The sequence below is a fragment of the Anas platyrhynchos genome, chromosome 15 (assembly GCF_047663525.1).
Source record: "Anas platyrhynchos isolate ZD024472 breed Pekin duck chromosome 15, IASCAAS_PekinDuck_T2T, whole genome shotgun sequence".
Classification (NCBI taxonomy): Eukaryota; Metazoa; Chordata; class Aves; order Anseriformes; family Anatidae; genus Anas; species Anas platyrhynchos.
Genome location: NC_092601.1, coordinates 19056248 through 19340497, shown reverse-complemented (window position 1 = coordinate 19340497; position 284250 = coordinate 19056248). Strand labels below are relative to the sequence as shown.

The 284250-nt window shown below is 51.9% G+C and overlaps 5 protein-coding genes and 2 long non-coding RNA genes across 24 annotated transcripts in view; all 7 read right to left on the bottom strand.

Moving 5' to 3' along the window:
* The window catches only part of TNRC6A (trinucleotide repeat containing adaptor 6A), an 80542-nt gene extending 37397 nt beyond the window's left edge, over positions 1-43145 (bottom strand). For 8 of the 10 annotated variants that reach the window (XM_072024033.1, XM_038186692.2, XM_072024035.1 and 5 more), the window contains exons 1-2: positions 12064-12263; positions 11392-11439 (exon numbers count right to left, since the gene is read on the bottom strand). In XM_072024033.1, the coding sequence (XP_071880134.1) occupies positions 11392-11439; positions 12064-12068 (53 nt within the window). In that variant the 5' untranslated portion in view covers positions 12069-12263. Of the gene's footprint in view, positions 1-11391; positions 11440-11636; positions 11882-12063; positions 12264-29065; positions 29140-42994 lie in introns of those variants that run through there. The other 2 variants (XM_072024039.1, XM_072024036.1) reach the window with 2 other exon arrangements.
* A 13173-nt stretch (positions 43146-56318) lies between these two features.
* On the bottom strand, positions 56319-88139 carry RBBP6 (RB binding protein 6, ubiquitin ligase). Of its 8 annotated transcripts, none has more exons than XM_072024025.1 (18): positions 87465-88139; positions 79914-80013; positions 77914-77952; positions 77216-77252; positions 72228-72272; positions 69737-69825; positions 69520-69616; positions 68555-68694; positions 67764-67936; positions 66929-67032; positions 66323-66663; positions 65120-65228; positions 64962-65040; positions 64798-64855; positions 63268-63633; positions 62808-62909; positions 59618-61366; positions 56319-58799 (listed from the first exon to the last, which is right to left on the bottom strand). In XM_072024025.1, exons 1-18 carry the CDS (start codon positions 87628-87630, stop codon positions 56744-56746), a joined length of 5850 nt encoding a protein of 1949 aa, XP_071880126.1. In that variant the 5' UTR covers positions 87631-88139; the 3' UTR covers positions 56319-56743. The 8 variants fall into 8 exon arrangements, with proteins under 8 accessions (XP_071880126.1, XP_071880127.1, XP_071880130.1 ...); XM_072024026.1 differs by having other exon boundaries at positions 65120-65213; positions 87465-88138; XM_072024029.1 differs by lacking the exon at positions 62808-62909.
* Positions 88140-92427: 4288 nt separating this feature from the next.
* Positions 92428-95347, bottom strand: LOC119718453 (uncharacterized). The gene is made up of 3 exons (XR_011803637.1): positions 95209-95347; positions 93910-94251; positions 92428-92989 (listed from the first exon to the last, which is right to left on the bottom strand). It is a non-coding gene; the product is annotated as an uncharacterized lncRNA (long non-coding RNA).
* A 15746-nt stretch (positions 95348-111093) lies between these two features.
* CACNG3 (calcium voltage-gated channel auxiliary subunit gamma 3) lies at positions 111094-139979 on the bottom strand. Its single transcript, XM_027469069.3, has 4 exons — positions 139546-139979; positions 115010-115093; positions 113435-113575; positions 111094-112602 (listed from the first exon to the last, which is right to left on the bottom strand). The coding sequence occupies exons 1-4, from the start codon at positions 139754-139756 to the stop codon at positions 112091-112093; spliced, it is 948 nt and encodes a 315-aa protein (XP_027324870.1). The 5' UTR covers positions 139757-139979; the 3' UTR covers positions 111094-112090.
* Positions 139980-145091: 5112 nt separating this feature from the next.
* PRKCB (protein kinase C beta) lies at positions 145092-260600 on the bottom strand. Of its 2 annotated transcripts, none has more exons than XM_038186961.2 (17): positions 260274-260600; positions 259923-259954; positions 213859-213941; positions 201066-201177; positions 200067-200195; positions 190090-190246; positions 189575-189709; positions 187809-187905; positions 181782-181928; positions 176005-176178; positions 172332-172423; positions 171306-171368; positions 169496-169634; positions 167222-167302; positions 166893-167000; positions 161860-162000; positions 145092-149227 (listed from the first exon to the last, which is right to left on the bottom strand). In XM_038186961.2, exons 1-17 carry the CDS (start codon positions 260441-260443, stop codon positions 149075-149077), a joined length of 2013 nt encoding a protein of 670 aa, XP_038042889.1. In that variant the 5' UTR covers positions 260444-260600; the 3' UTR covers positions 145092-149074. The 2 variants fall into 2 exon arrangements, with proteins under 2 accessions (XP_038042889.1, XP_038042888.1); XM_038186960.2 differs by lacking the exon at positions 145092-149227 and adding an exon at positions 152767-154178 and having other exon boundaries at positions 260274-260598.
* Positions 186441-187802, bottom strand: LOC139998720 (uncharacterized). Its single transcript, XR_011803489.1, has 2 exons — positions 187299-187802; positions 186441-187070 (listed from the first exon to the last, which is right to left on the bottom strand). It is a non-coding gene; the product is annotated as an uncharacterized lncRNA (long non-coding RNA).
* Positions 260601-273767: 13167 nt separating the features above from the next.
* Positions 273768-282305, bottom strand: AQP8 (aquaporin 8). Its single transcript, XM_027469468.3, has 6 exons — positions 282186-282305; positions 281652-281916; positions 279018-279144; positions 277942-278156; positions 276898-277032; positions 273768-276744 (listed from the first exon to the last, which is right to left on the bottom strand). Exons 2-6 carry the CDS (start codon positions 281906-281908, stop codon positions 276702-276704), a joined length of 777 nt encoding a protein of 258 aa, XP_027325269.2. The 5' UTR covers positions 281909-281916; positions 282186-282305; the 3' UTR covers positions 273768-276701.
* Positions 282306-284250: the final 1945 nt, after the last annotated feature.

Below are 284250 nucleotides of genomic sequence, written 5' to 3'. Positions count from 1 at the left end.
AATTGGATAATATTTCTATAGGGACTATGTATTTTCACTGCAAATTGCAAGTGAAAAAACTTTAAGAGCAGATGCAGTGCCAAGACACGTATAATATTTTCCTTTTATAAAACATGCAATGAAGGCTAAGGCATTAATTCCATTCAAAAGCCACTGTCGATTCAGATGCTATTTAAGCTCTACCTGCTACTGCGAATTAGAATGACTCTGAGCTCTCCCACATCACGTTTGCCTACAGCCTGGCACGGTCAGCGCTGGCCGGGCACAGTGTGGCTGCGCGCATCCCCTGGATCAGTGCTGGTTCCTACACAGCCACCGAGCTAAGGCAGGAATCTGCACCAGCTCGCCGATCTTAAATGCCACCTCTGCCAAGGAACATCCAATGCAGGCATTTTCCTGCCAGAACAGTGAGATAACACAGCCGGCCGTGTGTGCGTGCAGATGCTCCTGCTGACAAAGGATGCATGAACAAGCAGAACAAACTGAAGAGCTTGGTCGAACCTGGGCTTTTGATGGGAGTGCCATTTTAGAGCACCTTAAATTAGTGAGAAAACTAACTTGTAACAGGTTTTATGTTTGTCATTAAATTAAATTCACTTAATATACAGTTTTACATGCTAAAACAGAAGGCTTCACTACAACACTACTTCACAGGGTATGCTGCAGGCTTTCAAAAACAGACTATCAAAGAAAATACAAGAAGGGAGAACAAAGCAGAAAGCAGGACAGGTATACAAGCATGTAAATATGAGAGAGGGAGCCTACAAATACTCAACTACTTCAAAGTTTGTGATTCAGACAGTAAATATTTTTTATTTACTAGAAAACCTACTTGCAAGACCCCTTCACCACTTCAGGGTCAGGAATGTTTACAAGTTCAAAAGCTTTGAAGCTTTTGGCCCACACACCCTGACCATACAGGCAGGTCACAGCTAAGAAGAAGTGGAGAATGTTTTTCTAGTTGTCATCCTGAAGCACATCTGTGCTACCCCAAACACCTCTGATATCCTGAATCTTACCAGCAGCTCCAATGCACACCCACCCTCTAACTGAGGAAATCATGTCCCTCAAATCTAATTTCTATGCACTTTGAATGGGGCATGGGAATAAACTGCACAGATGTTGACAAAGTAAAGCAAGAAGACACCACATTTACTCTCTGAACACACTTCAGAGATTAGGAGAAGTCCTGTTTATAAAGTAATGTTTCATAAGCAACCAGCTTGCTCCCAGATCTGTCCACACTTTCTATTCCATCAGCTGCAGTGCGAGAGGTGCTCAGATCCCAACTGCCATGGAGATCACTGGGCAGTAAAAGGGAACAGACTCCCAGCTGTTACTGCAGCAAAGGAGAAAGCCGAGACAACTAAGGGAAGGGTTACAGAATTTACACCCCGGTTGGTGACAACTGGTCTTGTTGGCATTTATCTCCGAAGTTCAGCTTTGAACATAAAAACAGTTGTGATTTTTTTGTTTTATCTTTGCCACGCATTTCACACTCTAGGCAAGGCAAAACAGGAGAAAATATTTTCTTACACACTTACTTTGAATATATTAAAATCTCCTTTAAAAAGTCAGCCTCATTCAATGATGTGGATACAAATTTACTCATCTTAATAAAGACAACCTTACTTATACAAAACTTTGGGGGGAAAAAAACTAAAAATGTCATTAAGTCAATACGTGGTTTACTTTTGCCTAGAAACACTTGGCTCCTTTTTAACCCCAGGTTACCTACAACTACAAAACTGTGGCTTAAAATACGATAGTTAGATATAAAAAACAGAAGTGATGCAACTGAATACAGTAAGATACAGGATATGTAAGAAGCATCAAATCTTTCATTACTTCTTTAGCTATACAAATAATTGGTTAATTCTCCATTTGATGCAGCTCAAGTCACGTTCAAAATGAGTCGAGGTATCAGTTATTATTATTATTATTTTTTTTTAATCAACATGGCAACCAGAATTTACTAGTCCCATTGTGGCAAATTCATGTAACTTCCTCACTTTTTAAGCAGACAAACCAGTATTCTTATGCCACCTGCCTCTCATGGTAGATGGTGCCAACACAACTAATACCAAACAACAGCTCATCAGGTTATTCATTGCAATTCTTACATTTAGCATTCTGCATAATACTGCCAGCCTTCTGGAAGAGGTGAGCATCACATCATCGCTGCCCATTTGATTTCTACCTTTAAGCTGTAAGACTGTTTTACTGTCCCATTGTGAGATTCTTCAGCTAAACGTTAAAAGTGGTTCTGGTCCCAGTGGGGAGGATGCCGTAATAATGATACCTACACTTAAATCTCCAAGCTTGGGGGCATTTGGCTATTATTATTATTTTCAAACAAGAAGAGATACAATACAATAATGCTTTCATATGACATCAGGGAATAAAAAAGGCTGCAATACTTTAAGTATTTACAGGGCACAGAAACTTCTGAGCCTATTAACGTTACCCAAGATACAACCATAAGATCATTTTTCGCATGCGCTAACTGAAACACTTTACCCAAATCTATTTCTTCCAGTACACTCAGACAACAGCTATACTTTGTTTAGTTTGTAAAAATGTATCTGCAGAGTAGGAAGATTTGTATTCACAAAATTAACAAGTATCTTTTTGTTGTTGTTTTTGTTAATTTTTACTTAATTACAAATTTTTTACTTTTCTGACTTCTCCCTGTAAACAAACTCTTTGGAGCATGACTACATGTATCTGAATAGCAACTAATAAAAACAGAAACCAGTTTTCATTCCTATTTGCCAAGATCTTTGTTCTCACTGCAAATCTGATTTCATCCTCCACTTGTTTCTTTCCCCAGTGGTCCCTTCTGGTGGGATATCACTGATCTGTTGCACAGCCACCACTCTTTTTCTCCTCTAACAGCTCTAGGGTGACTGTTACTTACAAGTACTAATGAACTTTCCTTGCATGGGTTAAACAAACCAGCCTGGCAGCACAGGTAGACCTGTAGCATGCTTTGCCAATGAATAGCCAACTGATACCAGTATTCCTCCTACCACCACTCTAAAAAGCTTCTCCAGACCAAGATCTATCCTTTAAAATTTTCTGATGACAGCAAGCAACAGTCGCTTCTTTTTAATAAATCATTGCTTCTGATGTGCTGAGATATGCAAACTAACTGAATGTTCTTTCTGGGATCCCTCTGTATTTCAGTTGTAGGCCCTGTGGTTATTCCACGTTTTATCATAGTTTTATCATCAGGCTGCAAGGCTCAGTGAGCTCTGTCTTACTGCAAAAAGCTATCTGGCATTTGTAATTAGGTATCAATGAGCAGCTACGAGGTTAGTCATGTAACAGAAAACAATCACCGCTGGCCAGGTCAGTTGAAAGCAATCCCTTGGACACACTGCAAATCAGGGGTAACGATGAACCTGCAGCGAGATCTGCACACGTATATACATGTACGTGAGACAGGGCAGTTTTGCCCATCACTGCCTTCCATCCTGAGGATCTGTAACCAAAGTCTGCAAGACATCCTCAGGCTGAGTTCATTTGGAATAATTCAACTTTTAACATGTGAATTAAATTGGTAACACCACCAGAAGCGTGTAGGTCTGAAATCAATCTGCAGTTTCTATATATCACAACTCAGAACATACAACATACAGAATTCATCTAAGAGCCTTGTTATCCAACTGAGGAGGCCAAGCATTGCACGCCTTCCTCCCGTGGCCAGCAGTCACATCCCCAGCCCTTCTCCTCTCACAACCTCACTGCTGGAGCACAACGCACAAGTGCTTGGCACACGTGTGGCTGGCCTGACACCTGCACACGTCTGCCTTCCACACATTTCCTGGAGCAGCTCTCTGCCTACCTTGTCCCAGGATCACCCCAGGAAAAAGCCCCAAGACAAGCAGGCTGTGCAGCTGGAATCGTTGTCAGCATCCCGTGACTTTGTTTCCCAGAGGCTCCTTAGCCCCAGAGAGCCAGGTTCTTTGTTCTGGAGCAGCCACCTAGTGTGCTCACGGTTCCTCCTGGGCCCGTGTCCCCACATCCAGAAGCGCTGGGCGCACACGCGATGAGCTGCAGGGCCTCAGCGAGAGGTGACACCTGGGGAACAGGCTGTTGCTGTCAGCAGCAGTCAGCCAGCCTCAAACTTGCCCTTGCCAGGCTGCGGAGCCCCAGGGAAACAGTCCAACTCTCCTGACTGCCACCGGAATTAATTGTTCCAGCAAGCCCAACAAGGGCTACGGGCACAGGTTAAACCCCTCTGATGCAGGAAGCGCATCAACGCCGCAGGATGGCGTGCTACACAGAACTGTCTGCTGGAATAAAAGGTTACTTCAAGGATTTCTAATACCCTGAGAAGAATTCTAAGGGTTAAGAAAGCCACTAACGCTTTTTGCTTAACAAATGTTAGTGCTTCACATGCAGAAACTTCATTAACTGAGAAATCATTCAGGTTTCAGAAGAAAGCTCGAGCGCTGCAAAAAGCACAGGCAATGCAAAGCAGTATTTTCACAACAAAAAAGTGACTCATCGATCTTGCTACAACTAAGTCAACATGATTACATTTTATTTTTAGAATACACATGCTAACAAGTAACACACCAGTAGCTCTGGAATATTCTACCTCAGCATCATTTTTCGGCTTCCACCTAGGAACGGTACAATTCCTAAATTATGACTCTGATCATTCTATTTTCATGTATTTAAGAAGAGATTTTACACGACAAAGCCAGCTCAGCACACACACACAAACTGTGATTAGTACGCATCAGGACCCTGAAAAAAAACTGCCTACCTATAGGTAGGTTTTAACAAGAGCATTAGATTACCGTTATAATGTTAAATCTCAATGACTAAAAAGCAAAATTAACTCATTCTAAAACTAAATAACAATAAAGTCCTTATTGCCTATTCATTAAAAATGTGAATCTTTCAAGGAATGTACTCCTACTACTACCACTACCCTCTAACATAAGCATAGACCTAAAAAAAATAAATAAAAAATTTAGGTTTACCTATTAGGTCATCACAGTCTAAGGCAGAACTCCTAAGTTTCCATCTCTAACAGCCACAAGAGCAAACCTCCCTTATTCTTTCCAAGAAGTTAATACACGACCCTATCAACAGGCAGCAAGTGCTACTATTTATGCCCTGGACTCCACCATCCCTTAGAACATAGAATTACAACAAGCTACGTTTTTAATGCTACTTCTTGAGAAGTTCCGTAGTATTTCTCATTTATCCCCTTATACTCTCACAGCTACCTACGCCTGTTCTGCACTCAACATTTTATGTATCTCTTTCAGTACAAATTACAAACAGCTTCAGGTTACTTTGCAGCATTTAACAGGAAACAGGGTAGGAGCAGAGGCTAATAGTAACAAGATGAAAACAGAAGAACAAGCTCTGTTGCTGGGCTCTTCCCTGCACCTAGGTATGTGTATGCCATTGCCTTGGAAAACAGAGGTGTTGGTAGCAGTGTGCCTGGCCCCTCACTCTCTGCAAATCCTGGTCGTAAGAAATATATAAGCAGACTTCTATTACTTCCCCTATCAGCCATCCAGCTTTTACTACAACTACACCTACAGGACATTTCCTTTTCCTCCGAAATAATTGGATTAGCTTGCTCAATGCTACATGGCGTTAACAACAATGCAAACCTGGTTCTGCAGTTTAGATCAACTGCAAATAAAATACCCAAGCCGTATGAAATTTACATTTGAGACTGGAGTAAAGACCCTCAGTTTAAACAGCTTAACTTAAAAGACACATTATTTTCAAGTGAGACCAAATGAAAATCGATCTTGATCTCAGGAGAAACTACATTTTTTAAAGCTCTGAGAACATACACGTAGAAGTTGCAACTGTCTGCACAACTGTGAACAGACTGAGTGCTAGATAAATACTTATCAAACACACTGAAATTCCCCCCCAGTTGTGGCAGGCTTGTTACAGTAACTCACTCAGCCCAACTTGTTCGTATAAGGAAACAAAATATACCACAACTCTACTTATTTAAGCCATTAAAAAAATAAAAAAAAAAATATATATCTTCTAAGACAGGTACCACTTTTGCAAGACAAAGTGCCTCATGATTCTGGGTGACTTTTGAGATGAAGTCAGTTCGTTGCTATCAGTTGTGCCACTGAGTGGAAAGCAGCCACATTCTGCCTTCTACAGTCATTCTACCACTTCTTTAAGCTTTGACAATGCTAACATTTAATTTTACGTTTTGTTTGATTTGTTATTTGGCTTGCAATCTGGAAAAGCTGTAATATTCAAGATGTAAACACTGCAGGTAACATTTACATCAAATCATATTTTACTGATTACTTTAAGTCTTGCAAAAGCTTCTATTAATGTGTAATTTAAAAAGCTACAGCTTGGCATTTTAAAAATGTATGGGCTGAAATAGAGAAAGTAGTTAGATATATTTAACTTCTGTTCTTGTGCTATATGAGAATCAAATATACCCATATTTTCCTGAAATACATAATGAGGATGCAATAATTAACATTTGCAGAGCACGCTTCCTTTGCTGTTATAACATACGAAAGGGAAACATGCTACACCACAATACAATTACAATTCTAGTCACCCCACAGAGGAAATTATGGTTACAATAAGATATTTGACACAAATTAAGATCTAAGACATTGCACTGCGATATTATGAACACAGTGTTTATCTCAGAGCGAAAAGCACATAGTACTGGCACCCAGCAAATGGCAACACCAAAATAAATCAAGTTGCCATCCCACCACTAACGCCAGCTATCCAGCATCCATCAGAACTAAGCTACTTATGCAACAGGATTGTATTAATTGAGTTTGGAGATTCTTCAAGTGAACACTAGCACTCAGAACGCATCTCTACAAAGGCTGCTGGAGATGTCTGCACCGTTACAGATGCTCACGCTGTGTTTGCCAGCCAAACAGCTACCTTCTCAGCTCACTTTCAAACCAAATTAAAGTCACGCTGCCCCACAAGATGGTGCTAGTACATTTTAAAGACACTTGTCACCGACAAACGCTTCAAGCCACGAGGCTGGGAAGGGATTCTCCCAAAGGCATCCTGCGTTGGGTTACTCTGAAGCTCCTGAAACACTGCAAAGCCTGCACTTGGGTCTTCAGTGTCATTCCCCTGGCCAAGTGTGCTAAATGCACTGAGTGACCAACCACTGGCTGGCACGAGTCCTGACCAACACGAGGTGGGTGGGCTGGCCCGGGCGGGCAGCTCTTCTCACTGGACAAAGGAGACGAGTTAAACATCCAGCCCCTAGCGGCCCTGTCCTAAGACCTGAAGCTAAAAAGACATTTATTAATAACTGAAAGTGAAACGGTATTTATTGGTCCGCTTCTTGAAAACATTATTCAGCTTATTTATTGATAGCAGGATGCTGGAGATACTGATAGCATGCTTGCTAGTAAAACAAACATCAGCTTCTGTGTTAATTAGTTATGGATTTCTGCCCTCTGCCCCTTTGCTATGTGGCTTAAACATGAAAGTAGCAATTGGAAGCAATTATACACAGTGGCTTCTGAAACCACTTCAGAATTTCCAGTGACAACTATATTATTTGGAAAAAAAAAGTTTATAATTAAAACCAAAACAACAAGAAAAGAACGCTTTCCCTATTTGCTCTTCTAGTTATAAATTAACTTCAATGCTACAGGTGGAACAGTCAGAAGGTTAGATAAGCATACCGAACTGAAAGACCTTTCACAATTCTGCAAAAGCAGCAAATGTGTGCGTGCACTACATAACTCACCTGTCTGATATTATATACAGACTTCCAAATGCACTGCCAAGACTTAAAATTTATATTTTTGCTGTATTCTGACCTAAAATTTCCCTAGTATTTATTTTTTTTTAGATAATGCAAATACATACAGCTACCAATAAAAACTATTCCTCAGTTTCTAAAATCCAATAACTTGCTTTTGTATGAAACCATCATTACAGAGCAACCAGCTAGAAAAATGTGTTTTTTAGTTAAAGATTGATCCTCCTTTTCCTTTATTAACTCTTCCTACAAAATAGTGCGTCATAACACAAAGAACATCCTCCAAGTTTATGGAAGAGAAGCCAGGACTTTAAAATTAACAACAAATGACACCTAAAACATGCCTTGAAGGAAAGCATTCCGACAACTAAAACCACTCAGCACACTACACAGGAGCACAGAAAGCCCCTGATAGGAAAGTTAAACCACTTGTATACAGATTTTGCATGTGTTAACTCTTCCCAGCTATTAATGTAAAGAATAGGCGCTGCCAAGCTAAGAACTGATACCTCAGTGCATACCTAATTAGCAAAGAGATGCCAGCTACTTTCTTTTCTGCTTTCAAAATACCCATCTTTATCACCCTCGAAGTGAGGTGACAGAAGTTCAACTCTCGTGTCTACCATTATCAATTCTTTCAGAGCCACTCATCTTTCCCACTTCCCTAACACAGAGGCTGGCTCAGTAGAGCCACGTTACAAACTGCGACCACTACCAACACACCATAGTTCTGGAATAATGTTTTGGTTCCATTTTCTCCCCGAGGCTTCATCCAAGATTAGGGTTTATCATGTTTACTGCTGCGCAAGCATACAAATCTATTTCCCTGAGATTTTGTCATCTAAATACACGAGACTTTAGTAGTAGCAATAAACAGTCCCTATCTTCACTGAACAAATGGGGATAGGAAGATCCATTAAATCGCTTCTCCAGAAGCAAAGTGGTTGTGCAGGATATCTGTAACATATGCACAAACTCGAACACTGACTGCTCAAGTCCAGCACCGTAACTACCGAAGAGAGCTGCAGTATTAACGTGGAGTCCAGAAGCACACTGCGTGATGGGTTCCTGGTAACACTAGAAAAAGAAGAGGTAAATGCGAGCTACCTTATGGGGACAACCTGACAACTAAGCATCATCTGAAAAGGTATCCCACTGATTGGGTAGGGGAGAAAAGAATCTATCATTTTGCTTAAGCATCTCTGAAGGTCTTTAAAGGTATGAAGAGAATGCTGCCTCTTTGCAGTATGCTCTTCTCACTTGACTGCAGAAGTCATCCTATAGGAAGTTTATCAGGAAAAAAGCCCTGCCCCTCCTGCCTCTAAAAAAAACAAACAAAAAAATAACAGAAAATCAAGTGCTTACGTATCAGCAGAAACCACGACATTTCTCACCCTATGCCCCTGTCATTGAACCATCCCATTTTTTTCTAAAGCAAAAAAAGGAAAGCCTCATGCAAATACGGTGGTCATACTAACACAGAGTTAAAACAAAAACAAACAAGAAACATACAGCAGAAACTTAGAAGAATACATGGATGAAATCTAGAGGTGTATGTGCTGTCAGGGAAAGTCTGCTTTCCCAAAACACAGACAGCTTGCGACCAATGCAGATGGAGCAGAAATGGGTGAATGAAAGCACAGTTGTTAATCTTCCCTATAATTTGTATGCTTGTGAAGTACGAGTCAAATGCCTATGCTTGGGAGTAAAACTGTAAACATATTTCAGATATTTTCCTTCTCTCAGTTCCATGTAAGTGAGGTAGAAAAGCCCCGTTTAGCAAACAGAATTAAAAAGCTATTTCTTGAACCAAGAGAACTGCGTGGCCTTTTTTACTGCTGCTGATTTGACCCAAATTTAAGTTGCATTCCTCTAGTTAGTATTAGGAGGTTACAAGTTCTTGCTCAGAGGTAGACTGAGCAGGTTACATTTCACTTGTAACATTATGCAACAATAAAATGTGCAACACATGTATTTGAATTACTGTTGCCAGCCATGCACTGTGCTTATTTCTGAAACCAGCAGTACACACCTTGTCCACTGCAGAAGTGCATTTTAAAGAGGACGCAGACCAAATGAAGATCCTTTCGTGAGCCAAATTTCTAGTCCCGAGATTAAAAGTCATCGCTCTAACCAGGTAAGTAAGCTGTAGTAACAGCTGCAATACTCACTCTATCGCACACCACCAGTCTAAGCCAGTATTTAAGATTTACAAAAAGGGTATTTCCTACCTATTTATTTTTAAGCATAAACTCCAAAGGCAATTGCAGAACTTGCATGAAGAAATTCCAACATCCCACAGAGTTTACAGTCTGTACATACACTATGAAATTTTAGAATAAGAACAATTGTACAATGGGTCTATTTACCTTTCCCAGGGACATTTACTCTTTTACAATTTGACTAGGTCACTGCAGATTTAATAAGATCATAAATAACGATAGCAGAGAAAGAATGAAGGCTATCTGTTGAGCTCTGCAATAGTAAAACAATCAGGCCTATCCAGAGCAGGCATGCTGCAGCTTTACCCGGCTATGTGCCCGCATGATGAAAATTCCCTCACTAAACAGAAACCAGTTAGATGACAGGTTTCTGAAAACAACTGATACATTAAGGGAAAAAGCAGCTCTTAAACATTTAAAAGAAGAAAACACATAGCTCCTGTGTCAGAAAACAGACCCGAGCCATACCAGAAGTTACTCAGTGAACCTCGATCTGTTCCCACTCCCCACAGAACGCGTCCTTCAGGCAGTTGTACAGTTTACTTCCACCTCTTTTCACCACCCATACTGCCAGCGTGACAGGAGAGACCTCACAAGCAATTCAATAGATCTTCACATTGTTGTGACTCTAAGACTCGTGCTGTTATAAATAAATATCTCAGCGCTCTATCTAATAACAAGGTTCTGAAATTGCTTCTGGTATCAAGTATATACTGAGCACTATCCACAGAATTCATTTTTTAGACTGCTTTGGAATTTTTGGTGGACAGATTAAAGAGTTGTAATTTGAAAATATTCTGTGCAAGTCAAGTCCATTTAACAATTACCCGGACATTATATTCAGAATATCATTTTTAAATGCATCTTGAAGATTCTATATATATTGTACAGATGCCAACAATAAAATGGAAAAAACAAACCCTGCTTATGCATATCATCAAAAAAAGGAAGACACACTGACAATGGGGGAAATCTGATCAATTTTCACAGTGTAATCATAAATTAATCTGAAAGTTTGGGACTGATTAACTGCCATAAGAAAGAAAAAAGCAAGCTATGCAAAAACCAGCAATCACTTTAATTCAGGGTTTAAACATATTTCAAATGGCCCTAGTAAAAGTCTCCTGGCAAAAGAGCCTAGCAAACAAATTCTATTAGAGGATCTGATACTGTTATTATGTAAAAGAAACTATATTAAAAAGGTGTTTAGATTACAGAACTACCTAAATTGCAGACTCCCCTATGCAGTAGACAAGCACATTTTCAATTTACTTATTTTTTAACCCTTATAATTAACGTGAAATTAAAGGCCCAGGAAAAAAAAAAAATACATGACAATTTTTAGTCTTAGGCTGACGCTTTCCGAACTGCGGGAGTGAATTCAAAGCAGCATCTTACCTGCTTAGTTTTCTTTCGACTTCTTTGGTAGCTTTAGCTTCCAATTCTCTGGAACAGAAAGCGGTGTCGGTTTCCATGTCAACACAAATGCAGCAGAAAGCACAAAAAAAAAATAAACCGCGGCGGGGCCGGGACCCACCCCGAGCTCCGCGGGCCCAGCCCATGCCGCCGGTGCCGGCCGGGGGCGCGCCCCGGGGCCCTCCCCGAGCCGCCCTCGCCCCCCCCCCCCCGCAGCCCGCGCTCACCCCGCGCGGCAGCCCCGGGGCCGCTCCGTTCTGCTGCATCACCGGGGCCGCCTAACGGCCGCAGCCCGCAGCTCCCCGCGCCCGGGCGGCGGAGCGGGACCGGGACCGGGATCGGGATCGGGAGCGGGTCCTGGAGCTCCGCGGGGCGCTGCCGGGGGCTCCGCCGCCTCCCGCCCGGGGGCCCTGCGGCGGGGGGACCGCGGGGATGCAGCCCCCGCCGCGCCCCCTGCCCGTGCCCCTGTCCCTGTCCCTGTCCCCTCCGGCTCCGCTCCCGGTGCCAGCCCCGCTCCGCCCCCCCCTCTCTCTTCCCCCCCCCCGCGGGGCGCCCCCCGCCCCGGCCCCTCCCCCTCCCGCAGCTCCCGGGCCCCGCCGCCGCCCGGCCCCTCCCCTCCTCGCCCCCCCCCTCCCCTCTCCCCCCGCCCGCTACCTCATGTATGTAAAGTGCTCGGAGTCCGGCCCGGCGTGGCTGCGGCCCGGGCCCGGCGCTGTCGCGGCGGCTCTAGGCGGCCTGGGCCCGGCAGTGCGGAGCGGGAGGGCCCGGCAGCTGCAGCTGCAGCACCGCCGCCATTTCCTGCCTCCTCACCCGGCCGGCCCGGCCCCGCCGCGCAGGAAGCGAAACCCCCCCGCGCCCCGCAGCGCTTCCGGGTCGCCGCGCTCCCCAACATGGCGCCCTAGCAACCGCCCTGGCAACGGGGACGGGGCCGCGAGGAGCCGCCGCCTGGCGCCCAGGCCCGGCCCGGGAGAGGCCTCGTCCTTCCCCGCCCGAGCCCCCCCCCACCGGGCCGGTGCAGCGGGAGGAGACGGGCACCGGGTCTGGCTTCCAGGGGCCTGAGCGGCCTGTGTGAGGCCTGCCCCAGCCGCAGAGGGAGCTCCCCCCCGAGCGCACCCCGGGTGCGGCCGCAGAGCCCTGACCCACCGAGTGCAGCTGTGGCAGCCCTCAGGCCTTGTTTTATCACCATGTTTGTTATTTATCCTGAAAATACAGAATCCCACCCGCTACCTCATTGCAACAGCCCATGGAAAAGAGCGGTCATTTCCCTGAGGAACGTGGGATGACACACAAATAAGCAAATAACACACGTTCCCAGCAATACCTTTCCCTATCTGGTATGGCTGTTTCTGTTCCCAGGCGCTACTGCTATGCTCAGTTCTGTTCTGAATTTTGGGCCGTCAATAACAACTGACTCTGCTGGAAAAGAGGCATCAATGTCTAAATAAACACCATGATGTGAGGTAGCCCTTCCTCTTATCCTTCCACAAGCTTCCTTAGGTTAAGAGAGGACACTGAAAAGCATCTAGTGTTCACAAACCTAGATAGAAATTCATTCATCTGAACAAATAAAAGATCTCTGTTTACGTTTTAGATTAAATTAACTTCAACACACGCAATAAAGAGAGAAGAATAGATAAGCCACACTCTGTTTTACTGCACTTGGTTTCGGTAAAAATACCACAGAAATTAATTTGGAGAAATTAAATCACTCAAAGAACTGACAGGGAATAATGGAAGAGAATTAAGAACGGTAATGCTGAGACAGAGTGAAGATGATATCAGATAAAAAGTCACCGTAAACAGAAGTGCATCCTTACAGGCACTTTTCTGTAGGAAAGGTAGAGATAGCATTGTAATTAGGCCTTTGTAGCCCAAATACTGCAAATGAAAGAATTGGAAAGTTCCTCAAAAATGAAAGTGAAAAGATTCAGTTTTCACTGTCCAAGTCTACAGAATAAGCAATGGCAAGGAAGTATGTTTTTAAATTTTAAGTTAGTTAGAGCAATTTATAGTGTTGTTACTTGCACGAATAATAAGCATATATAAGAAGATTGTTTGCAATAGTAGTTTTAAACTCGTGAGTCAGCTTAACATGCCTGAATTTGGAAACGTTATGGCTGATTTCTGTCCTCAAGTTCCAAAGCCTAGAGGATAAAATTCTTCCAAAGACGCAGATGCACCACTGTTTGCAGACTGTATAAGAAAAGAGCAAATACAGATTAGAGGCTTCTTTTTAGACAAGTTGAACTGGAACGGTATCAGCGCCATACCAAGTGTACTGATATCATACTTGTAGCTACATCTCTGCAAACCAATCTCAGAAATATAACGAGATATATTAGCTTTCAATATATTCTGTCTGGTCCCGGGCTAGGTTGTTTTGGTGCACAGCAAAGCTGTCATTCAGATGGCTGCTCGCTGGCATTCCTCATTTAGTTCTAAAGCACTAGTTAAAAATACCCTAGCAGTCTGAACAGCTACTGTTCAAGGGAATAATTGTTATTGTATGTGCCTACAGTAATGCTCAGGAATTTAATTTTCTTCTAAACTCCCTTCTACTGTTCAAATGGAAATAAGCACCATCCTGTCTGCTCTATTATAAGAGCTGCTGAGAAAAGTGGTGTTGTTGGCATAGGGAAGTCTTTGCTCTCTTCTTGCATCCAGCTTGCAACATTATTACAGACATTTACCAGCTCAGTTTCAATTGGCTTTTACCATTCTTATTAGTGTTAGTGAAAAAAATGAATGCCATTTCATTCACCTGTAAAATAAATGGATGCCCTGGACAAATGAGCAATTGTCTCTGGAAGTTTGCTGCAATATCACCTGCCTTTCTGCCAGCATGAATGGAGTATTTTTCAGCTGAAGAAGATCCTACATTATTAAAGATGAGCATTTATGACAATGCAGCCTAGCCAGTAAGGTTATTTTTGTCCTCTTCCTAGAGCTTAATGATATAGCTTGCATTGCTGTGAGCTGAACATGCACATGCATAAAGTGATAGTATTATGTTTCATGTACTTAAAAGGGCACTGACAGTTTGAAATTAGTTTCTCTGCTTCTATTAATAACTTGGAAGTTAAATCTGGTCTGGAGGTTTATTTTTCTTCCTATGAAAAAGTTTGGATTGTCATGTAATAGTGTGTAAATGAAAGCTGTTATTTCCTGGCATCTGGATTCAGCTTTCTGTGACAGTTTCATTCACTGCAGTCCTGTTTCATCTGTTTTTAAAGGGACTGCACTCAATGTAGGAGGACTGTTGTAAAGTCTGTCCTCAGATAGGAAGGCTAATAAATGCATTACTCTTATTATGACATTTTGTTAACTGTGTTATGCCTCTGTCAATAAAATTCATAATCAAGGTCAGTAGTTTTCTTTATTATTTTAGTTTGTTCTCTAATATTATTTATGCACATGCTTCCAGCAGTTAGACTGCTGTAGCAATTCCTTCCATTCTGTATTGTAAATATTACAATTTGTTGTACATTATCAGCAAATCTGCTGCGTTAACTATCCCCCTACTTCCTATACCAACATCTCACACCAACATTGCGATTCTAAATCTTTCACCCTCACAACTAACACTTTATTTCAGCTATGTTCTTCCAGCTATGAAACTGGCTGCTTCACTGCTGGATACACTGGTGAAAATATGGCAAGTCAACAACCCTCAAATAAAAAGAACGTTTTCTTCAAGAAGCAGCAAAAGGACTGTTAGTCAAGCCGCCACACTTAACAGGCCACAGCAATTGGGTGGAAGTGGTGCTAGATAGCCTCTCCTTGTTTTAAATCCTGCCAGAGATGCAAAACTGCATATTGAGAGGCCTTCTGTTCTGAATTCGGACTTCATCAGTCAACTCATCAGCCACACAGCAGCTGTTTGGAATGGGTAACACGGGACACCCTTTAACTACGCTGGTTCTCCCCATTTGCCAGCAAAAACAACGCAGGATGGTGATGAGATGCTATAGTAGAACTGTGCTGGAGTTTGTGCTATAGTTACTTCTTCTGAGCTCCTGTTGCCCCTTCTGATTGCCACAGTGCTCATAAGAGTAAAGCAAGCCATTTGCCACCTCCAGAATTGGCGCCAGTGTTAGCCACCCTTGCCCTTAGATTTGAAGTTTTGTTGAGCATAAGGTTATTTGGAAGAGAAGATCTGGGTCACTTTCTGTCCTGCTCACTACATTTTTTTGTTTCATTCTTTCTTCTTTTTCTCTTGTGTTCATTAGAGCTTGGACCTCCAGGCTTCTTGTTTCAGCCAGCAAAAGGACAGTAAAATAACACCCTGCACTTACAGGGGTGTGTGTAACCATCTGGGTTGGGAGCAGCTGAAGGGCAGAAAAGTCTTTAACATCCATTATGAAATGTCATAACTATGAAATGTTGCTTCCTTATGGGCTCACTGTCTCTAGGAAGCCACCGTCTTCACAAGTGGGTGAAGGAGTACTTCAGGTGCTGCATGCAGGGAGGAATCCAGCCAGTGCTGCCAGTGAGCCTTCCTCCACACCCTCCACTGGTGTGCTCAGAACGGCAGAGGCATTCCAGCACGTTTACAGGCAGCACCCAACATCCACCCAGGCTGATGTCCAAAGCACTTTGATGTGGTGTAAGGTTGTTTGGTCAGATGTTTGCCAGCTGGGCCTGCTGGAGACATCCGTCTGTCCCTTCCCCATCCCTGCAGAGATGGGCAGTGCTTGGGAGCGGTGCCTGTGGCTCCCCACCTCTCCCTCTCCTGGTGGCGGAGCAGCGGCCGTAGGGAGTGCAGGGGGCAGAGCAGCCCACAGAGGACGGCCCCGCTGCTCGCCTTGATGCTGGCGAGGGATGAGGGCGATGGCTGCTTGGTGGGAAGAGCCCTCCTGCAGCACCCACCTGCCCCCGGCAAGGTGAGAGGTCGGGGATTTGGGAAACATTGCGTTGTGTCCTCGTAGCGCTGAGGTTCATCTGGCGACTGCTTTCCTGGTGTATATTTGAACGTCCCCATAGCACTACAGTCATATGTGAAATTAGGAATAATGGAAACAAATACTCGAGGGCTCTGCTTCCAGGCAGCTGCCAGCGATGGATCTTTACAGTTACATTTTCACCAGTCGGTAAACATGGCCTTCTGGTCACTGATCCCCAAATATCTTTTCCCAACAACAGCAGCTACCATCTGCCCCCTGACAGCCTGGCACACATCTGGATTCTCCAGTCTTCAAGTTCCCCATTAACTTTTTAATTAGGATTTTTACATAATCAGAGCGAGAGAGTGAATTGCAAGAGAGAGAGAAACGTACTGACTAAAAACAGTTAAAAACGAGCTGGCGCCATTTCAGAGTTTCCCCTTCCCTCCACCCTTCCCCTTTATCTGCGTTTGCTGTCAAGGCTTCATGCAAAATGAAGCTTCAGCGCGGCGTTCTAAAGCCGACACATTAGAAAATACTTTCTGCTTAATGTCTGGGGAAAATAAAGCAAGGGGCTCCTTTTATAAGTCGGCATGAGAAGCGCAGGCCTGGGAATGTGGAGAATTTGCCGTCAATAACCCTTTGCCGCTTGTTACATTCAGCATCATTATACAGAATGAAGAAGCTGTCATGAGCAAAACAGATTGTTTTCAAAATTGCACTTGACTTAAATAATCTAAATGAGCTGATCTGACAGACAAGGGAAAACAGTCTTCTTGTTCCCAGAGAGGCTCTCTGTGTTACTCTGCTAGGAGGCTCCTCTTCTTGTTCATTGTAGAGGTTTTATTTACAGGATGCATTTTTAGAACAATTTAAAAATAGCTTAGCCGATGGTAAGAGGTGGTAATATAAAGGCACTGAAGAAGCAGTTCTTGCTCATAAACACATTGCCCGCCCAGGAGCAGCTCAGGCAAGACAACTGGACTATTTATGTTAGACATCTGGGTCTCTGTAGGATCCTTAATTAGGAGGAAGAAACGCAAATGACAAAGTTGGAAGGTGCTAACAGAAGTGTTCAGCTTGCCTTCCACACAGACCTGGAAAACAGCTCCCGAAATCTTAGGCGAAGGCTCATGATTAAGCAGTCAGTGCCTGTTTCACAGGCTGCAGTAGCAAACAATCATTAGATCTGCGCTCAGGAAAAGAAAATTTGCTGCCTTGCCTCCAGGCTCCCAGTGCCTTTCCAGCATTATCACCATTACACAGAGTGATCAGAGCGGGGGAGAGCAGGCACTTGGGGTTATTAAATGAGAATTTAATCCTACCCTTTAAATCAGCAAAAAATTATAAAAGATAAAGAATTTCCCTGTGTTTTAAAGCTAGTCCAACTTGCTTCCCCTGATCTGTGCTTGGGAAGGCTGCCAACTGTAAAATGGAATCGCTGAGCCTGAATTTCACTCTGCATCCAGCCAATTACGCCGTCCTCACATCCCCTGGTCTCTTAAGTGGCGCAGTGCAAGAGACGTTTCCAATCTTTATTTACCAAGGCTGCATTGCACTTGGGAAGAAAATCACACTCGGGGTTCCATTGCGCCCTCCCCTCTTTGCCCCGTCCCCATCTTTGCCCCCCTGAAGGTGCACAGGGGGGCTCCCACCCGCGGCACGGCTGGGCACCGGCGCGGGTCCCCAGGCTGTGCCCATGCCAGAGCTGGCTGGGTCACTGCGGGTGGGCGGCTGCTTTGCTGCCATGGCTCCTTCTAGTTTATTTGTAGGGTTTTTGCTAAATATAAATAAAAATCCAGAGAGTAGCGCGGCACTACTTGGAGAGGCACAGAACAACAAAATGGTGTCCTCCACCACCTGGCAGGAACATGGGGATGAAGCATGCAGGGAGAAGTGCTCCGTCCCTCCTCCTGCCCCGACCAGCGCCACAGGGAGCACCGGGAGCGGCGCAGCCGTGCTGTGGGGACAGCCACCGCTGTGAAGGGACGCTCCCGGGGCTGGCTGCTGGCTGCAGCGGGGTTTGTGTGCGCTGCCTGCCGCCTCCTGCAGCCGCAGCACAGCTCCTCAGCAGCAGCGCTCGCTGGCTGGCCAGCCCAGCAGGCACTCAGCACAGCACAGCGCGGTCCAATGGCAGATTTCACCTCTGCTGCACTCCTCTCTGACGGCAGCAGAGAATACCTGGGGCATGGAGGATGCGCTGTCCAGCAGGCCGCAGTGTATGAATACAGTCACTTACAGTCTCTGGAATGACAAACAAGTGCACCCAGAAGTGCAGGGAGACACGTGGCTGTACAACTATTTATATACAAGACCTGGTTTAATGCTGGCCCTGTAAAATGGCTTCCTGCCTCAGACAGATGGGTGCGTAACCGTGGCCCTACTGAGGGGCAGCCGCATGGCCGCGCTTTTCTCTCACTTTGTGACATCAGTATGTACCTGGGGACTCTCGCTCATATAATATATTTTTTTATTTAACAATTAGGATTTTTTTCTCAGCCTTCTCTTTAAACTAGAGCTTCAGACCCCAGTGGACCTGGCAGGTCAGGAATGGCCGTGCCTGCCTGTGTCTGCTGGTGGCTCTCCACTGCCGTGCCCTGCCTGGCTTCTCCCCGTCAGGCCCAGCCTGCGCTGAATACCCTCTGCAGGGCAGAGAGAGGAGGCACTGGGATGGGATCGGAGAGGAGGGGAACTCGGCATTCCCAACAGTTGTTCATAAGCAATTTCCTAAACCGGGAGGTAGGAAACACATCTAGGCTGACACTGTGACTCCTGTGAAATGTGTCGTGGGAACTGCAGCGCTGGAGTGGTTTCCATCTCACCACAATGATGCAGTAAATTACTTAGGAGTCTGTCTGAGGTTTAGCAAGATGAAAGGTCTTTGCTGCCAGACCTTTGAGGCCAGCAGCTTCGTGCCCACTTCCAGCTGCAACCCAGCGCAGCAGCAGCCAGGCTGCAGATGTGGGATGACACCAGAGCTCCTGTCCTGCCTGCTGCCCGGTGCAGCGTGGCCACCTGCAGGACCTCACTGCCAGGGCAGCATCCCCGGGGCAGGGGCAGGGTGGGCGCACCAGGCTGGGCAGGTTTGGCTCTGCAGCTGGGCAGGGCCTCAGGGTCCCACCCGGGGGCTCCTCTTTGACCCCAGCAGCTTTTCTGCCACCCAGCGCTGGGATCTCAGCTACCGGGTGTGCGGTGCAGCAAATCCAGCTGCAGCTGAGCCTCGTGGTCAGGGCTGCTCTGGGAAGGGCACGTCTGACCGCGCAAGGAAATCACAGACACACCCAGGCAATGGCAGAGAGAAGGAGAACGGCTCCACCCTGCTTGCCCCGCCATCGGGCACCCCGCAGCTGCTGCAGGCCCGTGGCCCTCTGCCGGGCTCTGCCCGGGGCAGGCAGCAGCCACGAGCCTGCCCCACATTTTGGAGCACAGCAGCGAGGCCGTGTGCCTGCATCGCTCAGCTCCCGCAGAACAAAGGCGGCTGGGGAAGGACGGGCTGGCTGCCTGCCAGCACACAGCGCACACAAAGGCTGCGGGCACGGTGCGGCGCTTGGCGGTGTGCAGCGGGGGAATTGGGATGGAGACCGCAGGGCTGGGCCCCTGGGGCAGCGGGTGGGCAGGGGGCAGGCAGGGATGGAGCAGGCAGGGGTGGAGCAGGCAGGGATGGAGCGGGCAGGGGTGGAGCGGGAAGGCAGCAGAGGCACCATCCCCATCCTGATGGGAAGCTCGGTCTCTAGCAAAGTGTCAGACAGTGGGTGGAAAGCTGTGGGAAACGGAGGTGAGCCCCGAGCCCCCTGGGGACTGTGACAAAACCTGGCTTTGTACATTCAGATCATTAAAAATTCAGCTTTTAGTCTCTTTTGTACTCATGGGTTAGGTGATTAGTAACTTTCCCCAGCTGTCCCCAGCTCTATAAAATGCACTCTGGCCTGGCAGATATCATGGGGAGAAGTGAAAAGGCAGCATCCTTACAGAGTGACAGAGGGTGAGTTTCCAAGGGTAAAGGTTTGAATAGCAGAGTGTGTTTGAAGGTAAGATTGGTGTCCTACGGAGGACTTCCTGGAGTCAGGGAGGATGGTTTTCAGAAAACTTCATGGAATTCACCAAAGACCCTGCTGGGCAGCTCTCAGTTAGGTGGGAAGTAAATTGTTGCTACAGCGCAGGTGTGTGATGGACATTGCCTGGAGGATTCCTGGACCCACTTTCTTGGCTACAGACCCACAAATAACTCTCAGTGGTAAACTCACAACATCTCTCACACAGCAGGGTTTGTAGGTGTATTGTCAGTGCCATATTTGTCTGCTAAGGAAAGCTTTGTGCTTGCCTAAGCAAATTAGAGAGTCAGTGCAATCTAGCAGATAGACTGCAATCTCCTGTACAGATTGCAGAGATACGTGTGCACCTACAGCTTAGCTGCTGACATTATTTGCTAGTCTAAGGGGAAGGCAAGCACAATGAATTGCATCCTTCAAGCAGGCAGTGAAAATGAGGGGGAATCCAAGAAGGAATTATCGTCCCCACTCGTTTCATCAATGCAGAAGTTGTCTGTGGGAGGAATTGCTTTAATTGGTTTGCTAGTCTGTCCCAGGCAGTGCTACATACAGAACGACTAATTCAGCAAATCCGTCTCCTTCTCAGCTCCTGAATTATTTGCATAAAGGTTTAGCAGTCTCTATTTAGAATTATTTCAACAACTTTTGGCTGGCGGGCTGCTCTTTGAGGGTTTGTGGCCATGAACACTGTGCGTCTGATAGCTGTGCAGGCAATCTACCATGTAAAGCACAGGAACTGCACAGGGCACGGGCTGGATCCAGCTGAGTGTGGCGTGATGTGGATGGGGGCCAGGATCCCCCGGCAGCCACAGCCCCACAGCCCCTCCACTAATGCCACCCGCTGAGGCTGCCACCAAACCGCGAGGCCAGGGAAGGGGACGAAATGTGGCCGCTGCTTCCTGCCGGGCAGATGTGAAAGCTGCCCCTCTGAGCCTGTTGGTTCCCGTGTTTTGCCCATCCCCGGTGAGACAGGAGCTAGGCAGGGCTCGTGCAGGTCCCCCCATGCCCAGCCAGGACTGGGGACAGCCACGCAGCACGGGGGGCTCGCAGCAGGCAGCCCACGGGGAAATCAATCCCGCACACTTTTCACACCAACAGCACAACACCTCCGGGGCGGCAGCCCGCACCCCGCTTCCCAGAGCAGGGAAAGAGGAGAGACAGAACATCATTTTTTAAGCAGAGGGAGACACCCAGGTGCTACCGTGATGAGGGCTATATAAATAGCCAGAAAGACAGATTAGACAGAGCAAAGCACGCTGTCAGCACACAACAAATAATAAACGAAGGGTAAGAATCCCCGGGGAGGCACTTTTCTAATAAATGACATTTTGATCTATAGCTTTAACAACTCGTCCCAAGCCATCATGTACTGAATTAGGAAAAGGAAACCCGTAACCTGCCCTGTCAGTCCTGAAGAGGGTCAGAGAGGCATAAATATAGCTATGGAAAGGTAATGAAGACATTTACTGCGCTTGCAGAGTACCCATTCCGTGAGACTACCTTGTCAGCTTTACTGCTGACAAAAATACCCAGCTGGTTCTGTATTTCCAACAGTGAGCCACCAGCACTCCCTGCAACCCCAACCCCACAGCCTCAGTGCCCTGGAGCCAGCTCAGCCCGGGCTGTTTCACTCCCTGTGTCCTGACCCTGCAGTCACTACACATGCGATGGAACAAGAGCAAACCCAAACAGATTATCTTCACGCCTAGTGCAGTTAACTCCTTCTGGTGGGCTAACATCTCCAGGCAGGTGGTTTTCCATTTCAGTCCATGCTATCCTTGCAAACATTCGGGAAGCCGTCGCAGTTTCCCGGTGATGGCGATGAACCACAGTGTGTGTGTGTGATGGGGCTGAAGGCTGGGTGAGCTCCGTCCCCACCAAATCAATTAGGAAACACCTTCTCACAGCCGCCAGTGATCAGCCGTCTCTGGGACCCATTTGTTCTTGTGTGGCAATCAAAACTTAATTTATCTTGTTTTAATTAAAGCTAAAATATTCAGTAGCCTTCGATTTTTCTCATGGCTTTGCAGGAAAAAAAAAAAAAAAAAGAATTAAAAAAAAAGGCAGGAGAATAAAGTGACATGATAGAAAGAAAGGCCTTTGAAATAAACATGTGCTGGTTCTGTTGGCTTTTATTTAATATGTAGCCCTTTTCTTAAAAGAAATAATTATGTTTCAAAACCTTCTTTCCCCGTTCAGAGAGCTGCCTCTTTCCACATTAATGCTATTTGCATGCGCCATCTCCTCCTACCCTTCAATAATTTAAACCTTCATTTTTTATTCACTCAGTTGTCAGGTTCATTTACATATCATATATCTATATTTAACACTGAGTTCACTCGCCTCTTTTTTTTTTTTTTTAAACAGGAAATAGATTTCCCTTCTAATTTAACAACATCTCGGGGAAAGGCAGGCTGTAAAGAGAACATTACTTACATCTGTGTCAGTTACCCCAGACTCTAAACTGCCTTTTGATAGGAGCCACAAATGCTGACCTGGGCGTGCAGCCCCAAGCCTGCGTGGCCTTCTCCTGCACAGGACCCTGACAGAACCGTGCTGCTCCTCCTCCTCCTCCTCATTGCCCGCCCTGTGTGGGGCTAGGGGACTGCATTTGGCAGGGACAGCTCCTTGACTTCCTCTCAAGTGTTTACTGTGCTTTGACAGATCTGCCTTTATTAATAGCTTGATGCAATTAACATGATTGCTGCTAACACTTTATTAATTGTCACTTTTGCTGCCTGCCTGCTCGCAGGCGGGGTGGAGACGCGGTGGGCAGCCCCGCCAGCCTCCTAGGACGGGATGCTCCCATCCCATGGCCCACAAAGCTCCCGTGTGGCCCCAGGGGACCAGTGGCTGGTGGCTCTGCTGTGCCCAGCACCTCAGGGCAGCCTCTGCCCATGCAGCCACCCCCCAGGTGATGGGGAAGGAAGGGGGGGAGGCAGGAGGTGTGCTCGGGCAGCAAGGCAGGGAGCGGGTGCTGGGGGTCCCGGGGGGAGCACGGTGAGCTGCGGCACCTCCTGAGGGTGGGGAGAGCGGGGGCATAGCGGGGGCAGGATGCTCAGGCCCCAGCAAGGAACAGGTTGGTTAGGGACGGACACAAGCACGCAGCAAAGCAGAGAGCTCAGCGAATCCATGCTGGGTGCAGGGGCTACGAGGAGCTTCCCGGTCCTGCCTGCTTTGGGAAATCTTGCCCCGTGAGCACCTTGGCCTGAACAAAGATGTGGCCGTGTCCCGATGGAGCAGCCTCGTGGTGCTGGGGTAAGGATACAGCAGTGCCTGACCTGCCCCACAGGTGCTGCGTGAGGGGAGCAAAGTGTTCCACGCAGATCGGCTTGGAAAGGAAAACAAACAGCACTACAGGCAATTTGAGGACATGAATCAGAAAGGGGTAAATCAAAGAGTCGGTCACTGAGGAGAGGCTCACATCTCCCTCGCTCACTCCCTACATTACTAGAAAAAACAGTGAGCTGATATCAGACAAATGAGCCCTCTGGACCCAATTTTTCAAGTTAATGAGCTCCCCTCGCAGCTCTTCCCCGGGTTGGAGACTCCCAGCACCTACCCTTTGCCACAACTTCTAATGAGCGAAGCCACCACCATCTATCTCAATATCTGGAGGGGACGGCTTCCGTCTGCATCGCTCGGGATTTGCCCGCTGCCCTTGGTGCCGGGCAGTGCTGCTGTCCCCAGTGCCACCAGGTCCATGGCACCGCGGTCCCCAGGGGCTGGCGCTGGCCCCGCTCAGCTCCCACCTCGCTGGGTCTATCAGCGTCAACCCGCAGCTGAAGCTGTGCCCGCCTGGCTCAGAATAACCTCTTGTTTTGGCAGGAAATTGCTTTTCTTGCCCCCAGGAACCTCTCCGCAGTCTTCATCGGGAGATTTGGAATGGACTTGGGAGTGTTATTAAAATTCCCCCTTGTGCTTGCCCTTTGCAAGGCTGTGGAGAGGGAGGAGTGGGAGGTGCAGGACTGGGCCCTGGCACCCGCACCGCTCTCCTACTATTATGCTTAAATTAACAGGGATTTTTTTGTAAATTGAAGACTAATTTTCTCTTGGGAATTGATCATTAAATTACAGAATACTAATGAAAATTTACAGCATCTGGAGAAGAGCAGGGGGGAGGGGCAGAAGCTGCATTTTTTTGTTTTGTTTTGTTTTGTTTTGTTTTTCCCTCCCCTTTTTGCTTTTTTCCCCTGCCCAGCTCGCCATGGCCGTAGCAGGAGGGAAGCTGCAGCAGAGGGGCGGATGGGCAGGGGCTCGGCGGGGGCTGAGCCCACCAGCACACGCAGCAATGCAGGCGGGGGCGCAGCGAAACCAGAGCTGCCCCTCTGCAGACCCCGAGGGGCAGGGCTGAAGCCCCCACATGGCTTGGCACCGCTGCACTGGGGCTGCTGGGGGCTGCTGGGGGGCTGCTGGGGGGCTGCTGGGGGGCTGCTGGGGGGCTGCCCCTGTGCCCACCGCCCCCCTGGGCTGCCCATTGCCCTGGTAACGGTGCGGGCTCTCCTTGCAGTGCGTGGTGTGCTCGCTGAGGAGCAGCGGCTGCGCTCGGTGGCCGTATTTTTCCAGTCGAACACAATTTCTTTGGAGCGACGAGGCTCAATAGATCTGGGAGTGTGGAAGCGAGGAGCTGCCTTTCGGGGAGGGGACGCTTGGGAGCATTATGTCTGGGGGGCTCGGAGTGAGGAAATGCAGATTTCTTTATTGCTTTGATCATACATAATTTAAATATTCAAACTACTCTGGAATTCATTGAATTATACATGAATTGCACAGGCAGCATTTTTGTAACTCCTGAAAGGCATCAATTTTTTTTCCCTCTCTCTCTTCAAAACCTTGTATAACCTTACAACATTTATTTATTTATTTATTTAACCCAAATCAGTTGCATCCCGAATCACCTTGAGAATGGCACCCGCGCCAGCTGATAATTCCCCTGAATTAATGAGTGATTTAGAGCCCACGGTTTGCCGTTGGCTTTGGCTCGACGTGCCCCCTGGTGCCGGTGAGCGCAGCCTCGCGGTGCAGCAGCCCCTCCAGCCCCACGTCCCCCTGCCCACACTGTCACCGGAGGTCACCTCGTCCCCAGGCCACCCTGGTGTGAGACACGGCGGGAGGAGAGCCTCTGCTGCTCCCAGTGAGCATCCTCATGGTGCGGGAGGAGCTGTGCTGGCATCTTTCCCCGGCTTTGCCACGACACAGCGGGCAGGAGCCCTGAGCCCTGTGCCTTTGGCTGTGCTTGGTCACAAAGCTCTGGGCACAGCGGTCGTGCAGGGGGCTGAGCACAGGGCAGCGAGGCCAGGGAGCAGAGCCCAGACTGTGGGAGGCTGGGCTCAGAGACTGCCACAGCAAAACTCCTCCTGTCTGGGAGCCCAGAGCCAGAGCTGCATACACTACCCCCAGGGCTGGCTGTGCGTTAGTTTCTGTTCATACCAACACAGATCTAAAAGTAAAGTGGGGCCAGAAACGTCTACATATAGATTCACAGCGATGCTGTGGCTCTGGCAGGTTCTTCACATGCACTGGGAGCCCTAGGACTGACCCCAAATTATGGTGCTGCCTTTGCTGCCGTGCCCACACGGCTGGGGCGAGCAGCAGGCTCCCACCAGCAGCGGGGCTTGGTCTGCGTCTCCTCCAGCAGAGAGCTGCAGCCACGCTCACAGGGACAGCGATGCTGCTCTGAAAACCAGCCAGGACCTGACGAGAAGCAGGACTGCAGAGAAGTTTCCTCATTCTGAGGAGGTGCTGCCATGCGAACGCTGGGCCAGGCAGCTTGCTGTCTTTTGTACCTTGTTTCGCTGCCGCGCGTCCCTCCTGGTGCATCCCAGCACTGAGAACTCGCTTCCCCAGGGAGTCCCGTGGGAAGCGACCACAAACCCTGATGAGCTGGGACAGAACTGGGCCGTGTGTTCACTGGGGAGGAAAACATTAGGTAGATAGCACAACCAGACAAAACCTCGCCTTGCCTGTACCAGAGCCTAGGATGCATCAATTAAAGCCTGAATGAGAAACACCTTCCTTCCCGGGCTGACGAACCCACGAGCATACCCTGTTGCTTCCACCAGACCCAGTAACAGCTTCCAGGCATGGACGAAGCCAGGCAGAGCTTCTGCACTGTGCAGGACCCATGTTTCTGGTGGGAACACTTTCAAGCCCCAGAAAGCTCCCTGGGGAGCGAAGGAGAGCTGGAAGAGAAGCAGGGATGCGCAGCAGCCCTGTTTGCAGTCTCTCCCTTGTTAGCTCACTCTTCATTATCCTGCTCTACCCTTTTAATTTCTCTCTAAACTCAACCAGTTATTGCTGTTCAAACTGAAATAATTAATTGGAACAAAATTGCCACTGTAGGAGAAAAGAATGATTAAACCCATCCAGCGGACAATGGGGCAATCATAGCCTAAGCATCTAATTACAGGGTTAGAGAGTGTGGATGCGGGGATAATAACAGAGCCTTTTGTAAACTGCATTGCTGGATGAGCGGGGAGGAGGGTCTGTGCTTGACTTCACTCCAGGTTCAGTGCATGATTCCTGGAGTAAAGATACAAACGCGAGAATAAAAGATCATTATGGAGTGAATACCCACAGAGGTCTGCTGGAGAAACAAGAGCAGCAGGAAGCATAAACACCTCCCTGCAGCTCCCCATCTGCGCTGCGCATGGGAGCTGCTTGAGATGGGTGTGATGACGGGGAGGATGGTCACCAAGACACTCACTTGTTGGAGCACAAACCACGGTGAGTTTAATTGTCTCAGTTATGTTTAACGTGTGTACACACGTGTCCGCGGACAGTGCCTCATTGGGAGATGCTGCCAGGATCACACTAAGGAAGCCCAGCGGGAGCACAGCAGCCCAGCCAACCTGAGGTTGTCCCCAGGGTGGTGCAGAGCCATCGCTAACCATCTCGAGATGGTGCAAGCAGCAGGAAAATGAAGGTAAATCCTTTGTTCAGAGCCCCTCTGCCCTGCCAGGCTGCCACGTGAGCTCAGCCACCAGCGTGCCCCGCACCCCGTCCTGCCCTCCCCGCTCACACCACACATTAAAACACATTTAGCAGCCAATCAGGGACCTGTGACTTCTCTTAATAAAGACATTTTTCATCTCCCCAATCTCAATGAGAGCGAGTTTAAAGTGGTGTGAAATTGCAAACGGTCACGGTGTGCTAGTGGCTGAGGCTTCCCTAGGTATCCCAGCAAATGGAGTTCAAGCTGCCCAAAGCATATAAATCTTGAGCAACTCCAAGTCACTTTGAGTAATAGTTCATTTTCTGATTTAATTTTGACTGTGACCAGAGCTTCTAAAAGGCGTTTTCAGCAATGGGCTTGTCCTGGGGGAGGGGGTGAATCCCAAGAGCTAAATGTAGAATAAAGGAGGCTCCTCCCCACCTCACGACCAAAGCCCAGGGCAGGACCACTTGGGAATGATCTCAACAGGATTTCACTTCAGGCAGAGCTCCAGGCAGATCCCATCCAGGGGATGCGGATGGGGAAGACCACACTTACCCTGACCCATGCACGGTGCTCTGACACGAGGCAGGGTGCACACATCTGCCCAAACTCAGCATGCTCCCCAGCCACGGCAGGGTTACCTCAGCGACAAGGACAAGGGGCTGTGCTGGACCACACTGGTGGAGCCGAGCTCCCCCTGTGCTATCGGGAGCGCCTTGCTCACCGCTGCCTGCCTGAGAGGGGAATTCACACTCCAAGTAGCTTCAGGACAAATAAATAAATACACAGCAGGACCCGGGGAGAGAGCTCATCAGTAATGAGCCTGGGCTCCTGTGTCCCAGCCTGCCCTCATCATGCCTAATTTATGGCTGACTCCGCTCCATTTCCCCGCCACTTCCAGCAGGTGGGCGCCTTTCTGCCCGGGCAGCCGCCGGTGCCACCAGGTGCCCCCGCTCCCCGTGCCACCTCCCCGCTGTGTGGTGACTGGTGACTGCTGCAGTGGCTGAGTGGTTTCAGTGGTGCCAGCCCATCCCATCACCCCGTGCTTGCTGTGCCTTTCCTACCACTTTGTGCCAGCCACGTTGTGCATTTCTGCACGCCAGCACTCGGGATAGCAAACCTGGCCTGGTGCGCAACTGTGCCAGCACCAGGACCAGTGGTACTGGCTGGGGCCACTCCAGTCCTCCTGTGGGAGAATTACCCTGGCTAACACATGAATTTGGCACACCAGGGGCTTTGCTGGCCATGGCACAGTGATGGAGCTCGCCCTGCAGACGGTCAGAGCAGGGGCTGCAGGGCGCCGCAGGCAGAGCGCGCTTCTGGAGATCCATCACAGCGACCTGGCAGGGACTGTGCGGCTCCGGCTGGGTGCCAGCTGCAGCCATTGGCATAATTAAATCAAGGTCCTGCAGAGCCAAACAGCCCCAGCTGCCCCGTGGTGTGCCGGTGCTGCTCTCCTCTGCCTGGCACTGCGCACAATGCCTCCCTGCTGGCCCCAGGATAGCCGGTGGGGAGGCAGCACCCGAGAACTGCCAACCCAGGCTGCATGAAAATTGCAACCGGGGGTCGGGAAGCATCACTGGAAGGACTTCAGTGCGAGCAGAAGGACAATACCCCATCAAAGACATGGCTGTTTGTGGGACTGCCAGAGCTGAATTACGTGAAAAAGCAAAGAAACAAACCCTTGCAATCAAACTCATGACAAGAAGGAAAAAAACGACCAGAGTAAAATCAATGTTCATGCAATCAAGCAGCAACCATTCGGAAAGGAAAAGCAGCTGCCTTACTGTTCAAAGTCTTCTTGCACCAGAGGGTGGAAGGCCTCTTCTTGGCACTTAAAGGGCGGTGACTCTTCTCTGACCTTCACAGAAACAAAAGACAGGAGAGGTTTCAGCTCGGCTGCCGCAGGGAGCAGAGCCCTGAGGCCGAGATGCAGCCAAGGTGCAGCTCCTGTGTGGCTGCCACTGCCCAGGTCCCAGAGCTGCAGTGACAGGGGGGATGGGGGGGGACAAGCGCCACTGCCTCCTGCGGCACGGCTGGTGCTGGCCATGGGCAGCGTGGGTGGCCAGCCTGGGGCAGCTGTGCCCAGAGATGCTTTTCTGGGAACATTTCATGCTGCAGCAAAGCTGCAAGCAATGCCCCTTCTTTGTACCATGAGAAGTGACAACAGCTAGGCAAGGTACCGCCTGTGACAGGATAAAAGCACTTTGTGAACCTGAGCCCCACAGATGTCATAAGCCAGCGGCACCAGGGAACATGCTCGGCACGTTTTAGAGCCCGTGTTGTGAGCTTGTAGGAAGAAAATAAAAATGAGTTACAGGAACAACTTCACTGGCACAGTTTAAGCAGCTCGGCGAGGGCAGGCAGGTCTCTGTGAGCCATTTCAGCCTTGCAGTGCTGGGGGCTGCTTGGTGCTGAGCCCCCCGGGACACAGCCCAGTGAGAGCAGCCTGGAGGCTCCCCAGCAGCTCTGTGCCCCTTCCCCAGCCCGAACGAGCTTCTCTGCGGGCTGAGGCCCCACTGCCCTCGCCCAGCGCCCTGCGCCTGCCTGGCATGAGAGGAGCAGTGCCGGAGTCTCATTTTTCCCTTGAATCCTCCGGGAGAGAAGAAAGGAGACCGAGCCCAAGTTACAGATTTTGCTTCTTGCTCTCTGAGCCAGCCACCTCCATCCAAGAACAAACACACAACAGAACAGGCCTGGAACTGTAATATATACAGCCTAATTAATCACATTACTCATGAAAATATATTGGTATAATTAATAACACAAGGCATCTATATTGGCCTCTGTGGCGCAGCAAATTATGAGGCAGTAATACTTGGACGTGTTGACCTGGATTTCATACATAATCCATCAAGCCATTCCCGCCAGATCGAGCCTCCAGAGACAAGAACAATACAAAAATGATAATTAAACAAAAGCAAGATGGACAGCAGTAGTGTCACATTAATCACTCCCATTACTGCGAGGCAGGAACGGGACGTTCTGAGTTTGTCCTGCGTAGTCCTGCACTTTTCTCTGTGAAGGCTCTGGTATTTTAATAGGCCTAGGAGGGGATATATGGCGGTTAATTATGTACAAGACTAATTGACAGTTTAGTGAACGGGAGCACACTGCAGGCCGTTACGTGGAGCAGCAGCCCTAGAGGTCTTCTCAAAGCTCCCTGGGGCCGGGCTGTGGGGCTGCTCCATGCCCTGGCCCCGGCCCCACCGGGCTCAGCACGTGGGGACATTTCTTCCAGGGACACACGCTCAGAGTGAAGCAAAATGCACGGCTCCATCGTGCAGGGGGCGGCTCCAAAATCCCCCCCAGCAGCACCCTCTTGCCCAGGGGGCCACCCCAGCTGCAGGGCTGGCACCGCACAGGAACCCGCAGGAGAAGGGAGCAAAATCTCCCCTCCAGCACAGCGTCCCTGCTCCTCCAGCGTCCCCACAGTGCCTGCGCTGCCCTCGTGTCCCCTCCTGCTGCCAGCCAGCCAGGAAGCCCCAGCCCACGGCCAAGCCCATGGCCAGCAGGGCCAGCTCAGGTGTGTGCCTGCGCGTGGACCCCGGAGCTGAGCACCAAGCCAAAGCCCACCCGGCTGTGCCACCCCTGCTGGTGGCTGAGCCAGGATGAGCTGGCTCCAGCTTCACTGGCTGGAAACAGGGTTTTGTGCCAGCCTAATGCACGGGCTGATGAGCCTCCCTGCCAAGTCACCAGGGCTGAGCTGCTCGGGCCAATCTGTTTTCCTGGGTAGTGCTGACTTTCACTGATGGCTTCGGTTCAACAGCAGCACAGCAGCCAGTGTGTGCAGGAGCCTTCGTGAGGGAAATGCTGCTGGGAATCCTCCTGCCCTGACAGAGCAGCGCTGCTCTGGAAATAGCATGTGTTAATAATATAAAGGTCTTGGAGAGTTAGATTCTGCTTTTTACAAGTGTCTCATAAATTTCAGTTAGTTTATGTTCCCTAGACCCAGTGAAACAAGCAGCAGAGCTGCACAGACCGATGCCTGGGAACGCTCCGCAGCTTCCCAAGGCCAGAGGAGGTGGCCTCAAGAGGCGTGCAAGAGGATCCCAAATTCAAACCACGTCCCTGCCTCAGTCTTTCACATGCACCTTCCCTGACCCCACATCTGCCCTGCAGGACTTTCGATCTGCCAGGAAATTACCCGAGGGGGCAGTTTGCAACCCGGAGCCACACCGCAGGGGTAAGCACAGCAGAAAAGGCCCCAAACTGCGCCGGGCTGGCACCTGCAGTGTCTGGCTCCACGACTTTCTGCAACAGGTCTCCCAGGCTGAATGCATCTTCTTTGGAGAAGTCCTCAGACACATTTCACTGACTGTATATTTCATTACTGTTATCAGTTCTTGAAAGGCAAATGCATGTTCAGAGGGAACCCTTTGATGAGAGGTATCGGGTATGAGGCGTGTATCTGGCTATGAAGTGAATCTGGATTTAGTATCCTATTAATGAGATTATATTTGGCAGTGCTAAGTAAAAAGGTTTGCAGAAATAGACGAAATTTTCAATAAAAAAGGAAATCTGTTCAAAACAAAACAAAACAAAACAAAAGTTTGCTTACTTAAATATCACAGCAAGGAGGTCTGCATCTGCAGCATGCATAGGCCATGCACAGTCCCCTAAGGCTATACCTGGGCTTGGGAGGGCTCCCATCAGAGCTTCACCTACCAAATTAGTTTAATCATGTCTGTCATTAGTCATCTTTGCTTGAGCCCTCATTTGGAGGCCATTTAAAAGGGATTAGAGAAAATCTCCTCTCTTTATTCCTGTACAATAGTGATTAACTATCAGGATTCGGAGGCATTTTCATAGCGATGGAAAGAAGCAAAATGAACCCAGAGCCCCAGAGCCCAGCACCCAAACCAGGCACTCGGAGCTGGGGGCAGGAGCCACGGGGCTGACACCCGGCTGCTCCCCTGTGCACAGGGCTGAGGGCGAGGGGGCTCAGGGCTGTGCTGCTTCTCCCAGGGACGGGTGCTTGCAGCTGGCAGAGCTGGGAGCAGCCCCTGGCAACCTGAAGTCGCCGATGTCCCACCAGCACATTTGATCCCCGGCAGCAGGTGCCCACCCTGCCACAACGCTCCCGATGGGGTCTCACGGCCGGGAGCGAGGGTTGTGTGAGCGCCCCTGTCCTGCAGCACACACACCACAACAGCTCACCGCATCGTGCGCCTCCCCGCACTGCCTGCTCGGCACTTTAGTTTGCTGCTTGCTTGAGGACCCTTCTGTGGGGTGTACGTGTGTGAGCGTGACGGATCAAAAGTCACTATTGATGGAAGCTAGAAATGAAAGTAAACTTAAAAAAAAAAAATCAGATAGGAAAAAAAAGTTAGGATGAATCTAGCTGCAGGTTTTTCAAAATCCGTCAACTGCTTTGAATTACACGGAGCAATGCCTTTCACTGAAGATGCAATTCATGTTTTTCCAACTAACGGGAAGTTTTGCTGAGGAATCCCTTCCCTGAAGGAGGGGCTCAGCCTCTCCCAGGGGCCCATGCAGGCAGGGCACTGAGCAAATATTTTCTAATGCAAAACAATCCAAAGCAGCACGTAACAAAATGTTCAGAAGCAAACCTAGTACTTGGAAAGCCAGCAGGCACTGCCAGGATGCGGACACTGTGAACCAGGGCAAGAGGCACTGTGGTTGGGTGCTTTCCTCTTCCCTCCCTTCACATCCATCCCAGCTGCGTGTCCTCGGGGAGCTGCGCCCTGCCCTGCCCTGCCCGTGTCCCACTCCCCCCCTGCTGCCCCGCCAGCCCTGGCACTGCTCTGCTGGTGCTGAGCAGCCCAGGACGGGGCAGGAGCCACGGGCACCCCATGAGCTGGGCTCTCCTGCTCTCCCCTTCAACGAAAGAAATTCTGCTGACACAAACAGCCTTCCAGCATTATTTGCAGGAATGCTGCCATAGCACATGTTTCCCGTGCCCCCCTCGCCATGGTGCTCTCCGGGGTCCCCAGACCAGCCGAGAGCCGGCGGTGGCCGCAGCCCCTGCCTGTGGTGGGCAGCGAGCAGTGCTGCTGCAGCCCCCAGCACAGACAGACCCCTGCCTAAAGCTCATTAATCTTTAACAGAGCATTCCGGTTAATTCGAAAGGTTACTCACCCGTCAGTGTGAAGAGATCCCAAGGTAAATGTTCCTCCGGTGAGCACAGGAGCCGTCATGGGCAGGCGGGATGGGCAAACAAAACCCTCTTAAAAAAACAGCACTTGTGTCCTTTGCCCTACAAGTGGAGCAGCCAGGCAGCGAGCCCCGTGTGCAGGCAGACACTGCAGGGAGCAGGGGAGAACACCCCTGCCTCCTGCCGACCCCAAGGCTGGGATGCTGACTGTCTCCAGCCCTGATCCTGCGGCACGGAGCGCACAGGGACACCGGCACAGCGGGGCACGGGGACACCCACGGAGTGCAGGGCACCACTGCCTGCCATCGCCCAGCCCCGACACCCCAGCACGCAGCAGCAGCCGCACCAAAACCACGTCCTAAATAAAAGCAACCGTCCCTGCCTTCAGTTCAGTCTCTTTCCTGACTTCAGTGATCCAAAGGGCGACTGCTCTGGTTTTGGATTTAGCATCAACTGAGAGAAGTCCTCGGTGCGTTCTGTGTTAAATAACTAAGGTTAATTTGATTTGATGCACCACTTCATTATCATAAACAGCTCGCAGTATGTCAGTCCTCTGTAATTACAGTTTCCTACAGCCGGCATCTTGTTCATTTTCCGTCATTGATAGTGCTTCCCTATGATCACCTCACAGCTAAGCACTTCTGCATGAACTTCCCCGAACAGTAATTAGGTGTCATTTATTCTGTAGCTGACGGTTATACTAATTTACAAAACTAGGGGCAAGGATATTAAATTTACTTTTCATTACAGCCACATTTGCGTCTGATGGTTTGGATGAAGCCGCGCGTGCCGGCGGGCAGGGCGGGAGGAGGAGGGAGGCTCCGCAGCCAGCACGGTGCTGCCCAGGGCCCGGGGAGCCAGAGGCACCACGAACGCCCTTCTCCGTCCTCCCCTTTGTGCCCCCGGACAGTGCCTGTGGAGGCAGCACTGCTTGGGCGCAGTCAGACCCTCACACGAGCACCCTGGCCCCTGTGGTGCCCGTGGCAGAACTGGCACCAGCACCCTTCCCGGCCAAACCCTGCACGCACCACGGGTGCCCCAAAACTGCCCCCTTTGCCCGGTGAGGGCTGTGGGAGCAGCGGGAGGTCTGACCATGGCGCTGCGTTGCAGGCAGCACGGTGCAGGTCGGTCACTGCACCCACACCGCAGCGTGAGCCCCGCCGAGCCGTGGCCATCCCTGCTGCCCTGCGCGGGGCTGTGTGTGCCCAGCACACCCTCACCTCCCTCCGTGTGTCCGCTGCACCCATCCCACACGGGTAAAAGGTGGGGGCTGAAGCTGGCCAGTGTTTTATGTGGTATTAACAAGTCCCCCAAGATCAGGCACAAAGTGGGCTGGGGCTCAGGGCTGGGGCTGTTGAGAGCTGAGGAAGCCGGGTGGCTGCCCCGTCCTGCGGCTGAGCCCTCCTCATCCTCATCCTGCGCTGCCGGAGCCAGGGAATGGATCTGTCCGTGCAGCTGCAGGTCCCTGCTTATCTGCCCCCCAAAACAGAGGAATGTTTCCTTGTTGTGTCAAATTTAATTACGTCCCTGTACTGGAGGTGCAATGCTGGAGATGTTTGCAATTGATTTTATTTGACAAATTACTCTGGTGTTCCGTGTGTTCCTTATCTGCAGCTGCAGAAAGATGACCATGCTGGCCTACCCCACAGCACATCAAAGCACTTGGGAGGACAAATCCTGCAGCAGCATGCGGTCAGAACAACATCAGCCTGCTGGCACCGAGCTGCATTTTGTTAAGCTCTAGCTAACAGTGTAAAAAAATTAAAAAACAACACACCGAGCCTATGGGGAAGAGCTGCAGATGCCATAAACCATTTTACCCCCACAAAGGCGAAGGTAAAAAAGTCTAAGAACAAAGAAGCAGCCTTGCCCTGGCTGCCATCAGGGGCTGCAGCTCCAGAGCCCTCAGCGGAAAGCAGTACAGGGTGCCATGGCAGTGCCCAGGGCACGGGAACAATATCCCAAATGCAACAGGAGTAGGCAGGGTATGCAGGCACGCCCAACACACAAGAGGGAAACGCAGCACACAGGAGGAATGCCCAGTAAATAAGAACAGCAGGTGTATGGCAGGAACCCCCAGCACACACAGGCACACCCGGAGCACACGAGGACGCCCAGCTCGGCACACACCACAGAGAGGCAGCAGCACTGTGCGGGGCACAGACCTTGGCACAGTCCCTGGCACGTTACAGAAAATGAGACGCAGGCGAGCAGCAAGCGGACTGGAGCTCTGCATGGAGACACCAGCGGCACTGAGGGGATGGGGAAGAACCTTGGGGGTCCATCTGCATCTGTGGCTGTGGCCGATGCCTGGTGCTGGGAATGCAGAGGGATGGGGCCCAGCAGCCCAGCAGGGTCCCAAAGTGGGTCCGTGGTGCCCGCAGGTGCCGCAGGACGGCAGTGCCGGCACAGCCCCCTCACCACAGTGCTAACACGGCTCATCCGGCAAAAGTCACTCTCAGTCACCATTCCTATTTTTTTTTAATTGCGATATCCATGGAGCTGAACTGATGGTGTTTGCACTGACTGCTGAATTAGCAGGGTACCAGACTGTAACAATATAAAATATATATTGTTAAAAGCCACTTAAGGCGCCCTCTGAAAGGGTTTGCTGAACCTTTGAACAAGAACCCAGGGGAAAGCCCTTTATTACCTCTGTGACCAGGTCAATTACTCTAGAACTGAGCAAATTATTTATGAGGTGATCAGCCTATTAAAACATTAACACATCCATCACTTAGCTGCTGATCTGGCTCCTGTCTTTATTGCACTGCGTGTTGGGCCTGGGAATTTACTAGCATTTTATTTGGTTCAAAGCTACATTTACAAGGAAAAAAAACATACACACACACAAAACCCCACCAGCTATCACTTTCACAGATCCTGAGTTACAGAGGGATCCTCTGCCTCCTCCAAACTCATTTAAACTATTTCATCATTTCCATCATTTACCTTTTTGTCTTTGTTGTTGTTGCCTTTTTGCATGGTCTAAACAAAGGCACAAATTGCAGGTCTTTAATTCGGAGAGACTTCAGAGCATCAAAAATCAAATTTAGCTATTACCATCAGAATCTCTATCTGCTCTTAAAGCATAAGTGCTTGCAGTGGGAATGTGTGATGAACTAGCTGAGCCTCTCCTTTGAAAGTGATAAAGCATCAAATCTTGAGAATAAATGGGCTGTTACAGCGGCGGGCACCCCGTGGTTACCGTACAGCCAGGAGAGGCAGATAGTGCTCTGCGGAGGGAGGGGGCATTTATTTCTGTCTGTCGAGACACAGGAAAGATGGAGAACATACAAGGGGTAGGAATTAGTGTCTTAATCTACTACATTTACACTCTTCACTTTTTTAAATGCCTTTTGGCTAGTCATTTTCCCGCATCTGATATTTTATTATCATGTCTTTTATGACATTTCCAGACACTTATTAAATCAAGATGGAGAGCTGTGCTTTGTGTGCCAGCTGTTTGATGGGGAGTGCAGGGACTGGGCAGCTCTGGAGATAAGGGGCTGTCAGCGTGGGCAGGGGCAGGGACCAACGCCAGCCCCCAGCACGGAGGAGGCCGGGGGGGCCGAGGGCACGGGGTCTGGGCTGTGGCTGTGGGAGAGGCAGGGGAGGGCAGGAGGCTGCCGAGAGCAGGACGGGAGGCGCTGGGTGAGGTGGGGGCAAAGCAAGGGGAGCAGCAGCCACGCTCCTGCCCCCAGGCAGCAGAGCTCAGCGCTGGGGGGACGGGGACAGGGACGGGACAGGCTTTGCCCATGTGGGTTTAAGTCCGTTCCTACATAACGGGGTGCTCTGGAAAGAGACGGGTCCCAGGGTATGAGGGAAGGCTGGACATGCATCCAGATGAGCAAAAACCAAGCAAAAAGCCCACCGAGAAGATCCCACGCAGCATGCCAGAGCCGACCTTCAGAAGGTGGGCCTGAAATTGGGGCTGGGGGCTGGAGCAGGCTCCCCAGGCCAGCCCTCCTGTGGTAGCCCTGCAGGAAGCGCCGGGGGTGCCCTCGCTCCACGAGCAGCTCCTAGGGGGGGGCTCCACCACTGTGCGGCTTCATGCCTCATTTCCTGAATTCCTGAGGTTTCTCTGGCCTTCTGTGAGCCCCGGCGGTGCCCAGAGCAGAGCTCAGCACAGCTGCAGGCTGCCGGTGGCACGGAGCTGGTGCCCAGGGGCACCCCTGTCCCCAGGCCCTGCCGGGGGCCCTGGGCTGAGCCGCTCGGTGCCGAGCTTCTGCCAGCACCGGGCGAGCTCCTCGCTCAGCGGAGGTCCATGGACCTGCTTCAAAGGGCTGCCACGGCTGCTGCGGGGCTCAGAAATGAAGCCAGAGCCAAGCCGGAGGGCTGTGGCAGGCCAAAAAAAGTCCCATTAACACCTTCAGTGCTGCAAGTACATCCCTGTGCCTCCCTCCCTATGTAATCCAAACTGAATTCAAGCTTCCAAAAGCCCTCATACACTAAACAACAGACACATCCTCTCTCGTTGTGGGGCTGGTGGCAGCATCTCCTGATCCTCGGGTGAGCTCGGCCTGGGTTATTTCCCCAGAAGTGCCCACCTCGGCAGCACGGGGGCACAGCCAGCCCCGGCCACCCCACGCACACCCACCCCACGGCACCGCCACAGAGCCCCTGCAGCTGACGGGGATCAATTTTCCTCATTACTTATCTTTCCCATACCACAGGGGAACGTTCACACGAGAAGGTTTTGACGGGAGCAGAATTGCTTGCCACAAAACTATTACGGAACCAATTAAAGCGACTGAAACACGGGGTCTGAGCAAAGAGCTACAGGGAGAGCTCGAGAAGGGGCCGGTGCCGGGGGACGGCGACGCAGCAGGCGAGGCAGGGCCCGGGTCAGTTGTTTGTTTGTTTAACCGCTGGCTCACAGCGACAGCTGGCTGAGAGTCAAAAAAAATCTGTACAGGCAGCAGAGAAAAATTATTCTCAAGCAGCGAAGCTGTGGAAGTCGCTTCCTCGCGACTGAATTAAGGAGTTCTGCTGGGGAGAGCCAGCAAACGTGCGAAAGGGGCAGGGCGGACATTGGTGCCAATTAAAAAGCTTGCGGAGCTCATTCCCCCAGACGGCAAATCCCGACTACAAACACGAGCCCGTATTTACTGAAGCCGCCGCCGCCGCCTCGCATTCCAGGCGAGCACAAGGGAGCCCGAGCGGGACGCCGGGTGATTGGCAGCCGCATTCAGCAACACACAGAAATCCCTTTTTTTTGTTGTTTTTGCAAGCATCTTTAAAGATGTCTCTGAAACATATGGCTTCCTTCAGCGACACAAAGGGGCTAATGATTGCCCAGGAATGCCCCAAGTATTAAATATGGGATCACTACAGTCACAATGCCACACCAGAACGGCAATTCATATTCGGTGTCAGCTCAAAAGAGCTTTTGTGGATAATTAGTTCAAGGACAAAAAAAAATTGCTACTAATGCTTAAAACTAAGGCGGATGCTGCTGCGCACTCCTATCTCCGAGTACGAGCTCAGCCCATTATCTTCCCCGTATCACTAGCTGCGCCTGATTAATTTTACTTTTCTCTCCAATTTCTCTGCTGACAATGCGCGGGGAACAAAGGCTTGTGCCTGAACAGGGGCAGTAATTCATCAGCGCCCTTCAGAGCCTGCACGCAGCTGCCCTCTTCCCAGCACGGCTGCCAGTCGTACCAGACAACGATTCACCGAGCCCTCCTTTCCCATGGTCTCCAGGGAGATGGCGATGGACCTGCATCCTAATGACAGGCGGCCGCCTCGCCCGCGCCCACCGCCCGGCAGCCGGGCCCCCGCGGCCCCTTCCCGGCTGGGCTGGGTGGGGGCCAGAGCCCCCAGCATTAGGATTCAGCCCCCGTCCGCCCCGGGCAGCGCGGCGTGGCGGCTCCTTACTCCGCACACGCTGCTGGGGGACGAGCGGCCCCACCCTGGTGGGGACATGGCGGGGGAGCACCAAGGCACCGGCCGAGCCACGCTCCTGGTTGGGTGCTGCCGGGACCCTCAGCACCGAAACAGAGCTGGCTTTGTCTGAGAGCCACCGCGCAGGGAGCTGAACGCACCGGCGGCAGCATGGATCACATCGCGCTGAGCCACCAAACGCCCCTCGGATGTGGAAGGAAAGGGAAAAGCCTCCCCCAAAACCGCTGCACTCAGGATACATCTGCTTGATTATTATTTTTTTTTTTAATCCCAGCATCAAAGCACTAATGGGCAGCGGACACGGGGCTGCCCGGCTCCCACCTGCGAGGAGCCCTTTGTGGAGCATCGCAATGCCTGCGCCAACACAGCCGGTGGGACCGCGGCGGGGAGCTGCGTGCAGGGCGGGAGGACGGAGAGGGGCAACGCACGCCGAGCACACGCTGACCCCGCTGCGTGGCCCCCGGCCCCCACGGGTGGCAGAACCCCGCTCCATCCACCAGGGCCGTGCTGCCCGCGGAGGCGAGGCTGCACGCGATGGAGCGCCCGCGCGCGCCCTGCATGCTAATGAGCGTCACCGGGAGAGCTGCGCCAATTAATTGCTCGAAGTATCTGTTAACTTACCAAATGGGGAGCCGTGGTGCCAAATTAGAGGGCAGGGTTTTGCAGCGTGGCGGCGGCACGGAGCTCCCCGCGCCCGCGGGTCTCCGGGCGGCAGGTACGGCTCAACTACAAAAGGGCAGGTGAAGGAAGGAGACAGACCTGCTTATATTTTTGTATTTAAATTTTTTTTTTTTTTTGAGCTCACGTAGCATTTAGGGTCACATGCTGCCGTTAGCATCGGTCTGCACCATCACGTGGCTGGGGTCAGGGCTCACGTGACGAGCAAACCTGATGAAGTGCCACTAAGACCCATTTCGCCTCGACCCTAAAAAACTTAGTTGTAAAAATCTAATTTATAATGGGTTAATGAAATAATTAATTTTTGAAGTAGGCTTCTAACCTTTAGAACCAAATAATTTCGGGGGGAGGGGGCGGGAGAGAAGGAGATGGGAACGAAATGCCAAGATTTCAATGAATATTTAATACACCCTCCGCGCTCCTCATAAGCTCCTGCGACTTGGAGCCGTGCCAGCGCCATTTGAATACCATCCTTTGTTAATAACTAAATTGACGCCTCTGTTGCTATTCGGTGTTTGCAGCTCTATCAAGCTGTAATCTGTCACAGCGAATACGGGGGGAAGCATAACTCAATGAGCGTGCACCCGGCCGCGGCGCCTGCAGAGCGCGGGGCTGGTCCCGCAGCCGGGCTGCACCGTGGTGCGGAGGGCGCTCCCCGCCCTTACACCGACACAGGCACCCTGTACACACACACACACACACCTATCAATAAATAAAAATTCACATTTTTATACGTACACACAGTGTTGTTTTTTTTTTTCCCACCCAGAATTAGCAGCAGGAAGCTGGGGCTCGCTCCAGCCATTTTACGTGCAGGATTTTGCGTTGTTTGAAATGTCTTAATTTCAAGCGGGAAATAAGAAGGTATGGCCATTTCTGCAACTCCACAAGTAAACATCTCCTCAGCCCCCAACAAACGTTACACCACCCAACACAGCCACCCCCTGGATGCCTGCGAGACCGAAGGGAGCTGCTGGAGCTGCGGGCAGGGGCAGGGCGCAGGCACCGCCGGGCCCGGGGCCAGACCTGCTGCTGGGGGATGTTACTGGTGAGAGGACTGGTCCCTGCCTGGCATCAAGGTGCTGAAATTAAAAATTCAGTTTTGCGTGCCCGCAGACCTACGGATCACATCCAGAAATAACAAAGCAGGCTGTCCCTCCGAAAATGGAGCAGGACATCAAAAAATGAAAGCTGGGCTCTGCAGGGAGGCTGCCGAACGGCCCCATTTCCACAGCAGGGCTGGGACTGGCTGCCGGCGGGGACCACAGCGGCTGCTGCAGGGCGGCCGGGACATGGGGGCTCTGATAGCCGCCCCTACTTCTCAATTAGTTTAACTAATTGGGCAACAGCTCCAGCGTAATTCACTTGATTCTCCCAAACCATTAATTATTCTGCATTCAGGACAAATACACTTTGCAGTAGCTGCGTGGTGCAGCCAGGCTCATTTGCATTCCCGGCACATGGGCAGCCGCTGGAAGCCGTGTCTGAGCCTGTGCAGGCTGTAATGAAACGCGGCAAGGAAACACTCGATTGGCCACATGCAGGAGAAAAGAGGGAAAAAAAAAAAAGAAAAACAAACCCAATTTTCATTTCGTATTAAATCAGCCGCACATATCGCAGGGAAACATGGGGCTCCCACCCATGGGTGCGGGGCTGCCTGCAGCTCCCCTCCCGGCACCCTCGCACCGCTGGTGTGGGGGGGTTGGGCTGCCTGGTGCGGGCAGAGCGAGGGGACGCAGGGCCCGAGGCGATGCCTTGCTTCCTTCGGAGGGACACGCTCCTCACGCTGCCCAGCCCTGGGGGAGGCGTTGCACTCCCTGCCCTGCCAGGCCAGCCCTGGGACCCCACATCTGGCACACACCCCCAGGGCAGGGGCACCACCAGCCCCACGTCCTGCAGCAGCACGGGAGGCTGCCACCCATCGCCTGGTGGCGGGCCCCTCCTGGAGATGCCTTTCTCCTTCCTGAGGGGCTCACGGCACGAGGAGGGAGCACGACCCCAGCTCCCACTGAGAGCTGCTCATCCTCACGTCCTCACCCACCATGGTGTGCCAGCAGCCAGCCCGAGCTCCATCGCCACGATGGGTTCACCAGCTGCGGCACGCAGGGAACCAAAATGCATCAGGAAAACTCAGCCGATGAAGAGCACCACTGCTCCTGTGCCCATGCCGCTGGCACAGCTGCAAGGTGCCGAGGACACGCGCCCCCCTCTCTCCATCCATGCACTGCACCACGGCTGCCGTATGGGCACCGCGAGCATTTCACAGGTCCCCCAGGACACCAAACTGCCCCGCACTCTGTCACCCCTGAGACCACACGAGCACCTCCCTGAGGCTCGAAGGCCCTGGAGGATGGGCCTTAACAGGCTGGCACTGCTGGTGTGGGGTGAGAGGGAACGGGGCGGGCAGGCCCTGCAGAGTGGGGTGCACGTGGCCGTGGGGCAGGCAGGAGCCTCAGGATGGGGCCAGCCCTGCCGTGAGCACTGTGTGGGGATGTGGGTGCTCCAGCTGGGCACGGTGAGCTCCCCACACCGTGCACTGCCCCAAACCCAGCACAGCCGTCGCCTGCTGAGACCACCACAACCCCACAGGCACCAACACCCACAGCGGTGGCCACAGCCCTGCGCAACACAGGCAGGATGGCACCGATGGTAGCCGTGGGCACCCTCACCAGCTGGGCGCAGGATGGTGCCATTGAGCCCCTCGCCAGCCCTCCCGCACTGCACGGTGCCGGGGCAGACACTGTGGCCCCGGGGGCTGGAGCGGTGCTGCTCACAGCCTCCCCCACAGCTGCCAGGCCCAGCACTTTGCCTGCTGCAAAATGCAGCCGAGAGGATGGGGGCCACCCCCCCCAGGCAGCACCAACGCTGACCCATGCCAGCCCAACGTGCCGAGGCCAGGCCACCAGCAACATCTCTGCAGAAGGGTGAGCATCGGCCTCGGCCGGGGCAGTGGGCAGCAGAGCAGGGCACGGCGGGCACCCGGCAGCACGGCGGGGACGTCTCCACCTACCTGCGGTGCTGGCGGAAGGGGACGGAGCCGAGCGCCCTCTCCTCCGCGGGGAGGGGACCCCCCCGTGCTCAGCCAGCTCTGCCCCTGCGCGAAGCACCCCGGGCAGCCGCCGGGCACCGGCTCATTCGTGGAGGCGAAAGGGAGCGGCCGGCTGGAGCCCGGGCATTTTGTGGAGCTTTTCTTCCCTCTCGGTGGAGACGAAGGAGCGCCCTGGCTTCATCTGTCACTACAGCGCTGCTGCAAGGATCCGTAGGCGCTGTGTTATGTCCTTGAGACACAGACCGATGCCATCTGGGCAAAATGCCACGAGATCCCTGGAGACCAGGGAGTATCGCGCTGCCTCCGAGAGCTGCACAGAGAGCCGAGCACGCCGCCGCGATCAACAAATATTAACTGCTTTGTGGCTGGGGCGAAGCGCAGGAGCAGGGGGTGCGTGGGGGCACGGCTGGGCTGCAGCCAGCGGGGCTGGCAGGCGTTAACCCCAGGCTGGGCATCCCCTGGGAAGGGATGGGGGCAGCGGGCAGGTGGGGCACTGCACCTCGCAGAGGTTATCCCGGTGCTGCGTGTGCTGCTGCGGGGGTTAAGCAGCCCCAACCTGCCCAGATGAGAGCAGGAGCGCAGGGGCAGGCCGGGCATCGTCCCCAAGGGGTGTCCCAGAGCCATAGGTCTGGGTACCATGTGCCCACCCCTGCTGCTCCCCACCGTTGAGGGGCAGAGGTCCCGCACGTGGTGCCAGTGACAAGGAGGTGCCACAAACACCAGAGCTGCTGGCAACTGATGGGCACGGTCACGGATTGCTTCAGAGCACGGATCCACATCAGCACCCCCAGCCATGGAGAAAAGCAAAACAAGCCCCGAACCCCAAGGAGCCCTTCAGTACAGACGGAGCAACAGTGCGTGTCCTGGGGGAAGGGGCAGTGCCAGGCAGGCTTCTCACCTCCCTGGCCCCCTCTGGGACCCCCAGCAGTACTGGGCACGCTGCAGCCAGGCCAGGGAGCACCCCGTGACGCAGAGCAGATGTGCACGGACACCCCTCTCCCATCCTCCCACAAGACTTTTAGGAAGAAAAGTCTCCCAGTGCCGTACTGCCCCACCTGGCAGCTGCCCTCTGCTCACCCTTCAAAGGCTTTGTGCTGGGGGGGCCCTTTGCAGCCTCAGGGCAGGTACAGGCAGGGATGCTTCCAGCAGCTGGTGTGCTCAGGCTCCTGCCAGCCCCCCCTTGCTCCCCACTCACCTCGCTGGTGCAGCAGAGGCAAATTGCAGCTGTATGTTTAAAAGTGAGAAAATTCAATACTTGGGAAAAAAAAAAAAAAAGTAATATAAAATAAGTAATAGGAACGGCAACCCTAAAGCTACTTAAAGCTCCAGAGGAGTCATTGCTCAGAGCAGGCTGTTCTAACAGCGGCAGTGCTGGGTTATCTCTGAGACAGACCCAGTTATCCTTCTAACTTATTCATTCATCTTTATGGCTTGATTTGTATCATTTTTTTTTATTATTTTATTTTTTTTGCTTACAAACTCAGGCCTCTGCTTGCAGCAGGGAGCAGAGGGCATCGCCCACGGAGCCCCCCGGGAGCAGCACCCCCCGCCAAGCCCCCCTGTCCTCTGCCTGTCTGGGTCCTCCCAGAAACGACGATGCCGACGGAAGGGAATCTCCCTCAGTTGGGCTGTGCAGACGCCAAGCAGTTTAGCCCTTACTCTGAGGAGTGGCAGTAAAGGAAGGAAGTTTCCTGTCCCTGGCTTGGTGCTGAGATCCCGATGCCACTGGGACTGAAAGCTTCGTGCTGTGAGCACCAGGAGGGCGCCCGGAGCCGTGGGGCACTGCGGGACTGCCCCACTGTGCCCGGCAGCCCGGCCTGGCACCCACCTGCGGGGAGCTGCCCCGGGCACTGCCAAACCCCGTGGCAAGGGGACCCCCAGAGCTTCCCCCCTCCACCACCTCCTCCAGCCCCGGCTGCACCCTGTGCTTCGGCCCTTGCACAGCTGCGGATGGGGCACGTGGAGGATCTGCTGAAGCCAGGAAAGAGATGCTGCCTATAATTAAAACGCACATCCCATTAATTGCTGTTAATAATGCATTTCCCTCTTCAATGTAGGCTGCTAGAAAAGCTTTTGCTGAGGACAGCAAAGCAAAACTCTTTGTTTCTGTTAGTTTTTCAAAAGGAAAAAAGTCTGATTTATCTGAACAGGACACCAGAAGCCAGCAAAACATTCTCCGGCTCCAGCATGCGTTCGGTAACAATATCTTTGCAGTCACATACCAAGGAGATTCAATTATCTGGCAGAACATGTCCCAAAGGCATTTAGATAATTGCAAACATAAGTACAAAATCTGCCGCTAATTATTAAAGAAATACCAAATAAGGAGACCAAATGATAGAAAAGTGGTGCTGCTGAGCGCAGAACCCGTCCGCACGTGCTGGAAGCGGAGGTTTCCTCTGGGTGCATCTCAGGGTGCTCGGGGTGAGCCCATCCCCATGGGGCCGGGGAGGCACTGCCGAAGCCCCCGACCCTGCTGCAGGAGCCCGCTGCCAGGCCAGGACCACTGCCCCAGCCCCAGGGCAGCTCAGTAAGGAGGAGAGAAGCAGCCCGAGGGGTGGCGGGGAGGTCCCGGCCCCAAGGCACCCCCTAAACGTGCCCCTGGGGGATCCCCAAAGCCCCAGAGCACCCGGTGCTCCCAGCAGGAGCGGCGCTTGCTGCCTCTTGGGTTTGCTTTGTATTTCCTTTACAACTGCAAAGGGACAGATCAAGATCTGGGGAAGGGATCGCTCCCCGAGGGCAAAGCCGGGAGAGGGGCGGCCGAGCCCCCAGCTGCCCCCAGCCCCTTCCCTGCCCCGGTACCTCCTGAGCAAAGCGGAGACGAGCACGGAGGGCTGCGGTGCCTGCACTGACATTTCTGTTACCTACCCTGCAATAATAGCAATTACACTGAATATAGGTCACAAATGATTTTTGTTGAATATTCAGCAGCTTGAATCAGAAAACAGTCACGCACAAATTGATGGTTTTCCTGTATCCTCTGTGTAATAGGTACAGATCTCCTTCCGATACGTCAGGCAGCAGCAGCAGAGGCATGCTAGGCGCTCATTAGACGACATCAGAACAGACATCAGAGCGCCGACACGTCCCACACGAGCAGTCCTGACCGGGGAGGAGAGGAGGAGAGTGCTGCTAGCTGCAAACAAGCACTTGGCCCAGGTTCTGTTTTTTATTTTATTTTATTTTATTTTTTTGTAGCTTTTCAAAGAGCAGCTGCTTGGGTAACCTAACGTAGGGCTCTCCCAGCCCCAGGGTCTGGTGCCCTCCAGGGTCCCCACAGCTGAGCTCAGGCTTTCTTCTGGCACCCCCGAGGTACCCACAGCCTCCCAGGAGATGTCTCCTGAGCACTGAGGCTCCGGTGAAGGCTGTGCTCCAGGTTCAGCCGCGTGTGCACACCTCAGGACCAGGCAGCACTGCTGCTCAGGCTCCTGGGCAGGGCGGGCATCTCACCTGGGAACTCACAAATCACAGCCACCCCCACCCACCAAAAAAAGAAAAAAAGAAAAAGAAAAAAAAAAACAAAAACAGAAGGAGTGGAGGGCTCTCAAGGCTGGCAATAAAATGATCAGCACCTTTTGGGAACAATTACAAGTGAAAACATGCCAAGGTGTGGACATGGCCCCCGGGACTACCACCCTACCAGGTGTGCTGCACGGAGCCCCCCGGCCCCCGTTGCACTGTGCACACCTCCCGGGCACAGCGGCCTTTCTTGGGCTTCAGCCGAGGTGGGAGGAGGGCCTGGTAGCCGCAGACAGACCCCGAGGTGGCCCCGGCCCCCGCTGAGCCCAGCAGAGGCAGCCGACGGAGCCAGGAGGGGAGGCAGCCCCCAGGCGGGTGGCCCTGGTCCCCGAGCGCTGCCCGCCGCGATGGGAAGCGTCGGCTGCACAACGTGGGGACTTCCAGCTCTGGGGAGAGCCTGGGGGCTGCTGAACCCAGACAAAAAAACACAAGAGAAATGAGGGAAAAGGGCCTGGAAAGCAACCCCACACTACGATTTGAAACGAGAACGCGTCTGCTTATAATTCAATGCAACTGCTGGGTATTGTTGCTGTCTGTAATTACGCTCTGCTTTTCATCCCTTGAAGTTCAGTTTTCTTCCCACCATTCTTCTGCATTCGGTCGTTTAGCCTTCCAGCCAGCAGCTGCTCCTTGGGTCTGTTTTCCCTTAGAGTCACAAGCCCGCGGAAGGCTGCCCCAGCCTGCAGGACGCTCACAGCTGAGCCCTTCAGCCCTGCCGGGCTCCGGTGACAGATACCAGTGGAAGCAGTGCACAGCTCCCAGTTCACCTTCCCACCGCCTGCCCAGCTGCTCGGGCCGGGGTCACGCCGCCCACAGCCCCGTGAGGCCGGGGTCCCTGCCAGCCCCGGGCAGCAGCGCGGTGCCGGATGTTCCGCACTGGCTGCTGCGCCACCGAGCCCAAGGGCTTGGAAGGGAGCCCATGTTTGAGGGCTCCTGAAGGGAAAGCAGCTTCTCCATGACAGCGTTTTGGCAAAAAACAGTGTTATTTAAATACAACAGTTTCTTCAGTCAAAGTAAATAATAATTAAGTAAACCCAATTAAAATCAGGATCTCTCCAAAATGTTCTCAGGGACATGTGCGTGTTCGAGCGCCGTGGCCGAGCCCGGAGCAGGCTGCAGTTGCCTCCCCCCCAGGGGCGATGCAGAGGTGGTTTCCTCACCGCACATTCACGGAGCCACCTCCCGGCCCCGCTGCACACAGGAAGCTGACCACAGCCACCGGTGCCATCTTCCAGCTGCTGGAGAAGCCACCGAGACCCCAGCTTGCGATCGGTCCCGCACTGCTCAACACCCGAACCCAAACCTTGCCTTCCTCACACCCTGGGGCTGGGAACGCAGCCCCGTGGCCGCCCGGCCTCTGCGTGGGTGTGAGCTGGAACAGGATTGCCGGTGGCACAGGGGGGACAGGCGACAGAACAGACACCTGCTGGCTGCGGGTGACCCAGTGCCTTTGGAAAACCACGAAGCCCATGGCAGCGGGCTCGGCCCCGTGCAGCCGCTCTCTGACCAGCAGCGAGCCTCGGCCGCGCTCTGCCAGCTGCTGTGGAGCCCTGGGAACCATGGGCTGCAGCCAAGCAGCTATTGAGAAGACACATTTTCTAATTTTTCCTCCCAGAACATTTCCGTTTTCCTCAACTTTATTTTAAATTGCATCTGGATTGAAAACAGCTGAGAGAGATTTACAGAAGTCAGCCCAGACACCCAGGGAGAAATTCTGAGAGCATCTGAAGGGACCGGGGCAGCTCCGGTGCTGCCAGGCTCCGGCGCCGCAGACAAAGGCAGGGAGGCTGCGAGCACACGTCCGCGAGGCGAGCATTGAGGAGCAGCGTGTATGTCGAACAGGATATAATTATCTCTCCGTGATGACTATTTTTTCAACGTGTCCTCATTTCCCTGCCATCCTTAAAACAATGCAGAGTGTTTTCATCTGCAACACGGAGAATTTCATTTTCTCAGGCGTTCTTTTGTCTAAGAGGCTCTCTCCTTTCATCAGCATAATAATAAAACAACAACAAAAAAATCAAGCTCTTTTTGAGAATGTCCTTAAAAAGCCCAGGCACTTTGGAGAGATGCCAAGGTGCTTCCTGAGATGCACTCAGGCTCTGCGCGAAGCTGAAAGCTCTCAGCGCAGGACTCCAGGAAGAAAGCCTCCCGACTAATTTGGTCTCTGCTTTGGTCCTCAGCTCGCAGAAAATTGCAGAAGGCTGCTGGCTTGAAAACTACAAACGTCAGATACGATTTCAGACGTCTTTATTTATTTTCCTGCAAAAAAAAACATCACAACGCGCTTATGCCAACGGCAACATAAAAAACAAAGCAATCCCCCACGCAGCCAACCCCAACCCAAGGAGCTGCGTGGAGGCTGCCGGTGCCGGCCAGCACCGCGGCCACCCCGACCCGGTACTGCTGCTCCGGCTGCCGTGGGCACCGTGAGCCCCGAGCGACCCCCGGGCTGCAGGGGCTGGGTGCTGCTCATGGGTGTCCGTGGCCGTGGGAGCATCCAGCGGCGCTGACGCACAAAGAAGATCGTGTATGGTTCTCGCACGGCCTCGCCTTTACCAATCAACAATCAGCAAGCATGACAAATAATTGTTTGCAGCTGTCATTAGCCGAAAACAAGGCAAATCTGCATATGCTTAATCTTAATTAGGCAGGCTTGGCAAGGAGCCCTTGCTCGTTGCTACCAAACAACCGTTCCGCTCACAAAAGGGCGACAAAAGCCCAGGCACGCACACAAAATTTGGATGGAAAAAAAAAATGACTGCAAAAGACTAATCCTGCCCAGCCCCACTGCCCCAGAGGGGGCTCTGGGAGGGGCTGGTGCCCAAGCAGCCTCCGTGGCCTCGCCACGTGCTAGCTGGGAGAAATTAAAGCTGAGGAATTTTGCCACTGAATGCATCATGGCTAATTATTCACCTCTCATTTACCTCTCAAATGAGCAGGCACTGACGGCCTTTGTGGAGGCATTTCCCTGCGAGGACAAGGAGCTGGGCCCTTTGTGCCCAGTGCTGATAGCAGCCACACCACGCTGGGGCCAGGGACCAGCCGGGGTCCCACAGGGCACCCCATGCTGTGGCAGCCTCCTCCTCCTCCCCGGGGACCCCCAGGCCTCTCCCCTGCACTCCTGGCGCAGCACAGCAAGGCTTCTTTTTTGCCAGGTGCTGTGGTGATGGGGCCAGGCTGCCACCATCCCGTTCCCATGGTGTTGGATCTGCTGGCACACCGCGGCCACATCCCCCTGGCAGGCACCGGGCCACCGCACACCGAGCCAGGGAGGGAAAAGCTGCATGAGCAGAGGTGCAAAGTGCTGACCTGAACGGGCGCCTGTGCCCATGAGGAGGGGTGGCAGCACCCGACAGGACCGCCAGCACGAGGGGGTCCACAGGGCCAGGGCAGCCGGGTGAGGACAGAATGAGAAGTCAGGCTGGGAGTGCCCAAATGCGCTTCCTGCAAACCTCCGCGCTGAGCGGGAACAAAGAGGATGCCACCGAGCAGCGCTTTGGGAAAATCTGCTTGAAAAAAGCACAAACCAGCCCGACCCCACACGCCGCTGTCGGCACCTAAACACACAGGGAGGGCACTGGGGATGCAGGGAATGCGGGGAAGCTGCTGCGGACGTGGGGAGGGCGTTTGGGGTGCAGCCAAACAGGACCAGCCCGGGTGGCTCGGAGCGGCTCTCGGCACCGCTCAGCTCGTCTGCCCAACGCGGTGCTCCAGCCTGAACCTCAGCCGATGAAGAGGTGATGCTGCTATTTAATTTGAAACAGAGGTTTGGGTTGGTTTCATGATGATATTCACGTTTTTGTCTGTTTTCTTTTTTGCTCTTGTAATAGAGAAGAGACAACAGCCAGTGTGATTAAACATTGCTGGAGAGAAGCGGCAAAATGCACAGGAATGAGCTGTGCAGTAAACGCCTGGGTTGCCATGGGCTATAGTCAAATATTTAGCATAAAAGCCCAACAAGTTAAATTTTAGACAAAAGCAAGCCTGTTATTTTATAAACTGGTGCACACACGGACAAAGGAAGTGCAAAGTGACTGTGCTGGCTTTTGCAGTGCCAAATTTCCTGCTTTATCAATTTACAGCATATTCTACACAGAGGGGAATTAAAATAAGGATGGGAATCATCAAAACATTTCACTTTTAATTGAAATTGACTCCAAGATTATACATTAGGGAAGCTAAATGAAAGACATTATATCCAAGCAAACTACCTTACCTGCTGTCTTTAAGAAAATACCAGCATGTCATCTTGACACACGAACCCCAGACTTTTATTTGGATCTCTGCATTAGGCTGTGTGTGCGTGCTGCAGGCAGATAGCTAGACAGGAGCAGAAAAAAAACGTAATGAACAGCTTTAGTTCAGCAAAAAGCGTAGAGGTTTGAATGTTTAAAGCAGAAACCTCCCAGTGCTTTAAATAACTGTAATTAATGTATTCATCTCGAGCTGTGTCAAAAACTTAAAAGTGACAGATAACAAGAAGCCCACGGCTTTCTCTGTTTAGCATCCAGAAAGAGAGAAACCCATCTGCAGACATTTAAAACATTAAATGTATTTCGGAAGAGACAATGACTGCTTTATTATTGTATTTCGCCCTCGTGTGTAATACATTTTTCAGACAGAGAGGAGCAGATAAAGATAAATGCACATTTCAGGTGTGGCAGAACATTGCAGATTGCAGCCGGTCGGCAAAGACCACAGATGTGATACAGTACGAGCAGCGATAAGAAACTGGTGTAGTCTTCATAAAATATTTTCTATCAAATTGTATTTACAAATAATTTGAGCACACTGATGGGCTGTGGGGGAGGATGGTCTGGACAATAGAACTGGATCTGTGAAATACTATTTGAAATTCAGAAGTAGATGCACACACCGCATCCTTGCTGAAGTTCCAGGCTCACAAGCATTAAATACCTGTCCTCAGGGTCGCGTGGAAATGGGGAAGTCAGAGCTGTGTCTCCTGTTTTTGTGTATTTGATTCTCTGATTTGATTATTTCATTAGAAAAGATTTAATCAATATCTTTGCTGAAAATTGTACTACAAAAAAATTAAAACCACAGCTCAGCAGTATTTTTCCCAGGTCCATTAAAACAATGTAAAGTACTGGCTTAGATTCCAACTGAAATGTAAATTGCAACAAAATTCCTAACTTCATCATTTGCAAAGTAAGACCTGGAAAAAAAAATCCGGATCTTACACACCCATTTTATAGGCATAAGCACTTTATGGGGCTGCCTCTGCGCAGCGGATGAGACCCGAATTCCCAAGGCCGTACAGGTTTCGGCTGCCCACGGAGGGGTTGTGCATGCACACGAACTGCTCACACACCACAGTTACACGGCAGGCACAGGGCGGGCTGGAGAACTCATGGAAAAGGAGCTGTGAATGGAAATGGGCTTTGAGTGGCCCAAACCCACAGCTGTGGGTGATTCCTAACTTCAAAACCACTCCTTCTGGGGGATTTTCTCAGCTGCAGACCGTCTGCAACTCCTTTCCTTGGATTTTATTTTTAACATTTTATTTGTGAGCGCGGGGATGGGGAACGTGCTGGTACCTGCAGAGCAGGAGAGCTCTGCCCGTTGTCCTCTGGCTGCGGGAGGCATCCAGGTGCTGTGCTGGGTCTCTGAAATTCACATTCTGAGTTTGCAAAACCCACCCCGGTCCATCTGTGGGCCGTGCATTTGTGGGGTGTCTTCTGCTCAGGCTCTGCTCCGTGCAGGAGCTGCCTGTGCTGGGGGTGGAGGTGCTCAGGTCTCAGCTGGTGCTCGTCCCATAAAATGCCCCGTGGGCAGCTGGCACCCCTGGCACAGCCCGGACACCTTCCCAGGACGAGACCTGAATTAATCACCTTGGATTTGGGGAGCAGTTGGGTCTGTTCCCCCACTGGTCATGAGCTTTCCTGCACGTTTGTCAAATAAGTTAATTAATCATCCACCCACTAAGGCCACAGCAGAGCTCTGACCGTTGCTAACAGCCCCCACCTCACTCGCTGCTTCTCCTGGGTGCTTCCCAGCCGTGCTCATGCCACCGTGCTGCCGGGGGTCACAGCTGAAACGAGCCCTCTGCCCACCTGGCTGGCAGAACGCTGCAGGATGGCCCCAGAGCTTCTCCCCCACCCCAGCTCTGCAGCCCCTATTTAATTAGGAAGCCTCCTTCCCCCAAAAGGCGTGCTCCATCACCAGCTCACCCAGCATCCCTGCCAGCAGGACTCCTGAGAGCTCAAGGCCTTGATTAGCTCTTCCTTTTAATTAGTCTTCATTCAGAGGTGTTGCCTCCTTCAACCTTGGGCTGTCTTTGCTTTCTTTCTGCCCTGTTCTGCAGACCCCGGCAGTCCCCGCTCTGTCCCCAGGGCACGCTGCGAGCCCAGCGCTGCCAGACCCGGGCATCCCCTGCCGGGGGCCCTCACCCTCCAGCCACCACATCCACAGACACTGGTACCAGTGCATCACCCCCAGAGCTCCACCCCAAGCCATCAGGGAGACGTTTGGAGCGCAGCGAGATGCCAGGTTCAAGCACCCAAGCTGTGGCACCACCAGCTTCATCCAACACCTCAGGCCATCCACTGCAACCAGGAGTAAGCGGAGGGAGAAGGAAAAGCCGCGGGTTCTCCATGCCCTGGAGCCTACCTGCAGCGTGCAGCGAGGCGCAGGAACAAAGCGTGGGAACCCAGCGCGCTGCCACCTGCCCTTGATGCCCCCATGTCCCGGAGCGGGGGGCAGCCAGTGGGGCTGATGCCCCCAGGAGCTGCCCTGGCCCTGCCCCGGTTCTGGGGGGCTCACAGAGGGGCGCTGTGCTCGCAGGCCCTGCACTGAGTGCACAGCCAGGCTCACCATAGGATGGTTCTGTATTAAAATTCAGGGCAACGATGCAAAGTAAATCTCAGTTGATCCCATTTCAATATAAAACCCAATCTAATTTAAACGACCCCCATCAGCTTGCTAGGCAAGAACACAAGAAGCAATTTGGCAACCATTTAAGTGCTGTGCTTCCTGCTTGGCATTTACTTGTAAGCTGCTGGGAGCTAAAAAAAGTTCAGCAACAAACACTGCAGCCTGGGAAGGTAGCAGGTTGCACGCAGGAATTACCATTTCTCCCCTTCCACAAATACCAGTATTTGGTCTAAGATGATGAGCAGGATTAGTCGCATGCCTAATCCCCGTTACAGTGATGGGTACGTGTTGCTTCTGCTACTGAAGAGAACCTAGAGGACACTGAACCACTGCCGTGCCCCGCCGACAGTCAGGTACCTGCGGGGTGACGGCACAGGGGGCTGTGAGGCACCTCAAATCCCTGACTAGCCAGATGCCTCTCACCCAGAGCAAATTTCAAGATTTGAGGACTCGGACCCTTCTCTGTAATTATTTTCTGTCAGGGTTTGCCTTTGCAACTTGCCTGGTGCTGAGAACTGACAGCATTTTCTTCGCAGTTTCTTGCAGCTTCCCAGCATTTTGGTTATTCAAACTGCGTTACAAGATCCATCAAGTTTATATTCTCATTCTCATTGCTAATTGTGCTAGTTTGGGATTTTGCACGAGCATTGCTTTTTCAGTGATCCTATCATTTGTAGACTCAAATTACCTACTCCAGTCTTTGCTGTGGGACAGACGGGATATGCCCAAGGTGTTTGTCTAACCACTCCATCACTTCTAAGGAAAGACCCCGAACACCTCTAACAGCATCTCGGCTCATACACACCAGGATGCTCTAACAGCATTCTAGCCTATTCAGAAAAAAAAATGAAGAAAGAAGGTGAGATGAATCCAACAATTCTCTGAAGACACTGGCGTAAGGAATTGTGACCATTTTAGAGGAGCAGAGCACAGTTACCGTTAGTAGGTGGCAAGGCAGTGTTGCTTCAGTATGTTAAATTCACTGACTCAACACCTGCTTCTTATGTCTGAAGAAGACAGTCAAAACTTATTTTTCTCTGTAAATATGTTTTCCTTCTCTGTGATTAAAACCATCTTAACTGTATTTCACCACGTGAAATCAAATGCACTCCAGGTGTATTTACTCTCACACCTAGAGACCCGTTTGGATACACTCCTTTACACTACCGTAGGCAATGCATAAAAGCTTCAGAAATTCAGTCCAAAGACTTCTAAACACGACTGTAGTAAAAATTACCCATTCAAGCCTGAGCACAAGTACATTTTAGGTGCCTTCAGCTCAAAAATCTTAGGAAAAAAAGTAATCATAAATGCCATGTGTGGTCAATTAAATTCATAGGAGCCTGAAAAATCAGTAACAGTTACAGAGCTCTGAAAAAAAAAATACGGAGAATTTAGCAGAGTATTAAGACAGGCCTTTACTACAGCTTCCTCAGCATGTTATATAAAAATACAGCATTTTGCCTGTTTTTAAGGAGCTATTCCACAAAGAAACTTCTATATAAGCTTGCCAATTATTCTGACCATTAATAAGAAAGCACATTGACACATTCCAACTCAGGTAAGAATCCCATTTCACTTAGAGCTTAATTTTCTGTATTTCATTAGGCCAAAGCATGCTCACAGACAGTGAACAGTGCTAAATACGTTTTCTGTTTCCAGTGGCCTCATCATCACAAGCACAGACTATCTAAAAATGGTCAGTCTGGAGCTGCCTGAAATTCCCATACATCTGGCGTTTACTTTGGTCAGACACATTTGATGGACCACGCGCAGGAAATGCAAGATGAACACACCTAACATCTATTAGCCACTTCTTTTCTCCTGGAAAGAAAGCCTGTGCAGAAAACATCTGAAATTTACCACGAATGCCTTGGCATGGAAAAGTACAAAGTGCTGGAAGTGAATTCAGTACTCGTTCTGCTATTCTTTTAGCCATCAGAAGAAGGGAAAGATGCTCTACCTCTAACCTGGTATTTAAAACGTGAGTCAACCGACTGAAAAGCAAAATGAAGAATTACTTTATTAATCTCTGTACTGCTAAATATCCCAGTGACAGTTCCTACAAACAATGCTGATTTTTGAACAAAATAATTTCTGCAAGCAGGAAGCCCTGAAATGCTGCTTTAGTATCTAGTACTTCTAACTCATTTGGGGCAAATCCCACAGAGAAACGGTGGAGAGGGGAACTACCAAGTCCAGTTGTTACCGGGGTGTTATGCCCTTCGTGCACCATGAGATGTATTTATTACCATGCTGGCTTCCTGACAGTTTAGCAACACCCACCACTGCCACCTGTGAGAAGAAAGAAGAAACGACTTCCTTCTTGAAACTACCAAGCTAATTAAATTTATATTTTTGAGATTTTCTGCCATTGTTCAAACCAGTCTAAAGCAGAAATCTGCCTTTCTAATATTTTTTCTTCTTTTGCCAAAGTCATTTTTGGTTGTGAGAGGAAATACGGATTACAGGACATGTTAAAATATATGTGTAAATGTTTGCCAACAAATGGCAACAGCTTTCTAAACAAACTGGAGGAGTGTTGAGATACGACAACTTCCCATATAACATTGTTCTGAAACCGTCAGTACCAGATGTTAACAGTGGCTGTATTTCTGGGGCCAGATACTTTTTGAAATATAAACACAAATCCACCGGGCACATGGAAAAGGGCACCTCTTGGGAAATACCTCCCCACATTGTATCAGTTCAGAAGATTTCAAATTCAACCAGTCTTTTCAAAATTACCCCCCCCCCCCGACACATTATATTTCATACATTGGTTATCAGCAAGCTACCAGTACATTTTTTTCTGACACTCCTTTCTCTGCTTACGTTCAGCTATCACCGGAGATCTCATCACATGGAATAAAGTTTACTGAAAACTTTTTATTGTAATCAAAAAGTGACATAACAGGGCTGTAATGTATTCTGCAAATCATTCTGCAGATATTTCGTAACTGATACCAGCTTCTTCCGCCAGGCAATTAAAAAAAAATTCAAATGTGAAAATTTTCACAGTACAGTAAACTCCACCCAAACTAATTAATGGTGGTTAAAAATAAGATGCCCCAGCAAAACCTTTCATGTTACATGGTCACAACTCACAATTCTGTACAAAATGTTCACTTTTATAAAGCTCTGATGTAAAAATCAAATAATCAAGCAGCAATATTTTAAGTGCAGCACAGGGTCTTTCATGTCATTATTTACAACGCTTGAATTCGTTTACATTTTAACAAAATTTAATACAGATGACTTAGGAATTAAGTCAATTTTTTCTTATCTGTCATTCTATATAGTGACAGATTTAACTTTTTGGTCATCTTTCTCTTTATCTTTGCTCTTCTTTGATTTTTTCTTCTTGTGTTTGTGTTTTTGGCTTTTCTCCAATTCTGATTCATTTCCAGTGTGTTTCTTATGCTTCTTATGTTTTTTGTGTTTCTTGTGCTTCTTCTTCTCCTTCTTCTTTTTCTTTTTCTTGCTGTCTTGACTCTCTCCTGAGCTGGCACTGCTGCTGTGGCTTCGAGTTTGACTCTCGGAAGGGCTTTGACTACGACTGCGGCTAACACTGGGGCTGCTCTGACTTTGACTTCTGCCTGCTTCAGGCTGGTCAGCTGTGGCAGGTGCTGCTGTATCCTCTTTAACTTTATCAACAGCTTTTTCTTTTGGTTCTTTAGAATTTTTTCCTGCAGTTTCCTCATCTTTTGCAGATACATTACTTTCACTGTCACTTTCATTGTAGTCTGGCACAAATGCAGCCTCATCAGTTTCTCGAGTTGGATCAGAAGACAGCCGTGAGGGGTTGCTTACCTGAGGCTTAGGCTTGACACCAGTTTTATCATTTTGTCCAGTCATGTTTTCTTTCTCATTTTTTGCATCTGGTGATTCTTGTATCAAAGGTGGCTTATTGCAACCCAACTCTTTATTGCTCGTTATTTCAGACACGTGCTTGTCCTCCTTTTCTTTCTCCTCCTTCTCCTTTTCTTTCTCTTTCTCCTTTTCCTTCTCCTTTTCTTTCTCTTTCTCCTTTTCCTTCTCCTTTTCTTTCTCTTTTTCCTTCTCCTTTTCTTTCTCCTTTTCCTTCTCCTTCTCCCTTTCTTTCTCCTTCTCCCTCTCCCTTTCTTTCTCCTTCTCCCTCTCCCTCTCCTTTTCCTTTTCCTTCTCCTTCTCCCTCTCCTTTTCCTTCTCCTTCTCCCTCTCCTTTTCCTTCTCCCTCTCCTTTTCCTTGTCCTTCTCCCTCTCCCTCTCCTTTTCCTTGTCCTTCTCCCTCTCCCTCTCCTTTTCCTTGTCCTTCTCCCTCTCCTTTTCCTTTTCTTTCTCCTTGTCCTTTTCCTTTTCTTTCTCCTTGTCCTTCTCCTTCTCCTTTTCTTTCTCCTTCTCCTTCTCCTTTTCCTTTTCTTTCTCCTTCTCTTTCTCCTTCTCCTTTTCTTTCTCCTTCTCCTTTTCTTTCTCCTTCCCTGAATTTTTATCTAGAGGTTTGTGCTCCTCTAATGAACGCTTGGAATCATGAGTAGTTTTGTGATCTGACTGCTTTCGGTCACGTGGAGGACTGTAGCTGCTCCTTTTGGAATCTCCAGTGCCCTTTTTGGAGGACTCTGCTCGTTCATCTCTTGGTTTACTTTTTTGTCCTGATGTAGATTCTCTGTTTCGAGAAGGGGAGTCTTTTCTCCTTGCTAATTCACTTTTTTCATCTCTACGCTTGGAACTAGAATGCTCTCTGTTGCTATCATGGTCAGATTTTTTGTCTCGGTTAGGAGTAAAGTCTTTAGCAGTGGATCCACGGCCAGAATCATGTTTGTCTGAAGATCTGCTGTCTTTGGAAGATTGAGAAATATTTTTTCCATTTCCTTGTTCAGTTGCACGTTCTGAGTGGTCTTTTTCTGGCTGAATACTGCTCTTTCTTTTCTCAGAAGCGTCTTTGTCTGACACAGAATGATCTCGCTCTTTGGTTTTCCCTTTTTCATTTGACATCAAACTTTTTGAACTTTTTGCATCATGCTGGGAGCTTTCATAACTCAACTCTTTTGCAGTTTTCTGTGTTTTCTCCAAAGGCTCAGTCTCTTTTTCGTTGTGTTTTACAGGATTTGGAGGCTTACTACTCACATTTTTTACAACACTAGCAGGTTTTCCTATGTTTGAAGGTGGCTGGGTAGATTTAATGTCTTCCTCTTCAGACTCAAAGTCATCCTTATCCCACTTTGACTGAGGAACCTGGATCATAATAATGACATCTTCAGCAGGGGCAGTTATATCATTATTATACTCCTCCATTGTCTTGATGACAGTTCGTTTTGTATCTGGCTTCTCTTCAGACTTTCTAACAGGGCTTCCTCCAGTAGAACTTGTACTAAGAAGAGAAAAAAACATACGTTAATAAGTGGGTAGAGATGCAAGCACAGCTGTCTTTTATAAAATGGCCTTTGTTTCACTCGTAAATCTTCGGTATTTTTTCAAAAGATATTCAACAAATTAACAGATGAAAAAGGATGAGTCCACTGGCTAAGATTATGAGCAATCAATTAATTTAGTATCTTCCTACTATGCATTTAATTAACAAAGACACGAGATTATCAGATTGGGGACTGTCTGATCTGGTAATTCCTTGATGTCCTATTTCTATCAATAGTAGATAAATTAGATATATATTCTTGTTTCAACAAGTAAGCAAGCAATTAAGGAGCAATTAGGGCCTCAAAGCTGCACAGTGTATTTGCAACCAAGATGCTATTTCTGTAAGTTATAATTTCATGTCACTCTAACAGAAGACGATCGCTACAGTACCTTGCAATTTTTAAAATACAAAACACTGCACTGTACAGACATATCTGTTATCCTTGCCTTTAGCATTAAGCTGAAGGCAAGACAGAAAGGACACCACGAAGAGTCAATGTGTAGCAGTATTCAAAAGGGTAAGGATTAAGAGGGGAAAAAAGACCCAGAAGTAAGGGTTAACCATATCACCCATGAATTAAGCTCATTAGCTTTTCGTTCACTACAGACTGCTTGTTTGCTCCCACCACATTTGATTTGGACCCATGTACAGTTTAACTGAAAAGCTCAAAGATGATTCACTCACTCAGTGAGCATGGGTTTTGTTTTTCCTTTCATTAGTTATCAGAAGGACTTTACATTTTAGAGGGGATAAGAGAAGAAATGATTAGGTACCTGGTATAATCTACAAGAGTTGAACCAGATCCATCAGCTGCTGTTACTTTTCTTCTCGCTTTTCCTTTCACTTTTTCTTGTTTAGCTTTGCTGCTGCTTGGCTCAGCTTTCTCAACGGGTTCTTTCACAGGTGGCACATTTTCTCCACTCACAATCTTTTTGCCAGTTTCTCGGTTAAGTTTAATCTTTTTTGCAGGAGTGGTAAGAAAAGCAGATTTATCCTTTTCTGGAGTTCTCTCTCCTTTTTCACCATCAGGTTCAGTTTTTCCCTTCGGTGATGTTTTTGATTCAGCACTTTCTGGTTTAGAGGCCTTTATCGAAGTTGCTTCATGTTCTTTATCAACCTTTTCATCTGCTTTTCTTTTTCTTTTTTCAGCTTTTGCATCAGAAGTTTTGCCTTTTTCAACAGCTTTTTTTGACTTGTCCTCTTTGCTGGAGGGTTTCTCTGACTTGATTTCTTTTGTATGGTCCTTCTTTGTCTTTTCTTCCTTGGCTGGTCTGGTTTCTGGGTGATCCTTTGTCGCTTTTGGATGAACTTTCCGTGGTGTACCAGTAGCCTTCTCATCCTTTTGAGAGGAAGAAGTTTTAACGCTGTCTGCTTTTGGCAACTCTTCCTTCACTTTTTTCACAGGAGGTTCAATTCGAGGCGATTTTTCACGATCGGTGTCCACCTTCTCTTGGGAAGATTTAGCTGGTTTTATTGCATTGTCTTTTTTAGGAGGAGCAGCCACTTCTGCTTTCCGTTTTGCCTTGTCAACTTTTGCTTTTGGCTTATCCTTCTCTTTTTTCTCCTTTTCAGACACTGGTTTGAAAGCAATAGAATCTGCTTCCATAGGTTCATCTCTCACAGGTGTGGCATCATCTCTACTTGGAAGCATGAACAGAGAATCTGTTTTAACATCTTCCGCTGTACCTGGTTCTCTTGGTTTTCTTGCACTGTCTAACAACTCAGAAGTGGGAAATCCTTCATTCTCATCCCCTTTTCTCCTCTTCCGGTGTTTTTTATGTTTATTTCCTTTGCCATCTCCCAGTGGATTTTCAACCTCCTTCTCTTTTGATTTTGTAGGATCTTTTATACCATGGCCCTCTCTTCCTGAAAGTTTTTCAGGGTAATTTCCAGCTATATTACGATTTCTATGGCTCTGCCCACCAGCATAATCCTCCCTACGTCCCCGAGCATATGGTGAATTCTCTCGTCTGGTTCCAGGTGGACCAAACCTATCTGGAGAAAAGTTCTCTCTGTTTACTGGAGGTCGAGGTTGAGCACCAACAGCATAGCCCTTGTAGAACTTTTCATACCATTCTCTATAGTTCCTTTCCCATTCTCTGTATCTTTCCTTTTCAAAAGGATCTCTGAAGTCAACAGATCTGCCATAGTAAGCTTTTATATCATACGGTGGAACTTCTCTGTATCTGTTAAAATACTCCCTTTCTCCTTCCCCTTGCGGTATAGTCCGTTTAGTGGGAGACTGGCCTCGAAATACTGGAGACCTAGACCGAGAATGGTATCTTCTGTATGGGGGTGACCTTGACCTTGAACGGTGATAACCATGTGACCTTGACCTAGACCGATAGTTACGACTCTTCCCTTTGCCTCTTCTTGGATACGGAGGAGATCGCGAGTAGGAACGAGAATGGGAACGACTAAACGATCGAGAGTAGGAGCGGGAGCGGGAAGAACCTGATCTTGACTTGGAGTAGGTATATGAACTTCTAGAGTAAGATGAAGCACTATAGGGAGACTTGGACCTTAAAAAAAACACAACACAAAAAACAAAGAAGAAGTTAATTCAAAACAGTCGCTCTCCCCATTTTTTTCTCTCAATTCTTTTTTTTCCTCTCCACATGCTTATGTCAAAGCTTCTTTCAGCTGCTGACATAATGCTACTGCAAACTGAAGAACTTGAAAACATGTAAAAGTTTTTGCTTACAGACGGAACAGTTGCTGCTTTGTTAGTGTAAAAACATACAGGAAGAGTAAAGTCTATTTCCACTCACTTCTACTATATTGACTACCATAGCTATTGATTGATTTCAGGTGGTGTATACTGGCCTCTGCTGGTACACAAATGTACATTTTTTTCACTACTCAGCAACTACAATGCCATGCAAATCATTTCTGTTGCAGTAAGATGCAAAAAACGCAAGTCTTAATGGCTACAGTGCAGTACCAAGTATCAAGAAAATAGGAGTTTGTCTGAACAGTAAAGCTCAATTTTACAATGCCAGCTTAGACAATTTAACTTCACTGCTTATTTGGCAATCCGTACGGGATACATAATACTTTGTACTGCAACATTACATGCCGTAAGATTTAATAAACTTCTAGCCAGATGTCCTAGCAAAAGTTTGCACGTTTCTAGTTCTAGCCAAGGCAAATGACCTCATTTCAAGTAAAACAATACGTAAAAGCTTTTAAACGGCTTCTAGTAATATTATGAATCAATGCCATTACTCTTAATAAAGATATTGACGACATTACTAATAGACATTCAGACTATTAGTAATAAACATTACTAATAGTTATTCAGGCTGCTGCCCAAGTGATTTTTTGGGATAAAAAATGTAACCTATCCTGAGTATCTTCCTTGACAAGTTTTTCTTCCGTTAATTTTTGAATCACTATTTCACATTAATCTGCACATACTCATTAGAATCATTCTTCCTCTCAAAGTCCTTCAGCAATTTAAGAATTCGTTAGAAACACGTCTGATCTTTTAAGTCCTAAGGAAAATTTAACAATGTAAACAAGATACTAGCGCAAGCCACCAGTTTGCAGTCCAGGTTAAAATCTCTCCGTGTATCCATATGAGATAGACAAAAGAGGAAATGACGACAATTTCTCTCACGTATTTCCTTCAAAGTGCACTGAAGTAATGGTTACAATCAGAATAGGGAGACAGAGAACATCTAGCAACTAATTCACTTTTTGGCCTCCTCAGGGTTACCAGGAGGTGAAGGATGGTTATACAGATGCTTTAGTAAGAGACACCTGCTTCTTAATAACTGCTGCCAAATGATAACTATCAGTCAACTGCAAGCTCTGCTGTATCTGAGCTACGTAGGAAACTCCTGTCACTGCTAATCCCTTGAATTATCCAATCCATCTAAAGATAGTGAGGTGGAGTGGAACTCCTCCTGATTCTTCTAGACAATCTGCTTCTCCATTACGGACATGTAAAGCAGTTACCTGGAAAACGAACGCCTACGCTCCTTTTGAATCTTTTTATATTCCATCAATTCCTTAGCAAAATCATTTGTAAACTCATCAAGTTTGGACTTTTTCTTTTCCCTGTTAAAATAAGTTTGACCTTTATTACAATTATAGTTTGACCTTTATTACAAAAAGACATCAAGAAACAAAACATGGCCAATATGAGAAAATGTATACTGCATGCAAATGCAAAAGGTGAACATCCTATTTATGCAAAAACAGTTTAGAATTCCTACGAGTTTTAGGGAAAGTTTTAGAGTTACATTTGTCTTTAGTTTTGCATGTTTACCATCCACAATGAAAATGTATATTGGAAAAAAATGTTCTATATGTAACTTTTGCTTATGTCAGACGCGCTTTAGTGTAACTGCAGCCCGATATGCTATTGAAATACAAAAATGAAAAACAACACAACTTCATTGAGCCAAATACTTACTCCTCTTTAAGTCTCCGTTGTTCTCTGTAAAACTCCTCCCTAGATAAAGGAGGTGCTTGTGTCGTTGGGATGGCATTTGAATGAGCCGTTGGTACTGCTGTTGGTACCCAAGCTGATGACATGTTTGCAGGAGCTGGGGGATATCCTGGAGGGGGGACAGGGTACCCAGCTGATGGAGGCTGACCAGGTGGAAACTGAGGAGGAAACTGTGGTGGTGGTACCCCCGGTGGAAGAGGAAGTGCATGGGGAGGTGGAGGATACAAGGGAGGTGGAGGCACAGGCACAAAGACTGGTGCTGATGCTGGCAGTGTTGGGGCCTGAGTCCTTTGTGTACGTTCACTATGCGGGCGTCCTCGATTTGTACTTCTAAAGAAACCCAAAAACATGTGTCACTGTTTGTTACACTCTGCCCTGATTTTAAAGAGGAAAGTGAATGGAAGCAAGAAAACAGTGGGGAGTACTTCCTGTTCTGAACTTATGTGTTTTTCTCCCTGCTTTCTGTTCATTTGAGTCTACACACATTTCTTGATCCTCATGCTTGCTTTCCACATTCTTACCCCCAATAGCTCCCACAGTCTTCTCTGCTTATACTCAGCTTTTCAACTGTGGATGGAGGCTGCCTATGCTTAAAGAAGACTCCTATTTCACAAGTGCCAAGTGCCCACCGCTCCTCTGCCACTCCTCGATATACTTTAATACTTCAAACTTCTGATCTTCAAAGTACTGCACAAATATTAACTAATCTTCTCTTGAACTTCTTTTTAACATCTTCCACATAGGCTTCCTATGTTGTTGCCTCATGATGATGCATTTGGCCTGTTCTTGTTCCTGAATTGTTGTTATTTTCTTGCTTACTGAATTTGAGATTTTAAATATTCTGTAAGACGGAGCCTTGTTTTTGTTTTAAGATTTTATAAAGGTAACGCACACTTACAATCTGTCTGTAACAAATATATACCGGAATGAAGGACAAACTCGGCACTATGATTAATAAATAAAATGAACTCCTCTCTCTCCAAGTAAGAGAAAGCAGCTTGCCTGTTTGAGAGGTCTAAACTGAAGAAACTCCAGATTGTCATAAAATCAGAGCATTGACTTTTCCAACAATTTGCTCAGTCAGTACCAACTAAGTTGATAAAAAGTAATGTTGGATGCCGAATTCTATTGTGAAATCAATTTTGTCAGCCACATTCAGTCAGTAATCAAAAGGGTGGCTTTCCATCTGATCCTTTAATTATATTTAATTTGTTCATGTAGTTACAGTTTCCTGAAAAAGTATTAATTTTTCAGAGTCCTCTTCAATTATGCACTGGAGTTTTCTTTTAAATAGTCTTACTGGAAGCACAGATCCTCCTCTTGTTAGAGCTAATTCAAATAGAATCATTTAAAAATTAATTATCACTTATATTCTCTATAACTATCTGTACATACTTATTTCATTATTAATCAGCTGTTGTATAAGTAATGTGACACTGCCTAATTGAACAGGTTACAAGTGATAATGTATTAATTTCTGCAGAATATACTTACAGTTCCCAACCTGGCCTGCCGCCTGCTGAGCGAATTGCACCGGCTCTCATGGGATGACCTTTTGGATTGGATAGGAAAAGGAAAAAAATCCCATTCAGTTTATCAGAAGATTATTATTTAAAAAAAAAAAAAAAAAAAGAAATTCTAAAGCTGCAGATGTTTACCAGTTGTGGGTATTGATTGTCCTTGTGGACCCAGAAGACTTTGTAATGCTGGTTGTCTTAGTACAGGAACCTGATAGCCCTTGTGAATAAACACAAACTGTTAGAAATAGGCTCTAACAAAATATAAGAATCACTGTATTTGTTGAAATAAAATTTACCTTTTCTTCCAACAAACTGCTGATTGACAGAGGGGAAGATTTAGAAAGTTCAGCGGCAGTCATCAGAGCAGGAGGTATAACAGCATCTGCATCGCTACGGACAAAAAGCCAACAAACCAAATACACCCTTTTGAAATGCTACTTGAAATATAAAGTCAAAGGTAAGAAAAAGCTGACTACTGTAAATTGAAAAATGAACTAAAAAATAACCTTCGCCAGATTTACAAATAGAAAGTTGGTCAATTCCAAATGAAGTACTAAAGTCAATTTGGACTACTGGTATTTAAAGAGAAAGTTCAACGGCAAACTATTTTATTATGCTAATTGCAAAGGAAAGGCTTAGAGTATGTATAAGCCCCACACTGAAACATTTTGGAAGATGCAAGAACAAAAATTCTATTAGGAAATATGTTTATGTGCTAGTTCAGAGGCTGTCTTCAAGGTTCTTTTAAATTGTGATTCTTTGTTCTCAAGCCGTCCTCCTGTACAACCTGACAGTCTTCTCGACAGAGCAATTATTTACATTCAAGGCATAAAGTTGAAAGGATATAAACCCTAAATAGTAGTTAATATTTTCAATATATTTTCGTTGAACTTCTTTGGGTTGCAAGCTTAGACTTTTATGTTTGTAAATACTTCAAATTTACAACATTTTAAAGATCTATTACCCAAATCTACACGTGTCACTGACTACATTATCAGTAATACAGATAATGATTCTGACGTATCATAAAAATGATTACAAAACTACTTTAGAAAAAAAGTAATGTCAAAACACCCAGTTAGTTCTACCTGTAACTGAACTTGTATAGTTTTCATGAAAACACCATCTCCTCAGTAGTAAAGGAAAATTAATACACTCAACCAGAAGGTTTGACGTGATAACTAAATGAATAGTTCAGGAATTGATTGTCATTTAAATAAAGGGCTGCTAGGGAAAAAATGTTCCTCTTACAAGGTAAACCTGTACTGAATGACTGATAGGGAATCAAACAAGAAACAATTCTGAGAAAGTCCTTAAATAAAGTACACTTCCAACTTATCAAACTGTCTTTATTCACACTAAAAACAAAAAGCAGAACTTCCACAACTATTTGGAACTGTCATTAACGATCCATAAATCACTGAGAAGTTTGAGAGGAAGAATCTAACTTCAGCATTTTGATGTCTTTTACACTTGCGTTGATATACAGATTTACTTACTGAAAAGGTCCATCTGGCTTTTCAGCGCGGAGAGACAGGGACACTGCTGGAGGGAGATCAGAGACAATGACAGAAGACGGATTTACTGGCAGCCCAGCTGCCACAGGCTGACCAGGGGCCAAAGCAGCAGAATGAGAAGACAGAGAAGCTAATGGAATCATTAGTGGATCTTGCTGTCTGGAAATTGTTGGCCTCATTAGAGGCTGCAAGTTGCGTGTTATTGTTTGTCTCATTAGTGGTGGTGGAGGTGGTGGTGGTGGTGGTGGCTGCTGCTGTTGTTGCTGCTGAATCTTACGGAGTCTTTTTGTGTAGCCAGTTTCATTTTTGAAGTTGTTCACAGCCTATAGGTGGAAAAACATTTACAAAAGTCACATGAAAATTCAGCAAATGTATATAAAAAAAAAAGTTTCCAGGGAGTAAAATTACTTGTGTACTCTTGTAAATGTATTTTTATTTAAAATACTCAACTTCAGTGTTAACACTGAATCCAAAAGTGAGGCAATCACGTTAAATAACATATTGACCTGAATTTACCTGACTGCCCCTTTTTTTTTTTTACAAGTAGACTTTTCTTATGAATAACTTATATAAAAGTGATCATGTTACCTGGCGTAAGAACTTGTTGGCAATTAAAGCATCAGGAGACACATCTGTTTGATGACATGTTGGGCATGTATGTTCCTCAGATTCCAGTAATGCTGTTCTGATACCTGTGAATCATTACAATCAAAACATAATTTTTTAGGCAAACTAAGAAAATTTTGGGGGCTCTAGTCAATTATAAAACCATGTGCATGATTAATGAGTGAATATGGTCTTGAATTGAGAGCACAAAGCTGTAAATGTTCAATAGCATATGCAGCAAATAACTACACAGTTTTGATATTTCATTTCTTATAACATTGGAAGCTGCAGAGTAGACTGAGTCTTGCCATTTTGACTAGTCCTTTTTCCCACTACTAGTCAACCAACCATAAGGTTAACAAATAAAACATTTCTAAAAATAGTAAGTTTGGGTTCTAAAGGTTTTAACCAACTCTTCCTAGAAGGTTAAATATCTAACTACCCACTTATTGCAACCCACAGTAAGTTAGAGCTAGAGTCCACAGTAGTCAGAGTTGGATATATAATAGTAACACTTTATTTAACGAGAGAAAAGTCTGGAGACAAAGTAAATGCATTTGATATATAACATTGTAATCACCTGCACAATTTTGTACACTTCTCATACTCCTCTTTCTGCATGTGGAAAGGATTTAACTAGATACTTAAAAAGAGGAAAAAAGTTTTTTTTTTCCCCCCTTTTATACCAGAGAAGATCTTTCTTATTCAGGCTATTCTTAAGCATTAAATAGAGCTAATAACAAACTAATCTCGTTATCTCCTATTTTTGCTTTCAAGTTTGATGATCTGAATTAACAAACGTGGGAGTAATACTTACATTCATCACAGTAACTGTTTCCACAGCAGGGAATAACAACCGCATCTGTCATTATATCTTTACAAATCAGACACAACAACTCATCTGGAATAGGATCATCTTCTTCAGAGGAGGAGGATGGATCCTCTGGCAAGAAAGGAGGCTTCTCTTTCTTTCCTATAGCATAAGCTTCCCTTTAGGGAGGAGACAAGAGGGGGAGAGGAAAAATAAAATAATTTGAAGATGAAGAAATTTTGAAGAAATTGAAGAAATTTGAAGAATTTCAAGACAACTTTTTCAAGCTTTGGGCTTCATCAAATAATTTTATAATCAGCCTTTTAAAAATATAGGCGTTCAATTCAAAATACTTTTTCTACAGTCACAACACTAGAAGAGGGAGCGTCTATCTTTCTGTTCTGGAGAACTCTCCCATGCATTAGCTCAACTGAGATGAGAAATTAGCCTAGACTAGGAAAACAATTGGCAGCTGGAAATTCTGTGAAATGAACCCCTTCTGTGCCAGAGGGTAAAATCTAAATTGTAGGGTCAGGATAAATTTAATCTCTAAGAAATGACACTTTTCTAAATTAAAGTCATTGACCTTGCAGCTTCTCCAAAAGGACATTCAGAAAACAACAGAAAACAGAACTCTTCTCAAACTCTTCTAAAACCGGAACAGAAGCAACTGCTGTCCTCAGCACAGGCGGATGCCCTTAGTTTATATCAACAGGAAAACCGCTGTTTCACATGTCAGACCTGACAGTCAGAGGGGGAGGAAATATTCTGGTCCACCTGATAAATTCCATACTTACGCATCAATTGTTGGTATTGCGTATTTTCCAGTGTTTGTTAGCATAGCACCCTTTGTGTTAGGATCTTTCACTTCCATCATGAAACTTCTGGGAATTCCTGTGCTCTTTTTAATCCTGGGAACAGACTCAAAATTTTTGTCCTGTTAAGAAAAGAAATTCAGACATATTTCATCCTAAAAGTCACACTTAAAATGACATTTCAATGATTAAGCAGCAAAATCCTTAATCCTCTCCTTTTCTCTAACATGAGGACTGCATGGTTAAAATATTTGTTTTCATAAATGAATACTGCCAAGATGTTTCAAAGGTTTAGCATCATTTTGAACTCAACAGACATTCATGTGGCTTAATGTCTGGCTCCTTAGGGGTTAAACGTCCCCTAACTTACTATTCCATCAGGACAGAAACATTCATAATACAAGTCAGACCGCAAGTTTCTTCCAGTGTTTTGAATCAGTCACTGGAGAAACTTAAATTCACCATCTATGTATGAAGGTTCAATTCATACCTCATGCCTATCTTTAGTGACTAATGCTAACTGTCATGAATACTTAACCAGAGATAGTGTAATTAAAACATGTAAATCTTCAATAGATTGGGTCAAGAGAAATATCCTCTCCTCTTGCAATACAAAGTATTAACAAATGTTAATGGTCATTTAAAAGTTAAAGTTAAAAGAAAAAAATCCAATGTATCAATGTATGAGTGAAAGTACACAGAAAAAAAATCTACGGACATATTAAATGCCTATGACCTAGGAAAATTAGGCAGTCGTATAATTCCAGCTTTCCCTTTACATTTTAAGGGCTTTGTAACATTGTCTTACAATCTCTGGATTTCACCTTAGGAAAAATGATTCTTAATATGAATATTGATGTATTCATCAAGTAACTAAACTAAAAAACAATACAAACAAAACAAAACAAACAAAACCAAGTAACACCAGCAGTCCACTGTAATCTTACCCCATTTGTTGGGCAGTTCTTGATATAGTGGCCAGGTTTTCCACAACGAAAGCAAGTATATGATGGTGGAGGTGGACCCAAGGGTTTCTTCATGTAACTAAAAAAGTTTGGGAAAAACAAAAAATATAAAGGTACACATGTATCTCCCCTTAGAGCAAACAACTCTACAATTTTTTCACAATCTTCAAAGAACAGATTTGACTTCAGCAACACTTACTTGATTGGATCATATTCATGGCCAGACTGTGACATCATAGCTTTTATTTTATCTTCTTCGGAAGCATTGGCTTCAGCCAGATTGGCAGTCTGTTTAACAGGTAATTATTTGACACACACATTAGAAACACATTTAAGTCCACACAGCCAAAGACAACACCACTCATCCAATCCTGTAAAGAGCAGCACAACTCTAGCTGAGGTTGCATGAAACAGCTGCTTATATAAAATATATTTGTCCTGAAGATGTTCTGGGGAGTCCTTACGCCATTACATGATGTTTATGTGCCTGTTAACCTACTTGAAGAGAGCATTCTTGGGCACTCAAAACCTTAGGCTCTGTTTGTACCTTACATAAAGACTTGTGTAACCAATCCAATTTTCTTCAATACAAAGTGGACTGAAGCTGAGTGTAAGCACAAACAAAAACCCCAAAACAACAAAAAACCCCACCAATATCTAGTATTTTTCAATCAATTTTAAGCTCCAGACTATTTGATGGAGAAGATATCCATTGTACATTCAATTCAGAAACATGGATGCCAAGCACTAATATTTACATTTTGCAGCATTAAAAGGACACACAACTTATTGTTGCGAAGCTGTTTCTGCTTGCTGAAATTCAGCTTCTGGCAAATAAGCATTAAAAGGAATCAAGCTTTTTATAAACCCTCAGCAAGAAAAGACTTTTCAGTAGAAATTTGACCATAACGTAGTCCAAGCTGCATGTTCCTCCCAACACAATTCATTGTACCAAGTGCTTGAACTACAAGCAATACTGAAGGGCTGTTTTTCAATTTGATTGTGTCCTTTTAACACACAAATTGTAATAGAAACCTTATCTACAGCTGTATTTTCTAATCATTGAAGCTAGCTGATTTTTAAGCAGTATTTGTTAAAATGGTTTTTACACACTAGTCCAGATACAAGCAGGGTCTAAGGGAGTGACTGTCAATTATTTGAACCTTCAAGCACCTATCATTCAGATCAACCACTCGTGTTCTTGGTTTTATATGCATTCATTCACAAAAGCAACCAACTAGTTTCAACGCTTTATTAAATGGTTGTTTCATATACACAGTTTTTCTCAACATGAACATAATCCAGATCGACATCTATGAAACCGTTTCCATGAACATTTACAGAAAACTTTTACAAATACTTGACTAATTTGTTTGAACCCAAACGGTTTACAAAACACATCCAAAACCCACAAAACATTATTAGGAATAGACCAAAATTCAAATATGGCATTTAATACATAGTAGTAATAAAACAGAAAACTGTTAACACATTGCCTCCAGGCTAAGCCAGTCTGCACTGAAGAGGTTAGGGTACGTAACAGTTTTGAGCTGCTTCGTTATGTTCCTGTGTTTTTCTAAAATGTTTGGATTTTGTTGAAAACTTAAATGTGCACACCGCTTGGACAGTTTCTCAGTTTAGAATAAAACTTGACATGAGTTCACAGAACCAAGGACACGTTTAGGGACAGCACTAATGGAGACCAATTTCTTTAGGTGGCTACATTCCTTTTTTTTTGGCCAGATGTATACGATTTAATTTCTGCAGTGGGTAGGGGAAGAATTTACCAGTGGGAAGACTTCTCTTTCTTGGACATGAGCTCCAGCTTTTCTTTTCAAAAGAACAAACTCTAGCTACTCTGCATTAGACCCTGCCTCCTCTAATCTCTGGAATTTAAAGACTGGTAGTTTAATTGGCTAGAACTAAGCCTTTTCCAAAGTGCAGTCACTAGTGCTTTCCCAGACAAAGTTACACATTATTGAGCAAAAAATGCAAGCAGTTTCATAGCAAAACACGGCATTACAACAATTTCAGAAGGTCACGTGCTAATATGCCACACATACACATTGGTATATTCCTATAAACAATTAGGTACATTTACACAATTTACAGTCTGTGTTCAAACAAATTAGATCGTGTTGCCCACTATATATTCTACAGCTTATGAAACTGTGCAACATTCAAGAATGGATCTATATCTGTGAAGACTAGAAATTCAAAAATAACCATGCAATTGTCCATGTTACAGAAATGTTTGTATTTTGGCTGTTGCAAACCCCCCTGAAAAGTCCATAACTTACAGCCAATTAAATTCTTCTGTAAAAATTGTGTTAGTTTCCAACGAAAAATTAACGAAACGTATGAAAAACGGTAAACAGCTTCTGAAGTGCTTCTTCTTTGTGTCTTGAAGATGAATAATACTGCAACATTATGTTGAGGCTGATAAGGTACTCCCCTTCAATCTTCCCAAACTGGGAACTACTCTTTACAGGATAGTATCAAATTTTACACACATTTTAAAGTTAAGATAAATACTTTAACTTATTAAAAATTAAAGGTTGTTTTTTTTTTGTTTGTTTTTTTTTTTTCAAATTACAACAGTAAGCCAGCTATAGATCACAATGTAAGATTTAAAATAGGAAGCAAACACTTTTTTTTGGTAAATATTTGACAAGAATATATATATATACCTTAGTAAGCTGGGCCAGAGAAATAGATGCAGAAGAGTCATCAATCTGTTCACAAAAAATTAAACACATATTCAAGTTCTACAATCAAAACATAGCAACAGTTAACCTCTACTGTAGTCTGAAAGTCTGCACTATATCATCTGTGTCTCTCTGGAAGAGGCATTTTTAACCTAGTGTAATTTGTATTTGTTCAAAACAAAGTCCAGACCTACAAGAGTTTAAGAGTGTCTATATGGTTAACGAGAAGAAACTAGAACAACCAAACCAACTGAGATCAACCTATTGCTCAAGAGTATCTCTGAGGGAATTTTGCCAAATGCTCACAGCTGCATAAAAGTCAAAGGGGTAAGGAAACTCAATTTTCTGCTAAAAAGTTTTTTTTTTCAAAAAAAAAAAAAAATTTGAGAAAGAAGCATCACTACAGGAAACTTATTTTCAGTGTAATCTGTAAATTAATTGCTTAATGTTTAATCATTTTTAAATGCACATGGTTATGTTTTTGTGAACACAGTAGCTGCCTGTGAAAATAAAGCACAGGCATGTTAGCTCTGAACCATAAACTCTGCCCCTCACGTCATTTAAAAATGCCAAACTCACCACACCCCACAAAACCCTAATAAAAATACCAATCCAAAACAGCAGTCATAAAAACAACCCATCACTTTGCCTAGATAAAAAAAAACAAACCTGCTTAAATCATTGAAATTAAGGTGTTTACCATGATAAAGTAGTCTATAAAAATGAGAAAACTAATTTCTATCATTATTTATTATTAGACTACATACTATGAATTAGTTTGGATATGAATTAGTTTGGAAAGTGTGAGTATTCAGTATTCTCCCTGCTATCAGATCAAAAATAGTTTTCAAATAGCAGCCTAGTACTAAATGCACAAAAGCAAGAAAGCATCAAGCGTACTACTGGTAATGAAAGATGGATTCAGAACGTAATCCTGTCACTGCTTTTTTATTGCAACCACTCTCCTCGCCCTCAGCTACCTACAGGACCAGCTTGCAGGAAGGAGCTCTTAAGGCCACAGGTTAACAACAGACTGCAGCATTTATTGAGAACCAACACCGAAGTGTAGTTTGGCCACAACTGAAAACGATAACTCCTTTTCCTTTTCCAGTATTATGCATTATTGAATTATGCCACAGGCAGCAGTAAACTTACACCAGTTAACATTATCAGAAAGACATTCCAAATTCTGCTTATTACAAGTTGTTCAAAAAAAAAAGTAGAATAAAATTTCAGAATGTAAACTGAACAGCTCTCCTCAAGAGATCACAAAATTGATCAGAAAAGAGATTAGAAACCCTTCCCTGAAAAACAAAACAAAACACACCAAAAAAAAAAAAAAAACAACACCACCAAAAAAACAACACTCTTGTCCTCTACTAACATGGTGGAAGAACTCGAGGCAGTAGCTTTAGCAGACTGTAGGGGAAAAAATATCTACCTGCAGAAGATGTTTCCTTACTCCAGTAACGCACTGGTTTTAGTTAATCATTCCTTCTCTGTATGTTTGGGAAAGCACATGAACATTACTATATTACTATCTGAACATATTTTTAAGTTGTGCCTTTGAAAAGACCTAGATCTGGAGTAAAAGAGCTTTTTTCCACTGCAACTCTTACTAGAAGATTCAACTTCCATTCTTTTCAGAAGATTTTGTACTTAGCTATGTTTAAAAGGATGTCTGATTAAGTATCGTGTAGCTGTACACTCCGTATGTCACTCCTTTACGTGTGGAAAAAAGAGGTCTCTCAAGGGAGGCACAACTGCTACCATTTTGTGTGTTTTCAGAGGCAGCTAAAATATTGGGGAAGTTATTGATTGGAGCCTAGCAGTCTAATGAGATATTAAACAGTCGAGTATTGACCAGTTACCGAAACAAAGCAATTAATAAAATGTTAATTAGTGTTTATATTTTATTAGGAAACAGTATTGTTTGGCCTGCAGGCAACAGTCTAATTTCTTAAAGGAGATGATGGCACTCATTTCTACCAAACTGGTACCAAAAGCAGCAAATAAACAATGCACTATTGAGTAAGTCTGCCCAATGGCCATCTTCCAATGATCCTGCATTCTTTTCATTTTTATTTCATTTTTTTTTAAATCTTTATGTTTCCATTGAAGTAGTCCTGCCAGTCCCTCAAATTAGTGAAGTAGAAACAAAATCTCCAGGAATCTAGCACACAGCCCTAAGATAATCCTGCAGAAGAATCAGAGAAAGAAAACAGATCTGAGAGCCGAATGTAGGAACTCTCATTTCATACAGAAGATTCAACAGAAGCTAAAAAACAGCAAGCAGAAACTGGGACAGAAAATAGGGAAAAGGCTAGTTTGGTATATCCAAATCATAGTGGTTTCCTAAAACCTGAGATCTTAGCTAAACAGAAAATCCTGCCAGGAAGGATCGCAGTTGCATTCAGTGGCGCTGAAACAAGGGACACAACTGTGCGTTTATGCAGACTCTAAGGATAAACAGAGATGCTTGCAGTTGTTGAAATACTAATGCTAAAACAAAAAGGATCCACTTCCTTGATTGTCTGTAATAACAATAGGACACCACCACAAATTTGGAAGCATAAAATAACAGCTAACATAAAAAAGACAATGAAAAAATGTTTGAGCCATAAGCTTTTGTGCATCCTTTTTGTTTTTCTTACTCACTTTAACTTTGCTGCTTAGGCATTACTGTTTAACAGTAGTTGCTGAGCTTTCCAGTAATTTATCCCTACCACACTAAGATGCTGTCTCTACTTTGAAATACATACAGAAATACAGATATTTAAAAACAAACAAAAACTTTAGACCAAGATCTGAGCTGGCTTTAAAAGTAAATCTCACTGTGCTTCCAACACTAGGGGTGCCTGACTCTGCAGTGTTTTTAAAGTAATCTTTAATTTTCGTATCTAAGTACCCATCCACCTCCATACAAATGTAAGACTTGTAAAGGAAGAGTTCCAAGGAGGCTTCCACCCTCCCTATGCCTACCCACAGCCCAACTCAGGTAGTCAGAGCAAACGAGAGGGGAATATTTTTGCTCTCTCTTCCACTTTAGAACTTTAATCTGTTCTAACTAACACTAAGTCTTCCCCCCACCACTGCAGATACTTTTTTTTTTTTCCCATTTTTTTTCTCTCTTTTTTGTTTTTTGAGACGTCTATGTTAGCTTATGGTCAGATGCTACTTAAAAATGTAATACAGACATGCCAGGGAACACACAAGGCTAAAAGAATGTTAACTTTATTTATGAACATGTGATTTGTGTTTATACACATGCTAGTAAACAAAAAGGAAAATAACTGTTTTCAAGAAATAAAAACCCATCTGAATTAGATCAAATACTATAAACGTGCTTTACACAAATGCATTACATTAACTACTAGGGTCACTGGGCCAGTTAAACTAACTTGAACTCACAATGGGAGGCATTCATGTCGAAAAAGGAATTCGAACCAATCAGCGGTAGAATTACGGATGTCAGATTCAGATTTAAGTCTTTTCAGACCTACATTTAAAAAAGGTTTTCATCTGAGGTTGATTGCACACCACTCCATGGGAACCAGAGGCTGCATTCTTCACAGAATGCAGACACAGAGTTCATGAATTTCTAGATTAAGTTATCCTAACAGCTTAATGAGTGATCAGATCCAATGATCCAGGGTTAGTGTAATGCCTCACACCATTCTAGTGAAGAAAAAGCAGTTATACTTAAAATAAAGATGAAAAATAAAAAACACCAAGTAGTAATTTTTATACTGTAAGAACTATTTTGAAATCCGTAGTTATACACAATATTTGACCCAAGTGGCAAATCAGTATCTAAGACCGTTACCAATCAAGTATTTCCTCATGTACTTATCTATATTTTAGCAGCAGAGTAACAGTGTGTTTTCAAGCCTGAATTAAAATGCTGCCCCCTTTTCCAAAGGGAAATTCAAAATGGTGGTATACTAAAGAGAGGCTTAACCTTTGGGAAGTTAAAGCAGCATCCAACCCTGAAGCCACCCAGATCCAAAAGTACAGTGCAGACGAAAGTTAAGAAAGATGACATGGACTTTACCCACAAATGCACCAGGCTCTAACCTTGTGCCAAAAATTTTATACCAGGTTTTAGATATTTTCGCTTGCAAACTATTAAACTAAACTGTTTTGTTAGGTAAAGCAAAAAGACCAAACACAGAACTTTAGAATACCACTTTGTGTAGCAATGATATTCAAATTCATGTCTTCACATCTTTTCAAGACATTTATGTACTCTGAGGGGCCCAAACAATATCACTTCAATTTCAGTTTTAGGAATAAATACTTGAGTGCTTAAGGACACAAAAAGGAGTTATTTAGCTGCACAGAAATGTCCTCAGAAATTGTATGGAATATGCTTGTTTTAGTAGTTGTTTGAACCCCCAAGTCAGAAATAAGAAACAATATCGAGTTTAACAATAATGGTTTCTCAGTGGTTTTTGATAACATTTTCAAAAACCATTAGGCAAAAAAGTATTTAAAAACGAAAGCTAAGTGATACAATGTGAAAATGGCAAAAAATACACTCCAAACATTTTTATTGCAAGAAACAAAAAGCACACAACAACCTATACAAACATACATATTACTAGCTATAGACAGACAGATGTAGAACATGGCACCATGTTCAATTGTGCAAACCTCAAACCTACATGATCTAAAAATGATCATACAGTATCTGTACAACACAAAGTCATACAGGAAATATTCTAGCATATTCAATATGAAATACAATGCATTACTAGGCACAAATACCAATATTCACATTAGAACTGTGCAAATGATGGCATTACTCAGTTTTTACTATGCTGAATCAAATACATTGTATTTACAACATATACTATGTTTTGCTGGAAAATATATTAAGTTAATACTTGGAAAATTAATGCAAGGCTACATTGTTTATAATTAAGTGCAGTGTGTAGAAAAAAGTGTGAGATTGTGTTTTTACATACTGCTTTTGATGTTCCACTCACTGGTTCAGTTCGACTTCTAAAAGAAGAAATAAAGGTGATCAGAATTTAACAGAAAGCACTTGTATCCAACATATAGCAGTGAAAACAGGTTATAAAACCCGAGCATCATAACATTATGTTCTGGTAGTCTAGAGAATGTAGAAATTTATTCACATACATAAACTGTTCTCCCTTGGTACATTCAGTGCAACTAAAAAAATCTCATTTCTACTTTGTTAAATATTATTTTAAGATTTACAAATACAGAACACAACAGTGCAAGCACAAGTCCTCAGGTATTTTGTCCCTGCTGTATCAGGAGCAAAAATATGAAGTCTCTACTACAGTTTTGTGTTCTTAATCAATGTTCTAAGCATGAAGCTAGCTTTAGCCAATCTGTATATCCTTAGCATTACAATTAGGTACCAGACACAATACTTTAATTTCTAAGAAAGAACAGTGATAGTCTAGACACTCTGAAGTACAAGTTTCAAGTGGGAAACCAAAACAAAAAACCAGTCATCTGATAAAGGAAGGAATAAAATAAAAATGACAGCAGCATAGTCTTTAGAGCTGTGTTTCTTTGTGGAAGCCCAAGCACTGTGTTCAGATATCTACTATATTTAGCCATGAAAGTGCCAAAATATTAAACGTGTTACATATGCTACATTGACTAAAAATAGTAGTAGAAATGTCACCTGAAAGCAGTTTCTAGGATTTTGTGCGATTTAGGAGTCCTGTGACAGAAAAAAAGGTCTTAATTGCCATAATTTGCTTTAAAATAATCTTGAAAATGCTACAGTATTTTAGGAACTATTTCTTTAGTACATTTGAAAACTTGCCGAGATTCCACATACTGATTGATCTGTATCTGCATGCTACTCATGAATCAGGCATGCAACCACTGATATAGTTAACAAACAATTCATACATCATCCCAAGTGTCCCATGAGCAGAGGCAATTAAAGGCTGCTGCGGAATTTATGTACAAACTGCAAGGCTTGTGTTTCCTGCCACTGCTAGAAAACCACTAGGCTCACAGTTAGAGCCGCGTACTCCCTGAAGATGAGGAAGTATAAGGAAATGCTTTAGATTACCACACAATGGTTTCTTCATATTTTTACCTTGAGGAACATACTACAAGAGGAGTTAACGTATTTTGGAGGCCTCTCCACCGTTGCAGCATACACTCAGAATTCCTAAATGTTAACTACTCCACCACTTGTTTCTGTAATATTTCCAGCTAGGGACAGAAAGCTCATCTGCCTGCTTAATTTCCAATGTTAAAACGGCAGCGCAATTCTTTATCCCCACATACAGGTATTTAATTAATCTTTGATGCTGGCAGCATCTATCCTCTAATTTTACAACCGCATTACAATACCAGGAGAGGGTGCCATCCAACCAGAGACGGAGGATGCACTGACAAGACAGCACTAAGCATACGTATGTAAATTAAGCCCTAAGACAAGGCAATGCTTATAAGCACAAAAATGTGGGGTCTAGAATTGCTAGGTAGAGCCTGAAAGCACTACAACTACTTACAGCAGCAATGTGCTTAAGCTCATGTGCAGAGCCACACAAATTCAACTTTTTTGCATGCAAATGCTTCATGGGTACCAGGGTGCTGCTGTACTGTTTGTTAGAGACACACTGTAACTCATCAGTACACCTTACTTATCGAGAACCAACACGAAAAAGGCATAGCAAAACCACAAACCAATAACGTTCACCAGTTGTGGTGGACGGGCATATCTTTAAGGAGGTTGGAAAAGAAAGCCATTCAAACAACACTAATGTGGCTGCTGCAGAACTGGATTGTATGAATAAATGAACGATAGCACTAATCCTGTAGTCAGGAAATGCATTTGAATGTCTAATTTTAATCAATACATGTGATTCTCTGTTCTTCATGAATGCTAGGAATACAGATGAAAACCTGGAGCACAGATACCAGCTTAGGGTGAAACAGAAAGATAACTAGGAATGGTAGCGTGCTGAACTGCTTACTGAGTTTCAAGTAAGGAAAGCTTTAGCTATGCCTTCACAGTACAGAAACAAAAGGCAATACACTTAAGGATATTATTCTTTTCTCCCTTGCCTTAAACAACCCTTGTCTTTAAGAAGCTAACAAAATCACTTATGTATGAGACTTTTTGTTTGCATGGCTCACCAAATGGCAACCCTTGCTCCTTCCTCTATTGCTAGTATGCAAAAATAGTGGGTTTGGGCCATAAGAATACTGCCACATCCCCAGACCAAAAATGCAAGAAATTCACACACTGAGAAGGAGACTCTACTGAAATGGGAACAAATTATAAATTCACAGCACCATGCATATTTGTGTCAACTGTAAAACAAAGAAGAGCAATATGTACACTAAGGGATCTCCTCTTGTAGAGGAAACAGGATCTAAACCCGTTCAGATCTCAGGTCTCAGAAAATGACCTCCCCCCTGAGAAGCCAATAGAACGGATGTGAAGAGTTACCGCTGCGGGAGTTTGAACCCAATGCCCTAGTAGGTCTAAAAATATTAGTCCATTTTGGGACAGATATATGAAAATCTACCCCATTGCAACAAAAACTAACAGCTTTTACAAGAAATATACAATCTGAATGCCTCTCACAAACTAAGATTAATCAAAAAAATAAGTTAAGAAAACGCTCACAAAGAACGCAGTGCTTTGTGGATACTTACATAACGTATGTTTTGCTGGTAGCTTTAACTCCTCCAATAGGGATTCTTCTAACAATTACTGATGAGTTCTTAGGGATCAGGGCATTATCGTCTGTGTATTCTAAAAAAAACAAACACACCACAAACACAGAAAAAGATTAGCAATAAGAATGCACATTAATATGTAATTAGACAGCACTTCTGAGCACCCTTGTACAGATATAAAAGTGGAATTTTACACGTGACACTGTACTTTGTCTTGAAGTAACAGTCCACTTCAAAAAATGTCTTTACATTTATAATCAAACATAAACAGCAAGATCATGGGCTTCGTGATTTATTTATTTTTTTAAACTCGTCTGAATACCAACAGCAAAATTGTCTCAAAGGTCACTTAAGGGGAGTCCCTGCTAATGCACAAGGTTCCTTCCTGTCCTTGATTAAATTGCTTTTACTTCTAATAGGCTATAACACCAACAGAGTTTTAGAGAAAAAGAAACCACAGCACAGTCATAAACCAAATTCTTAAGCCCAATTAGCTTGCCCTGTAACGGCACAGGAACTTAACTAAAGCTTGAAAACTTTCAGCCATTGCTTTCAGAGTTGATAACTAAACCCAATTCACTTCTGCTGCTTAGTGGTTGAGACAGTACACAGGAGAAGAGAACCTGCCAACTCTGTCCATTTCTTGGAGCTTAATTAATCAACAGCCACCAGGCTTTTCAGCTACTCAGTGCTTTAAATTTAAGTGGAAACTAAACTGGCATTACTAGAAACTTTCTCGCACAATCTTTGTGGTTTTTTATTTTAGCTTGCTTTCACAGACCGGCCAGAATTGGCTCAAATGAAAGTAGCACAGCTCCTCTTAAGCTTATTACCTGGCTAGAATTAACTACAAAGGGGTGAAATCTTTCCAGGCACTTTCTGCAGAGCAAAATAACTCAAAATGACTTACAAAGGCGGATTTCAAAAAGCTTTTAGAAAACAGCGTGCCTGAAGCTATCCACGCTTTACCTTGGTTCACATCATGTTGCTCTTTTGAAAAGGAGAAAACCTTTTGACCTTTTACATAGGATGCCCCCCCAGCTCCCTGAGACACTGAGCAAGCTTGAAACACGCAGATCTCTCTATTAGAAAGGCTTTTCTATTGTACTTCCACAAGTCAGATATGCCGATTTTGAAGCACTATCAGCAGCCAGTCCCTATAACCGATCTACAGTTTTAAATACTAAAAGCCCTTACCTTTGCAGATTGAATCAGAACCATGGTGTGAAAACCAAAGACACCATGTATCTAGTCACACACCGTCAGGGTAGTTTTCCCAGTGATCAAACACAAAATAAGAATATTTGATAATTTATGCTCCATTTTTCAGAATGTTTTTCCTAGAGACAAGTCTCCTTTAAACTGAAACACACCTACCAGACAATCATTTCAACACTGAAATCAAAATGTGACTTCTGTTTCCAGATGACAAAATGCTTCTACACAAAACTGAGAAATCTTTTAGCTGAAACTAATTCCTGATCTTCCCCACGGGAACCAAACAGCAGACTTCCTCTGAACTTCACGGCAGTTTAGAATTGTGTGAGAAAACAGTTCCTAATGAAATCCATGCAAACAGGAGCTTTTACAGAAGTCATATATCCTGAAACAACCCCTGGAGCTCTTCTCAAAAGGAAAATGTAACCATTACAAAGTTAGCTGTCAAGAAAGGCCTGCAATAAGACTTTTTGGAGATGGTCAAGGAATACTGAAACCTAGATAAGCAACTGAGAGATCAGGTGAGCTGCAGCTCCCAAGCAGCTGTTTCTACCTGCTGTATGATGTCACGTCCAGCATTCTTGCTGGTCTAGAAAATAAGCCACTGGACAAAGACTTCAGAGCTCTAGGACAAGCAACAGCAGCTCCACAAATACATAGGAGTTTGTTATGCCTGTACCGCACGCAGAACTTGGAAGTCCTGCAGAAGATTACAACTGGCACCTCTCCTACACTGTAAACATGAGAACAGCTGACTTGCCCAGCTGCATCTGCCTGGACATCAGCTGAAAGAAACAGAGGAAAGATACTGTTTTGTTTGTGCATGACACAACTGTAGACAAGGGATATTACAAGGAGCTGTTTTTGAAGTTTTTATCTACTATTCTCAGGCTCATAATTAAAAAACAGAATTGTTGCACTTTCATACCAGATTATGACAGCCGTAACTATTCCAAAAAGACATGTTTTTCCTTTGAGAACTTATGCTTTTATTAGAAAACTTGTGCATTTTTAAAAATGTCTGTTCTTCCTCAACAGTGAAAATACGCTTTGTTTCTGTTCCCACTATCAGTCTGCTGGGTCTGTAAACTATTGTCCCCTATAGCCAAGGGATTTATTCACAAATTAAACAAGCCTGCAGACAGGCCAATTCAAACAAGCGTATCTGTAGTGTCTATGGTATAGATGAAGAAGTCCTCTTTTAGCATTTTGTGAAAATCTATTGACCCTTAGAAGAGATGCATTAACATTTGCCTTCTGAGTAAGCTGTCCTCGTGTGCATACATAAATTTCCTTGCTTTCAGTCTGCATGTTGTGTGCATTGAAGAAAGCTCCATCCACACGGGAACAAAATGATGTAAGAATGAATTTCCTTTAAATGTTAATCTGTGCTTTTATTACATATTTAAACTGATCAACAGAAGAGCAATAATTCCTCGTGAAGGAAAGACTTTATTTGTATAGGACACTTATTGGTATTTAGCAATTAATACTGTCCAATTTGCTTGTGACAGAGAATTTGTGGAAGAGTGATTATATACAGGAGAGTGAATAGCCGAGTTACTTCTGTGAGAGGACCCTGTTCCAGGCTTTACTACATTTATTTGTCCTTTGCCTTAACTATTTGAATGCATTTTGGTGATGAAATTCTAATAAAAGTGAAATAAAACAATGCAAAGTAAAAACTTAATGTCTTTTAAAGTCGGATGAGGGCTAAAGCTGAAGAGGTATTCTTGAAGCCTCTGGAAACTTGTTTGCCTAATTTGAATTTAACAGACGCCAGCTTAGTCTAACAGCTCTAAGACTAAACTGGCATCTCCCAGCAGAAGCTTGCTCCCCATGGGCTTGGCAACCCCCAGGATCTGCAAAATAGTGTCACTCTGCAGTCCCTGCCCCTCCACGTGACGGGACATCTGCAAAAGGAGCGGTGAGATCACGCTCAACAAGGCCACTTTTCACAGTTGTCCAAGCAGAGCTCAAGCAGAAGTGTTCAACAAAGCAGGAGGTGACCATTCTGTTGATGCCTATTCCCTGACGGCACAAAACTTGTTCTACTGATGGTGCCAGCCAGCAACTGGCTACGGGGCTTTCGTCAGCCTGACCTGTGATTAAAAATATGGATTCGATTAGTACAGAAAGCTTGCAAAAACAAAGGCAAAAATGGATGTTACATTAAGCAGAAGAGGTGCAACAGTGTAAAAATTGCTGTATCTCTTGTAAGAAGATAGTCTACTTGAAAGAGACAGGGAAAGAAACATTTCAAGGAATAGAGGCAAACAAGCTTAAATAAAGTAACTGATTTGCTGCCTCATACCTATGTATAAATCTCAATTCAAAACCTGCATGTCTGCAAACTTCCTGCAAAAATAGTATAAAATTATTAAAGCCATCAGACTTTCAGAATTTGCATCAAATGTATACTATGAACAAGCTACTCTAAAAAGTTCATTCTGGATTTTATGGCCTGTTTTGATCACCATGTTGAGCCTGACAGGACTGCAAAAAGCATCTTTTGAGCACTACGTAGAGAAGTATTTTCACCTGGATAAAGTACAGATGTTCTTCAAAAACATCATCAGAAAGCGACCCTGTAGGCAAAACCACCTTTGTTAGGCATCTCAGCTTTACTTAGTAATGAGACAATTTACCATTGGTGGAAGGATTTGAAGAGTGAAAGATGATGACCACCAGCAACATTCAAGATTGTCTCTACCAGAAAACAGTGCAACTCCCAAGAATGCCTTTTCTCCCTAGCACTTGAGATATGTTCCCTCATCTCATTTTTAACTCTGTTCTTATCAACGCTCATTTGCACACTTTACAGCAAGCAAAACGAGCTCTGCAGCTGGCACTGAAAGCCCTGCCTCAACACACCCTTACTAATGGGGTGGACTACTATTTCTAGGTGTTTAGCTTCCACCAAAATAGGTATCCCCAATCTCAGCTATCACTGGCACACCATCATTTCTTAAATCAGCTAGGTCAGTAGCCCAAATGGCTCACAGATCTTTCGCTTGGGTCATTATGGTCTTGAAAGGATGAGCTGACAAAATCTAACAAACTTTCAGCCGTCAATCTGACCACACTGAGTGTCTGAAGCCTTAATGTCATTGTGTCACTTCAGCCTGTGCCTGGTGGAAGTGGAAGCAATGCTGGAGACAAGGTGAAGATCGACCCAACTGAGCCTGCCTTAAGTGCTTGGCAAAGGGACAATATTCTAGCTGCCTCCACACTCCCAAGAAGGATGGATCCCAAACCTGCTGGTGGCAGAGTTCAATCAGCTGACTCCCAGACTGGCACTGCGTCTAAGCTCCACGGCAGTTTTTGAGTAGATACACAACCTACACTCAGCTTCACCAGGGAAACCAGGAACTCCACATCTTTTCTGAAGACTCTGCATAATAACACTGCGTGGCAGCCCAAGAATTAATTGCACTGAGGTGTAACCAAAGCAATCCCTGATATTAGTTAGCACTGCAATATAAACTTGTACAAGGTTTAAAGAAGGTAAGGACGAGGTTTAAAAGTTGCTTGAATGTCTTATCTGAAGTGCTAAGTTTGCATACTGTTGACCTTTCAGCAGGCACACCAGCAGCGAGATCAAGTGATTTTGGAGTTAGCATGAGTTTTAAGACATCACATTGGGCATTACTAAAGCAGTCAAGTGCAGGCTGCAACAACGAACTCATGCAAGTCCCCAGTTCAAGAGAGTCTTTTAAAAACACTATTCTTCCCTAAAACTATTCATCTCACCACAAGCAGTTCAGAGTCATTCATTTTTAAAATGTATTCTGCCAGATAAGAATGCTTTCCTTATACCTTCTCCAAGTGTCTTTGAGTCAGAATGCTTTAGGGCAGAAAAAGACTATTCAAGAAACAGGAGTTCTAAAGCTTGCAGTTTTTCCACAAAAAATGCGGATGTTGTGAGAATATCTATTGTGAAAGATGGTGATCAAACTGAGATCAAACGAAGAGGAGTCACGTTTAAATACTCATTCTTGAGAACAGGCTTTTTTTTTTAAAATGGGTTCCCACCATCCTTTTTGCCTTCCCAGCCTCTGAAAGAGTTCATCAGGTCATATTTTTTCCATCGATATTTAAGTTCCTATTTACTTTCAGCTTACAATAGCATTCCCTCCATTACTAGAATTCCATTATAAGAAGTAACAGTTACCACAGTTTGGAAGGTCAGAGATTCCCAAACACCTGAACCAGCAGACCATTTGTAGTTTCACTTTGTTCCTTCCAATATCATTTTAACATGTCAGAACTCCTACACAGACAGAAGTCATAAGAAACCAGTGCTTTACAGCCGTATGTAAGAATTCCAGACATGTCATTTAGGCAAAAGTCCTATTTAGTTTATTTTTTAACTTTATCTTTGAACAATGTGTTTAAATACCTCCATCCAAGTAGTAAGAAATGAAATTTCCAACTTCCTTTTTTTTTTTTTTTAAAGTGGAAATCACCCTTACAAGAACTTCAGTAAGTATCTGTGCTGCTAATACACCAAGTTTAGAATTTGTTTAAAAAAAACAAAAACAAAACAACAAAACAGTCTAAGAGCAATGCATCTTAGGATCTCACTGCCTTTAAATGCGTGATGCTCTTTAAGAGATATGCTTTAACTCCATCTTTAGGCAATATTGCACTTAACATTGTAACCTACTGAGGCAGATACTTTTTCTTCCCCAGATTCTGGCAGGCATGAGAACAAGGCAACATACTTTGTAGAACTGATATTAAGAATATTAGCAACACTTTATTGAATAACACATTTATGAGCATAAATTAGTCGTATTTTTTTTTCCTTCTATAACTTTGTTTTCTGCTCCTCACTTGCTATTACAGAGGATTCTATTGAAAAAGAAGAAAGAAAACCTTTATTAATAGGCCTCCCCCCTGCCCCCCGGGGTAGTAATTGGGCTCCATCACAATGTTACCATCCAACACTCTGGTTTTAAGGCTGTTTCTAGCAGACCCAACCGATACAACTCCAGACAGCTGGCCAATCAGCCCCTAATGTTTGTGAAACTTACTATACATTAGCAACTGCAGACAAAGTTTCCAGACCCTCCTGTAGCAAAGCCCTTAAAACAAATTAAACACTTTTCAAAAGGGTCTGACAATTTTATTCAACACTACTATAAAAAAATAAAATCAGGACTTCTGAAACTTATCCACCTACGTGTTATGCAATACAACAAAATTCATCAACAGCCCCTGAACACTGTGCTGTTAAGTCCCTTTACAGACATCCTCCTGAAAATAAATATTTTTAATATTTGTAAACAATCAGTGAGCTTTAAGTGCAATCATTTTAAAGGCTAGGGGTGAAGTTAGTTACTGCAGTGTACCTACATATTACCTAACTTGAATTTTACTCTGTGAAACAGCAAAAGGAAAAAACTAATACACATTTTTAAGAAAAGATTGCTATAAAAGTGTCACAGAAGCGCAAGACAAACAGAAAAAAAAAGTTTACCATTTGAGAAATGAAAACACTTCAGAATTCTTTTTATTTCTGAGAAGCAACATCCCAAAGTCTTTAATCGTATCCAAACTTATCAAGATGGCAGATCACCACTACAAGCTGAAGTATCATGCCAGGCAGTACAAAAGCTCTCTCATCACTGACGATTGAGCACCATATTAGAGCCATCACCCTTCACCAGTGTCCTAACACAGTCAGCACGTGGAACCAGGAAAAAAGGAGTTACAAGCTAATGATGACACCACGCTCAATAGCACTTGAATGAGTGTCTTTGGTGAAAAAACAGGTTGCGTTAACAGGAAATTCCAAGGCATAGTTTACATACAGAGCACGCTTGTGGGTGAAATGGTTTTAAAGGTCTGCGAAGCTGATGGTCACAGACACCCTCTTAACAGAAGACATTGGGAGTGAGCCGTTCCCACAACAGCCACAACGCCAATTTTCCAGTACAGTGGAGTATATAGAAGTCACCAAACCCACTTTTTTTCTTCAAACACATTACCCATCTGCCCTATTTTTATCACTTTCAGTTTTCTCCATCAAACTTCAAATAAATCTGGCAAGTTTGCCACGAGCAGCTGCCCTCCCGCGTTCCCTTACTGTTTGAGCTAGAAGAGTGGGAAGGACCCCACGACCCCAAAACTTGTATGGGCGCCAGGCGGGCCCACCAACCACGCACCCCCCCCGCGCCTCGCTCCTCACGGAGCTGTCAGGGCAGCGGCCTCCAGCCAGGCCGCGGCTGCCGGGCTGGGTCCCGCCGCGCTCCGCTCGCCCCCCGCCGCCAGGAGCCGGCCGAGCCCCGGCGCCCCACGCACCTTCTTTGGTCTGGGCGTTGGTGATCTGCAGGTCGCAGTCGGCCGCCTTCAGCTTCTCGCGGGCCATGATCTGGCGCTTGAGGTCGCACAGGGAGATGTGGAGGCCGTCGAAGGTGACCGTGTCATAGTTGAGCTTGGACGAGAACTTGTAGTGCACGCACGACATGGCTGGGGCCGGGCGGCGCCCGCTGCGGGACGGCGGCGGCGGCACGGCCTCGACGCCGGGTGCGGCCCCGCGGCCAGGCGGGGCAGGGCTGCGCAGCGCCGGGCAGCGCGGGCCGGCGGCGGCCGGAGGCGGCTGGGCTCGGGCGGCGCTCAGGGCCCGCGCCGCTCCGCCATGGGCAGGCCGCGCGGCCTGGGCCGGGCTGGGCGGGCGGAGGCCTCAGCGCTCCATGGCGGCGGCGGCGCCGCCAGGCCCCGGCCCCCGCCCCCGCCCCGCGACGACTCCGGCCCTCGCGATCGAGCTGGGCCGCGGCGGCCTCGGCACCCCCCCGGCTGCTCCCCGCCGCTCGGCTCGGCCCCGGCCCCGCTGCGCTCCGCTCCCGGCCCCGCGCGGCGGCGGCGGCGCCCCCCGGCCCGTCCCGGCCCGGTCGCTATGGCGGCTGCGGCGCCCCCGCCTCGGCGCTCCTCCGAGGGGTTTCCCGGCCGCCAACCGCACGGGCCGCCGCGGGCGCCGCACTGCGCGTGCGCAACGGCACGCCGCGCCCACCCCACGTGACTCAGCGCAGGATGACAAAGCGGCCGCGCGGCCCGCGTCACGTGGGCGCCGCCGCCACGCCCTCCCCGAGGGGCTGCGCGCGCCCCCCAGCGGAGCGGCCGTTGGCGGCCAAGGGGGGGGGGGGCGGTAATGGCGGCGCCTCATGGAGCCACCCCCTGGTGTCACCCCCTGGTGTCACCCCCCGGTGTCACCCCCCGTGTCACCTCACGCAGCCATCCCCCGTTGTCACCCCCCATGTCACTTCACGGAGCCGCCTCACGGTGTCACCCCCCGTGTGCCCCCACAGCGCCGTGTCCCTCACGCCCCCCGCCCGCCCTTTTCCTTTCCCTCCTAATAAATGGAACCAAACCGCACAGCTGCTGCTCATCCCCTTCCCGTGGGTGCCGTGTTTTTATTAACGTTTTTATTATTTTTATTATCCCCCCGTTTGTCCATCGTTTTGCGCTGCTCAGGAGCCAGCACATTTATCACCAAGCAAACTTCCAGCTCCAAACTTCACTGCACAAGGGGTTGTTCCTGGTGCTCTAGAGCCCAGTCCCTGCAGACAAACTTCATACCTGGTACTTTAAACCCAGTACTTTAGAGTATCAGGCGGTGCTGAAACAAACCAACTAAAACAAACCAACCTAAGAGCAGGTACATTTCTAAGTAAAAACAGCGAAGCCCAACAGGCTTGGGAAAGGCAAACAAACAAACAAACAAACAAGCATTTCTCATTAAATTGCTACGCTAGGAAACCTCTGGCATCTAAACCCTACAGATTACACTCGGGGGGTTCGTGCACCCCAGGGAAAAAGGACCTGTGTGTGTGAGGGGACTGAGCTATGAAGTATGTGGGGTCTGCAGCCTGCACAGGCTGTGCATAAAGCAGTTTGTCTCCACTCGATTGTTTGAGGTTTTAATAATTCCACAAAGGAATGTCAGCACATCCATACTACTGTTTTTTTTTTTAAGCTAGCTTCCACATAAGTACCAGACCTGACATGCCTATTAAATGATGTTTAACCACACTCAGCAGAAATGTTTGTGTCATATTGGTTTGTTGTTGCAGCAGATGAAGAATTATTCATTTATAACTTTAAAAAGTACACAAGGAACCTCACAGGAAGACGAGAAAACACTTGCGTGGCTTTTGGAGAGAGCTGGTTTAGGTTCTGAAAGTCTAGGCAAATACGAGAGCAGCGTTGTGGCTTGGTGTGCTCTGTACACCTGCTGGCATCACCACTATTTTTGTAGCTCTAAGTTACTTCTGCGACTTTTAACCCTTTTGCTTTCAGATATGTTCAGCAGTGAATTGTCCTCCACATTCTGCAAAACAACCTAAAGCATAAGTTACCCAAGGTTTGCTGTCACTGTTGTAGGTCAGACTCACAGATTATCTTTAAAAAGAGCAATAAAGAAGGTATTTGGGTTAAAATGTAGTCTCATAGTTTTTCCATTACAGATTATTAGGAGCTGTGTAGGAAGCTTCCTCTCATTTACTCCTTTATTGATCTGGAAGCAGCTTATTTCTCTGCACATTTCTGCCGTGCTGCACCGAGCACACTTTTGCCAAGCTGTCTGTGCGGCTTCCTTCTGAGAATCCGAGTGTTCAGACTGAGTGCTGCCTGTGACAACACTGCTCCCGAATGTCTGGGAAGTACCTGCTGTATAAAAAGCAAACAAGTGAACAAACTTGAAACTAGAAAGGGCAAACTATTTCTAATAACTTCAGAGCCACAGTAGTAAGTCTGCTGGAAAAAGACATGTAAATAAGCAGGGTGGCATAGTGGGATGGTCTGTGTTTGCATTTCATTCTTCAGTTTGTTTTGTTGGGAGCAAAGACTCCCCCTCCTTTTTTATTTATTTATTTTTTTTAATTTTTTTTATTTTATTTTTATTTTAACTTTAGCTGTGAGCTCTACACAAGAAGAGTGGAGCTTGCATTGCCACGAGCATTTGGGGCTCTCCAGCAATCTGAGAGCCCAAACCAGCACCTGCAGAGCTGTCGGCCCACTTGGCCAGTTTTGCTGGAATATCCACATGGCTCTGTAATGTCACAGTTCCACAGCTCGGTGTCATCAGTGCAGCTTCTGAGGTAACATGCTGTGAGCAGGCACTGGTTAAAGCTAAGCTTTAATTAAGGATGACAATACCATCGGTACACTAAGAAAAGAAAAAAAAAAAAAAAAAAGAAGGAGAAAAAAAAGCATGAACAAAAAGCAACAAACCAACCTCTGGTTCTTTTCTTCTCCTGCTCCCTTCTGTTCAGCTGCTCTGTGTACAGCTCGTGTGTGTACACCACACACACCAAACCGTGACTCACAACTACATCACCCCAACTTGTTACCATTGGTAACTTAACACATTTTGAGCACAGTGATCAAAACTTGGAACCCATGGGGTGGTAAATGAAGGCCATCCAAGAGCAGCATCATGCAGGTGTCTGCACTTCCACCTTGCTGACCAAAGGGAGAAAGCAGGTGTTGAACCAGCACGGCCACATCTGTGCCCAGCCAGGAACCACATTACAGGTGGCAGCACACCACATTCACCAAGCTCCCAACTTAACCTTCATATCCACAAACCACTCATGGTCAGTGCCAGAAACCAGCATGTTTCCCAAGTGTGACACATCCACAGTTGCTCTCTTCACTCAAACACTCACAGACTATAAGGGTAAGGAGAAAAGTGCCATCATTTAGTATAACCCTCTGCATTAAAACACAGAGCAGTGGGTGAACCATGGGTGATCTTGATCATATTCTTCCAGCTCTGAGGATACTTCAAAGTCTCCAGAAGGTTTTCTTGCTATTTCCTCCTGAAACCAAAGCTCACAGGTGGAAATGGCACTGCGGTTTTCTGCGGGGAGGTCCTCACTTGAGCCGTATCGACCCTTTGCCGGTTCCAGTTCCGTATTGCACCTGTGGGATCTGATTTCTGTACAATTCTATTGATTTTCCCTCTTAGCCACAAGCTTAAAACTCTGATGATCCTGGATCGAAGCCAGCCTTCTGCAGGCAGGATATTCCTTATGCGGTGGCAGTCCGCAGCTGTCTGTGCAGCACACCTTTCCGGCTGCTAAGCGTGAAAGCTGACAGAGTTGGAGCTCCCTGTCTTTGTACAGGGCTTTATAAAACTGTTTTCTGAGGAGAGAAAAAAGAAGGGGATTTTGTCAAATATAAGGCAAGGGGCTGTTAGTGCTGAGCCACATTCTGCCAACGAAAACAGGAGGAATGATAATGATAATCTGCTTGCAAAGGGACTAAACCCCACTTGCTCTGAGTGCTGCAGAGCTCTGATCACCCACCTGCACTTCACTTGGGCACAATTCTGGGTTAGAAAAGAGCCCGGGGTTCCCAATGGGCATTTTTTAATCCCTGGGATATTTTCCAGGAATTGTCACTGAAGCTTTCAGATTTCTGGTTTCATGATTCCGAAAGCTTCCCAAGATGAGAATGCCTTTGCAAGGCCAGATGGAGAATCCCAAACGCCAGTGCAGCCTGAAGGAGGGGAGGTGCACACCTGGTGTCAGCAGTCCTTGGCTCTCCGCCCCTCCAGCTTTCTTTCCTAAAACAATAGTATCAGCTGAGAAAGAAATACGGACTTTTCCTTATCTTTGCCACCATAAATAGAAGGAGCTTTGTCAGAAACAGACCAAAGCTAATCAGAACACATCCTCTTGTTTTTAATAAATATCCCGTTCCATTGTTCTGAGTTCAAGACTGAAAAATGGTGATTTGGGCACTGCCTGATGAATGCATGTGAAATGTGCTGGATTGATAGTCCAGCTGGGGAGCTGTGAATCCTCCAATTATTCTCAGAACAATACAGAATAACTATGGGATGAAGAAGCAGAATTCTTTTATTTTGTGCCCTGCCACCATCCCTAACTGAATCACTGACCCTTCTGCTGGAACAGTTAAGGAGAAGCTCGGCTGTGACATTTTTACCTGTGTCTGAGAACTGGAGAAATACCGCAAGTTCATTTTACTGCCCAGAGTTCCAGCATCCCGTGGCTGCCCTGTGGTTTTCCCAGCTTGGGCATTATTTGCTCATCCCTATTCAAAACCCAGGGGTGGAAGTTGGCTTTGTTAAAGTTCCTGGGAGCCTTCTTACCCGCTAGTGTCTTCATGCTCTCCTGTAAACTGCCCAGCTACTTTTTCATGAAAAAATCCATTACAGTTCTGGGATGATTCCTTAAAGATTAGGGTCTGTCTAGCTCATTCCCCATGGTCAGGGCTGCACCACCAGCCATCCGTCCAGCATCGCACGTTGCCGTGCTTCCACTGCTCTGCTGATGTACGGCTGCTGGGGTGGCACTGGCCGGGAAGAATGGGCCCAGGGGCCCAAGTGAGGTGTTATTTGTTATTTTAAGTACTAATAAATATTACAGATATCTGTGAGGGACTGTGCTGCAGTTTGCGAAGTGAAAGGAAGGAGAAATAATGAACAGTCAAAGGAAAGGGACCTAGGGAGCCTAAGACACAGAGGAACAGTTTGATTTCACAGGACCACCTACAGTTTATTTGGCAATGTCACATACATTTTCTGAGATTAATGAGGGATTTAACTCCCCCCACAGGCTTAGTGCTGTTCTCACAGTGGTCTAAATCACCAGAAATGCTCAGAGGTTTTGGAATTGCTTGTCCCTACAGTTCTTTTGCAAAGTTGCCTGTGACCAAAAGTGCAATGCCTCTGTGGAAACCTGGCAACCCGGAAGAAAATTTTGTGTGGCTTTTGTCCTGTTGCAGAGACACACAGGATCCGGGCAGCAGCAGCTCCATCCAGCTGGGTTTGCCAGGGCTCTGTCTCTGCTCAAGAACCCCTGCAACAGAAATTTGTTTTCTAATGAGTCAGTGTCACCAGAAAACATTTAGCAAAGCATCGTTATGGGTCAGACCTCTTCCTGACCAACCTGTCTTTTGGGATTGTTTCATGCCTGCAATTTTCATCTGTAAATTGCTTCTCCAACATTAATTAAGCCTTGAAGTGCACTAGTAGGCAGGAAAGCCTGTGACTGCGGAGCTGCTGACAGAAGTATAGCTGTAACCACACAACCAGGCAGCATCAGGGGGTTCTTCCTCAGCCTGAGACTCCTAAAATCTGTGCTTTTGCTCACTTGGAACCTGGGAGGATTTCCTTCTCATTGAAGGAACATTTCATCCCTGTGGGATTTTGGAAGAGGGCAGAGGACAGCAGGACCCTGCCTGCCCACTGCACTGTGCTCAGCCGGCCTCACAGCTCCAGCACCCGCATCTGCCACTGGCGGGGGAAATCCACACCTTCTTCAGGGATGCCCTGGTTTTGGCTTGGATGGAGTTTTAATTTCCTTCACAGCGGCTAGTATGATGCCGTGTTTTGGATTTAGGATGAGAATGATGCTGATAACACTCTGACATTTCCGTTGTTGCAGAGCAGTGCTTACACTAAGGCAAGGGCTTCTCAGCTTCTCGTGCTGCCCTGGCTGCAGGAGCTCGTGGGCTCTCCCTGCTTGGTTACAAGGGCCCCGTGGTGGGGACAGACTCGGACACCTTGGTGGCACTGTGCCAGCCTGGATAGCCTCTGCAGAAGCTGGATCTTCTGGACACAGGGAGCCCAGGGCCTCCTGTTGGCACATGGTGTGCCTGAACTTGGATAAACTTGGCCGCATCCCCACACACACATCAAAGCAACCCCAGCTTTCCTCCTAATTCTTAGTTTCACAATACATTTTACATCAAAGTTAATTACGGGGATCAAAGGCACCTTCTTTACGGCCTCCAGAGCCCTCCTTTCCAGCCCTGACCGGGCCTGGCTGGCTGTGCGGCTGCTATCACAGGACACAGACACCGACTTTCAGGAGACAGAGTGCCAAATCGCAGCACTGCTGCTCTGCGAACTCCCCGTGCAGTTGCGCTAATCACTCAGGAGACGGTGCTGAGTCTGTGCAATCGGCTGACGATGGGGGCCGTGGTGGCTGGCTTTATCCCTCGGATGCTGCCTTGCTTTGAGTCATCTCAGTTCTGAGTCACCAGCAGCCCTTAATCCCTTGGCGATAAAGTCCGCATCCAGCCCCTGCTACGCAGGTACTTTCACTCCGTGCTTACACTTCAGAAAAAGGAGGAAATGCTGTGCAAGGCGAACTCCTGGCAGGAGCCGTCCTGGGCTCACTGCTGGGTCACTGGACATCACCTCGTGGAGCCCGGGGCAGGGCTCTCAGCAGGCCCTGGGCTCCTGCCCTCACTGATAAGGTGACAACAGCCCCATGGACAAACAGCCATCCGCAGGGCCTGCCTCTGCCTGGCCTCTGGGACCATGCTAACCCATGAGCATCGCTTGTGATTTCTGCACTGCCCTCAGCACCAGCAGTCCAAAATCAAGTGTTATTTGTAACCTCGATTTCAAGGCCTGCTGGGCATCTTTGGGTCAATTGTCCCCAGATTAATTTCATCCTTTGTTAACATGTGTGCTTTACTTCCAGCTTAAGTCAGTCTCAGATAAACACCTTTTCTGCCTCCATTCTCACAGATCTCCACACAGAGGTACTTGGAGACCACAGTCAAGTGAGCTTTTAACCTCCTCTGTGACAAGAGGCATAGGCTGATCTCTTTAATCTCTCACTCCATGCCAGCTTTTCAGACCTTGAGGAGCTCTTGTAGCTCCTGCCAGAACTCTCCAGCTTCTTAACATCTTGCTGGGAGCACGGACACCAGCACGGGACAGGACACTGCGCTGGTCCCAGCGGTGCTGCACAGAGATAACATCCTCTCTGATACTGCTCAGGCATTTCCCAAGTACCGGTACTCCAGAATCCCATTAGCTGCAGCACCATGCCGGTGTCACTGATCACCTGCCATGACCCCAAGGCCTTCTGCAGAGCCACCCCTTCCCAGGCCACGCTCCCACCCCAGGGACAGCAAAACCCCACTGCTCTGCCAGCCGCGTGCCCTCAGCCCCCTGCATGTCCATGGAACAGCCCCTGGCTTGCACCCAGCACCGGTGCAGGTGGGGCAGCCCCTGCAAAGCCCTCTGTTTCCTCTGTTTCCTTTTTCACCTGGGGGGTACCTGCAGCCACACGTGAAGCTCTCTGCTGTTTCTGGGAGAGGCATTTCCTTCCCACCTCATGCAAGACCCAGAGGAGGAGAGGCCATGTGCTCCTGCAGCAAGGCACATCAGAGAACCCAGAGCCAAATGCAGCCCAGCTGCGGTGCGCTGCCGGCCCCAGGAGGCTGGAGGGAGGCCAGATCCTGCCCTGCCCTGAGCTCTGCTGGGCTGTGTTGTCCTCACCCAGCTCCCGGGACGGCCTCGTCCCCATGCACTGCTCCCTCATCCAGCGAGGGGGAGCCACGTTTTTCTGCGGGGTTTAAGAGCTACTCGGCAATTAAATTGAATTCTAATTATTGTATATCACGTATTAGCGATTTCTACCGTGCTAATATTAACTGCTAACAAGACGATAAGGTGTATCAGGCCGTTGTGGTGGAGCCTGTCTTTGCCTGCTCGGGAGAGGTGTGGAAGCGGGGTGGGGGAGGTCAGATGCAGTGATCGCTGAGGACATCCGACAGTGTGGGATGTCACCTGCCCCAGCACGGGGTCAGCATCACCCCTTAGCCTTCCCGGGCTGCAGCTCCAAGCTGGTGGAAATTTGTGGTTCTCGGGCTCGACTTCCTCAGGGAAGGGGCTGCAAGGTCCCACTGTATGCAGCCACGGGCTGGGTCTGCTGACGGTGCAGGGGCCCTCCTGCCTCCAGGCATTGTGTGCCCCTTGGTGCACTTACAGAAAGCATGCTTTGTGGGACCAAAAAGCTTGCCCCAGGAGCTGCTCCCACTCCTCAGAAAGCCCTCACCCCATCAGAGCCAGTGTGTCAAACCACCTCGTGTCCCACGGGGAACACCAAGCAGATCAGGGGAAACCGAACATCAGAGCCAAGGCAGCTGGAAAAGCCTCTGTGGATAAGAACATGCCTCTGGAGAGTTAATCGAGGACAGAATGAGCCCAAACAGCTGCGAAATTAACCCAAACAGAAGTCTTGAAAGGGCCCATGGGAATGGAAACTGTTGGATTTGCCAGGAATCCCTTCCCGAGAGGACGGACCGGGGCTGCCAGGACCCCGGGGCCGAGGCGGAGGCAGCAGTTTGGGGGAGGACACGGGGCTGCAGCTCACTGCCAGGCCTGGGTGATGGCCCTGGGGAACCCGCAGTGTGCCCGTGTCCCCAGGGGCAGCAGCCTTGGGGGGCTGCCAGCACCAAGGCTGGGGCAGGAGGAGAGCCCCTGGCACCAAGGGCACTCTGTCCCCTCGGCCGGGCAGCCACTGGTCACCTGCAGCGCTGGTGATTTAACATCCCCTTCCTCCCAGTGAGGTAATTCTGTCACAGGGGTTATTTATTGAAAAAAAAATAAAGCCCTGTGTGAGTCAGACAGTCTGCACTACAAAACAGTGATAAATTACATTTGGACATATGCTAAATGACATTTACCAATAAATTTATGCAGATTTCTCCTGTAATCCTTCTCCTCCATCAAAAGTAGTAATACTTTCCCTAATGCAAATGCACTGCTAGAGCCTCGCCACATCAAACAGGAGCTGTGCTGAATTGTTAAGGATTCTAAATGATAATCTTCATTGTGCTCATGAATAATCATTGCCTATAGATGATTGTTTAACAATGCTTGGAAGAGCCTGACAACACGTCCCAGCTTCCTTCGAGGTACAGCTGTTCCGGCTGCCCAGGTCCATCAACTCTGACGAACCTTGCAATCAGATTTCATGCTCATTTCCCTTCTTGGTTCATGCATTGGCCGTGTAACATAAGCTTTAATGGGCTCCACTAATGAGCCCTGGGAGGGAGCCGGGCTGCGTGCTCTGCTCTGCTCCTGCGGATTCGCGGCCATCCTGGGTCCCATCCGACCTCCTATCTCCGTCCAGCCCCAGTTTGGTAGGAAAATGCAGGAATGCAGGTGTGGGACGCAGCACAGGATCACATGGGAATTCAGACTGGAAAGGTCCAGCACCTGGCTTTAACCATAACCACGACACACAGCCATGTTCTTGTCCAAAAATCCTGGCTTTTTTGTTTGTTTATTTGTTTTTGTTTTGTGCAAAACCTGCCAAGACATGGATGCTGCTTCTTTTCCCACATCTAAATGGAGTGTGTGCTTGTCAGCTGTGTTACCAGGAAGGAGCCATCCTGCTCGCCCTGCCTGCCCCAGTGTCACTTCTCAGCTGTCCCGAGGGTGGTTTCACTCCCTGCAGGGGCTCCGGGTGCTGCAGCCACAGCACTAGAGGCAGCAGGAGGGGGGGGCGAGGATGGGGGCCACATAGAGCCAGGGGCACGCTGCTGCCCCTCCTTGGGGCTGCGTTTCTGGAGAGCTCAGAACAGAGCAGATGGAGAGATCTGGCCGAGGTCTGGGGACTCCGGCACGTCTCAGGATCTGAGGCTGCAAGCTGCTACCCCTACCGTGACCGGGGTCTGCAGGTGGGACAGAGCAGAGATCACGGTGAAACCCCCAGGGCTCTGGAAGTGCAAAGCCCTTTGCTGCTTTGCCATCCATGCTTTTTATTGGAGAGGTTTCCATTTTTAATCATTTTTAAAGATGATTACATTTTGAGCAGCAATGATCTAAGCTAATGAGCAACCTGCCACTTTGTGGCTCGGCAGGAAAAGTCTTACTGCTGGAGTCTTTTTTTTTCCCCTTCCATCCAAAACACAGACATTATGGAAATAAATGATTTCTTTTCACAGTTGTTTAATATAATTTTCTCTGTGCTGCGTTTTACAAGATGCTGCAGCTCATTAAAATAACGATCAGACCTCGGAGTTAGGACACAGGCGATGAGCAGCAGCTGCAGCAGGTCCCGTATGTCTCATGTGGATGTCACGGAGAGATTTTGGCTCTCACTCAGCACTCAGGACTTCTATTTCCAAAGCTCTCCTGCCCCTGCAGGTCTGGACCTGGTGCTGGGCACCCTGCTGAATACCGGTGAGGTGTAGGCAGGGCCAGCCACCTCCACGCACATCCAGGCACGGTCACCCCGTTTCTCTCCTGTGAATGGTTTGGGGGGATCCTGTACCAGCTCGGTCCCCACCACCCAGCCCCACAGCAGGGCAGGAGGCCACTTCTCCTGTGGGGTCCCCTCCTGGGGCTTTGGAGAGGAGGGCAGCAGCCGCAGCTCCAGCCCTGCTGCACAGCCGAGGCTGCCTTCAGCAGGGTGCTCCGTCCCCTCGGTGCCACTGAGACAGCGATGTCAGGGGAGAGCCAGGGAGCCAGACACCGCTGAGTGCTGAGCTGGCGGCTGTGGGGAAATAAAAATGTGCGAGAGAGATGCAAATGTGTTATAGAAAGTCAAAGAGGCTCAGAGAAAGGCTGGCTATGGCACCCAGACTGAGTGCCTGGGCTCTCCAGGATTCAAGTGCACTTCAGCAGTGCAGGAGAAGGCTCTCCACCGGGGCTCTGCTCTCCCGGGTATGTCTCCGCCGACACGTGCCAAGTTCACAGACACATCCCCGCTTCCCCTGCCAGCTGGAACGTGCTGCACTGCTGGGGTGAGCGGCTCCCGCACTGCCTCCTGCCCTCACACAGCTCCAGGAGCCTCCGTGCTGGGCCCAGGGGAGGGCAGGACACAGCCTTCACCTTGGGGCCACAGCACTCCCCATGGGGTGCGCTGCAGACCTGAGACCCCGGGGCTCTGCCCATCCTTGGCCGTGGCCCTCCCTCTGCCCATCTCCATGCCCCATCTCACGCTTTCTGCTTCAGGGCAGACCTGCAGGAAGCCCTGGAGCAGAGCCAGGTGCTACTGACCCATGGCCCAGGGCACTGGGATGTGAGGAACAGCCCCAGATCTCTCCCACGCGTCCCTCTGAGCCTCGGCCTGGGCTGCAAAAGCGATGCTGGAGGAGGGAGCCACTGCTGCTTTGAGCAAAACAGGCTGCTTGTTTCTGCAGGAATACCCTAGCTGCCAGGCAAGAGCACGGGCTCCTCGTACATTATTTCCCCTCTCTGTGGGACCAAACGTGGTTTAAGAACTGATGGGAAAAAAAAAAAAGAAGAGGAGCAAATGGTCGCTGCTTTGAGTCTGATGCCAATTAGCAGGTGACTCGGTGCTTCGAGGGGGAAGGAACAGAATAAACTGCTGATCTGTAATTCTGGTGGTGGAACGAAGCGGGACTCTCGTTTTCCTTTGGTCTGTTTCTTGTCTTGTTCCCTGGGAAACTGTTCTTTGTAGGAGAGTTCAGGGAACCACAGGCAGCAATGTGCCGGACGATGTTTGCCAATGCCCTGTGAGAGCTCTGACGGGGGGGCTGGAATAACCACGGGAAACGAGCAGCCTGAAAAACAGCACCGAGAGGAACCCTGCCTCAGAGCACAGCTGTTCATTGCTGGCCGTTAACAACAGGGCTCGCTGAGGCTGCCCCCAGCCAGGGCTGCTCCAGGCTCCTCGGTGCTGCCCCAGCAGCTCAGGGCCCTGCGCTGCGGACGAGCTTCCCGACCCCTGAGCCCCTCTCGGCCACACCGCCGGCTCCGGGAGGCACAGAGGTGGTGAGCTTCGAGGGCACCCCAGCACCAAGATGTCCTGCAGAGGGGAGTGCAGCTCCCCCAGGAGCAGTGCAGGATGTGAGGGTGTCTCCACACTGCTTGTGGGTGTCCTGGGCTGCCCCATGCTCCCCAACCCCTCACTGTGGCTGCCTGGCAGCAGGCAGGGGTGCTCGGAGCCTTCCTCCTTGGCTGCTCACTGCTGGAGCCCTCCTGCAGAAGGAGAGCACCCCTGGGGTGGCCCATGGGGGCTACTGTAATATAAGAACACCCAAAAGGGATGGCCCGAGCCAGCTGCGGCACTGGGGAAGGACTTAGGGGCCTGTCAGGCTCTGCTCACCACTCCTCTGAGTGCCCAGCCAGCTGTGTGCAGCCTCTCCTTGTCTGCCAGGTTTGCCACAACGTGCAAAGTCAAATGGTTCTGGCTGCAGAAGCTGCGCCCAGAATCAATACAGGCTTCCAGTGCGGCAGCTTTGAATTGCTTGGAAGGCGAGCTTCCCAGCCAAATCCCCCAGCGCGTCCCCCTGCGCGCTCCGGGAAGGCGCTGCCACGCGCTCCAGGCGCAGCCTCGGAGTAAGCGGCGACTCGAGCCAGAGCGAGCCGAGCTGTGCAGGCTGTGTAAAGGCTGTGTGAAGGCTGTGCAGGCTGTGCAGGCTGTGTGCAGGCTGTGTGCAGGGCAGATCCGCAGCCGGCACTGCGCTGAATGCCCAATTACCGGCCGGCAGGGCGCGAGCCGAGGGAAGCGCTGCCGCCTCTGACAAGGTTTTCTCATCAGGCCCGGCGCAACAGTAAGTCTTCCCAAATTTGCCTTCTCACAGAACAAACAGCCTAAATACACCCAGTGCGGGAAATCAATCCCATGCTCTGTGAGAGAGGAAGGTAATGACGTGATGGGATTTGCAAAATTTCTGCCCCTGCCACCGCAGGCAAAGCCAGACCCCCGCCTGCTCCGGGTGCTCCCTGCCCGACACGGCCAGCTCGGTGCCCGTGTGTGCTGCTGGCACCGTCGTGGCACCTCGCAGCCAGCCTGGGCTGAGGGGCTCAGCTCACCCTGTGCTGGGGGCAGCCCCTGTGCAGCTGCCAGGCCCCCGGCGTGCTCTGGGGAAAGAGGAGGTGATGGGGGCAGAGGATGGGGTGCCTCCTGTCCTTGGGGTGCCTCCTGTCCTTGGGGTCCCTCCTGCCTGCCCTGAGCCCGCCACAGCCTCTGGGTGCCTGCAGCCCTCCGTGGGGCCTGGCCCCACACCTGAAGGTTTGCCATGAGCCACATCTTTCCCCATCTTCAGCGGCTGAGAGCAGTGGCTGGGCCGCCTCTTTCTGTGCCCAGGCTGCAGCTCCGACTCTGTTCAAAGGCTGTTTGCTGTCTGTAAGAGAACTGGGACCTGTGATTTCCATGCTGCCTGAAAAGATCAAGCTTTATAAAACGCATTTCATCCCTTCTGTTAGGATGTTTAACCATCTCCAAAGGTGATGGTGTGTCCCCAGGCAGCCTGCGTTTAGGGTTTGCAGCTTGTTTGGGACTGTCAGGTGCTTACAAACCTCACAACAGCAAGACAAAGAGTTCCTGCTGGGTTTCAATGATCTGAGAGGTTAAAAGGCACTTGAACCCCGGGGTGAGAGCCTCTGGGACGCATTCTGAAAGTGATTTATGGCTTCTGCAGCAGCCCAGAACCAGCTCGCTTCCATTGTTCTGGCTTTAATTTTTATTTCTATTTTCTGTTATCGCTGTGGAATAAACATGAAAAGGCTTTAAAATCCAGGTCTTAACAGGGGCTGCTCACTGCAGACCTTCCTGCCTTGGGGCAAGCCTCAAAGCATGGGCTGTAAGGGCCCACAAAGTTGCAGCTCTCCAGGTAACATTTTCTGCTCCGTAACGGAGGTTCCTACCTGCCATAACTGGAGGCACAAAAAGCTTGGGAACACACCAAAACACACCACCAAGGCTGCTGCTGGGGCAGAGGGAAGGAAATCAGCCCGATGGGATTTTCCTTTTCCAAGCCTGGCAAGGCTGGGGGCTCTGCTGCCGCTTCTGCTCCCAGGGTGGCACCGCAGCACGTGGGGGCGCAGACCCCCGGTGGGGGACGAGGCACAGAGGGGGGCAGGGGTGGCTGCATGGGCAGGGGGAGGCCGCTGGGTGCTGCCTCCTGGTCAGTGCCAGCCCCACACAGCAACCCCAGCACCCCAAAACTCACCCAGGGGTGGGCTCTGCAGCCCCGGGTCCTTTCGGTCTCCCCCCAGCCCTGCAGTCCTGTGTGCCTGGCAGGGAGGGAGAACCAGCAGCAAAACCCCAATGGCAGCAAAAGGAGAATTGGAAAGAAAAAAAAAAAAAGCAACAAAAGAGAAAAATCCTGTAAGAGCAGCCAGACGGATTGCCTGCACAGGGGAGAAGAGAAGCACTGCAGTGGATGTGCAGAGGAGCAGAGCCTGTACAAATCAAAGCAGCACTCGGAGCTCTTTGAACTGGCCGAGTCCACGTTGCTGGCCTTCAGCCCAGCCCTGCCTCCCCTGGGGACCCGAGGCCGTGCTGTACCTCATCAGAGGAGCCCTGGAGATCTCCCACCCCGTATTTACTGCTGCTCACGTGAGAACCTGCCCGGAGAGCCCCCGATGCGTGAGGCAGGTCGGTGTCCCCGGCACCGAGCCCCCTGCCCAGGGCTGTGCTGCTGAGGCATGCTGGCTGCCCTCAGAGCCAGCTCCAGCAGCCTGCCAGCTCTGCAGGAGCTGTTGGAGAAACCTCCAGCCCTCGGTGGTGGAAATGAAGGTCTGAGCCCGGGCACATCCCAGATCACGCCGGGGATGGTCTGTTTCTGCCTGTGCAGCATCTGTAGAGCCAGGAGGTGTCCCGGCCATGCAGGCTGTGCCTGGCAGCGCCTGGACCTTGGGAGGAGCTGCCTCGGCTGATGCCAAACTGCAACTTCTGGGACACGACAGATGGGTGAGGGCTTCCACGGCTGCAGTACTGGGGCTGCTCTGGATGCTCCAGCCTCCTGCGAGCTGCTCTGATGCCCCAGGACACGGTGTCCCGTTGTGCCGTCACCAGCCCTGGCAGAGAGCTGAGGCCGGTGCCTGCCAGGGACAGCCTAACCTGAGCTCCTGCTGCTTCCAGAAGGGAAGTTTGTAAAGATGCAGGCGCTGAAATCTTGCCCTTTGTATAAACATTTTAATTACAAGTTTCCGGGATTTCTTTTCTAAGATAAACACATTTTAATTGCAAAGTGCTTCTGCTGTCTTTAAGCGTTCCCTAATACTGTGAGCAGCTGTTGTTTTTAATGTTTAATGAAATTGTCTCTGGGACGGGCTCGGTGCCACTGCAGCTCCGCTCTGCCCGCAGGGCCGGGAGTTGGTGTTTGGTGTTTCTGGGCTGGGCTGAGCACGGAGGGACAGGGCACAGGCTGTCCCCCCCCCAGCACCACTGAGCTGTACAGAAAGCGGGCTGCCCAGGCTGCAGCAGGGGGGTCTGTGCCCTGATCTGCATCCCATGGCACCCAGCCCCTCTGAGCCCAAACCCTGGGCACCTGGGGGAGGGGTGCAGATGTGTGGGGTTAATGCCATGGTTTGCTCCTAGAGCTCACGCAGTCTGTGCTGGGCACCCTCAGCACCCCTCACTGCACTTGTTGGGTGCCTCCAGACCTTGCACGAATCCCTGGGACCACAGGGGGCTGGCACAGGGAGCTGGACACGTGGCTGCTCTGGCATCGAGAACAGGGATATCACCGGGGCGAAAGCCATGAAGGCAAAGGGCAGGAGGAAGGGGCTGCTCTCAGTAGCAGCCAGGCAGGGAGGACACCTGACAGCAGCAAGGAGTAATTAGCTTGCTGCATATTGCTGACAAGGGGCGGGAAATAGAGGCTAATTAAGACTGCGAAGCAAAAGCAAATCACCTATCTGCCTTGAGCTCCAGGCTGCACAAGAAAAAAAGGGCCCATGTTAAAAAAAATAATAATAATAATAAAAAAGAGAGCCTGAAGTTTTAAATATTTGCTATTTACTTGAAGGTTACAGAACACCCGTTAGCCTTTTCAATTATTTTTGCCAGTTTGCTGCTAGGTTAACTGGCTTGAAATTCTCTGTGAAGATATACGGCGCATTTAAGGACTCTGCAAAGCTTGCCTGCCTTCCCCGGGGCGCGGGGAGCCTGCGCTCCTTATTCATCCTGGCTCGTGATGGAACTGCTCATTGTGCTTGCTCTTTCTCCATTATTTTATAGGTTCAAATAGCAACAATTTACCTGCTGCCAATTTCTTGCTTTTTCATTTGCTGCAAGCCTGCGTGAATTACACCAGCACCCTCTGCTCAGCCACGTCCCTGACACCGGCAGCGCTTGCAGGGCTGATGATGGGGATGAGCGGATGAGCGGCTTACCTGGCACCGCAGCCCTCCTGCTCCTTCAGCACAGGGGCACCCCAGGGGCTGCAGCGACCTCAGTTCAGCCTCAGCCCGGGGGTGGGAGCAGGTCCTGCAGCCCTGGCCAAATTGCCTTGGTCCTGCCCCCAGCTGCCCCAGCCCCTGCAGTCAGTGCTGCCCCAATTAGCCCCATCCCGCTGCACCTCCACGCTCCTCGGAGAGCCCTTGCAGCTTCAGGGGGCAGGAATGGGGAGGGAGGTGCCCAGGTGGTGACTTTAGGACAGGCTGCTGTCACGCTTTGGCTGCTCAGACACTGCACCCAGGGGTTCCCCCCTTAGCCTGGCGTTTGCTGGGGGGCAAACGCCCCCGTCCTGCAGCCCATGGCCACGCTGGCAGCATGGTGTGGGGCAAACCCCGTCCCGTGGGTGATGGCCACCCCCCAGCTCGTCCCCATGTCCTGGCCGCTGCCTCATTGCAGGAGGCTGAGGGCTCCCAGGGGCTGCGGGCTCGCTGCTCCACTCCCCATCAGCTGCAGGATTTATAGGGCCACGTCAGGATCCCCCGCCAAGTTTCATTACTACACATGCTCTCGTTTAGGGCCGGCAGTAAAGCACAGCGGTCACGGTTTACACGAACAGGTGGGGGCTGACGTCCCCAGCACACCGAGCTGGGCTCCCAGGGAGGCTCCCAGCCGCTGTCTGCCCCTCGGTGCTGGGGGCCAGCAGGTTGGGGACACGCAGCACCTGCGTCCCCACAGCCACCAAAGTGCCGTGCTCCCAGGGTGAACAATCAGCTGCGGGTGCTCCCCAGCCCCTGGGCCTCGGGGAGGAGCAGGCCAGCCTTTAGAGTCTCCCTGGAATATTTACTATTGCTTTTAATTGATGAAAATGGATGAGCCTAAATACAGAGCTCTGACGACGTTTATTGTGCGCCTCCTACCAGCACGGGGACTGCGAGGAGTCACTGGGACAGAGCCAGGGATGGAAGGATAATTAATAACCACTTCCATGCCCATGAATGATGCCCTTGCCAGGGAAGGAGAATATTTTCAGGCTGGAAGTTGGTGCTGTGAGCTCTGGAGAGGGAAGGGCCAGGACCCCTCGGTCACCCTGCAGTGACCCCCCCCCCGAGTCAGTGCCCAGACCCCGCTGTACCAGGCATGGTGGCTCCTTCCCGTGGGTCACAGCAGGATGGCCCCAGCCGTGTGAGTCCTCTCCCTGGCTCGTTTGCCCTCAAATCCAACCCGCGCAGCCCCTCAGGCGCTGGGGTCCCTGCAGGAAACTTGCTGAGCACTTGCAACTGCTCTGCTCTGAAAGCAGTGGTGGCGTTCTGCCTTTTTTTCCTTTGCTTTTGTTCCTCCCCTTCTCACTTCAAATCTTCCTTTGAAACCAAAACTTCCTGTAGTCTGAAATGGACAATCAGGCCGCTCCAGCAGCTGCAGCCCGAGAGCTTCAGCTCTTGGCAGGAGGATGAGAACTGCAAAACTATTTCTTTGAGGCAAATTATGCATTCATCTAGCTCATTTGAAACAAAATATGATTTGCAATTTAACTTTCCATAATGAGCTCCTGCTATTATACGGTTTCCATAATGGCTGGTTTCATTGGAACAGATTGTTGGTGCACATGGTTTACAAAACATTTTCAATGCAAGCCCCGTTTTTTCTTATTTTAAATAGCAACAGCTGCTAAGCATGATAATTATTGTATTTCATCAAAATAAACTTACCAAGTTGCTTCTTAATGCTACTCATTGCAGTTTTCCAGAGGACCTAGGGGTTATTAAAGAAAGCAGAAACTTGGGTTCTCCAAGGAGAGCCCGCGCTGTCAGAAAGGCACAGCCGGAGATGCTGTGCGGGGTGCCGCGGGGCTGGGCCAGGCACGGCTGTGGTGCATGGTCCTGGGGGGAGGCACCGGCACCCCTGCGGGCTCTGAGCCCCCCAGGATGGTGTCGTTGTCACAGGACAGGGCCACCGCTGTGGTTAGAAGCGAGCAGCCACGGTGCTGGCACAGCAGGCGCTGGCGCAGTGCTCCTGGAATAGCCCAGCAGGCTGCCTACAGCCCTCCGCGTGTGCTTGTGAGCGCTTCCCAGGGCTGCATCAATCGCAGAGTTTTGCCACAAGGCAGATGTGGCCGTGGGCCTGCGTCTGGCCCCGCAGAGCCAGCACCACCTGGGCAGCCCCTGGCACAGGAGACGTCGGTGTTGTGGCAGCGCCGTGAGCACTGACGGTGCTGCAAGGCACGGAGTAACTAAGGAAACCACAGAGGATGGAGAGAAAGTTGCTTAATAAGAGGCTAAAAAAATGCTGTAAATGGACAAAAACAGAACAAAAAGGTGCAGCCGGTTGGCCCTAGGAGGAGGCATGTGCGAGTGAGGACAAGGTGCCTCCGTTCCCTTCAGTTACTGCTAAATTTGACCCTCTGTTAATTGAGACACTAACTTTGCAAATCAGATAACCTGGGCTAACACCACAAATTCTTGCCCTGCCTTGCACCTACAGCTCGGTCTGCAATTGTTTTAGGCTGATGCCACAGGATGATGCTGACTGATGGAAGGAGGCTGAACCAGACAGCCCCAAAACTGACAAAGCCCAGAAGAGACAGAAAGGGAGAACAGCTTGTGCAGTCCCAGCACTGTTCACTATCAGACTTGTCCTGTACTGGGCAGGGTGAGAGCAAGCCTGGAATAATTCATAGCCTTGGCAAGCTCCTTTGGACTGCTGATAGAAACCAGTTTATCAAGGAAAAGGGAAGAATGCTTGATTTAAAAAAAAACGCCTTGGCTACCATCAATGCAAGGCTGCAGCCACCGGCAGGAACAGGCAATGAAACCCAGCACTAATTAATTTATAATTGCACTTACCTGCATCACTGCTTCCCAGGGCTACAGCACCCATTAGGGGGGCTGGGCCAGCCCCCCCCTGCAACCTGCCTCCCCCCCACAGCACCCCTGCTCCCGACACCCCCTCTAATGCAAGCGTGGGTGCGTCAAGGAGGTTTTTCTTCTCTAGTGACTGAAGGGATGTTCATGGCAGAGTGACAAGTTTATTAGCAGTGAGACTTCACTCTAAAAGCAGGTGAAAGTCTCGTTCATTGAAAATTTTCTGGGGAACTTTTAAGAGCTGGGGTTAGTGGCCATGGCCAGCCGAAGATTTACGGCGTGCAGGCTCTCGCAGCAGAAGGAAACGATGCTGGAGTAGCTACTGCAGCCCCGGAATGAAAGGCTGCCCTTTAAAGCACCTCAGCATTTGGATTTAGATGACAGATAGTAATGGCACCACAGAAGCCATTACTGTCCATCCAGAAAATAATGAACACATGATATAAATTGCTTGGACTTACCGAGGCTTTCATGAGCTATTTCTAACAGTAAAAAAATAAAACACACAAACAAATCACAGCAAGAGAGGGCAAAGGACAATGTTGAGGAAGTACCAACCAAGGGGTCCAAAGAGGCTCTGGAGGAACTGAGTTGAGGAGCTTTCCCCTACAGCAAGCCATGGGGAAGCTGCACGTTTATCAGAGGTACCTGCAGAGCTGGGCTTGGAAAAAAAGGGTCAGAAGAAGAGCTCGGCTGCAGCCACCGCTGGTGACATCTTCCCTCCATGTTTGTGTTGGTGCCAACTCCCACCGGCCGGCAGCAGGCAGCTTGTAGCTGGGTCTTCTGTCTACCACAACACAAATGCAGCAATTAAAAACCTCCCTTGAGTTTTTGAGTTGAGCAAGCGGGAACATAAGCCCACAGCGACCACTGCAAGGGTTGCAGTGTCCCTGTCCCACTGCCCCCCGCTGTCCTGGGCCGGCCCCACGCACCCCCCGTGCAGCTCCCTGCTGTGCAGGATGAGCCACGAGCAACCTGTGGCAACAGCCACTGCTGGGGTGACACTGAAATAGCAGGCGCTGACCTTCACAGACACTTCTGCTTTAGTAACATAAGTTGGTCTTTTTCAGCAGGATCACTCCAAGGGCAACCACAACGTTACCTGAAGCTCAGGTGAGACGAGCCCACAGCTTGCGCTCATTTTGCAGCGTTTACAGTGATCACACGGTGATCTGAAACTGCACAAAGGCTCTGCACGATAAATACAGAGCTGCTCCAGAGCACTGCAGCACCCTTAAATCAAGCTGTTCAAAAACGAGTGTAGGCTTGGGTTGGTTTGTGTGACGTGAGAAGGGGCAGTGGGGACATCTGCCCATAGCTGGCTCCTGTCCCTTCATTGCCACCGGGGCTGCTGCTCCTGTGCTGGCTGCAGCTCTGGATTTTGGGGTATGGATGTGAGCCTCATGGGTCAGGGCAGGACGGCACGGCTGTCAGCAGTGGCACGGGGTGAGGTGCCGTGGGCCATGTGGCTAGGATGGGCCATCACGCTGTTTATCAAGGTCTGGCAGGAAGGAAACGGTAATGGGGCAATTGCTGATTCAATTTCTTGAATTTGAACAAATCTTTTTAATCTTTCTCCCCAAAGGATTGGAAAGGTCAGGAAATAGGCAGAATGTGCACTTTCAGGTATCGAAATTAAACTTGTTAAGAAATCCATATTGATTTGCACTTCTGTGAAAAATATTGAAGCCTCCAGATTTAGCCTGGGTATTGATTTTCTCTTTCAGGGGAAAGACATCGGCACGAAGGAAAGATATTACACGTGGCAGTAAACACCTTCAATCACCGCCTGCCCGGCCTCCCTTCACAAACAAGCGCCTCGGTCTCGCAGGGGAGGCTGCGGCTCGGCTCAGCCCCTGCGGCACGGGGGCAGCGGCACGGTGGTGCCCATTGGCGGGGCAGGGGGGCTGCCAGCCTGGGACCCCCAGCTCTGCTCCGTGCCGGGGGCAGGCTCCTGCTGGTGCTGGCACAGGCTGCCCATGGTCCCCATGCCGGGGATGTTTTGCTGCTGCCCCAGGCGGGGCCGATGGGCTCCAGCAGCGGTACCCAAACCCCTCCTGCACAGCAGCCTCCAGCCGTGGGGTCTCATTTCCAAGCAAGGGCAGCAGCACAGCAGGGTTTGGATTTGCTGCTCTGCAGCCAGGTCCCCGTCCTGTCCCTCTGCCATGAACACCTCCCAGCACAGCACCAGGCACAGCGGCTGTACGAGTTGTGCAGCCAGCAGCAGCGGCGCTTTGTGCTGACCGGGGTGAGGTGAGCTGGCTGCACTGGGTGAAACAAAAGGACAACGGCATCAGAAGGAACAACAGCTGGAGTTAGGGTGCCTCAGAAACAAAACCAAATGTTTCAGGTCACAAATTCAGCCCCAAGGAAGGCAAACCCGTGCTGTCCGGCTGCTCCTGCACCACCTGCCCCGTGGCCACCCCGCAGTAAGACCTCGTACTGGGGGCACCTCCTGCTTCTGTTCCATGACTTAGGGGATAACTTTGGAAAATCGATCCTCTCTCTGAAACAAAGCACAATCCTTTGCTGACCCATCCCCTGGCTCACTGGCCCTCAAGACAAGCAACAGCAACACAAATTGCCCTGAACGTGGCTTTAATGACACCCGAGGCACCGGGAGTCCTGCGCCTGCCCAGGAGGTGGCACGCAGCGTTCCTGCCCCAACAAATGGGGCTCCTGGTGGCCACCAAAATGGCAGGAAATAACACAGCGACGGCAGTATTGATCATGATAACAGCACGGTGGGTTGGATTATTAACAATTGCCACGACACGGGAGCTAATCCATCTGCAGCTGGCCACATGTTTTCCTGGCCATCGATGCCTCCTGCCGTGCCGAGCCAGTCCCAGCGCTCTGCTCTGCTGCCGAGCCTCCCGGCCAGCACGGGCCGCACTGCTCCGCCAGCGTGGGGCTTGGCTTTAATTAAAAATGCACCCTGTTCACACACCTCGCTGTTCCTGATAGGGACGCACAGGGCTTCTTACCCGCAGTATTTGGTGAGTCAGCTGGAGAACGTTTTCTGAAGATGTAAGTCTGACAAATACGTTCCTCTAAGCCACAAAGCGTGCACGTGCGTGTGCACAGCCCAGAGGTGAGCAGGCAGGGATTCCTCAGGGCAGGCTCCTGCCCCTGCCCTGGTAACACCGTGTGGGGTCAGCCCCTCCGTGCCCACCGCGGGGATCTCGCTGTGGTGTTCAGCCCACACAGCACCGGGGGTTCTGCTCACAGAGTCCTAAAGGTCTGCTGAAGGGCAGTCCTCAGCACGCCCCGCTCCTGGCACTACGCTGACCACATCTGCCAGATGGGGCAGGTTGGGCGGTTTGCTGGGGGTCTGAGGGGCGCAGGCTGCTGGGTGAGCCCGGAGCCACTGCCAGAGGTCCGAGGCACTGGGATAGCTCCCCAAAACAACCCCGGCACGTGCTCAGGTGGCCTTCTTCAGGGCAACCACCTGATGAAGGAGGCTGCGTGCTGTGAGCTGCAGAGAGCCCTCGCAGGCTGACGATTGCTTGCCAGGTAGATTAAAATGCTGCTGCTTCTGCATTTTACGCAGCGAGCCCTTTCACTACTTTGTTTTTAAATATTTCCCTAGGATCAGAATGCTACACTTCCTCGGCTGTTTTTAATACATGCAATCAGCGACTGTGGCAATTAAGAGGCCTAATTAGCATCTGAATAGGGCTCCTTGCCACCACCCCCTTGCAATAGTAGCAAATAAGCCCCAAGGAAGCCAAGGCACCCGCCCGAAGCCACGCGTGGCCATGCCGTGGGGCCGCTGGCTGCCAGGAGCACGGAGCAGCACCCGGTGCTTCCATTTCGCAGAGCAAACGGGGCTCATCAGGCCCCCAGCACCTGCGGTCACCTACCGACCCCCCCAGAAATCCATCAGTTTTGTCAGATGGCTAAATAAACCTCAATTAAGGGACACGTTGCACCAAGAGTTGCTGCGCAGGCGCTGCCTCCTGCAGCCAAGCTCTGCTCTGGACAGACCCATGGCCACATGCATGGTGCCAGCCCTGCAGCCCCCCCGGCCTGTGCTGGTGGCTCTCCGCAGGGTGGGAGAGGTGCTCGCCCCACTGCTCTTTGTGCCCAAAAACATCCAGTATGGAGGGACCCAGAGCATCTCCCCCTCCCCACCGCCATGGGATAAACACCCGCGATGCACGCTGCATCCTGGTGCCCATTCAGCCAAGTAACTTGCTTGCCAAACTTGGACAATTTTATTGTTATTTTTCTCGTCAATCTCCTGGTCATGTTCATTATAGAATCATACACCATCAGCATACAAACCATAGCCAGAGGCCCAGCCACAACTCAGCTTCTCCCGAAGTACCACCGGCTCAAGCGTTGCCTCTCGATTCGCCCAGACAGTATTCTGTGGCTGCGTGTGTATTAATTTTAGGGAGTTATTTCGTTTTCTTGCAACATTAGAGATTAATTAAATGCTGGCTAATTGCTACCAGTCATTGGAGGAATTCTGCTCCTGAGTCCTTTCATGGTCAGAATGCACCAAAAGGAGGGAGGAAAGAAAGAAAGAAAGAAAGACAGAAGGAAGGAAGGAAGGAAGGAAGGAAAGAAAGAAAGAAGCCCTTTCAAGACCACAGAAATTTGCAAAAGGATGTTTCTTCCAACCCGACATGACAAAATTGAATTCCAAGCTATTTAATGCATGCACGAAACGCCATAAAGAAACCCAGCTCGAGCACTCCATCCATCACAACGGGGGACATGGTTTCAGGAACACGAGCATCGTTACGTTACCCTCTCAGTGCTTCACACTCCGGACTTCCAGGCAGTTTCGCTTAAATGTAACTACCGGATGGGGATTCTCACAGACAGGGCTGTCGCCAGCATTTCCATGGGGACATACAGCTAAGGTAACACTGCGGTTATTATCAACATTAACGATGGTGACTTTGGGAAGCCCCCAGCCAGTCTTCAGGGGCGCCGTGGCCGGGGACGCGGCGCAGCGCGGTGCCCTCGGTGCCGGGGGCGGGCGGCAGTCCCAGCCTGGCTGTGGGGCAGCCGGGTGGGTGGCTCGGGAGAGAAACCCAGCCCCCCGCCGGGGCAGGGGCACGGGGAGCCTGCTGGGGTTGTCCTTAAAAACGGGGTTTCACGGGTTACACCGTCACGAGGATCATGTCATGCAGCCTGACAAGGCGCCTCTGCACGCTGCCCGGCGGCGGGGCCCCGCTCAGACCGGCGTGGTTCGTCTGTTGGCCGGGTTGTTGTGCAAAGACTCCTTGAACTCTTTGGGGATGGAGTTGTGGACCTGTAAAAAACCGTGGTCCCGCTCGGAGTTGAGCAGCGTCCCCATGGTGACCTTGGAGGGATCCCTGGAGAGGGTGAACATGGAGATGTCGGTGGAGGGGATGGTGCCGAAGCCCTTGCTGACGGGCGACATGTCCCGGGACCGCGGCTCGGTGGAGCGGGAGCTGGACCGCCGGCGGAAGCGGTACCGGTAGGGGGGGAGGCGCGTGAAGGCCGACCTCTTCAGCAGCTCCGAGTGCGACTTGGCGCGGATCTGGCGGTGCTTCTCGATGTACATGTGCACGGCGATCACCCCCACCATCTCGGCGATGATGAAGGACAGCGCCCCGAAGTAGAAGGACCAGCCGTAGGAGTAGCTCTTCTTGGAGTCGCTCTGCCCGGGGTCCCCCGCGTTTGCCGAGATGTAGACGATGATCCCGATGATGTTACTGAGACCTTCAGGGGGAGAGGGAGAGGCGCTCGCTCCAGCAGCAGGAGAGGGATGGGGGGGACGGGAGTGTCCCCGCGCCCCGGGGGGGTGCCGGCCCCATTTTGTCAGGGCTGAGAGCTCCGGGAAGCAAAGCGGCTCCGTCTCTTAATTTCTGGCAGAGCCTGGGGACTTTGTTTGGGATTTGGGCAATTTTTGCACTGCCAGCAGAGCCGTGGGGCTGTGTCGTAAGGCTGAGGAGCGGCTGATGCATTCCTGTATTTACTTAATGAATCGATTATGTTCTTTCTGTTGTTTTCTCATCTGCATCAGCGGCTCCTGCCAGCCGAAGGAGGGAGAGTAATTTGTCTCTTTGTGGGGAGAAGAAAAACACAAAATAGAGCAGTTCCTTGAGACAAAGACATTGTCATAAAATAATCAGTGGAAGCGTTGGGGAACAGTGCGCAGAGAAATGAGCAATCCTGAAGGAACGGCCTCTCAAGGCAGGGTTATTTTTCCTGTAGGACTGCGGCAGCCCCTCCACCTGCTGCCCAGGGCTGGGTGCTCCGTGGTGGCCGAAGGCAGATCCCCCCAAAACCTGACCCATGCTGGGCTCCCCCAGTGACACCCTGTGGGGCTTAAAGGACTTTCTGGCAAGGTGGCCCCTTGGCCAAGGACCACTGTGGGTTTTCCTCACTGTCCCTGAGGACTTTTCACCCGGGATGGGACCACTTACAAGGGTGAGTGCCTGAGGGACCCCCAGCCTGCCACCAGCTCCCCTTGTCCCATCTCGAGTCCCCACGTGCGCACCTGCAGCACACCCGGAGAGCCCCCGCTCCCGCCCCGCGGGGCAGCTCCTACCTGCCGAGACGAAGAAGATGCCGGCGCTGAGGATGACGTTGTGTTTGCTCTTGTAGAACTCGCTGGCCGCCACGCAGAGGCCGCCGAAGAAGAGCAGCCCCACGCTGAGGATGGGGAAGATGCTGGAGGCTCTCACCGCACCTGTGGGGCGAGGAGCGGGGCATGGTCAGGGGCCGGCACCCCCAGCCCCATGGCAGCCCCGGGCCGGGTTGGATTTGGGGACCCTGCTGGGGAGGGACCCCTGGGCTCGGTGGCACACAGCCCGGCTCACCCCGCGGGGGGCTGGCAGCCACAGGCCGGGTCCCAGCCCCATGAGGACGCCCTCGCAGCCCTCACAGATGCGATTCTGGGGGCAGCCCCGCAGTGCTCCCCTTGGGTGTCCGCTGCTCCTCTTTCTCCCGAGCTGCTCTCAAGCCCTGCATCAACCACGCAAGACCTGTGATTCAGGCCTCCAGGCACAAAACCTTTAAAACAATTATTTTTTTCTTTCTTTTTTTTTCTCCTGCACTATTTCAAGGAACTACCTCTTGAGCCTTGTCATGCAGCTAGCACTAGCAATTTCCCTCCTCACTACAAAGCACGGCACCTCTGGGTTTTGGCTGTGGATAAGAGCGGATCCTCAGGATTGCAGAAAACCTCCCAGATCTCAAGGGGCTGCCAACGAACCCACAGGCACTGCACTGCCAGCCACTGGGGTCAGGAACCCGTCACCTGGGTCCCCAAACCACTGCAGCTGCATTTACTTACTTATTACAATTGTTTTCTGACTTGGGGAGGAACATGATCTAAATGAACAAAAAGCCCAAGACCCAAAGCCCGGCAGGGCTGGTGCTGTAGCCCCAGGCTGGGCTCCATCCCTAAATCAGCAGGATTAGCTAGGGCAGGGCCTGTCTGCACGCTTGGGGATCACTTACCAGAGCTATGCAGGGAAGGGGCTTTCCTACAAGCCCTATCAGAAGTTCAGCTTCCAAACTGACTGCAGCGAACAATTAATGCAGCAAATCCCTATCTGCTGCTAAAGCAAAGGCACCTAAAATACACCGTGCCTTGCTTTGGGCTCATCCCTCTCTTAGGGCCCTTATTAAAAGCACAGAGATACAGAAGCCCCATTAAAATGCCATTCTGGGGGCTTTAAAATAGACTTTTTGTTTTAACTGTGGGAGGGGGTGGGAGAAGAACTTAAACGCTCAGCTCCTAAAATTGCACACCAATTCCGTTCGGAGCACTCCCCTCCTAGCTGGGTGAGCAGAGCCGATGGCTCCCCATGGGGAGCTACAAAACGGGGAGCTCAGCGCAGCGCCCGGACCAGCAGCAGCCCCGCAGGAGGGGCAGGGGGTGCCGGGGTCCCTTCCCCCGGGGTGTCAGCAGCTGAGCCAGCCCGGAGACCTCAGTGCTTGCACCCGCTGGACCCCTCAGCCTGTCACCGTGTTTGCCAGCAGGCTGGGCAGTGCCCGTGTCCCTTCGTGTGGGTGCCCAGGTGGGTGCCACCGTGCAGGGAGCCGGGGCTGCCACCCCTCGGCCTGCTGCCAGCTGGGGGCTGCTGGGGATGGGGGCAGCGCGCAGAGGGGGACTCACGGAGGAGATACTCGGCCGTGTCCTGCTCGTAATCTGCGTCCTCGGGGAAGTGGTCGATTTTCTTGCACACTCCTCGGAAGGTTCCTGAGGAGACACAAGCCAGGAAGCCTTCAGATCCCTCTGCGCTGGGGGTGGCGCTGCATGGGGCTGCCCAGTGACCCCAACCACAGCCCCCCTGCCCCGGGGGTACCCGTGAGTCTTGGTGTCACCCCCCCGCTGCAATCCTCCCAGGGGCAGTGTGCAGCGAAGGGCAGCACCCCCCCCCACCAGCAGCACCCACCAGCAGTGGCTGCCTGCCCCTCTGTGCCCGCTAACACCACTTGGGGCGCAGACTGACTCTGGAGATGTGAGTTTTGGAGGCATGGATAACTTCATTCAAATTACCACAACAGGTTTCTCGCCTGCTTTCCATTCCTTGCTGCTTCTCAGCTCTGCTTTGTGCCCGGGATGCTGGCAACCACAGCAGATGCTGGAGAAGGCAGAGTCACCGAGGGGACCTGGCCTCACCCAGCTCCAGCCCCCTTCACGCAGCCCCTGCACGGCAGGCACACGCGTGTACACACACACACACCACGGGTAAGCACCAGAGTCACAGGCGAGTGCCAAGGCTGAGCCACCCACCCCACGGCATGGCCCAAAACCCTGCACCCCCACAGCCCCATGCCTGCTGCTCCCCTCCTCCCACACCCAAAACCCGGAGCGGGGGCCGAGCGCGGCCCCGCTGTGGTGGGCACCGGCAGCGCTGCCTGGAAGCCCTGGGGAAGGAGACAGATGCTCTGGCATCTGATGGCCTCCCACTTAGCATTTGGGAAGAAAAGGCTCTCTTTTCTCTCTTTTTTTTTTTTTCCTGATTTTCCCCCCTCCTGGCTCTGAAGCAAAACAAAAGCATTTTGCCTTTGAACGCCTGTTTGCTTTGGCTTTCTCTTCGCTGTGCTTTAGGGCCCAGCTCTCTCCCGTGCCAAAGTGGTGCAGTTGTGCCATGAAAGGAGAAAGCCAAGGACGAGCCCGGCTCAGCCAGGTGACACACTGGGGACTCGGTCACTACAGGAAGGGAATGGGGACAGCGCAGGGGGGTCCACAGAGGGGAGATCCTGACAGGTCACACGTGTTGGTGGGGCAGCCTGGAGAAGGGACTGGCTGCGTCTCTTTTTTACTGTTTCTGCTCAGCCATCCAGCAGCCTGCTCCGTGTGCTACCGATGTGCAGTCAGAGGGAAATCAAAGGCATTAAAACAAAAAAAAAATTGGCTATGCCCAGTTGCACTTATGGATTTGTTTTGATGGATGCAGCCCGTCCCCGCCTGTGGATGCTGAGATCCTGCTCCCCGTGGCAGCTCTCCAAGGCACCGAGCGCTGCTGGGGACAGCTCAGGGCTCGGTGGAACTGCAGCACCTCCAGGGTCCAGGCAGCTGCAGTGGGTCCTGTCTGCAGGACTCTCAGAGCTGCCTTCTCCGGAGGAAGCAGCACACAAGTGCCAGGGTATGCCCGGTGCTTTCTCTGCAGCACTGACAAATGTTGTCCTTGACGTTATAAATGGGTAACCAGGCACGGAGCATGGCTTCCCCGCGGTGTCAGGGCAGGCTGAGGTGGGAGGGATCCCTCTCGCCATCCCATTCGGGTTATGGCCCTTCCACAAAGCTGCCAACGCTCACGCAGAGCTTGGTGCGGGACAGATGGCAGCGGGGGCCCTGCCAGCAAACATCTCACAGCCACGCGCTGCAGTGGTGCAGGTCCCAGGGACTTGTCCCCTGCTCATACTGCTGTGCCACCGACTTCTGGCTTGCCAAAAGCCATTGCAAGATGCGCTGCTCATCCCGTGCCCCATCCCTCTCAGAAGAGCTGTGTCCACCTTCAGTGATGGCTTTTCCAGCCCACAGCAGCTCGATGGGAGCAGCTCTGTGTGACAGCAGCGCCAGGCCATGCTGGCTGTGTCCCCTCTCTCGTGGGATGTGCTGCTGGGGGACGGGGCGCTGGGCGAGAGAAGCCATCCTGCACGGCATCCCCAGCAGCACACCGTCAGTCCGCTCTCCAGCTCCAGCTCGGGGGAGCTGAGCATCGTGACAGGCATCAATTAAAGCCTGGAGATGAAGCTCTGGAGGTGGCAAGCTGTCATCCACGCGGAGACGCGGCATCGGAGGGAGAAGCGCCTGCTGCCGTTGCTTTGGGAACTGCGGGCGCTGGGGAGGCTGAGAACGGGCAGCACAAATGGGTGGGGAGGCACCGGGCACGGCAAGGACAGCAGCCTCGGCACAGCCTCCCTCCTCCTCCGCCCCTGCTCCTGGCTTTCCACTCACCTTCTCCTCCCCTCTCCCTGTACCTGCCAGCCAGGCTCTGCCCCAGGCCCCCCAAGCTTCCCCCCAGATCTCTCCCTTTCCTCACCCAGCCAAGGCAGGTCCTTGCTCTGTCTGGGCACCAGCCAAGCTCACCGCCTGCACTGTGCTGTGCCCGTTTGCTGTCCCTGACCTGCAGGGGTTGCAAAGCTCCCTTTAGCAAGGGAAGCCCCCCCCAGGATGGTACAGGATCTCCTCCAAGTGCACAGGCTCACAAGACGGGGACATTTCCCTCTGAAACAGCCTGCTCAGCAGGCTCATGTGGCCAGCACTCATTATCTGATTAAGAGAAAACTTTCCACGTGGGAAAGGAGTTTGGAGACCAAGCCTCGGGTGCAGCTCCCCAGCTGCAGGATGCCATGGCAGGGGTCGAGGTGCCCAGCCTGGGCTGCTGCTCCCGGCTGGGATGTGCAACCCCTGCTGCAGTGCTGCCTGTCCCACCAGAACACTTCGATTGCCACAGACATAAAAATCTATGTATTTTTTTGAGAAGTGACTTTCCCAGCGGAGGAACAGAGCCTCTGCTCAGCTGCAGGACTCAACCTGCCTGCAACCTGCGTGTCTGGAGGCTTCTTTAGAGGCAGTGCTCACGGGGCTCGCGATGCTCCTGGTCTGCCAGCCCCTCACCCTGCAGCAGGTTTGCCAAAATCTGCCCCACCCCGGGGCCAAGGGAGCCCCCCCCGCCCAGCAGGGGCCGGGCAGCTCCCCCCGCACCCCCGGGCGCTGCCCCCGGGGCTCGAACAAACGAGGGCCGCGGGGAGCCCGGCCCGGCCCCGCCGCATCCCTTTCACGCCCCGACATTTATTTCGTTTTTTTTGCTCCCGATGCTCGTTACCACGGCGACCGCGCGGTCACCTGGTGCGCAGAGAACGCCCCAGCTCCAAAAAAATGCCCGGGCTGCAAGCACACAGCACACAACAAACACACACGCACACACACACACACACACAGCACACACACAGCGCACACACAGCACACACACAGCACACACAACACAAAAACACAGCTCCTGGCCGGGCTGCTCGCACCGCAGGGCTCCACGCACCCTGAGGCCACCTGGAGACAACTCGAAATCTGGGGCTTTCTCCTTGTTTTACAGCAGGAGCCCTACCAACAAGAGCACTGCGGGTGCAAAGGAAGAGGGGTTGGGTTTTGTTGGACCTCCAGAGCCCCCTGCCCACTCTTCCTTCAGCAGGGCTGCAGTTGGGGGCACAGCCGGGGCACCCACCCCCAGAAACCTCCAGCTCCTGCCAGGGCACCGGGGCAGGAGCAGCCTGGGACTCACCGGGAGCCCTGAAGCTGGGCTCCTCTCTTGCTGCAGGAGGAGAAGGCAAGCTGCTGCTGCTGGGAAGGGGCTGTTCTGGGGGTGCTGGGCTCAGCCCAGCCCGCTGGCCTGGCATTTCCACAGCTGATGCCCGTGCTGGCAAAGTGACCCTGCTCTGCGTGCGTGAGTCACACCACCTGGGCTTTAATTCATCTGCTGGCTGGGAGAGCTGGAGCAAAGGCAGAACGCTGCTGTGGTTATCCATTCCCCGCTTAGCTGCCTCTGTGCTGGATCTGGGTAATTTTCTCTCCCTGTCAGTGTGAATCCCGATTAGCCAACTTAGCTTATCGCTGCGCTTCCCTGCCCAGAGCCTGGGCTGTTTGGCAGCTGGCTCCTCTCGCTGTGACTTGCACAGCCCTGCTCCAGAGCCTCCACTTGCCCGCCCTGGCACTGGCCAGCTTCTCCCATTGCATTTTTCTGTGCCGAATAACCAGATCCTCATTGCCTTCTCGCTAACCCACTGGGCACATCCATCACACAGGACTGTCAGCAAGCCCAACTCTCCCCATGCAAGTGCATGCCCTGTGCCCCCCAGCTGTGCAAACAGACGTGGACAGTGCCCAGCCAACAGGCAGCGGTGAGGAGCCTGGGGAAAAAAGGATTGAGGCAGCTAGCTGGAGGAGAGCCAGCCGTGAAGCCAGCAAGTTAATCCTTTGTCATATTACATTGCCCTCCGTGCTGCTGGCTTGCTTTGCTCTCCCTCAGTCCCTCCTGCAGGAGGGAATCACGGCGGCACAGCTCGCTGCTCCCCTGCACCCACCCCGTGCACAGCCTGGTGCTGGCTGCAGAGCCCCACGGCTGCACCGAGGGCAGGAGGAGCATCCCCAGGGCTGGGCACACGGGAGCCTACCAGCAGCCAAGAGCAGTAAAATACTCTGGCACTGAGTGTCCGAGACGTACGGAGCAGGGTGAGCTCGGGATGAATCATGCCCTCTGCGGATGAGTTCACCGCGGCGCTGGGCCAGGCCGGCCCCCAGGAGCGTGTCCTTCAGCAGCTCGGCTCCGTGCTCCCCGTGCAGGCTGTTTTGAAGCCTCTGCTGTGTAAGAGGGCACAAAGCAGCCCCCTGCCCCTCCGTGGGGCTGGAGGAGCCCGGCCACCCCTGATGTGATGGATGAGCAGTGCAGGGGGGGAGCAGCCGGGGTGGGGGGCACATGAGCAGGTCCTGCTCTCCTGCTCTTGCGGGCTTGGGAGGATGCATCAAAGCTTTGGGCACCCTGTGGGGGCTTGGGGCAGCACGAGCATCCCCAGCCTCGCTGCTGGCCAGGTGCCACCTGCCCTGAGTTGTCTGCTCCTCCCCTCTCCCTGCTCAGCCCCGCGGAAATCCATTGCAAGTCCACAAGAAGCATTTGTCCGTGTTCTGCACCACCAGTGAGCTTTGGTTCACGGTCCTGATTTAATGGCACTGCTTTAATCCAGGGGCACCCCTGGGTGGGCAGCTGGAGGGGTGCCCCCAGTGTCCCCAGCAGGGCAGGGCAGGGCAGGGCAGCCTTCTCCAGTTGAGGAACCTTGCAGGGCACTTCACATGAAAACACGGTACGTGAGAACTGGATCACCAACATGCAGAGCGGATCTGCCCGATTACTCCAGCCTCACCATGGCCCTGCCTTTCAGGTAACGTTTAATTTGGAGGAGATGAACTCACATAACACATTTTGCATTCTCTCGTTTTGAAAAGGCATCCACCTCCTGCCCCCCGCCGGGCTCCTGTTCATCCCGTGCTCTGCAGGATTCCTCCACCCCTCTCACCCCATCGGGTCGGAGCACCCCGAGCAGCCCCTGCACACCACCACCAGCCTGGTGCTCGGAGCAGGCTGCTCTTATGGGGTAATGTTTCCTTTCAACAGGCTTTTGTTGCTGCTGCTTTAGTTCATTTGTATTGCGAAGTACGTACTCTCTGCACTGCATTTATCAGAGAATGCAAAGGCAATTAATTGATTTTATCTCAGGTCTTTTTCCCCTCAAAGCACTTTCCCCCAGGGAGGGTTATTGGAAGGGGGTGGGCAGGGGGAAGGAGGGGTTTGCGACAGAACTATGATTTTCATGATGCTGATGGTGGAAACACGGCCAAGAATATTGATCGCAACCTGGAAAGCCAAAAGACTAAAAGGCTCTAGTTTGGGTTCTAAAAATCTCATTACTTCTCATCCAGTGAAACACTTTTCAGGCACTGTTCTGGCTGTTGCTGCTCCCTCGGTGTGGGAACTAAGACCTGGGGAGATGAGCAGTATTCCTGCCATCCCCATCCGGGAGTTCAGCCCTCCTGCAAGGTCAAATTTCAGACCTGGGCTCTTGGCACGTCCTGGTAAGCTCAGGCAAGTTGTCTCATGAGCCATGGCCTACAGGAACGGCTATCCCAAAGACAACTTATTGGGCCTAAGCTGCATGGAGCAAGTGGTGTGGCCGCTGTGCCCGAAGTTCTCTGAAATTTAACATCCAGTGGAGAAGCAGAGGTCAAAGCTCGGCTACAAAGTGCTGGGTTATGAGCTCAGGCACTCAGCTCCCTCGAGTAACAAGAGCAAGGTACCTAAATATCTCTAAGGAATTAAAACTTCAAGGCTCATCTTTTTTTACCTTCCGCCCACCTCCCAGATGCCTGGGGAGTTGGAAGGAAATTCATCTTTATCCTTCCCCAGCTTCCCGCTCTGCAAGGGATCCCGAGGCTGTTTGCACAGGGGCCCTGCTGCGGAGCTGCAAAACCTCGGGCGCTCAGGGCTGCGGGGGGCCCGGCCACCACCGCAGGGACAAGTGGCTGTGCCATGGGGGTGGTGGCACCGAGCAGCTACCGCAGGGCACCTCTCCTGTCCTGGCAAGAGGCTCTCAGCCCCAAAAGCACCATGCTGCTGCCAGACTGGGCTCAGCCTGCACCATCTGCCCAAAAGCAGCTCCCTGCAAACCCCCCAGTGCTCCCAATTCAAGCGGTGGGCACAGACTGAGAGTTTAGGGCCGCTGTTCTCTCACATAGGGCAATGCCCCAGCACGGCAGAGCTCTCCCAGCCCTCACTGCCAGTGTCAGTCACCCCAAGCCTGGGGGCACCCCTGGGCTGCTCCCCTCTCCCCGAGAGCTGGATGTGAGCAGCGGTGCCCGCAGGCAGGCTGCCGCCCCCAGCTCCTCTGAAACAAAGCCCAGCACAGCGCTCACCTCCTCACTGCTACCTCCTCAGCACAGACGGGATTCAAACGCAACACGAGCAGCTTGGGGAAGCGAAGGGAAGGTGGTGGGGCTGTTAGGAGCTCCTCAAACCAGTGGTGATGGCAACTCAGCTGGAAGAGCTGCTTGATCCGAGGATGCTGCCGAATGCATCTGAACGCCTTGGGTAGGTGTTTGCTCAGCTGGAGCTTGCTCTGCTCCCAGAGCCACGGCAGACTTAGGGACTCAGGTGAGCAACCTGTCCCCACCACGAGGTCAGCTTTGTGGCCCCCCAGATCACGGGCTGTCACCTCTTTACAAGGCATCTGCTTGCACAAACTTCATTGGTGAGAAGTTAAATTAAGACGAAGCATGTGCGATGGCTGGAAAGCTCCCTCTGCTCCTTGTGGGTTGGGATGGGTTCCCCAAATACTGCCCCAGCAGCAGGACACCCCCCAGGACACCAGCTCGCCCCAGGACCAGCTCCCCCCAGCACATCCCCGCTTCCCACAGTGGCCCCGTGCCAGATCCCCAGCGGGGCGGTGGCGCAGAACCTGGCTCCGTCTCTTTCACACCCTCTCCCCCTCTCTGTGGTGGTGGTTGGTGTCTCAGCAGAGTCACCTACACAGATATGCATTTTCTGAAGGATCTTTTTTTTTTTTCCTGGTAAAAAAGCAGTGGAAAAACCCCAAGTCAAATTAAACAAGTGCAACAGCAAGGAGGCGGCAGAGGCGGGCTCTGCGGTTACAGCACCGGCCGGGCGCTGATGCTGCTTCAGACAGGAGCTGGAACATGTGCAGCAGAAGTGCAGCAGGACCTGGCCCCAGGTGGCGAGGACCCACAGCTCGGGGGGCAGGGAGCAGTGCCCAGGCTCGCATCCCCCAGCCAAGGCTGAGCGTGGGATGCCCCAGCCTGGTGCCCGCTGCCATGGGACGCTCAGCGAGGCACACGTGGGCACTCCGGGGCTGGGGGTACACAGAGACCTGCTCTGCCACATGCTGCAGCCCCCCACCAGCTGGAGATGCAGCCCTCCAGGCACAGATCCACCAAGGGGTGAGCCCAGAGCTCTGTGTTGGAGCTGGGGGGGCCCAGGCATCCCCGTGGGGGCAGCTGTGGGCACGGCCAGGCTCTCACACCAATGGGTGGACTGGGAACTTCTGCCAGTTTTAGCCAGGGATGCTCCAGCGCTCAGCATGTCACAGACTTTACTCCCTCAGCATTGCTAAAAGGGAAAAAAAAAAATCTACATTTTGACAGTGACTCATCATCTCCCATTCTGGAATCTGTGGGGTTGCTACAACCTACACAAGGCACTTCAGAAAAGCAAAACAATTCTGAATAATAGAGGAAAAAAAGTTTGAAAAGGATGGGTAATTTCTAGCACTCTTCGAGGGTTCAGCTTTGGTTTTCTCATTATAAAAGCAATCAGGTAACGCACCGGAGCTGCCTTTCAGGTCACCCCCACGCTCCCCTGGGTTTCCTTCCCATCACTCGAGCTTTCCAAGGACCACAGATGCCCAGCGATGGAAGCAGCTGCTGGGGGTCGGGGGCTTTCCCCCCCCAGAGGTCAGCACAGCAGGGTGGGGGCGAGATGGGGCTGAGGGCAGAGCCCCCGTGGCAGCTGGGGAGCCCCCAGGGCACCAGCACCGAGAGCAGGCTGGGGAAGCTCCCAGCACTTCTGAGGAAGCTGTTTCTTGTTTCGTCTTTAACAGCAAATAAACATTGATTTTTATTCTGAAACGTAATTGACATTGCCATGATAGCAGAGTGAGGGCTGGTGCCACCAGAATCAGTGTAAATAAGCCACGTGCTAGGAAGTAATGAGCTTTGCTGATTGAGTTTATCCTTTTAAATTAATACAACTCCAGGATTTTTTAATCTTTCATTTGCCAGCTCGGAGATACTGATGGCAAGAGACAGGCAGGAGTCAGAGCTAGGTCTGCCCGAGGCACAGGCAGGGAGCACCAGGGCAGGATCCAGCCCTCGGTTGTTCCGCAGACACCGGGTTCGGGTGGGTTAACCAAAAAGCTTCAGGGAAGGGTTCGCCCCCCCAGCCTGGTCTGTGGCTGTGGGTGGCTGGGGTGGCCAGCTCAGCCCCGGGAGAGGTGCCCAGCGTGGCTCTGCCACCTGCCACACACTCCTCTGGCTGCTGCCAAGGGTTTGAGGCCCAGCTTCCACCTCCAAAAGCCGTGCAGCCCTGTCAGCCCCGCAGATGGGACCAGGCACCATTACTGCAATGCTTCATTGACCTTCTGCCCGGTGTGAAGGTTGGACTCAGCACCCACCGGACCCAGCACCCATCCCCACCGCTCCCAGACAGCCCTGCAGCTCCTCTTAATGCTGGGCTCCGCTTCCCCACGATCATCTGTGCTGCCTTAATGGCCTCTCATTTAATTACTGAAACTCACACCCTCTCCTGCTCTTATTTGGACACAAATCCCATGCCCCCGCTCATGCTGTTTTCTCTCCCTTGGTTTTCCACTGTGATGCTTTTTGGTCCTCATTGCCGCATGTCCCTAACCCAGCCCCCCCGTGTTCGCAGCCATTTCTCCCCATCACAACCATTACAGAGCCACGTGCAGGACTCAGGACTGTGCCCAAACTGCCCCTGTCAGACTGCTGCCCAGCTGCTCAGAAAGCAGCCCTGTAGGGGTGACCCTCCTGCGTGGAGCACAGCAGCTCCCATCCGCCACCCGCCCTCCAGCCAGGACCAGCCCCAGCCCGAGGGCACGAAGCCAGCAGCAAAACAGGAGAGAGGAACCAGGGCACAAACAAGTCCTCCTCCAGCATGAAACTGAGCGGTGAGAGCAAAATTTGTCAGGAAAGCAAAGGGCAGACCTTTAATTGCCTGCACATCACGGCTGCAAGCTGGGATAACAAACCAAAGGGACGGGACTGGCTCGTTTATTGGAGCACATTTGACCCGCGTAGCGTTTCTGAACCCTATGGAGAGATCTGTACAGCCAGAATGCTAAAAATCAATGAAAAAATGCACTCAGAAAGGACAAGGTGGAAAAAACAAGGATCAAAATTTAAAAAAAAAAAAAAAGATCCTGTCTGAATTAATGGCCACTTGTTTAACCAGAATTAATATATAGAGAAGGAACAAGCTGTGGTGCTCTGGTGTCTGCTTCAGCCCCCTGAGCTGTACCAGAGGACAGATTATACCAGAGGCTGCTTAAGTACCTATTTATAATAAGTAGGAGAGAAAGCTGCATTATGATGGGAAGCTGGAGGTTTCACTTCGCCAGTATTAAAATGTCCTCTGAATTTCTAAAAACCTATAAATGACAATTTCATAGCTCTGAAGCATGGCATCTCACACAGGGAGCGCTATTTTAGACTGTGTTGACAGCTGAAGGGGAATGGATCAAAAAATTAAAAACTAGTTGCTGCTCAGGTCCAAGGAATCGTGGCTTGATTGCACTTCTTATGGGCAAACAGAGTGAAGTTCAAGGCACTAACATATATTCTCAGTGCTTTAAAGGCCAATTCACAGAGCAGAAAACAATTATAAGCCAAATCAGTTCGGAGGAGAGATTTAAACATAAAAGCACAGCTGTGAATAGGGAATGATTTAAGAGCGTTTTACCCCCCAATTCACAACGGAGATGTGGGTTTGCACCAGTTTAAAAGCTGCCTGGTTAATATGTAAACAGCCGTAAAAATAAAAACATGCCCAACAAAAAGAAGAAAGGAGATATTCATAACTCTGAATTTAAATCAGCAACTCAAAATTGTAGAGCGCTGATAAAGGACGCAAACAAACAGTAGAAAAACCATCAAAACATCTTTCCCTGATGCATTAGGATGAACAACAACAACAGAAAGGAGCAATGCTATCTCCTGTTCCTAGACAAAAACGGCAGAAGCGTTAGTCACAGGACGGAGGAACGTTAAATAACTGTTATAACAAGTGCGACATTTCATATGCAGCAGAGTCACATCCCAGCGCTCAGAGATGCCAGAAGAGCCGAGCAAGCAATTAGCACCGAGGCTTCTGCAGCTCTGGGGGGGGGAAAAATCAGCTCTGCCAGGGGTCCTGCCCCAGCCCCTAGGGGTCCCCAGCCTCACAAGGGGGTCCCCAGCCCAGGACCTGGAGGTTGCTGCAGTCAGACCTCCACTGGATGGGATGTTCCCATCATCACACATTGAGAGCAATGACAGGACACCCAAAATGAAGACCACAAACATGAGGACAGGGCTGAGGCCACTGGCAACCACTTGCCTTGGTGCCACTGGAGGAGGACACTGGGGACACGCAGGCGAGGAGGGACCCAGAGAGCTGGGAGAGCTGAGCTGGTGCTTTCACCCATCACAGCATGGAGTAACAGCACCAAAAGGTTCTTCCCTATTTCAAGGTGAAGGGACTGCTTGGGTGTGTTGCTAACAGCACCGTGTGCTCGAGGCAGGCATTAAATGACAAAATTTCCAAGAGGCAAAAGGCTGGGACAAAGCTGGGATGAAGCACTGTGAAGAGCCCAGCTCCCACAACACGGCCCACCCGTCCCAAGAGAGGTCTCTGCCCAGCAGAGAAACCACAACAAGATTTAAGAGGGGAAGGTGAAGCCTGGCCAACTGGGCTTGGAAATGGGCAATTTGCAGGGTGAGAGCAAGCACTCAGCTCAGCAGGGATCATGGCCCCAGGCTCTGGCACATCCCAGCACAGGCAGGACCGCCGCTCCCTGCCTGCCCTCCTGCACGCTCTGGTCCCAGCCCCGTGCCACTGATGCCCAACTGCATTTTGAGGGCTGTGAACAGTAAATCAGTTCTCAAAGGTGTCACACAGTACAGACTATCAAGGCTAAAAATATGTAAATCGCCATGGAAAGCGCTGTCAGAGCTTCAGCGAGACTAGGAAGATGCCAAAAGGCAATTTAGAATTTTTGAGCTCACTGCACGAGGCATTAAAAAGGTCACTATTTCTGAAATAGGGATCTTTACAAATAAACACATTTGCTCAGGACTCGGTGAGTCATGCTGGAGCGGAGCACAGAGCATTTCCAACCTAATGCTTTTGACAGGCCACGAGCAGGGCGATCTTTTCATGTTTACAGTTCATCAATAGTTTTTACAGCCACACAGTCAATCTTTAAAGCACATTTAGCCTGGGAGGAGGCTTGGCAGGTTGTTTTCCTTGCAAAAATGATATTAAATTTCTTTTTTCTTTCTCTTACAGTGCTAATTTGAAGCTAAGTACTTGAACTTCAAATATGGGATTGCCACTCCAATACCTGCTTTTTTTATATACTTCTTGTCACTTCTGCCTAACAATATAAATATTTGAAGTTTTCAGCTGATGCACTAAAAGGGACTGCATCCATCAAAACCTATTTGTTTCAGGGAGCTCAGGGGGCATCACGCTGCTGGCACAGGAACAGGAACGCTCATGAAGGGCAGCGGAGGCTCTGCTGGTCCCTTTGGCCAGGAGCAGGGAAAGGAAAGATGCCTACAAAGAGGCACTGCCAGGTTCCCCAAAATTCAGAGCACTTTCCATTAAGCAGCACCTATCCCAGCCCATCGAGCCCTGGAAGACTTTGCCATGGGGAATGCTCCTGAGCTGTGTGAGCTGCGGTGTGCTTGGTGCCTGGGGAGTGGGGACAGGGAGGGCTGCAGGAGCAGGGGGGCTCTGCCCATTGCACGAGGGGCACCAGGGCACCACGAGCACCTTTCCTGAGCCACCATGGGCAATCATCTCCCCCTCTCCTGCCTGCATGTGGGATTTTGGATTTTGCTGCCTCAGCCTCCTGCTCTGCCCACCCACCTGCAGGGCAGTGCTGCAGCCTGAGCCCCCCGGGCTCCTGCACTCACCTTGACTGCAAAAGGGCCTCAGCTTCCCCCAGCGCCTCAAAGCACGGTGCGCTTTGCTAGAGAAACTGCAGGGCTTTGAAACAATTCCAGCTCCCACACGGCTCTTCCCTTTTCAGAGGCAGCAGCCCGATATAGATTTGAGGAGGGGGGGAAGGAGGAAAAAAAAAAAAAAGTAAAAGACCCTGAGAAGCACAGGCAAGCAGACAGCTCCGCAGCTGGTGCCAGAGCTTTCCATTTCCTTCCCACTTTGCCTTAATTCATGCACCAGAGCCCACCCTACTGCTGTTGAAGCTAGGAGATGTTTTGCCATCGGCTCTGAGCACAGCAGGGCTGTGCCCCCCACCGATGCAGGTGCCTTCCCCTGCCCTCGGTTCAGGCTTGCACAGGGGGCACAGCTTTGCCCCCAGCCTCACTCAGCTCACAGCACACATCCCCCCAGGAGAGCAGTGCCCTGTGGCAGCACTTTTAATGGGTCTGTCCCAGCTGCAGCTCAGCAGCCCGCTTTATGCTCATGGCACACAGCTGCCCTCCTGCTGATGCACCTGTGGTGGTTGGGGCTGGAGGAGGCACCAGGCTGCACCCCAGGGCAGGGCTGGGGCTGTTTGTGCAGCTTGGGGCCAGCCCCAGTGCCTGTGCTGGGTGTCAGGGCCCCCACCATGGCCCTGGAAATAAGTTCTGCATGAGAGGAGCTGAAATGACACACAGCCAGGTGCTGCTACAGCCCGAGAGGAGCTAGCTAAGATGAAACCCAGAAGCTGGCACAAAGCTCCCAGATGCCAATGGGACATTCTGCTTTTCCTACTTTTTTGCTCATTCTGGGGGTGAGATCTGCCCAAACTGACAATGCCGATGGTTTCTAAGTGTCAGCTCTCACCTACCATGAAACCCCCTTGCCTAAGAGACAGGACCGCTCCCTAGCCCCTTGTGGCACAGCAGGCAGTACCCGATGTGAGCACCGAGCTGCCGCAGCTTTACCAGCACCGAGCTGGCACCAAACCGCAGGGTGAGGGACACCAGCTCGGCCGTACCAAGAGCAGGTGAGGGCTGTGGGCACCGCACAGCTCAGCAGGCAGAGTGCCACCCGCCGCACACCCCAGCGCGCCGATTGCTCCCCGGGGAGCAGAGCTCCCGCTCGGTGCCGACAGAGCGGCTGCGAGAACGCGGCTCCCGGCGGAGGCGCTGACACGTCTGTCTGTCACTTCAGCCGTCAGGGAGCTGGGACAAACACAGAAGCCACACGGCACACGGCTACACGGGTGCTGGGGCTCATCGTGGCAGCCCCTGCGGGTCCTTCCCACAGCACCCTCCTGGCCGAGCTGCGGGGCACGCGCTTTGTGCAGCAGCACTGGGGATTGGGGCAGGCTGGGAGATGTGCAGAGTGGATATTGTTGAAAACGAACATGATGAGCATGCACACCACCCCCCTCAGGGTCTCATCGCCATCCCCACGCCCTCACTGGAGCATGCTTCAATTGTTTGGTGACAGAGGCAGAAGGTACGGGTCCTGTCTCCCCCCCAGGCGAAGGGATCTCACACCTCGGACTGCCATTTTCATACCCTGTTAAAGGCAGGATCACTCTTGTCCTTCAGCTTTTCCTGTTGGAGGAAAGGCCAAAGAGTTACACAGATAAAACACTTTCCTCCTTGGCTGGAGCCTGCTGAGGAATGAGAAGAAACTCCCCAGGAGCGGATGGAAGGAGGCTGCACGAGGCAGCCAGCCCATCCTCAGCGCACAGACAGCAGCACCTCAGGGTGGTGGGGCTGAGAGGGGAGTCCTGCTCCTGGGAGGCCCCAGGGTGCTGCCCCCGTCCACATCTCCCCAGCTCCGCACGGCTGCCGTGCTGCGATAAGGCCGGGCGAGCAGCGCGCCGCTGCCGGCAAATGGAGGGTTTGGCAAGGATGCTGCACAGCCTGGTGGCAGTCACTGCCTCGACTGGCTGCGAAGGCAACGCTGGAGCTGTTGCAGGCTGAGGACAGCATGCAAAGACAACGGGGAAAGGGCAGCTGTGTGAGGAGGGGGCAGCCACCCTGCCTGGTGGAGCAGGAGGCAGCCCAGTGGCAGGGCAGCAGGCGTCTGGTGCAGCCCCTTGTGATCATTTGTGTGATGGCGTGGTGTGATGTGCTGCTGCTGCTGCTGCTGCGGGGCACTGACAGCTGCCAAAACCTGGGTGAACAGCAGCCAGCCTGGCACTGGGGGTCTGCTCCAGGCTCCCTCCTGACCAAGGAGCAGCCCTGTGGGGAGGGAAGGAGGGGGCAGCCCGGGGCCCGCAGGGTGGGTGTGGGGGACAGGAGCAGCACGACCAAGGTCCCAGCAGCGTAAGGCCATGCTGGTTTTAAAAGTTAAAATGAGAAACGCTTTAAAAGGGTAGTCATTTGGTGGTAACCTCTTTGGGGGTTGCTTTCCCCTCCCTTTACGGTTCCAGGCACAAAGAATTGAGAGTAAAGGTACAATTATGGGACAATTACCAAATCACCAAATAAACTGGAAGAGTGAGCATTTGCAAGCACGAGCCCAAATGTCACCCTCAAATGCTGCCTTTTGTTAGTGCTTTCCGCGGGCTGAGTCACGCCTTGTGCTGCTCATTCACCTTCCCTGAGCTCAGGGATCTGCTCCGGGGCTGTGGCTCCTGCTCCCAGCCCAACCCTGCCCTTGGAACACAAACCTTGTGGCACAAAGCAACGCCCGGAGCCCCTGTGAGGCTGCAGGGCCACTGGTGCAGTGCTGCTCCTGCTCCTGCTCCTCACGGCTGCTTTCCTTCCCTGCTCTCCTCTCCGCCTTCCCCTGCCTGCCTTGCGACCCTGCTCTCTGTGTGATAAAGCAGCGCGGCTCCCAGTAACCCGATGTGGTGACAGCTGAGCATCCTCTGCAGCCCGACAGCGCCAGGTTTGTCTACAGATTGTGGTGTCAGGAGATAAGAAACAGGCAATATCTGAGAACATCATCATGCGATATTACCTGTTCAGCAGCCATAATAATTTCTCCTTCCTCTCTCCATGATGACTATGAAAAAAAAGGGATATTTTCAAGCCTGACAAATGCAGTCATCCAATGTGCAAGCGAATCTTGCAAGTGTTAGGAAGACAAACACATCTCAGCTGTCACACCACACATTTCAAATGCCAGCAAAGCCCTGTTGTGATGGGACTGCTCCCCCCGGGCTCCGTTTGGCGAGCTGACCACGGCACGGTGCAGCCCCAGCTCAGGGGGGCAGCCCCAAAGCATGGCCAGAGCAGATGGAGGAAGGACAGCAGCACTTCCAGAATTAGTATTCCTGGCAGCCACAGCCACGCGTGCACCTTGACTGCAGCGTGCACCAGCCTCTGCGAGCCTGGCGGCCAGTGGCTCGTAGAGAAATGCAGAATTCCGAGTTACCATACGAGCACTCTGTCACCGTGCTGCTGTGGTGATGAACGAGCAGGCATTCACTCACGGGAGCGCTCCTCGGGCAGCTGCTGCCTTGCATCCCCTCCTACCTCGGATAGACGAGGGCCCACAGCTGCAGAGGACAGCCAGTGCGCAATAATTTTGGCTGGGAAATCCCGTGCCCAAGCACTGGTGCGCTGCTGGTCACACGATGTGCCTCTGATTCACAAAATGTCTAAGAGAAGTTGATGTTCTGCAGCCTGTCTCTGATGTAACCAGACCAAAGGACATCGGACAGCTCAAAGCACGGAGCATGCCTGGCCTGAGCTTCCTATCTTGAAAAATTCTGTTAAGTAACTGCTGAAAGCAGACGGTTAAAAGGTAACACAAATGCCAGATAAGAAAATGCATGAAGAGCCCCTGAGTCACCAGGGCTGAGCCTGGCAGCCCGCGACACGAGCAGTGTTTGCACTCAGGGTTGTGTAACAGATCCCCGGCACGGCGAGGCAGCGTGCTCGTGCTCGCTCCTCAGCACTGCTCCGAAGCCTCTCCTCTCTGCAGAGCCGCGCAGAGCCCCGCCGATGCACATGAGCCAGGAGAAGACACCAGTTGTCACCCAGGCGCTGTCATTCTTCACCACAGCAGGTGTCTTCTTAATCAAAGAAATATCTCGAGACGCCCGCTGCTGCGTTCCCCCAGAGCGAGCCGAGGCTCGTTACAGACCGTGCTGGAGGACTGCATGAAATGAATGGCAACACGGCTGTGCTCCCCAGGGTGCTTATCCTTCAGAATAGAAGCAACAAAACCTCGTGGTGCTAAGCTCAAGTGCAAGCCAGAGTGGAGCCCCCAGCGAGCCCCTAGAAGGGGACGTGGGAGCCTCCATCTCAACACCAAGCCTCAAGCCAAAGTGCAGCCAAGCACCAGCTGCAATCCTCTTCTAAGGGTCATGTAAACAATTAAAGTGACTTTTAGATGCTGCAGCACAGTTCCTGCCCTTACCAAGGTCAGAGCAGGGTAGCAGGCAGGCAGAGCCCCCCAGTTCCTCCCAGCACCCATGGGTGCAGGGAACCCCTCGCCGAGCGCGCACCCGCTGCTCGCACCCCGTGGCACGTTCCTGCTGGCTGCCTGTGGCGCGTCCCAGTGACTCCATGAGTGGGGTGGGCGCCTCCCCTTGGGCATCTCTGAGGCACCCTCAGGTGCTGGTGAGCATTCCTGATGGTGGATACATTGCACCTGCACCCTGCCAATGCGCATCCATCAGGCACAGACCTCGTCTGCAAGGTGAGCCAGGGATGGAGCCCAGCCTGCCGCGTGCCCACCCCGTATTTATGGCCTAATCCATCTATAGAATTATAGGAGCAATTCTGATCTCCCTGGAAAAGGAGGCTGATGTCTATTTATGAAGTGTACCTCGTGTTTATTAAAAATCCACGGTGAGAGCCATGTGAAAACCAACCACTGAGACGCCAGAAGCACTGAGCAAGTTTAACACTGTGGCTGGTTGCCCTCATCCCATCCCAAGCAGCAGGGGCAATCAGGGGGGCTCGTGGATCTCAGCACCTGGCCCCTCGCCCTGCACTGCTGAGAGGTGCCAGGGGTGCCAGGGAGCGTGGTGTGGCCAGGCTGTGCCAGTGGCTGGGGAGGGGTCTGCACCCCTGGGACCAGCACTGAGGGTGCTGTGCGCCTCCTGGAGCTGTGTGAGACCAGCACCAATGAATCCACCCCCACCGTGCCGACCTGCACACTATGAAAGGCAAAAAGCTCCTGCAAAGAGAAGTGATTTGCCAGAGCTGTGTAACTGTGTGGCGGAGCCAAGCGTCGCCGCTGCTCTCCCCGCTCCCCGTGCGCACGGTGCTGGCGTTGCCACCCCAGGCAGCGGGCAGGATCCAGCCAGTGGGCGGCCTCCCCCCGCCACGGCCACACTCCCCAGCCACCAGCCCCAGTGCTCAGGCTTTCAGCCTTCATTAGCCACCCCTAATTATTTACAGCCATAATGGAGATAGTGACCTTGCATGGAAAAAAACAACACTTGAGCCTCATTCAGATTCAGACTTCCACCTCTATTAAACAGTAACAGCTCTTGAGATGACAGACTCTGCACCACGCCTATGCAGCAGTAAAATGCCTGTTTCTGAGCTGTTTGCAGCATACATTTTACTCATCACGTGCTGCTCACAGGCAATGTGGGAGCTAGCTCCCTACACCGCCTCGGACGATGGGATTTTTGTCCTGACAAATGCCGCAGCATCCCACAAGGGTAAATTCTGCACCCGCTGTTCCAAGCACCAATTCCTCAAAGCAGAGCTGGTGGGAGCGAGCCGAGGCACGGATCTGCTCTGGGTACCTTCAAACCATCAGTGAGATGCGGCTGCACAGCTGCCTGAAAGCGCAGCGCTGGCTGGCAGGCGGCATGGGCCCAGCTCTGTCCAGGAGGATTTTTTATGGCTCTTGGCATTTGGACATAAGCCACAGGCACATGGGGCTGGAGCAGGCCAGAGGTGCAGCCTGACTTCCACCTCCATTAGAGGACAGTAATTAATTCAACATATTCTCCACCAAGCCAAAGTTTAGGTCCCCAGGTCAGAGGTGACACCTGGGTTATCACACGCAGATTGCTGACCCCTTGCTCGATGCTTTTGTCCCATCCTGCTTTGACCCCAGAGCCACAACTGGCCCCAGTGCCGGGTGTGTGTCCTGCCTGTGCTCAGTGCTGTCCTGTATGGAGGGGCTTTCTGGGGCCAGGAGGGAAGGGTGGTTAAGCCTGTGGCATGGTAATTTCCTCAGGTCTTCTCAGATGGGTAACCGTGCCCTCCTCATCTTTACCCATCGCTATAATCTTAGGTGCCTCTGTTTAGTTTCTGTAACACGATTTAATTTGATGCTTCCTCATCCTCATACCATGGGGAAGAGGACACTGTCCCTCCACCCATCCTCCCCAGCCCTCCCACGCCCTCCCACTGTCCCGTGTCCCCATCCATCACCTCCAGCCCATGCTGATGCTCCCCGACATTCCCTCCTCACACTGATGGCTTTCCTGGCTCCCCGTGCATTGCCTGCACAGTGTGGAGCAGAGAGTAACACCCTCACTGGGGCTGCCCCTGCGGTGACACGGAGCTGCCACGTGCCGGGGATGCCGACGTGGCTGAGCAAGGAGCTCTTGGAGCTGCACCGGAGACACCAGCACCAGCGCTGCTGGCAGCGCAGCGGAGCCGGACCACGAGCGCCATGGAGAAGTGTTAGATTGCAGGACGGGCTGTTGATGAGAATCTATTACAGACAGCAACCAGACAGAGGAACAGGATGAGCAGCTCCTTAAATACCCACCTATAATGAGTAGCGAGAAAAAGCGCTCTATCATGGATGATTGCAATCTCAGGGACATTTGCTTGGCGCTTTTAAAAATTAAAGATAATAACTTTCTAACAGAAACAATATTGCTGTCACCTTGGGGAAATTCTCTGCTTGGCCTCATTCAGAGGGACTGAGAGGAGCTGGAAGCAGGCAAGGAGCTGGTGGCCGTCCAGGCGCAGCTGCTTGCAGCCCAATTTAACGCCTTCGCAGAGAACCAGCTCAGCTCAGCGGAGCCAAAAGCAAACATGGGCACAACTGACTGGGGGAAAATGTCAACACAGAGCCACGCCTGTGGCTTGGGAGCTGTGGCAGGAGCCTTCCTGACACCCCAAGCTTCTGTCAGACCTGCCGAGGAGAGGAACTCAACATTGCCATTAAAGGAACAAAACTCAGGACTTTTTATATTGGTAGAAGTTGATGGGATCGGTTAAAATAAACCTGCAACCAAAAGCTTTAAGCAGAAGGAGGAGGACTGTTTTGATGTGTTAGAAGAAAGGAGCCTCACCAGTGGTGTAATTTCACTACTAGATGAGGACGGAACTGCCAGTCACGAAGCAGGAGTGACACACAATTATTTATTCATCATGCACTTTTGTCCTGTACCTGGAGACAAACAGGCTCCCGTATTCCATCGGGGACGAGGGAGGATGCTGAACAGCCACTACTAAGTGTGAGCGTGAAATTGGTAGGACCAAAGAACTTTGTCCCAAGAGCATTAAGAGAACAGCCTAAGGTCTAAAACAATAGGTCTAAAATGGATTTTAATAAATCTTGGCATTTTGGTGAATTTCTGGAAGACAGGAAAAGCTGGTGAATGTCTACTTAGACCGTGCTGGTCATCACCAGCCATGGCAATGGGCAAGGGTAGGAACCGAATTACTCAGCGTCAGCTCTGGGTTAGTGCACGGAGGCGGCAGCAGGGAGGAGCCAGGGGATGTGATAAATGGCTAACAGCCTCATGGAAAATAGATCCATCAAACATCATACATTTTTCTTGTTACGGTTACCAATTTAGTTGATAAAGGAAGCCATTATCATAATATATTTAGAGCTCCGCAAGCTATTTGATTTAGCTCTCCTGAAAAAGTAAAAGAATCGTATTATGCAGAATCAACATCACTTTCCTAAAGGGACTGGCAAGCAGATTGCAGAGATTATAAATTGTTTTCCAGTGGGATGTTTCTACGTGGGATCTGTTACTAGAATAGTGTTGAGCTATAACTATGTCTTTATTAATGATAACATGAATTAATTGTGGATAAAAGGTGCAAATGGCAAAGGAAAGTCTGACTGGAGTACCAGTGAATGATGGGGATGGGTCAGGTGCATGGGGCACTCTGGCAGCTCTGTACGGTGGGCTCATATAGCGACAGCTGGTTTTATACAGCCAAGTCCAAGGCTTCCCATTTAGGACAGCAAGTTGTAGTTCCAGTGTCGGAGGTGATGTCCTGACAGGCAGCAGCACGGAAAGGACTTGGGGTGGTGCTGGATAACCACCAGCGTGAGCTGGAGCTAAAAGGGATGAAGATGTTCCCACCGCTGTACAGCCACTAGGAACAGGCAGAAATAAGGATAAATGGCTTGTGTGGCTAAGCGAGGCTTAAATATCACAGATTAATCTTTATGTTCAAAGAAAGTTAGGAAAATTACTCTAGTAGGAGTTACACAGAGGAGAAGGCAGAGCAGGAAGCCGTGAGCCTTGCCAGAGGGGAGAGGAGTGAAGCTGGTTTGTTCCCAGCACCGTGCCGGTGCCGTGGCTGCAAGGGGCTGGGACGCAGGAGCAGGGGGGGGACTCAATTGAGGTGAGGGTGCTCTGAAAATGGCTCTGGGGCATGCAGGTCCCAGCCCTGCCTCTGCCATCCGCTCACAGCACCTGCAATAATATTTAAAACCTAGACGGGTTCCACAAAAACAAAACAAAATAAGCAAACAAACAAAAACAAAACAAACAACAACAAAAACAAACACAAGAATAAAACCCAGGGAAAGTTCCCCAAGATCAGCAGAGGGAATGAACCGCTGGCACACACCGTGCTCCTGCTGCTGCAGGGACCCAGGGGTGGTCCAGGCCCAAGGCACAGTGCAGCCCAGGAACAGCCCCGGTCATGCAGCTGTGTCCCCTAAAACTGCCCCAAGCCCCCGGCAAGGGGGCCGCAGCACGGACGGGCTGGCAAGACAGAAAGACAGATGGGACAGAAGGATGCTGGAGTATCCACCGGGAGGCAGCTGAGCAGCGCTCATGGTTCTCCAGAAATGACAGAGCACTTTATTCCTGCCAGTTCTGACGGAGGAGGAAAGAGAAAGCACCACATCATCTTCAAAACCCCGCATTTCACACAGCCCCGGCCGCATCCTCCCGCTGCCTCTGCCTGTTCCGTGCCCACACGGTGCCGTGGAGCCAGTCCCAAGCTGCACCGTGCAGCAGGGAGCCCGAGGAGGCTCCCAGTGTTTAACGACGCTGAATTTAATTAAGTTTGATGGAAACTAAAGTTCTTTTATTTGCCTAAAACAACACAAGCCCTAAACAGCAATTTCTCAACTTCAGCATCCCCAAAGTTCCGCAGAGCTCCCTACCTTCCGTGCCAAAAAGGAAGCCAAAACAAATGGTGTGTGACAGGCACCAGCAACCTGCCCCTGTCCCACTGGGAAGTACAGCGAGGTGGCTGCGAAGTATTTGCATATCAGGAAAAGTGATCGTTACAATCCAAACGCTGCAATTTAAAACAAAGGCTGTCCTAGCACAGCAGCCTGCAAACACCTGCCTCGACTCCAGGTACCAAGTCAATCACCGATTTGTGTTTTCCAGCGTGGGTGTCTCTACAGAGGTCTGCTGCGGCTCCATTCAAGATTTATCCGCTTTTGCCCATGGGCTTTGTAGGGCCACGTGATGCCAGGCGCTCCCACGCAGGCACTGTGTGTGTGACTGACATGTATTTAAGGAGCAGCTGCCACGTAGTGAGCACCCAACGCTCGCTTTGGTCATTTTAATAATCTGCTCTCGACACTCAGCCAGACGAGGGACCGGCGCTCGCCACCTAATTCCTTCATCGCAGCACACGTTAAAACCCTGCTGGGGGTGGGAATCTCAAGGCCCAGGCGCTTCCCAAGGAGCAGAGGCTCTGCTTAGTGCTCAAAGCAGTCTGCACCCCAGGAGAAGGGGCCCTCTCCACTGACCAGAGTCACTCCCAGCTCAGGATGGAGGAGCGCAATGCTCCTGGCTCTCCAGCCAGACACAAGGAGCACGCAGCAATCCGGGGCCCAGCCAGCAGCAGACCCAGGACCCACTGCCCTGAGGGCCCTTGGTGAGCACCCCACAGATCCTGCTCCCCATGGCAGGGTGAGCAGCAGCAGGAACGGCCCTTGCTGGGGGAGCCCGGCCCTGCTGGGAGGGAAGCTGCCCCAGCACCACCTCGGCTCATGGCCTGAGGCACACGGCCACTTCTCCAGCAACACCCGGGGGTGATGAGCGGCACCGTGCAGCCCCAGCACCAGAGCAGGTGGCCCCACACACTCCGCTGAGCAGGGGGTGGTGTGGGGTGGTTCCAGGTGGGACCCCTCTGCACAGATCTCAACTGGGCACCCCCACTGCCCGCCTGCACTCCGCAGCCGCATGCAAGGGATGCCAGAGCCTGTGCCCATGCGCAGCACCAGCACGGCCCTGTGCAGAGCTCTGCGCCCGCTCCTGCCCAGTCCACAAGGGACAGCCAGCAGCGGGCAGAGATGAGCCTGGCAGCGAGCGCATCCCCACTGCTCCCTGCCCCATGCCCAGGCTTGGGGCGCTGACCTGTGATTCAGCTGGAGCTCCGGCACAGCACCGTTAAACCCTTTCCTGAGCATGCTGTGCCCGAGAGACCAGGGTTGCACCAGCTTCTTCCAAAGCAGTGATTTATGGCAGTGAGGGAAGCATAAAGCATCCACTGAAAAAAAGCCCACAGCCAGCAAAAATAAGAATTTTGGAAATTACTCATGCCTCCAGTGATCCCATCTCTCACAGCCCTGTCTGCTGCCTCCTCTGTTCCCTCAGCCTGAGAAGGGAGACAGATTATCTCCAATTATTTATTATGGAATTAGAGCATGATCCAAAACCTCCTTGAATCAATAAGAAAGCCCCGACTGACTTCACCGGGTCTAGGATTGAGCACCAGGAACAGGCAGGAGATTTCTGCATCTGTGGCCGTGACTCACCGAGAACTTTCCGATGTGGCAGGCGCAGCTCAGCTGCCACGGCTCGCTGGCCCCCACCGCCAGGCGCTGCTCCGGGGCGGGGGAACCTGACAGCACCAGGGCCACAGCTCCCCGTTAGCTTGCAGGCCACCAGCCGCTGCCATTGATGTTAAAACTTAGCGCCCAGGATGATTCCATCGGCCATTTTTTGCTGCACAGGTACCAGCACCCGGGCTCCACTCAGGCTCACGGTTAAGCCCTGCCTGCTGTTGCTCGTGTAAATCTCAGCCAGGAACTTTGGGCTGCAACCGCCCCCCGAGCAGGGCTCTGTGCTGCAGGACCACCGCAGCAGCCTCTCCAGCGGGGTGCTGCTGCAGCAGGGGCAAAGCAGCGGGGCAAAACTGCGAGGGTGGGCAGGCAGGAGCCCGGCCGTGGGGCAGCCCACGCGAGGAGTGGGGCGCAGTCCCCGAGGGATGGAGGGAGAAGCAGCGGAGGGGCAGCAGCCGGACACCTTGCCCCTCTCTGCTGCTCCGAGGGGAAGGGCTGGCACGCCGCTGGGGCTGGGCTGCAGGACTGCTGGGCGCAGCCGGTGCCTGCAGAGCCCTCGCTGGGGAGCGGCTGCGGGGATGCGCTCGCCGACCGACCCGCGCCAAGGCGAGCCCCGGGGCCCGGAGCGGGACCTGTGGCCGCTCAGCCCCAGGCGCGCCGCGCCGACAGCGGGCACCCGCACCCGCACCCGCACCCGCACCCGCACCCGCACCGCGCCGCTCGGGGCAGGCACCGCGGCTGCCCGCAGCCAGCCCCGCTCCCCGCCGCCCCCGGCACCCCGCGTCCTGCGTGTGCGGGAGCCACCGAGAAAGTTTCCCCCCGGCCGCGCCGGGCCCCCCCGTGCCCCTCCTGCGCGGGCAGGGGCCGGCGGCCGGGGGAGCTCCGCCGGGGGGGCCGCGGGGCGCGGGGCCCGGCGCTGGGGGTCCCGGGGCGCCCCCGCCCTCCCCCGAACTTCTGGGCTGGGCAGGGCCCCGGCGAGCGGCCGGGGGCGGCGGGGCGGCCGGCGGGCGGTCGGTACCTTCCAGGCAGCACGTCCTCCAGAGCCCCGAGTGGGTCATCACCTCCTCGTTCTTGCGGCTCGTGTCGTTGTCGCCGGTGGACTTAGTCCTGCACACGCCGCGCGAGTAGAGCCAGTAGTCGGTGCCCACGGCGATGGTCATCAGGCTGAAGGCTGCGAAGGCTCCCACCGTGGTGATGAGCATCTGGACGCCTCTGTCACACATCCTCATGCTGCTTCATCCTACGGCGGCGGCTCGCAGGGGAAGGGCCGGCGCCGCCGCCCGCCGCCGCGCTCCGCGCTCGGCGCCTCATGCCCCCGCGGCCCGCGGCGAGCCGGGCCCCCGCGGCGGCGCTGCTCGGGGCCGCCGAGCCCCCGGGCGCCCGGCCGGCATGGCCCGAGCAGCAGCGGGGCGCGGAGCGGAGCGGCTCCGCCGTGCGCCCGCGGCCGGCAGCGCGGCGCCTCTCCCGGCGCCTCCCCCGCGCCGCCCGGCCAAGGCATCCGCGGGGGGCGGCGGGGGCGGGGGGCAGCGGAGGGAGGGCGGGCCGCGGGGGGGCCGCGCCGCCGGGAAACCGCCGCCCGGGGGGGGGCCGGCACCGGGCGGGGACCGGGCGGGGACTGCCCCGGGGCGGGCGGGAGGGGGGCCGGCACCGGGCGGGGCAGCCCCCGCCCCCCCCCTCCACCCCTCACACCCCTCCGCTGCCCCCCGGTGCCACCCCCGGGTGCTACCCCTCGGTGCGGCCCCCGCCGCCCCCCGCTTCGCCCCTCCGCGCTGGGAGCTCCGGGGGAGGCTGCGGGGGCTGGGGGCCGCACAACCCCGCTGCGCCCGCACCCGTCGGGGGCCCCGCCGCGGGCCCCCCCGGGGTGCCCCAGCCCGAGGCCGGTTCCCAGCGCCGGGCCGGGCCGTGGCGGAGGCCGCCCGGAGCGGGGCCGGGAGCAGCCACATCCCGGGGGGGGCCCCACACCGCGCCCCGGAGCGGTTCGCTTCGGTTAAACCCTCCGGCTCGCCGCTAGCTCCGCATCGCTCTCAAACGATTTTGCAGGCAGTTGGATGAGCTTATGACTCATGCGACCTTTCAAATAAGCCCTATAACACATCCACCTCTTGAATTAAAACTCTTTTAAGGGCTGCGGGTGAGACAGGGAAGTGTATGATTTACCTGATAGCGTGCACTCCTACAGCTCTCATTTGTATGCACTTACTTGTAAATACTAGTTATTTACTCTCAAAACGCAAACAGAAAATTATGAAGGTTACCAAAAAATGAGGTACTGAGAAATGAAGTACTGTGGAAATTAAGTACCCTTCTCAACCTTAAATTACCTCCTTTGTGCATACTCATTAGGTAGGGCATTTTAATTACAACGCTACACTATTTTTCCCCAGCGCGTGTAGCGCACGGGCTGTGCTGAGTGCCCGGCTTCGTTCTCCTGTGCCTTGAGCCCTCTGCCCTGCTCGCTGCCTGTGCTGATTCTGAAGGCCATGGCTCCAGCTAGTGCTCTTCCAGCATTTCCATCCGGAGAGCAGCAGTCCTCAGCGGGATGGGAGGATGGACATCGATCTCTGCAGAGGAGGAGGAGGAGGACAGGCACTTAGGGATCATGGCCAGAAGCATCCACCCAAGCTGAATCACGGAATTTTCTCCCGTGGTGCTTTTTTATTTATTTATTTTATTTATTTATTTATTTTTGAGGAGGGGTTATAGTTGCCCGGATCTGTGCCTGGCACTGGCAGCAGCACGCGATGGTCACAGGCCACACCTTGGTGACACTGAGATGAGCCCCGTGCGTGATGGCACATGGAGGCTTGTTTTGAGGGCTCTGAGAGTGCCACGCAGGGGGCTTGGGGCAAGGTGCAGGGACAGACGGTGCGGCTCCAGGATGCTGCCCCAGCCACACATCGCTGTCTTATCCCCCCTTGCTCTACCGCCCACCCCCAGCCCTGAAGTGCGTGGGGCAGAGCCTGGCAGCAGCAGCCCCCGGGCCCCCGTCCTGCGCAGAGGCAGGCGTCCTGGGGAGGAGGCAGCAAAGATATCTCACACCTACAGCGAAGGGGCTGCAAATTGCGTTCTGAGTGGGGGATTTTGCAGCCTTAATTGTGTTATTTTAACATCGTGTGTGTAGGTGTGTGCAGAGTGCACATGTACTGTTTCCTAGGCTTTTAACAAAGCAAGCTCAAACAGAACCAAAGTCCACACCTCGGATCTTGGTGGCCCCTGGACGGGTTGGTGGCGGGGACACCCCTGCACCCCTCATACCACTCACTGCATGGAGAGACAGCCCCAGGAGTGAGCCTGGAGCTCTGCCCAGAGCAGCCGCATGTGGGGACCAGGGGACAAGCTGAGATGTGAACTCAACAAGAATTTGGGGACCTTGCCAACCCAACCTGCAGCTCCAGCTCTGTGTGCTCCAGCAGCACAGCCCGGTGGCTCCAGCCACAGCCCAGGTCTCTGGCTCCAGCTCCTGTCACCCCTTGCTGGTCAATGACGTGTCCATCACCAGGCACCTGCTCATGGACCTGCACCCTTCTGAGCTGGGCAAAGTAGAAACAAATAACAGAAACCAGACCCTGCTGCAAAGACTTGACATCTTGTGCAAAAACGACAACAACAAAATACAAGAAAACAAAACAAAAAGCAACAACAACAAAAACCCAAGCTGTCCTTGCAGACAGAAACGTCTTAAACCAAGATCTGTTAGGCTTTGTCCTTCCAAATCCAGTGATGAAAGCTCTGGTGCTTTTACATTGGCAAAGTGACAGAAAGTAGGTAGTCAGAAATAATCCCTAGCTGGATTAGTTTTTTTTTCCTTGGAGGAAGAGAGATGCTGATACTAGGCGAGTTTAGGTCATTAGCAATGCAGAAAGATGCTGAGCTCCAGCCTCATCTGGTCCTCACTTCATTTCCCTGCTCCTGGGGGCTGCAAGGGGATAAGGACTCCGGAGCCTTTGGCACATGAGTTCATCCTTCCCCACTCCTACGAGTGGATTATTTATATCCGCACGTGCTTTGGAAGTGCTGGTTGCTATCTACTTGCTCTAGCAGGAATCCAGCGGTGAGGCTGCTGTGTCCTTACACGACGTGCAGCTGTGTTCGGGGCATTTCTCCCGGCTGTGACCCCAGTGAGCAGTGCCCTGTGCCCGGCCTGCCCTGGGTGTCCGCGGTGCTGCAGCAGCTGCAGCTCCCTGCACAGAGCCGAGGTGCTGCAGGCGGGTGGCTGCACAGCACCCACATCTCACCCCCTGAGGCAGGGGCAGGGTTCAGGGGGCTGCCACCCTCTGCACAGGCACCCACAGCAAGCCTCAGCCCGCTGCCCGCACCCAAGCTGGCTCAGTCAGTGCGAGCCTCTGCGGCTGCCTACCAGCTCTGCAGCTCCCTGCTGGGCTTCCTACGGTTTAGTAGCAGTAAAAATAGCAGGGAAGAGAAACAGAAATCCACTCTTGTTAAGCCTCCTTATCATGGGAACATGCAAAGGCTACGCAGGAGTGGCCATGCATGGGGAAACAAACAGCATCCAGGCTCTCGGGAGAGCTGGGTGAATGTGCTGGCAGCTGCTGCATGCTGAAGCCCATGGTACTTTGCCCACACTTCTGCTTTTGCATGCACTGCCTGCGCACACCGGCACACACCACAACTGCAGCTGCTTTTTCCTCCTGTTCTGAAACAAGTCCAGGACAGGGGAGGGGATGACACGGGACACCAAACACCATGCCAGGATCCCAGGGTTCCCCAGCTGCTCCGTGCTGGCTCCGAGCGTACAAGTGCTGTGTGCTGTTCTACATCTTCCCATCGCAGCAGCCCTGCCAGGGACAGCCCGATCCCATCCCGCGGGAGGGAAGCCGAGGGAATCCCATTGCCAAGGTCACAGGAAGACCAGCCTCTGCACAAAGCATGAATGCAACGGGATGGGTGGAAAGGAGGAAGATTATCAAAGGGATTCTGTAAGGCAACTGTATGACAGAAGTGATAAAAGAACAAATAGCAGTAGATTAAGAGATATTTTGTAGTCGTGAGTCCAGCTGGACCGTGCTGAGACCCCATAAAAGGTTTGCTGCTGCTCCAACCCACCACAATTTAATTGATTTGATTTAAATTCTTTGAAGAAGAAGAGGATAACGAATAATGAGGCAAACAGGATTGTAATGCAAATGAAAGAGATGAAAGATGGCTTCAGGGAGACGGCTCTTGAAGGTCAGAGTCTAACGCAAAGCTGCTTCTGGTCACTCATTCAAACATTAATGAGGCTGTGTTCCTCCCGATGCCTTTGATGGATGGAGAGATGGCTCAGGAGGCATTTGCTGTGCTAATGTCTAGCCATTATTATCCCTGCTCCAAGCAGATCCCCCCCTTGCCGTGGTGGGGAGAATTTTACCTGGCAAGTTGTAGGGACTGAGGTTTTTGCTGCCCGTATTACAGCGGGTAAGCAGGCTTCTTAATCGGGTTTCTCCAGATACTCTGGTGGAGACTCTAACTTCCGAATTAATTAACTTCACTATCAAAAGCTGAGTCATTTGTCACAATGGTTTTGTCATTAGCTCCCATAATTAAGGAAAGTGTCACAAAACCAAATGTTTCACTTACAGAAGCCAGAACAACTGAAGCTCAGAAGTGTTTCCGAAATGCTGGGAAGGGGCACGTCAATGCTGACCACCGAACCGGAGGGGGGCTCGACTGGACCCACCGAGACCCCTGGGGCTGCTGGAGACCATCGCAGCCCCGCTCACCGCCCTGCCCTGCCTGGCCGCTGCGCCAGCCCCGCACCCAGGGGACAGGGTGACGGTGGAGCCGGGAGCAGGAGCAGCAGAGAGGGGCTCACAAGTCCAAAGGGAGATGGGTCTGGGGATACAAGGGCAGCCTGAGGCCAGCACAGAGCAGCGGGATGCTGACACCTCTGTGTGCACCAGCTCCTGATACAACCCCAGCAAAACAGGGGCTGTCTGGGTGGGCTCTGCTGGCCCCATGTGCCAGCAAGACTCCTGGTTATCAGGAACAGGGGGGACCTGCTGGCCTCCCTATCAGCTCCATTGTGCCCCTGTTTAGGTACGCTCCCTCCCCAGCCCCTCTGCAGCTCAGCCCTCAGGTGCAGTCCTGTGCCTGCAGCCAAGTGGCAAAGTGCCTGCAGAGGGTCTGCCAGGGCACATCCTGCCCGCCTCCCCGAGCCCACTGCGCGGTGACTGGGGACAAGTGTCCATGGGCTGGTTGGCAGAGCCATAGCCCATAACCCACCGTACTTAGCAAGTGACCAAAGAGCCGAACAACCAACACCTTCCCTTCCCCTTGGTTTAACTGCATCTTTAGGTACCCACAGCTGAAGGTTTCCAGGCCTGGACTGCACTCCTCTATATCTGGTGATGCACTCCAGCCACGAGGATATGCACCTTCTTCACCCAAAAGCTGAACATTTCAGCATTTGCTCAGTGGGGCCCCTTGGGTGGCTGCCCCAGAGGCAGCTGCCCATCCGTGGGGTCCTGTGGTGTCCCTGCTGGCCCTCCCCACACCCACCAGCATCCTGCAGGCAGAGGAAGCCAAGCTCTCACAGTTTCTTTAAAATTATATATTTTATTTTATTTTTTTTTCATACATGCAGCAAATAGAATTAAGAGTATATGCCCATCTAAAAGGAGGTCTTTATGAGAATCCTTTGACAAACACACAGCAGGTAGTCTAGGATGTAGAAAAGTCATCAAATACTTGCAGGTGAAATCAAAGTCACAAACACAAACTGTTCAACAATAAACATTTTTTTTTCTTTTTTTCTTTTTTTTTTTTTTCCTTGTTTTAATTGCCAGTTTGAACGTGATCAGAAAAAAACAGCTTGGATGACACTTCCATGCATGGAGCAAGATGCTTGTTGCTTCTTTTGCTGTTGCAGGCTCAGTGGCTCACCTGTGACTGCGAAAGCAGAGAAGCTGCAGCACTTGTTCGTGTGGGTGAGCTGCACGCTCCAGATGTAAGCCCTACCAGCTGAACAGCTACATCCTTGTGCTCCGTGCTAGAAGTCACCATTCCTAGTTCCTGGGACTAAATGACCAGAGCTGCCCAGAACCTGCTCTCACCATCCCATCTCCGAGACCACCCATGGGGCTCTGCCACCACGCAACCTTGCGTTTATTTGTTACACGGATTGGAAGGGTCAGTAACTCCTTTGGTGACGGCTCTCCACCTAGAGATGACTGCTCTGATGTCTGGCCAGGGGGGACGGCAGCAGTGGCAGCAGGGTCTCCGTGCCCCATGGAAATGGCATCCCAGCGGCGCAGCCACTGAGCAGTGGGTGGCCGGGGAGCTGCTGCGCTGCCAGCCCTGGCCCAGCCACGCACTGAGCTCACACAGGCTGTGCAGTGCCTGCCTCAGGACGGCTGGCATCGCCTCCAGCCCCGTGCAGCTGCCCAGCAGCCCTCAGAGCAGATCAGGCTTTGCAGCCGACCCCGGTCTGCCTGCGGTCTCCCAGCCCCCCAGAGCCCGCTGCAGAGACCACCAGCACCAGGCGGTTTCTGGCCAAGCCCCAGCCCCGCTTTTCCCCCATCCCCACTGCCCTGCTCTGCTCCTGTCACTCCCACTGTCCCCCAGGGCCACGCGAGCACCCAGCAGCCTCCTGGGGATGGATTCATCCCTGCACCATGCTGAGACCTCCCGAGGCGCCTGCTCCCCACTTACCTGCGGTGTCCAGGTGCAACCAGCCCTGGCGGAGGCCGGGACCTGCTGTCCTTGTCCCTGGCTGGCACGGGGTGGCCACGAGCACCTCGCGCCTCCTCCGGTCTCCTCCTCTTGCACCTGAGGCCAGGAGGTGCGGAGCTCAGGGTCCCACCACCAGACCCCCACCAGTCCCACCGCAGCCCTGTGGGGACGTGGGGCTTGCCCTGTGCCATGCAGGCAGGGCCACGGGGTACCACAAGCCCCTGGCTTTCTCTCTTGCCTGTAGCTGCAGGCTGAGATGCCTCCTCTGTCCCCGTGAGTACCCTTCTCCTGGCCCACCAGTGGCACAGGCAGTCTGTCCCCTTGTCCCCCCACTGCTGCAGCGCTGTCACACAGCTGGGGTGCACTGCAGCTGCCTGCCAGCACTGCCCAGGATCATCTTACTGGGCTTCAGCCACGCGTCAGAGCCCCCAGTGACTAACAGAGCCTCCTGAGCCGCTCAGATCTGAGCATCTTCCCGAAGCACTGCTTTCCTCATCCAACAGTAAAGATTAAATCATCAAATTACGGCAAACAGTGAGTCAACCACTGTCACTCTGCCCTTCCTTGGAGGAGTCAGTACAAATCCCAGCATCTGTGCAGGGCCGGGCACATTCCGTTTTACATTTCTGCACAGAAGAAACGGGTAATCTGGAAATAAACCTCAAAGCAAGAGCTTTGAAACTAGCAGAATGGGAAATATCAGAAACGCTCACATCCTGCAGACTTCCCTGGGCTTTGTACCTTGCCTTTGCTAAGCTCTCCCTGGAGCACAGGCTGTTCTGTGAGGATCCTGAAGATGCGCGCAGACCCAACACGTGCTGCCGCTGAGCCACCTGTGGGCACAGCCCCGCAACCAAGCAAAGCCTGCTCCATGTGGAAGTGTCACTCCAACACACACACGAGTCCCAGACAAAAAAGACGCAGCTCCCCCCACAGCAGTGCCCGTGGATCGACCCCGTGCAGCCACGGGTGCCCTCCTGGCCCCAGGAGCATCACGGTACCACCGTAACCCACAGGCGGCCGGACCGCGGGAGCGTCTTCGGGTCTGAAGATACAGAAATGAAAAACATTCACCATTTAAGTAATACTAATTCTGCAGCAACAGATTTGAAAGTTACAGTAACATACATGCTCTGAACATCAACTGTGGTCTGCAGAAGATGGCGAGACGTCTTCTGAGACGTGTGCTGGGGTTATGGGAACTCTCATCAGGAACTAACTCCGACTTTCCCGGTCTTAGTCCGATGCAAAGTTGCCCACAAGCCCCCTTGTCCATCTGGCACAATTTGCAGTTTTTCTTTGTTTTGTTTTGTTTCCTCAAGCCCAGCTCAGTACCTGAGACCACAGCTCACGTACCCCGACACGCACAAGGCAGGGCCGGCCTTCGGTTTGGTCACGGGACGAGGAGCCCTGCTCGCGGCACCAAGCCAGCAGCTGCAGCACCAGCGCTAGCTTCCAGCAGTCCTTTCACTTAATGAGGCATTGAAAACAGAATTTCAAAAGGTAGAGCCTGATGTTTATAAAAGATCTACAAACCAGAATTTCCTTGGTAGGATTCCTCGTGATTCAGAAAATTCCACCCTCATTTTTTTGCCCCGTACTCATGAAGTGATGTGTATTTACATTAGAATTGGTCGGATTTCAAAAAACGTACGTGCTTTCTTTGCAAACCCACCGAACTCGTGTGTGCCAGGGGAGGAATGGCAGCAGTGTCACGGGAGGACACGCTCAGCCCTCGCCCTGCTGCGGGCAGCAGCCACCACCCAGCCCCGCGGCCCCGCGCACGGCGAGCTTCGCTGCCAAAGCATCGGCTGCGGTTTCCCCTTGGGAGTCAGGGGTTCTGAAACGATGCAGAAGGTCCTGGATTACTGAATAAAATCCCCAGGAATTTTGGCTGAAATCAGGAAAACCAAGATGCCTGTAAAATTCATGATTTTGAGCCTTTAAGATAATAGCAGAGGGTATAAAGTATAAAAGCTACCTTTATAAATAGCCCTCAGTACAGCCCTTCTGTAGCGGGCGTATTTTCAGTTGGTAAATTGTAAACCGAGAATATAAATGTGTTTTGTTTTGGTAGAATATTAATATCCTTTACAGAGCTGTTAAATTTCGACAGTGTCTGTGAAAAAACAGGAGAAAGATTTATGGGAGTGCTGACATAGTATATCAAAACTGCAAACTGTTCCAGATGTTAAAAAAAAAAAATCCCACCTTTCACTTAGAAAAAGATTTGCTCTGATTTACAAGAACCGGAATGAAATTCATTTTGTAGTCTTAATGCCTGAGTAATAGGAAGGGATGTGGTGAAACGCACACGCTTACAGCAGGCTAAGGAGGAAGACAGCTTCGGGGAGCCGGTGTGACTGTATGTACAAGGCATTTAAAAATATGTCTACAAGCAGACTTTTCCACACTGATCAAATGTATCCATGTCTCGAACAAAAGGCTCTTCTAAGACACGTTCACAGTCATTGCAAGCTTCAGCACAACGGTTTAAAATATCAACCATGCTTAGCATTCAACGGAAACAATTTGTGAATACCTAGGTTCACCAGAATTTCAGCATCTGATTTCAAAAATTACAAAGACTGTAGCAATTTGGTATATTTCTGTTTAAAAACTCTATTAGTCACCACCAACTACAGTTCCTAGAAGTATTACTGCTTGTTAACTCAAAACCCCGCACATTTCCTGCTAGGGAACCCAAGCTAGCAAGTGTCACACACATACAGAGGCCTCCTAAAACAAGCGGTCGTCGTGTTTTGATGAGGGTATGTATGTATGCACTGCTGATCCCGGAAGACTAGTGTCGGTATTTACAAGGCGAGCTGAAGTTTCGGGCTGCGGGAGCAGGGAGGGCAGCGTCTGCACCGCGACTACACGTTAATGACAAATTCCGGGTTGGTGTAGGAGAATCCAGCAAACTCGTTCTGGTCCAAGTTCATGATGAAGAGTTTGTCGGTGGGCGTCAGCTCCACAGGCTGCCTGGTGAACTCTTTGTCGAAGTTGGAAGTGTCTCGTTTGTCTTTCTGTCAAACAGAAAGCACAGAGTTAAACTGGGAAACACGGGGCGCAGGAGCGGGGCAGCGCTGGGCTCCGCTGCGCGACTGGGAGCAGATGGGAGCAGAGGCTGAGGTCCCCTGCACGCGGCCACAGCCCCTGCGCAACAAAACAAAACACCATGGGCGAGGGCAGCGCAGTGGCTGTCCAGCTCGCCCTGACACACAACCGGAGAGTGGAGGGCAGGAGGGAGCACCTGAGGCTCTGAGAGAGAACAGCGGCAGCTCCCGGCATGCACACCCAGCACTGCACTCACACCCGCAAGGAGGAGCCTGGAGGAAGCAACACGCCTCGAGATGGAAGTGAGCGTTCAGGATGATTTCAAAATTTGCACAAAATGATCAGCTGTAAGAGCTCCTTTCACTTTAAGTTTGATTATTATTTTTTTTTTTTTAGATTACGTCATGATATGGTATTGATCGACGCAGTGTTTTACTGATTTAATTTAAGGTGAGGATGTGATTTGCTCCAGGGTTGTAGATATAAAATACACAGCAGTTCAAAACCTCAAAGAATGAAAATTCCACAAATGCAACCTTCTATCATTTTAATTTCACAAAAGGAACAACTTTGCAACTACAACCAAGCTGAAAAAAAAAAAAAAGAATAAAAAAGAAAAAACAAGTCATTGTCTCAATTAGCACCAATAACCTACTATTAGCACGTCGGTCAGTCCCTCTGCCTAGTGAAGGTGTGTTCTGGCTGCAGGATGTTTCCGAGCCTGGGCTGAAGGGGAAACCAAAGCGCTGAAGATCCCACATAAGCACCCAGGAGCCTTCATCCATAAGGGCAACACAGGGAGGGAGGATGCTCCTTGCAGAGCAGCAGCAGCCAGCAGCGTAATGCGGGGCTGTGAAACCACTGCTGCTCCGTGCTGCTGTTAGAGCGAGCAGGGACAAAGGGCTTTCCAGCAGTGCCTCTACATAGCAGCTTGAATGGGGAGGAAACCTCCCCTGTGCTTCTAATTACCTGCTGCAGTGCCCAGCCTCTCCCAGGCACCTGTGCTGGCCCCAAGGGCACGCCTGCACCACGATTGTGGCTCCCTTTTGGCTGATGCAGACAGGAGCAGGAGCCCCGCGTGGAGCCCCAGGGCTGGGATGCTTTGGGAGCCCCACAGCCAGCATCCCCTGCTCCAGCAGCTGCTGGGCTGGACAAGTGGCCCTGCAGGTTACAAATTCGGTGCCTTGTAGGAACCTGCAGAATGTTTTTTTTTGATGAAGCACCCAGCAGGCAATATGCTGCCCCTCAACTGCAGCTCCTCTTGTCCTGAACCATGCCATGGGCTGCAGATGCCTGCTGGTGGTGGGGCAGAGATGCCAACACCTCTGAGCCCTGAGCAGGAGCATGGCCAGAATGCAGCAAACAGCCCGGCCCCCTGCCCTCCACCCTGCCCCAGCTCCTGACGGTGCCGCACAGGAGCACCGCATCACAAACGTGTTCTCCACCACAGCTGCACTGACCTTCTGGAGATGAGCCCCAACTCGAGCGGAGGCCCAGGACCACCACATCCTCGTGGGGGGCTGCTCCCCACGGGAAGTTTTGCTTTGAGGCAGCTCCAGCCTTGTGAAGAAGACAAGAGGGCAGACAGAGCCAAGGATGGCCAAGAGGAGACAGAGCCGGAAGAAAAACAGGGATGGAGCTCAAGGAGCAAGGAAGGAGCTGGAGAAAAGCCAGGAGGTGGATGCACAGCCAAGTGAGCAAAGCCTTGAACCCTGCCTGCCCTGCTGGCTCCGGCGGTCCCAGCCTGCTCACCCCACGGGGGCTGGGGCTGCAGCTTTGCCTTCGGACAAACAGCTCGGGGCTGGCACAGCCCTGCACTCACCTCCCAGACACCAAGAAGGAAGAAGAGGAGGATCTGGGGGCACAGAGCAGGAGTGGGGAAGGGGAGGCTTCAGATGCAGAGCTCTGCCAGACAGAGGAGGAAGCAGCAGCAATGTAAGTGTAGGGCAGACCCCAGCACGTGCAGAAGGAAGGAGGTGGTGCTGGCACCGGGCTCCTGCCGTGTTCTCAGGATGCTGAGCTGTCAAACAGTTCCTGAGGGCCACGTCAACTCCAACAAACAAGCACCCAGACGATGCTGTCCTACCGAGCCTGGAGCTTCCCCCAGCAGGAACAATGTGAAGGGAACAAAATGGGCACATCTGGCACCTGTGCGTCTTGCCACGGCGGTCCCCAGCCCTTCGGAGCAGTCTGTGCTGGTGGTGCCAGGGGCTGCTTCTCTGCTCAGCCTGGGAGCCCTCGGGGTGAGCGAAACCTGTGGCTTGTTGGATGCAGAGCCCCAGAACTGTCATCGCTGTGCTGGGAAGGGGCTCGGGGCTGCCAGCTGCCCCTGCACAGCCTCCTCCTGCAGCTTCTGCCTCTCGCTCCTCCAGGGCCTTGGCAGGAAAACGCATAAACAGGAGAGCTCAGCTGTGAGCGCAGCAAAGCAGGTTCTGCTGATTTCTTACCTTGAGTTTCGTCTGAAATTGCTGGCAATTTGGCCTCTGTCAAAGATGACGAATAGCTTGTAAGCAGGTAGGGAATGGCTACACAGATCTGGTAAACAGAGAGAGGAGAAGGATGGGGAAATTCAAGGCTGAAAACACCTCCGGTGAAGGACTCGGGGGCTCCAGGAGGTGTGGGGCAGGACAGAGCGGAGCAGGGCACAGCAGTGCGGGGGCACCGTGTGGCAGCAGCACCAGGGCTCCTGCAGGGCACACCTGCAACCTGGCTGGGGCTGGTGGGGCAGTGCCTGGCCCCATCCTGAGCCTCGACCCCTGCGGCCTCTGAGCCCCTTCCCACAGGCCAGGCGCAGCCAGGAGCAGCTCCTGCTGGTGCGAGCGCTGCTGCCATCCGGTGCTGCTCAGAAAAATCCTGCAGAGCTCACAACTGCGGTAATTCAGCACAAGTGGGTTTCCAAAGACAGAAAGGAAATTCTGCATGTGTTCAGGAGAAGGGAAGCTAGCAGGAACCTGTAATCCCTCTTTAGCTGAAACTGCCAATTGCTTTTAACAACTGCTCCTTTGAGAGTGAGCAGGCAGGGCGATGAGTCACCGACACACGGCATGCTGCCTCACCGAGATAGTTGCGACTGCAGCTTCCAGAAATCCTAAGTGCACGCTGCGATTGTCTCCATTCAAGGCATTTAAAGAGATACCCAAACGGCAGCACCCACAGGAGGGCCGTCCGATGTCCGAGTCGTCCTTCCTCCGAGGGACAGCGGAGAGAAGAAATGCCTCTCCCTGTGCACGTGTGGCTGCTCAGCAGGCTCACCGCTGGCCGATGCTGGCTGCTGCCGATGATGCGCAACCTCTCTGCTTGGAAGATGCTCCCAGGACGTTGTGCTGGGGGGCAGATGGAGCAGGGAGGTGCAGGGCCGCGTTGTGCCAGGTGCTCCTGCCTGCTCTGCTCGCCGGACACCGCAGAGCCAGCATGGTCCCAGCTCAGCGGCTGGCACTCCCGGCATCCCTGTGCCCGGCATCCCTGCGCCCAGGCCTGTAGAAGTTCATTACTTCCAAACAAATGCAGGTTTCTTTCACATTATTTCGCATTTTTTTATTTTATCATCAGTACTGGGAAAAAAAATAAATTGGCACGTTACAACTGAAAGCAGACCGATACAAAGTGAGAGCCCACGAACATCTGCAGAACAGTATAAAAGGAAGCCGTACGCTTGGTACTGTTCCTAGAGAAATGCATCCTTCCTGAAACTTCTTTGATACCAGAAACAAAACTTAGGCAATTTAAATATCTAGCGGCATTTTTTTAAAGTAGGAGTATTAGTTGAAACAAATTTCTTTACAAGCTTCATATCAGAATTCACAATACTGTTCAATGTTAAATTGCATCTCATTTTGTTAATACCACTTTTGACACATTTAAAGCGCAGGTAACAAACTCAATCAATTGCTTTGGCATTTGAAAGAAAAAAAAAAAAGAAAATGTTTTGGTATGAGAACCAATGTTGTGTGATATTTACTAGGGTGACCATGGATTTGAAAGCATCTACAGCAGCTCTTTCATGTTTCCTGTTTACAACTGGATATGTTTCTTTTGATGATAAAAATGCTACTTAGAAACTGCACGATCAGGAGAAATCTGTGTAAACAGCAGACCTGGCTTCCCTAGTAATTTATCACTGCTACTGAAGACCCAACGAGGAGAGCGGTGCCTGCCCACACACGTGCAGAGAAGTCTACGGGGGGGCAGGAGGATCCGCGGTGGGTTAAGCCAACACGTGGTGGAGCTACCAGAGAACCAAGGATCTGCAGCATCTCAGCTCTCCCGACCAACTCTCCACTCTTATGAGGAGCTTACAGGCTTAGCTGGCAGCACCTGCACTGCAGGCTGCGTGCCTGCACCTGGGGAAAGGCTTGGTAAAAAACCACTTACTTGCCCCTAAGGCTAAGGAAGCGACAGATTAAAATTTCATGATTATATTAAAAGAGTTAAAAAGGGGAAGAGAGGGAATCAAAGCACATGGTTAAGAGATTCCTCCTCATTGTCATGGCCGACACCTGTCCATTTTACCTGTTAGCCAATGCACTATTTTCATTTTTTACAAATAAAATTTCATAAAAACATTGTTTTTACTTACTGCACATCACCTACCCTTCAGGCATGCCCCAAATCATGTGAAGACACTTCTGGCTTTGAAATATGGTCACTCTAGTAGTATTACTAAAGAAAAACCATGAATGCAGCTTTTGCAATGGAATATGTCACCACAACAGCAGTTGGGACCGGATGATAAAGATGCAGGAATGAGATCTGCACAGCTACTTAGCTCTTGGCTTCAGGTTTAAAAAACTCAGAGTTAACAAAGGAAAATCCTTCGAATTCTGACTGGTCAATGTTCCTGATGACTTCCTGGTCAGGAGGTGTTAACACGGGTGGATGGCGAGTGAAAAACCGGTCGAAGTTTTCAGCATTGCGTCCACACTATGAGAGGGGAAGAAAAGAACGTATGGTGGGTGGAAAAACAAAGCAAATGCAAACGGGATGCGGTGTGCAGCAACCCCTCCCAGTCACACCTCACAGAGCGGGTTATTGCAACGCAGCAAATGGCAGAAAAGAAAAAGGTGCAAAACACTCATGGGTTTTGTTAGTCGTCAGGTGATGGCATCTCATGGAATAGCCAGAGACCGACACAAATCTGCTGGGTGCGCCATGGTAAGTAATTGCAAGGGAGGAATGAGATGGGAGTGCAATTACTTGCTGCCTTTCTCCTGTCTGCATGCAGTCCCCTACCTTGTCCCACACTGCCAAGCACACGCAGTTTCTCTTCTGAAAGGCCCCTGCAGTTTTAGGTTGCAGCCAGACACGTGCCTGCGCTTGATCACTCCTGTCCTGGGAACTGCAAGTTTTCATCATGCCTGGGCTGCTGAGAGGATTCTCCCTGCTCCTGCTCAAGGAGAGGCCTCTCACCTTCTGCAGAACTCTTTCTGGGTAAAGCACTGCAGGCTGGAGGCTCGATGCAGGCAGCTGTGCTGCTGGGAATTTCCAGGCCTGCTCTGTCCCTCCCCGATGTGCCTGCTGGACACTCGTCCATGACCACAGCCCCATCCCTGCTGCTCCCAGGCTGCTGCTGGGCACGGAGGGCTGGACAGCGCTGGCCAGGGCCAGACAGGGACAGGGGCAGGGGCAGGGGCAGGGGCAGGGGCAGGCAGAGCCCGGTCGCTGCAGCAGGCGCTGGGGCACTGGGATGCTCCAGCCGGCAGCTTTGTGCACGTGGCAGCCGTGCAGCTCTCCGTGCAGAGCATCCCAAGAGCTCTCTACAGCACCTGCACAAGGCTGCCCATCTTTAAACACCCTTCGTGCAGCCATTTCTCTCCTGCCCTTGAAGGCAGCTATTAACACTGCTTGAGGCGGGGTGGTGAGCTCCCTCCCAGCATCACCGGGTGACAGAAGAGCCCCAGAGCGCCGGAGCCTGGGTGGCACAGCCTGGCTGGCTCAGCAAAACCACCTCAGAGAGCTGGAGCCCCCGGAGCCAGGCAGCATCGCCCTCGGCTGCCTCTGAGCTGGTGCCCAGGCAGCAGCCGAGGACCTGGCGGCTGCGCCTCCGTCTGCAGCGGACCGGGGAGGTCGGGAGCAGGGCGACGTGCCAGGCGCTTTATTTAATTTTCTTAGCAATCAAAACAAGGGTCCTGTAACTTCCTGCGCTGCAAGTGATCATTTAATATAATAATAATAGCAATAGCTAAAAACAGGTGGATGCTGGGTTACTGCAGCAGCCACAGATTGCGCTCAATTACCACCTATCACATGCATGTCACATCCCGTACAAACTGCAGCTAATGACCCTGCTTTAAGGGCTGGTGAACTCCCTCCCTTATCGGAGCCGTCACACAAACGGTGCTCTCCCTGCTGCAGGAGGGATGCAGAAGCCAGCAGCGCTCAGCCCATCACTTCTCCCCATCCACTTCCCTATGGAGAACACATGCCTAAAGTGCTGGGACAATTCCTCCTGGTATTTAACTTTCATTTGCTGAGGAAACAGATTTACATTTTTAATAAACATCAGACTAAATGTAATAAAATATTAAAGCCACTACATGTAAACTCCAACATTTCCCAGTGCCTTACTCTGCCAGAGAGGAGGTTTCAGGGAAGACAAGAGGAACATCCATCAGCCGCCACTGCTGTGCTCTTTTGGCAGCTCTTACCACATTCTTACAGCAACAAGTGCGACACTTATTATTCCCCAGTCTCCCAAAAAAGTTCAACAGGTAATGTTTGAGTTGAGTTAACTCCAGCTACAGCCCTGCTGAACACCTGCATGTCCAGCCCCTGAACCCATCCCTCCCCAGCACCGTATCCTCCTATTTCGTGTGTCCGTGTCCACAGCCCACTTCTGGCCTGCCTTTGTCAGGCTGCTGCTCCCCAGCGCATCTCCTGCCATGGCCCTGAGCTGGACACGGCTTCTAACTCAGCACTCGGAGACCTTGGAAGCACCTTCCCCCTCCTACCCCTCTCCTGTGCTGTTGTGGCCATGTAACTGCAGCACTCGGGGTAAACACAGCTTCTTTTTCAAGGATTTTGATACAAAATGAGTCGGTGCTGCCCGGGGGAGGAGTTAGGCAAAAAGAAACCCAACAAATCCGAACAAAATGCTCATAACTGAAGAGGCAAACACAGTGCAAGCCAGTTTACTGGAACAGTGGTAAAATGAGGGCTTCCCAAAGGAGCCCGAGCAGCCTTTTCACGCAGCCTCTGAAGAAGCCTTTCAGCAGTGCTGTGGTTATGTGGGACAGCCTGACACAGCTGGCACATGCCTGGCATGATGCTGCCCACATGCTGCCCTCCAGGAGCCACCTTTTGCAAGCTCCTGACTTAAAGCACAGAGACACAAGTGGAAAACGACCTCTCCAAAGACAGGGTAAGAGTCCATGTACCAGAAAACACCGAGCCTGGGACAAAAAGCAACAGCAGAAAGCCAGGAAGGGGATGGATAACGACACAAAGCACAAGCAAAGCGAGCGGACTGGCTGGTTAGCTGCTCTTGTCCCACTTTACTGAGCCCTGCTAGGCACACAGACCCTTCCCCTGGCAATTCTCCCCATCTTCTCTCTGAGTTTCATCCCCAGGAGGACCAAGTGGACACAAACTAGCGGGGATGTGCCCGTGAAGCAGCAGCACTGAGCTCTGGTTATCCTCCCAGCCATACCAGTGTCCCCACCTGCAGCCCGTGTCCTGTCCCAGCCCCTGTCTCTGCCGAGGCTGGGGACAGCCACAGCTCCCTGTAAGGCACACGTGTGGCTGCACTGACAGCACCGAGAGCCCTTGCCCAGGCATTGCTGAGGCAGTGCACCTCATTTCTGGGTGGTTCAAATGCCAAAAGCAACCCCTCTCTAATGCAGGGCAGCAGCAAAGTTCACAGATACCCAGAAACTATTGCAAGGTGGGCTCCTGAGAAGCTGGCAATTCCCACCATAAGGAACTGGAACAATGCCCATCACAGCTCCAGTTTCTTTGGGAAGAGCTGGTAGACTGCAGACCACGCAATCAAGCACAGCTTTAGATTCTTGCAAAATTCATGTTTTAGGTGTTTGACAAGTCAGCATCAGCCCGACGCCTTCCTGAAAGCCATCACATTAACATCAAAATAGAAAATAAATTCCCAAAATTGAAGTTGCTGGCTCCACAAAGGCTGGAAGCTAACATCATGAAACAAAGAGACACGGGCTTTGCGGGGCCACATTGTCACCAGACTTCCCCCTCAGCACTGAGATAAAACACACTATGAGCGAGATTACTGAGAAAGTCTGCAGTGCTTAAGGTTATCAGTGCGGTAACACACGACAGAGCAGGGTTTACCTGGTAATAAGCAGCTCACCTGCAGATTCTATCAACATCCAATATACACTGAAAGCTTTACAGTGCTTTGAAAATATAGCTGTCATTGCCTATTAGCTTCACGAGATCTTGGTGGAGACATGCGAGGCAGCTCGTGTGAAATGTCTGACAGCACTAGCCTTCTTTTCGCTACGGAGGAATGTGTTGTCTTAAAAAAATCAACAAAAGCAACTCCATCAGAAAGATTTAAAAACTAATCCTTGTGAAGTGCTGCCAGTTATTGGGATAGAAGGTACAAATGTACTTTGAATATGCATATTGGCAAATGATTATTCTCACCATAATGCAATAAGGCAAGAATATGTGGATGGAAAATTTTAGAACTTGTACTTGTCCATAATGTTTTGTGTCCAGCTTTGTGAAGTTTGGCTTTATTCCTGCAGACCTGTTCTGATGTATAACACCGCCTGGGCAACAAAACAAACAGCTCCCAAAGAGGAGGGCGTGCTTTCTCATGGATAAAATAAATACTTCAAGGCTGGAAATTATCTTTGGCTTTACAGAAGCTGCATCCAACCCCAAACACAGCTTTTAAAGGCTGTTACCGTGCACCTGTGCTATCCTATTATGGTGACAGTGACTCAAACTACCTTGCAGAGGTGCTGCTCAGCACTCGCACACCGAGGCCACCAGGTTCCTGGTGGAGCACAAACCCTGCCTGACCCCAGTGGCTCTGTGGCAGCGTCCTGCCAGCCCCCCAGTACGGAGGTGAGGGCTGCCTGCTCACAGGGGCAGGGAGAAGGGTCCCACTGCTCCGGGCTGCACGTGGCCAACACCCGCAGGAGCTCCATCCCTTACAGCTTCTAAAATTAAGTTCCTCTTTAAAGGACGGGAGACATGCCGTATGAATTTTTACATTTATCTAAAGCCACGCTGTGAAAAATTGCTTTTAGTACTTTATTAATGTGCAGGCATCACTCCATCCTGAATGGAGAAAGGGGGAGGGTGGGAATTTATCTTACATAAATCCCCAATGTGTCCTGCCTAATATTTATAGCCACCAGAAAATGACTTTTTTTTCTAGCAGCAGAAATAAAACTGTCAGTTTAGAAGATAGCCTTTTTATTTTATCAGCTTCTAGCTTGATTTCAAATAGAGACAAAAGGCATCATAAAATATTTTCCATTGATCCCTGAGATGCGATCAAAGATCACAGAAAGCCAAGGATGGCTGTTTTGGGGCTGTGATGAAGTCTGCATTCCCAGCGGGCTGAACACGCCCTCGTTTTCCCAGTTTTTTGGCCCAGACCATGGTTGCAGCCACAGCCCCTGGGGAGATGACCCGGCGAGCACACGTCTGCCCACATCCCTGGGTCTCCTCCCCAGGGACTGAAACTGTGGCCACCAAGATGCACAGGCAGGAGAAGCGGAGTGCTTTTCAAATCCTGCTTTATAAATGGCATTTCACTATCATTTAATTCAAAGTAATTAGAGGAATATTCATTTATGCTATTAAAAATTATTAGATTAAAAGCAAATTTTTAAACCACTGTCCTGTTGTGAGCAATCCTGTGCTCTGCCATGTGATTTCAATGCTTTCAAAATGAGGAGACTTTTCAAATCACCAGGCTTTATGTAAAGTAAAGGAGTAATTAGATACCAAAAACAATAATTATCTCAATGAGAGATGGAGAGAGCAGGCAAGTGTAAATACACTTCCCAGGGTAAATGCGGATCCATGAAAGGAATTGTTATGCACAAACCAAACCCAGGAGCAGCCAAGCACAGCCCCATGTCAAAACCGCTGACTTTCTGCACGCCAAAGACAACCCAGACCCTGATCTGTCTCGTTACCGTCTCTGTGATAAAGGTTAATCAAGCACAAAGCACAAAGCAACGCGCGAGCTCTTGGGAATTTATTTCCAGCTCAGGGTACGCAATGCCCGAGTCAGGCGGAGGGCTGAGCTGCTTTTCTCTTGGCTGCAGCTTTGGGAGAGGGGCGGTGAAACCCTCCCTGGCGGCTGGGCACTGGGGAGGTGAGGCAAGCCCTTACCTGCACCCCCGCTCACTGCCCGCAGAGCTGCTGCAAAACCAGAGAAATGTGGCAAAAAAGAAGATGTGGGTGCTGCCAAAGCACTGCCGAGCAGGGAGGGCTGTGCAGCTGTTCCCCGGGGAGCGATGCAGGGGCAGCACGGAGCTGTGTGTGCAAGGGGAGCTTTTATTACTTGAGCGGTGAGCAGGCACCAACCTGGGATACCTTTTGCTAAGCAAAATTAGTTGGCATGGTGCTTAGCACCCCTCTGTGTGAGCTCTGTGAAGCTGGGTTGGTGTCCATGCAGTGAGCCCCTCAGGGGGGCTTCCTGCAGCTCGTGGGCAGGTACCGAGCCCACAGCATTTGTGTGTCATTCAGCATCCTCCAACTTGGGTTTGCCAGCAATCTCTGTAACCTTATCTTTATAAAGACTGATTTAAAAGGGAAGGGACTCAGGCTGAGGTAAAAAGCACAAAGCGCCCGCTCTAGCAGGTGCTCAGGCCCCTGCACAAATAGCTAAAGGTCAGAAGCAGCAAGCAGCACCTTTCCCACCCTAATACATTCAGAAGTTGCCCAAACCCAGATTTTCATCGCCGTGCTGCTCTGATCTGCGCTCACAGATGGCATGAAAGCAGCAGCTTTTTCTGCACAGATGCATTGCTGTTGAAATACCAGCTATCAGCAGGTACCTGAGTTGTCTTAATCCTACCTAAATCCTAAATCAACTGTGCCTACCTTTCTACTAATCTTCCTGCCCTATCAAACACGGAATTTTCCCCAACAGCAGCCTTTAGGTGAGAGGCGACAGGCAACAGCTTACCAGCCCCTGTTCCACAGTCCGCGATCAAAAGGATTTTTAAAGAAATGAGACATTTACAACAAGATAAAATTTGCATATTTTAAAACATGAGAACAGTGAGAAAGCATTTGTGACAGAATTCAATTGTTTTGAGCTGCAACAAGACAAACGAGAGGTAACACCATGTCACAACACACGGCAAACAGCGCAACAGCGCAGGAGGAAAGGGCACAGCAGGGGAGGGACACAGCACCGCTTCCATCAGCAAACGAGCAGAGAGGTGAGAAACAGCAGCAGCCGCAGACTTGAGGAGAAACAGAGTCTTACAGGGCAAGGAAAAGCCTCGGGAGCCTGGGATCTGGCACCCTGGAGTGTGCCACTGCCCCTCCTGCGCTCAGACCCACTCTGCTCTGGTCTCTGAGCACTGTTAGCACAAGGGCTGGATCCCAAAGTGAACAAACCAGGGCATGTGCAGATGGCCCCCAAAGACTTCTGTGCTACTACGCTTTGATATCAAAGTCAATGCTTTCCCAGTAATGCCTGTCCTACACAGGCTAGGGGCTCAAAGATGCCGCTCCTGTTGGAAAGCAAAACCGGCTGCAGTTCAGACCCCTGCCCGCCCCCAGCACGAGCTGCCCTGCAGCGTGCATCCCCGTGTTTCTGACGCAGGAAGGAGCGTGCTTCTCTTTGCTAATGCTGTGGGCACTGCAGGGAAAGCCTCTGAGGACAGCAGCCCCCCAGTTTTGTGCGAAGGCATCGCTGTGCAGGAGTTACGTTTGCAAAAATATCAGTCTGACATTTAAATACGTGGTGCCAGCCGCTGCAGGGCTTGAGAGAGCCAGAGCTCCTGAGTCCCTAGCATATATAGCACGTCCCTCGCTACTGAAACCCGTCTTAGAGAGAGGCAGACACGACACGGAGCAGCCACGTTCTCCTTGCAGAGCTCCTCTGCATTTCCGCATTGGCGCTCACACCCAAGTCAGGCTCCAGCCTTCCACGAGTTTACCTTGGAGAGAAAGTGTTGAGTGAAACACAGCTTCGTTACCAACAGGGGCAGACGATGCTGCTGAGCTAGATGTTAAAATAAAGTTTAGATTTAAAAGACAGAGCGAAACCTGTTCAGCTTAAGAAAAAGGGAGAAAAGAAGACAGAAAGACTGGCCCCTGAGATAACAAAGTGACAGTACTGCAACGTGATTAAATCTGCGAGCGGAACGCGTGGTGTTGCTGTCCCTGTAAGTCAGAGCCAGACAAAGCATCCAGGCGGTACAGCAAGTGATTCTTTCACAACAGTTGTTTGCCATGTGCCAAATCTACAGATATGTGATCTTCCGAACGGGTGAATGTGATACCTCCACGCTGCGGGTGAGATGAGCAGCGCCTGCACATATGCTCGTGTGCGTGTGCACCCACCAGCGTGAGTGGGAGACTGTGCAGGAGAGAAAGAGCGTGCGGGAGAGGGGGAGAGGAGGAGCACACTTAACACAGTCACACTTACAGCCTTTGGCTTGAAGGGAGGCTGAATCTCTTTGCGCTCCAGCTTGTCCCAGTCGATGTAGCGGAAGAAGGCGTGCTCCTTGATGTCCCGCTCCCCTTCTGGGCCACAGCCCAGCCGCTTGGCAGGGTGCTTGGTCATCAGCTGCAGGAGAGAAAAAGCAGCAGAAGTCATTCACGGAGCACCACGCGGCTCCACAAAGCATCCCCAGGGCCCGGAGCAGGAGAGGGCACTGTCCCCAGGGCAGCCTGCGATGCTCAAAGCCTGCCCGGGGAGCCCTGAGACACTGCGGGCTTGGTGCTGGAGGCAGAGGTGGGAGGGAGAAGCAGGAGCAGTTCCAGGGATGGGGCTGGCTGGCAGCTGCTGAGGGCAGCAGGCCACAGCAGAGTGCAGGTACAGGAGCAGGGTGGGAGCAGCACAGCCCCTATTCCTCGTGGAAGGAAGCCGCTCACCAGAAGCACCCGGCTGCCAGCAGCCCTGCCAGCACCGCTGCAGCCTTGCCAGCCGGCTCCAACAGGGCCAGCGGGGTGCGAACGAGCTGCTTAGCGCTCAGCTGGCTTGGTGGCAAACTTCTCAGCAGCTGCATAATTAATTTTAAAGGCCACTGCCCATTTAAAATGAACAATCTGCCCTCAAAAGGCTTCATTAGCCCTAGAAGCAGAACCCCCACTTCTCTGAATCTGCAGCCACACAGACACGAGATGTATTTCTAGTGAAGGAGTCAACTCGGAGAAAAAAGCACACACAGCCCATTAATGCTGTTTATCATCTGAACTTCTCCTCTTCACTGACTCAATAAGAGAAGTGAAATGGGCCACGGGAATCAAGGGCGGCTGTACAAACATTAATATCCGGGGGGCATTGTTTGAGCCGTGTTTGGAGATAAGGAGGAGATTCCAGAGATTTAGAACAGTTGATGAGCACGGAGAACATGAGCCGTGCACCTGCGACACAAGGACTGCTTTATTAAATGTGGGGCTGCCCGCACTGACCCCCAGCTCTGCAGAGGCTGAAGCCAGGCTGGCCCCGCACCGCACCCCGCAGATGGGTAGCAGGAGAGGTTTTTATACCCAGGTGTCCCCTGCCAGCAACCAGCACGGCAGCCCGAGCAGCGGGGGCTGCAGGTGCTGTGGGGCCGGGTAGGGCATGGAGCTGGCCCCGCAGTGAGCAGCCTGTGCCCCGTGTGCCCGTGGCCACGGGGAGCTGCGTGCACTTCGACACGAGTCTGCAGGGAGGGGTCTGGGGGCACAGGGGGGCAGGTGGAGGGGCTGGGGGCTGCAGGGCACAGCAGAAACAGCGTCAAGGTGTTTGTGAAACTTGTGTTTTATTTTTTGGGGGAAATAATGAGGTCTCCAATGCTGCAGCATCTTTTAACAAAGTATGCCTGAGCCTAAGATGCCTGGCAAGGTGGAAGGAGCTGCTGGAGGAGCAGCACGGACTGGTGGGTCAGGTCACTGCTGCCAGGAGAGGGGGACAGGGCACGGGGCAGGAGACCAGGCAGGGCAGGAGCGCTGCCTCCCGCTGCACCCACTTCAGGCTGACACGGGCTCAGTGGAACAAGAGGATCTTTTCATCCCCTCGCCAGGCTCTGGACAGCATCCTGACAATTCAATCAGATCCCACTTAGCTGTACTAGAGCAGGAAAATAAAAAGCATCCTGTGTCTCAATAAGGGTTTTCTAAAGCAAGTCTCTGACAACAGTTCAAGAGCCTGAAATGTGCTAATAAACTGATTTAGTGATTTGGTTGTCGCGGCAAATTGCTTAGTTTGCATTCAGCAAACATGGAAAGAAATCTGTTCCTGAGTCTTGCTTATTGCATGCCGCTCCTGAACACACGCACTCACCTCTTTAACTTCTAGTGCCGGAGATCATCTGAGGCAATGAGGGAAAGCAGGTCTGTGTCTGCAGGATCTGTGTCTCGGCAGACATTAAAGCTTGCAGATGCCCATGTGTAAAATCCAGCAGTGAAAGCCTCACCCAGGGCGAGGTGCCGGGACGTGAGGTCACCTATCTGCACAGCACGCACTGCACGGATGCTGCAAATGCTCCTGGGGCTGGGGGGCACCAGCCCCTTCCCCACCAGCTGCTCCCGTCCCTGGGGGGACCCAAACCTGCCTGGCTCTGGTGCTGGACCGATGTGCCCTAGGGGGAGAGCGGGCCCCTGCCTGCACCAGTCTGTGCCCCTCAGCACCGCTCTGTTCTACAGACACTGCCCGCACGCACCAGTAAATTCGGCCTCTGCTCATTTACTAATTAGCTTCTCCCAGCCAGAATTTTGTTTCTTACCTGCTGCTTTGTGCTGGGAGTTGTTTTGCACGCACACCCCCCACGCTTAATTTGAAGTGTTGGTGTTAAACCCGGTTTCCTCATTGCAACACCAATGCACACCACAGTCAGAACAGCTCAGCCTGATTAATGAATCATAAAGGATTTTCTACTTCATGTACCTGCCTGTAAAGCTGAACAGAGCTGTACTACAACACACGTATTCAGTATTTTCAATATATGCATCCAAAAATTAAATTTTCTTGTTTTTCTATTGTGCCTTTATTCATGTAAGCATGAAGGCACCATCTGTTATTGATATATAGGACCCCATAAACATGCAGATTGATTCTCCTGGCTTACATAGGATAAGCATTTAGCTTTGTTTGTATTAAACAGGAACAAGTTGATTTAATCCCCACACTAATGCACCGAAACCCTTCAAACTTCTGTAAATGAGGAAGGATGCTGAAAGATGCACATCACCTGCAACGTGATGTTATATCTGATACCTGATGTTGGTGGCTTAAAATACAGGGAGGCCCAAGCCTGGACTCCAGCACTTTCCCTAACTGCAGCTTTGCTTTTTGTTTCTTGAAGGCCAGCAGATGCTACATGTTCATGGGCTTCACTCAGCAGCGCACGCCTTGCACCGAGGGGCAGAGTAAGGTAGGTGTCACAGCCCTGCTGCTGCCACACCACTGCCAGCGCCCGTCCCGGCGGCGCACCCCAGCAGCTCCTGGCATTCCAGCTGGTCCCAACGCAGCACGCACAGCGGCTGCCCCACAGCACCCGCAGCCTCTCAGCCTCCTTCTTCGTGCCCGCAGGGCACTGGGGTGAAGCAGGGTGCTCAGCAGATACTATCTGCCTTTCTGGGGCAGCACCGCCCGCGGAAATACCGCTGTAAATACCTGTAAACTTTGGGGAGGCAAACATGCCACTTTATGCCTTTGCTACTAGGCAGAGATTAAAGAGGTTGCTTACGCTCACAGGCAATCTGTTCACCTGGAAAGGGCTGCTCTGCTCAGGCACAGTCAAAGCCCTCCATATGGGAAGGAAAAGGGCTGGTTATTTGTGCCAACGCTCTTGTGCACGCACAAGCTCGTTGCTCCACGAGCTCAAAACAGGAGCCTGGGTGATGGGGGAGCTGGGTCCTGGTAGCCACGCCAGGGTTCAAGACAGCAAAGCTAAGTACCTGCACCACAGAAACAACAGCTTCTGCACCAGCCTTCAGAACAAAATCCGAGCTGACAGCAGAGAAGGAAAATGCTCCATTTGATCTACTAATTGGCACTGACTGTAGTGTCAAGGAGCTGTGTTCTGGTTAACTCTCCATCCTGCTTCCCAGCCAACTCTCTCTGATGAACACTTGTTACTTGGCTCATGCCGATGCAAGGCTTTCAGCGTCAAATGCTTTTCATCTCCGAGCTGTACAACGCAATATCCGAATCCACAGCAAGTGATGACTGGCACCCACATGCCAGAGTGAAACTGTGTAGGAGCAACAAAATTCCTCTGCAATCCTTTTGGGAGAGCATGGCAGTAAAGTACCGAGTCCCTCACATTCAAATGTGGGGGCTTCTCTGCTGCTTTCCTCCAGACCAACACAAGGCTGGTTTTGTGCCCTCCCAGAAGACCTGCAACATAGCGACCCAAAAAGCACAGCCTCGATGGCTCTGTGGTGAACCCAAATGTACTTCCCTGTATTTGAGGGGAAAACATAAAAACTCTTTTTCCAGCTGATTGTTGGTTCCTAAATACTGCACATATTTTTAAGAAAAAATTCTGGTGTAGCAGTGTGGTGATGGCAAAGAACATCACGAGTTTTTTGCACACTTCCCTGCAACAGCACTTGTGCAGAGGGAACCACTGCATTGCCAAAGGAGAAGTATTTATAAAGACCAAGCTTTTCTACGCATGGCTAAATTTCTTCCTATTCAGCCTCACATTTCCAGAAGTGAGAAAAGCCATTAGAGCTACACCCAGCAGACGTTTCAATCACGGTCTCTTCTTATCTATTTACAGCATTCAGATTTTGACTGATGCAACAGAAAACAAAGCAGGCAGAAAGACCTATCCCTGCTCCAGCCTCTGCTTGCTCAGAAGCATCATTCCCTCGGGCACGGCAAGGATAAGGGTGTTCAGCATTACACAGCATCTTCCTGCAGAGCCACAAAACCAGCAGGCTTTCCCCTTACGCCCCAATTAAAACACCGATGAGAGAATGAAGGAAGGTGAGGAAATTTTGTGGAAATTCCCCCTTTAGTCAGTAGTGTGGTTTCTAAATCGAGGTGTCAATTTTACCGTGTTCTGCTGAAGGTGATTTGCCAGGTGGCTGCGGAAGCCTTGCTTCCCTGGGACCAGTCTGAGCGTGGAGCACCTTCAGCAGCATTGCCCCACCAGAGAAGCAAACATCCTGTTTGTAACACCAACTCTGAATCCAAAACTGGAAAGGGACAGCAGTGGGAGCATTAAATGCAAGATGTGTCATTTGTAGATAGAAACACTATTTTGAGATATAGAACATTCAGAAGTTTTAAATATTAACTATTAAAAGCTAACATTTTAAAATTCCTACACAAAGCCATATTTATAGCCCTGCTTAGCACTGTCTGGCTGAGATGAGGCTCAGCCCCAAGCAACAACCACGAGCACAACATCAGGACGTCGCCAGCCTTTATCCACCACAACCCAAAGGAACCTGCTCCGGGATCCCGCAGCCCTGTGGGAGCACACCCGCTGCTCGCAGCCACCAGCAGCCAGCCCTTACCCCTTTGCAGATCGCCACCGCCTCCTTGGACATGGACTTGGGGTAGGCCACGTTGTGCTCCATGATGGACTGGAAGAGCTCGTCTTCATCTTCTCCCTCAAAGGGAGCCTGGAGCAAAGCAAGCCGAGGATCAGCGGCATCTCTGTGTTTGCCCCTGGGGGCAGCAGCTCAGCCCCTCACCCCCGCGCCACGGCTCCGGTCCCAGCTCCATCTCCTGCACGGAGCTGAGCCCCCCCCCCAGTCACCAGCACCAGAACAAATTGCACGTCGGCATATGCTCACAAGGGAATTTAGCACCAACCCATAGGAATCAATTAAAATTCAATTACCTGGCCAGCTAACATTTCATAGAGCAGGACTCCAAATGCCCACCAGTCCACCGACTTCCCATAGGGCTGATAAGCAATTATCTGGAAACAACACAAACAGCAGGATTACACATCCATTTCTCACCTGTTGGCACAACGCAAACTAATTTCAAGCTGTAGTCCGGGTCAAAAGGACAAGGTTATTTACTGAGACTTGATTCTCTGAAATAGTGTGAAATTGCAATTATAAACAGAACACACAACAGGCCAAGGATCCGGTAAGTTTAAATGAAATCACTCTACAGATGTGCACTGAATATTGGAAAAAACAAAACAAAACAAAACAAAAAAAAAACACACCAGAATATTCACTGTGATTTTGGGCAAATTCCTCCTGATTCAGGCAAAACTCCAGCACATTTACCGTGCCCTTTCAGAGCACTCACAGCGAGGCACGTTGCTTCAACAGGGGCAGGAGCAGGAACTCTTTGTGGTTACCTTGATGCAACGTTTTTTTTTTTTTGCTGTTGATTTCAGTGCATTTGTTTGAAATAACTCAGAGTTTGGCCCTCTGTGTACAGGCTGAGGCCCTTCAAAACAGGCTTGCAGAATGTGGGTAGCCAAAACTCTCTGCCTTCCAGGTTGCCAGTTTGCTTTCTCTTATTTATTACAGAACCTCCCTCCCTCACAGACACAAACAAACAAACAGCAAAACCTAACAGAACCTAACAGCACCACCCTTAGCTGAGCAATGCGGTTGTTTTGCTGTTAAAGTCAATGCTGATGTAACTTCTTTTTTTTTTTAAAAAAAAAAAAAATCGAATATCAAAATTTATGTTGGATCAGGCACCAAAGCAGAAATATTCCTACATTTTCCATGATTTACTTTGTAAAATCTGAAATGCTGTGACTTCCGTAACGGAACAGCCCTGCAGGAGGGCACGGGGTCTGCCCCCGAGCAGGGTGGGCTCAGCCCGGGGTGTGTGGGGAGCCCAGGGGCTCCATCCCAGGCTCTGGCTCGTTGCTGGGTGCAGCTGACGGGCGGCATTTCAGCGCTCGGGGTTGGACAGGCCTTGGGCTTCGCCATCTGCTACTTAATGCAAAACAATTACCCAATTTATTCCTCTCAATTACTGAACTCTATTCTGCAAAGACTCACGCGCTCAGGCACAAATGCCGATCGCGTGCTGCCCGCGTGAGAGGTCTGCCAGCCCCACGGCCGTCCTCCAGCCCCACAGCCTCGGGGTCCCGCGTGTGGCCAAAGGTCAAAACGGGGGTCCCATGGGGAGGACGTGGGGCCGGGCCCTGCCGCTGCCTTGGCCACCCCGCAGCGGGCCACGGTGGAACTCGGTGCCCTACTTTGTGTTGTAAAGCAGGGGACGTGTATCTTTCCTCTTCTGAGACCCACTGGTAGCAGGATTTAATGGGATTCCTGGATACTCCAGTGATTTTTATCCTAATTTCCCATTTCCTGTTTTTCTTTTGGAAAAAAAAAAAAAAGGAGCAAGCAGAAGAAAGTAAGAGTGTAAATGATAATGCTCAGCCAAATACCAAGAGAACTGGTCATTTGTCCTGCTTTGAAAGAGTATTAATCACACAGAGCAAGAGAGCTGCGTAGCAATAGGACACCAATATTAATCTTGGTGGGACAAGGATACGCAATACACATTGGAACTAGTAATTAAAAGCCTCTCTGGCTGCAGCAAAACCCAGCATAGCTTAGCATACAAGTGCACCTAAGTCTGTCCTAGCAAAGAGAATCTCTCTAAAATATTTAAATGAATAAATATTAATCTCATCATTGAAAATTCAGCAAAGTGAGATTTCAGAGGGATATTTTTATTCCAAGGGAGCAGACGTCTGCGAATAACTACCTACCTGAATTTCACAAATCTGACATTAAATTGCACACATAGAGCACTTCACGTAAATGCTGTGTGCGACTTCATCTTGCCAGCGATAACCAAATGCACAGCAACTGGAGTGATCCCGAGCCATGGGCAGGGCAGGGCAGGGCGCCTTTCCTCCCCAGGCACGCAGTCCTTCCTGGGGGCAGCAAGCTGGAGGGATCCAAAAATCTCCACTTCCCAGGGAAACGTTACCCATGGGTAATTCCTTTCTCCCAGCCCAGGGCTGGCAGGGGTGCAGGGTTCCCTGGCACGGCACCTTCCCCATGGCTCTGGCTCAGACCCCTCGGGAGCACGGCGGCTCCTGCTGAGTGGGTTCTCTCTTGGAGGAGGTTCTCCCCCCTGGAGGTGCCATCCCCAAACACCTCCTGCCTTGCAGGTCTCCTACCTCAGGTGCGATGTAGTCAGGGGTGCCGCAGAAGGTCTTGGTGGTGACCCCGTCCCAGATGTTCTCTTTGCACATGCCGAAGTCGGCGATCTTGATGTGCCCTTCGCTGTCCAGCATCACGTTGTCCAGCTTCAGGTCCCTACAATGTCACAGGAAAGCAATTACACAGACGACCACGAGCGAGGCCACGCAGCAATAACAAACCTCCTGACCCCTGGGAGCGAGCTGCGGCCTCGTCTCACACACGGGCTCTTTGTAGGACAGTGTGTGGGGAAATGCGTACAAACAAGTCGGCGATGTCAGGATGAAATGTTTATTTTACTTTTAACCCACAGGAACACCACGCTGGGCAAATCGCTTTTAAGTGTATGACAGAAAATACTCTCAGTGTGGCAGGGAGATAGGTTTAATGGCTCTTTCTTTTGCACCTATGAAAATCAAAGTGTGTTTAAAGCTCACCAGCAACAAAAAAGTAGGTAGCTACTCAGCAAAAGTCCCTGTATCACCTGTGCTTTACTCCCCCATGAAAATACAAACCAGAGTGTTTCTCTCTGATCCTCACCCACAGCACGTTTGTGGTGGCTGTGGCCGTTCCCACCAGAGTTTTGCTCCCCAGCACAACCCAGAGCTGCCTCCAGCCGAGACGATCCCTGACCAGTTGCCAGAGCTGCCTGCCCTCGCCAGGATGGGTACCACGAGCTGAAGGACAGCTTTATGGCAAACACTCGGCATTTGGGGCACAATATGTGAACATGCACATGAAGGGCTGGGACCAAGGCTACAACAGAGCAGTGTCACTGTCACAACGTGCTTCACACACAAAGTATATTGGGCTGCTCTTGGAATCAAGAATGTTTGACAGGCAAAAATACACTTCAGATACTTCTGCTTGGCATGTTTCAACTTTGGTTAGGTAAGAGCTTAATAGAAGGAACAGCAGAATTTACGACTTCTTGCTGTTTTCTAAGAGTTTTTTTCTAGCCAGTGCTTACAGCTCTGATCAGAATTGGAGGAAGAAAGGAGCACTGGGGACTGCAGACCCAGAATCTCTCTCTGCGGCAGCTGATGGCAAAAATCATCCCTCACATCAGGCTTGCTCCGCTCCTTTCATCTTCAGAACAGTCTCCAGCAACTCGCAACTCAGTAGTGCAGCTGGCGTTTCCTTTTTGCAAGCGCTTAATGCTGTCTGACACTCATTAGGATGCTCTGCTCTACCCTGGGCGCTGGGAATACTCCCGAGCAGGGAAGGGCAGCAGCTCACGAGTTTCAGTGCTTAACCAGCAGCCTCGGAGCATGGCCCCGTGCTCAGCACTCATCCAGCTAACCTCGGATGCTGTAAATCATATTGCGAATGGAACAGAAGTTTTAGTATCTGACTCTAAGTGACAGACTTGCACTGAGCTCTCCGAATAAACCCTCCACAAGCACTTACTCTAATTTAATGATAAGAAAACAGTGCCCTGCAGCAAAACACGTGGCTCAGACAGTCCCTGCTACCAGTGGCATGCGCTGTATGGAGAGAAACGCATGGAGCAGAGGCAAAAGAAGAATCAAAGCTGCTTTTATGAGCTTTCTTTCCTATAAAACAAGGACAAAAACAAGCACCCTCTGAAAAAGCAGTGTCACCACGAGGCTCCCAGCCCTGTTTTGGGCACGCACACCCGGTGCACGGCTGCCAACCTCCGCCTGTGGCACTGGCACAGAAGAGGGCCCTGGGGCAGCCAGGCCAGCCCCCGGCACCGCTGTCCTTGTAACCTGCTCTGGCTGCAGTTCTCTGGGGAACAGAGGGTGGAGGAACTTGCTCACCTACCGATAAATGATGCCTTTGCTTTGCAGGAAGAAGAGGCCAATGGCTATTTCTGCAGCGTAGAATCTGAAATGAAAGATTTAAAAGGAGGACTGATAATTAAAGGAGATAAATCAAAATGAAAACCTTTCAGATCCAATTGCACTAGAAGAAACACACTGGGCATACATGACCAAAGGATAAAGACAGCCACAACATAAAAATACCAGACAAGCATCACACGAGAAGGACACAACCCACCCTCCGCTCCGGATCGGGCAGAGATGTGATCAGGTTGCTGTGGGCTAGCAGGGGGCTGTCACTTCTCGTTACACAAATTCTCATTAAGAGAGAGCTGGGATCTATAGCTGTTTGTTACTGTGTCTCGGCAATGCAGCTTGAAAACTTATCTGTCATCTTGGGGAGGCGGAGGGGATAGCGTGCGCTGCCACTGCTTTCTTTGATGAATATTCTGGGTCTCGGAGGGCTGTGCCAGAGCTACAGAGTGCCCTGTGTGCCTGATGCTGGTTCAAACCCATCCGGGCCCCGTTCGCTGTTTCAGTTATTTAATTGGGCATATGAAGGCTTTCACAAACACATTCTGCTCTGTCCAGATCACAGGGAACAGGAGCCAAAAGCCACCAGTGAGCACCCTGGTTGGCAACCCCTGCAGGGCAGCCAAAGCCCAAACGTCCCTCGTACATCCCAGGGGCAGAACCCAGGTGTGGGGGCAGCGCCGTGGGCAGGAGCCCTCAGCTGCCTCCTACACCTGCGCCTCCCCCAGACCTCCCTGTCTGGTACGTGCATGGAGGTCAGGTATCTGCCCACTGACAAGTGCAATGTGCCCCAAGGAGGAGCTGGAGGCACCAGCACCCGTAGCACCAAAGAACTGTCCCGCGTCTTCCCTCTGCTGCTGTCCTTCCTTTCCCCTCTCTTTTCGCTCAGGACTTGCACCACAAAAGCCCGTGCCTTGGATTATTTTTCCAGAGACTGACACAAATACATCAAATACCTACCCTGAAGGTATCAAACTAGGTCTGTTGAACTTACACAGCATGTGGCTCTTTAAACCTCCCAACCTGCTGGATCTGGTACATTAAGTCCCCGCCATTCACGTATTCCATCACAAAATACAAGCGATCCTAAAAAAAAAACACAAAAAAAGCAAACAATTAGCAGCAGAGTTATTAGAGCAGGGAATTTGCAGAGGTCACAAATAACGGCCAAAGCAATTGACAGCTCCGGTCTGTATTTTTCACGGCAATACAATTACCATTACTGCCCTCCCCAAGGGGTGCAGGTGGAGTTTGTGTTCATACGGAGCCCATGAGGCAGACGTGGTAATTCCTTTCCAGTGCTCTGGACTTGAACCTCATGCACTTCTGCAGATAGATCTGATAGCAAGTGGAAGAATTCCCACAACAGAGGTTTTTCATTCCCATTAACGAATTAGTTTTCATTCTTCACTGAACCCATTTTGCAGGGCGTTTGATGAGCCAGCACCTAGCTGGTATTAAAGCATTCCCCTGCTTCCACACTGAGGCAGCCACACAGCCCCAGACCTGAGAAATTTCCAGGTAAGCTCTTTAAAGCCGTGGTTTTCTCTGCAGCCTGCTGTGCCAGTGGAAGCCAAGCCTGCGTGCCGGGGCACCCTGGGCTCGCACTGTGCCCTGCCCCACGCCCCAGAAGATCAGCAAGGCGAGAAACAAGACCTGAGTGTTTCCACAAAGGCCAGAACTGTGGGTTAATAAACCAGAAGCAGCTGTGTTCTGCCATGCAGCATCCCCAGCAGAGCTCTGGCGTGAGCCCTGCCAGTCCCAGGAGGCAGGGGAGCCTTGGGCAGGCGGGAGCTCAACGCCAGGGACACCTCTACCCTGGAGGAGCCTTGCCCTTGAAACGCCACTTCCCTCTGATGTTTCACAGCTCTTTTTTTCAAATGGGAAATGTCTCCGAAGAAAATCATGCAGGACTGCCAAAACCACCAACCTAAACATGTCACAAGCCACAAGCACAGAGCTTTTCTGGGGGAGGGAAAAGCGACGTCTTCGGACCGCCTGAGTGCCTGCAGAAGTGGGGCACAGACGGGCACCCAAATGCATCTTCCCTGCTACCAGCAGGCATCTGTGCTCCAGCATGGGCGCACGTCAGCTGCGGATGGGAAGAGCGAAGCGCTGTCACATCAGGCCTGAGTCACCCTTCCTACAACAACCAGCTCCCCACAGCCTTCACACACCTGCCCACGGGGCCCCAGTGTGCAGGACCCCGCAGACAGCCCTGGACAGCGAGGCTCGAGGCTCACCTTAGCCCCAGCCCCCAGCCCCGTGCTCTCCTTGCAGACACCCCAAAGCAGGGACACAGAGGCTGAAGCGCTGGGAGAGCCCCAGGTTCGTGGCGTTACATAATAATCCTCATTCTTCACTTCATTTCCTCCTTAAAAAAGCCAAGCTTTTAGGACACTGAGGACAAGGAGCCCAGAAGAAATGCAAATGGGAGCACTCCCATAATCACGGCTATGGAGTCACTTGGGTGATCGGGGTAATCGGCTCCTCGGCCAGGCGCAGCACCTTGGCCCTGCAGGGGCACCCTGACCACTGCAGCCTTAATGATAGTGAAGGACAGCACCCGAGGGGCAGTCGGGCTATGGAAAACGTGGCACTGATGGGGTAGAAGAGGGGTTTCAGCTCACCAGCAGGCCGGGAATGCCGCACGTAGCCCCCTGCACCTGCCTGCCTCTGCCAAGCCTCGCGGCGCAGCAGCCACGCATGGGGGAAAGGTCACCTTCAGCTGCCACTGCCACAGCACGGTCTGCTGACGGGAACGGGAAGGCCAAGCAACACGGTGCTTGTTTGCAGCTGCTTCCTAAATATATCAATCAACTTCAAGGAGGAAGAATATTAAAAAGACGCTCTCTTGAAACAGCCAGCTGAGCTCTAAAAGCAGGATTCGAGCTTTCCTCATTTGGGTGGAGGAGAGAATGATGCTGCCTCAGGGAAAAAAAAAAAAAAATAATCACGAATAAAGCAGCCAGATGGCTGGCCAGCCCACAGGCTGGAACAGGGGGACGCAGACGGATCTGTCCTGCTCCTGCCGTGGGAGGAAGGACAGGGTCTCTCCAAGTCTGGAGCTCCCGAGCTCGCGGAGCAGCAGCAAGGTGCAGATCCTGCGGCAGCGCCCGCGTGGAGCTGGCGGCACGGGGCCCCTTTCTGGAGCAGCCAGCACACGACTCCTGGGGCTCCTGCCAACACCTTCTTCTGATCAACCATTTGGTTTGTCTACCTCCTGCCTGACTCTGCACCGTGAACAGGAGTCAGTGCTGGGACAACCACCAAGTCCCCTTCCAGATGGAATTTATCGTTCCCAGTGCCACTGCTGGGGCTGAGCCCCAGGGGAAGGGGAAGGGGAAGGGGAGGGCTGGGTACACCCGGCTACACCAGCACCTCCCCGCAGCCCACATGCAGACCCTGCACCTTTTTGGGCACAGCCCCAGGGCCCCCGCAGTCGGTCCCCAGGGCCCTACAGCTTCCCTCTCCTTCCGGGCCCACGCAGCTCTCTCCTCGCTTATCTTCACTTCTCTAAAACGCAGATTTCAGGCTTTTCTCTCCCCCAGCTGTCAGCTGAGCTAACAGCCCAGGCTGAGCAGGGCGCTCTGGACTGTGCTCCCAGAAATCAAAGTGCTTTGTGCCAGCATTTGATAATACACCCTGCTATACATTTTGATTACATTACAAATACGATTACTATTAAGCTACTATAGGTCTGCCAGGAATAATCCCACACTGACTCACTTCAGATGCCACAGAGATGCTGTGTGAAATAGGTTCTCCTGCCACATTTTGATTACTGTGCTGCAAAGCCGGTCCACACTCTTTAAATACACTGAATGTGTTTGGTAAATGAAATTTCTGGGATAATATTAAAATGTAATCCTCCTGGATAGCATTGTCGTCATTCCAAAGGGCTGCACTGATTACCTCTCCCCGCTCCTGCTGACACATACCTGGACATTTTCATTTACAGGTTGCCCAACAGCAGCCCAGAGATTGCTTTAAAAGTCCCCCTTCCCCTTCCCCATTCCCCATCCCCGTTTCTGATTTGTACAAACTCAATAGCACACCCATTTCAAACTGAATTTCCTGCGCTTTGTATTAGTTTTCACTGCCTACTCTGATTTTTGATCACAAGAATGAATTCAGAGATAAAGCACAGCACTTTGCTATTGAATCATAACTCCAATCACAGGCAGGGGGCCTTCTGAAGGGCTGCGAAATCACATCAACGCAATCAGAAGTTGCCTAATGAAAAAATCTCGAGGGTGCAGATCTTCTCCATTACAGCCTCCAGCCCAACATGCAAGCACAAACACTTTGTTCATGGAGGCATTTCTGCAAACAAATCGGGCAAGCTATAAGTTTGTTGAGGGGGAAATTACACAGCCACTTCTGGAAGTACGATGATGTATATCCAGAAGAAGAAACATGAATAAAAGCAATGGCACGTTTTAGAAAAGCTAAAATGCATCAACAAGCAGTAGCCCAGGAAAGCATCAGCCCTGGGATGCTGCCAGTGCCAGGGGTCTCAAAGAGGGTTTCTGCCCACTGGCTCATGAGCGAAGCCAAGAGAATGACACCTGATTTGCAAAGCACCAGGCTCCCAAAGTGTCCGGTGCCGGGGTTCCCCGCCTGCCCAGGGCACGCAGGGCAGCAGGCAGGTGCCTGGCACTCACCATCGTCTGGAAGCAGGAGTGAAGCTGTGTCAGGAACGGAGGCTTCCCGGAGAGAGCCAGCACCCTTTTCTCGACCATGGTGCACTCCACGTCATCGTCCTGGATAACAACATCCTTCTTCAGGATCTTAACAGCATAGAGCTCGTCGGTGCCCTTCCTCTCCGCCAGCATGACCTGTGCCAGGGAGAGAACACGTGCAGGATGTTGGTAAACACACATCTGCCACATCTATAGCCTGCTTTGTACTGTGCAGTTCTCGTTACAACCTTCAGAAGAGTGCCAAATGGTACAGAAAGCTAACGGGGATGTTTCCAAAAGAATTTGGAGGCTCTTGCTGTAACAGGTAACACATTTACGTCCTTATGGCCTAGTCCACTTGGTGAACCCAGCCCGAGGCGCTTTGCCCGTGCCACAGTTCCAAACCATTCACATTTTACCATTTTTTTAATGGTAAAAACTTGCAATGGAAAAGTTAGTACAACGCTAATAGTACACAAAAGCAGCAAGATTTTCTGTGCCTCGCACACACCCTCCACAAAGCGCACGGTAACCAAAACCTATTATGTGCCAGCCCCAAACCTCATTACATGCCAGCCCATCGCCCAGCCAAATCCCCCCTCATGCAGAAGAATCCGTTCAACCTCACTTTTTAAACCGTTTTCACCCATTTGTAGATTTATTTATTGCAATAGATGGGGTGCACTGCTTCTGCTGGTGCACATTTCTCTCATTAATCACGCGCCCCAGCGAGGATCCCCCCAGCCGTTCCACCACGCTCCATCAGCGTGAGCTGCTCCTCCTGCTGCCAGCAAAGCAAAGGGGGCTGGGGAGCTGCATCCCAGCTCCTCTCCCTCAGCCTCGCATCACGTTAGATTTGAGAGCTCAGTGGAAATGAATTGCTCTACATTTGGAAGAGTGAAATCCTCCAGTCACATCAGGAGCAGCAGTCAGGATGTTTTGAAAATAAATTATGAGAACTCGACATCAAAAGGGTGGAACTGCAAGGAACTGCAAGGCGTTTCTCTCTAGAGCGGGTTTGCAGCGAGAGTGCCAGCAGGTCCCACGTGGGGCTAAGGAGAGCTGACCCACACTGTGCTGCCCCCACCACAGCCCCCAGTTGCCCCCACAGGGCAGCAGGAGCTGGGCACGGAGCTGCCTGGTGGCAGGGCCAGCGGCCACCCCCAGCCCCCCCGTCCTGTTGGGGCAGAGCAGGCGTGGGGACAGGACGGCGGCTGCCACCGCCAGGCAGCAAGGCAGGGGCCGCAGCAACGAGCCGCCAGGCTGAGGTCTCTGCTGCCCGCCCACTTGTTAGAGCAAAAATAACAGTCACATTTAGGGAGTACTTTTTAAAAGCATGTGGCTCTTTGGCTCATTTCATGCGCTTGGCTCTGGCTCGGTGACAGGCTGGCTGTCCTTGACACTCTGCTTGTCAGGATTAGCCGAGGAAGGCATCAGGGCTTCCGAGCGCCAAGTGCTTTGGAAAAGCCACTGACATTTACATTTTCATCAGCAGGGCACAGGATTGCAGCGAACACACGCCGTCCTCATCCATCGGCAGTGTTAAAAAGCAGACTGACAGCAGAGCAGCGACTTCAGTAATGGATTTATTTACTTGCTGATGTTTAAAGGAAGTTGAGATTCTGCAGCATGGGGCACGAGCACTCGAGCAATGCTGAAATACGGGGCTGATTTTTAAAGGCAGGTGGGCTCTGGCAGTTCCAAGTTGGTGGAAAAGAGAAGCAGCCACTCCAAGGACAGGCTGAGAGAAAATGAAGACTTCTGTGGAAGTCAGTGGCTCACATGCAGAGTCACCAGTGTGCGGACGTACCTTGCTACCCATAACCCTTTCAGAGAAAAAGCAAGTAAAAGAGAGAATCTCTGAACCTAGCATCTGTTACTGCCAGGGACGGACTGCTCCGGGGGGAACAGCAGGAGGAGTCCACTTGGGAAGCAGAGAAATCGCAGCGCGGAGCAGAGCTTGGAAAGCATCCTGGTGCTTTTCAAGATATTTTGCTTGGAGACTCTCAGGGGAGAGAGCGTTGTTGTTGGTAACAGAGTGTGTTTGGAGATGAACACACCAGGAAATTTCCCTGGAGGTACGAAAAGATCAAAATGTAAAGATAAAATCGGCTGCTGAAGAATGGGGTTCGGTAGCAGTAAATAGCACAGTGGGGACTGAACTCTGCCGACTGGAGGCCTGTAGGGGAGAAAATCCCAGGCAGAGGGGGGGGGGTGACACCGAGTCATCCCCACCGAGCAGGGAACAGCTCCCAGCACCCAGAGCGCTCGGTCTCTGCAGCGGGGTGAGAGGCAGAGGTTTGCTGGTGCACTGAATTAATGCAAAAAACTGTTCCAGGGCTTACATGGACTGTAAATGTTTCATGCGGTAGCTTTGCAATGACATAGCAGTCCTGAGCCACAGCTGAGCCAGCCAGCCCTGCATTACTGACATGTAAAATGCAAAGGGGCTTCTCTGCAGCTGCCTACAGATCAGCGGCACTGAACACATCGCGGAGAGGCATTCGGTGGACAAGGGCGAGTGCACGTCTGGGTGTGTGCAAGGGGGATGCAGAAAACTGTGTTACTGCATTGCTCTTTCACGTCTGGGCTGGCAGAGCGAGCAGCTACAGAAGTGTAAATCGAGACTAATGCTGTTCAGGATGTTGTAATCACTCTGAATTTGCATATGCAGATGGGATTGCAGGCTCTGCTTTACAGCACTCACAAAAATACCTCCTGCACCCTGCCCGACAAGCATGAAGTCTGTGAGCATTAGCAGACTCAGCCTGCTCCCCGAGCAGCAGGCAGGGCAGCACGCAGCCTGCGGGGCTGGGGCAAGCACCCCTGGCCCTGCCTGCAGCTGCTCGGTGGTGTGGTGCCAGCACGGTGCAGGTTTGGCACCCACAGCCTGTCCCGGTGCTGAGCTCCACGCTCTCGGTGCATCGCTGGCATCGCGGTTCCTATGGTGACTGCAGCATGGATACAGCCGAAGTCTCAGGGGAAGGACAGCCAGTGATGAGCCGGCTTCGGCAACGCCTGCTAATGACAGCGAGGAAGATTTGTACCCTTTGCTTTGTAAACACAGTAAGATTAGGACAAGTGAATTCGCCCAGAGCAGTTTGCTAAGGCCTCGCACCACGCTGCGCAGGACACGCGTGTTTGTGAGGAGGTGGTGTGCAAGCACTGTGCAGCAGGTGCCCGGGGCTGGAGCACCTCTGAGAGTCCGAACCTGGGCCCTGGCCGCTGCTCTGCCCGTGTGTGCCTGCTACCAGTCCTCTGGCACATTTCACACCAAGCTGGGGCAGGAGAGCACTTTACAGCATGAAGATTTTCATGGGACACGAAAATTGTCAAATTGTCTCCTATTACACTCTAATCCATAACAGCAGAGGCAAAAGTATCAGCACTACTCCAAAAAAACACCTTAAAACCCCCCAAAACGACTGACAGCTCGATAGCATAACAGATTGATTAGCTACAAAAATATGAGCAAGCCCCAGAATTTAACTTCTCTCTATTTATATTACAGCAAAGCAAACCCGGGGCGGGCTGTGCCAAGCGCTGTGTTCCTCCGTCGGGAACATCTCCCGTCCCCTTGCCAAGCCGGGGGGGGGACGGGACTGCCCCCGCCTGCAGCTCCAGGGCCGCCCGCAGAGTGAGCCCAGCCCGGGCAGGGGGCAGCTGGGGGCAGCCCCACAGCAGCCAGGGCAGGGACACCGAGGGCTGCCCCACATCCCGCTGCTCAGCACCCCTACAGCAGCCATGCACGCCTGTACGAGGTGAACGATCCCGTGGTTTTCTGGTCTTCCAGAGTGCAAAACCAGAGCTGAACCTCCACCCCCCTAACCCTTGCTGCTTGGCTCAGTGGGGACTTTCATCTGCCAGCTCACTCTCTGGAAAGTAAACTGCTTTTTTTTTTTTTTTTTTTTTTTTTTTGCGCACAAAAAGCTAATATTTAACTTGATTTATTCCTGCAATATACAGTATTTGTTTGGGAACGCTCCAGCTTAACAACTGGAGGTACTCTGAAGCTGGACGCAGAGAAAGCAAGGCCAGCACATGGGTGCTCCTCATCCTGCACAGCCGCAGCACAGGAGGAAGGAAAACGCGCGGCAGTAAATCCGGGCTGACAGTGCCACCAGGTTAACGAGCTGGCGCCTGCGATGGGCTCACTGACACCCTGCTGGTTGCACTCGGGGAGCTCTCAGGGGCTGCGGGGACCCACGCAGCAGAGGCTGGGTGGCTGCAGCTCGCAGCACAGCACCGAGCACGCTGCAGTGCCCGCTCTGGCCGCAGGAGAGGAAACGCGGGGCAAGGCTCCTGGCGAGGCGCAGGCACACGTGAGGGTGAGGCTGCATCTCCCCGTACGAACCAACGTGCTGTTTTAATAAGCGCTAATTAGCATATTTATAACATTCTGTTCCAGGGAACAGTTTCTGTCACACATTCCCTTATATAAGCCATGATGCCGACTGAAGGGTTTGCTAATGTTTCTCAAATTAAAAGAAGGAAGAGGGGGGAGGAAAAAACAACTACAGCTTCCAGATGCCAAGCAGCAGACTTTAAAAGAGATTATTTGTTGGGAGGGAGGGAGGGTAAAAGCAGTAAGTGGTGTTCAGAGCCGGGGTTTCGGCTCTGCTGGGATGAGGTGGGCACCCCCACACTCCGTGTACCTCCGCGGCTGCCTCCAGCACCCGGCAGCTGTGGGAGGAGAGCTGAGCTGTGCGCTGCCCCTGCTGTGACCTGCTAGCAGCTGAGCTGGTCCAGCACCATCACCTGCACGGCTGAACAAGGCTGCAGCAGCAGGGGTGCCAGCGCAGCGCTTGCTTGCTCTCGCCCAGGTCGCCAGCCTGCAGCAGACGTGTAAAACAGAGTGACAGCAGCATCGCCCTCAGGGGTGATGGGGGTGCTCCGAATGCTGGGCACCACCATGAGCTGCCCCTGTCCTTCTGCTGTGCCAGTGCCTCTCTGAGCTCTCCACGGGCCCCTCCAGGGAGGCAGCAAGCACCGGGCAGAGGCTGGGAGCTCCCAGAGCTCAGGTGCCAGCAGCAGGAGGCTGGGAGGGACGGGGTGCCAGCTGGGACAGGCAGGTTCACCCCTGTGTGCGCTGCGTGTGTATCAGCAGCACTCCCCTCCTGTTTCTGTCCTGCCTCCGCTCCAGAGATCTGCCTGGAGGCAGAGCAATGCTCCCTGCAATTAAGGCAGTTCGCTAATCAGAGCAGCGTCAGGCCATCTGTCACAGCCGTGAACGCAGCGCTGGTGCATGCAGCCAGCCACCTTTCTCCTGGCCTGGGCTTTGAAGTCACAGCAGCAGTCCGGGGACTGGAATTTCTAATGGAAATCATGACAAAGTTGGCAACTCCCCAAGAAAAATGAAGGCTCCGAGTCACATAATTACTAGAAGAATGAAATTCTGTTACCACTCATAACCAGCCTGGAAAGTTAATTAAAATGTTCATGTATATTTGTAATTATTAAAGGAAGAAAAAAAGCCGAAATAAAAGAGCTTTAAAGACACAGTACACACCCTGCTTCCCAAAGAGAGCGTCTCTTTTGGTGCTGGTTTAACCCGACACCTCAAGTCTTCGTTACTGTGATGCAGCAGGACCAGAGCCCCAAAGGCAGCCAAGGACCAGACCCCAATTACCAGACACGAGGCAGAGCAAGGGCAGAGCAGGGCTTCGGACTCCTGGGCTGGAGCAGCCACGCAGCCACTGCTCAGCATTGTTAGAAACATTTTTAATACAGAGCGTGCAAATGCATATGTCCTACCGCACCTTTCCAAAGCTTCCTTTTCCCAGCACCATCAGGAAATTGAAATCTGAAAGTTTCATCCGATCTCTGCTCCCGTTGTTATCGAACTTAGAAATGGCATTTGTTGTCTTCTCATCTGCAGCCTTGGACCCTGTGCCAATCTTGGCTCTCTGCAGGGACAGAGATGGAGAAAAGAGAAAAATTACTGAAAACAACATGCAGAAATGTCATGATGAAAACAGAGAATGCTCCTGAATCCCATGTTAATCAGCTCTTTGCTATCTGAAAGCTACACCAAGCTATGGAAGCCTCCCATGCGCCCTGGGTGTGGGTCAGACACAGCACATGGCTCTGCCCAGCTCATCCCCAGCTCAGATCCGTGAGAATCCAGGAGCCACATCCCCAGGCACTCCAGCCACCAGCTCCTCCTGCAGCTTACAGAATGTGTCCATCCATCCTCTGCTCACAGCCAGGGGGGCTTCTCCCACGTTGAACGGCCACCCACGGGACCTCTACAACACCCCCGGGCAGGCGCAGAGCTAGAGCGGGGGTCCCAGAAGCACACCCGAGGTGCAGGTAGCATCGACCTCCTGCAGCGCTGGCAAGTGGCAGCTCTGGAGATCATCCTTACGGACCACCAACATCAGATGGAAAAACCGAGCTGTGGCCAGGAGCGTTCAATGTTTTAAACCTTGAGCCCTGCCTCAGAAATGCCAACCCATAATGTGCTCGAGGCCATCCAAGTATAAAACAGAGCCTTAAATGAGCTTTGCCTTCACAAAGCTGACTTCTGTCTCTCACCTTATGAGAAAATGACAGGTGAATATAAATATATTGTTGTGAAATACAGGAATTGTTATCAAGCTCCAACTTCGTTACTATCTGATATCAAAGAGAATTGCACTCCTGTGCCAGTTCAGGCTGAACGTAGGAAGCTACAAATTCATTTTGAAAAAAAAGCAGAATAGAAAGCACTTCTGCATCCCCAAGCAATCACACGAGCTGGTTCAATCACAATTGCTTATTAAGAAGCCCTCACAAAACCCCCACGTTTTTTAAACACAAAATCTCATCAGTTGCTTGGCACCTTCTCATTGGTCCAGGGGCTATCTAATTTGCTGAACCACAATTTGTAAAAACTATCTCACAATTTATTCGGTTTTAATTTTTAGAAATATGCCACACTGTAGGGCTTGCATTGAGCTCAGTCTAGCATGAAATTCCATTAACCCGATTCCAGCAGTTCAATTTGACTGCTGCTCGCAGCTCCTCCAGATAGGAGCCTCACAAGTAATCTCCAAGCCTTTGCAGCTGCTAATTGGTTATTGCAAGGTTCTCCTTGCTGTAAAATTCCCCATTCAAGGTCACCTGCAGCACCTACAAACATCTGAAAGAGTGCTGCACTGAAAAATAAAGGTACAGTTTCAAGGATTTGCAAACATCATAATTGCTAATACAGCTCTGAACAAGTGCCCCAGGGAAGAGGCTGAAATCATTCAACAGCCTGAGACCTGCTACTGCTGCAAATGGAGCAACGTGCACAGGATGCTTGCTTTCAGATGGAAAACAACAATGACAACAACAACAACAACAAAAAAGAGTTTGTGCATAGAAAAGGAAACAAAGTCACCTCTCTGAAAGTATCATAGGACTTCTGGGGTTGGAAGGGACCTTAAGGATCACCTAGTCCCAACCCCCCTGCCATGGGCAGGGATGCCACCCACTAAAAGTCCAAAGTTTCTCCCTCGCTGCAATTTTTACGCTGTTGCAACCTCCCCAGCCCAAGGGGCGATCTGCCAGAGCATTTTAGTCAAGGTCAGTTCGTGTGCCCCATGGCACTGCCCTGGGGGTCCTGCTGCCCACCCCAGCACCCAGAGCTCCTGGCATGTGCCACACCAAGTGAGAAACAGCTGTACCTGTGGTTTGGCACAGCGATCTCTGAAATCTTGCCCAAGTAAAACAACAATCACAGTTCTGATCGAAGAGCACAAAGCCTTGGACACTCCCCACCTTATCCATCTCCACTTTTGAAGGAGAAACCTCTACGTGTGCAGCCGTGGCACTGGCTGAAAGCTGCTCATTTAATTTGGCTGAAGATGGATTTAGATGTGTGCAACTAAACAAGCCCAGCCTTTGCGTCGTCACAGAGCCAGCCCCGTGTTGTGTGACTTTGCCTTCAGCAATCCTTACCCTATTGTATTCCAAAGCTCTCTGTAAAAGAAACGTGTACTTATCAGTAGGCAAAACAGTCATGTTCTGTGAAAGCTTCCCTAACTACTCTATCACAGTTAAAAAACAATCTTGTCAGATCAAATTTGACACTAAATTAACCTCTGCGAAAACAAGCTTTAACAAGATTCAAGGGCAATCATTGTGTTTCCATTAAATTACACCCAAAAGCACACCTCTGCATTTAACACCTATCTCCTGCACGCCTGCAGCCCCAGCACCGGCACTGGTCACGGGAATCTGAGTGAAGCTGGACCCAGGGAGGACGATGCTGTTGCTCCTGAGCAAAGTGGGAAAGGTGAGCATGAAGAGGGGGGAAGGAGGAAGATTTTAATTTGCTTCACTCCAGCAAATTCGCCAGCTGCAGCCCCAGCACTGCCAGCAGCACCGGTAGGTGCCCAGGTGAGCACCCGAGTGTGGAAGTGACTCCAGGTCTCTGCTGCCACCAGGTCCGTGGCTGAAGAGCTGCGGCTGCAGTTGTACTCAGTCCTGTGCTTGACCTGAATTGCAGCATCGTAGTGTGTTCATAGGAGGTGAGGATACAGACACAACACGGCTCCCTTGAACAAACAGGCTCAGCATGCAGCTAGGCCAGGAGTGGAAAAGGTCTTTTGAGTGCAGAGCTCGAGATAACAGTCAGGGAGAGGTCAAGATCAGCACCCTGCGGTGGTGTCTTGTTTTTGCTATGGAGTGCCTTTAATGCCTACTTCTAAGTGAGTAAAAAAAAGTCCTTTAACCTGTTCTTTAATGCACTCCTAATGTTGACACAATTTTGAGACCTCTTTAAGGTTTACAACTGAAGCATGTCAAGTACTGCTCACCAAAAAAAATAATTAAGAAAGCACTTGACCTTCCTTATCCAACTCCATTTGTCATAGTTAATTCCCTACATCTGAATTTATGCAATAGCAGCTGATGTTCACATCTATCAAGCTGTCCCGGCAACCGGCTGATAAAGACCGAGCAGAATTGGCAGTGGGTGTGCTGCCAGGCTTCTCGCGGAGCTGCTGTCTCAGGAGGCTTTCTGCTGGAGCCCAGGACGTGCCCGCTGCAGGCACAGGGCTGCAGGAAGCACACAGGCAGGACTTCAGCCAGGAGCCACGCTGCAGGCTGCCAGAGCGGGGCAGGGCTCCTGCAGAGGCAGCTCACAGGCAGGCAGCGCGGCACCGTGCAGGCTGACACCTCCGTCCTTCCAGCCAGTGCTTCTGCAATGCCAACCCCACTCAGAATATAAACCTCATGCACACCTCAGCTTGCTGCTATTGATCTGCGCTGCCCAGGAACAGGCAGGATCAAGCAGCGCTAACACAGGTCGATTGAGGGATTGCTTTTAGCCCTTATCCTCTGGAATGGCCCCTGGCTGCTGCTCTGCAGGGAGGCCCCACTGCATTCTTCTCACCTCTGGGGCAGCTGGCACGAGCCATGGCCAAGCTGCTCAGGGATTTCTTTCTCTCCAGTGATGACTTGGTCACAAGGGAAGGTGCGAGCAGGGGAAGATGCAGTAGGGTAGGGATACAGACAGAGCCTGGCAGCACGAAGGGACACTTCTGGACGGTACGTTTTCTGATATGCAGGCAGCTCGCCATCTGTGACTTCCACCATGCATACCGTTTTAACACCACTGGAACATCAAGAAATGTAAGAAAAGCGGGTAGCTAATTCTCTGCCGAGCTGACAACCATGGCATATGGTTGTATGTCAACTGTTGCATTAGAACTGTCTTATTTTCTTGGATATTCAGGCAAGTTATATATAAATGAGATATGTAAGCGAGATTTAAAAAAAGAAAGGGCATTGAGAGAAAGAAACCAATTCGCCAGTCCCATGCTGCAGTTAGGGAGTTCACACCGACATCCGTCAGGGCAAATATTTTATTTTGTGTATGGCTCATTTCAGGTAAGTCTCCAGATGTACTGCATTCATCCTCAGGGTTCTGGGAAGATTTTAGCTGTACTGAAAAAACGGCAAAGATCTATTAATTCAGTGCTGTCTGGATCAATCACTGCAGCAAAATCTTCTATGGCTTACTGAGTAGTGAACAGACATTTCTCCCTGAAGCATCTTTGGGGAGTTATTTGGGCTGTGAGAGCAGTGCTACACACCAGGGGAAGGATGGTTACCTGCGGTATCAAAAACTAAATCACTGGCTTGTGTGCTCCTGGCTTACACCTCCACTAACCCCATCAGCACTCCTGGCAGGCAGCAGCTTGGTGCAAAGAGCCTGTTTGGGATCACAGCTGCCGTGTCCAGCCGACAGAGCCATCGGCTCTCAGAAACCCAGCGCAGCCCCGGCACACCAGGCAGGGCACAGAGGCTGCCACGCCAGAACGTACAGCAGGGCAAGAAAGGGTTTCTTTCTGAGATTACCTGCAAATCCAATTATATCAGTATCTTAACTTATCTTAGGGGTAATAATTCATAACCAGCAGCATGACAGAAAAAAAAAAACAACAGACAAACAATGCTATTTTATTGCACCTCAGAGCCAGGGCACAGCTGCTGTATCAATGTTTGCACATGCTGACGCCGGGAGCACAGTGACATCAGGCCACCCCAGCACATGCAGGGTCTTCATCCCTCTTTAATTGGAAAATAGTGTTGGCAGTACATTAACCGAAGTGTCTCCTCTTCGAGCTGCTGTACTCACTCTAGCAAACACGAGCAGTGAGTTATGTAATCCTAATAGAGAGTAATCGTCTGAAACAATGCAAATGGAAGGGCGATGTTTGTTGTGCTGCTTTCCTCTCAGTACGAAGAAATGACTTCTTAAAAATTATGGGATTTGAGCCTCCTACCTGCACATAGCAGGCATGGGATCAAGCAGTCTTAGCAGTGCACAAGGCACAAAGCAAACATTACACAAAACTGTGCATTGTGCAATATTCTCTGTTGTATTTTCAGCCTGACATAAGTGCCAAAGAATTATTTTCATCTCTCCTCTCATCCACCAGAAACAACTGTTCCCTTTCCCAGCTAAGCCACTGTCTGCTGCCACTGCATGCGAAGCCAGAGACATGCACAGGGAGGTCACTGCGTGTTCAAATTGGAACGAAGTACTCCTGAAGGATGGCTTGAGCAGTGTGCTACAATTAAAAAAACATCCTGTCAATCCCCACAGAAAATTGTATGCGAATGAACCCTTCATTGCAGCCCCTGGTTCATCTGAACCCTTGTGTTTTAATGTGCTGTTCAACAATTTTTAGGAAATGACCACCTTTGGCTCATCTCTCCCAGCTTGCCCTCACCCTGTCTTCAGGTGGCTGCCTTCAGACCTGAATTAAAGCGTGACCACTACACCAAGTGTTGCTCACCCCTCGTTGAGATCCAAACCGGCTGCAGGCATCTCTGTGGCTATGGAAAGAAATATAACCATGCATGGCCACCACACGCTTGAATGCTGCAGAGCTGAGCACTCGCCAGGGCTCAGTGCCCATGGGGCACATGCCCAGAGCACAGCTCCTGACCCGCTAACGCGTCCTGCTGGCGGTCAGCCACTGAGGTCTCACCCACCTCGACACTGGGAGCTGGGAGCTGACCGGGACCTGTTCAAAAGGCAAAACGCGGTGATTTCTCCTAAGGAAACAGCAGTGTAAGGACAGGAAAACTGACCTAGCTGCTGTCCTTCTGGAATACAAACAGCTCTTCAGTGACTTTTTTAGCTAACGTAGCCAACAGCGTGCCTTCTGGGGACATCACCCAGGCCTGGTGCAGAGCAGACGGCTGTACTGCACTGGCTGCGGGCACCAGCACAAAGCAGGAGGGGGTGCTGAGCCCTACCCTGCCCTGCGGCCCCAACGAGTTCCCAAGAAAAGCCAATTCACCTCAAATTTCTGCCTCAGTTCCTCATTTCCTTCTTCTCCCTCGGGAGGCACGGGCACGTTGAAGTACTCTCCTTCCTCCTGGCTCAGCAGCTTAAACCTGGAGGGAGACAGTGAGACGGTCAGGGCAGGGCACCAGCTCTCCCTGGCTGTGCCCATGTCCAGGTGACTCTTCCCCAAGGTGAGGAGGACCCCAAACTTTGCACCCCCAGACCTCCCATCCACCATGCTTCCAGACATGCACCCGGGCACGGGGCTGTTGCTGGGACCCCCAGTGGGCTCGGGGCTGGCCAGCACACCCCTGCCATGCAGAACAGAGCACTGCTGCCTCCTCCAACACCCCAGCCTGCCCCAAACCCACAGCCAAGGCAGGGCATGGGTTCCTTCCCCCTGACACTGCCCTGGCCAGGGCAGATCCTGGCTCCAGCTCCCTGGGGACAGCGCGCACCCCGCTGGGAGCCAGGCGGGCACCGACAGCCCTGAGCACACAGCCGGGGCTCTCACAGGAAGGGGAAGAGTTTAGCCAGCAATTATCAGAAATCATGGAAATGCCATTCAGATCTGAGGCGTTTTACACAGCCGCAGGCAAAGCTTTGGCTCCATCAGCGCATCCTCTCCCGGCAGCCAGAGAGGAGCAGTTATCAGCCGGGTGTTATCTATAGAGTCTGCGTCTGCACTGAATGAACAAAGCGCTATTTGCATAATATAGGGACAGACTCTTCCTCTGAGCTCGTTTCCTCCATTAACTGCAGTAGTTTAGATATGAAATATACATCAGAGCTCCTTCTAGAGTTTATTCCAGCCAAATACTGTGACAAGGAAAATTACTTAGATCTCCACTTACATGATTTTTAAAAGGCTGGGCAAACCATCACACTTTGCACCGCATTAGAAACAGGCGGTGCACCAACCCCAGCTGAGGCACACGCAGCTTCACAGATGATTGCAAATTTAGGAGGAAGTGACAGTTTTTTCCCCCAGAAGAGGATTTGTGCCTCAATCACAGTCTGTTCTACACTAAGTGGGGCATGAGGGTCTGAGGTGTGCTGTGCCCCCTGAGCAGCGCCCAGCCCCGCGCTCCCTCCGGGGGGTCTGCTCGCCTCACCTAACACAAATTAATGCCACGCCGGTTTTGGTTTCCAAAAGACACACAATATCTATTTCCAATTACTACACTTCACATGGCAAGCATGGAAAAGTAACACAGCTCTCAGGCATCAGTGGCTGGGGAAAAAAAAAAGCAAGGGAACAAGGCATGTATCCTGCTGGGGAAGATAAAATGGAAATGAACAGACCCATTCAGGGTGATTTTGCAGACCCACTGTGTTCATCTTTCGTATGGTAACAAGAAACAGTAATTACACACTTCGGGCACTGCTCCTCCTTTTATTGAAGCCCCCCCTCATCGCTCCTGCTGCTCCGCTCAGGCTGGTGAGGCCACGCTGCCAGCCCAGGACAGAAGTTACAGGAATTCAACCCAAAGCTGCAGGAAATGCTTGTTCTCCTGGCAGCCGACACATTCTCCTTCTGAAGCCTCTGGACCGAGACCCCAGAGGGAGCACTGGCCCTTGTGGCCACGAACGTCAGGCTGATGGGCCATGTCCCTGAAGTGGTCCCAGTGTGCCTGTGGCAACAAGAAGCCACGAAAGAAGGTCCCTGAAGGGAAGGAGGCTGCCAAGAGAACAAGGGGCTGCCGTGTCTTCTCCCATCGGGTACAAAAAGACCATTTTGCCCACAGCTCGGCACTTTTAAACCAATTGCATCCTTACCATCCATCAACTCCAGACTTCTGCAGCTCGGAAATCCCGAAGGACAAGGAGCCCATGAAGTCATTTCTGCTGGTCAGATCCCAGTCCCAAATCTCCACAGACAACCTTCTGTCTTTGTCTGCCTCCTTCAGTTGGCTGGAAGGGAGGAAAGAAAAGGGATGTTTGGTTTTGGAAGCCACTGCTACGCCACCACACCCTTCAAATGACATTAGCACGTGGGTGCAAAATGAAGGGATGGCCTCCATAACATGGCAGCCCTTTAACATTGATTTCCTGACAGCAGTCGCTTCAAATGGAGAACGTGAAGCTCCTTCCCAAAACACTTGGCTTTGGTCAGGGGACAGAGCAGAAATTTGAGCATTTCTGAGCCACGTTGACAGGACTGAAAAGAATCATTTCTCGGTTGAATCTGCTTAATCTCTCCGAATAATTAAATCAGAGGAAATACAAAGACATTAATTCCTAGGGGGTGAGAAAAATTAGTTTACAAGTTCAAACATTTTTCTTGTACTTACAATTTAAATGTCTCATTCCACTCAGGATTCAGGGAGCACTTTATAGTTTTGGTCTTCTGTTTGCTTTCATTTTTGGGGTCAGGGATTAATTTAAGCTTCACGTAGGGATCTGACAAGCCATTAGGATCCATAGGAACTAGGTTTTTAGCATCTCTTACTGAGGAGGAGAAAAAGGATTAAATTCAATATTCAAACTGTAAAAAATATCCAAAAACCTAGACAACATCCCCGTGTGCCAAGGATGAGTATGAAAATAGCGATTAAAAACAGAATGGAAGCTGGATGTGAGCAGACAGGGGCATTACATAAGAAGCAGCAGAGTTAGCAACACCAAGCATCGAGCTCGAGCGGACAACGGAGGCTGAAGGATCGACTCAACAGGCTGTTTGCATTTTCTGACAGGATGATTTGTTGTTTGCTTTCTTTTCCCTGCAGCAGTTTAAAGCTGCTGCTTTCCCTCTAGCAGAGCAGCGCTCCCAGGAGTGGCAGCACACAGCCGCTGCCCTTGCGGCTCCAGCTCGCCCCAGGGCTCAGCCTCTCCCAAAAGCCCCCTCCCAAATCCTGGCCAGCACCCTCAGGGGCTTTGCAGGGCTTGGTGCACAGAGCAGGTCCTCATCTCAGGCACCTCTTTGTGCTCCAGCAGCCTCCATCACCTGCCTTTCTCCAAGGCCAGTGTGAGGGGCTGGGGGTGTGGGTGAAGGGCCGGGCAGCGGGGCAGCTCCTGCTGTGCTCCCCAGTGCCAGCTGAGGACAAGAGCTCGGGGAGAGGCTGGGCTGAGCGTGGGCTCTGCTCTCCCCTGACCTCCTAAGAGCAGAGGCAGTTCTCCTATTCCAGAGGAGAGGACTCGGCTTGTTGTGAAGTGCTGCAGGAACTAAAAGATGCTTTCAGAGAGTCGGTGAGAGTAGAAACAATTGCTCCGCTCCCAAATCACCAGCAAGGAGTTTCTGATGCAAGGTTGGGAGCCAGATAGTTTTAAAAAAGGAATTAATGCTCCAAAATCTGCAATCTCCTGCTGTCCTCCTGAAGCATTGCCCAATTTCCAGCTCCATGGAATAAAACTTGTAGCCAAAAATCAAATCTGCATGTATAAACTAGCTCATTTATCAAACACGACAGCCTGACAGCAGCTCGCAAGACAGAGAGAGGCAAGCCTGCCGGGAATCGCCTGCTGCCCAATTAAGGTGCCTAGGCAGCCCAATTAAGGTGCCTGGACAGCCCTATCGATTCTCCAGCCCCACGTATTTCTCCCACAGTGACCAGTGCGGGAGCCAGCACCTCCCCAGCACCTGCAACAGAAGGGGAGGGAACGACTGCCTTACTGGCAGCCTCAGAAACCCTGACACACAGCGTCCAGAGACCTTGCAGTGGATGCTGTCATGCCCAGGACAGGCCCCATGCCCTCGCTGTGAGTTTAAGGCTCACCAGCAGTCGGTCAGGTCAGGGATGGGGGCACCAGCTTGGCACCACATGTATGATGGTTCCCCTGCCTAGCCATGGCTTCCCCAGGAGGACCCAACGCCCACGGTGCTGCCAGCATCCACCGACCTGCACTCGGCTTTGCTGTGAAATCAGAAGTCACCCACAGGGAGGATGCTGAGGGATCTTCCTGAGGAACTGAGGACACCAGGACATCCTCAAAGTGCCCGTTTGGAGATATCCAGAGAGGACGATGCACCCTTCCTTCCCCAGAGAGCACCATGACGCAGACACAGGGCATCCCTGGGGCAGCAGAACATATGGCCGCACGGCTTTCAAGCTTCTCAAGCTTTTTTAAGCTTCAGTGGTGCCCAGAGCCAGGCCAGGAGGCAGCGGGCACAAACTGAAGCACACGAAGTTCCAGCCAAATGTGAGAAAACGATTCTTTACTGTGAGGCTGACAGCTCTGGCACAGGCTGCCAGGGAGGCTGCAGGATCTCCTCCGGAGATGCTCAGGACCCCCTGGCCACCACCCTGCGCTCCGTGCTCTGGGTGACCCTGCTGGGCAGGGGCTGCCCTGGGGGGTCTCCGGAGGCCCCTTCCCACCTCCACCACTCTGGGGCTCTCCAGGTCCTGCTGCAGTGCTCTGCAGAGCCCAGGCGATGGGCAGCTCTGCAGAAGCCCCGGGCTGCCCCTGCACAGATGGAAACCCGCAGCAGTGCCGGGCTGGTGACCGCGGGCGGAACAGCTCTGCCCAGCCTCACCCGCACAACAGACGCGCGAGCCAGGGCTTGTGAGAGCAGCCTGAGCAGTCGTGCCTCCCCCCATTTATAGCTCCTTGCTGTGACACAAGCAGCATGACTTCGTTTCTGTAATGTCTTGACAATTATTTTCATGTGCCATTTGATAAATGAATCATTTTTTATAAAGTTTGGACATAAATACCAGCTCTGCACTTCAGAGGATACACAGTAGTTATTCTGCAGCTTAATTTGGACTCTCAGTCAAAATCTTCTGTGGAAAGCTTTGTACCGTCCAAGCAGAAAGGCTCACAATCTGCTGTGTGAAATCTCTAAGTAATGAGTTTAATTTCCAAGGACCCTGCCAGGGCTCCGCACTGATCCAGCCGGAGTGCCTTCCTGTCCCTCACCCCTTATTGGAGAAGCAGAACACAGTTTCTCATCACCGTTACAGGCTTTTATCTGTGACTTTTAGATAGGAAACAAGCAAACAAACAAACAATCTTTACAACCCATTTTTGAATTATAAAACATGAAAATGTATTGAAGCCCCACAGCGGGTCCTGCCAAACCACTCCCCGAGTGGCAATGAGGCTGTAAAGGAAGCAGCCCCCGAGCGTTGGCACCCAAGCAGAGGAGCAGCTCCTGCAGCCTGCAGCGCTCGGTGCCCTGCCCTTGCTGCCGGGGGGAGCGGCTGGGACCTCGGCTGCCCGCAGGACCCAGCGCCCGGCCGCGGGGACGTGTCACCGTGCCACACTGAGTCATGCAAAGGCTCTGACTTCAACTCATTTTTCACCGTCCAAACGGCCAGGGTAACGTACTCTGGAGACAAATGAATAGGTCTGTGTAATTTATCAGGCCATTGTTCAGTTCTTTATAGAACAGGAAAAATAATTCCTGACCCTCAGAGTCAATCAGTTTATGCCCTGAAGCATGAGATTTGATTACCTCATGTTATTATCTCAGCGTGCAGACCTAGAAATTTCATTAATGGGAATAATAATATCTATTCATTAAAACAAATAATGCTTCTGCTTGACCTTAAGTAACTTTCTGTTTTTTTTATTTGTTTGTTTGTTTTCCAAGCAGAAAACAACAATTAAGTGAAAGAAAGATAGTTTAAAAAGCCTTGTAGCGATACCTTGTGTTAAAGTAAACATGCTTCTCTCAGTTTATGGCATTTCTCTGACAGTTAAATTTGATGTAAAATAGTTTGACATCTCTTATGTGCTGACAGTTTTGTGCACCACTGCAAAGTAGTAACATCATTATTAACAGCGAGGAGAAGAAAATTACGGTCTCATTTCAAGCAAGTGATCTTAAACCACTCTGGGTACCAAACCTGCTGAGAAAAAGCTGCTGCGCCCTTGGGCAAACATCACAGGAGGTGCATGGCAGGGCCTCACCAGCACTGGGGGCGATGTGGGCGCAGGCACCGGCTGCCTGGGGAAAGCACCGTGGGCTGCGGAAGGGATGGGGTGTGCAGGGACAGCCCATGGTGCACCCAGCTGCCCACGGCAGGAGGATCAACAGTGTCAGCAATGCCCACGGCCACCTCCGCGCACATCTGTGCAGGCACACGGGGATGGTGGGGGTGTGCCTGGGCTGCAGCCCTGCTGATGCTGTGTGCATGCTGCTCGCCCCGCAGTGACACATCACTGTGCCTCCAGCGGCACAGGTAGACAAGACTGATTTTTCACCGATTCCCCAGGCACATCACACGAGGCTGCTCTGAAAGTGGCCTCTCCTGCACAGTGGGCACTGCAGCACGGGGAAGTCCCGGCAGAGGAGCACTCGGCTGCCCTGGGATGAGAGATCCCTGCATTGCTTTGTGCTGGGTTCTGCTGCCAGCCGGATCGGTGGCACGCACAGGAGGGTGGCTCCGGGCTCGCACCACAGGGTGGGGGCACCCCAGCTGCTGGCAGCAAAGGGCTGCTGCTGGCCCTGCCACCTGCCTGCCCACCGATAGCACCCAGGTTTCCATGGGAAGACAAAATTAATATGCTGGGTAAAGAAAGACCAGAAAGTTCTTTGCTAAATATGCAGTGCCATATGGGGGTTCACTTCTATGTGAAAAGGAGAAAAAAAAAAAAAAGCCTACAACAAAACCCACTCCTACCCAGCTCTTAAAGACAACTTCTACTGGCTGCCAAATCCTTTACCTTCATCTCTGAGTAAGCAGGGCCATTGGAACAATTTTAGTGCAGATCATTCTGCTTCCCACTGCACACCATGGAAAAAAACTTCTGAAAGCCCTCTCGGTGCAAGGAGAGGCCCGAGTTTGGCCACCCCACCACCTCACCATGGCTTTGGCCAGCACTGTGCAGAGAACTGCCAGCGGTGCCCCCCTCTCACACCTCCTGGACAGGATTTTGGGGCTGGGGGAGGCTCTTGGGCAGCCTTCCTGCAGCACTGCACTTTCCTCCCTCCAGCGGCAGGCACCATCCCCGTCTGGGAGCAGCCACACCACAGCGCACACCTGGCGCTCAGATTAGCACCCTCGTGCATTAGAACATTTAATTAATGCTCTGCAGAAGAATCTATTTGCACATGCTTATACAATAGAAAAGGCACAGGACTCATTACGGCCGCATCTTCCTGGGCTGGTGATTATTAATTAATGCACTTCCAGCTCTTTTATCTAATCGTAGCATAATTGGTTTCAGTTTTGGTCAATGTTTTACTTCGTCAGCTCAGTAAATAGCAAGGCTCAGTCCGAGCAGCCCATGCCAACCCTGTGGGCGCTGGCAGGGCTTAGGGCAGCTTGGGAGCCCCAGTATGGCAGGAAAAGGAGTTCCCTTCCCTGGGGCAGGGTCCATTGACCATAGCAAGTGGATGTGGTGCTCCCAGCCCCACACGCAGGGCACACGACCACCAGCCTTGCACTAGGACAGTGCTCTGCCTTAGCACGCACCCAGGCTGCAGTTACAGAGCACTGAACAATCCCCATCTGCCACCGGAGACAGGCAAGGCAGCAGCGATGTACAAGCAGAGTCCTTCCTGCCGCTAATATCAAACAATTTCCATGACAAAGCTCTGTGCACCTTACTGCCTTGCCGCCTCTGAGAAGTCTGAGCTGCGAAGTGCCAGATTTAATGGACTGAGCCACGCAATGACTTAGCTTCGTATGCTCTTGCTTCTCTGTTTCCCAAACTCAAATATTCATGTTTCTTAATACGACAGTTTCAAAATAATCTGCATTGGGAAGCTTTTCTATTATGGAAGCAAAAATGTGCAACGCCTTGATGACATTTTAATTTGCTACAATTTCCCACTTTCTCCAGCAGTCTTTTCCTGCTAATAAGATACTTGATCAAAGCCCAGAACAGAACACAGACTGTGAATATACATTTGCTCTTGTCCAACATTAGCCAAATGATGCCCTGTCACACTCCATCACTCTGCCTTCCACATTAGGCACGCCGCAGACACGCAGCACATCGCTCCTACCCGGCAGCGTCCTGCCGCCGCATCGCCGCAGCTCGCGCATGCCCGCGGGTGCGCACGGCAGCCGGAGAGCTGGGATCAGCGCCGCACTCGCGGGTCTCATCGCCTGCAGACCTGGCTGCCGGTTCACACCACGCGTGGGGGCAGAGAACGGCGTAACCTGGCTGCACTGCTGCCCTCCGAGCTGGCCAGCCCCCACCTGTGGGCACAGAGCAGCAGTGACCGGCCCCAGGGGATGCTCTTTGCATTTCAGGTGAAACAACGAGTGCCAAGTGCCGGCAACCCCAGAGAGCAGGCGGTGATGCTGACAAGTGTCTGTAGGCTTGCTGAGCATAACAGACCAGGGTCCTGAAGTGGCTGGGGTAAAATCTGCCCAAGTCAGTGAAGCATCGTTAGGTGGCTTTTGAAGGGACTTAATTTGTTTTGGCAGTCTCACAAGTCTTGAAGGACTTCTAGGTACCCAAACGCTTTGTTTACCAGGCCCAAAAAATCACTTTTATTTCATCAGGCAGCTCAAGCTAAATAACCCGGCCCACACTACCTACTTAGTATGACAAAGCCAGAAGTGTGAGTTTGCTGTGGTTTACGTGGTGGGTGAGAGAAACAGAGATCTTTTTGCCATTAAAGGAGAAGCAACCGAACAGAGCCCTCCTGGGGCTGTGCAGCAGAGCAGCTGCTGTCATCCCCGCCACCTCCCGGCCCCCTCTGCTCCTCAGCAGCCACCACTCGGCTCCTGCGGGCTCCCAAGCCTCCAGCTGGAAAATCCCACCCAACGTGTGACTGCCCTTCTGAAATGGCGAGAGCCTCCTAAGACTATTGCCAAGTTAGCGGAGCTGATGTCAGGAAGCCAAGGTGCTGAGGTTTATCTCCAGCAGCTCACCACTGCAGCTCTGCACAGGGCTGCGCACGGGTTGGGTGCTTCAGGGGGGTGCTCAGCTCAGCAGGGCACGCTCCTGTGGCAGTGTGGCCAGCACTGGCTGCAAGGAGGCTTTGTCCCCACTTAAAGTCACGCAGCTGGCAAGCAGAGCTGCTAGCACAATTAGCCACTTGTTTGTGGTGTCCCAGCCTCACGCATCCACTCCCTGCGTCCCGCTCTGCCAGTGCTGGAGGTAAGTTTCAGCTCCAGCCCGTCTAACTGCACAGGAGTGCTGGACGTCCAAACACGTTTCTCCTTCTGCTCAAATCTGTCTTGTCTAATTAGGCCTGGAGCCAAAGCCTGCCTCCTGCTGAGGCACCACGTAGGACGCCTCGCACAACTGACGCTGCTCTGTGCCGAGCACCAAGCATGCCAAATGAGCGAGCTGAGCGTGGGGAGCCAGCTGGGCCTGGCACCCCCTGGGCCGTGCACAGCCCAAAGCAATGCTCAGTGTGACCCAGCCAGCTTGGCACTGGCCCACTCCGCTCCTTCTTGGCCCCACACATGCCCCTGGGCTTGCAGTCACCGCCTGTGGGCATGGATGGTGCTCCCACAGCCCCTGGTGCCTCAGGAGAGAAGACAACACTTGCTAAGAAGCCTCACAGGAACCAACAAAGCCGCTCTCTCCAGTTGTCCACCCCACAGCTTTGAGGTTCATCCCAGTTCTTTAGAGCTAAGAATATTGCAGCTTGGATTTTTCTTGTATTACCATATTTATTTACAATTTTAGTATCTACAGACCATGCTGTAGACAGGACTGTACCATGTCGAGTGCTGTACAGCAGCAAAACGTGAGCACAGCTCAAGGAAACCACAGCCTACGTACGAGCCTGGAACTTGAGTCCCTGCAAAACATCCACTCCTTTCCCATGTCGTGTTGAGGTTTGTGGTTAAAATTGCACCTTGCGGCTGCGAGTTTCACAGCGCATGTTTGTGTCATGTTTCAGCATGTTTCCTTTCTTATTGATTTTCATTTTGTGAGATTAGGATCACGAGCACCCACTGTGCTGATAAGAGCAGCAGCGTCCTGTCTGCTGCCAGCGTGCAGAGGAGGTCTCAGAGGGAGGGAGAAACACTGCCTGGGGCAAACCATGGTCTTCAAAAAGGGGGTTCAAGCAGATGCAGTTCTGCATATTGCTGGCTGACCAAACAAGTCATTTCAGATCAAACACCACATTTTGTTTAACCAAAGGGCTGCATTTTCCATCGAGAGGAAAAGGTTATCATTAGAAGAAAAAGAATCAGAGAAAGGGGGAGAAAAGAAAAGCACGCTACCAAAAAGCATTTCGCAAATCCCTGTCAAATTCAAATCAAGGAAAAAATAAAAGCCTTTACTTCCTCAGCTCCAACGCCATGCCCATGCTGCCACCTGCAGGCACTTGCTCCTGCCCAGCTCACGCCGCCTGCTCGCTGCCGCCACTGCCAAGCACCGCGGGACCTTTCACATCTCATGCTCCAGTTGCGATGCTCTGGGCCACGGGAGAGCTTAATAGATTTTCGGACAAGGGCCCTGCACACCCGACAGGATGGAGAAAAGATCTTGCCCCAGCACCAAATCTGCATTTTGCCATGCAGCCAGGTTCACTGGTGCTTAGGCATCACTGAAAGCCCCCCAAAAACAGACCCTGGCCCTGCACCCCCCAGCAGCTCAGCACGTTACGGCGTCCAGCACTGCCTCGTGAAGCAGCAGAAGGAAATTGCCCAGGATAAGAGGAGCTGGCAGCAGGGAGACTGTGTGCAGGACTTGGAAATGCAGACAAATTTGTGAGGCTGGCAGCAGGGGGGGCTTTAGTTTTATTGTTTTAGTAAAGCACTGGCTTCAAAGAGGCTCCTGGTGTCTGGTTCGGAGTTCAGCCCTCCGGAATCAGCCAGCCGGGTGCCGGTGAGCTGCAGATGCGCCCGTGTGGGGCCAAGGGGGATGCAGGTGCCCTGGGGACGAGGCTTCATCCCCAGCAGCCACTGCCATGGGACTGCAGCTGGTGGTGCCGTGCTGTCGCTCCCTGCCTGCCCCGAACCAGGATTTCTGCAGGAAACGTGTAAAGGGCATCGCCCACCAGGAATCAGCCCCAACAGAAAGCCCCCGGCTGGCTCAGCCCCATCTCCCCAGTGCCCTGTGCTGGGTTGCATCACTGGAGGAGCCGTGCTGCAACTGTGCCCCAGTTTTACAGGTTCTTGCCAAAAAAACCACTGCCACAAACCCAGTAATTATTGCAGGCTCTGCCTTTTTGAAGCAAGCAACCACCAAGGGAACGGAAATCTGTCGTCCTACTGGATGTGAGCCAAAGCAGGCGCCAGCAGCACAGGCTGTGGTGCCCAGCGGCGGTCTGCACACGCGTGGCTCCCAAACGCCAGGGCCACGTCTGCTTGGGTCTGGGGGGACATTTCCACCTCCTTCCGAATTCTGCAATGAAAGCCCAAGGCCCTCACCTGCCTGGTCAGGTAGGAGGAAACTCAGCAGTGAGTGCACAAAGTCTCTCCACTCTCAAAGTGCTCCCACTCCTTCATTAGCTATGCAGCAGAGCTGGGGAGCACAGTACATTTTCCTTGCCTTTCTGGAAAAGCCAACAGATGACATGTTTTCACCAACACCTCCATAAAGGGCCAGAAATAAAACAGTCTTTCAAACCCAGCTGAAGAAAAGAAATTCCAGCTGCACAGAAAGGGCTGAGGGAGTTTCTGCCCTGCCTCCTGAGCCACGGGAACACCACCTCGGTGTCTGGGAGCCTTCTGTGCTCGTGGGACTGGGAGCTCTGTGTGCCCATCCACTCCTGGATGCCACGAGAGGCTGGGTACAAGTCCTGTCTGTCTCCTGGAGCAAGGTGCCTAGAGAGCAGTATTGCCGCGAAAGAAAGTCCCGTGTTCCAGTGAAGCTCTCCTTTAAGGGAAAAAATTATTTTCATCTGCAAGGCTGAGGTTGCTTGTGCCCTAGGCATTCTCAGGCACCTCCAAGGGAACTGCTGCGCACCCTGCTCCTGCCTGCGGTCCCCAGCCACCTGCCTGCGGCTCCAGCCCCACACATCTGAGGGCAGAGTCTGTGATAGAGCAGCAGCACTCGGCACTGCTCGCCGGGCACAGCCGGGGTGATGGCAGTGGGTACCAGTGGGGTGGTGGCCGCTGCACCCCCCAGGAGCATGGCACGGGGCAGCTGGCCCAGCAGCAGCCAGGAGGACAGAGCACGCCTTGGGCATGGGGCGCACGCTGCGGCTTCCAGAGCCCCGGGTGCAGGCTGCAGGGCTTTAGCCAGGCAAAAACACCATCCCAAATCCCCACTGAGAGGCCCAGACAGTGTTAAAGGCATGGACAGATAATGGGAAATGGACGTTGGCTCTCACACGGACAGCACAAAACACACACCACGCTTCTCCACGGGGCAGAGCTGAATGGAGGAGCTCCCAGCCCTCCCTCCCGGGACCTAAAAAAACCCGCGGCCAGGGCTCGCCCCCGTGCCACACACCCACCTACGACGGTTAGAACATCCTTCTCGATGTCGGCCCTGATGTATATCCGGCCCCGGCGCTCGGTGTGGTCCGTCCCGCACAAGCTCGGGACGTTCATCACGCAGCGCTTGTGCACGTTCATCATGCAGGCTGCGGAGAGAAGGAAAGGGTCAGCACCTCCTGCCGTCCTGCCACAGCTCACAGGGGAGTTTGGGGTGGGCTGAGGGGAGAACCCCTCTCCCTTTAAGTGGGGATGTTTGTGAGGGACTTGGGGACAAACACGCAGCAAACGGACCTCCAAACCCAGCCGGAGACCTGGGGCTCCAGCAGAGTGCTGCACAGAAACGGGGCCCCACCAGCATCCCTGGATCTCGCCTAGAGACTGCAGGGCTTGTAGCCCTCGCTCTAATTACTCAAGAATTTTACTGATTTATCAGACTTCTCTTCCATCCCACCCATGGTTAAATGCTGGGGATTCAGCTGGGTTCACCAGGAGTTGATAAAGGGCATCAAATACCCCATGCCTTTACCTGTATATATATATATATAATATATAATATATATATATGTATATGTTCAACTAACTCAGTTCTACTTGGTAACATTTTAAGGTGATAATGAATACACTGTTCCCATAACAGTCAGCAAGCTTCTATATTTATGAGAAAACCAGCACATGGTGAGCACCAGAGTATGCTGTTCCCCGCAGACGGCGTAAGCATGTAAGCAGACGCTGCATAGTCACAGTCATTTTAAATAGGAATGTACAAGATTGACTTGGAAAATAACTCATCTCTCCCTATCCCCCCTCTTCCTCCATCCCCCATCTTCTCTCTGTGTAACTCCCCAGCTGCTCCCGTGCCTGAGGCAGGGCTTCTGCAGCCCCAAGTGGACTGGGTACCTCCAACCCCTGCTCTCTGGGTACCAGTGGCACCCCCAGACCCCACCGCCAGGTGAGGCCCCCCCACCCCTTGCTCTGCCTCCTCTGCTGCAGCTGCAGCCGCCGGTTACAGCACTTACTGTCACATTTCATCCCCTGGTGAATGAGCCCGTACAGCAACGACCCGCAGTGGTCACAGAAGGTGGGGCTGGAATACGTGTGGATTTTAAACTTGTGTTTGCTCCGGGGATCCTAGGAGGAAAACAGAAGAAAAAGATTATAACCTCGCATCAAATACTGGCAGGGAACCTCTGTTCTCTGCGTTCCGCGTGCCAGCTGGCTTCAGAGGTGCCGTTAATGGACTTCAGTCAGCAGCCACCGACTGATGTGGACCTTTTCCAGCAGCCACCAAAATCCAGCGTTATTGCTCTCTCTCTGTGTTGCTATAACAATGGAAAAGCAAGGCATTGGCTTGTTTAGGGATTTATTGTTTTTGAATAACTTGGTCTTAGCACAGCAAACACCAGGTGAAATTGGTATGTAGAGAACCAAGAGAAGGCCTGGACACTGCCCAAAATGCACGTCAACCCAGTGGGTAAAGCAAGAAAAAGCACCCGTGATGCCCATCTGTACTAAGACACCCAGTAAACTTCTTTGTGCCCTGGTACCCAGCCCTCCCCAGCACGTTTTGGGGGAGTTGAGCAGCGTAAGGAGCACTTCCAATATCTGGAGCTTCCTTAAAGCCAACTGCTGATGCTCCTGCAGCACTGCATGCCAAGCCCATGGTTTACTGCAGCCCCTTTGCAGTTTTGTGGAGCCTTGCAAGCAGGGCCCTGCTTTCAGGGAGCCCTGAGCACCAGGATGCCCCAGCCCCTGCCTTTCCTGGGCTCTGCGAGCAGCAAATCCTCACCCTGCCAGCACCAGCTCCCACGGTGACCCTGGTGCCTCGGTGGGGGTCCGGCCCCAAGGCCCCCCCTGCCCTGCCAACAAGGGTCCCTGGCAGCCAAGAGGCTCTCAGCAAAACGCCCCCAACCTGAGGGGGGTCACATTTAAAAACCTCTCTCCTCAGACTCCGGGAGCAGAGCTGAAGCAAGGGCGAGACCACGGCAAGTGCCGGCTGGCTTAATTTCATCTCAGGTTAATTGTTTAGAGGTTAGGGATGAGGCACAGCTCCTGGCTCAGTCATTTGAGCTGACTGGCTTTCTAATGGCCTGGAAAGGTGCCCAGGCATTAGGAAAGTCACCTCTTCGGGACACTATAGGCTAAGTAAATAAATAAAGAGCGGAGTCAGAGCCTAGCATGACATAGCTGCCAGTACAGTACCTTCCCCTTAAATTAATTTTCCTACCACTCTTGCACCGAAGCTTTCAGCTGCATTAACCACTAATATTCTCTATTATTTCTCAACGTCACAGATAACTTGAGCGATACCAGAAAAACGGACAAGCAATTGAGCTTCATTTAATTCAACCTGCTAAGTACAAGGGATTAGGTACAAGCTGCAGCAAATTTATGGCACTTGAAGCTGGAAATCTCTCACGTTTTACCCGAAGCAAACCTCTTGTTGATACCGAATGCAAGATGCCTCCTCCCAGCAGCTCCCCTGTCAGCTGTGTGACAGGAGGCCTGAGAAGAGGGTTCACAATTCACCCATCTCCTGACAACCTCCAGCTACCAAAAAGACAGTTTGGTGAGTAACAGTGTGCCTTCAAGAGCCTTTTACATTCCCCAGAGACGCAAGTGAGCACAGAAAACCTAAGCCTTGGTGTTAGGGCTACCCCTGGGTCCGAGCAGCCCCAGCTGGGGGGCATTGGCCGCCCATCCCTGCCCTCATGGCACCGGGGCGATGCCAGCAGCACCTGGGCACCTCGAGCACGAGCCACAGGCCTGCCAAACCGCAGCGTGTGGCACGGGGAGGAATCACCCCCAAGCACTCCAATTGCTGCGTTCCCTTCTAGATAGAGATATTCCTGTTTAGGCAAATGAAAGCTTTAGTCATTCATAAAAAACACAAGCTTAATGCAAAGTGAGGCAGTTTCCACCTCGTGCAAATGATTTTAAATTCCCCCTGGAACCGGGAGTTTCAAAGAAGTCAGAGAGAGGCAATCCAGGCACGCAGCGAGCAGCGCTTCAGCAGCAAGACGTGCTGCCGTGGAACAGCCGCAGCATCTCCAAACAGCCCCCAGCATCCCGAGGCTGCGGGGCAGGGATCCTCTGCTTGGAGGACACCAGATCCATCACTGGGGTGTTTGGGGCTTCACCCGCTGCTGCTCACACCCGAGGAGCTGTTTTGCAGAGACCTGGCAGCTGGAGGCAGCCGAGGGCTGGAGCCCAGCAGGGCACAAGGGTGATGGAGGAACGGGCTCGGGGAAGGTACGGCTGCTCCCTGAGCACAAGGGAGCGGGAGGGACCTGCCTCACCCTCACTGGTGTGGTGGAACGTGCCAGAACCTGGAAATTCTGGGTATCATTTTCGACCAAGGCTGAAGTCTTTACACAAAGAGCCTATTTTTGTACCGCAGAGACAGAGATGACGAGATCATTGCGTATGCAGATGCTGAGAGACTTAAAACAAGAACAGTTAAAACGAAGTTTGCCAAGAAAAGAAAATCTGCTCCTCCTTCACTCCTACCAGAGCAGCACGGTCCCCAAAGAACAGGACAGAAAAAGCTTTCTTTGGAGCGGAATTAGAAAATGTCATTAAGAGTGTTTTACTGCACTGAGAAGCTCTGACCTTTCTCATCAGCACTGCCACAGATCTGTCATCCTCCTCACAGAGAGCTGCCTGCGTGTCCCGAGGACGGGAGCTGCAATGAGCAGGTCAGCACGTGCGCCAGGGAACAAGAGCAGCAGCTGCTGGCTCTGAGCGGTACCGGCAGGTCCCTACCCATCAGAGAGGCTCCTGCTTCTCGGCTTGACAGCAGGCTTCTGGTGTGCGATGAGCTACTGCAGAACTGCATCCCCGACCTGCAGAGATCTCAGTCGTCACCTCTGCCTCTCGTCAGGGTTGTCCCCAGCACCGAGCCCGCTGGATGACCGCCTCGCTGCGGGACGTGCCTTCCCATGGGGGCTGCTGTGGGAGCCGCTGCTCTCCAGGTGCATGTGGCCGGCAGCTGGGAGCAGCGACCATCTGACAACTCACCCACAGCTCCTGGCAGGCACCGGGGGCTCTGCCAGGACAGCACCACAGCAGAGACCCAGCACCAGGGCACGGACAGGGTGTAAGCAGAGCACCTTTGTTGCACCCAGAACTGCAAACACTGCACTGGATGCTCTTTGGGCTTTTATTTACTTCTGCAGTAAATTCAGCTTTGCCTGGCTAAGAGGAGACATAGATCAAGAAATGCCTTTGGCTTCAACAGGGAGAAGGTGAGAGGCGGAGGGGACCAGAGCCTTCCTTGGGCCCAGAACCCTGAGCCATAAAATACTTTAAAAACACATCCAGCTCACTTGGGTTCATCTTTAAAATAAGTCACACATGAAGGGCACTTAGGTTTCTTTGTTTTCCTCATGACGATAAAAAAAATAAATAATAAAAATCCCAGGCCCAGCTCCCGTGGCTTTCTCCCACACCACGGCACCATTTGTCCTTCAGCAGCGCGCAGCCATCTCCTCTCCTCGGGGATGCAGGCATCCAGGCTGAGGATGGTGATGCTATTTTAATCCTTTGTACTGACAAAATCTGCCGGACTCTCCAGAACAGCCACTCAGGTTTGCTCCAAAATTATGTGCCCCTGCTTTCCATATCTCATTGCAGAGAAAGCCGTAAATTATCGCTGCTGAAGAAGAATTAACGCAGCTCATGTGAAGAGACTATTTTCAAGTGAATTTCATAGCAATTTAGGCAGCTTAATAGCAGAGCGCGTACAACACGGTGACAGCTTGCTGTCTGCACCTAATGAATCCCAACCCGCGGACATTAAATCAAAAACCTTGCATTTTGGTCCCGCATTTCCCCCGGGGAAAGTCCCCCATGGTACATAATGAGCAGCTCACAGCAGAGGCACAGGAGCGACCTAGCAGCGACTCTGAAGGTGACACTGGAAAGCAAAGCCTGCGCTCCCTCCAGGGAGGATAACTGTTTGTGAGGCATCGGGAACACTAACGAGAAAGCTCCAGGAGCATCCTCCTCCTGCACACGATCTTGCTGGAGAAACCCAGATACAGCCGGGGGGCAACAGACTGAAGACAACTGCGACCACCCCAGTGGGGACCGGCGCTTCTGCTGAGGACGGGCTGTGCACGGCGCAGCTCCGCGCCTGCCTGCGCCCAGGCTCCATCCCAGCCCTGAGCTGCTCAGCCCCAGCCTCCAGCTCTCTTGCTCTTCTGTCTTTCGCAGCACTGCAGCCAGACCAGGCCTTGGCACTGGAGGGCCGGGGGCTTGGCTGAGCAGGCACGGCCGCGAGCATCGCAGCTGGAGCTGCTTCGGCATCAAACACACGGCCGCAGGTAGAACCTGCCCTTGGCAGCTTTCCTTGGCAGCTTGCAGCAACTTAATACATTTTTATTGACAAAAGATCTCATCTGCTAGTCAGACAACCACAAAGGGACACAGATGACAGTTATTCTTCTCTTGCTGCTGCCAACACTGAATAAAATACACTCTGCTTACCCAGCAGCAAAAAGACAAGCTCTGTTTTTTTCCCCAAGCAGCACGAGCATCTCAGCATTATTTAAAAATGTTTATTATCGTTCACATGGTGTGAGAGCCACTGTTCCTGTTTAAGCTAGCTGCACGGAGCAGGCTCCCCCAGCCCTGTCTGCACAGGCTGCAGCTTGGAGACTACCCGATGGCACTGGGAGGCCTCCGAACCACCCCAGCCTGCCGGACACGGGGCTTCTGGATGCCCCTCACCAATGCTGCTCAGGTGGGCACATACACCACCATCCCCTTCTGCCCCCCAGATTGTTTTTCTCTGCACAAACCAAGCCAGGAGGTCTCTGGGGCTGCAGGCAGGGCGCAGACCCAACCTCAGTCTCCCACCCAGTCATTTAACGGGAGGCTGCAATCTTAACAGACATAACGAGACACACACACAGCTCCCCGAGGAAACGAGAGAAGAGCTTTTCAAACTGCAGGGCTGAAGACAAGTGCAAACTGGCAGGCGAACGAACTCGGCTCTGGCGGAGCCAGGGAAGCAGCAGAAGGTGCTGGGAGGGAGCAGCGCCGATACATCTTCATCCCACAGGAACTGTCACCGGCCGTCTGCGCCTGCAGCGCCTGCAGGAGGAGCCAGCATGTGCCCTCGCACGAGGGGCAGATGGCACCCGCCGAGAGCTGGAGAAGTTAATTAGCACAATGAAAGCGAGCAGCAAGTTGTGGCGAGGCACTGCCGTCCTGCACGGAGGGGCTGGCTGCAGCCCCCACTGCCTGGACGCAGCCCGGAGAGCAGAAACCTGAAGGAGCTGCTGGTTCTCGGGCAGCACAGGTGGACTCCCCATGAAGCTTCTCTCTTCTTCTAAAAGTAAATGACAATACATTTTTCAGTACACACACCCAATTTTGGGTCTTTTCACAAAAGGAGTCCAAGGCAAAGATGAAGTGGTTCTGCCTCCAGCAAGCAGAGAGCGTGGACAGGCCGTGGGTGCTGCACCGGCAGCACTGCAGATATCCTATCCTATCCTAAAGCTGCAAGTGCTGGAAAAATTAAAAGCAAAATCAAAACGAAGCTACAGTGGCCTGTTATCTTCCTGGAGCAACTCGGATATTTATTAATGCATCTTGATTAGATGACCTTTAACAGGATAATGCAAAGAAGGTCATTTTCATGATTATTTTGTCTACAATTTAAATAATTATGCATTCTACTAATAGCTCTGACTATAATTAGGTTTGCCAACTGCATTACATTATACATGCCTGATTTCAGCTCCTGAAGACCTTGCCATATTTCAGAAAACTTCAGCTTGAATGGGCATGCTAACTCTGCCTCCTGCAAACAGGAGAACACAGGAGTGTCAGAGCTTGTAATAAAGAACAGCGCAGCTTAATTCCTTTGTGTTAATAAGGGTTTCAACCACATTAACATGAAAACTATGGCAAAGCTAAAACCTTCAGCAGGAACGCAAGCAGGCAGCAGTTTGAGCACAGTGCAGCACGGGCACAACGTGTGGCTGTAAGCATCAGTACCCCAAAGCCCAACACGGGGCACATTTGGGCTGAATTACAGAAGGAAATGGCAAAACCACCGCTGTCTTCAGCTACTCGGCTGCATAACAAACGTACTGTCCTCAGCAATGTTGATGGCCAAAACACAGACCCACTGGAATATCTCCAGACATTAAAAGCAAAAAAAATCCTGCCGTGACTTAGGACCAACCTAGCATGAAAGCAGCCCCAGCAGCTTCAGTGACAGCATTTGTATCGAGAGCTTCAGGCTCCATTGTGAGAAGCCTTTTTTTTTTTTTTTTTTTTTTTTTACTTAAAAGCGCTATCATCTCTGTATAATTAGTCCTCCTCTCCTGGGTGGAAGACTCATACTCTGTAGGCTTTGCAAGGTTAAACACATGCACGTTCCTCCAGGAGGTTCAAACACAACCAGATCAAACAGAAAACTGCTCCAAAGCAGGACTAGTCAGTGATAACAGAAAGACTTTGACATTTCACTGCTCTCCAGTTTTGTTACGCTCTGAAAAGTGGAAAATGTCAGCCTCCTCCCAGGGCCATATGCCTGAGACATGCACAAGCCACCGTCCCATAAAACACTTCAGCACATACTCAGCTTTGAACAGACAATAGTTTTCAGTAACTAATATCACCCAGCTGCTTAGAACTAAGCATCCACATGTACCACAAGCACTTCACAGGATGCAAAATGTTGTTTTTTTTTCATTGATCCTGAAGTAACTACGAAGTACTAAAAGCTACAGAGAAAAGTCAGGATATTTTAAAATATATTTTTCCATGGGCTCTGTGGCCAGCAAACCAGCATACAGCAGCTCTGGGGATGAGAACCAGCAGCCAGCTGGGCTTACAAGTCCCAGACCAGCCCAGGACCTGGCTGAAACGGCTGCACCCTGTGTCTGCAGCCCCCAACAGCACAGCCCGAGTCAGCTGCTGCTCCGTGCCACCCCTGCGGATGCTGAGCATGGGGATGCCATCTCGGGGAGAGGAGCTCTTCCCTCGCCAGCTCAGCAAAATCACGTGTCCCACTGTAATGAAGAACATACTGTGAGGTTTAAACAAATGCGATCAATTAAACTCATTCTTTCTGCAAGATTTAATTGGATATTAGTATTTGTGAAAGGAATGACAGTTACCAGATTGCTCCACAGACCAAAAAAAAAAAAAAAAAAAACAGCTAAAATTGTTACAACCTAGATTCTATCAGTGTTTAACATAATTACAGGTCGCTCTAGACTCATGCCATGGTTATTAGCGACAACACAGCAGAGGAAAACTCAAGCTTTACATTAGTTCAGAAGGAAGCCCTGTCCCCAGATGATTCCCAATGTAGACAGGGCATTGTTGTTTGCCAAAGCAGTTTTCTGTCTCCTGATTCAAAGCTTCTTAAGGATTAGATTGCTGCAAGAAGCTTGATTGCCAGTGCAGAAGGAATAAAGTTTGCCCTGCATGCATCTCCCTGTTAAATCCTGCCTGACAGCCAGCCAGGAGTACAAAACAGAGGATCGCCCAGGGATTCACAGAATAACATCCCGGTACAAAAGGGCCAGTTTTGCTCCCTATTTTAAGTCTCAAGCATGTGCATTCCTCTCTCCATTTTTGGAAATAATGGATTAAAATGAACTAACACCAGCTGGGCAGCCTTTACATGTCTGCTTCAGGAGCCACAGTGGCAATGCTTACTGAGCAATAACGGCAAGCAACAGATAATTTGATCCGGGGCCTTTAGGCATGTCCTGGTGCCAAGTGGCACCTCTAAAAATGTGACAGTTCAAATTTAAGTTAGACCCTTCCCTTTCCAGGCAGAGGCTGCCATAGTTAACCCACAGTCGGACGTGGAGGCAAACTGCTGGTAATCAACCGGCCAAGGGGGCTGCACGCTGGCAGATGCTCCTCATTTCTCCTTGCTCCCTCCAGCTTGGGCAGGGCTGGTGGGGAGAAAGCAGGACATCAACCCCCAGCCAAAACCGCACAGAAACGGGCAAAACATCTCCCTGGCACCTGCTGCCTTTGCTGCCTGCTGCGAGCTGCTGTCCAGATGATGAGCGAGGATGAGGAAGCGGTGCCTGCGTGGGCAGGCTGCCCAGCTCCCGCGCGCGGCTCAGGAGGTGGCATCTGGCTCGCAGCTCTCCCACTGCCAAAGCCCATTTTCCTTGAACAAGGTTAAGTGGTTTCAGCATTTCAGAATCCTTCGTTCCATCTCTCTCGGCTGCAGTCACGTTTGCTGGCACCTTTCTGCCACTTTGGCACCACGTCGGGCAGTTTTCAGCTCTGCCACCTGTGAGCCCTGGGGCTGCAGCAGGGGCAAGAGGCCAGCACCTGGGGGGCAGTGTGTGGCTCCCAGCAGCCCTAGCCCCTCATTCGTGCCTCCTGGTGCTTATTTGCAGCCCCCAGACCTCAAGCAAACAGACCTCAAGTCAGCACCCAGAGCCAGATGGGCTTTAGCTTTATGCTTAGCAGGAGAAAAGCAAGCAGGCCCCCTCTGGCACCATCCAGAACACAGGACCACGCTCTACATCAGTGCTCCGGGCATGTCCAGGCCAGTGGGAACAAAGTGCTGGGGTCCTGCCCTGACCCCCGGCCAACCCCATGTCGTGCTCAGCGCCCAGCCTCAGCCACTGCAGCCAGAGCAGCACCTGCTGCTGCAGGCAGACGGGACGGGAGCCTCCAGGCTCTGCTCAAGCAGCATCTCCTCCTCCAGCTACAGCAGCCTCATAGATTTCATCTCTGCACACACAAATATCTAAATATATACCTAAACGTATATATTTTTAGATATATGACATACATCTCGTAGCCTGAGCTGGGTCTGCAGGGTACAAGTGGGTCTTGCTGCCATTTTCTTTATGAGTTGTAGATGACAAAACAGAAGAGAGAAAGTGCCCACGTTGGAGCTCAGCCGACAGCTGGAAGGAATCTCACAGCGTGACACTACTGAGCAGTGAAGGGCCCTGCAAAGCCTCCACTGTGCTGGCTGCTCACGAGTGGCCCTGGGTGCCCCGCACTGCCCTGCAAGCACCGGGTGGCAGCAGGGGGACCGCTGGTGGCAGCAGCTCTGCTGCTTTACCTGCCTGCTGAATTCTGGCACAGGAGAGCGCATACAGAAGAGCACATTCCTGTGCTGGGATGAAAAGGTTTTCCCTCATTTATTAACAGACTTTTAAGAAGATAAAGACCACAACGTAAAAAGGAGCTGGGTGTCAAGGGCAGAAGGCTGGGCTATGCTTCTCCCAGCAGCCAGGGGATGTTCCTGCTCCCCTGCCCGAGCACAGAGCACCAGGACAGGAAGGTGCTGGGGGACCCCTGGGCTGGGCCACCCGACACAGTCAGAGCAGGCAGAGAAGCTTCCCAGTGCCCCTTGGCCCCGACACCAAGACCCTCGGGCAGGCGAAGCAGAGGGGGACCATTTGCACTGTTTTTTAGCCACATAAATTCAGTTCTATTTCAATGACAAGCATCAGAGCCCAGGCTCCGGAGGCAGCGGGTGCCTCCGGGGGTGACTCAGAGCCCCCGGGGCCTCCTGCACTCACACACCCCCAGCCCCCCCCGGCCCCCCAGCCTCCTCGGCATCCTCCCAGCAGCACAGGAAGCCCGGTGGGTGAGCAGAGACCTCCCCGTGCAAGGGAGGAAGACCTCGCCCCCTCTTCGTCACCACGGGCTTAATTGCAGCATGCTGCAGAGAAATTGCACGCTGCAAAGCCTGTCACAGCACTGCCAGGGCTCGGGCCGGGGGCACGTCTGCCACTGGGGCTGGGAATAATGCTGCGGGCTGCCCCGAGGCCAGTGTGGTCAGATGGGCACAGCGGCTGCTCCAGACCCTCCTCCGCATACAGAAGTGCCACGGAGCAGCAGTCCTGAGGACCAGAGCATTTGGGGACGCACCCGTCTCCCTTAGGTTAGCATCTCTACCGCATCTCCTTTTCCCCTCCACTAACTGATTTGTAAGGTTCAATAGCTACCAATGGGCTGCAATTAGCAGCAGTCCCTGGGGAGCTGAGAGCCTTCCGTGAGAAAAGCAATAGCCATATGTATGCAAAGTGCTGGGGGGGGGATTTAAAAAACAACACTGAGTACCTTGACTAATTGTCTGTCGGGAAGTGGAAATAAAAGTGGGCTTTTCAAAGCTCACACGAGTCGCACTGTGCAGCCCAGGAGAGCAATGAGCACCACGTCCCAGCAGGGCAGTGCAGCCTCTGGCAGAGTTTCTGCATGAGGGGAGCCGAGCTAATGGCCACTGCAAGAGATGTTGTAAGAGAAGGGCTTGCTACTCATGGGATTAATGCCCTGCATGCTTCAAAGCATGCTCCTGACCACCCTTAACCAAGAAGCCTCAGAGCAGTGCTCCCAGCACCCAGCTCCCAGCCCGGAGAACTGGAGGGTGCCAAGCAGGGCAGCTTCCCTGCCCTCAGCCCTGGGAACACCCAGGAGCTGCATTTGCCTCTTCCTTCGTTGATAGCACACTGACACTGCTCTGCTGAGCATCCTCCCTGGAAGCAAGGTGCGCTGTCAGGAAGGCTTCAGCACACTGGAGGGCACTGTGCTGTGCAGCCTGAGGCTGAGGAGCTGCGAGCAAACACGCCCCAAGAAATCTGTGAAATTCAAGCTGGGACTTGACTATGAGCCTCAAGAGATACTAAAGCAAGATGCACCGCAAGAAAGCACGGACTCCCTTACTGTCACCCAGCTATGTGCTCCTTGCTGCCCGTGCAGGTGAGCCCTTGTGAAGCACTCAGAGGTCTGCTTCCAGTCCAGCTCCTGACCCGCATGTGCTGATGCAGAAATGCAGTCTGACCTGAACGACTGTACACATGGAGCAGGCTGGGCACTGGGACAAAGTCACTGCTCTGCTGGAGGCACAGCGAGCAGCCTCCGGAGCAGTTCTGGGGCCGGGGGGCATCAGGCAGCAGCCCACCCAGCACCGCTGCCAGGGTCCCTGATGCTCCGTGATGGAGCTGCCCTGCTGGTTCTTTGGGACCAAAGCCCAGCCAGGATTGCTCCAAACCCAGCAAACTCATACAGAAGGAGAAGTCAGGCAGAAGGGGGAGACAGCAAGCCTGGATTCTGGTTTGGCAGAAAAGCAAGGCAGCTCTGGCAAAGGATCCCAGAACACCTTGACTGACGCTCAGCCTTCTCTGTGCTCCCCCAGACTCTGTCCCACCGGCACGAACAGACTCTGTCTGCCCTGCAGACATCTCCTGTGGGCCAGGGAAGAGCCTCGAGTCCAGGGCCGGGCAGGACATGTCCCAGCTTCAAACACCCCCAGACCCGCAGCACTTGTCCTGCGCCCTGCCCCGGTCTGCCCCTCTCCGCCAGCCGGGCGAGTGGCACTTCCCCAGATCCCAGCACCAGCCCCATTCCGGGCAAGGCGACTGACAACGTGTGTGTAGCCCCCACCTTCAGCTGTGTGCTGCACTTCCTGCTCCCACTGGTTCTATTTTTAAGGGTGAGAGTTCTGGTGCACTGTAGTTTCCCCAATTCAATCTCTTTTCTCCTAGCAGTTCCCCAAATTAGCCAGTTTCCACGGTAAAACACACAAACTGCCAGACAGACCTGAAACGCGCTGGCAGAGCCATGCAGAGAGGTTTGAGTGAGCTCTGCTTTGCTACTCCAGCTCTGTCACTCGCCCCCGAAAGCACTGGGATCCACCAGAAAATTACACCCTTGTGAAAATAAGGATGGGGACTTAAAGTCAGCTGGCTTGGGAGGGGGCGAGGAGGGGGGGCGTTCTGCATTTTTGGTTGTGTTTGCTTTATGTATTTGGTTTAAAGGAACATCACTATTGCTTTCTGAAAGTCACATCTCAACTGGTATTTTCCAGTATTTTTTTTTTTGTCCTTGATGATGCTGCCTTGTGAGTTTTGTGTTTTCTGTCTGAGGGAGTCAGAGCCTGGGAGGCAACACCCACCATGCAAATCACAAGCAAGCACGACATGTGTCTTCAGGTTTTTTCCTGAGAAGACCAACAAACATATGTATCGGCTTAATTAAACCTGCAAGATGATACGGAACAGTCTTGAAAAAGCGACGCCTGCTCTTCCTGATAAGGGCCCCAGGTTGGCACCGGGGAACCTGCACGCGAGCAGCTGAGAGCTGCGGCCACGGGGAACGCTAACGTTGAACAAACACAGGGCAGCGCAGAACCAACACCTAAATAACAATGCGGGGCAGTGATGCCTTCAAAAAAAATTAATGAGCTGAGGAGGAACAAGGACAGGCATATTTCCTGAGGCTAACTCCAGTCTAGTAAGCATCTTTTAACTCCAGCACAGTAAGCACCTTTTAAATGACAGCCAATTCTTCCAGGTATACCACTTATGACAAAAGGAATTGATCAACACATTGAGCCAAGCCTGGCCAGAAGAGAGAGCATTCTTCAGCTCAGGGCAGATTGGCTAAAGTCATCCACGGGAAGATAAATACATCTTTTTAGTGGTCAGTGCTTTGTGCTTGTTAATTAACCCGAAACATAAAACATCACTTCTCCTGGCAGCCCCTCGATGGGAAAGCTGAGGCTGTGACTCCGGGGAGATGGGGTGAGGCTATCGGCTGTTGTCCCAGACTGAAACGTCTCTGGATTCCTGCACATTCTCCCTGAGCTGCTGAGAGCAAGTTACTGGGGGATTTGAAAATATTTTGAGTGTTTCAAAATATCCGGGAGCCCACACAGCTATGATAACAATGAATTAGAGGCGCACGTGAAATAGCGTCACTGAAGTGTCGTCAGCCCAGAAAGCCGGAGGAATGCCTTCTCCAAAGTGCTGTGAAACAAAACGACCCAAACACCACTCGTGGCACCGGGCCGTTACTTACATCAGAGGCAGGGCCTTTATCAGCGCCAGGGCACGAGAAGGTGACGAACTCATGGCACCGCTTGTGCACGACGAAGCAGCAAACTGCAGAGAGAAGACAGGGACAGCATCAGTGGCACGTTGAGATTTTGCACCACATCAATCCAGAACTGAAAAAATAAAAAGCAATTAGGTAGATTTATGAGAAGAGACATCTAGGACTCTAGGCAGTGTTTTGTTTTTTTTTTTAAGATTTAAAATTCCGCTACAGATTTCCTTATCGACTACTGTCAAATGGACCAGGCATTTCAGTAAAACTAAGCAGAAGCAAAATGTTGAACTAACATCAGAGAAGGGCTGGGAACCCTTACATTCACTTTGAGCTCACTGTCACTTGCTGAAAACGCGCTGAGGTCACCCCCATGTATGAGAAGAGGGAGTAACTGGCATACGTGGATATCTGAGCTGAAAAGTTCATGTGTCCAAAAATGGAAGCCTGTACCGACGAGAACAGGTGGGCAATTTTCCTCCCACAGCTCTGCTTTTCTTTAGTAACTCCACAGCCTCCATTTGCCAGACCAGAAGACACGTACTTCTCCCTCTTCTCCCTCCTCACACACGCACGTAGATGACAAAGTCAATCTTCTGGGAGCAGCACAGTAAATTAATCCCAACGTGCCCTCACCCAGACTTTCAAGCATGAGTATCCGGAGCTAAATCCACATCCCTTAAACCAGCAAACCCTGACAGCGCACGCTAATCTGAAGCTGCCGGCAGTGTTTTGCAGTCTGTGCAGCCAACGCTCTGTACTTTAAAGGCTAATTTTCCCCCCAAGCCACGTGCACACCTCATTTGCAGCAACAGGCACCCAGGGGCCACCCGCACCAGCCACTGCCGCGGGCAGCACCGCTCACAGGAGCCGGTCCCTGCCCCGGGGACTGCTGGCTTTCCTAGCAGAGCCGAGCCGAGCCAGGCTGTGCTTTGTGTGAGGAAAACCTGGGCACCGAGCTCAGCTGTGTCTCAGGGCTCTCTTGCTGCTACATCCTTTTCCCAAGGGCTGTAGTTGTGCCAAAAGCAAGAGCAACAACAGACGAGCTGCGCTGGCTGAGGGGGTTCTGAGAAATTGAGCACGAAAAGCAAATTGAGGCACACCTCAACGAAACAGGTCCCAACTGCATCCACATGGGATTGTTCTTAAGGAACAAGGAGAAACCAAGTGCCGTTTCCCATTAAACCCACAATCCCCTTAATGTGTCCTGCTACACGCAGTTTTAAATTCATTTTCCTTTTCACATTTTTCATTACGAAAAGAACAAACACAGAAGGTTGGAGAGGCAGAGCAGCTGCCAGGATCTCTTTCCTCACAGGACCTCTCGCTTGCTTTTCTGAGCAAATAAACATTTCTTGAAAACATTGTTCACCATTTCTGTCATTTGTATACGCAGACAGAAGCATCTGGGAAGCAGGAAGGAAGAAATTAGAACTCTATTAGCAAAGATTTGTCCTGAAGTGTGTGTATAAACTCAATAAGCCTCCCTGACACGCTGGAGCGCGGGCACTGTCGGGAGTTGCACACTGATGCTGCAGGAGGTTCCCAGCAGAGATGGGGTGGTTTGGTTGGGCTGAAGGAGCAAGCTTACCAGGCTGGCCTGCCCAACGCCATTCCTCTGTGCCATATAAAACAGGCTGGTGAATGCAAACCCGACCCTGAAGAGTAGGTAAAAAAAAAGAAAAGCAAACCCTTCAGAGCTCCACCTTCCCCAGCCCCTAAGCAGCTTTTGCACTTTGGGGACAGTGACATTTGTTCCTGCCTGGGGAAAGTTGTTCCTGCCTTCGGGGGTGGCTGTGGAGGAGGAAAAAAGCAGTTGTGTGTGTGCTCGCCCTACCTTCAGGGCTCTGACAGCAGTGCCGTGCGCCCTGCCTGCGGCCAGCCCTGCTCTGCTCTGCAGGGCCCTGGGGAGAAGCAACCTCGCACCTCTTCCACCACGGCGAGCTGCTGGGCATTGCAACAGGCTTTCTTGCCACACTCCTTCCATCGGCTAACCACTCCTTCCTTTTCTCAACTGCCCCACGTAACGCGGTGCACGGTCAGTTTGCTGAGCTAACCCCAGGGTAGCTCTGTGGAAAGCCCTCCTGAGTAACAGGGGCACCACCCCGAGCACAAAGCTCACCCCACCTAACCCAGCACTGCACGCGGTGACAAATTTCCTGCAATTCAGTACCAAGTGCCCTCCCCTGACGCTGCCACCAGCAGCCCCGAGCACACGAGGTACACGGGGACCAAAGCAAGGTTGGCTTCTGCCCCTTGTAAGGGCGGGCTAGAGGAGAACTTCTCCAAATTAGCTATTTCTGTGTATTCTCTGTTTTACTTTTCACACACACCTCCCCTGAGCAGGGAGAGGGCAGGCTGTGGCTTTGACTTCAGTTTATGGAAAGTCAGAAATCTGACCTTTCTATTTTTGCTCTGGCAGAAACCCGTGGTGCTTTGGTTTCGAAGCAACGCTCCCGGAGCCCCTGCGTCAGGCAGACGAGACCAGGGCCCCGCTGCGCCAGCACCTTCACAGAGATGCATCGGGCCCTGGAGCATCGCACAGCCAGGAGGTTCAGCACATCGGTGGAACTGTGGGCTTTGATTGCAGTTGGTTTAAAAACAAAGCATTAAAAAATTCAAGCCTTAAGTACTGCTGTGCATGAAGGATCTGCGGTGGCTTCTCACGCTCTGCTCAGGACATGTTTTGTTTGTCAGGCAGAAGTTAGGCAATAAGGGGAAACAAGGAGGGAATACCAAAGAAGTAAGGGAAAGGAGAACACCGCGAGTGATGGATCCTTACAGACAGCCGGGAGGATGGCCGAAGCAGGAGTGAAGCACACACCAGCCCTGCTCTAGCTATTCGCTCCTGCCTCGACAGAAACCATGAAAACAGCACACGTTCATTTCACCTTTCCACGTGCGTGAGCAGAAGAGGTGAAATACCCATTTCTAGCGGCAAGAGACTAGAAAGCCAATGCCTGAGAAGCTCAGAAGCATGCCAGATTCTCATTACAACCTCCCCTTATTTTTTCAAGGTTTTATTGAGGAGTTTAATAATTAAAGAAGGCATTAAATATACACACCCAGTTAACACCTCCTGCCCTTTGAACAGGGACCTAAAGAATGTATTAGAAATGCCGTATTTTCTCTCCAAGTGGAAAAATGATTGCAGCGTCCCGAAAACATTCCATACTACAGTTCAATTAAGTAAATGATATTCAAAGTCACTGCAGGCCACCTTTGTGGCGACCAAATATTTAGCAAGAGTAGCAGGTTCTTCAGCAATCAATATTAATACAGATTGCAAGGAAAATCCATTTGAGGATGATGAAGTGCAATGCTTGCCTACGCATCCAAAGCAAGTGGCTCTCTGCTGACTGCAGTGGTGTGGGCTTTGCACCCAACGCTTCAAACGAAGCTCTGCAAGCCTTGAAAAAATCCATGCAAACAGTTCGTGCATGCTTAGGTGAATTTAAGTCTCTGCAGAAAACCATCCAAGAGAATTAATCAGGTATAGGAGCTTATGCAGGTAATCCTGCCTTGACTCATGGGCGTGCATCTCACCCGGCAGACACAAGAAGATGTGATAGATCTTCCCTCCCGTGACTCGTGCATGATAGTGTAAAGAGAGCGGGCGCTTCCCCCCTGCGAGCACGGCAGCAGGACCGGCAGCCCCACGGAGCACCGCTGGGGCGGGCACTCCCACGCCGTGCTTGGTTTCATCACATCAGAGTTTTTGCATCTTTGTCAGCGTAGAAACTACAGTACAAGCAGCAGCTTTCCCAGGTTGCTAATTAGACAGTTAATTTGTAAATCTTATTATATGATAATAAAGTTACCAAATCCCACTGGTGAGCTACAAACGTCCTGAGTCATTTATATCCAACAAAATGAAACATTAACCTTTACCATTTGTTGTTGCATAATGCAAGACTGCTCACTGGCCCTAAATTCTTCTTTAGTGCTATCTCTGTTACAGGCATCTGGGGAAACATCACTGTCATGGGGGAAGTGAAGAATTGAAAACCCTACAAACGACGAGAGGCAGAGTCCTGCAGCTCCGACACTCCCCGCAGACCTGCCGGAACGCACACTTTTAACGGCAGCTGCAGCACAGCTCTCAGATCTGGGGCAACTTGCACCAACGCATCCCAGCAAGATCAGGTTTCTCCTTTCCATGTTATCCTGGATACAGTTTGGGAGGAGAATTTCTACCTGAAGCAGCTCTGGCTCCAGCAAGCAGAAACCTGCGGCGCTGCTCAGGCAGGGGCTGCAGGAGCCCGAGCAAACCAGCTGCAGCTCCACCAGAGCTGTGTGCCGGGGCTCAGCAGCACCAGCAAACAGCTGCAGGACAAGGCAGCTCACAGCCGAGCCGTGCATTTGGCTGAAGAAGAAAGGTTTCCAAGAAGGTTGGTTTCCAGAGCTAAGAACTCACAGAATCATTAGGATATTTCCAGACCCTTGGAAAGAGCCTGATTTTGAAGGATGGAAAGAGAGAAAATACTAACGGTGTTGAGGGGAGGTGGGCACGAAAAAGGACAAAACCAGAACAAAGATACTTATAAGCTTCTTTGCCTAAACCACTGCTCAAAAATCCCCAAGAAAACTATAAAGCTGTTTCCTAAACTGATCGCAGAAACTGAGAGCCAGAAAAAAATGAATTAAGAAGCGTTCCAAGAGCACGAGCATTGCACAGCACATGTCCAGCTGCACTTCCAGCATGGGAAGGGACCTCCTGGGGGAAGAGAGGGCTGCTAGCGCAGCTCAGCAGGAGGCAGAACATCCATCAGCTCCAGGATGCTGACAGCCAGCCAAACCGGGAGGCTGAACACAGGGAGACAGGCCAGCAAATTAAAGCTTTATACAACAGCGTGCGGTTGGGAGCAGTTGTAGGTTTGCGTGTTTTGCAACAATGCTGCAAATTATTGCAGCAGACAGAAGCCCCCTGGTAAGTCCTCAGCGATGGCGGGAGGGACAAACCCAGCATTTGATTGCACTATGCAGAAATACTGCCACAAGCTGCTGGGTGGAAGCCCCCTAATTGCTGAGGACTTTCAGCATCACAGACACAAGGCTGGTGACCAAGCTGAGCTACAAATTGAACGCTAATCTTGGAGCTGACTTCAGCACTGCCTCTGCTGTAGTGCCAGGTCTCAACTCTGCACCTGGATCGCAGCAGTGGTCCTCTGGGGTCAGCAGGACAGAGCTTAAAAGGAAACCTCCAGTGAAAGTAAAAAATTAAAAAATAATGATAAAAAAAGAGGCGACAAACCTCGACACTGAACGAAGTGCAATTAGAGGAGAGCGGATGCTTCCACAGCCTCGCAGCAGCTCCAGGAGCAGACAGTCCTGCGTTCAGGTACAGTAACCTCGACGTGTGGGAGAGCTGCTGGGAACAACCAGCCCCAACAGGAGGCACACGGGGAGCACTCTGGCATGTGAAATCACAACCGTGGGGGCTGCTCGATGCGAGGGGGCTGCTCACAGGCACCTGTGCTAGCGAGGAACCAGGCACGCAGCCACCACGCAGCATTTCCTTGCTGAGGTCCCCCCCTGGTCCCCCGGCATGGGGAGCAGCCCCAGCACACGAGGCCAGAGCCCACCCATGGTCACTGTCACCACCACGGCCCTGCAGCCAGGGCAGTCCAGATGCAGCCCTGGCAACCACTAATTCCGCCCCGTTAATGAGCGAGGCAGGTATCCCCGCCTCTGGCTTGCCAGATTTATTTACAGAGAACAGAGAGCTTGTTCGCTCTGTGTCGCCTGCACGCACACCTTCTTTCTCATTCAGAGTATTTGCTTCTGTTTACCAAATGTAAACAAATGCAAAGAATTTCCCCACCATATGCAAGATACCTCACCTCACATGCTCTGTCTCCACTCACATGAGTTTCCAAAAGCAGACAGTTGGGCAGCTTGCCCAAAGACACAACAATGCTGAAAGATTTGCTCTTAGAATACAAAATCCTTCCCAGTCCAACGCCTTCTGCCCAGGACAAGCCCTTCACCGGAGCACCAAGCTCTTTATACTGGCGCTCAGGCTACCGAGGGAGCCAGCCCAGATGCATGTTCCCAGGAATACCAAAGCCTGGAGCAGTCTCTGGGTTCGAGTTTTAGTTGCAACTCCCAGTGCTGGAGCTGGCTGAGCCCGTCCTGGCAGGCAGCACGGCAGCAGCAAGCCCAGGCTCTGGAGCTGTGTCCCCAACCATGGCGCTGCTCCCAGCCCAGCCGTGTGTCCGAGGTGGCAGCAGGTCTGGGACACGTCCAAGCGCTGCAACCTCCTGCCCGTGCCACCACGGCTGTCACAGCGAGAGCTGTCCCTAGGGAGGGACGCTGCCAGGACCACGATGAGGAGCTTTTTTCAGTTTCTGGCTAAGTGCTTCTGTTTCTGAAGGTACTGGCGTATCCAAGAGACTTCAGGCTTCCATCCTCAGCCCCTTTATGACCTTTGGAGAGCTACTTCAGGGCCCTGTTTCTCCAGCCTTCTCTGGCCTGGCTCTGGATCAGCTTTTTGGGGTGCTGGAAGTGTGCTCCATGGGAAGGCTGCCCTGCACCACCCCCGGGCATGCTGCAGGAGCTGGGTGCCCGCAGCTGGAGGGGTGGCAGCAGTGGCATGCCGCATCTCCACGGGGCTTAGGAAAGCCAGGAGAGCCCCAGAGCTGCCTCCAGGCAGCTGCAGCTCCGCCGTGGGCCCCCGGCCGTCTGCAAGGGGCCTTGGCACCAGCCCGCAGCCGAGGGCTGCAGGATGCCAGGAGAGCGCACAAACCTGCGGCGCACCTGGCACGCCAAGCGTGGCTGGCTCGCGATGATAAATCATTTCCTGACCCCTGCACGCTATCAGCTTGGAGCCTGCCACATGAGATTTGATTAGCCTCATCTCCCATACGAAATGCAGTTAGCTGGCAGGAAGGTATCCAGCCCTCCTCAAAAACCCAGACACTGTGACAAATGACTTCCTGCAAGAATGAACCCTGCCTAGCAACTGGATGCCACATAAAGCACCGCTGCCTTTTATTTGATCTCCATTTGATGCTCTAATTTCATTGTATGAACTCCTTGTTCTGACGTTGTGGAGAAGGGGCTAATCAATTTTCTCCAAGCCCTTCACGAAATGCATAATTCAGGGAAGTCACCTCCAATGCTTGCTTCCCTCCGAGTACATTTTCCCCAGAATATGCATTCCCACCAAAGAGAAGCCCTTTGTCATCCTCTGTTGGGCAGAGGAAAGTTCTGAAGGCATCAAGACCCCTATCAGATACAGTATGTCAAATAAGGCAGACAGATGGAGAGTTAACAGAGGGAGAATAAGGATCACCCAAGATTCATCTAAAAATCAAGCTCAGTGAGGAGTTAAAAAACCTCCCCAGAGAGCTGACATCCATAATTTAGCAGATGGTTCTAATATCATGAAACTCAAAGATTATTTTGAGCGTATCTCAGTGCGTAGCTGCTCCCCTGCAACCCCATGGAAACTCTCATTTGGATAATGTTTCCATTAAAATAAATAACAGGAGATCCAGGAAACGGGCTGGAATTCTGATCATCCGAACTGGAGGAAACAAAATAACAAAAAAGATATTTTTAAAGGAGCTTTGCCTTTATCCACCTACGCTGGGCAAACCACGAGGTCAGACGCATTAGCCCGGCTTTGCCTCCATGATGCACGGAAACGCACCGGAGCCAGCAGCAGCCCTCCATGTGCCGTTGCCACGTTAAAAACTAAGACTTGGTACATCAAACAGTCAGCGAAGCATGATAATTGTAAAATAGAGGGAAAGAAGGTTTCCAGGAGGGGAAGTCCTAAATTTCTGACAGCGCTTTACAGCTTTTAATCACTTACAGCACATAAAGAGAAGCTGAGCTAAAATTTGTGCTATTTGGATTTAATCCCCAGCTTTGGTTAAAAGCTTCCTGGAGTCCTCACAATGCAACAAATATCTTTAATTCCCCATCAGACTTCAGCAGTTTTTCCGTTTTACCCAGTAAAAACGGACGTGCCCTGGGGTTTTTGGACTACGGCTCCTTTCTACAAAGCGCTGCCAGGACACGGCTGTGAGAGGCTGGGCTCTGAGGTGCCCGCTGGAGCAGTGCCGTGGTGGGAGGTTTGGGCACTGAGGGGTCGGAGCGGGCACTGCTGGAGCAGCTCCCCGGGGCTGGGGATGCCGCCCGGGGTCAGAGCCGTGCCCTGCCGGGGGGAGGTTGCCCCAGCTGCTCATCCCTTTGCTCACACGGAGCTGGTTTGCAGCCACCCCTTGTGCCCACGGTGAGATCCGCGCGAACTGCAGGGCAAGGCTGCCAAGCTGGTGGCTGTGCCTGAGCATTTTGTATTTTGAGCGATTACTGTCACTTTCCAATTACTTGGTTTTGCATCTAAACCCATGGCACATTTTTGTTTCTTTGCTCCGATACTCCCCTGGTTTGCAGGAGGCACTTCACAAGCCAAACCCTCCCCATGGCACACTCCCACCCTGCCCCTGGAAGGAAGAGCAGAGAATTAAGGGCAGAGAATTCAGTGCAAAGAGCAGGGGGCTCTCACTCACTAGGCTTATGTCTGCCTTCACCATGGCAAAGCAGTCCCAAGGCACGATGAACAACTCCTGTCCCCTGACAGACACGAGGGCTGTTGCTCATTTGTGCCATTTGGCACGAAGGGGGGAGCTGATGGGTGGGCAGAAGTCAGGGGGAGAGGGGAGGAGATGCCACCAACTGCAAGCAAAAGATGAAGGGGGTGAAGGAGATTAGGAGTGGCAAAAGGCATTTGTGTGGTTTCAGTTTCTTACAGAAAAGAAGGGGTTGTTTTTTTCTTAAGAAATGGGTGAAGAAAAGAGCAAGACAGCAGGCGTCTCTTCTGAGAGGTCTCACCGGCTTTATTTCCCTGGAAGACTGTGATTGCCTGAACAGCTACAACGATTTTCAATCCAAGAAAGCAATTCTTATTCAGACCAGTTAATTCTGCACTAATGGCACAAAGAAACCTTCACTACAGATTTGAAGAGGCCCAGCCTTTCAAATTAGTGCTGTGAAAGCTGTCATTCAGTGCCAGGAAGATAAAACTGCATTTCCTGGTATTTCTGAAGTAAAAGCAATATGATACTTATTTATTTTTTTTTTTTAAGCCACACAATCTTCCAGCCATTATGAAAGCAATGGGCACGGCTTTGTTTTGCTCTCCGACAGACAGGGAGCAGGGCCCACGTCACTTCTGTCACTTGCTGCTTGGCAGGGGAAGGTGGGCAGCACTTGCCTGGGCCAGGCTGGGCTGGGGAGGATGCAGGAGCTGCAGGAAGAGCCCAGCCCCAGCACCCACCTCCCGCAGGTGGCCAGCAGCACCGCAAGGCCAGGGCTGAGAGACACTTCCAGAGACACAACGACATTAATTTTACATCAGAGAGCCTCTGCCAAGCTCAGAGAAAAATGGCTCAGAATTTAAATACTTCATCAGCATTTCTCACGTACCAAGCTGTAACAGAGATTCACTTGCAGACTGAATAATTTAGCCCGTACGAGCGCCTGGCCAGCACGGCACGCACAGCAGGCGCTGGCAGCGCAGGGGCTGGCCACGAGCTCCTGGCTCGCCCTGGGCTCCACGGAGCAGCTGCCCAAAGCCCCCCCCTCTGCAGGCATTCATCGCTTCATCTTCCCTTGGGAGCTGGCTGTGACTCCGCTCGCTCTTTGGGCTCCAGCAGTTCCTTCAGGTGTTTCTGACACACGAGGGCTGGCCGAACGCAGCACTTCCCAACACAATTTTGGCCACGAGCTGAACTGGCGGCATCCGCCCAAGGTCCTCGGGAGGTCACCCGGAGGAGAGGTGCCACAGGGGAGGCGGTGTTCAGAGCACGCCCTTCCCCGAAGGACTTAAAGCCCCTGACCTGACCTCCAAGCCCCCAGCCATGCACATTCCTGCAACAACCACAGCAAAACCCGAGGAGCCCTCAGGGAGCACAGGAGAGTGTGAAAGTCAGTGCCCAGCCGCGAGCAGCAGCCTTCAGGTGCTGCAGCCGGAGGTACAGGGGGCACTTCTTGCTCCCAGGGGTAATGGTTTATCAGCAAAACGGAGCGAGTCCAGCACCCGTAGGGCTCAGGGTGCACAAGCACCCACAGCAGCCGTGCTGAAGAGCAAGGCAGAGGAAGGCCATTGCACTGCTCCTTTCCAAAAGAGGCATCTTTAATATTCATCTTTTTTTTTAAAGGGGTTAAATATTTTGAGCCCAGCCATGCACTATGAGAAGGATTTGAGTACGTACGAACAAAACATTCAAAAAAAGTCTGCAGCTTTTATATGAAATACCAGTAATGAATTGACAACACACTCTGCATGACAATGAATGTAATGAAGCCAGGCGGGATGAGGAGCATCAATCATCCACGGCAATATAATAGGTGTGGGCGGGGAAGGGGACGATGACTGCAGTAGAGCTCAGATCGGGGAGAGATCTTTCTTCTCCCACCGCTAGCGACAGAAACACCCCGAGCCAGGCTCTGGCTGCCGGGGATGGGCAGGGGGCTGCTTGGGGGCCGGCTCCAGCTGGGGTGGGCTCCTCGCACAGCGCAGTGCTCATGGGTACGGGGTGCTGGGGACACGTTACCCTGTCCCAGAGCCAGCCGAGGAGTTCAGAGCAGCGAGGACGAGGCTGCCCGTACGTTTCCTGGCACGGCTCGCAGGCACTGCTCCCCCCTCTCCGCTCACCGTGCCAGGTGCCGTTTCAGAGACCCACGCACGGAACAAGGGGAACCGAACCCGCAGCGGAGCTGCCCACACGCGGGCCCTGACAGATGCCCTGAATGAACCAGAGGAAAACATGCTATTCTCTAATCTTTAATTATAGCCAGGTGACATGTTGCAGCAACACTAACAGGTAATTTTTCAAGCTCGAATTTGTTTATTTCGGTGTTAACATCCCCCTACCTGATTCTTAAGAGCCCAGCCCGCGAGCCTCCTGGCACAGCATGCAGGGGTCGGGCACAGCCTCAGCCCACGAGCACGGGGCAGGGCTGCAGAGCCATCAGGGACAGGAACAGCCCCACTGCTGCCTGGGGTCTGGGTCACAAGCAGCAGTGAAAAAGCACCCAGGGGCTGGATAGGGTTTAGCAGATGAGAGGCTTCTCCATGAGGGACTGACAGGCAACGGCTATTTACCTTAATCCAGCAACAGGGAACATTGAGGAAGCACCCAGCAACACGCCGCAGCCCCACTCGGAGCCAGGTCCCTTTGCCAGGGAACCAGGTCAGGGTCCCCTGGGCACTCCAGGGGCCACGAGGCCAGCTCTGCTCACAAAACACCCGCGCCACAGCTCCAGGACCTGTCCCAGCCCCCAGCTGCACCTTCAGCATCTCCACCAGCGAGAGATGAAAAATAAGTACTGTATGATTAATCAAGGCCCTGAGGGACCAGATTAAACAGTCTTAGAAATTAGTTCTGGATTTCTTACAAAGGCGCTGGAAGGCAGTGGAAAGCTGCAGCAGTCCCCAGAGAATTAACACCGAGTCCTCTTAAAATCCTGACTCAAGTGCACCAGTTACACAACTCGCCGCTCGCTCGCTTCTTGGGCTCGCTGCTGCGATGTGTTAGATTACAGATGGTCTCAATTAAAAGTGCATAGATGGAAAGGAGGCTTGGAAAAAAACGCACACGACAAGAGAAGATCGTTAAAAACTTGGCAGCCTACTTTAACTCTGGTGACCTGGTAATTTAATATTGTAATTGAAACTCCGGGTCAGCCTCTTGAGAGGAGGTAGAAATATGGAAAGGTATCCCTGCAGGATCAATCCTACCCAGAGAGCAAGTCAGACATTAAGAGAGCAAACCCAGACGCAGATAACCCACCACCATCCCAATTATTGTATTTGCATCTCAGAGCCCTGGAAGATGGCTGCTAGCTTGCTTTGAAGATGTGTTTTTTTTTCCGTATGAGCATATTAATCCTGTTCAGGGAAGATAAAAACCCAGTCCCCAAAGTGCTAACAATGTAGCTCAGTAAAAGCTGAATTTTGTCACTTATCTCCAAAGCAGAAAGGGGAACTTCACTCCCCTTTTTCTTCCTCTCATCCCCCCCATTAAAATCAGGTACTCTGAACACTGTCTCACATCCAAAGCTGGAGATCAGGGCTGTTATTGAGGAGCAACACCCCGATAACACTGCCATCACCTCCAGGCAGGCAGGGAGGCTTCAGAGGCACCAGGCTGGTTCTGGATCTCTCAGTAGTTCAAGGACCAGGGCTGGGAGCAGCCCCAGCTGCCTGCTGCATCCCAGCCAGGAGCAACTCAGCTTCCAGCCGGGCACCCCCAGGTGTGGTTCTCCTGTGCCAGGCACCCCCAGCGTGGCTCCCCTGTGCCAGGCACTGGGCCCCAGGAGTGCTCATCTCACCAGCAGCCAGTGTCACCCCGGCCCCTGCAGCCACGCTAACCCCCATACCTGCTGCAGGCTTTACTGTGTTTGCACCATCCTGCTGCTCCAGGTTAATTTGGTGGCTATTTTAAAATCCCGGCATCTGACCACAATGTGATTTTGCCTCCCAGCGTTTCAAAACACTCGCTCCAGCAGCAGATTCGTCAGGCTTGCCTGACATAACCAGGGTAACCTCCAGTGATGCTTTCACAGATGGGATTTAAAATTAATGACAGTTTCTCAAAAGATGTCTTTCAAACTCTGCAGACCCAGGATTAGCCTGTTACGAGTAACAGGGTGTCAGACTGTAAATAGAGGATGAAGAGACTCCCACAGCTCCGGGAGGGAGATGTGGGCTGGTTTCTGCAAGCTCCCTTCATGAACCCGAGGAGGATCTGCAGGGGCAGCTGCTACTCAAAGTCCCACGAAGGCACAGATGTATCTGTGCACGTATCTGTGCAGATCTGTTTCAGGAATATTATGGGCTTATCGGCCTAGAGGAGCTGCTGTCACGTAAGCCTCAGTGGTGCACCAGAACCCACAGAACAACCATGCGGGTGACTCCAGCTTGTGACAAGGACATCTAACCAAAGCGAGTGGATTAAGGAACCTGTTCTACAAATGACCAACATTAAATCAGTTTCCTGTACAAACTGTGGATTGTGCATACTTCATGTATCTCAGGCTGATGAGATCAGGGGTCAGCCACATGCCTACACTGAAGAAATTCAAGTAGCTGACCTGTAACCTTCCTCTCCCAGCATGTCCCCATCGCGCTAGCTACACCAAAGCACCACGGCATCTTGGTGTGCAGGCACGTTCCACATAGACTGCATCTTTCCTGAACCTGGAGTACATTTGAAACCTATAGATGGAAGCCAAGTGGAGAGAATTTCATCATGCCTATAGGTGCTGGTCAACAGGCTTCACGGTTCCAATACTAAAATGTATTTTCCATAGCACTGGAGATCAAGAAAGGCTGAGCTACTTTTTGTTTCTGAACGCTAAAGCAAGAGGCATTTATGCTGAACACATGTTGCAAGATAAAGCAGTCATTTCCTTTAGATATTCTATTTAGGGTACGGAGCTAAGCTCATACATGGACGAAAAGTTTCCCAAGCACCCTTGGCCAGAATCATCCTTGCTTTACTCCTGGTCACCTTCCAGGAGCTCTTGGGTTACCTCCAGTAACTTGCAACCAGGGGGGCAAGGGTTGGAGTTTAAAGTTGGCCATACAAATAAATGTAATGGATTTAGGATATTCAACCAAGACTGGATCATAAACACAGAGCTACTGTACAGCAAAACTTGGAAGGCATTTACAGACTGCTCAAAAGACTGAGAGGTCTAATCTTGTTCTCAGACTATAAAAATATGTATTTATATATAATTCAGACTAATCCAAATGTGTGGAAACTAAAGCAAACTTACCTAAACCAACAGAACAGCACAGGTGCTTTTTTCTCACCTCGCTTTAGCATTATTTTCTCTATTTAACAACACACCCCAGGTAGCACCCAGACCCCACGTGTTTACACGGCAGGCAGCACTGTCGGCTCCAGCGGTCACAGCCACCCCCCGCGCAGCTGTGCCTCGGTTGGACCCTGGTCCTGCTGTCCCATGCTGCGTTTGAAGAGCAAGTTATGCTGGATGGGCTCTGTTTTACACCTGCACAGCCCTTACCATACTGCAATCACAATGCAGCAGTACTGTCGTGCCAGCGAGTTCCTGCTTCAACTGCCAGACCCCAGGCAAAGCCCAACATTGACCCATCAGGACAAGTTTTCCCTGAGCATCTCTCCAGGCAATCGTGCTGTGTCCTCCAGGTGCTGCATCTCCTGCAGGCCTGAGAGTCCTTCCTAGAGAAGCTTTCTAAGCTCTCCTGAGCAGCTTTGATAACCTGGTGAGGCACCAGCATGACCCCTGTGACTTGCTCTGAAGTGTCGGGGTTGCTGCATAGTCCTTTTGCTTTTCAGGAAGTGCAGGGAAAAAAACATCCTGAATACAACAGCAAAATATTTTTTCGGCCAATATAAAGACTAACGACTTCCCTGCTGCTGCCTCTGGCTTATTTTGAGCATGCAGCATCTCGGGAGGTTTTGTTCTCTACATACAAAGTGATGTTTGAATGGTTTCTTGAACACCCAGATATGGCAACAGCTCAATTTAAGTACAACTGAACGCAGCAGTTAGCCAGGGTCCTCTGAACACGAAGCTTCCTACGTAGGATTTATGCTGCAATCGTGTCGTGTGATTGTGCCACGGTCCCAGGCTTCCTACAACAGTACTCCGAGCATTTCTCAGCTCTGACCTCAGCTCCCTGCTGGTTCACCACCAGCAAAGCGTTTCCCCAAATAACCCAACGCTCACCAGCATCAGCCTGGCTCAGAAGACAAGAACCCAAGGCACTAATTTGCCCTGACAGCACCATTAAAGGCAGGCACAAATGACTCCCGACATTAACATACCTCCCATGCTTGCAGCCTATCAAGAAGCTAACCGGAGTGTTCAAGACAATTTCAAGATGCTTTTCATTTAATCTCTGCCCTCTCTCTCCTTCAGACCCATGCCACAAGTGCCCGCCCAGCCCTGCAGGCCAGCAGCACACCGCTGGGCACCCTTCACGTGCCTGCAGCCAGAGGGGGTCAGAGCAGGGCACGAGGAGGGCAGAAGACGATTTTTGCATGTGCTGAACCCGAATGCTGCCCCCAGCACTTCCACTCCTGCCTACCCCGCAGGCAGCTCTCCTCACCGCCTCAGCCAGACTAGCGACCCCCGTTGCCAGCACATTTTGGAGCTTCCAAGCCCAGGAGACAGCGCAGGACTCGCCAGATGGCAGGAGATGAAGCTCCACCTGCTGCGCGCCCATTCCCAAAAGGTTCCCATGAGGTGGGACAGCAAAAGCCTCTACCACCACCCCGGCGTGTGGTGCTGGCCGCAGCCTGCCCGTGGCAGGGCAATGCCGCCTGGCTGCCTGTGCCCACTCCTGCAGCCCCCAGGAGGGTGCGGGACCGAGCTGCTGCCCCCTCCCCACCCGGGGGAGCGGCGCGCTGGACTTTATCTTGTTATTTCAACCACTTCCTCCCGCAATGCTCCGGCAGAAAGCAGGTTCATCTTCAGCAGCTCTGAAGCAGAGCAGGTGCTTCCTCTAGTTTGTGACTCCCCTGCCCTGATAACACGGTGCTCTCCCACCAGGGAGCACGGCCCCAAACCTCCACTGCTGATGGCCAGGAGGGCACCGGGGCCAGGGCAGTCCCACAGAGCTGCCAGCCGTGGTATGGAGGCAACAGCACCCATCTGCAGGGGCTGCTGCTTCCCCCCACACTTCACAGTCCCCCCACCATGCTCAGCACCTGCCCACGCCACCACAAGCCCCCAGGCAAGCAGGGAGTGGGCTCACGGGGGATGCAATGGGGATCAGTGGCCACGTCAGCCAGCAACAGACTTTCCAAGAAGTTCACTAAGTGCATTTGTAAAGGGAAGAGTAAAGCGTTACTGGTTTCTCACCATCTCCCTGCTTTAAAAAGGTCACCACTTCCCTGTGCATCTGCAGCACCAAATGCCCCAACAAGCTGCAGGCAGGCACAGGGATCCCCGCGTGGCAGGGCACAGCTCTGCCAGCAGCTCCCACCACGCGGCTTTCCAAAACCGTTATTGAGAAGCAATTCCTCCAACTATGGCAAGCAGCCACAAAGAACAAATGCCCATCCTCGAGAGCCAGCAGCTCCAGGAGCCGTTTTCTCCATGGGGACAGCAGCAGCCAGCTGTTTGCCCACCCCAGGGCTCACTCCCGGCTGCGCCTCTCAGGAGGGGGCTCAGCATTAACACAGCCCTCCCTGTGCTAACAGCAGGGTGCCCGCTCGAAGCATTTCTCTGCGGATGCACCAGGCTGCTGCAAGAGTGCACAGTGCCACCCAGAACCCAGCCGAGGCGTGCCTTTGCCATGTGCCAGCACCAAGGTTTCTGGCTGTGAAGGAGGGCGCAGAGCAGTGCAGTGCAGCAGGGGGTGGCTGCAGTCCCCGGCCAGCCCTCGCCCTGCTGAGGGCACCTGCAGCAGGGAGCAAAGCCACCGAGTGTGCTGCGAGGGGACACCAACGGGAAGAGAAAGCCAGGCTCTGCAGCTTCAGTTCACTGTCGCTTGCCTTCACACATCACTTGCGTTCCCCAGCAGACACTGCTAATGTGATGAGCTTAATTCTCCAAGGCAGTTTTCAATCCCTCCCTCGTGCTCCAGCAAGGGGGGGCACAGAAACAGCCCTGCCTGCCATGGGGGGCTTGGGGCTGGTGGGCCAGGAGGTGCTGCCCGTGTTTCTCCAGGTACCAGCGCCCCAAGGACCTGCACACCTCATCCCTTGAGCACCTCCAGTTTCACCTAACACCAGCTGGATGCTCACACAAAGCCACCCAGGGCGTGGGGAGCTGCAGGCTCCATGGCAGCACTGGGACACCTACACCGAACCAGCACAGCGAGCTGCATTCAGGCCATTTGCAGAGGCAATTTGCTGCTTTGGAAACCTGTTGCCCACTCGAGGTGCCTGTTAATCCCAGTGCAGTGCCTGCACACGTGCCAAGCTGCCAGGGCCAAGGAGCAAGGGAAGGGCTCCAAGCCCCCAGCAGCCTCCCCAAGGCCTCTCTGCTAGGTGGGCTTCCAGTCCCCCACCCACTCCCCCTTCATCACGGCAAATCCCACCAGAAGCACTGACTTGCCCAAACCACATTTCGCTAATTCAATCATAAAAATGAGAACGAGACAATCCCAAACCCTTCTGAAGTCTCAGCCTCTCCGCATGGCTCTCCCCATCCCTGGGGCCTGCTGCCCTTCTCCTCGCACAGTTCTAGCCTAATTTTGCATTGTTAAATGAAGAAACTCCCACACGTTTTGTACTTGGACAGCTGATTTCCTTGGAAATTCTCACAGCACGCTGCTGACATTAAACCCTTTCCTCCCACCAGGCAGCAAGAGGAAAGCTGGTGAGGAGGGCAGGCAAAAAAAACCCTAGTGATTTGCAAATTTTCCAATCATGGCAAAAAGCCATTTATCAAACATGGGCCTCCCATGCTGGGGGTCAAGGGCAGCCTGGGCAGGCCCAGCAGCAGAAGGACGCCCCCCACATGGTGACACTGAACTGGGAGCAGTGGGACCCCGGGGAGCCTGTGGGCACAGGCTGGGCTCCCCCAGCACCAGGCAGCCTCCTCCAGGCAAGCCTGAGGCTTACAAGAACTTGATGGCACGTCAGAGACCACCACGGAGCACAATGACTTGCCCAGCTCTGGCATAAATCCGGGCACAGCACCGCAAAATCCCAATTTTGCGTCAGCAGCCGGCACATGCTCGCTCCTGCCAAACCTCGACTCTGCCCCAGCACCCGCAGCAGAGCCCACAGGGGAGCCCGGCGGCGCCCAGCAGCGATGCCTGGAGCATCTGTAGCTGCTCTGCCTTGTTCTCTGTCTGCTCAGTCCCAAACTCCACAGGGGAATTTCGGGAGGTCTCGCAGGTTTCCTGCTGAGCGCACTGCAGATGGGGAGGTGCTGATAAGAAATCCAGCCACTTCCTCTGCAGGAAAAAAAAAAAAGGGAAAAAAAGGCAGCTTTGGTGAACCGAGCAGGGCAGCACAGCAGCTCTGTGCTGTGGCTAGGACCCACGTCTCTCGCCCTGGGTATGCTCAGCCCGACCCATCCACACCACCAAGGCCATGGCTCCTCCTGGTCCCTCCTTGTCCCCCTGTGCTCACCCTGTGGCTGCTGCCAGGGCACCCAGCGCTGCGCCCAGGCCAGGGCAGGCACCCAGCAGCCCGGCTCGCCCTCACCCCACTGCCCCCGGCTTGGCTGCAGCCGGGATGCGAATGTTCACTTGGCAGGAGGGAGGCTTGCAGGCAGCAAAATCCCTCAGAGCTGACCCTCACGAGGCGAGTGCTACCACACTCCAGCCCCCACACGCCACAACGACATTGCTGCAGGAAAGGATGCAGATTACGTTTTTTTTTGTTGTTTTTCTTCCCTTGAAAACAGGCCATTATCTCATGACAGTTTGGAGCACTATATGTTATTATACAGCAACATTACTGCCTTTAAGACATTCAAAGGGCTGCAGCTGGCAAGATCTCTAGTGTGCTTGGCACTCCTTTTGATGCTATACGACTAAGATATTAAAATAACATTTCCAACATGTAGGTTTACTGCGTCTGCTCGCTGCTCTCCCTCCAGCGAAAGCCGCTCGGAACAAGGTTTTATTGATGCTGCAAGACAGGCGGTGCACAGAGCGGGGCGGGTGGGGGGGTCACCTTGCTGCTGGGGCAGCTCCCTCCTGTATGGGGAGCTCCGGGACTCAGCTCCGGGTAAAATCCAGGCAGAATCCTGCTAGACACAAGGGCTGGGGAAAGCCGGCGGTGCGGAGGGGCACAAACACCTGACCAAGGTCAGGGCAGCAGCAGGAATCAGACCTTGCCTGCAGCATCACGCTAAGGGACGCGTCTCAAAACACAGTGGGATGGGGGAGGGAAGCCAAAGCCAGACCTTTGGGCTTTGTTTTCTTTAAATTAAACTACTGTTTAGTTGAATTTTGCTTTAGCTCCAAATGACCAGTATGTTCAGCTTCTGCTTCACAAACAAAACCACCAAACTATGAATTGGATTCGCTCTTCTTGGGCAGCAGTCCTGTGTGATTACATGGCACTGTGTGCAATTAGAGCGTTATCTGGGCTGCCAGCATTCGGAGGGGAAGAGAAGAGAAAAGAGAAGAGTCATTTTATTTACACGGAGTTCTGCAAAGAGCCTTCTTGGCTCACTTTCCACATCCCCGTCCCTGCTGGCCAATATGACTTTATTAATGTTTACGATATGGCCTACTTTTTAATGCAACTCCGTCCCAGTGAAAGAATCCATTTGCATTTTTAATGGAATTTGGATAAGCCATTTAGCCTGTCCCTCAGCACAGGGCCCCTCTAACCCTTGCACAAAGCCTCGCTGGGGCAGCACCACCACGTAGACAGCCACAGCCAGCCTGCTACTAGCCCAGATGATTTACAGGGCAGCCGCTGTCACCAAGGGAAACAGATTTATATAAATGTTTGCACTGCTGTAGCACCTGCCCCATCCTCAGCACAGGAAACGCGGGCCATCCCCAGCTAGCCCAAAGGCGGTTTTACATTCACTTTATTTTATTAAAATAAAGCAATGATGGGAAAAAAAAGCCATACATAAGAACCTAAAGGGAACCATAAAAATATTTAAACTTGCCTGAAATTTCTTCCAGCTGCTACATGGTACTTCATTTAAATGAAATAGGGCAGATTTCAGAAATACCGAGCTTCGCTTTGTTTTTACACCCATGGCAGGTCTCCTCCTTTCACACAGGGCTCTTCCCATTTTCCCTTTGAGTGCAGGGTAAAGAAAAACTTCTGTGCTGAGCCACGGGAAGCTGCTGGCTGGGCCTGGGGGACACCTGCCAGCACCCCACGAGAGCTCACAGCACCCAAAGCCACCCCATCTCCATGCAGACCCCCCCCCCAGCCACCCCCCAGAGCACTGAGCTGTGCTGGGCCTTCCCGAGGGTCCCCAGCCCTGCATGCTGCCTGCTGGGCAGGGGGAGCCCCGTGCCCCCCGCCACCCCCAGCCCCGCACACGGCTGCTCCCAGCTGCTGGCTCCTGCCCTGCTCCCGCATCTCGGGCTTAGCCTCAGCGGAGATTGGCAGCTGCCTGGGGGCGGCTTTCCATTTCAGAATGCACAGCACCCGCTCCTCAGCGCATGATATCGTAATAAATATTTGGAAAGATTTGTTATTTTTGTATAAACAGCAACAACACATTGCAGAGGCTCAGCTCCTTGCTGCGGAGCTCCCCGGGAGCCTGCCCCAACCCTGCCAGGGGCAGGAGCCACAGCCCCCACCCATGTGCTTGACATCCCCGCACCCAGAGGGGCTGCCGGGGCTGCCAGATGTGACATTCATTCACCCAAGGCTGTGGAGGCTCCTGGTTCCTCGCTCTGGGTCTGCCAGCTATAAAAAAGCCTCTCTGAAGCCCCCAAAGTTTGGCCAGAGCACGGCACGAGAGCTCAGCTCCCTTCACCTCTGCAGCCCAGGCTCAGCACGGCGAGGGGGAGCTCATCGTGGCCGCCCTTCTACACAGGACACCACAGCCTCTCCTCCCCCCCGAGGCTGCACCCATCCCTCTCCTGCATCTCCCTGCACCCAGGCTGCTCCCAGCTCTCAGCACTGCAGATCCTGCCCGATCCGTAACGGAAACCCCCGCACGCAGCTTTCCAAGCTAGAATAAATGCGGTCCCTCAGTGAAATGCTGCACACCACACAGGCTATTTATCTTGGAACTGATGCAGACTGAAGCTACAGAAAAGGAAACAGGTTCAGACTAGGACAGCAAACTCATTTGCCAGCCGCCCCCAGGGAAGCACTTCTCTGCCCTTCAGACTCCGGGAGCATGAAACACACACCCACTAAAAGGTGTTTCCCAAAAAATGCGTCTGTTCTACACCCTGCCAGGATTCTAATTCACTACAAATGCAGTTCTCTAGCAGAGAGTATTTAGATTGCTAACTCCCCTTCTTCATTGCATATTTTTCCGCGTTACATCACCATTCCTCTTCAGATGTTCCAGGATCTTCCTCCTCTTCCATCACCACCGGGGCAGTGCTGCTCAGCAGCGGCCCAACATGACACTTCCCTGCCTGCGTCAGCCCGATTCCAACTTCGGGGACATTAATAATAATTACATTATAATTCTATTTCATTACAACATTATTTTGGATGACAAAGGCTGAACACAGCATATTCATTACTAATGGGATTATTTCTCCCTCTGCATCTCCAGAGCTCTGGGAGCTCACGGGCAGGCGGGTGGGAACCAAGGGCGCCTCGGGTGCCTGAGCCCCCTCCTGCTTTACCCTATGGGACCTCCACCTTCATGAGCTGTGGGCGAGGAGAGGCCACAGGCTTTGGAGACAACGTCCTCACTGAGCCAGCAGTGCTCTATTCCCACGAGCGTTGGCTCACTCCCAGCAGTGGAGTAAGATTTTTTCTCCCCAAAATGCGCTCCAGGAGCCCAGCACGCTCTGCAGTGAGCTCCTGCAGGGCAGGACGCTCCCATGCAGACCCCAGACCCTCAGCACACAGGGCCTGACACTTAGGAGGAGCTCTTCTCTCTGAACTCAACAGAAAAGCTTCATGCTGCTTGTCTTTCCAGTGCTGCTGAGCTCCCAACCCCGCCAGGGCAAGAGGCCTGGCTGCCAAGTGAAGCAGGGCTCCGTGGAGGGCTCCAGGGCTCCGATTCCAACACACGCACGGGTTTCATCGCCGCCTGAACAAGCCACCACCACCACCAGCACGCTTTAGAAAGCAAGAGAGCACAAACTCCCAGGAGCAGAACGACAAGTTCTCAGCACTGAAGATGATTTCCTCTTTCAATATTATTCTTCAGAAGTTGCAATACCCACTCAAGTGTGCTAACTTCAAGAAGAAGCCAAATTATTTTCAGTTTGGCTGACATGACTGAGGAACAATTCCTCTGAAGCTGCTTGCTCCATTGTAAGATCCAGATTTGGCATACATAAAATCCCATTACACCTTGAACAGGCTGCTGACAGACACTCGTGGGGGAAAGCAACATTCTGGACAATTTTTGTTAAAACCTTAAATGAAAAGCAACAGCTACAGTTTTGATCATCATCTCCATTTTCATTCAGCCTTAGACCTAACAGTGAATCATTGCATGTTCTTAGGAGATGCTGTGCTGTCACGCAGAACCAAGGCACTGTCCCAGATGCTGAAATAACAAGACGCAGAGCACTGCTTGCCGTGCCCGATGCACCCCCAGCACCGGGAGCACTGCAGCACACACACCCCATCACAGGGCTGCAGGGGGGGCACCGCTGCCACCGCCCCCCCAGGCCTTCAGCCACCCGTGTGCCAGCCCACACAGCTAAGGTGAGCCCTCCTGCAAATTACAGGCCTTGTGATAGCACAGCACTCAGAAAATCCTCCACTTCTGTATCTGCCACCTGTGCGTGCTGTAAAGACAACATTCCCGACTCCCGTGGTTTTAAAGAAAAACATCCCAAATATTAATTGATACGATATTGGAAGCAAAACCACTCTCTATGGCAACCTGAAAGGTCTTAATTATCCATGCAGGTGGCAGAGGGAGCAGCCCCAAGGCACACAGCATGGGTAAACTTGGCTTTTCATAGTAGGTATTGAGAAAAAAAAATCTCATTCAATCCCTTGAGAGTTCAGGCAGCTCTTTCATTAGCAAAAGATATTCTTGAACTCCCTACACAATCTGAAAGACTATTATATTTGCAACTTAAAATCCATCTGAGTGTCTTAACTAGTAGGGAGCGGGGAGGGGAAGAAAGAATTAAATCCACATTCAAACAGGAGAAAACCCGTTCCCGTAGCAACGGCAGAGTTTGCGGATGGCTCTCAGATGCCATGGGTGTAGAGGTATTCCGCACACAGATTCCTGCTGATATCCATCACCTGGAGGACACGGCAAGGGGAAGCACGGGCAGACTGCCCCACGCCATGTATGCTGGAGGAGCGCACAGCCAGGCTGCGAGGGGAGCCAGCAATTAAGGGAAGTTTCCAAGAGAAAGCGGTCTGATCCGGCAGGAGCTCCAGGGGTGCTGCTGCAGAAACAAGCTGGTTTTTGAAGCTTTGTTCTGATAGCAGGGAATAAACAGAGGGACCAGTGCCATCTGCAAAGAGCAAGTGTTTAAACACCACTGATCTGGTAATTTTCTCTAGGGAAAAAGCTTTCAGATGGGCATACGAGAAGCAAAAGCTACCAGTGCGTGAACGTTTCCCTTGGGAATCATCAGCAGCCCTCCTGTGAATTCCTGACCAGCCAGTGATGCAGCATTCAGGCATCAGTATTTCTACTGATACAAAGACCAGGAAAACACAACCTTAACCTTCTGCAGGATCAGCCTGAAGTCACCCCTCAGGTCAGAACTGCTGGGTGACTACAGAGAGGAAAGCCCCTTTTTACCCAAAAGTAATCATGATAATGCAACGCAGCCCTTTGGTTTCACTCCTCCTGTTAGACTTAGGTATTTGTTTTTCAGCTGCATCAACCCTGTGAGTGACCCAGCATTAGCACAGAACAAGCCCGGGAACAACAAATATGCTCCGTCCCACTTGCTCTTTCAACAGGGCCCACGCTGCCCCTCGGCCGCATGGAGCCGGCGCCCACGCTGATGTGCCACGCACCCCACGGGAATCCACGGGGCCCAGCACCCACGCGGGAAGAGTCACACGTCACGGATGAACTGATCTCAAAGGACTCGGAAGCTTTGCCTCCCACAGCACCCGTGTTCTCTGGAGGCTTTCTGCACAAGCTTAGAGCAAGTTTGTTGCATTACACTCAACAGAAGTCTGTGCCACAGAAGTCTGGTTTTTGGCACATTGTGTTGGTGAAAAGATGAGTGCCCGGTCCTGCGGTGCTACCAGGGGCAGGTGGAGCTGCAGTGAAGACAGGACCTCTGGAGACAACCCCTCACCATCCAGCTGCAGCTGCCTGAAAAAACACCAAAACCCTGCTTGGAGGACCAGCTTCAGCATATCGGGACTCCAGGTTCACACCAGCAAGGGAGTTCCAAGCACCCAGCACACTGTGCAGGGACTGTGATGGGTTTTAGGGGCTACAAGCAGGTCAGCAAATGCTGATTTTGGAAGGACTGATCCAGCTTCTCCATATAACTGCAGCACATTAGCATTGGCAGAGCCTTCATCTCCCTCAACAGAAATGCTCGTCCTGCAGGAGCCCTTGTGCATTTCAGGAGATGTGCCCCATGGAAAGCCTCGCTGCATCACACCCGCCTGAGGCCCACCAACACCTCAGCACGAGCAAAGTGCAGCCTGGTTTGGGTGCTGCTACTCAGCTGTGTTACATGGCAGCCTCACACCATCACCTCGCTGAAATCAGGGTTTCCATCTCAAAGCCTGCAGGACTACAGTGCAAGAGGCTTTACACAACCCCAGACCAAGTAAAACCACCCACGCAGATCAAGGAAGCTCTTCCTGCACACCCTCACCACATCTACAAGAAAAACCTGCAAATTTTATTACCAGTTTCTAGTAGCAAGTCTGAAGCAAGGATTTCTTTAAGCGAGAAAAAAATACTCGAAAGAGCAAGCAGGAGTGAAAGCTGCCATCTTTCTGCAGGCTGCAGCAGAAACTTCCCCTCAATGACAGCGTTTCGACCTTCCTTGCCTAAAAAGGGTTCATCAGGAACCGATGCTCAGCTGATGCACAGAAGCTCCAGAAATCTAACTTCTCCCATCGGGTGCAGACAGCTACAATTCATCCCCAGCACTCGAGGCTTCACTGCTGCATCAGATCGTCATTTGAATGGTGCAGCCTTGGGGGAGCAGCAACAAACTCAGGGCAGATGAGGAAAAACGACACAAGCGAAGAAAATGGAAGGCAGCAAAGACCAAAACTGGCTTGGGCAGCAGATGGGGGCCCCAGCCCTCCTGTGTGGGCGGGCTGTGGTCAGGGGCACCAGGTCCTCAGCACCTCGGGGCTGCATCTGCAGCGTATGCTCAGCAGCAACAGGACAAGCAGGACTGAGGCCTTGCATGGAGCAGCTCAGCAAACCTGGCCGTGGCTGAGGCAGGGACAGACAGCAAGGTCGGGACTACGGACAGCTTACAGAAACAGCCCCGGGCAGGCAGAGGGCTCTGACACCTGGGGAGCAGCATCCTGCTCCTTCATTGTTATCCGTGCTGGGGGGAACTGTCCCCACAGCTCCCCCATGCTGGCCCAGGGGTGCGCCAAGTGCTGTGGCAAGAGGAGGATGGATCACTCACATCAAAGCGAAGACGGACTGAGTCAAAGCAGAGCGAAGGATGGGCTTGAAGTTGCCCCATTAGGGGAGCAGCCCAGGTACTGACAGGCAGGCAGCGTCCCCAGGGACACAACTCAAGACAGCTCGTCGCAAGCACGGGTACAGAAGTGGGAGAGCAATTAGGAGGAACAGCAGCGAGCTTCTCCCCCTCCAGCCTTCCCACTCACGAGCACCTTCCTCTGCGCCAGCAGCCGCTCGCAGCCACCCCACAGCCCCTGGCCAGGGCTGCACGAGGCCCCAGGGGGGCTGGGGGCTGCTGGCCCTGCCGGTGGGCTGGGACACGCGATTGGCAACCTGATGCTGCCCATGGAGGCACGATGCAGAGCTGCCAGCTCGCCAGCCCTAGCTGCAAACCGGGAATCAGCGCTGCAAGCCACATTTCATTTCCACAGAGCGCATGCAATGTGCTGGGTGGCAGGCGAGAAGGTGGCAGGAGAGGAACGCTGCCCAGGGGACACAGGGAGCCTCATGCTGCCTGAGCAGCAGCTGGCTTAAAAGCCCTGAGCTGCTCTCATAGCAAGCTTTATTGCAACAGGATACACCTGCTTCGGCCCTGATGTCCCAGTGCAGGATGGAAGGGAAGCCAAACGCATGGTGCCAGCCAGGTGGAGCCCAGAAGAGTGATGTTCCAGCACTGAAAGTGCAACTAGAGCCAGAATCCCCACGTGGCAGCAAGGAGAGGCTGAGCATGGCACCAGGTCCTCTGCCAAGGGAAGAATCCGGGCTGCTTCGCAAGGGAAAAACTGGGGACAAAGCCTTAGACAAAACCAACAAAGACTGAGCATATGCCAGGCTTCCCTTTTACTGCAGGATTTCCAGCAGCAGGGAGCCTGGGGTGTCCATGCTCTCACACACTGCCCATCTGCAGCAGCTCAACACCTCGCCTGCAGCTTCCATCACAGCCCCTGCCCCAAAACCTCCTCGGCACAGGGACGAGCAGGACCCTGAGAAGGACGCACAGTCACACCCAGCATCGATGCTCACGCTGTGCCAGGCACCAAGCACGACTGAAGTTCACAGTTGCTAGCAAGAACCTCCAGGCTCCAGAAATAGCTTTGGGGAAGCAATACCACAGATTGCACCTCAGGGTGCACAAGGGGACTTCACGGCTGGCACCGCGCTGCAGCTTCCTGCTCTCCCATGAGTCGGGAGGACGGCGCCGAGCCGAGCTGCCCGAGCAGCACATGTACTTGTTCAGAGGAGAATTAAGCTTCGAAGTGCTGGTGTGGCCAAGTCACCGAGCTGGGTTTGCCTGAGGAAAGTGGGAAAACAGAGAAAATGGACACTGCAGTTCTGCACTAGATGGACACGGGAGTTTTTTTCTCTACCATTTTGCAAGTCTGGGAGCAGAAGCCTGCCGTCCTTGAGTTCCCTTCGCTTTCAGCCTGGTCCCACCTCCCCACTGCCCCAGGCCCAGCCTGGCTCTGGCCTCCCCAAAGCCGTTACTGTAAAGCTGAACGCAGAGGCTACAGGAACACGCTGCACCCAGGCTGTGCACTGCCATCTTCCCTCATTTTATTTTCTGTTCTTCTGCCTTGATATGAAGTCATGTGTTCGAGTTATCAGAGAGCTGGAAGTGAGTCAGCACAGTAAACCACAGCCTAAGAATGTAACTAATTAAAACTATTCACTCAAACCAGCATGCTCCAAAATATTCCAGACCCTAAACAAAGCCAATTGCATCAGCAGGACGCAGCAAGTAACGCCGCTACGCTGGCTCCTGTCTTCTGCAGCAGCTTTTTCCAAGAACCAGCCACATGGCAATGCAACAGGGCTTCGGTGTCGGGGCACCGCGCTCCTCAACAGACAGCAGGCATTGACTTCTGAGAGTTTTACTTCAGCCTTGGTGACTGCAGAAGTCGTGTTTTAGTTGTGGGAACACTTGAAGCCATTACCAACAGCTGAAGGAGCGGAGGGCAAAGAGCAGTGTTTGTACGAGACTCAACAAGCCGGTGACTTCGATGCAGGAGTCAGAGCAGCAGCACAAATGAGCTGTACTCCCATCCCCGGTCTGTGCACAACGAACACGGTGGAGTAGGTCAGGCAAACACCTTGCTACCTTTACTGTATTTATCCTCCCACTCTCTTTTTAAGAGGCTGGAGTGTAACTTGCTCACCGAGGCTAAGGGACCCCAAGGTTACACAGGCAGATTGCGGCAGAACGGGGAACTGAGCTACAGCATTCCCAAAACCCAGCAGCAGCAATGCCTGGGGACCAGGGAGGACCTGAATGCTCCTCTGCCACCACACAGTGCTGCTGGGGTGCAGGGAAGTGCTGTGCAATTAAATGCTGGGACGCCTGCTTGCAAAGCGGTGCCCAGAGGATCAGATCTCAGGATCTGGCAGGAGCAGAGCACATTGCTGTAGGTGTTCATGGGAACGAGGCTGCCTCAAGTCCTTTCCCTGCAGAGGCACAACCCCAAAGCCCTGGGAGAGCCCCACACCCCGAACATCACAGGCTGCGTGCAGATAGCACCTTCTGTCCATGCAGGCAGCTGGCTGGTGACTCAAATCAAGGCTCCTTACTCACCAAATCTACCCGTTATGGAGTACGGGAACAGGCAAAAGCGACTTTTTTTTTTTATCACTAACTAACATGAATAAAAAGCATTTAGTTAAAGACCTCTCTACTGCAGAGAACGCTTCCTTTACGCAATTGAGATGAAGTATGAGAGCATAAAGCCAAATCTAGCGAGTGCAACGGAGCTGCAGCAGCTCAGGGATGGTGGCAGAGCTCGCCAGCAGGCACTGGCAGCAAGAAGCCTTCAGCACAGCCCCCCCAGGCCGGAGATGCTCGCTGAACTCACCACACACAGTAACAGGGAAGAGGTGCAGACGACTGACTTACAAGAACTGCAACGTTTCCTTGCCGTTAAAATTCACGGATGTGGAGTGCTTTCTCACAACACTCATCCCTCTCCCAGCCGAGATACAGCATGAAGATCCAGGACTCTATCAGACCTGTTGTTTAATACATACAAGCGTACAGTAGGAGCTGGGTCATGCTAATAAACTTTGGCTGTGAATAACTAACCATCCAGCTACAAGTGCTGCAAGAATAACATCAGACAATTAAACGGGACTTCTAAAAATAGACAACCTGACCTGCTACCGCTTCTATCACCCCAGCTTTCCCTGCAGAGAAGCTGTTAAAGTTGTGTCAAACCTCAAAATATTTCTTCTTGCAGCTGAAGCAGTGCAGATTCTGCAAGGGATCCACCCCTTCCTCAATCCAGCTCACTCAGAAGCCTTCACAGAAAGAGAAATCACTACGCAGCAGGCCAGAAGCTCAGAGATAGATGGATATTGACTGCAGTAACAACATAAGCGATAGGAAAAGCTGCAAAACAAATGGGGCTGTAGCCAGCCAGAGACTTCACACAAGATGCATTTGCCCCAGCCCTGTTTGAGAAGCCGGCAGCCAGGAAGGAACAGGCAGCACTCGCACCAACACCGGTGGCTGATGAATTCAGCTGCCCTCAGGAGAATCTGCGAAGAAGCGAGGAGCTGGAAGCCTTGAAGCCAGGCTGCTGGTGCCTTCCATTGACTTTTTCCAGCCAACCAACACAGGCAAGCAGAGCCCAGCACAGCCCCAGCCAGGGACTCCTGCCCACGTGGGCTGTGCCGGGCACCCACTCGCATTGAGCTGTCTTGAAGGAGCAGGAGCTCTGTACTTCACGTGGACGGGTTTCGTTGCTCTCATCAGGATGTCGAGAAGACAGACCAGCTTTGTGATCCCACGTGCTGAGTGCCGTTACCTCGAGTTTTGCAATTTGCATGCTGTGTTACTTCAGCCAGGAGGCCACGCACAGCGACACTGCTCCTGGAGCTTTTACAGAAACGAAGGTCAGCTCTGAGCCTGGAGCAGCACCAATGCTCCTAGTTGTGAAGGAACCAGGGAGCACTGCATGCAGCAGGTGTGCTATCACACTGCTTTGGAGCAGGCTGATACAAACACACAGACCTGCAGCACAGTGCCATAATCCAAGGAAACAAGCTGAACTACATGGAAAGGTTTCCTCCACGTACAGTGACACCCCTGGACCAAGCAGCATCTCCCCTTGAAAGGCAGGAGAGGTGCTTCACGCCCCAGCTGGCCCCCCAGGGTGCACCCCTGCACCAGCCACATACATGCCAACAAGTTTTAAAAAAAACCTCTGTGACTACACCCTACACACAAACATCTGCAGTGTGTGTGGTTAGATCCTCATTTAAGCTTCTGGCTTGTTTTGAAGTCTGCTCTACAGCCTAAAGGGCACACAACGAAAGTGAAAACTCAGGTTCTGGATCGGACTCGGAACACAGCAATACTGTGGGGTACAACAGCAACACGGCTGAGCCCCAGCCACTGCGACCAGGGGACACTTCGAAGAGCAACCCCATTAGCTGGTGTGATGCAAAGATCCTGAACTGCCAGGATGAAGACAGAAAGCCCCCCATCCCACACAAAGGCAGAGGAAGACTGGTGACAAGTGGGGCCCACAGCAGCACCGGGACAGGCGTGCATTATCACAGCGCGGGAGCCACGGATGTCACAGGAGAAACAAGCAGCATCCCGTACTTCTCCCTCAGCTCTTCCACACAAAACAGGGTAATTAACATGTCCTTCTGGCTCCCTCCAAAGCCAGCAATAAGGCAGTTGTGGGATGTTATTTGTCAGCACAGCTGAGATCTGCACCTTGGAAGGGGGGTGTCAGGGGAGCAGCGCTGCAGGTGCATGGCACAAAGCAGCAGTGGCAGCAAAACCCCGGTTCTGCTCCACAGAAGCCAAAGGTTCCAGTCAAGCCCCAGCAGAACTGAATTCAAAGCAAACACATGGATCTTAGCAGCCCACTGCTGCTGCCTGATGCACGCAGCCATCCCCATGACACGCAGCCCCAGCAGCAAGCTGCTTCTCCCCACCACTGCGGAGAGGGGGCCACCGGCTGCACCCCAAGTGAAGGGAAACGGCTTCATTAACAGGCCAAGGGAAAGCAGTGCTCGCAGACCACCACTTCCCCTGCTGTTTCAGCACGAGTTCATTACAGCCCCTGGCTGGGCACAGGCATCTCTCCCTGGTTTAGCAGCGCTGCTCCCCGCTGGCTCTGTGGAGGACACCTGCAGCTCCTGCTCCCACCGATGGCATCAGAAATGCCGAGCCACGAGTCCCCTCAATTAAACCACTCGCTTCCATGTAATGGCTTGGCAGTTCCTGTAGAGCAGGGCCTGGACAGCAAATAAAACCTAAACAGGACAAGACCTGAATGTGCAATAACTCAATCAAATGGGAACAGCTGTCCTGACAGGCAGCAACCTCTAGAAGGCCACTGCAGAGCAATTAGGAGCCCAATGGTCTCCGCAGCGATGGGAAGATGAGTTCTTTATGAGGCATCCATCAACCCTGGCTTATTAGGGGAAACGCACATCAAACCCAACAGGCAAAGAAGATGAATTTAAATACAAGCAGCAAGGTTCCAGACACCTCCTTAACTAAAAAACCCAGGCAATTATGCAGCAACTGCCCCAGCACTCAGGCACACGCTCATGAACTCTCCATTGCAGGGCCATTTACTTGCCCTAGAAGTTTTGTGAACAATCAGCGTTAAAAGAAACCATTTGACCCTAGCTCTCCTGAAAGGTCAGCTTGAGCCTTGTAATAAATGGATGGGTAATAGAAGCTCCTCAGAAATCATGGGATAACAGCTAGGAGACTGTGATCCCTAGAGCAACCACTTCAAAGTACACACGTGTCCTGTGGGATAAGGACACATGGGCAGTGGGTCTGGCTACAGTCGATCGGCATTTTTCATTTGCTGTCATTCCTAAAGCCCAAAGCTTTAGCACCCCATACAACTCAGCAGAGAGCTGACAGCTATTATTTTAGGAGTCTCCATATGGACCCACTGCAGCATCTTGCAGCTCTAATTTAGGGCACAGAAGGACACGGAGGGGATGGTTGTGCTTCCATCCCACAGCCCCACCGAACACCAGAGCACTTCCCAGCCGGCTCCGCAGGGCTGCAGCTACTGCGCGATAGTGGCTGCAGGAGGGTGGAAAGAAAAATGCTGCCTAAGGGCATATATCCCAGAAATATATATGGGGAATTAGTTGCTTTAAAGAGGGGTGGGAAATACTTCTTTGTGCTGCTGAGGAGCATGGAAAGGGGCATCGCAGGGAGCCTGCCTTCAGCAACAAGGAGAAGGCGCTTCTTGGGCTGAAGCATGATGCAGCTGGGTACAGGCATCGCCCATGCCAAAAGGGAGAAGCACAAGAGAAAGGGCACTGGCACCACACAAGCACTTGTCTGCAGCGGAAGCAGGTGCAGAGGCTGGCTGAATAGGGACAGGCAGCGCTGGGCATGCCAAGAGCTCCGAGCATGCCGCATCCCCAAAGCCCAGAGCAGCTTTCCCATTCGTGCACGCAGGCGTGGGGACAGCCACAGCTCTCACAGCCGTGGGGAGGCCGTGCTGGGGTCACTCAGAGCAGGCTCACACCTGCAGTCCTACTCCAAGCGAGGGCTGGCCACAGCCAGCACCCCACAGCACTCATCCAAGCATCCCTGCACATGGGGAGGAAGGCAGGAGACCCCTGTGCCTGCAGCCTCTGTCCCCCCCTTGGGAAGTTCCAGATCAGCCATGTTGCTTCAAACCCTCTCTAAATGCTGACATAACACTTGGTACTCACATGATTTTCCTCTTGCTTTTTAAAGAAGTATTTTTGTTTCACTCTGACATGGTGGAAGAGAAATTATAGCCAAGCAGCCTGCGATAAGGGAAGAACTTGCAGCAGAGCTGCAGGCTGAAGCGCACAGCCGCCAAGGCAGCAGATTCAGGAATAAGATAAAGCAGCGTGCCCGCAGCTAGGATGCTGCTGCCAGACAGCCCCACGTGGGGCTGCACCCACCGACACGGGGGGATGGAGGGACGCACTTACACCCCCTTGGGAAGAGGGGACACCCTTCAAACTCCCATAGGCGGGGGCCAGGAAAAGGGAAAAGTGATTGGAATTACCAAATCGCTAACGTGGGGAATTACGAAGCAGGCTGGAACTCCGCAACCTGAAGGAGGGACAAATGAGGGAAGGCAAAGCCCACAAATCACAGGCAGCACAAGAGAGGTGGGCAGGGACTGAGCGGTTTCCAGAACAAGAGCTCGAGGCCATCAGACAGACAGCACCAGCACATCCCAAAGCAAACAGGCGGTGACGGGGCGGTGAGCAGCTCCTGGCTTGTGCCATTTACCAGGGCTGCCCTGCACAGCCCCAGCACGAGCAGCACCAAGGTACCAAAGCAAGTTATCATGCATAAAGCTTGTTTTGCTGGCTTTACAGAGAAGCATCTGAAAGGCAATTCACAGGTAACTACTGGATTCAGTATTCCTTTACAAGAATCACAGCCTTATAATTTCTGCAATTAGAAAGGGAGTTCTTCTACAGTGATCTAAAATAGAAGTTTTTGTCACAAATTACTAGCTTTCACTCCCCTCATACCTGAGCTTAAACTGAAACTTAAATGGAAATTTACAGGAGAACTAGAAAGTGAGTCAGTCTACCCTTCGCAACAGTCATTTATTTTCATCCTCTTGGATTCAGATAATAGTAACACTAGAGAAATTAAGTTTCTTCAAGATTTCCAATGCCTAGAAAAGAGGAGGGGGTTCTGCAGGAGGCTCTGCCACGCCGCTGAGCTGTCGGCAGTGCTGCCCGGGATGCTGCGTGCGGCTCCTGCAGGGAGGCAGGGGGAGCATCCCACTGACCCCCCCATGCCAGACGCCGTCCCCACTGGTGTCAGGGAGGCAGCATCAGCATGTTGGCACAGCGCTGTTATCCCATTTTTCCTGCCCACGCAGGAAGCAGCTCTCACACCTGTCTGAGGAAATGGCTAAGCCAGATCGACAAAACAAGCCCCTTGCCCAGTCACTCGTTGTTTGTGCCAAGCTGCAGCCCAAGTGAGGGCAAAGGATTTCTGTCTTCTGAAGTGAGCCCTGCGGAGGCCAAAACGCATGGAGATTTCTAACTTGTATTTGGGACAGGAACAGCAACCACGTGCAGCAAAGCCTCAGCAAAACAAATTAAAAATAAAAAGGATAAAAAAGCAATGTTATCAATTAGAAAGATCTGTGCAGAAAGCTTCTCGAGCAAGCTGAGGAGGGGTTCCTGAGGAAAGCCAGCCCTGTGCTCTGCAGAGCCCACCCAGCAGCCCAGGACAGCCCGCGAGCCCCCTGCTCCTGGGACACGGCCACCTCTGCCCCCTGCAAACCCTCGGGATGGAGCCATCACCTCCCGATCCCCGGCCCACCAGCCAGATGGGTGTGGGGAGCCTGGAGCCTCTCACTGCCAGCTCGAGGCCACGAGCTCGTTTTCTTGTGCTGGCAACGCTCAGCGTCACCTTGGGCTAGCTGACGACACAGGCAGAAACACAAAGTTCACAGAAAGCATTTCAAAGCACTTTATTTTCAATCGGCAGCAGAGATGAGATTCAGAAAACACGCTGCAAAGCTTCCTATGCCTGTACGCATCTCCTGAGTATTCGGGTCAATAGAGGGACTGCTGTTAAAGAAAAAATGGTTTTACGTATATGATGAGGGAGAATTTAATTCTGCTTCAAGGTTGAGACAAACAAGCCATTTTTCATGCAGTTTTTGATGACAGCATTTGTCCACAGCCCAGACAAGTATTTTTCTTCTTTTACATCAGGGTAAGAACACCAAAACAAAGGAGTTCGAACTCTAAATTGGTTGGCATTAAAATAGATATTCATAGAGTTTTGGGGAAGGAAGAAATTTAGGCTGCACTGTTTGAAGTTACTTTAGAAGAGATTCTCTACAAGGGTTTAGTACTCAACAAAAATGCAAATCACCGTAATGGTTTCCTAAGCAAATGAGCTATTGTTACATTTTTCCAGTCCAGCAGCATCTTGCTCAGAAGATCTAATAGCAGCCCTACCGAGCAGCAGCTAATTAAAGCCTTTCCTCCTGCCAAAAGCCCAGATCCAGAGTCTCTAAATGACCCAATAAGTGAGACTTTTTCCACCTCAGAAGCCCCAGGGGACACCAGGTCAGCTCTGCTCTGACCACTGCCACATCCACACATCTGCCCACACCCTGCCCACCGAGAGGTATCACGGGCCGATGTCCTGGCACATCTCGCCCTGCCCTTGGCTACGTGGCACAGGGACAGGCTCAAGGACACCTCTCCCACCAGCCTCCCACCTTCCGCAGCCCCCCATGGAGGCTGAGGACAGAGGGGACACCCCACCCCAGTGCAGGGCTCACACCACTGGCACAGACCTTGCCCCATGTCCCAGCAGTGAATGCACAGCAGCTGTGAGCCCTGCAGGGTGCCCTCAGGAACGGTGCTCCCCAGAGCCCACCCTGCCCAAACCCCTGCTCCCTGCCCAGCCAGGGGCTTTGGTGCCCAGCCCAGCCACCCCCCCCACACGCCTGCGGGCTGCCCATGTGCCGTGTGGCCGGGGAGCCCCTTCCTTCCTCCACGGGCAGAGGAAGCCGTGTCGGGAGCCCTTCCTGCTTCCCCTTCCCCTGCTGGCCCCACAGCTGCAGCCACTGGGGTCAGCCCTCGAGACGCACACTCCCCAGGGCAAGGAGCATCCTTCAGCCCACCCCAAGCAGGGTGGCACGGAGAGGCTCCAGGTGCCTGGAGAGGTCTGAGGATGAGAGAGAAAACTTGAGGGTGAAGCAAGACCTCCTCTGCTTCAGCACAAAGCCCTGCTTCTACCACACAGCCACCTGCAGAATGCCACGGCTGTGGTGAGGGGCAGGGCTGCCTCCCTCCCACTGGGAGGAGATGGCATCAAGGAGGTGACACGAAGGTAGAAGGCTTCTGGGACAAACATCTACCATGCTCGGAAGGGGACGGCTTGCAGGACGAGCTGCCAGGCCATGAGAGTGCAGATGCTGATGTCTGAGGCAGGGAAAGCCCCAGAAGCAATCTCTGAAATCAGCTTCTCAGCTGCCATGAAGGTCACTTTGTTTCACTCTGGAGAATAACTTGCTACTGCTACAGACCTACAAGCCTCATTTCCAGAAGACGCTGGCCCTGAGGCACCTCTCCATCAAAGACGAATGAGTAAGATAAATTTGGAAGTTAATGGACTGAGCTATTGGAGACGGTCCTTAGCTGCATGATCACACAAATGTGAATTAGCTTGGTTTTACAACCATTCCTAGGGCAGCAAGCAGAAAAGCAGCAATCTCCCGTGGCAGATGAGGGAAATAGGAAGCAGAGGTCTCCTGCTCCAGCCCCGACTCCCCCTGTGCACAGACGTCCCCTCTGGGCAGCGCTGGGCTCTCCGCAGCTCTCCCCACTTGCAATTCCAGCTGCCACACGAGAGGGCCCTGATCTCCAACCAGCTCCCAAAAGCCAGTTATTCCATGAACTCTCCAGATACCGAATGAGCCTGGAGAAGCTGACAACCCCTCCCTTCACGGCTGCTCTCCTGAGGAGGCCCACACGAAGGCTGAAGCAGGCAGTGGAACACCAAACCTCTATGTGACATAGAGGTTGCTCCACAGCAAAAGCGGCTTCCAGAGCCTGACACCAGCCTATAAATAACGGCCCGGAGGGTTATTTCAAGCTGTGCATTAATCTTCCATCAGTACGGGGAGGTGACAACGTGCTGGCTGTGCCTTAAGGCGCCCAAGCAGCTCCAGCATTGTGGTGGAGATGAGAGCAGCTGAGACCACGCCGTGCTCCCAAAGCTCTCTGGCACCACCACGACCCCAGCGTGTGCTGTTTGGTGGGAGAGGCACCCACTGGAGCGGGGACAGGGGCTGCACCACTCCTACCACCTAGGCAACCTTCAGCCTTCTCTTCTTGGCTACCCTAGGGTACTGGTGAGCTACTGAGTACCACCAAGTATTCCTAAGGCAAAGCATGGACTGTAATAAATGGAAAGAAAGAAAAACCTAAAAACAAGTTACTCAGCCTCTTTGGGTAGGCACAATATTAACAACCTTGACAAGCGCCATCATTTTGCTTACAAGGCAAGTGTTAACGGTCCCCGCCAAGTGCAGCACCAAGATGTAATGATCTCTGAATCAGCCTCTCCCCAAATCATTGCACTGATAAAGGCGGCAGATCTGGTGGTAAATAATGACTTTGCACTGCGTCAGGAGCTAATCCACTCAGTGATGCAAATTAAATTCGTGGGCCACTTCCCCCTCACTCCAGCTTCTCACTGATATTATAGAACAGCCTTCGTACTGACTCCTGACTTCACAGCGATGTCACTGAGCAGAGTTGCATGAAGCCATTCACAAGAGCCAGGACGACTTTCCCTCCTCTTCACAACCGCACTTTCTCATTCTTCTGCTATAATTGGAAATCATGAAAATGCATTTGTTCATGCACTAGGAGTGTCAGCTATTGAATGTGCTTGCTGTTCAGACCGTCAGAACGGAGGTATTTAGCTGTTCCCTCTAAAGGTGAAGCTATTACTGGCGCAGCACTCCACGTGGCAACAGGTGACGGGAGGAACCGGCCGGCGTCACCAAGCAGGAGACAAGAAGCGCCTGAAGGCTGCGATTGAGGCATTACGGTCTTTTTTAGCTTGAGTGTTGCTGACTAAATATCAAATGTAGGAAGACCAGATCAGAGCTAAGGATGACTGCAGCTCTGAAATGCGATTCCCACCCAGCAGAGCGAGGCAGAGCCATCCCGAGCAGCCGGCAGTTTCCATTGCTCTGAGGAGAGCACACGTGCTTGCCTAACCCACCTGCCCTCTGCACACAGCAGCCACGAGCCCTGCTCAAACAGAAGTCTTGCAGAGCCACTGATTTTACCTCCATTTCCCCAACCAGCCCCCCAGAATCACCTGCTTGGAACAAGAAAGATTGTCTTGCTCAGAGGAAATAGCACTTCTACACAAAGAGGAAAGTTTGCAAGTAGACTGATTCTCCAGAAAAACAGATTTAGCTGGATGAAAGAGAGCCAATATAACGGGAGTGGTACCGCAATGCACCTCAGGTGAGCGAGCCCAGGAGCTTGCAGGTACTGTAACCCACTGCTCCTGGGTCTTTTGGTAGGCATTGCCTGCACAGCTAGGATCAGCTGCGAGTACGTTCTGCTTGGCATGCCTAAACAAGATGTATAAGCCTGCCACAAAAGCAAGGCCAAATATGGAAGTGAATTAATGGAGGAGATGCAACTGAAGTGCACTCGACGTACAGCAGGCACCACGCTTCAGCTGCGGCAGGAAGACCTGGCCATGGCAGCACTCATCCTCCTGTGCTACTGAAGTTAAACTCTGAGCACAGGAGGCTAACAAGGCTACAGCAGTTCACCAAACACTTGCTGACTCAAGTACCAGGCTAGAACTATTTTCCCCCACACACGATGGGAAGAGCCGGACAGCTATGACCAGCTGAGGAAGTCAGCCCAAAGCCCTGAAAAGTACCCAGCTGAGCAGAGCACAGCTCTGCCTCAGTTAACTACATGCCACAAAGCGCTGCCCAGACAGCACCGGGCTTCTGAGGGCACACACCAGGCACAGCCCGCACGCATCCTTTCTTCAGCTAACGTGTGCCAGCAGGTAGATGCACCACTCAGGCAGCTCAAGTGTGCCTGAGCAGCAACAAGGGGAAGAGTCAGGTCTTCGTTAACAGCATTTATCAGCACCTAACAGGAGGGTAGCTATTGCTGACCCTGCACCTGCCCAGCCTTGGGCAGCTTCCAGAAAAAGAGGCACTTGGTAAGCAAGAAGAGGAGTTAACCGGCTTCCAGGAACCTCTTCCCAGGAAGAGGAGGACCAGTCCTATTGCAGTGCACAACGAACATGGCATTGCAGATGAGGCAGCTGCAGGGGAACAGTCCTAAGGCAATTTATGCACTGCAGATCAGCACGTGGCCAGCAGACAGTGCCCACCACTGCCAGCAAATACAGAGCTGAAGCACGCTGGAAGCGTGCAGCTGAACCTGCAGGAATACATCTGTCACGGTTTCGTGAAATGCATTTCCCTTCAGAGGGAAACAGGATCAGCTATCAGAAGCAATGGTGAGAGCTGAGCTACTGTATGAAGTGTGATCCCGTAAGTGCTGGTCTTGCTTTCTCTTGTATCAATAAACACTGAAGTAATCCCCCACAGGAAAACAAACAAACAAAAAAAAGTACAGCTGCTTGCAAGTTGGTTTGTTTGGTTATACAGGATTCAGGTAGCCTGGAATGGGAATGTTTGAGTTTATTTCACTTCTCCAACACAGGCTGATCTAAGAACAGGAGCAATAAATCACTCACAGCCTGCATCGAGGTGATCGGAGGAGGGCATGGCAGCGCTAACACCAAGCAGCCACACGCCATGCAGACCCCCGCACACCCCGGGCTGCGTGCCCACCACCGGCTGCTCCTGGAGAGGGAAGGCTTCTGCTCTCCCTCCTCCTCCTCGGCTCTGCAGGCTGCAAACCTGCAGAAGCATCTCTCACTCGGCAGCTGCTGTTTTGGGGCTGCAGCTTGTGGCTGTCCCACTGCATCACTGCATGCAGCACTGCGACCGCCACCGGGATGGATCAGATGGAGAAGCCAAATAAGTGACCCCTCACCAGGGGAGCTGCTTGCACAGGGGCATCCCTCCGGCTCCTTGGAGCAAGCCCCAGCCCCTGAGCACAGGCAGACACATGGGAGGAGCGCTCAGCTCCACACAGGGAGCTCACCCCCGGCGCAGCTCTGGGCGGTCAGCACAGCACCATGCCTGCAGGAATCACCCCCCCAAAATTTGGCAGAGCCTGCCTGGTGCTGGGCTGCCTCTGCCCTTGCACAGCACCGGTGCAAGGCTCACCAAACAGCTGGGCAGCCAGGAACACTGCCTAGCTGGGAAGTCACAGCCAGAGCTACGACTTGCAGGAACCACTCCTGCCTAATGCAAAGCACTTGGCTGCTACTGAGCACCACACGGCTGGAGCTTTCCTCCTACCTCTCCCACCTCTCCTGCAGCTTTTGTGGAAAAGTTGGCTTCTCCGGCAGGCTGGGGCAGCTGGCACTGAGCAGGGCCAGGTCGCTCCTGGTGAGCAGCGCTCCTCCTTGCTGGGCGCATCAGCAGCGGTCCTGTGCCAGGGAGCAGCCCTCAGTGTAAGCTCTGATGGAACCGAAACGCTTCAGGGAGATTTTTTTCCAGAGGACTACAGCATTTGCCCATCCATTTTACCTCTCTACCAGTAACCTCACCTCTTGTTTGCTTTGCCTCAGGGGGCTCCTGGATGAGCAAGTCACCTGCCTCGCTTGGAGAGTTCGGAGGGTCTGTCCATGCTCTTGTTTCCCTCCTTCCTTCCTCTGCCTGGCCACTGCAGATGCCATGCCAATGTCTGTCAGACAGCAGACCCAAGGCTGTGCCCAGGATTGGTGTGCAAGGAGCCCTGCCTTTACAGTTGTGTTTCTGTGCCTTTTCCAGGAAGTTTGTTCTTAGCAATCTGCCTTACGTGGCAAGCCTTGACGAAAACAAGGAGCACGCTGCCCAGAAAACCCACAGTTGCTCCTCTCCTACAGGGAGCTTGTTACTCACCTTTTCTAAATGGCTCTAATTTCTGGACTTCTGGAATAATGATTCATGAAGTCGTTTAAGAGGAATTAATGGCACAACATTGCAAACACCCTCCACTGCTGTTCTGTGTTGTCCTTCATCTTGGAGCCTTGCACCACATGCATAAGAAGGCAACCCACAGTTGGACTCTGTGTTAATGTACAGCACCAATCCTTTGCACAGCTGGTTTCTGCAGGAATAACCCACCCAAACATTTCTCTTGGGCAAAATCCTATCCCACCCACCATTACAAGCATCCCTCCTCATTACCACACACGTTCGAGGCAGAACAGGAGACAGCACTTTAACATTTCCCTTCTTTTTGTGCACTTCTTAATTACGTGTTCCAAGCAGTTCTGCCCTGAACTAAATAATGGGCACAGTTAGAAGACAATTTCTTAGTCACGGTGATCATACGACTTATTTGCTGATAAATCCAAAGGGGGACTGGATAGCATTGATGAGTGTATCAAGCTTTCTTAGATTTCGGTCTTCTCAAGTGCATTCAGAGGGCTGAGGAGCCGTGCTGCCTGGCTGGGAGAGCAGTAACACAGCAGAAGGGCTCGTGAAGCTCTTCTAGTGTGAGCATCTGGATAAACCCCTGCATTAACAGAATCCATACCAAACTTTGGAAGGAGATTCAACCCAACCCATCCCATCCCACACCAGAAATCAAACATGGGCCATGTTGCCAGTTTGTGGCCCCAGTGCCTCCCACCCCCAGGTCAGTCTGCAGGAGCCAGACCCACAGCACACCCCACCGGGTGTCCCAGGCCAGCAGCAGAGCCCAGAGCAGGGAGCCAGGGAGGGCAGAGCACCCTCACTGCTGCGTGGGGATGCCCTGCACACACCCCAGGAGCCCAGGGGATTGTTAGGACCGCATACAAACGAGCTAGCAGATATACGGAAAAGCCTGCACCATCTGCTGAAAAGTCTCCTTAGGGACCGCCCAGGCATTAAACTCCCCTGGAAGGCTCAATAGCTGGAGAATCATCATCATGGAGCTCCGTGTACCAGGGCGGCTTAACCTCTGTGCTGGAGCCCCAAGTGACAGAGCAGCTCACCACAAACCCACAGCAGCCTGGAGCCAGCTGAGACCCCCCCACACCCAGCCTGTTTCTGACACTGGTCAGTGGCAGATACCCTGGGAAGGAAACAGACCTCTTCGTTATCAAAGTTTGACGATCATTTTAGGATGACAGTTATCTCAGGAGATAAGAAAAAAAATCTACTATGCTAATTACACAGGGGGAGGGCAAAGAGAAACCACTTCCACTGAGAAACTAAAACGAACCTTCTGCACTGTAAGGAGACACTGACAGGGCTTCACATATCAAGTGATCCCTGCTGAACCTGATAGCCACGGACCCGGCACTGCAAGAGGCTTCTGCAAATCCAGATTTCCTTCCAAAACATCTCCTTCCTCAGGTGCTCTTCAGAATTGCAAGCACCTAGCTCAGAAAAGAGCAGGATTAGGGAAACCAGATCAGGCCACAGGCTTTAACGCTCATCTTTAAGGGAGACCTGACCATTCAGCCAAAATGTCCAGGGGCACATCTTCCCATTTTCCCTGTCAGCTCTGTTTTTATTCACAATTCTGCAGAACCACAGACCATCTGGCACAGCGAGCAGGGGACCAGACCGACTTCCCCTTTCTATTTCTACCTGCTCCAATGCACTGCCCCAGCAGCCCAAGAGCGGGGCTCCCTGTGCCCAGAGGCTTCACTGCTACAGCACTGAGGATTGTATTACCACTGCAAGGCACACAAAAATCCTCCAAAATTATGTTTCCAATTTCTGCAGCATTATATAATTAGCATCATTTGTGTTGCAAAAGTAATTGCAGTAACATTTTTAATTAGTCTATTTGAACACTAACATTTCTCCACTGTGCATAATATGTTGACACGAAATTACTGGTTTTGAGGCAACTCTGAATGATTGGAGTTTGTTTTGCTTTTGTTTCTCACTTGCTTAATACAGTCAATAAACGTGCACGCTGAATGCCTGCATGGAGTTAATGGCGACAACCACCACCACGAGCTGCAGCTCAAGAGGCTCGAGCTGATGGGTTTCACTTCCGTCTGGAGGGCAGCGCAGAGGTGGGGGAAGGAAGGGTGGGTTTTGAAGGCAGATAGCAAGAGAGAAATACTCGTTTGAGAGGTAAGTGCTGACATTCTCCAGCTACTTTGTTTTTGCATCAAGTGTTGAATTGAAAACGTAAGGCAAATGAGAGCACTAGCTTCGGAGGACAGGGAGAAGAAAATGTGGAAGTATATTTGGCATGAAGTTTGGAAAGAGAACAAATTTGAAGAGTATCCTTGCTTACTGAGCCGTAGCTAGGGATAAGAAGTAAACATTTTACCCAGAAAAGTTTCTGCATGAGATCCAAGCATCCATTACCAAATGATGCTGCCTTTTTTTTTTTCCTCCCATCTCCTCTTAAGGAATCAAGATTCTTCTTTCCAAGATCTTTTCTACTTACTCTGTACACGTGAAAGCAGTAACAGATGCAGGTTATTTTTTGCTTGTAAGTGAGAATCACATTACATGGCTCTTCACCTCTACACGAGCACTTCTTCCCAAGTTCCCAAGGTGAAAGCACAGCCCAACAGCTGTGACAGTGACTGCAGGTTGAACAAATGCAGTTATCAGGGCAGGTGCCCTCCTCACAGTGCCTCCAACGCAGCCAGCACCCTGAACCACAGAGAGACCAAGAGCTGTTTGGACAACAGAGAAATACACCCCAAGGATGGCAAATAGGGAACATAAGCAAAAAAGATGAAGAGAAAGCTGGCAGTTCACTAAATCAGCACATTCTGAGAACAAGACCAAGAACAGCATTTTCTACAGCTTTCAAGTGAGTTCCTGTTCCCCTAACTTCAGAAGGGTTTTGAGGATGCCAAAGGAAAGGGGACAGCAAAGCCATCAGTGGTAACTTAACCACACACCGTTCTTTCACCCAGACAGCTTGCAGATAAGACGCTTCTCTGCCCTCTTCATACATTTCCTGGTAATGGTATCGGACAGATGGATTTCAAAATCCAGGAAGGAGGAGGTGGAGGGGAGAACACACGCACCCTTTTCTCTTTCTCATTTCCGAGGTCACACAAAAGCCCGCGTACCTTGCAGCTCTGGCAGATCGTTACGGCATCGCTAGAAGCCCCATCTGCATCTCCCGCTGACACGAGGCCAGCGCACTGAGCTTTCCCCTAAAAAGAGGCTGTTACTGGCAGCCCTGGGTACATCCACAGCACAGCACCGAGCCCCGTGCCTGCCAGCACTGCCAGTGCCCTGGCACCGAGCCCTGACCGCGGGGAGCAGCCCCACAGCTCCGGGCAGCCGGCACACAGACCTGCTGCTGGGCTGAGGAAAGACGTTAGCCCCAGGAGTTTTAAGATGTATGCAAGGATAAGAAGGAGATTGCACACAAGGATAAGGAGATTAGCAAGCAATTAAGTGGCATTTGTGGTATCCATTAGTATTTCAAGCTACAAAGAGTCAGTTTCTGCAAACTTCCTGCCAAAAGTCACAAGTAATGAGCTAATTAACAATCTAATTATTGCAAATGCCCTAGAAAGAAATCAGGGCACAGGTGAAAACCTACTTAAGCAAGCATGGCAATAGGAAACAGCTCAGAAACAAGACAGCCATGTGCTCTAGCTACATTTCCAGCCATCGTCACTGAGCAATAGGATAAAATAGTTGGGGAAGTTGTCCAAGTGGAATCGAAGCTGTATTCTATAAGAGCTAAAAACCTACAATCAAAGCTTATGGTAAGCCTCATGCAGCTGAAGGAGGGGAACCCCTGAGTAAAAGCTGGTCCTGAGGTCTTCCTTCCGTGCAGATTTGATTCATTTACCAAATTCAGCAGCAGCTGCAGGACACCGACGGGGCACAGCCCCAGCAGCCCACTGAAGGGGGAGTCACGCACAGCCCGAACAGCTGCCACAACGGATCCCTGGTGAGCAGCCTGGTGACTTCGGGGGATGGAGTGAGACCCCATGCTGGGCCTGGCACCCCACTACAGCAAGCAGCCATCTCCCCCCTGGAGCAGCCGCAGTGCCCATGCAGATGGTGCGTGGCAGCAGCACGGGGCTCGAGCTCGCCTTCCCGACCTGTGAGCGCTGTACACAGGGACACCGCGTGCCTCCATCACAGGGCACCAGCTGCAAGATGCTTTCACTCTAATGAGGATCACACCCACGGGCTGAGCTACAGCTTGCACTGATCACAGCACTTGTGCCACAGGATCTCAGAACCCCACAGAGGGGGCAGACGTGGAAGTCGGGAGAGCATTGATTTTTTTGAAGGTGTTTGAAATAAAAAAATAAAATATGGGTCTGTTTTACATACCACAGTCTGCAAAATTTACTGCAATAGAGAAATGTGGTTTTCATGTCTGTAATACCAGAATAACCCGGAAAATGGTTTCTTAAGGCAGAAAGATACGTTACAGACCAGTCACACACCTTTGGAAATGTCATTGAGCACAGCACGCTAATGGGAATCCTACTGGTGTTACTGCAGCTTGTAAAGCCTCCTGCTTCAAGAAACCACAGGGAGGATTGCTCTGTTTAATATCTGGGGGGCAGGGTCAATTGCTGGCCAATTGCTGTGCATTAGCACATCTGAGACTACCGTTATGGGTCCCATTTACCGACCTCACACTGGAGACTGATTTAATATTAGTTAAAACATTTAAGGTTAAACCTTGGAGCAAGTGCACAATTACAGGTTCGGACAATAGTTCTCAATGGCTGGAAGAGAGACTTGAAAAGGCTCAAATTATCTGATATTGAATACTACAGGCAGAACCGAGCAAAGCACTAGAAATTACAGAGGAAGAAAGAAAAACTGCCCCACCGGTAGGTGACCCCCCCAGCCTTCTCTAGGGAACTTCAAATTTCAGAGATGCTGTGCTTGTACCAATACGCCTGCCGTGATGCTGTATGCACCACAAGGAGAGTCAGAGAATTAATGGCTGGGTAAGCCTCAGAAGCCCCACAAAGAGATACAAGCTCCACTAAACTCCTGTGAGTAACACAGCTGCCCATGTATGAAACCTCAGGTGCCAGGGGAAAGCATGACCATGAAAATCACCACCAGGATATGCTTAAGCCTCCACACCTGATTTCCTCTGCTTGTCAGCACCAGCCCAGGCATTTGGAGGGGGCTTGAGACAGGTGGCAGGGAGACAGTTGGTACTTTAGGGTTACACCCTTAAGGCAAGCAGCAGGTGCTATGGATAAGCAGCAGCACCATTAAGCTTGGCCTAGAGCTTGTAAGATCACCTGCAAAGATGCTCCCCAGAGCACCCAAGTCAAAACCTTCCCACCTGCAGCCACCCCAGCTCCCAGGTGCAGTACAGAGTTAGCATCTGAGGCTTGGATCCCCTGTGGCACCTCACACCTTGAGTTTCGATCCTGTGCCACATCATCATCAGGGGGGCTGTTTTCTGGTCCAGATACAAGCAAAATATGCCAAGACAGTGCCACAACAGCTTGAGTTGTACGGTGGTTATATTCTCATGCAAAATACCTTATCTTGGGATTCAGCCACCCGGCAAAATAAAGCTTTGCTGTAAATATTCACTAAAGCAAGATCTCAGTGCCAGCAACTGCAAGCATCAACCCTGATTTAATCACAAGCCCTGACTTTAACCTCACACAGGTGTGACCGGCACCATCACAGCCAGGATTCACTAGGCTGTCTGTGAGCATGCATGATCCCCCCAGCCAGGCTACCTAGAGCACCAAGCAACAAAACCAATAAAACCAAGTTAATTCATATTAATTTCATGAGGGCTCATCATAAACCCCTAAAGAGCCCTTCCAGAATACCAGCACCGTCAGAACAAAGATCTCCGGTTGTACTAACCTAGAAGCCATTGCAACATATATCGTTATAAAGCCTCATTTTTTTCCCCAGCAACACAACCAAGCCATTCAAGTTCTTCCCGACTGCATAGCTACGGCAGCGGGCTGCCACCAAGCCGGCACACAGCCCGCTTGCTACTATAACACATTTTCATGTTAAGTGCGTTAAAAACAAACTTCCCTCTGCCTTTTTTTTGGGGGGACTCCTCTGAAGCCTTGGGCACCCGTCTCCGGTAACGAAACCTGACCGGCGAGCGGCTTTAGAGCACCGAGCGCTCGCTCGGGGGGGTAAGAAAATGACGAAGCTGCTTCCGCGCCCCGGGCACGGCGCTGCCCGCACGGCCCTGCCCGGCAGCCCCCCCGGCAGCCCCCGCAGCGATGCCCCGGCCCCTGCCCCGCGTCCCCGCCGGTGCGCGACACTCACCTTGACACTGGAAGCCCTGCTTCCCGAAGCCCCTGCGGGGAGAGAGGCGGGTGAGCACCCCCGGCACCGGCCCCGCACCGCGACCACCCCCCGGGCGGCCGGGCCGAGGGGACCCCTGGGAGGACGGGGAGGGGGGAGCGGCGCCGGCAGGGGGTGCCCGGGGCTGGCCGAAGGGAGCGGCACCGGGACGGGGCGCGAGCGGGGTCCGGGGGGCTGCGAGGGGGGCGCCCCGGTCCCGGCTGAGGAGGGGGCGCACCGGGGGGGGGCGGGAGCGGCCCGGGGCGGTCGGAGGGTACCAGGAGGGGGATAAGGGGATGCAGGCGGGGAGGGGGGCGCGGTGCGGGCGCTCACCAGATGAAGTCGGTGCAGTGGCTGCAGAAGGTGGGCTGCTTGAAGAAGCGCGCCGTGAACTTGTGGTTCTTCACCTCGTGCACGTTCTTCTGCCGCAGGGCACCTTTACGGGCGAAGCGCACCGGGCCCTCCTCACCCTCGGGGCCCGGCGCCGCCGGCGGCTCGGCCATGCTGGGAGCGGGCTGGGGGCTGCGGGCGGTGGGCTGGGGGCTGCGGGAGGCCGCGCTCGGCTCGGCCGGGTCCGGCCCGGCCCGGGCGCTGCAGCTGGGGCCGGGGCTGGCGCCGCTCGGCACCGCTGGCTGCAGCTGGCGGCAGGCGCCGACACACGCCCGGCGCGGCCCCGCCCCCTCATCTACATAACGCCGAAGCCACGCCCCCCTCATCTGCATACAGCGCCCCTCCTCTGCGGGGCAGGCCCCGCCCTCCGCGGGCGCCGCGCGGCTGGAGCCCCGCCCCCCTGATTTGCATACTGATTTGCATCGCGCCGCGCCGAGGGCGCAGGGGGCGTGGCCTGTAGGGGCTCCGCCCACGGCCTCATTTGCATACCGCACCTGCATCCCGGGGCGCCGCGCCCCCAGCCCCGCTCGGCATCGCTGCGGGCGGGGGGCGCGGGCAGGGGCCGGGCGTGGGGTGTGCGGTGTGCGGTGCTTCCAGGAGCAGCCGCGGGGAAATCCCGGCCGCAGGAGGCACCGACACCGCCTGGAGGGTGCCTGCTGCAGGACCGGCAGTGACAAGGATGCTGCTCTCCCAAACTCCGCTGCTGTGCAGTGTTAAGGCCAGAATCACCTCGGGCTGCCCCCACTTTCTGCACCGCATGAGCCGGGGGAGCAGCAGCCTGGGCAGGGTGGCTGCTGTGCTGGGCACGTACAGGCATGGGGGATACAAATCCCGCCTCTCCGGGGGGATTTCTGAACTTAGATCCAACAACAACCTGCTTGTACCCAGCTCACTGCAGACACCTCGGTTAACCCGCATGGAGGAGTTTTCCAGCTGCCTTTGCCATCCATCTCGCTACCTGCCTGTGTCCATGGACACTGGAAGTCAGCTCCATCAGCCCCCTCCCCGGAGGGTCACTGGTGCATCCAGGTCTGCTGGTGCCAGCCCAGTGCTGCACCGCACCTGGTTTGGGAGCTGAGGAAGGGAAAATTTAAATCAAAATGGAAGGAAACTTTAGTTAAAGCATATGAATGAAAATATTTCTGTGAACAACAAACATGTCAAAATTCTCATTTGCAGGATTTAATTCTGGCTCTGCAACCGTGTGATCATTTTCCATCCATGGACTGAGACCATCCCCACTCTGCCACGATCCAACCCCCCATCCCACGGGCTCCTTCTCTGAAGAAAGCCCCTCGAGCTCCATGGAATTAAAACGCACGGGAGGCTTACCAGAAATAGTCCCAGAGCTGTTATTATGCCGCTGTTTTAAAGGGTTCATTATAATAATAAAACATAGCTGACCTGTCCTGCTGATGTTGTCTTTCCATAAACAGACAGGCTTGTTACTAACACCCAGCACCATGTGATTTTAGTGCTAAGAAGGAGAAATAAATTGCAGGCATCCCTCCTCATGCTGCGATTTTGTCGTGAGGAAATGAAGGGGAACCTTCCCAGGGCTCCCGCGGCGGGGGAGAGAAAGCGCTGGCCCAAGGTGGTGCTTTCTGCTGCAGGTCGTGCTGCCAGCCTGCGCTGCGGGGCGCCTCCTGCCTTGGGGGTGAGGCCCTATTCACTGCCAGCTTGCACATAGAAATTTTGCAACAGAAATAACTCTTTACGCATGCAAAGGAATGGGAGTAATAAGGAAAATAATAACAGGTCATTTTGATTCCTTTCCTGTGTACTTTTGCGAAGGAAACTGGTATATTATCCTAAGTGCATGCTGCACTTAGCATGTAGCCATACTAGGCTGAATTCTTCTCGTTTTAGCTGTGCTTTGCCTGTTCCTCCTATTCCTTCTTTGTTGTTCTTTTAATGCATGTACCCATTTCCAAACACAGCCCGCATAGCTGTTGCATATGAAACCCAGCAGCAGCACAAACCACTGAGAAGATGTCTTTAATTTCCCCATATAAGCACTGATATTCATGTTAGTATTCATGTGCAAGCTTCCTTCCCTCTGCTGGGCCAAGAAGTACAAAAGCCAGGTACAGTTCCTGCTTTCATGAGTTTTTTATTCCCTTTTTTTTTTTTCCTTACTTTACCATTTCCATTATTTAACACACTGAGAATCACATTATATTAAAGGTAGGATTTTCAAGGCCGTGCTGATTTTCATGGGAGCTGGGTATCCATATCCCCTCAGCACTCTGAAATGTCAGGCTGAACATCCACGCAGCTCTTTCCTCTGAGGAAATTATTGTACTTATTAATGCAAGTAAAGTCCCCACAGGTGCAATGAGAGGACGAACGCACAAACAACTCCAAACCAGCACTCTCAAGGGAGTGCAGCGCATGGAGCAGAGGGGAAATCAGCACAGTTCATTCCTGTTTCTGTAAAACTGCAGATTCTCTACCACGCTTCCCTCGCTGTTGGCTCCTGCCAGGCAGGCAGAGCAGGGCACTGATGACAAAAGTGCTTCAGGCACACTGCCCCTGTAGCTCACTCCTCCCCTGGAAGGATCTCGCTCACTGCACAAAGGTGAGCGTGGCACTCACTCTTTTACAATAATGTCTATTAAAAAAACAAACAAACAAAAAACATACATTTAAGAGCACTAGGACAAATCAGGTAGCAGGCTCTCCTCTCCTGTCCCTGCCTGCAGCAGCGGAGCAGTGCCAGGGAGCACAGAGATTCGCTCCTCACTCCCTGCGGCCTCGCTGTGCTCACCGGGGGGAGAGCAGCCCCACGGCGCGGGAGACACGGAGACGACGGGTGCAGGAGCAGCTCCATAGAGACGTGATTCATATCCTGAGGAAGGGCCCTCATCCTCCCACAGGCAGCCGGGGATCTGCTTGGTGGAAGGGGAAGAGCTGAGCACGCCGCAGGGCTGACGCTCGCTGCGGGGAATGTGGGATCGGGAGGGACTGGCACCAGGCTGCGGGACCACGGCTGCAGGAGGCAGTACTGCGAGTCCTCCCGAAGGAAAGCCAGAGCCACGGGGTTCAGATCAGACACCCACTGCAGCACTGTGCCCGGGCAGATCCAGCACCACAGGTCCAGCAGAGAGGCAGCATCCCCAAAAGATACTGTAAGAGAGAGGGAGAGATGGGGAGAAACAATTTCTCCCTATTTCCTAGGGATCCTCCTCCACACACACTTGGGAGCCTGGCACACTCCTGGCATGAACAGGAGCTACGTTGTAGAGCTGTGGCTCTCACGGGAGGCAGACAAGGTCCCGGCAGGTGTGCTGCTGCCTCCATACAGCCTGTGCTGCTGTAGGGATGCTGTTCCCTTCGTGCCCAGGTTGGCTTTTCCTAAAGAATTCAAAGAAGCTTGAAAACAGATTTTCTCTTTTTTTTCCATGTGTGTTTCACAGGGGCCTAAATCCTCCACAGGAAACAGGTGGAGGAAGAGTCAAGCTCTAATTAAATATAAAGGTGTCTCAGCAGCACTCCGCCTGTTGCAGAGGCTGCCTCACCCCACAGCGTGCCAGGAAGGGCAATGTGGGGACGGGGCCCTGGAGGCCGGGTGACCCTCAGGAGTCACCAAAAACTGCCTGTGCCAACAAAGTGCAGGCTCCCTCCTCCCCCATGGAGCATCCATGGAGCTCCCTGCACCTGGAGCATCCCCCGGCAGTGCTGCCCCCACCGGGCACCCCCTGAGGATTCCTGGTCTCCCCCAGGCGTGATGGGGGAGAATGGGGGGCTCCCCTGGCGCCCAGGGCTATGTCAGCTGCTCTGGGGTTTCCCTTTCTGCTTTCACAGTTTTTGCATGTTTCACATCTTCCGTGCAGAGAGGATACGGGGGGGAGAGAGAAGCTGCATTCAAGTGAGGAGAGACCTACTTACACACCCACCGTGGCGAGAGCATCCTCAGCCAGCCTCTGTGCAAACAAAGCAGCCCAAATGTTAGCGCGGGAGCGTTACATAAACCCTCAGCCCATCGCCGGCGACGGGAGAGCCGCAGAGGCACAGCCGGGCGCGAGCAGCCGCTGCTCCAAATTCAGACCTGAAAAGCAATCACTTCTCATTTACTTCCCGCTCACATTTTTAGCGGCCTTGTTAAGATTTGGCGTGGCAGACGCCGAATTGCTGTCCCCTCCTGGTCTGCGTGCACGTGGAGGTGCAGGAGCGGACCAGGCAGGGCTGCAGGTGAGGGGCTGCTGGGGGACACTGCAGCTCCACTCACACAGGGAGGATTTCAAATGCATGGAGCAGAGGCAGAATCCTGGGCAGGGATGAGGAAGCCCGTTGCAAAGAGAGCAAGGAAATATTAACCCTAGCAGTCCCCAGAGAACGGAGCAGAGCACGGGTTGTTCAGATTATTCAGCTGGCAGCGAGCTGGCATATGCCAACCTCTGCACAGCCTGTCCAGGCAGGAATGCATGGGCAGAGGGAAGGGGCTGCAATAAAAAATGTTCATAAACAGGGCCCAGTCCACCCCAAACCCACCCACGCAGGGCAGAGCGGGCAGGACAGCATCTTCCCATCACATCACAGAATATTTTCAGCAGAAGCAAAGCTTGTGCCTGGTTTCCAGGCTCTCCCAACCACCTCATGCTGCTCTGCTAGGGCTCATTGGCACAGGGAAGCCTGGGGACACAGGTCCCAGCACGGAGCTGCCAGGAGCAGCAGCCGGGGCAGCAAGCTGCTCTCTGGCTCAATGTGCAGATGTGCAGCACTGGTTTACAGGCCCATGTTTTTTTCCATCACTGCTCAAGACAGAGCACACTGCAGATGAATAAATGAGATAAGAAAACCCTGCAAACCCATGTCTTTCACTTGGTCTCCCACTCAGACAAGGGGCACACGCACCAAACCCGACAGAAAGCTGCAGAAGCCGAGTGCTCCAGACCTCCACGCATGGCAAGCGCAGCCACCCGTCGGGTGCTTGCGTGGTTCAGCACATCACAAACATGGTTAGGCAATTTAAATATTTCATATTCCTGTCTGCTGGGTTCTCAGGGACAACATTAATTCTGTTTCATGTACCCAAAAGTGGCCCACGTCAAACCTTCTGCCTGCACAGTTGGCTAAACAAAGCTAGTGGTAAAATCCTCCGTGTTTTGCTGCTCGTTTCCGAAACCATTTGATCAATAAGAGGGTTTCATGTCCTCTGACTTGATAGGAAGCAGGCATTACTTCTTGCTATCGATCTGGGCCAGTGGGGATTTTCTGCTGTGTTGTGAGCCAGGTGAGCACCTGGCTGAGCTTTGTGTGGTGAGGGCAGCCAGAGCAGCACCGTGCCTGCCACGCATTTTACCTGCGTGCAAAGGGGAGCTCCGGGCTCTGGGTAACAAAGCACTGGAGACATAGGGACAGCTCTGAAAACGTTCTGCTGGACTTCAAAAGTGCAGCCCAAACATCACAGCAGCAACATTGAGGGGTAAGCACTGTGCCTGTGCAGGGCGACCTCCCCATGCCAGCAGCAGTGCAGCCGGGGTACCTGGCACAGCCCTGGCCACGCTCAGGGTCCCCTCACCCTTCCCCGGGACACATCCTGCCCTTAGCCCAAGCCCAGCACTGCAGGAGGGGCAGCTCAGAGCCCAGGGCACACAGCAGCAGCCTCCACACCCCACAGAGCTCTCGTCCCTCGGGGTGGCTTCATCTGAGGCTGTTTGGATGCACACCAATTCTGCTCCAGCTGCCATTCCCCGGGGAACCAGGTTTCTCTCCAGCCCTCCTCCTCGTAAAGGATGGCAGGCTTTATATGCGTGGTTCATCTCATTGCTCAGAAAAACTGTCTGATCATGAAGTTATTCACCCAGCCCTGCCAGGAGCGTAATTTAAATAACAATGAGGCTCGGTTACAGGCGGCAGGTCTGATCCCAACACACAATGACTTCTTCATTAAGCTTTGCCTCCGGGAGGGTTTTCCTCAGAGCCGAGCCCTTCGCTTTTCCACTTACAGCCACCTCCTGCTGGTTGACCCCAGCCAGGTCCTGCAGGAACCCAGCAAATCCTCGGACCTGCAGCATCCCACGGCACCCTGCTGTGGGTTCAGGATGCCAGCCTGGGGATGCTCCAAAGCTCGTTTCTTCAGGAATGTCATCACCTGGATGCCTTAAATCCAGGGAGATGGAAACCCTCAGAGATGTCCCTGTCATGGCCTTGGCCTTTGTCCACCCCCAGCTTATCCTGGCGCTGCTGCTGGCATGCCCTGAGCATGTAAATCCCTTCTCACAGATACTTCATGAAAAATGAGGCGGCTCTTCCCTGCTTGTTCACTCCAAGTGAACACCAGTCAGCCTTGGCTTAACCCGCTAAAGCTTTGCTCTGCTACTCAGCTCTGTCTCCCTCGAGCAGCTCTGGTCTGGGGTCTCTGGGTTTTTCCAGCTGCTCTGGTCATTTCCCAGCAAAACCAGGTCTGTGATAAAGCACAGATTTCCCTTCTGTGCAGGGTGCGGTTTGCCTTTTCTCACCACTTTTATCACTCGTTATTTTCCACCAGAGATTATCCCGGCACAGAGGCAGGGCACAGATGAGAACCAGGGCTGGGTGTGCCGGACTCCCTGCCCTGCCACCCCCACGTCCCGCTGCCCCCCGCCCTGTGCTTGCAGCAAGGAGCCCTGGTGCCGTGCAGGGCAGGGGGCTGTGAAAGCAGGTAGAAGCTTTGGGAAGCCCCAGGCTTCCCATCCATGGCCCTTTCTGGTAGGAAAGAAGACAATTTTTGAAACCAGAACAACCTACCTGTGAGTGAATTTCCAGAAATATTTGAAACTTTTTGTCAAAAAAAATAAAATAAAAATCCCCCAGAAAGACCTACTGCTTTACTAATTTAGAAATCAAAAGAATTTTTGAATGGAAAACATTAGCATAAGGTTTTCACTCCTCTCTAACTAAATGACTCACTTTGGACAGCAGCACCAGGGCTCATTCAGCTGCTTTCTGGTGTCCTTGCCCCGAGCACACCCCAGGCAGCACACCAGGGGGCTGGGGGGCCACCTGCCCAGCCCCAGGACCCTGCCCTGGCTGCCCACAGCCCCAGCACCAGGCAGGGCAAATGGGCACCAGCCGGGTGGGATTTTTCTGCTGACACCAAGGAAGGTCTGTGCTTCACGAGCAGCCTCTGAGCTAGCCACTTTTCCCAGCTCTCCATTTAAAATATTTTATTTATTTATTTATTTATTTTAATCTCTGCAATATCTGCGATATCCATTTGCTTCCACAAGCCTGGGGCAGTGCTGGGGCCTGAGGACAGCCCCAGATTTGTCACCTGGGCTTTCCCGGCACCCTCCCTGCAGGCTGCTGCTCCTGGAGCAAGCAAAAGGTGGAACCCTTGGCACTGCCAGCTCAGTCTGGACCACGTCCCCTTGGGGTCCTGTGCGCTCCTGTATGAACAGACGCTTGGCAGATGAAGGGCCTTCCTGACATTTCTTCCCCTGTTTCATTCGGGGTGGAATCTCCTCCTCTGAAATACTTCTGGACTGTCAGCAGGTATCCCAACATAATTAATTCCTGCTGCTTTCTCAAATGTCCTTGGAAGTCTTATGCCTGACCCACTTCTGATGCATCTGAGTAGCGCCAGTACCTGTCCTCTAAACCTCACTGGCCGTGCAGGAAAGGAGCCTTCCCTTTGACACTGTTTGACGTTCCCTCTGGTTTAATGATCAAACAGTAAAAGCCATTGACACAGGCTGTAATTAACACGCCCGGTGGGAGAAGGAAAGGACAGCGCTGTGTGGCTGGGAGGAACACCGGGCAGGGCTGTGGACCTGCCCAGAGCTGCGGCTGCAGCCACACGTCCCTGTCCCTGCATCTCCACGAACCCCCTTGCCTGCTGCTCCCTGCACCCAGCCAGGCACAGTGGGTAGGAGGTGCAGGGGGACAGAACTCGGTCCCCTTGGAGCCATCCCGTGGGGTGCCGGGTGCCTCATCCCCCCGTGGGCCTGGCCGGTGCCAGCGTGGCCGGAGCAGGGATGCAGCACCCGTTACATAAATGGGTTTGTGCTGCGCTCATCAATGTCACCAAGCCCCACCCCGAGCACTGATATCACCATTCCCATGGCAACAGAAGCGCTGCGAAAAAAAGGAAGAACGGGAGATGAATAAAGGCGCGGGGAGGGGGAAGGGAAGGGGCAGCCCAGAGATGGGTTGTGGTGCCCAGGGGGTCCCCAACACCCCGCAGGGACTGCCCCTGCCAGGCTGGGATGCTCGCCGGTGCCAGGACCACCGCTGTGCTGCCCACACGGGGACCCCAGCACGGGTCCCTCTGCACCCCGGGAGGTGCTGGGGGGCCAGGCCAGGTGCCAGCCCTATGGACCCCCTGCTGTCCCCATGGGATGCGCTTTGGTCTCGGCAGCTCTTGGTGCCTAAAGCCCACACCACGGCCATGCACAGGGCTGCCAGGTCACACACTCCCTCAACAAAGGACCAAGGTCAGGGCTGCCTCTCCAGATCCAGATGTTTTCAAGCCCTTGGGCTGCAGCATGCTCAGCAGGGCTCTGCAGAATGGGCCGTGGAGGAAGAGGAGTTCTCCCAGGCCTGGGGAACCACCTGGACCAGCAGCATCACCACTGCTGGGGCTGGTGGCAGCAACTTCCCTCAGTACCAACAAGGTCTTACCTACTTCAAATGCTCAGAAACCATCTGTCCCCCTTTCCTATCCATGACTACATTTTGGGACATTTTCTCCATGCCCAATTTAGATGGAAAAGCCTTTTTTTTATTAAGCATGAGCCCCCCAAATCATCACATGATCCCAGGACCTATAGCATGGGGAATAACACCAGGAGAGGGGCAGCAAAGCAGCCAGAGCTGGGACCAGCAAACGCCAGCTCCTGGTAGGAACAGCAGGCAGGACAGGCAGGAGAAACCCGTCTACATGAAGGAGGGATTTTGCAGCTCAGCACCCCCTGCCCAACGTTCAGGTGTCCTCTTTCTGCAGAGCCTCAGCAGGGCTGGGCTGTCAAGGCCCCCCCTCCTGCCCCCGTTTGGCAGGGGACCCCGCAGTGGGGACAAGTGCCCCCGCCCCGCTCGGTGCTGCTGTGGCCGCGGTGCTCTTTGCTGTCATTTGTGCCGTGGCTGCAAAAAAGAGGAGACAGGCATGCGAGCACCAAGGTGCCAATTACACTTTCATTAACAGCCGATGTATTTCTTTATCAGCCCTCTGCTTCTCTGTACAATGTTGATCATTTTGATGGAGCATTTGTTTTAATTTCCCAAATGAGGAAGCAATCTTGTAAATATTGTGCAGTAATTAAAATGGCTATTTATTGTGCAGCATTCTGGCTGCTGCCAGCACACAGCCTGATTAGCATTCCCCTTCCTCTGAGCCTTTGCTCCCATCCGTCCTGCTGGCTCCGGCAGCCCCTCTGCCCAAATCCGGGCACCCAGCGACCTGCAGCCAAGCCCACCACCCCGCTCCGTGCCTCTGCGCTGATCCTCGAACCAGGAAACCCAGCAGCAGCAAACAGCAACAGAAACTCTTGTTGCTGAAGCAAAACCCATCCCTCAGGTTCTTGCCGGTGGCATTGGGATCAGCCTCTATGGGCAAATCCCTGGGATGGGGCAGATTAGGAATGGTCTGGAGGAGGGGGAAGCCCCTCAGAGCACCAGGAGGTTCAGCCCCACCACAGGGACACGTCTGGGCACTGTCCCAAAGCTGGGAAATGCCAGTGGCAGGCTCTGTGCTGCCTGCTCCAGGCACAGCCCTTGGGTTGGCACCGGCTGGCACTGTGGTGGCTGCCCTTGGGGAGAACGGTCCTGCAAAGCGCTCTGCAGCCCTGTGTGGGGCTGGGCAGCACAAAACTGCAGCCAGGAGAGAACAGGGGCTGTGCATGGCCAGGGGAATGCTGAAATTTCCCTGTGATGGTTCCAAATCCTCCTCCGGGTCTCCATGGTGACCAGCAGCTGGCTCCCGGCGCTGGGTGCAGGGCTGGGGCTGGCAGGGCTGTGCCATCGGGGAGCACAGCGTGTGGGGACGGGCAGGGGGGCAGGGGGACCCCATGGCCTGAGCAGGGGGATCGTGCACCCACCGCCGGTACTCGAACTGATTGCGAGGCCCAGGAGTTACGTGCCTGAACTTGGGCTTCCACCCCTGTCACATTTGCATAAGCACAAATTAGTATCTGAGGCTTTGTCTTTGTGGCTTCTGTTCAATATTTCCTCTCCGCAAACAATCACACTGGCAAAAGCAAAAAAAAATAATAATAATAATTACTTGGAAATAAACATCTACCTAAACCCGTCTTAAAATACAGCGAGCTGGGCAAAGAACAACCTTGGTGCCAGGGGAAGCGAGGCTGAAGTCCCCATGCAGATGGAGAGGGGCTGGGGGGGAGCACAGGGGCTGGCCCTGCACCGCTGCGCTCGCGTGCGGGGGAGACCCCGGCCCCCGCGCCCCAGGCCCCCTCCTGGGAGGCACGCTGGTACCGGCTCCTCTCCAGGGAGCCCAAGTGGGCTGCGATGACTGAAAGCGAAAAGAAATTAAAGATCAATAAAATGAGGAGTAAAAGCAGAAGCTGGGGGTGGGAAGCAGAGCAGTAACCACCCCCACCCCAGTTCCCTTCCATCTGGGGTTCCTCCTGCACCACCACGGGGTCCCAGAGCAGGGACGGTCGGGGTGGGCCCCCAGAGCAGAGCTGGGGACACCCCCAGCTGCCCGAGGGATGGGTCCCCATGGGGCACCCCCAGCACCCCGACTGCTGTCCTCTGCTGAAACTGCTGGAGTTTTTCGTGTGGTGATGATGCTCGTAAATGTTCTTTGCATATATGCTAATGGTTGGGGAGGTTGCTCTGGCATTTGTGCCTTGGTCTCGCTATGCAGAGCACATGGAGTAGTGCAAGGGCAGCCACCCCACCTCAGGGTGCATCCCTTGGCCCCACGGCACCATCCAAGCACAGCCTGAAGTGAAGGGCATGAGCTCGTCCCTGCACCCACACCTCTTGGACCCTGCTGATGGCATGGTTTAAAAGCTTCCCCAGCATATATTTTAGACTCCCACTCCCTTTACCATCGCCTCTCTCCCTGTCTCCTACATGCAGATGCCAGCTCACGCACGGTGCCAGCTCCGCACGTCACTGCCCACCTCCGCTGTCCGCCCCCGCTCTGGTGCCCACACAGCCCCCACCACCCTCATCCCTGGGGCGCCCCAGCCCCACGCCAGCACCCGTGGGGGCTCCCCAGAACCTGGGGCAGTGAGCAGGGAGCTCCCAGGGCTCACATGGAGATGAGAGGCTGGAAGAGACGTGCCAGCCCAAGTGCGAGCTGTGAAGGAAGCCGTGCCAGCCTGGCAGACGCTCTGCCTGCCCCAGCAGCACGCGGGGCGCTGCTGCCCCTTCTCCGGGCATCCCAGGGCAGCTCCCCTCCAGGGGCTCCCCTCCAAATGGGCACCTGCCCTGGGTGCAGAGGACTGGGGCTGCGCTGAGCTCCTTGCAGCCAGGGGGGCACAGCCATGCAGGGAGATAGGGCTCATCCAGGGGGGGTCTCAGCCCCGGGGTGTAGCTCCAGCACAGGGATGCAGCCGGGCTGGGCAGGTGGGATGTGAGCGCAGGTGCTCAGCCCCCGGAGTGCAGAACTTCCCTGTGTTTGGGGTGCTCGTCAGAGCCCCTGCCCTCATTAGCAGATGGGACTGCGATGGGGGAACCCCAGCCCCAGCTGCCGTGTTCATCAGTGACCCTCATTAGCCTGACAAGCAGCGTTGTGGCTGGGGGAGCCCCAGAGCAGCCTCACCAGACAGTTTGTTCCTGCAGGGGCGTCTGACCTGACCCCGCTGGCAGCCCCCAGCCTTGCTGCACAGCCCTGGCCTCGGCTGCTGTGTCGGTTTGCAGCAGGAGCTGTGGCATCAGGGTCCCCTGCTCGGAGTGCATCAGCCCCTGCAGCTGGTGCCTTCAGCCCAAGGGACAAAATGAGCTAAAAGAATTAAATCACCTTTTATTTTTAAGGTGGTGATTTTTGCAGCTGTCGGCTGGCAAAGAAAACCTTTACAGAACAGCGCAGTGAGAATTCCCAGAAGCTTTCACAGGGCATGTTCCAAAAAGCATTCATCCATCATACTCGGCTGCAGCCATGCTCTTGGCATCTTGATGTGCTGCTTCTGCTCAGGGAGGCCGTTATTTTCAGATGAGGCTTTGGGAGAGCACACAAGAAACCCGTAATCCTTCTGAGGGCAGGATCTGAAAAGAAAACATTTGGGGCTCCTCCTTCCCTTGGCTCCAGGGTGAGCGGTGCCAGGCGAGTGGCAGGAGGGGAACAGGGAGGAGGTTGTTCTGCCTGTGAGAGAGAAGCTTGCTGTGCACAGAGCGTGGCTGCGGGAGGTGTGGGGCCAGGAAACTGCGCCCTCGCCACCAAGCTCTGAGCCCTGGCACGGGTGCAGCATCGGTGCCCCGCTGCTGCCCAGCTCCTGGTGCTTTGCAGCCCCTAATCCTGGAATCCCTGTCCCAGGGGCCGCAGCTGTGGTGGTGCGGGGCAGGTCTGAGAGCTGGGAAGGAAAAGCTCAGCCAAATTAACCGGCTCATTAACACACATATTTGCACGCCGCAGCTCAGCTCTTCGCAGCATGATGCCGACCCCAGCGGCCACCTCCCACAGGGCCACCAGCCGAGGCAGGCAGCGGCCCCTGCGCAGGGAGGAGCGGGGGGCAGGCGCAATCAGGGCTTGGTGTTCGTGGTGCTGAGCACAGCTCGAGCCCCTGCGGGGCCAGGCGGGTGGCATGGGCTCAGAGCCAGTGGGCACCGTGTGCTGATGGCCAGCCCGACCACAGCCGCTCCTCCTGCTCGCCCTGCTCTCCCCAGGCTGTCCCCTGCACGCAGGGTGGCACCGGGGAGCCTGGCCGCAGGGACAGAGCTGCTTTCTTCCCCTGGTGAATGATGAACCGGGGTGTTCATCCCGAGTGAAAGAGCAGCAGTGTGAGGGCCTGGAGTGGAGGCGCTGGGTGCCCACAGCCCCACCCTGCCCAGGGCCATCCCCACAAACGCCCTGTGACAAATTGCACCCAAACAGCAACATGAACCATGGCAGAAAAGGCGGCTGCCAGAAGCTGAGCAGAGCTGCGGAGCCCTCTGGCAGCTCCTCCAGTGCCTTGGGCTCCCCTCTGGTGCTTTGCGTTGCGGGGGGCTGTGGGTGTCGGTGGCCTCTCCAGTGCCCAGCAGCAGCAGCCCCGATCTGCCCCGGTGCCAGCAGTGCTGCTGGGTGAGCCCCTGGGTGGGGGTCCTGGGGTAGCCCCCTCCCCGTGGCACCAGGGGCCTGGAAGGAGGCAGGCAGGGCCCGGCCGTGGGGCAGATCCACGCGCTGACAAAAACACGGTGCAGGCCTCTGGCCAGGCCTGACGCAAATTTAATTGAATGGGAATGAGATGTGTTTTATGTCCTTAAAGCACATTAAGTGCTCAGAAGTTAATTGGTATTTAATTAGCATAAATTAAGCCCTTTAATAATACTCAGGAAAAAACAACGTGTATTACAGATGCTTTATTAAAAGTCACCCTGACAAATTCAAAATGAATGTGCTGAACACATCACCGGCAAAATGGGGAAGGACACGCGGATGTGCATGGGGCACCCCATCTCCTGCTCCTGGTCTGAGTTTGGGGACTGTGACTGGCAGCATCACCGCCCCTATGGGACAGCGGTCCCCAGCTGGGGCACAGCACCGAGCTGGGGCACAGCACCAATTTGGGGCACAGCACCAATTTGGGGTGCAGCACCAAGCCGAGGTAGAGCGTGGCGCCAGCCCCAGCTCCCGCGCAGAGGCAGCTGTAGCTATAAATGCGCTTCCTGCGGGTGCTGCGGGCCGTGCTTCCTCTCGAAAGGGGAAGGTGGTCACCCTGCCGCTCCCAGGGGCCTGCAGCCTCGCTCCGGCAGAGCTCTGCTCCCCAGAAATGGGCTGGGACCGCTCAGGACCCCCGCGGTGCCTCCCCACTGCCCCTCAGCTCCCACACCCCTGGGGAGTCCTGCTGGGGAGGAAGCAGCGGCTCTGCTCCTTGTTTGGTTTGGCATTTTTTGTAGCGTTGCCATGACAACCGTCCCGGTGACATCTTCAGGCTGTTTGTCTCCTCCTGTGGGTTGCATCATTTTCCTTCCTGAACCGGCAGCTGCCTTCGCCCCGGCTCACCTGGGCCCACGCGGCCCCGCGCCGGGTGCACGTCCCCCTGCCCAGCCCCGCACGCAGACGCACGCGCTGAGTCAAGGATGCTTTCGTTCTGGCATTTCCTCGCCGCAGCCTCTCTACAACCTTGCCTTTTTTAAAAATAGAAAAAATACATCTTGGTGCATGTGCGTGCACATGTGTGGGTCATTTCCTGGGCTGGGAATAAAGCGAGCGAGCTGACAGCAGAGAGGTGGCATTGTGCAGGACTCTGCCAGCCCCACGGGGCCATCAGAAAGCTGGGGATGTCCTTCCTGCCGTGCCAGCTGCTGTGACAGCTTTCTGCCTCCCTGTGGAGCAGCAGGGTGAGAAGGACGGGCTTCACCCTGGGGCTTTCCTGGGGAGCTGGGGGTGGCGGAGGAGGGCGAGCAGGCAGGGCCCTGCACACCGCTGCTGGCAGGGCAGGACACACATCAGTGCACCACGGAGACACAGTTCAGCCTGCTTCCTCCTGGCCCTGGCCCACTCTTGCCCTTCTGGCTGCCCTCGGGTCACCCGGCAGCCCCCGCCATGCCCCTCTCCCTCCCCACACTCACTTGCTTTGGGTTACTTCCCTGTTAATTTTCTCTCTCTGTTGCTCATGTCCCACCCCATCCCAGGGGGGTTTGCCCCCAGGACCACAGATGCTCATTTCTGGACTGGCACCACACAGAGCCCTACTGTGGGCAGGGGACACCTGCCCCAGGACAGCGCCTTTCCCCTGGCCAGACGGGGGGCACCTCACACCAACACTCGTAAGGGCTGGAAAAGCCATAAGCTCTGTGCCCTCAGTCACTTTTCTAAAACTTCCCAGTACCACCCTGCCTTCTAGAGACATGCTGAGGAACCTCTAACCCTGTTCAAAGTTACAAAATGAGGAGTGACTAAACCCAGGTACCTTTAGGTGTGCCCTGGGAGTATTTGCAGGAGCACTTGCGTGCTGTTTTATCACCGAGCACAGCCTGCCGAGCCTTCGGGGAAGGGTCACTGCCCACACCCCCATCCCCTGGGAGGCTGCAGTCGCACGATGAGTCAGGGCAGAGCTGCTGCAGGGACGGATCCCAGCCTGACGTAGAGCTGGCTGTGCTGGCTGCTCTCCCCGTGCCCACACAGCTCCATCACGCTCCCCATGCTGACTCCAGCTCGTGGCAGCAGGGCTCCCCTCCCGGCACAGCCCCCTGTCCTCGCCCCCAGCCCCAGGGGCACAGCCTCCTGTGCCTTGGGCTCATTCTTTGCCCCCAGCCCTCCTGATGCCGACATATCTCAGAAATTGGACTCTGTCACCAAGCCTCACTTCTCCCGATAATCCAGCCTGCAGCCGGTGTGGGCCCTCCTCCCATCCCCATTTCCCTTTATGCTGTTTGGCTCAGCGTGCCAAGAAACCTCCAAAAACTAAAGCTGGTGTCCTGGCACGCAGCTGGGGGGAGCAGCTCTGTTGTCACAGCCCATGAGCTAATGCAAATGCTGCAGAGCCTGCAACCAGCGCCTGGCTTCAGGCAGCCCTGCTGGCAGCAGGACAGGCAGGGACCAGCTCCCCGTGGTGCTCTCTGCAGCAAGAAGCCCAGGATGTGTGCGAGGGAGGGAAGCTGACCGCGGCACAGACTGGGGAGGGGGCTCCCATGGGCTGGACAGGGAGGGGACACTGCAGGGGACAGCAGGGGTGCTGCAACAGGAGCTGCAGACATGCTGAAGGAGCAGGAGAGCTTTATGGTGACCTCGCCACATTTGGGGCCAGGCAGCTCCCATCAGGTGCACGTGAAGGCACGCAGCCAGGAGCTGCATCAGGCCTCTTAAATAATAGGCATTAAGAATTTAGAACTCTCTCAATGCCAGCACTGGTGAGCTGTGCCGTGCTGCTGCTTCACTCAGCTTTTTGCTGCCGCACTGGTGTTACAGCAGGCTCCTTGCTTGGCCACCCGCTGCTCCCCCAGCCCACCCCGGGGAGCAGAGGGGGCCCTGGGAGCAGCAGCAGCAAAGGTGGGCAGAGCTGGGAGCTGCTGCAGGTGCCCAGATGCAGCCCTGGCAGGAGGGAAAAGGTGCTCAGTCAGTGCCATGGTCCTGGTGCCAATCGGAGCGTGGTTGTCTCGGCTGCACGCTCGTCCCAACAGGGTCACTTTCCATAGTGTCTGCAGCATCGAGGGAGCAGCCTTCCTGCAGCAGGCTGGTGGGGGAGCCCGGGGGGAGGCGGAGGGGCTGAGGGGCTCGTGCTGGGCGTGCTGAGCGTGGCCCACCAGCAGGCAGCACGCACAGTCCTGTGTCTGGCCTCACTTCAGGAACAGGCGGGTCGTCCGGTCACCGATCAGGAGCCTTTGGGGAGGTAAAAGAGAGAAACTCAGGGCTGGCATCTTCCATGCACGCTTGCAACAGCGAAACACAGAGACTGCATCAGCCCAGCCCCACGAGGAGGTGAGGACCGAAGCGTCAGACACGTTGGGTTGGGAAAGGGCAGACCTCACGCACCTCACCAGCGCGCCGACGAGGAGCCCAGCGAGCATGGGCCCTACCCAGTACACCCAGTGGTAGTCCCAGTAGTTTGCTACCAGAGCCGGCCCGAAGGCTCTGGCAGGGTTCATGCAGGCTCCGGATATGGCACCCCTGAAAGAGAAAGGAACCGGCTGCTTCACCTGGCCCTGCCCCAGGTCTGCTCACTTTTCCAGGCAAGGACACGGGGCAGGAGCCGCTGCCCTGCTGCAGCCCCGGGACCAGCCCCTCTTGGGAGCCCTGGGGTGGCCGCATGCTGCGTTCACTCCTGGTGCTTGCAGCCCACAGGGAAAACCCAGCACGGTGCGAGCGAGGGTGCTGAGCCTATTTTGGGGCTTACCCAGAGCCTGGGTTTTACACAGAGAAAGCTCTGTGCTGTGCGTAGGTACGGGAGCCAGGCAGAAGAGACAATAGCGTTTACAGATTAAAGAAAACTGCAACAGATAAATATTTGCACTCGAGGTTTGCGCAGTGTTTAAATAAGAGCTCTGAATCCCGCTAGAGGGGGCACTGCCTTAACTAAACAACCCATTAACATTTGTAATTGCGTGCACTCGTTATCTGATTGCAGTGACATAAGACACAGGCTGCTCGCCCGAAACGCCTGCCCGCGCCGAGGCTGAGCTTGGCAGCGGTTCTAACAACCATGAGGACATACAGCGAGCAGCGAGCAACAGCTCCAGATAAACTGCTCCTGTTTGCTCAGGGCTTCCGACTGTAAACACTGCCTGGGCGGCCGTTCGTTTTTATCAGGTAATTGGAGAGATTGGTCTGGTGAGAGGGCTCCACGTGCTGGACACGAGCCTCCAGCCTCTCCGCCACCTTTTCGGGGTGTTCCCAGGAATTCCCCCCACACCCGTGTCAGCAGGGCCAAATGTCTGATTTGCCATTGTGGGATCGCCACCCCTGCAGCCTCGGGTCCCCTCCTGGCCCCTGCCCGAGGCACCTTCAGGCAGGATCAGAACCGGCTGTGCTCTGCCCAGGGGGCTGCGCCCGCTGCAGGGAGCAGACTCTCGAGCTCACCCCGCCAGGATGTCGACCGTGACCGTGAGGCCGATGCAGAAGGGTGCCAGAGGGGTCTTGGTTTCCTCGTTGACGGCTCCCATGCAGACCGCGAGCACCAGGAACGTGGTCATGACGATCTCTCCCACCAGGACGGAGGGGATCTGCTCATCGGCCACGACACCGCTGAAGGCTCCTCCGGTGGCGTTGGCGTAGTGCTCGTCCGTCGTCACGGCCTGTGGTGGGGGGAACTCTGTTTGTGCCCTCCACGCTCCATATTGTGGGCTTTTACAGACATATGTGCTCACCGTCAGGACAGCGTGGGCGGGCATAGCTCCGGGTTAAAGAGGAGCTAATCTCATCACTTTCCTCCTGAAAGCCAGCCCTAAGCGCCTGGCAAATATAAACTCATTAGAGGAGGCTCTTAGTGTCTCCTGAGATAATGAGCCAGCCAAGCTCTCCCAGAGCTTTGCAGTGCACAAACAGCACCACGCTGCTCGGTGCGGACCACCTCAGACTCTGGAAATGGGCAACACCAAATTAAATTAGCGTTACAAAATGGTGCAGCAAGCAGAAATGGCAGGCAAACACCGCATTAAAGTCGCTGAAGCTGCAGAGGTGCCGTGCATTGCTCTGTGCCTGATTAACACGGTATAATGAACCTCTGGGGAACAGCAGCTGTGGGGAATTAATTAGCCAAGCCCCAGAGCGCTGTGCGGAGGCAGCACCCCCACACCTGTGCTGGCTCTGCTGGATCCGAGCCCGCAGTGGGAAGCTGGCTGTCCCAGGGCGGAATCAGACCTCAGGAGACTTGGGAGGAGAAGCCAGGTGCTCTGGCCCCAAGCACAGATAAGCCCTGCACCCATGCAGCAAGCCTCTGCGATGCTGGGTCGCCTTGTGAAATTGCATGCTCTGAATTACACCGAGAATCAATGCCTGCAGTGCCTCTCACCCTTGCCATCATGTGCGCTGCTGCTGGGGACCCCTGGGCCGTGCATCAGCTTGGGGCAGGCAAGGCTGCCCCTGGCAGAGCAGGAAGGTGGTCCCTGCACCCCAGCATTTGCCCATGATTAAGGAGACCTCCCCGGCGCCTGTACCTTTGTCAGGCTGGCTCCTATTATCCCTCCGCAGAGCTGGGAGATCCAGTAGGGGATGAGCATTGTGATGTTCAGCCCGCCGACCAGCCACACGCCCAGGGACACGGCTGGGTTGAAGTGACCTCCGCTGCAAAGGAGAGAGGAGCCTCAGCACAGGGCTCACCCCGAAGCCGGGCTCTGCCTTGCCCCAGCCACCCATCAGGTCCAGCACTTCAGCCCTTCCCATGAGGAGGTGCTGTGCACCCAGGGGAGCAGAATCTGGCCATTTCCCTTCTTTGGAGAAGCAGCATTTCCATACACAGCCCCCTGCAGGCATAATGTGCTGGCAGGGCAGGAGATGCCCTTGTGTAGTTTGAAGGAAAGGGTTTGGGGCTCTCTCAGGAGACCACCAGGTCCTTCCAGGAGCTGTCACGGGGGAGCTGGGTGCAGAAGGAGCCCTCCTGGCTTTGCAGCACTGCAGGCTGGGGACACAGCGAGCCCTGGGCTGCTGCTCTGCTCAGCTGCATGGCACAGCGTGGCAGGGCACTGCCGCCTGCTCTCTGCAACAGCTCCTCTGAGGGCAAGGACTCCCAAAGGAAAGTGACTCCTGCTTGCACCCTCAGGGCACCCATCCCTGCAGCTCTGAGTAAGAGGAACAGCAACGGCAGAGCTGGTGCCAGCACTGAGAACCGCTGAACACCCTTCCCCAGGCTGGCAGCCCGCACCCCAGCAGCACTCAGCGTCAGCTCGCACAGCCCAGATCGAAGGCACGGAAAGCAAAGAGCCTGGCTGCTGTTTGCCTTTGCCCTGATACGAATCTCTCTCGCCTGCTGCCGTGACACTTTGCCCCGTGCAGGACACACGTCCTGCAGGAAGCCAGAGGGCAGGGAAGGCGCCGTGCCAGGCTGGGGCTGCGGCCACCTCCTGGCCCCACGGGCACCGCAGCTCTGCTGGGGCTCCCAGCGCTCATTTCCTCTGCTCGGAGGGGGACGTGGAGGCACGCAGGCAGCCCCAGCCCCTCTACCAAGGCAGTGGCTGCTGCTGGCAGCGTGTGGCTGAGGGATGGTACAAGCCTTCCTCCTTCCTCACTGGGGTTCAGAAACCAGAAAATCCATCAGATGAACAACGATGCCCTGGGGTCTCACACCTGCCTGGGGGCCCTATGCCCCCCTCGCCCTGCAGCCACCCCAGCGCTCCTGGCTGAGCCCCCCAGCACCAGGGCAGTGCCGTGCCCAGGGCTCGCCCACGCCGCAGCAAACCCTCGCCTCCTGACAGGCCCAAATCATTCATCTCGAAGACCACATGCAAGACAAGCTCAGATACCTTTTAATTAAAACAGATTATCACGGGACACGCATTAATGAACGAGTTTCATAACCAATCAGCCCTAATAATAATTGCTGGTAAAGCCGATGAGTCAGAGTGTCTAGGAGCCATAATTACGTCTTATTCTTCAGCTATAATTAAAGACTGATCATATGACAGCAAAAAGTTGTGCTGGTTGAGCCAGGAAGGTCCCAGGCAGGAGGGTGCCTGGGAACTGCCCCGGGCAGGGTGGGAGCTGCAGAGCTGCAGGGACTTGTCCGGGACCGGAGCGGGGCTGGAGCAGACCCATCCCACCAGCATGGATGGATGGGGACAGCCAGGCTGCTCGCCTCTGCTCCCTGGCCCCTGCGAGAGGGGGAGCAGCAGGGACAGCCACAACCAGTGACACCAGTTACCCCATAACCCACTGCAGGGGCTGCAGCCTGTCCTACCAAGAGCACACGTCCAAAGCCAGCAGAGATAACTGCTAGGAGCTGCCCTTCCCATGCTGGTCCCTGTCCCATCGGTGGGGAGCAGAGGGGGAGCCTTGGGGCACCTCTTCATGGCACAGCACTCGGTGCTGTTCCCCTGGCTGCAGCAGGGCTGTGAGGGGGCTGGGGGTGCCCGGGGAGCTGCTGGGCTCCTCTGGGACATGCACCCCCAGCTCCTGTGGTGGCAGTTGCACGAATTTCACCTTGGGGTGCGATTCCATCCTAAGCAGGTGCTGGTACGACACTGTCCCTTGGGTCGCACACAAGCCTTGATGAGCAAAGCTCCCTAACCTGGGGGAGGCTTCCCAGCACCTGCACCCAGCGGGGGCAGCCCCGGGGCCCCCCGTCCCTGAGCTGCAAGGATCTGGCTGGGAAACACAGAGAGAAGGGAGCGAAATTCCACAGGGACCGTTTCAGCTTCTCCATTCAGGATAAAGCTCTATCTTGGAGTCAAACTACACCTTTTTCTACGAGCAGGTTTGTCTAAATGTTGCTTTAGAGGAATGAAAACCATTTGTAAATGTAATACAGGTATTTCACCTGAAAATACCCAGGGGAATAGCATACTTGGGTCAAAATGCTTCATCCTGACATCCTTTTAAAAGGAAATGCCTAAGCTTTCCCAAGAGATACTTTTGATTCAGCTTTCTCTTTTTTTATTATCTGTTAAGAAGGGCTAAAACCAAAACGTTGCAACCAGAAGACAAACCACCTTCCCCAGACCCCAGGCATTAAACCACCACCCACCACCCGAACAGTCATTGCTGTTAACCAGGGGGCACGATGGAAGCGGGCATCTCCCTCTGCCCACATGAGGGGTCCCAGTGGGCGCAGCAGCAGGAGGACCCCAGCCCCTTACCTGATGTTCCCCAGGATGGCGATGGTGAGCCCCAGGGCCAGCCCGTGGGCCAGGGCGGGCTGCAGTCGCCCCGTGCCGCCGGCATCCTCCACCACGGAGAGGCAGCCGATGAAGATGAAGAGCGCACTGCCCAGCAGCTCGGCCACGCAGGGCTGGACGTAGCGCTCGTACCAGTGGGGCTTCGCACGCTGCTGCTTGCTGTCGACGTCCACCATCACCTCCTTCATGGAGGAGAAACTGCTCTCGGCAGCGGCCATGAGGGGAGCTGGAAGAGAGCAAGCAGAGTCCTGGTGGCAGCCGGTCCCTCGGGCACAATCAGGGACCTGCCCAGGGACTGGAGAACCCGGCTGCCCACGTGGGTCCTCGAGGGGCAACGTGTGCTGGAAGCACCAGACTCTGCTCCTCGGGTGTGCCGGGCACAGCCGAGGGGAGATAGAGGCTGATGGCACAGGTGCTGAGCAAGGCTTCCACACCGGGTCAGTGCAAACAGCTCGGAGGGAGGAGATGCCCGCGTTGCCCCCGGGGGACACTCACCCTGCGAGAGCTCGAAGCTGGGAGTGCCGGACGCCAGCACAGCCCTGGTGGGGTGCCGGGGGAGCACCGCGCTGTCCGAGCTGCTGGAAGGCTCCCCCTGCCCTGAATGGGGAGGCAGCGGCTGGGAGGCTCTAAAAAACGGATTGGATTTGCATTGTTAAAAAAAAAAAAAAAGAAAGAAGGGGCAATAAAAGCTGATAGGCCAGCCCCCAGGAATATAAAACCTCTTTATCACAGTCATTCCTCGGTTCAAGGTTTTACTTTTATTTTTTTTTTTCTTCACATGGTGGTTTGTTTTTCTTTTCAGTTTTGTTTTGTTTATTTTGTTGTTGTCATCATCGGTCTAGGGTTTTCTGCCAACATGCAGGATGCAATTCCTCCCATGGTGTGAGCTGTAGGTAGCCAAAACGCTAGCACCTGTTTGAAGACCAGCTGGCTTGCTTTCCTGGGCAGCCTGCAGAAGGTAGTACGTGTGAGAAGCCCACAGCACTGCCTGCACAGGGGCATGCATGGGTCTAAGAGTTCCCCGAGAAATGGAGAGAAAGCCTTTCCTTTCCGTTGCTCACCAAGCACTTGAAGCCCACGCTCCTTGCCAGGGCACCCCCTTCAAAAACCACCCCATGTCATTCTGCTGCTGGTCGTATGGCACTGGCTCTGCGTTACTGCGTTAACACCAAAGGGCTTTAAAACCTTAAAGACAGCATTGGCACAGACAGACCTTGATGGCAAGGGTGTCCAGTGATCCACCGGCAGCTTCAAAAGCTGACTTTGATCCTATACCAACTCCCTTACACCTCCCCACTGCATAAAGGATCATTGCACAGAAATCCTGACCCAAGCCCCAGGGGAGGGCACGGAGATGCCACCAGCTCACGAGATGGGGACCAGGAGGCTGCAGCCTGGCAGGAGACCCAGGGGACACCACGCTGCTGCCAGGGGCAGAGCAGGCACAGCCCTGGTGGCACGAGGGCTCAGGGCTGTGCAGTCATCCTGCATCAAACGGCGAGGACACATCCATCATCCGAACAGGGCTGGATGCTGACCACCAACCAAAAGACAAGCGCTGGGGCTTTTCACCTCCTTGAGCAATCGCTTGCAGTGGTTCATGTTTGTGGTGGGTAATTAAGGATTGGGGTTTACGGGTATTTTTTCTCTTGTAAGCAAGGGTAAAGAACGCTGCAGATGTTTTATGATGTTTTCCCAAGACGCTGCGGATAGGAAGGAAATTTCCACTTGCCTGTCTCACAGGGGGCTGCTGCTGGCCATGCGCAGACACAGGCCAGGCCAGAGGGAAGAGGGAATCCCACTTCAGGCACCTCCGTCAGCTCGCTTCCCTTTCTGAGATCGTTTCCTGCAGACAAAAGCTCTTGACCAGAGGTTATAGAAGTCGATAGAACATTGAAAGTCGGTCGTAGGGCTGGCTGCTCTTCGGGCTCCTCTTTGACCCATAACACAGGACAGTGCTTGGTTCAATGCCCTCACTTGCCAAGCACTGAGCTCGAGCAGGCTCCCAGCAGGTTCACCGTGCCCCAGCACCGTGCCTCACAGCACAACCAGGTGGGAGTTTCACCGAGAGGGGTTTTAACTCGGGCAAAAGGGAGCAGACCAGCTCTATTTTTCAGGGTGCTCATGAGAGCTGCAGCACACACCCAGATCCCACCCGGCACTCCTTACAGCACCTTAACAAAGATCTGGCATCGTGGCATCGCGCAGCACCTGGCGGCAAAGCAGGACCAGCACCATGAGGCTGCTCCCCAGCTGCCACCACCACTTGCAGCACCAAACCCGGTGGTGCCAGCCTGCCCCGACAGGGGCCGTAAAGGCTTCGGCAGCATTGTCCCAGGGGAGCAGTGGCTTCAGAGCACTGGAAGGTCACAATCCAAAAGTGAAGATTAACTCAGCGTCCTTGGCTTTTAAACATTTACCATTATTGTTTGGGGAGCAGGGATGTTTGGCTGAGCCTTCGGGAGGAAATGCTCGGCATTCAGACAACAAAGGAATCATTTTTTACTAAGCACAGGACTGAAACAGAACAGAGCAGAAGCACAATACTGAGGGATTTTTT

Bases quoted from the DNA above. Each gene is read 5' to 3' on its own strand.
- RBBP6 (XM_072024025.1), bottom strand. From the start codon at position 87,630: ATGTCGTGCGTGCACTACAAGTTCTCGTCCAAGCTCAACTATGACACG. The intron at 77,253-77,913 runs GTGACATTTCTA...TTCTTCTTTTAG, and splicing joins ATCCTAGAAACTGCTTTCAG to AAGTCGAACTGAACCAGTGA. The intron at 67,033-67,763 runs GTAAGTATTACT...AATGATTCACAG, and splicing joins AAACAGTTACTGTGATGAAT to GTATCAGAACAGCATTACTG.
- CACNG3 (XM_027469069.3), bottom strand. From the start codon at position 139,756: ATGAGGATGTGTGACAGAGGCGTCCAGATGCTCATCACCACGGTGGGA. The intron at 113,576-115,009 runs GTGAGTCCCCCT...CTCGCCCCACAG, and splicing joins CACGGCCGAGTATCTCCTCC to GTGCGGTGAGAGCCTCCAGC. The intron at 112,603-113,434 runs GTAGGAGCTGCC...CTCCCCCTGAAG, and splicing joins CATCTTCTTCGTCTCGGCAG to GTCTCAGTAACATCATCGGG.
- PRKCB (XM_038186960.2), bottom strand. From the start codon at position 260,443: ATGGCCGAGCCGCCGGCGGCGCCGGGCCCCGAGGGTGAGGAGGGCCCG. The intron at 213,942-259,922 runs GTGAGTGTCGCG...TTCTCTCTGCAG, and splicing joins GCAGGGCTTCCAGTGTCAAG to TTTGCTGCTTCGTCGTGCAC. The intron at 181,929-187,808 runs GTGAATTGGCTT...CTGTCCCTGCAG, and splicing joins AACTGAGGCAGAAATTTGAG to AGAGCCAAGATTGGCACAGG.
- AQP8 (XM_027469468.3), bottom strand. From the start codon at position 281,908: ATGGCCGCTGCCGAGAGCAGTTTCTCCTCCATGAAGGAGGTGATGGTG. The intron at 278,157-279,017 runs GTACAGGCGCCG...CCCCCACCACAG, and splicing joins TAGGAGCCAGCCTGACAAAG to GCCGTGACGACGGACGAGCA. The intron at 277,033-277,941 runs GTGAGCTCGAGA...TTTCTCTTTCAG, and splicing joins ACGGTCGACATCCTGGCGGG to GGGTGCCATATCCGGAGCCT.